The 288,358-nt window shown below is 40.4% G+C and overlaps 2 protein-coding genes and 1 long non-coding RNA gene across 5 annotated transcripts; 2 read left to right on the forward strand and 1 right to left on the reverse strand.

The window, feature by feature from the left end:
* Positions 1-22,009: 22,009 nt before the first annotated feature.
* Positions 22,010-40,429, reverse strand: LOC140476977 (uncharacterized). The gene is made up of 2 exons (XR_011960637.1): positions 39,972-40,429; positions 22,010-22,232 (listed from the first exon to the last, which is right to left on the reverse strand). It is a non-coding gene; the product is annotated as an uncharacterized lncRNA (long non-coding RNA).
* A 103-nt stretch (positions 40,430-40,532) lies between these two features.
* Positions 40,533-219,275, forward strand: oxsr1b (oxidative stress responsive kinase 1b). 3 transcript variants are annotated; one of them, XM_072570026.1, is made up of 18 exons: positions 40,536-40,851; positions 83,613-83,725; positions 103,437-103,545; positions 110,291-110,432; positions 129,759-129,814; positions 142,045-142,154; positions 146,620-146,721; positions 151,365-151,498; positions 161,141-161,189; positions 170,009-170,074; positions 176,978-177,100; positions 187,836-187,871; positions 201,906-202,118; positions 203,770-203,834; positions 208,363-208,415; positions 211,001-211,069; positions 211,525-211,589; positions 216,314-219,275. In XM_072570026.1, the coding sequence occupies exons 1-18, from the start codon at positions 40,782-40,784 to the stop codon at positions 216,386-216,388; spliced, it is 1,650 nt and encodes a 549-aa protein (XP_072426127.1). In that variant the 5' UTR covers positions 40,536-40,781; the 3' UTR covers positions 216,389-219,275. The 3 variants fall into 3 exon arrangements, with proteins under 3 accessions (XP_072426128.1, XP_072426127.1, XP_072426129.1); XM_072570028.1 differs by lacking the exon at positions 40,536-40,851 and adding an exon at positions 86,358-86,413 and having other exon boundaries at positions 83,624-83,725; XM_072570027.1 differs by lacking the exons at positions 103,437-103,545; positions 110,291-110,432 and adding an exon at positions 86,358-86,413 and having other exon boundaries at positions 40,533-40,851.
* Positions 219,276-237,430: 18,155 nt separating this feature from the next.
* Positions 237,431-276,967, forward strand: slc22a13b (solute carrier family 22 member 13b). Its single transcript, XM_072570031.1, has 10 exons — positions 237,431-238,662; positions 250,128-250,231; positions 254,284-254,438; positions 260,172-260,340; positions 261,331-261,451; positions 264,443-264,537; positions 264,633-264,844; positions 268,600-268,708; positions 271,128-271,337; positions 274,035-276,967. Exons 1-10 carry the CDS (start codon positions 238,285-238,287, stop codon positions 274,120-274,122), a joined length of 1,641 nt encoding a protein of 546 aa, XP_072426132.1. The 5' UTR covers positions 237,431-238,284; the 3' UTR covers positions 274,123-276,967.
* The last annotated feature ends 11,391 nt before the right edge of the window (positions 276,968-288,358 follow it).

Raw genomic sequence — 288,358 nt, forward strand, 5'->3', positions numbered from 1 at the left:
TGAGCCCCTAACATCTCCTGATTGTCTCCAGCACTCCACCCACTTAGTACAAATCTTTCCTTCTTTTGAAAATGAAGCATCCAGTCTTCATAGCCGATATCATGGGGATGAGTGGCCTGCGCTGTCCTAAACCGGGTCCCATCCCGGGAATTAGAGTTATGTTAATGAAGCATGCCCCTGACCGCAAGACCAAACCGGCTCAATTTGCTCAATATGTCCAAGGGTGATAGGAATGTAAACACAGTAAATTCTGGGAGTAGCCTGGATACGAAGGGCTTGTGTTACAAGTCTGAAAGGTGTGGCTATCTGTCTGACGGAAGTGATGTACAATTGAACAATAATCAAAAAGCTCAATTACCTTTGTTTAACCCTATGCTTTTGCAATGTTTTCCACCTGGAGTCACTGACATGATCCAGACCAACAGTACGAACCAGTCCAGGAACTTCGGTGGTTTTCCAGTGGGATGGCCAGAACCAGACTGAACCACGATGCAAGTTACAGGTAAAACCAATTATATCCAGCGCCTCGCAATCTCAAATACCGTATGCCAGCCCTGATAGGGTTGATTGGAACGAGGATACCCATTGGGGGCGGAACCTACCTCAGGTGCCCACCTGACAACCACTCCTGAGCAACCTTTTCTCGAGGGGACCCTGAAAATGGGGACAGGCAGGCCCCAGCATTTCAGCTTTGAGACTGGAAACAAGACAACAAATTCCCCTAGGGACAAATGGCTGGCCTTTGCTTTAACGTTTGAAATGTGGCCAGTGGGGAGTGATGTGTCTTTAATGTTACCTTGGAGCTGATGTGGGGAATCGACATGCTCTTGTCCTAGCAAAAGGAAAATCTACTCATATACACTGACTCTTCATTGTGCTTTTAGTATAATCCATGATTTTGAAGCCTTGTGGGAACATTGAAGATTTTTAACTTTCAAGGGGCAGCGTTATAGTACTGTTGTTTTGTCCAATCAATCTGGCAATTATCAAGATGTTCGGTTCATGCTGAGTAAACTGATACTGTTTCCAAAGTAGTGGGCAAGTAGATGCAGCTTCCAAGCAAGAAGCCTTACACCCCAAACTTCTGGACTCCAGGAAAACCCGGTTAGACACACCATAAGGATGGGTATGCCAGACCTGGGTAAGGTACAGAAATCACAAGGGAAGCCCCTGCTGAAGGGCACAAACTTTGGCCTCAAATAGGATACTCCCTTGATACTCAAACCAGAATGTGGCTGACCACTACTGGACAAGTTTGTGTTCCTTCTTTGCTGCTGCCTATTTTAGTTGATTATGTGCATTTTGTACACACTTGGGCAAGGAGGAGATGGTTTATGCTTTATTACAATGGCCAGTCCATGGCCTCAGACCTCGTTGGGAAGGACCCTTCCAGGTTCTCCCCACCACCCCAACTGCTGCTAAGGTCATCGAACGTTCCACCTGGGTTCATCTCCATCATTGCAAGTTCATCAGACGAGCCCCTTGCATGGGAGTAGATGATGAAGATCGAACTTGCCCTGCTGTTTGGACTTGCCATTACCAGCATTGGTGCACAAGAAGGGACAGTTTAACTGTGCGATTCTGAGAGCCAGAGATTGTGTACCAACTATGCTGAAAAAATATCCTTGCGTGCTGAGAGAGTGAATGTTACAAAGAATGACTTGCTGTGGTCAACTGCATCAAAAAGATTGAACAGTTCATTAACAGAACAAGTCTAAATGGTCTTTACCCAGTAAAGGTGTGTGCCAGTTTGATTTCAGTTGTGCTATGGGCGACCCTGGTAAGCCTTGCCCCCATCCAAATCAGTCACACCGCAAAACAGATGATAGGGAAATGTTATCCTTCACTAACAATTTATTTCTCCAAAGTCACGATAGAATAGTTGGCAGGAATGAAGTGGTCTATTACGCCCATACTTCAGCAAGACACTTTGATCCCTTTTCCCCTCCTGAATCCCAGCGAAGGAGTATGGAACACTACTAAAGCGTTTACTGGACATAATATTTCTTTGGATTATTACCTATCCCCACCTGCTAGCTGCTTCTTCCAATAAACCCGGAATAGCCTATCCAAATTGTTATAATGGTAAAGGATGGGGGTGTACTTACGTTAATGTGACCAAGACTACTTCCTGCGCGATGATTAAATGTGCTAGTTGTCACTGCTCCCTGTAGGAACTTGCATCTCATGTGTATGCCTTGGGGAAGAATGTGTCTCTGTTACACTGGTATTCAGGCCCCTTGTGGAATGGGTAATAGCACCCACGTTCATTATGAGACCTCTAATGCGGGATGGAAGGAACCGTTCTGGGACAGTAACCGTATCTCTTTCTATTGAAGTTTTCACCCCAAGTGCTCAGGACAGCCAAAATTTGTAGCCATGGACTATCCATATGTTCCAGGAAGCCACAAAGACAAGCCCGCTTCTTATTGGGATGCTCCTTTCATCATTTATACTAATCCTGGTTACTTTTTTTTAGCCAAGGCAAAGCAACCAATTTCCTTGTGCTTTATGAAATAGGCACTCCCTGTGCTGTAGCTGTAGGAATACTTTTTCTGACCATGGTTCCCTGTCCAGTTACCTGGCAATGGGATTAGAATTTCCCTGTCAAACGTTCAGTCTCACCTGAATTTTGCACGAATTGGAAGAATCCGAAGGCTTTGAGCACCACTAAAGCTCACTCTCTGGGGTATGCATTTCTTAATACTTTTTTTTTCTGTTGGAGGGTCTGCAGGAATTATTAGCCATCAAAACAGAAATTATCTCATTTGCAGTTTCATCCTCTTGGGTAATGAGACGACTGCTGCCTTAACAGGAGTTAAGAACATACTTTCAGAAGTACGCCTATTTTCCCATCAAACCGGTGCGTTCTCGTCTACATACTCGCCAAAGATGGTGGAGCTTACACCATAGTTAAAGGCAAATGCATCATGGGGGTCACTGAGTTTACCGAAAATATTACCAGGTATGTAAATAACATCCGCACCTTTGCCAGCCAAAAGCAGGATGGAGAGATTGGGGTTTCGGTTATGGTACAACCGGCTGATAAATATGGCAATGTATGCTGCTATTGTTTTAATTGGTCTTTTTGTTGGCATTGCTTTTGTCAAGTGTATTATTGCCAAAATATTAACTTCTTTTGACAGCATCGGTTCCACCCCGAAAATGCTTCTTCTGCATTCAGATGAAGACGAGGAGGTGCCACTGCCTACCCCTTCTTCCTCCCGGAAGTCTGGCAGTCTCTGGCTTTCATTCGATTGGACTGATCATTCCTATGCCCTCATATGCTATGGTGTGGTCATGGAATGACCAAAGTGGGGAGATGAGGATCTAAAATTTGGATTTAGACTGTTGTCAGGAGCAACCATTTAATGCATGCTTTTACTAACCACAAGATGGCTTCTTAATGCAAGTAACATAAAATAACATAACAAAATGGCTTCTAAGAGCAATTTTGTTTATAATGGCATCTAACTCTGCTGAAAACTACATTCCTGAAATAATTGAGAGAGTTTAGCAAACAATGCCCTCTTCATAGTATGAATGACTAAGAAAGATATGATATGATATTATTAAAGTATCTTAAATTGACCTTAGAAACCGGGTATCCTGGAGATAAGGGTGTGCAAAACAAGTCAGTTCTCAGGAAATATCATTGGTTCAATTTTATGTCTATTTGCCATTTTATTTCAGTTTATTGGATTAATTTTGCAATTAAGGCTATTCTGTTTGTTAAGATACCTAAAAAAGTTGCTTGTGTTTAAGCTAAAGCGCGCAGCTTTTCTAGAGTACACAGAGGTGCTTAACCCCTGTGTTGTTGGATAACCTATGTCCGCCGTCGTAATAAATTGTTAAATCTTGCTGAAATCAGACCGAGCTGTTAGTGTTTATTCACTGATTGCGGAACCAAGAGGCCCCTCCCGGGGGTCTAGATTTACACTTTTACACCCTAGGCCTGGATTGACACTATGCTCAGGTCAAGAAAGAATGTTCACCCATTGTCTTTGCTTGTGAGTATTTTCATTAATAAGAAGAGTCAAAGTGACAGCTGAGTCCAACCACAAACTACGTCCAAACATTTTCTTTAAGCGACTATCATCTGCTCCAAAATGTCTTTAAGTTCACAGAGGTATCATCTAGATGTGACATACAAGCCAGCAAAGCAAACTTGCACCGCAGACATGCTGTTGAGGGGAGGAGATGAATAAAAGAGAGGATGCTACGATAAAGTATGGAATTTTCCAGATACTCTGGAAGTCAACAACCCAGAAATATAATTGAATCCAATAACAAGCACCTTGCTCAAAACTAGCAACTAACCAACATGATTCAATTCTACATTTTGCAAGAAGTAGTGATGAAAGTAGTGATCAAGTTCACACATGCTGGAATAAATATATATGGTTAGAGACAAAAAAAAACTGCAGGTGCTGGAATCCAAAATAGACAGACAGAAGTCCTGAAGAAGGGTTACAACCGAAATATTGACTTCTCCACCTCCTGATGCTGCCTGGCTTGCTGTTTCTTCCAGCCACCCTCCTGTCTATTAAAAATGTATATTGGCATACAGGATTGAATTGACAGTTTTTAAAATTCATTCACAGGATAAGGGCTTTGCTGGCTAGGCCAGCATCTATTACCCACCCTAATTGTTAAGAGTCAACCACATTGCTCTGGGTCTGGAGTCACATGTAGGCCAGCTAAGAATAGCAGTTTCCTTCCCTAAAGGACATTAGTGAACTAAATGGGTTTTTCCTGACAATTGACATAGGATTCAAGGTCTTTTCATCATCAGACTCTTCATTACAGATACTTATTGAATTCAAATTCCACCACCTGCCCATGTCAGGTTTCAAAACCGGGTCCCTCGAACATTACCTGGGTCTCTGGATTAACAGTCCAATGATAATATCACTAGGCCATTGCCTCCCCCAGTCCCATATGGTATATCATACAAAACAAATAAAGACATTATCACTAGGTTGAGACAAAGATTGTGGCGGGGAGCGAGCAGCATGCGGCATAGTGGCACAGTGGTTAGCACTGCTGCCTCACAGTGCCAGGGACCCAGGTTCAATTCCTACCTCGGGTAACTGTCTGTGTGGAGTTTACACATCCTCCCAGTGTCTGCGTGGGTTTCCTCCAGGTGCTCCAGTTTCCTCCCACAGTCCAAAGATGTGCAGGTTAGGTGAATTGGCCATGCTAAATTGCCCGTAGTGTTAGGTGCATTAGTTAGGGGTAAATACAGGGTAGGGGAATGGGTGTGGGTGGATTACTCTTCGGAGGGTCGTCGTGGACTTGCTGGGCTGAAGGGCCAGTTTCCATGCTGGAGAGAATCTAATTTAATCTAAAGTGCATCCATGCAGGCTGCCAAGAAACTAGTAAGAAACTTGGCAGTCTAACGTAACAGGTATGCTTTACTGATCAAATTTCATTAGCCAGTGTAGTGCTTGTAATAAGTTCCAAGCTAAACAAGCTAGAAAGTTGATGTCACATTCCATACAGATGAAGCTGTAAATATACCTCCTCATTCTTGCAGACCAGGGCTATCTTGTCATCACAGACTAACTACTCATCTTACTGCTGGGAAGTGGACCAGCTGACCTCCACATGAGATTGTAAGATGCCTAAAAGCACATTCCAGCTGTGACAGCATGCCCAAAGTTCCGGTGAGAGGCAGTTTATGAGTCAATAATTAAGTTGCTTCATAAAGGATTGTGAAATTCAACACTATACATAAATTCCACATGATTACCAGTCAACAATGTGGAAAACTCCAGAGGAAGTGGTGAATTTGGGTACAATTTCAGTGTTTAAAAGGCATTTGGTTAAGTACATAAATAGGAAAACTTTGCAGAGATATGGGCCAGAAGCAGACAGGTTGGACTATTTTTAGTCTGTGATTATGTTCAGCATCAACTGGTTAGCCCGAAAGGTCTATTTCCATGCTGTATGACTCTATGGTAGGAAAAACTGAAGTGGCAGTGAAAATCACCAAACAAGTCTTCGCAAATGCCTCACAGTGCCAGGGACCCGGGTTCGATTCTCGCCTCAGGTGACTGTCTGTGTGGAGTTTGCACATTCTCCTCGTGTCTGCGTGGGTATCCTCTGGGTGCTCTGGTTTCCTCCCACAATCCAAAAATGTGCAGGTCAGGTGAACTGACCAGGCTAAATTGCCCATAGTGTTAGGTGCATTAGGGGCAAATATAGGGTCTGGGTGGGTTACTGTTCGGAGGGTCGGTGTGGACTTGTTGGGCCAAAGGGCCTGTTTCCACACTGTGAGGAATCTAATCATCATCAATCAAATCAAAGAAAATCAAGCAATTTCAGCAAAGGTTTATATAAGGTGATCTTCAAGAAGAGAAATAGATCTACTAAAGTCGTAGTCTGGCACAAACGCTAATGTCACGCTGCATCCTAATTGGTCTTCCAATAGCAAATAATACACTGGAGCCAGAAGTCAAAACAGGTATGAGTGACAAATCAAGGTGAAACCGCAGAAAGTCAAATTTAATTTTGACAAGATTGTCAAACTATTGCCAGAGTTGAGCACTGGAAACGAGTCAGCATATAAAGTTTCAATGCTGTCAACAAGAGTCAACCCAAGTGGTGACTTGAGACTTGTGTGGAGTAGTTGTCACCACAATTATCCACTGTTAAAGTGAGCAACTAGATGGATCGTTACAATCGTTAGTTGTGTCACTATGTATATTAAAGGCTGTGAGATAATTTTTTAATGAGTAAGGCAATCAATGATTGGTGAAAAGGCAGAGAAATGGAGCAGCAATGATCTTACTAAATGGCAGAGCAGACTCAATGGGCTGAATGGTTTGCTATTCCTTCTACACCTTATGGTAACAAGTGCACAACTGAAGCAGTTGAAGAAATCAAGAAAATTTGAACTTACCATTTGCACAGATCAACCATCAGACCCATAACACCTTAACATGGAAATGGAACGACAGGTACCACACAATCAAATGTCACTTCAAAGGGAAGAAATCAATCACTTGAACAACCAATGACAACATGGATTCAGACCATTAGTAGCCCCATAAAATGAAAAGACTGCATGTGTAATGCATATTGCAGAGATTGACAAGAATAACAAACTGGTACTTTATGAGAACAGTAATATGTTTATTGAGTACTTTGTGCAACTCAAAGTGGGCACGATAAATGCATGCAATTCTATTTGTAATGAAAAGGGGGATGTTTGGGACAGAAATGCAATCTGTATAAATTTGCATCCTGGCTTGCTATCATCATGTGACTTTTACCATAAGGCACTGACAAAGGCTGCTATCTAAGGAGGCAACGGGTAAACCCGAGATACTACACGTGTAGTATCTCCTTCCCATCCCCACCCCTCTTCTAACCAGAAGAAAAAGACTCTGTAAGGCAAGGTTTTTGTTTTTTTTCTCTTTCTTTTCTTTCATATATTTAAGTTCATTGTTTGGGTTTAGTTAGTTGATATAAAGCAAAGGCTTACAATGGCAGTGGACCTCAGACCCGTGGCATGTGCCTCTTGCTTGATGTGGGAGTTCAGGGACATGGCAGACATTCCTGACTCTTACACTTGCAAGAAATGTGTCCAGCTGCAGCTCTTGTTTGACCGCATGGCTTCTTTGGAGCTGTGGATGGACTTGCTGTGGAGCATCCACGATGTGGAGGAGGTCGTGGATAGCACATTTAGTGAACTGGTCACACCGCAGGTTAGAATTGCTTAGGGAGATAGTGAATGGGTGACCAAAAGGTAGAAGAAGAGTAGGAAGGCAGTGCAGGTCTCTCCTGCGGTCATCTCCCTTCAAAACAGGTATAACATTTTGGATACTGTTGGGGGAGATGGCTCACCAGGGGACGGCAGCAGTTGCCAAGATCGTGACACCATGGTGGGCACTGCTGTTCAGAAGGGCGGGAAAAAGACTCATACGGCCATAGCCATAGAGGATTCTATTGCAAGGGGAGTAGACAGGTGGTTGTGTGTCCGAAAATGAGACTCCTGGATGGGTCAGAGATGTCACCTATTGGCTGCAGAGCATTCTAAAAGGGGAGACTGAACAGCCAGTTGTCTTTGTCCATATAGACACCAATGATATAAGTAAAAAATGAGATGAGGTCCTGAAAGCAGAATTCAGGGAGCTAGGAGAGAATTAAAAAGGAGGACCTCAAAGGTTGTGATCTCGGGATTACTACCAGTGCCACATTCTAGCCAGTGTAGAAATGAAAGAATAGGCAGGTTGAACACGTGGCTTGAGGGATGGTGTAAGAGGGAAAGGTTCAGATTTGTTGGACATTGGGACTGGTTCTGGGGAAGGTGGGACTATTACAAATTGAACGGTCTATACCTAAACCAGACTGGAATTAATGTCATTGGGGGAGTTTTTGCTACTGCTGTTGTGGAGGTTTTAAACTAATGTGGCAGGGGACTGGGAACTATAAGAGAAGGCAAGTATACAGCGATGTGGAAACTGGAGATTGTAAGAATCATGAAATTAGCATTAATAAGGGGAAGAGTAGGCAGAGAGCAGATTAATGCAAAAGAACTGGCAGCCTGAAGTGCATATACTTTAATGCAAGGAGTACAGTAGGTAAGGCAGATGAACTTAGGGCTTGGATTGGTGCCTGGGAGTATGGCTTTATTGCAATCACAGAGACTTGGTTGAAGGAAGGGCATGATTGGCAACTAAATGTTCCTGGATATAGATGCTTCAGACGGGATAGGGAAGGAAGTAAAAGGGGGCGAGGAGTTGCATTGCTGGTCAGGGATGATATCACGGCTGTACTAAAGGAGGACACTATGGAGGGCTTGAGTAGTGAGGCTTTATGGGTGAAGCTGAGAAATAAGAAGGGTGCAGTTACATTGTTGGGGCTGTATTACAGGCCTCCCACCAGTGAGCGTGAGTAGAAGATAAAAATAGGTAAACAGATTATGTCAAGATGTAGAGGCAACAGGGTGGTGGTGATGAGAGATTTTAATTTTCCAAACATTGACTGGGATACACTTAGTGTAAGGTCTGGATAGAGCAGAATTTGTAAGAAGCATCCAGGAGAGTTTTTTAGAGCAGTATGTCAATAGTCCGACGAGGGAAGGGGCCATATTGGACTTGGTGTTGGGGAATGAGCCAGGCCAGGTGGTAGAAGTTGCGGTGGGGGATTTCTTTGGGAACAGTGACCATAATTCTGTAAGTTTTAGAATACTCTTAGACAAAGATGAGAGTGGTCCTAAGGGAAGAGTACTAAACTGGACCAAGGCCAATTATATCAAAATTAGGCAAGAGCTGGGAAATGTGGATTAGACACAGCTATTTGAAGAGAAGTACACATTTGATATGTGGGAGGCTTTCAAAGATAGATTGAAGATAATGCAGGAAAGGCATGTCCTGTTGAAAGCAAGGGAATGGAAAGGCAAGGTTTGTTAAACGTGGATGACAGGAGAAATCGTATGACTAGCTAAGAGGAAAAGGGAAGCGTACATAAGGCCAGGCAGCTAAGAACACAATGGGCCCTGGAGGAATATCGGGAGAGTAGGACCAGTTTTAAACAAGGAATCAAGCGGGCTAAAAGGGGTGATGAAATAGCTTTAGCAAGCAGAATTAAGGAGAATCCCAAAGAGTTTTATTCTTATATAAGAAGCAGCAAGTAACTAGAGAGAGGATTGGTCCACCAAAGGATAAGGAAGGAAGGCTGTGTGTCAAACCTGAGAAAATGGGTGAGATTCTGAATGATTACTTTGCATCAGTGTTCACTGAGGAGAGGAACATGATGAATGTTGAGATTGGAGATGGAATTTTGTTTACTCTGGATCATGTTGACATAAGGAGGGAAGATGTGTTGGGTAGGCTAGAGGTTATTAAGATGAACAAATCCCCAGGACCACATGGGATCTATCCCAGATTGCTGAGGGAGGCAAGAGAGGAAATAGCTGGAGCCCTGACAGATATCTTTGTAACATCCTTAAAACACAGGTGAGGTGCCGGAGGACTGGAGAATTACTCATGATGTCCCCGTGTACAAGAAGGGTAGTAGAGATATTATGGGTAACTATAGACCAGTGAGCCTGATGTCAGAGGTGGGAAAGTTGCTAGAGAAAGTACTGAGGGATAAAATATATTTATATTTGGAAAAGAATGAGCTGATCAGTGATAGGCAACATGGTTTTGTGCAGGGGAGATCGTGCCTTACCAACTTAATAGAGTTCTTTGAAGAAGTGACCAAATTGAAAAATGAAGGAAGGGCTGTAGAAAGGCGTTTGATAAGGTTCCCCATGGTAAACTAATGGAGAAAGTGAAGTCACATAGTGTGCAGAGTATTCTGGCTAGGTGGATAAAGAACTGGTTGAGCAACAGGAGAGAGAGTAGTAGTTGAAGGGAGTTTCTCGAAATAGAGAAAGGCGACCAGTGGTGTTCCACAGGGATCAGTGCTGGGGCCACTGTTGTTTGTGATATACATAAATGATCTGGAAGAGGGCATTGTTGGTATGATCAGTAAGTTTGCAGATGACACGAAGATTGGTGGAGTAGCAGAAAGCATAGAGGGCTGTCAAAGAATACAGGCGAATACAGATAGACTGGAGAGTTGGGCGGAGAAGTGGCAGATGGAGTTCAATCCAGGCAAATTTTGGGAAGTCGAATTCTGTAGCAAATTATACAGTAAACGGAAAAGACTTGGGAAAAGTTTATGAGCAGAGACATCTGGGAGTTCAGGTCCATTGTACCCTGAAGGTTGCTGCACAGGTGGATAGAGTGGTCAGGAAATTATCTGGTATGCTTGCCTTCATCGGACAGGGTATTGAGAATAAGAGCTGGCAGGTCATGTTAAAAGCGTACAAGACGTTGGTTCGGCTGCACTTGGAACACTGTGTACAGTTCTGGTTGCCACAATACAAAAAGGATGTGGATGCTTTGGAGAGGGTGCAGAGAAGGTTTAAGATGATGTTGCCTGGTATGGAAGGTGCTAGCTCTGAAGAGACGTTGAATAGGTTAGGATTGTTTTCATTTGAAAAAAGGAGATTGAGGGTGCACGTGATTGAGGTTTACAAAATCATGAAGGGTATAGACAGGGTAAATAGAGATAAGCTTTTTCCCAAGGTGAAGGATTCAATAACAAAAGATTACGCTTTCAAGGTGAGAGGTGAAAAGTTTAAGTGGGACACACGCGGCAATTACTTTACACAGAGGGTGGTAGGTGCCTGGAACGCGTTGCCAGCAGAGATTGTAGAGGCAGGCACGGTAGATTAATTTAAGATGCATCTGGACACATGAATGAGTAGGTGGGGAGAAGAGGGATACAGATGCTTAGGAATTGGATAACGGGTTTCAACAGTGGATTTGGATCGACTCAGGCTTGGAGGGCCGAAGGGCCTGTTCCTGGGCTGTAAATTTTCTTTGTTCTTTATCTTGCAACTCACTGTTTCAGTAAAGTTTCAGTAAAAACCAGCATGTTGCCTTGAAAGATATTCCCATTAAAAAAATTCAGTCAGGAGCACAGCCATCAAGAAGTTGTCTGCACTTGAGGCATTTCACCTGGGGGCAGTGTCAATATAGAGTTAGAGCTGTCCAGCATGGTCAAACTCATCCATGCCAAACAGATATCCCAAATTAATCTGGTCCCACATGCCAGCATTTGGTATATCTCTCTAAACTCTTCCTATTCATATACCCATCCAGATGCCTTTTAAATGTTGTAATTGTATCAGCCTCCACCACTTCCTCTGGCGCTTATTCCAGACATGCACCAGCCACTGCGTGAAAAGGTTGCCCCTTAGGTTCTTTTTAAATCATTTCCCCCCTCACCTTAAAACTACGCCCTCTAGTCTGGATTCCCCGACCCCGGGGAAAAGACCTTGGCTATTCATGCCCTTCATGGTTTTATAAACTTCTTTAAAGGTCAACCTTCAGCCTCCGATGCTCCAAGGAAAATAGCCCCAGCCTATTCAGCCACTTCCTATAACTCAAGCCCTCTAAGCCTGCCAACATCCTTGTAAATCTTTTCTGAACCATTTCAAATTTCACAATACTCTTCCTATAGCAGGGAGATCAGAATTGCGCGGTCTTCCAAAAGAGACCGAACCAATGTCCTGTACTGTCACAGCAGGAGCTCCCAACTCCTAAAAGCAATGCACTTACAAATGAAGGCAAGCATACCACCAGCCTTCTTCACTATCCTGTCTACCTCAATTCCACTTTCAAGAAACTATTACCTGCACTCCAAGGTCTCTTTGTTCAATATCACTCCCCAGGACAGTTCAAAGTGAGACTTCTGCTTACATCTGAGCAGCTCTCACCTGTAAATGCCAGTCAATCAGATTAGCTTGTAGCTCTGTTGATTCAGAAGCATCTGGATGAGCAATGATCACTTATAGGACTATAGGCAGTGCCTACAAAACAGATTATGAAGCTGGCCATTAAGCTACGTCCTATATCAGTTAGGCTTTGCTGGTGGATCTTAGGAAATTGGGCAATGAACTTGGGTCACATTTTGAAGGCTAGAGATGAGATTAGAGGGTAGGCTGTGACTTAAGGGATACTTTCCATGGGTAGTGGGGATCCTGAAAAAAAGACATCACTCCACCTTGCATGATATCAGCTCATGTGATAAAAACTGCATGGGTCTCCCCTTGCGGAGAGTAAAATAAGTGAAGAAAAAAAATAAGACACTTAATTGGTCATTTTTGTTTATTTGTTCAGGTGGTGTGAGCTTTGCAGGCTGGACCAGCATTAATTGCCCACCCCTAATTGCCCTCAAGAAAGTAGTGGTGACCTGCCTTCTTAAACCACTACAGTCCATTGCTGAAGGGTGACATACAATGGAGTCAGGGACAGAGTTCCAGTATCTGTATCTAAAGATACTAAAGGAATATACTAAGGCAGGTGTACAGTGGCTTGGAGGGGAACTTGTGTTCCATGTATATGCAGCCTTTGTTCTTCTAGATAGTCAAGGAGATTGGAAGATGCTATCTAAGAGGTCTTGGTGAACAACCAGAGGTGTTGTGAGATTTTTAACTTTGTCCACCCCAGCCCAACACTGGCACCTCCACATCTTAGTGAATAATTGCAGTGCGTCTTATAGATTGAACACACTGGTGCTCACAGAGTGTGGGTGGTTGATGAGGTGCTAATTAAGTGGGCTTGTTTGTCCTGGATGGTATCAAGCTCCTTGAGTACTATTGAAGTTACACTCAGTCAGGCAAGTGTTAAGTTTTCCATAACACTCCTGACTTGAACTTTGTAGATGGTAGAAAGGTTTCAAGTAGTCAGGTGAGTCACTCACTGCAGGATTCCTAACCTTTGACCTGCTGCTAAAGTCAGCCTTTATTTGATTAATCCAGTTCAGTTTCTGGTCATTGGTAGTCCCAGGATGTTGATAGTGGGGGATTCAGTAATGGTAAGAATGTCATTGACTATCGGGGCATTAGTGTTTTGAAGAAGTGTCAGACCAGGAGTGTGGGTGTACTGAATAGTCTCCCACATGGAAAGACAGGCTGGGAGTGAGCATGGAGGATTTGGGAAGTTGATGTATTTCATTCTATAAGCAACTGCCATTCCAAATCACAACATTCCATGTAAAATAATTATGAATGCTATCATTATTTGCTAATACCCGAGGGAACAATTTTGGGACTACTAGCTCACCAGTGTTAACGACTTTTGCCAATTTAGATTATCCAAGCCTCCCATAATTCTGTAAGGAGGTGTCAGCAATAGTATAAATTAAATGCAAGTCCCTTCTTCATATTGCTTCGAATGGAAATAATCTTTAATAAAAACATTTGTATTTTGTAAACACCAGCTGCAGTAGGGTAACTGAAATTTTGCCTCACAATAATGCTAATTGTGGCAAACCACTGTGGCAAACTATAAAGAAGTTTCTCTCATTCATTACTAAGCACCTGACTGTTGATTGATATGAGTGATTATCAGAGTACTCTCTAATTTGTGTCTGATCATTATTTCAAATTAACAAAAATTATGGACAGGGAGAATCACAGCTGTCATCTGAATTATAAAGTACTATAGGGCTTTAGCTTTAGAGCTCATCCAGTTTTTAATTATCAGCAAAAAGAATTTTGACAAATTGTTAATGGAGAGATGGGTGTGTTTTCCCCATATTTATAGGGAAGCAGACTCTTAAAAATGTTCCTCAATGTTTAATCCTGATTTTCAGTAGAAATGAAACTGTGTCTAGTCCAGGTGATGCTCATCCCTGTGTCCTCTCAACTCTGGTTCATATAGGTAGCTTATATAAAAGGAATCAAAATGTGATATTAAAGTATCAAATCCAATGTATCTGTCAATCTCAATTTATGTTTATGCTGGTAGTGTTCTGCACAAAACTGGAAACCATTTGATGACTTTTTAAGCTCTTTGACACTGAATCTAATACACTTTTTTTCATTGCGGTTTATTGCAATTCTGTGTGTTTATGTATGGAAATTTTATGCTCGTCAGCTTAAGAGATATTTGTGCTGTGAAAGGAAATTGTAACCACTTCAAATATCCAGCATCCTACAAAAGTTATTTCCTGAGAAATTACACAATTCATTTGATGACAATGTACACTGTTCTTAAGAGTGGAGCCCCAGTTGGATTTGAAGCAAAATTCCCTTCACTTAATAATCTAGCATCACCATCTGGCACAATACATTGATGAGTCAACGTAGAACAAACTAACATCAATGACAAGACCCACTATAAACATAGCAACATTGCTTGTGTTGTTCTAATCACGCATTTCATCATAGTAGGTGATTCTACAGCAATTCTGTATTTTCCACATTAGCAATCACATACATATACAGCATAAGGTTTCCAATTCCCATCAAGAGAGAGTTGGTTATGAGTTCACACTCAAAAGATAGATCAAGAATGTCCTTATTCATTGAAAATTTATAGGAAAATTACATATATCAGTGTGGACTGTTCTTTAGCCTAAAACCAAACATGTACTTGCAGAATTGTACAGTTCAGAAAGAGACGATTCATTACATCACTTTAAAGTTTGCTTCAAGGAAAAGTGACTCAATTCACGCACCATTTCTTTTAAATATTTCTTTTCAGATTATTTATTCCTATATTTAAAAGCTATTATGGATGCTGTTTCTACCAGTTTCCGATCAGGTATTCCTTCTCCTAAAGTTTCTCTACATATTTACTATATGATCTGTCCCCTTGATATTTTGTTAACAATTGAAATGTTAAAAGTTTACCTTTCAACCTGCTGACCAGTGGTAACATTTTCTCTTGTTTACCTCATCAAATTGCATCAGCAAAAAGAACTATTATTTGAATGGTAAAAAAAACTGCAGCATGCAGATATGAAGAGATATCTGGGTGTTCTTGTTTATGAATTACAGAAGGTTGGTCTGTGGGTGCAATTAAGAAGGTAATTAAGGTGGCAAATGGAATCATTGTTAAAGGGATTGAGTTTAAATGCGGGGAGATTATATTGCAGCTGTATAAGGTGCTGGTAAGGCCACACCTAGAATACTGCGTGCAGTTTTGGTCTCCTAACTTGAGAAAGGATGTACTGGCACGAGAGACGATGCAGAGGAGGTTCATTAAGTTGATTCCGGAATTGAGAGGGTTGGTTTATGAGGACATACTGTGTAGACTGGGATTATATTCATTGGAATTTTGAAGAATGAGGTGGGATCTTATAGAAACATAAAGTTATGAAGAAAATAGATAAGATCGAAGTAGAGAGGACGTTGCCACTGGTAGATGTAACTAAGACAAGAGGGCAGAGCCTCAAAATTAGGGGAGCAGATTTAGAACTGAATTGAGAAGAAAATTCTTCACCCAGAGGGTTGAGAGTCCATGGAATTCCATGCCCAGTGAAGTAGTTGAGGCTTCCTCATTGAATGCTTTTAAAGATAAGATAGATAATTTTATGAACAGTGAAGGAATTAAGCGTTATGATGAGGGGTGAGTAAGAGGAGCTGAGGCCATGAAAAGATCAGCCATGATCTTATTGATTAAATGGGCTCAAAGGGCCAGATGGTCTACTCCTCCTCGTTCTTATGTTCGTATCAGAATTTCAAAGTTTATAATATTTACATTCTTTTCTATAGTGTCTCATTTTTCTTGGTATATCATCACACAAAAGGAAGTTTAGCAGAAGTAATTATGTCTCCAACTGAACAAAGGTGATACTGCAACATAGCAGCAACCTTCTATCTCATAAGTGACGTTGTGATGTAACTGTTGATTCAATTCAATGTTGAGCATCATCTCCTGTGGTTCTCAGACCTCATTCTGACATGGCAGTATCTGCTACATATACTCCAAAAGAAGAAAGTAGGCTGAGAAGGTGCTGCTATTTTCACCAGGCTCTCTCTTGACTATCTAACCTTAAGACATTGGCCTACTTCTTCTCCTATCAGCCCATCAAGCCTGCACCATCATTCAGTGAGATCATAGCTGGTCTGACACTCAACTCACTTTGCTCCCTTTTTCCTATTCTGTTACTGATTTACGTCTGTCTGTCTCAGCCTTGAATTTACTTATATGATCTATCTTTACTACCCTCTGAAGTATAGAATTTCACAGACTCACTATCCTCAAAGAAATTCCTCCTCATCTGAATTAGATGGATGACCTCTATTTTGATACAATGTTCTCTGATCTTAAATGTCCCCACAAGGGAAAACAACATTTCCATATTTATTCTGTAATGTCCTCTAACAATTTTATATGTTTCAATAAGTTTGTCTTTTACTCTTCGAAACACCAATGAGTACAAGATCAACCTACTCAACCTAAGACAGTTCCTCCATATCTGGGATCAACCTAGTGAACTTTCTCTGGACTGTTACCAGTGAGCTTCTTGTTTTCAGCGTGCCATTTCCAATTTCTTCCAACGGTCACAGTCAGTGACCATATTTCAGTTGAAGACTTCAATGTCTGCTGTTTCCACATCTTAGTTGTACAATGATCCCAGCTGATGGTAATACTGTATAAGTCAGATCTCAGAATGAAACCTGGCTTGCTAGACCATAAATAAATTGCAAAAACAAGTAGTAAGATTGTCAGTCACTGAATGTTTTCATAAAAGGCTGCCAATGTATCTTTAACAAAGAAAAAGAAAAGTTAATTGCACAAAGAAAACAACTATGTTACATTGTACAAAAATTATTTGAAACAGCTTAATTATAAATACCAGAAAAATTCAATATTTTCAAGCTCAACAATAACCTTACAGAAACGCATATCTCAGCGAAGAGTCACCCTGTCTCCACTTAAAGTTGTGTTAAATTGGCATAGCTGTAAATGGTTTATTTTCAGAAAATTTCTGCATTTACTCATTGCATTTTCTTTCATTATGCTGGCCAGGCTTCCCAAACTAAACTAGACCAATTTGCCTGAATTTTGTCCACATGCCTAGAAACCTTTCCTATTCATGTCCAAATGTCTTTTAAAAGTCTTAACTGTATCTGCCTCGACCACGTTCTCTGGCAGTTCATCCATATACAAACTATTCCGTATGAAAAACTTGCCCCGATGTCCCTTTTAAATCATACTTGTCCCACATTAAAATTATACCCACTAGTTTTTAACATCCTGACCCTGGGGGAAAGACCTTTGCTATTCACCTTATTTAAGCCCTGCAGGGTATTACAAATTTCTACGGTCACCCCTCAACCACCTACACTCCAGGGAAAAAGGTCCCAGGTGATCCAACCTCTTCATATAACTCCAGATATTCTACAGTTCTGACTGACTTTGCTGGATAGTTAGCCAGGAAAGGTTGAAGATGAAAATCTGCCCTTATAGCCTTGGCTAAAAGAAACACCGACATTCCCCCACAAATACCTACTTAATTCCTTTCCCTCTCACCCCCTAAAACAGATACCTAACACCTGACGGATCCTCATCTGACCCTCCCATAAATCTGACTCTACCTTCTGTCCACCCTGACTTCGGCAAATACAGCCAACAGTTACAATCCCTGACTTAGCTGCCCAATCTCAACTCCCCTACCAACAACCCCATCCAGAACATCTATGATAGCCCCCAAACCTCCGATTTGTCCTATGCCCTCAACCACATACCCAATACCCTACTTACAAATCTACATGGCATCATTCACCCCTCTGCTTACCTATGTACTTAGCTACTTATGGGCGGCATGGGGACTCAGTGGTTAGCACTGTTGCCTCACAGCACCAGGGTCCCAGGTTCAATTCCAGTCTCGGGCAACTGTCTGTGTGGAGTTTGCACATTCTCCCTGCGTCCGCATGGGTTTCCTCCGGGTGCTCCAGTTTCCTCCCACAGTCCAAAGATGTGCAGGTCAGTTGAATTGGCCATGTTAAATTGCCATAGCATTAGGTGCATTTGTTAGAGGGAAATGTATCTAGGTGGCTTACTCTTTGGAAGGTCAGTGTGGACTTGTTGGGCCGAAGAGCTTGTTTCCATGCTGTAGGGAATCTAGTCTAATCTAGTTACTCTCAATATTGCTTCAGCACTGATCAAGCCCATCACAGTCTACACGAATTCTCGGACTCAATTGCACTGCTTCAACTGGGATGACCCTTGGCCTGGAAGTTCGCATGAAACATTCCTCCAAAGGTAAATTGGTAGCTTTACAACTGAATCAGAAACAGGGGCTCAATGCAGATTGGAAATTTCATTTCTCATTATTAGCCCAAAATTAACAAACTCTAGGGCGAATGCAGGTTAATTATGGCAAAACAGCTTGGATTGTTTAAAGGCAAATCATATTTCAGTTATTTAATGAGGTAATAGGGAGCGTTCAGAACATCACTGCTATTGATGTTACGTGCATGGACTTCACTAGAGTAGCATACAATAGATTTCTGAATCAAGTTATAGTTCATGGAATAACCAGGCGACATTAGCGACATACATCATTAAGTGACAGAGAACAAATTATTGTATTTCTTGATCTAAAGGAAGATTTATTATGAAGTTTCCCAGTGGTCGGTTTAAGGCTTTTGCTCTTCCTGATGGATGTAAAATGCCTAGGCCTTGGTGTACAGATAGTTTCAAAGTTTTCAGAAGATACAAAACCTGATAGTGTTGTGTCCATGAGAAGAAAAGCATAGACCAGAGACAGATTAATGGCAAGAGTGCGTACAATGGCAGATGACATTTAATTCAGAGAAGTGTTCAGTAATTCATTTGGTAAAAAGAACACAGAGAAACAATATGAAGAGTACAACGCTAAAGGGGTTAAGAGTTAAAGGACTTGGTGTTCAGTTTCGTATATTATTGAAGGTTGTAGGACATGGCTGATAAAGCATTAGCATCCAAGTCTTTACAAACAAGGGAGACAGAGTAAAAGGAAGGAATTTATGTTAAAAATTGCGTAAAACTTGGCTCAGCTTCAATTAGTACAGTGCCAAAATCTGAGCAGCACACTTTAGGAGCTATGTGATGGAATTAGAATGTGTGCGTGATTAATATGGAAATACATACAACATAAAGCTATAAATTCTTTTACTTTAAACAAAAGTTTTATTATATAAACCTTCATCAAACATACAGGTGATCTTAATATGGAGGTATGGACATCCAGGAGAACGTCCCAGCAGTTAGTTCACAGTACAGGTCTTGGGTTATACAACCATAATCTATCTGGGGAATGTGGCCAAAGAACTACACAGCAAAGGACTATACTGCAGATAAATCAGGAAGGAGAAATGGGAACATGAATTATTTTTGGAAAATAGGGTTAAGGAGAATCCAAAGAGATTCTACAATTACAATAAGAGGGAAAAAAAAAGTGCAGAGAGCATAGTACTCCTTAAAGAGCAATAAGGCTGTGTGGAACTGCAGGATATGGGTGAGATACTAAACGAGTATTTTGTATCAGTATTTACTGTGGAGAAGGATGTGGAAGCTAGTGAACTTGGAAAAATAGTGATATCTTGAAAAGTGTCCACATTACAGAAGAGGGTGTGCTGGATGTCTTCAAAACACAAAGGTGAACAAATCCCCTAGATCTGATCAGGTGTATCCCACAACTTTGTGGGAAGGCAGGGAAGGAATTGCTGGATCCCTTGCTGAGATATTTGTTCAAGAATAGACACAGGTGAGCTGCCAGAAAATTGTAAGTTGGCTAAAATGGTGCCATTATTTAAGAAAGGTGCTAAGGAAAAGTTAGAGAACTTTAGACCAGTGAGCTTCACATCAGAGATGGGTAAGTTGCTGGAAGGGATTCTAAGAACAGGATTTACATTCATCTGGAAAGGTAAAGACTGACTAGGGATAGTCAACATAGCTTTGTGCATGGAAAATAGTGTCTCACTAACTTGATTAAGCTTTCTGAAGAAGTGATCAATAAGATAGATGAAGGCAGAGCAGTAGATGTTGTCTATATGGACTTCAGTGTGGACAGTATGGTGCTGGAAAAGCACAGCAGGTCAGGCAGCATCCAAGGAGCAGGAGAATCAACGTTTCGGGCATAAGCCCTTCATTAAGAATGAGGCTTGTGGGTTGGGGCTGCGAGATCTGCAGTCCTCACTTTCTCCTTTATGGACTTCAGCAAAGCATTTGACAAGGTTGACAAGGTTCTGCATGGAAGATTGGTTAGCAAGGTTAAGTCACATGAAATCCAGCTAACCGGACACAAACTTTGCTTGAAAGTGGAGCAAGGTTGGTGGAGGGTTGTTTTTCAGATTAGAGGCTTGTGTCCAGTGGTATGCCACAAGAATTGGTGCTGAGTTCACTGCTTTTCATCATTTATGTAAATGATTTGGATTTGATTGGAGGAGGAACGATTTGTACGTTTGCAGTTGACACCAAAAATAGGTGATGTAGTGGACAACAAAGAAGGTTATCGCAGAATACAATGGGATCTTGATCAAATGGGTCAATGGGCTGAGGAGTGGCAGGTGGAGTCTAATTTAGATAATTGAGTGGTTTGTATTTTTGTAAGGCAAATCAGTCCAGGACATATCCAGTTAATGGTAGGGTCCTGGGGAGTGTTGCTGAACAAAGGGACATAGGAAGGCAGGTTCACGGTTCCTTGAAAGTGGAACCTCAGGTAGACAGGCTAGCGAAGACATTTGGTACGCTTGCCTTCACTGGGCAGTACATGGAGTTTAGGAGTTGGGATATCATGTTGCAGCTTCAATAGGACATTGGTTGGTTAGGCTGCTTTCAGAATGCTACATTCAATTCTGGTTTTCCTATCAGAAAGATGTTGTTAAACCTGAAAGGGTTAAGAGAAGATTTACAAGAATATGGTCAGGATTGGAGTGTTTGAGCTATAGGGAGAGGCTGAATAAGCTGGGTCTGTTTTCCCTGGAGCAGAGGCTGAGGGTGACCTTATAGAGGTTATAGAATTATGACGGGCATGAATAGAGTGAACAGCCAAGGTTTTTTTCTCCAAAGTAGGAGGAAGGCAAAACTAGAGGTTTAAGATGAGAGGAGATAGATTTAAAAAGGGTCCTGTGGGGTAAATGTTTCAGAGGGTGATGCATACATGGAACCAACTGCCAGAGGAAGTGGTGAAGATGGGTACAATGCCAACATTTAAAAAGGCACATAGATTGATACATGAATAGGAATGGTTTAGAAACATATGGGCCAAATGCTGGCAAATGGGACCAATCAGTTTATGATAACTGGTCAGCATGAATGAGTTAAGACCGAAGTGTCTGTTTATATGACTCTATGCTGATGGAACTAAAACATCCAGGAAGTTCCTGTGTTGCTGATCTTTTTCTGGCAAGTGATGCTAAGAGTACATCTGAGACAGCAAATGTGGAAACTGCTCAACCTTTTCTCCTGCCTACCCAGTATTATCCTGGTGTGACCATTGTAGATGAAAGTGCTAAAGATGTAGACTTAGTAGACTCCCAATTTTGTTTTCTCAGTCAGACTGTACTACACACTCTTATTCAGTTTCAACATTACACTATCAGTTTTTATTTTACAACTTTGATTTCCACATCAGGTGGCAGAAAACTGGCAAATGCAGAACCTAGATTTGAGAAACTATCAAGTCTCCAGTGTTTCATCATCAATGACCACACTTTGAATTGTTATGTTCATCTTCCTGATTTATTGGTCAAACCAAACTCTTTACAGACAGGAGACAATCTGTCCCTTTGCCACTGAAGGTATTCCTTGGTATGGAATGTTGATGTAGAATGGTCAACGCAGAAGGGACTTGGCACACTTTAGTCTTGTATTTCACACAAGCAAGACAGAACAGCTTTCCACCAGTTCTGGTATTTAAACTGATATCCTCGACAGGATTACCTGGAAGCATATGAAAGGAACAAAATGTAGAATAAACCAAAGAATGACGCTACCACCGCACAACCCTGTTCAATCCAACTGTAGATCTCAAAACATTGTTATTACTCCAGCAATACTTGTCTTAACTGTCATGTTATCATGGAAAGAGATAGCATTGATCACCTCTGAGGATCAGCCAGTATTCTCCAGCAACTTACAAGGTTGAAAGCTCTGATGAGGCTGAGGTAGTGGTCTTTATGATAGCATTTCCTTTGCAGTTGCCAAACTGAGGTCGAACTTTTAATAATCTTCTAATTTTGAAACCACATTTGAATTCAGTACAGATGCATTTAGCCAGGATTTGCAGTCCGACAGACAGCCTTTATGGAGTGCAACATGACAGGTTCTTCTCTCGGTACTCTGCATCTACATAACATTTCTTACAAATGAACAATATTTTCATTGTCTAAGTAATGTATCCCAATGTGGAACTGTAATCTGAATGACTGCTTTGTGACTCGAGTTTTTACAACTACTTTATTTTATCCAAAAGAGTCGAATATGTATTGCTAAAAATACTAGTCACAAGGAAGCTCATATTGGGTAATGTTGAAACACAACCTTAAACAATACTTGAAACTCAGGCTAATTTCCCAGTGTTTGAGAGAGTTAAAACAGTCAGGACTTCTTTTTAGGCAGGAAGCCTGCTTCAGGAGTGACTTTTTCTTTGTTTTAACGCTGAAGGCTGCTTCCATTTCAAAGAGCACAGGAGTTCTCCCAGTATCCCTTCTCAAGGATACATTTTTCCAATCTCATTCCTTTCCTTTCACTCAGTCAAGTCATTTTTCATTTGTCATAGAGATGTACAGCACAGAAAGAGACCATTTGGTGCAACTCATCCATCCCGACCAGATATCCAAAATCAATAGGGTCCCATTTGCCAGCACTTGGCCCATATCCCACTAAAGCCTTCCTATTCATAAACCCATTCAGATGTCTTTTAAATGTTGGAATTGTACCAGTCTCCACCACTTCCTCTGCCAGCTCATTCCATACTCGCACCCACTCTGTGTGAAAACATTGCCCCTTAGGTCCATTTTAAAACTTTCCCCTCTCACCCTGAACTTATGCCCTCTAGCTCTGGACCTCAATCACGCCAGGAAAAAGACCTTGTATATTTACCCTATCCATGCCCCTTGTGATTTTATAAACCTTTATAAGGCCATCCCTCAACCCGCGACGCTCCAGAGTAAACAGGCCTAGCCTGTTCAGCCTCTTCCTATAGTTCAAATCCTCCAACCCTGGCAACATCCTTTTAATATTTTCTGAACGCTTGCAAGTTTCGCAACATTCTTCCAATAGCAGGGAGACCAGAACCACAAATAATATTCCAAAAATGGCCTAACCAATGTTTCGTACAGCCACAACATGACCTCTGAACTCCTGTACTCAATGCTCTGACCATACTAAATGCTTTTTTCACCATTTCATCGACCTGCGACTCCGTTTTCAAGGAACTATGAACCTGCATTCCAAGGTCTCTTTGTTCAGCCACATTCCTCAGAACCTTAGCATTAAGTGTCTAAGTCCTACCCTGATTTGCCTTTCCAATATGCAGCACCTTGTATTTATCTAAATTAAACTCCCATCTGTCATTCCTCGCCCTTCGGCCCATCTGGTCAAGATCCTGTTGTACTTGGAGGTAACCTTCGCTGTCCACGCGCCTCCAATTTTGGTGTCATCTACAAACTTACTAACTGTATTTCCTATGGTCACATCCAAATCACTTATACAAATTATGAAAAACAGTGGATCCAGCACCCAGTCCTTGTGGCACACCACTGGTCACAGGCTTCCAGTCTGAAAAGCAACCCTCCACCACCACCCTCTCTCTTCCACCTTCGGGTCAGTTCTGTATCCAACTGGCTAATTCCCTGTATTCCATGAGATCTAACCTTACTAACCAGTCTACTATGTGGAACCTTGTCGAATGCCTTACTGAAGTCCATATAGATCACATCCACCACTCTACGCTCATCAGTCCTCTTTGTTACTTCTTCAAAAAAACTCAATCAAATTAGTGAGACATGATTTACCACACACAAAGTTATGTTAATGATCCCTAATCAGTCCATGCTTTCCAAATACATGTAAATCCTGTACCTCAGGATTCCCTCCAACAACTTGCCCACCACTGATGTATATAGTTCCCTGGCTTTTCCACACCACTTTTCTTAAATAGTGCCACCTCAGTAGCCAACCTTCAGTCTTCCAGCACTTCACTTGTAGCTATTGATGATCTAAATATCTCAATGAGAAGTCCAGCAATCATTTCCCTAGTTGCCCACAGAGTTCTAGGGTGCACCCAGGCCCTGGGGATTCATCCACCTTTATGCATTTTAAGACATCCAGCCTCACCTCCTCTGTGATATGGAGATTTTTAAAGATATCACCATCTATTTCCCCACGTTCTGTATCTTCCATATCCTTCTCCACAGTAAACACTGATGTAAAATCACTCCATCTCCTGCAGTTCACACATAGGCTGCCTTGGTGATCTTTGAGAGGTTCTATTCTCTCCCTAGTTACTCTTTTGTTCTTAATGTATTTATAAAATCCCTTTGGATTCTTCTTAACCCTATTTTCCAAAGCTTTCTCATGTCTCCTTTATGCCCTCCTGATTTTCCTCTTAAGTATATTCCTACTGCTGTTATACTCTTCCAAGGATTCACTTGATCTCTGCTGTCTATCCCTAACATATTCTTCCTCCTTCTTGTTGATCCAAACCTCAAATTCTCCAGTCATCCAGCATTCCCTATACCTACCAGCCTAGCCTTTCACCATAATAGGAACATACTATCTCTGGATTCTCCTTATCTCATTCTTGAAGGCTTCCCATTTTCCAGCCATCCCTTAACTTACAGATGTCTGCATCCAATCAACTTTTGGAAGTCCTTACTTATTACTGTCAAAACTGGCCTTCCTCCATTTAGAACTTTAACTTTTAGATCCTATCATTTTCCATCACTACTTTAATAGAATTATGGTTGCTAGCCCCAAAATGCTCTACTACTGACAACTCAGTCACCTGCCCTGCCTTATTTCCCAAAAGTGGTGCAAAATTGGACCTTTCTCTAGTACATCCACATACTAAGTGAGAAAATTTTCTTGTACACATTTAAATTCCATCTAAACCCTTGACACTGTGGCAGTCCACAAGCTCGTAGCACTGGGTGTAATCCAGATATTATCACCTTTGTGGATATCCTTTTTAAATTCCTGCCTAACTTCCTATATACAGCCTTGAGAATCTCATCCTTTTTTCTTCCTTTGTCATTAATTCCAATATGTACAACAACCTTCTACTGGTCCCACTCCCCTTTAAGAATTATCTACACTCAGAAATATTCCTGAACCTGGCACCAGGAAGGCAAAACATAATTCTGCTTTCTTGCTGTCGGCTGCAGCAATGTCTGTGCCTCTGACTAGGGAGTCCCCATCACAATCAATGACTTGAACCTGACATACCCTCATTACATTACAGCCAGTCTTGGTACCAGAAATTTGGCTGTTTGTGCGACATTCCAGAAGTCCATCACCCCCTAAATTTTCCAAAACAGTATACTTGTTTGAGATGGGAACCGCCATTGGAGACTTCTGCACTAGCTGCCTCCCTTCCCTACCTTACCTGACAGTAAACGATCTCCCTTCCTATAACTGCCATCCATCACACCTCTGACTCCGGTTAATTCCTCATTGCATCTAACTGCCACTCTAACCAATCCATGTGATCTGATAGGATTCGCAACCAAACACACTTACTGCAGACATAATCGTCAGTAACATGGAAATTTTCCCTAATCTCCCACATCCGACAGGAAGAGCACATCACTCTACTAAAGGCCATCTTTGTACCTTAACTATCTAGAAAATAGCTCAGTCCTAACACTTAAAAAAAACACTGCTCCAGGCTAACTTAGTACCTATTTTTAAATTTTAATCAAGAGACAAATCTCAACATATAACCAAAAAGAACCTATTCTACTCACTATTAAAAAAAAGTCAGCAAGGTTACACTTAAACACCATGTACTTATCTGCTCCTGTGCTGTGAACTCTCCCACATAGGTTCCTTCAAGGTCAGCTGTGATTTTCACTGTTGATTAATTTTTCTTAGATGTACTCCAATGTCCAGACATACGTAAACTCAAACAGCAAAGGCAGTACCTGTGCACATTCACTACTGTGTCAGACAGCAGTGTAGATTTCTTTCTCTCTCACTGTGTGGTTTCTGCCTTTGTTCTCTTCCTCCTTTTTAAAGTGGCGTTGTTTTGATCTTTTTACCACCACACCCCCCCCCAAAAGTTCCGAAGCAATGTGATAGCTTATAAAGCAGTAATTATTGCTCCTTGAATTCGAGGAAATCACCTCAAAACACCTAAAGCACTTCAAAAAAAAAGAGAAACTCTTGTAGCCACAAATTCTTTCCTGTCCTCCATCTTGGATTACCCAGAATCCTCAAATACTTCGCTTCTTCCTGATCACTACCTAACTTGGAGCTTTTCAGCATTTCACTCATGTTCTATTACAGCAAGCAAATATTTTTAGATAAGGCCTAACTTTACTTTGTATTATTCTTAAAAGAACCCAATGAAGCACTGATTGTCTAAAATCCTCCTCTCCTGCTCATCTCAACCAACAGTCTGCTGGAGGCAAATCTAGCCAATTCCTTCCCATCCTGTTTACATCATTCAGATACAAAAAATCATTGCCCCTCTCTGTCCAGAATGTCTGTTCACTTACAAAGGCCCCTGATGTTCACAAACTTTTTGCTGATGAATGAACTGACATGGCTGGGAGAAACATGGCTCACGGATATTAACACATTTGCTCTAACGAAAGTATTCCCCGAACTCTCTCTTCTTGTAGTGCTTACCCCTCCCTTGATCATGACACTTGTTCCCACCCTCTTATTGCTTCTAAAAATTCTCAATCTCTACCACCCAGTAAAACATTTTTAGCGCTTTCCCTTCTCAACAAGTCCACAATCTTGTCGATGTTAATCTCCATCTCGTCACTTTTGACATTGATTTTTATACCCTGCTGGTTTCCCCCAATATCTTTACCACCCATACACAAACTCTCAACATTGCAAATATTCATTCTCTTGTCCTTGACATCTCAAATTCTCATACCAAATTAGTAAGATTACAAAGAAACATTATTTCCTCTAAGAGGCATTTCTCCTTTCAGGTTTAGCCTCTCTCTTTATAATCGAAATCATTTTGTTGCTTTTTATTCATGTAACTGTAGTCAGTGCTCTGTGTAACATTTCTCGCTAGTCCCTCCCCAGCTACAAATACAGCACTAAGTGTTTTTCTCCTTTTGTTTACTCTGTTAATAATCAAGGTTCACTGCAGAGTTACTTATTTTCATTCTTTTCTATGACCTCAGAATTTTAGATCTCTTCAGCCTACTCCATTTTTCATTCCACATAGAACAAAAACTTGCATTTATAGAGACTCAACAGTCATACAGCTATCCAGCATGGAAACAGACCCTCCGGTCCAACTTGCCCCTGCCAACCAGATATCCAAAATTAATCCAGTCCCATTTGCCAACATTTGGTCCAAATCCCCATCCAGATGCCTTTTAAATATTGTAATCTCACCAGCATTCACCACTTCATCTGGCAGCCCATTCCATACATGCACCACCCTCTGTGATGAAAAGTCACCTGTTGGGTCCCTTTTAAATCTTTCCCCTCTCACCTTAAACTTACGCTCTCTAGTTTTGGACTCCACCACCTTGGGGAAAAGACCTTGGCTATTTACCCTATCCATGCCCCTCATGATTTTATAAACCTCTATCAGGTCACCCCTCAGCCTCCGATGCGCCAGAGAAAATAGCCCCAGCCTATTCCTATTACTCAAACACTCCAAGCCTGACAACATCTTTGTAAATCTTATCTGAACCCTTTCAAGTTTCATAAAATTCTTCCTTTCTCAGAGATACATGAATTGCACACAGTATTCGAAAAGTGGCCTAACCAATGCCCTGGCCGAACTCCTATACTCAATTCACTGACCAATAAAAAGCAAGTGTACCAAAACTATCTTAGCTACTTGCAACTCCACTTTCAAGGAACTATGAACCTGCACTCCAAGGTTTCTTTGTTCAGCCACATGCCCCAGGATCTTACCAGAGTCCTACCCTGATTTCCTTTCCAAAATGCAGCACCTCACATTTATTTAAATTAAACTCCATCTGCCACTTTGCAGCCCATTGCCCATCTGATCAAGGTCCCGTTATACACGGAAGTAACCTTCTTGACTGTCCACCACACCACCAATTTTAGTGTCATCTGCAGATTTACTAATCATACCTCCATGTGTTGACATCCAAATTATTTATATAAAAATGACAAAAAGCAGTGAACTCAGCATCAATTATGGCACACCACTGGTCACAGGCCTCTAGCCTGAAAAGCAACTCTCCTCCACCATCCTCTGTCTCCTACCTTCGAACCAGTTCTGCATCCAAATGGCTAGTTCTCCATGTATTCCATGTGATCTACTTTACTATCGAAGCTACCATGTGGAACTTGTCGAACGCCTTACTGAACTCTATGTAGATCACATCCACTGCGTTGCATTCATCAGTCCCCTCATTACTTCTTCGAAAGACTCACTTAAGTTAGTATGACACAATTTCCCACGTACAAAGACATGTTGACTATCCCTATCAGTCTTTGCCATTCCAATGACATGTAAATCCTATCCCTTAAGATTCCCTCTATCAGCTTGCCCACCACTGATGTCAGGCTCACCGCTCTATAGTTCCCTGGCTTTTCCTTAGCACCATTTTTAAATAATGGCAACATAGTAGCTAACCTGCAGTCTTCCTGCACCTTATCTGTGGTTATTGATAAACAAATGTCTCAACCATGGGCCCAGCAGTCTCTTTCCGAGCTTCCCATGAAGTTCTGGGATACATCAGATATGATCCTGAGGATCTGTCCATCTTTGTGTTTTAAGATGTCCAGCACTTCCTCTTCTGTAATATGGACACTTTTCAGGATATCACTACTTATTCTCCCAAGTTCCATATCCTTCTCTACAGTAAATACTGATGCGAAATACTTCTTCAATATCTCACTGATCTCCTACAGTTCCACACATAAGCATCCTTGCTGATCTTTAAGGGGTTCTGTTTTCTCCCTAGTTACCCTTTGTCCTTAATGTATTTATAGAATCCCTTTGGATTTTCCTTATCTGTATTTGTCAAAGCTTTCGCATGTTCCCCTTTTACCCTTGTGATTTCCATTTTAAGTATGCTCCTACTGCTTTATACACATCTAGGGGTTCACTTCATCCCTGCTGTCTATAACTGACATAGCTAAAAATCACACCACACCAGGTTATAGTCCAACAGGTTTATCTGGAAGCACTAGCTTTTGGAGTGCTGCTCCTTTATCAGGTGGTTGTGGAGTATAAGATCGCATTCACAGAATTAATAGCAAAAGTTTAGTGTGATGCAACTGAAATTATATATTGAAAAAGATGTGGATTGTTTGTTAAGTCTCTCGTCTTTTAGAATTACCATGTTGGTTTCAGTTCTTTCGTACGTAAATTGCAGAACTTTTTAAAAGTTGTATTAATAAGTGAACTTTAACAATTGGTGCAATGCATTCAAGGTGTGAAGTGCCCTCTGTGACACAATGTTCAGACTGATTCTAATCTAAAAAACGGAGTTACAGAATCTTACATGGATTCATGCAGTTTTTGAGCAAATAAAATATAATTCTGCAAGTACAAATTCACCCCACAAACTTGTGACAGAGAGAGTGTGTCTGTGACTGAGAGAGTGTGTGTAACGATGTATAAGTCTGTGAGTGGGTGTGTGTGAGCATATGAGAGAGAGCTTGTGTATGAAAGGGTCTGCATGAGTGTATCTATAAGAGCACATGTGTAGTGCAGTGAGGTCACTTGTAGTGTGATATGAACCCAAGATCCTGGGGTGAATTTGTACTTGCAAAATTACATTTTATTTTGCTCAAAAAGTGCATGGATCCACGTAAGATTCTGTAAATCCGTTATTTAGATTAGAATCAGTCTGATCATTGAGAGACTGTCTGTGACACACAGGGCACCTCACACTTTCACCAACATGACACCAATTGTTAAAGTTCACTTGAGAATGTAACTTTAAAAAAAATTTCTGCGATTTACATATGAAAGAACTGACACCAAAATGTTCATTCTAAAAGATGAGACTTAACAAACAAACTAGATAGAACATAGAAAAGTACAGCACACAACAGGCCCTTAGGCCCACAATGTTGTGCTGAGGTTTAATCCTATTGTAAAATATAATAACTTAACCTACGCACCCCTCAACTCACTGCTATCCATGTGCATGTCCAGCAGTCACTTAAATGTCCCCAATGACTCTGCTTCCACCACTGCTGCTGGCAATGCATTCCATGCATTCACAACTCTGTGTAAAGAACCTACCTCTGACATCTCCTCTATACTTTTCTCCTAATATCTTAAAACTATGACCCCTTGTACCAGTCAATCCTGTCCTGGGGAAAAGTCTCTGGCTATTGACTCTATCTATTCCTCTCTATCTTGTATACCTTGATCAGGTCTCCTCTCTACTTCCTTCTCTCCAGAGAGAAAGGTCCGAGCTTATTCAACCTTTCTTCATAAGGCAAGCCAGCCAGTCCAGGCAACATCCTGGTAAATCTTCTTTGCACCCTCTCCAAAGCTCTGTATCTTTCCTATAGTAGGGCGTCCAGAACTGGACAAGTGTGGTCTCATCAGGGACTTGTAGAGCTGTAGCAAAACCTCACAGCTCAAACTCGATCCCCCTGTTAATGAAAGCCAAAACACCATATGCTTTCTTAACAACCCTATCCACTTGAATAACAACTTTGAGGGATCTATGTACTTGCATACCCAGATCCTTCTGTTCCTCCAGACTGCCAAGAATTTTATCCTATAGTCAGCATTTGAGCTTGACCTTCCGAAATGCATCATTTTGCATTTATCCAGATTGAACTCCATCTGCCATTTCTCAGCCCAGCTCTGCATCGTGTCTGTGTCGCGCTGCAGTCTGGAATAGCCCTCGATACTATCAACGTTACCTCTAGCCTTTGTGTTATCTGCAAATTTACTAACCCACCCCTCAACCTTCTCATTCAAGCCATTTATATAAACTACAAAGAGCAGAGGCCCAAAAGTAGAGCCCTGCAGGACCCCACTCATCACTGACCTCCAAGCAGTGATGTGGTTGTAGATTTTTCATCTACAACCACTCTGCCTCTGTCAGCCAACCAATTCTGAATCCAGATAGCCAAATTTTCCTGTATCCCATACTTCCTGACTTTATGAATATGGGGAACCTTATCGAATGCCTTGCTGATGTCCATATACACCACATCCACTGCTGAAACAACTCAATAAGGTTTGAGAGGCATGACCAGCCCCTCACAAAGCCATGCTGACTGCATTTAATCACACCACGCTTTGCAAATAATCATAAATCCTATTCCTCAGAATTCTTTCCAAAACTTTGCTGACCAGAGACGGAAGACCTGGTCTGTAATTGCTAGGGATTTCCCTACCGCCCTTCTTGAAAAGAGGAACACATTTGCCTCCTTCCAATCCTCAGATACATCTCCTGTGGAGAGTGCGGAGGCATAGATCTTCGCCAGCGACTCAGCAACCTCCTTTCTTGCTTCCCGGAGCAGTGGAGGATAAATCTAGTCTGGCCCTGGCGACTTATCAATCTTAATGTTTTCCAAAATTTCCAGCACATCAACTTAATCAATCAATCTTGATCTGGTCAAGCCTGTATCTCAGCTCCTCAAAGGTTTTCATTCACAACAAGGTCCCTTTCCTTAGTGAAAACTGAAGCAAAAAAACTCATTTAGGGTTTCCCCGATCTGCTCAGACTCCACGCACAAGTTCTCTCCACTATCCCTGATCAGCCCGACCTTCTCCCTGGTCATTCTCTTATTCCTCACGTATGAGTAAAATGCCTTGGAGTTCTCCCGAATCCTTCTTGCTAAGCCTTTTCCGTGCTCCCTCCTGGCTCTCCTCTAGCAAGCCTGTAATCCTCTAAAGTTGTGCTAGGTCCTTGCTTCCTCCACCTTATGTAAGCTGCCTTCTTCCTTTTGACGAGGAGCTCCTGTGTTCTTGTCATCCAAGGTTCCTTAATCTTACCCCTTCTTAACCGTCTCAGAGGAACAAATTCGTGCATGACTCGCAACAACTGCTCCTTAAATAGTCTCTACATATCTGCTGTGCCCTTTCCGTGGAACAATTGCTCCCAGTCTGTACTTCCCAACTGCTGTCTGATAGTGTCATAATTTTCTTTTCCCCAATTAAATGTCTTGCCTCAGTAACTGCTCCTTTCCCTCTCCAAGGCTATGATAAATGTGAGGCAGTTGTGATCACTGTCAAAGTGTTATCCCATCGTGAGATTTGATCCCTGTCCTGGCTCATTGCCGAGCACCAAATCCAAAGTGGCCTCTCCCCTGGTCGGCCATACCGAGTAAGGAAATCCTCCTGAACACACCGGACAAAAACACCTCCATCCAATCCATCTGCACTTAGGACGTCCCAGTCGATATTGGGAGAGTTGAAATCACCCATTACAACAACCCTGCTACATCTGCATTTTCCAGAATCTGCCTACCTAGTAGTTCTTCAATCTCTCTACTGCTATTAGGTGGTCTGTAGAAAATTCCCAATGCAGTGGCTGTTCCCTTGCTGTTCCTAACTTCCACCCATACTGACTCAGTAGACAAACCTTCTTCAACAGCCTTTATTTCTGTAGCTGTGATGCACTCTCTGATTATCAATGCTATACCCCCTCCTCTTTTTCCACCCTCCCTGTTCTAAACCCTGGAACATCAAGCAACCATTCCTGCCCCTGTGAAACCCATGTCTCCGTTATGGCCACAACATCACAGCCCCAAGTACTGATCTATGCTCTAAGTTCGTCACTCTTGTTTCTGACACTCCTTGCGTTAAAGCAGACACATTTTAACAAATCCCTTTGATTCACTGTGCGAGAAACCTTCCCAATAGATTCACTACATTAGATTAGATTAGATTACTTACAGTGTGGAAACAGGCCCTTCGGCCCAAGAAGTCCACACCGACCCACTCATTCCCCTACATTTACCCCTTTACCTAATACTACGGGCAATTTAGCATGGCCAATTCACCTGACCTGCACATCTTTGGACGGTGGGAGGAAACTGGAGCACCCGGAGGAAACCCACGCAAACACGGGGAGAACGTGCAAACTCCACACAGTCAGTCACCTGAGTCGGGAATTGAACCTGGGTCTCTGACGCTGTGAGGCAGCAGTGCTAACCACTGTGCCACCGTGCCGCCCACAATCTGTCACTGCCCCATCTGCAAATGTCCCCCTCTCAGATATGTGGCTCTGATTCCCGCCCTCCTGCCAAGCTAGTTTAAACCCTCCCGAATCACACGAGCAAATCTCCCGCCCAGGACATTTGTGCCCCTCCAGTTCAGGTGCAACCCACCCTTCATGTCCCACCTTCCCCAGAAGGTAGCCCAATGTTTTTCAATATATAATTTCAGTTACATCACACTGTAAACTTTTGCGATAAATTCTATGTCTTGCAACCTTAAACTCCATAACCAACTGATGAAGGAGCAGCGCTCCAAAAGCTAGTGCTTCCAAATCTTCAAAGCAAGTTCGGGATTTACATATTAATGAATCAAAACATACAACCAATTCTAAAAGATGAAAGACTTAACAACAATCTAAGTTTCTTCATATCTCATATCAGTTGTATCACACTATGACCTTTTGCTATAAATTCTGTTACCTATGACCCTGCTCCACCTGACGAAGGAGCAGTATTCCAAAAGTTTGTACTTCCAAATAAAGCAGTTGGACTATAACCTGGTATTGTGTGACTTTTAACTTTACTTTAAAACTAATAGAATTATGATCACTGTCCAAGAGTGCTCCCCCGCCAACATCTCAATCATCTGCCCTGCCTTAGTCCTCAGGTCATCTCAGTGTTTTTTAACCACACTAGTTGTTCTTGTACTACCTCAATTGTGGTTAAATAGGCAAAACATACATTACATTGTCTCCTAATTATAAGCTTTGATTTACTTAAATAAGACTGTTTCCGATTAAGCTTCTATCCTTTGGAGGTCTATTAAATCTTTGTGACATCCTTTGTTTTGGGCCTCAAGAATTATTACTTGAAAATTAATAAAAACAGAAATAGAATGAAAGAATGGCCTCCTTCTGTGATTAAACTAATCAGTCCAATATCCTTATTTATTTAATTTTATCTGGCAAGTTAGAGTTATAATTTTCAAACTAATAATTTCTACATATTACTTCTCTGGTTCATGACACATTTGGCACTAATTTGCAAAGGTCCATTGCTAAGTGTTTTACAAGTTAATAATCATGTAATATAGAACTGCTCCTTGCTATTAATAACCACGAGATGGCACTGTAAACATAGTTTTTCATTCCATGACGCAGCACTTAACTGCAACTTGATTACACAATGCCTTCAAAATTGGAAAATCGTGAAGTACTCCACAGATGCATTGGAGAATAAATGGACATAACAATGAGTTGTTATGATGGGAGCGAAACATTTGGCCAAAACAATAACATGAAGTATTAGTGAGGTGCAAAAATTAAGACAATTTAATATTGAATTTTTTAGACCATAAAATATTGCAGCAGAATTAGGCCATTCTATCAACTGATTGTGCTCCACCATTCAATCGTAGTCATAGAGATGTACAGCATGGAAACAGACCCTTCGGTCCAACCCGTCCATGCCGACCAGTTATCCCAACCCAATCTAGTCCCACCTACTAGCACCCGGCCCATATCCCTCCAAACCCTTCCTATTCATATACCCATCCAAATGCCTCTTAAATGTTGCAATTGTACCAGCCTCCACCACATCCTCTGGCAGCTCATTCCATACATGTACCACCCTGGCTGATACGTTTCACAACCCCCATTTTCCTGCCTTCTCCCCATATCCATTGATCTCCTTACAAACCAGCACTCTTGATAAACCAGCAAAGATTGTACACCAGAAATACCACGTTCTACCATAACATCAGAGAATTTATGCTGTAATTAAAGTATAACAGGGATGTTCATACCTCTGCATTTCTATTACTTAGCATGTGCTTTTACATTGATTTTTAGGAGCGGTGTTGGTAATTTTGAAATTTGTTTTGAAGATTTACTCTAAGCTTCACTTGGCCAATGTTTCTGCAGTTATATGTACCTCTTGATTATCCGGAATATTTGATCAATCAGTACACTCCTGATCCCATAGGTGTTGGTGAATAAAATGTTTGCTGTATCTCTGTTAAATACACTCAATAACTTATCATCCACAGCCTTCTGCAGCAATGAGTTCCACAGGTTAAGCATCTTTTGCTGAAGAAATTCCTCATGTCAGTTCTAAATGGTCATCCCTTCAATCCTAGACTCTCTTACTAGTGTTTCTACACGTCCACTCTATCCAGACCTCTCAATATTCTGTAAGTATTAATTAGATGCCCTCTCATACTTCTAAATGCCACTGTATGCAGACCTAGTATTCTCAACTGTTCCTCATATAAGCCCTTCATACATATACAGCACTGAAAGACCCTTCCGTCCAACTTGTTCATGCTGACCAATATCCTAAATTAACCTAGTCCCATTTGCCAGTATTTGGGCCGTACCTCTCCAAGCCCTTTCTCTTCATGTACTCTTCGAGATGCCTTTTAAATGTTGTAATTGTACTGACCTCCACCGGAGGCTCATTCCATACATGCACCACCCTCTACATAAAGAGGTTGCCCCTTAGGTCCCTTTCACATGTCCCTTTTCCCCTCTCACCTTAAACATATGCCCTCTTCATCTTGGGATAATTCCTGTTAAACCTCCTCCAAGTCCCCTCCAAAGCTGGAGCATCCTTCCTTAGATACATGGACCAAGGTCCTGGTCAGGCATCTGAAATAAAGCCTCAGTAGTACATCACTACTGTTGCATTATAGCCCTCTCGACATGAATACCATTAGCCTTGTCACCACCAAATGAGCCTACATATTAACATTAAGAGAATCCTGAACTAGAGCTCCCAAGTGCCTTTGTGTTTCAAACTTTCAAATCCTTTCCCATTTAGAAAGGGCTTTGCTTGTATTCTTCCTACCAAAATGCATATTCTCACACTTTCACACAATGTAGTCACCTGCCTCATCTTTGCCCACTCTCCAAGCCAGTCCAAATCTTTGTGCAGCGTGCCCACTTCCTCAACACTACTTGTCTTTTCCCCCTGCTCCCCCCAACAGACAGGATTGTACGTTGAGAGGAAGCTTCAAGGTTATTTGGACAAGTTGGCTGAGTGGACAGATGTAGTATGACATTGTTAAATGGGAACTTAATACACTTCAGTGTGGAAAAGCATAAAGGGAGGGAATTATTTAAATCTTTATATATTGGGAAGTTCGTATATACAAAAGGGGGAAAAGACAGGTAGTGTTGAGGAAGCAGGGAGGCTGCAGAAAGATTCTAGTTAATCAAAACAGACCGACAGGTACAGCAAATGATTAGAAAGGCAAATGGCACACTGGCCTTCACTGCAAATCATTTGAGTTCAGAAGGAGGGATGTCTTAGTAGTTATACAGGGTCTTAGAGAGACCAGACCTGGAATATTGTGCACAGTTTTGATCTCCTTATTCTCAGAAAGGATGTACTTGCCACACAGGATATGCAGCGAAGGCTCACTAGGTCAATATTAGGAATACCTGAACTATCCTTTGAAGAGGGGTCCATATTCACGAGAGGTCAGAAGGATGAGAGACCATCAGATTGAAACATGTGAACTTCCAACATGGCAGGAAAAACGAATGATGGGAGGATATTTTCCTGTTTGAAAAGTCTAGAACCAGGGATGCAGTCTCAGGCTATAGGAAAAACCATTTAGGACTGAGATAAGGAAACACATTTTCAAACAGTATTGAACCTTGGAATTCTCTACTGCAGGCAATCAATTCATTTAATATATTCAAGAAAGCTTTTTTCCCAGTATTTTAAAAACATCAAGACGTTGGGGGAGAAAGCAGAAATATAGCATTGAGATAGAGGATCGACCAAAATCATACTGAATGGCAGATTAGAAAGGCTAAATGGCCTTCTCTCGATCCTAGTTTCTATGACAATAGAGGAGCTGTTAGTAGCAGTCTCTAAGCAGTCAGAACAAGGGAGAAATTGAGTTGCTCAGATGAAAATTCGAAAAGCAGAAGGCTGTTGAGGTATCAGAGAATACATCCAATAAGCAGAACACATAAGTTTAAGGAACCCATGTGGCAACAGTGAACTAAATTAATAGTTTGTCTAAAGGTCTCAAGGAGGCATTAATTGAAATAAATAGCATTGAGGGACTTCTTCCAAAAAAAAATCATTACAGCCATACCAGCTGAACAAGAAGTTTTTCATGGAGATAGGACTGAACTTTGATTGAGTTTAATGGGGATAAAAGGGATTAATCATTGAAACAAACTCATTACAAATATCAGAAACAAACAGTTCTTGTATGTGTACTGCAGTTGCTTTATTTGAGTAATAAGCTTTTATCTTCCGTTGTGAAAAGTACACTGTCAGCCTCTTATGAACTTGTTCAATGAATAGCTTCCATGGTAAAAAAACAAACATATGGTTTATAACTAGATTTTTCTCTAGGATCTGACGTGTCCAGTATTAACATTAGCTGGGATTATAACATCAAGGAGGTTGTCAGCAGTGGGTCAGCTGAGGCAGAGTCATGTTGTGTTACGATGATAAAACATTGACAGTCTTGATGGAGTGGATGTATGAATAGAAGCTCATATCATGGTCAAATATGATACTAAGGCTTTGCAAACTAATGCTGCCTCTGACACTACTCAGGAATAGCTTGTGGTAGAGATAAAGTATCACTAATTTGAGGAAATTAATGATTATTTTGTACATGATATCGCACAACATTTGTAATTGAACCATAGAAGGAGATTCAAGGGGGAAAGACTAGAATGTTGAGGAGATATAGGTATTGTACAGTGTTTTAACAAAGGAGATGGTGAGAAAAGTGCAGTGGTTTGGAGGGGAATTCTGAGATTAGCACCTGGAGCTGATTAAATAGTTGCCAATGGAAAATTTAGTGATGTGCTGAATGCAAAATAAGGCCAGAATTTGAGGACGAGATTGTGGCCAGAAAAATTTCAAAGACACAAAGGGATCAAGGATTTGGGTATGATTAAGAAATTTGAATTTGCTGGTTGGGCACCAATGTAAATCAGCAGAGTACAGGCCAGTTGGACCTGGTGCAAGTTAAGATTCAGGCAGCAGAGTTTTAGATAGGCTCAAATCGTGGAGGTTGAACATCAGGATGTTAGTCAAGAAAGTGCTGGCTAGGTTTATGTAACTTGCCCACATGTAACTTCCTCTTGGGAATGCAGATTGTACACCTTCTTGAGGTACAATACGAAGAACTGAATGCTGCACTTTAGGCAGTGGGCCAAAGTCTTTCTTCTCCTCGTACCATAGCTGACTTGAGGGAAAGGTCAGAATTCAATTTTACTTATAGTGAAAACTGTTTTTATTTCAAATTTCCAGCATCCACAGTATTTTGATTTTTCTACTTGTTTTTGATGAGTTATTTAAATCACACTGCTTCTCTACAATTCCTAGTTTTTTTAATCAAGATCATCAGATATCATACATTTCCATTTATTCACCACATCTGTAACAGTTTCACCTACCCATGTGGTCAGTGTCTCTTTGTAAATTCCACCCTTATTTGTACCTGAGACATCTGTAATTTTGCATTTAGAGTATATTAACACAAGACTTTGATAAGAACGTCAACACATTCAGGTTCATAGGATAATCCCATATAAAATGCCACGCTATGTCTTTCAGTTTGCTTTTTGTCTCCAACCACTCAACTAATTACTAACCCATGCTGAAATGATACCTTCAAGGAACATTGATCTTTGCTAATAAACTGTTCCTGTAGGACTTTACAAAAAGCCCTGAAAGAAGTCTATGTAGACACTGCTCATCACAGCAAACACCTCAAGGAATTTTACCAGAGTAAGGTTTAGCGCATACACTGAATTCTGGATGAGCGGTTGAGGTGGGGTGGGGAGAAGATGAGACACCACTCAGGATTACACTGATGAGAATTTCCATTGACGTATTGTCAGTTTGGGAAGCAATCCTTTCTTTCTCTTCGAGCACTGTCCTTAAAACCTACTTCATGACCAGGTGTGTAAAAGGTAAAATACAGTGCAAGCTATTTTTGAAATACCACTGTCTTATCTACTTTTCATTCATTTAATTGGAACTCAGTTTACTGTTTCATCAGAAAGATCACATCTCCTGTGGGCAACAATGTGGAATGCTGGTCCAGCTAGATATTTTACAAATTACATATAATAACTGAAACTTTAAAATTTAGATTTAAAGATTATTTGACTGTACAAGAGAAAATGATTTGGTCATAAATCCAATTAATCCACTGTTAGAATAAGTGCCAGAAATGGAAATGTGGAATTTAAACTGAGAACTCTTGTCAACTAAACAGAAAATTATAGAAACGCACAACAAGGCTAGCAGCATATGTGAAGCGGGCGGAGGAAACGCAAAAACCGAATTAAGTAATGAGAATAAGGGAGGTGCACCAACCTGTTCGTCTACCTAGAGATGCTAACAGGCAAGCGTCAACATTGCTGTTTGCTGGAATCCATGATGTGGAGGAGCCAATGTTGGACTGGGGTGGATAAAGTTACAAACCACACAACACCAGGTTATGGTCCAACAGGTTTATTTGGAAGCACTAGCTTTCGTAGGGTCGCTCCTATATCAATTAGCTGTGAAGTGTGATTCTCCCCCCCAGTTTGCTGGAATGTTCAACCCTCTTTCCACGTGATAGGGCCCATTTTTGGTGGGGGGAGGTGAGAGCGTGGGTAACGTCATTTCTATTATTCACGTACACCTCGACGTGCTTACGACATCGGGCGGCCACGGCAAACCCCCTGCTGTTTCAGAATGTCACCGCCCCTTTTCATACCCACCCGCGCGAGCTCCTTCTCCTCACCCCTGCCTTAGGCTCTCAACCAGCGGAGACGCCCCTCACCGCGGATGACGGGAATGCGTCAATCCGTCACCTCCGATTGACAGCTGCCTTGGCCAATAGGTTCTAAGAAGCGGAAGGGGCGGGCGTCGGGGATGTCGAATGAGAGCTGGGAAGGGTGGCGGTTGGGAGGCATGGTAACTCCAGCTGGTGGCAAAGTTTGCGGATTGGAAGTATTTTGTGTCTGTGCGAAACACAGAGAGTAGACGGGAAGGTGGGAAGAGGGGAGTGAGTTGATCCCGCGGTATCAGGCTAGTATTTTACTCCTTAGTAGGGAGGGTGAATGAAATAAAGACCGAGCATAGTAGAACAAGCTAAAATAGAGTGAAGTAGGAAGCCCGGAGGTTGCAGCTTCATTCGCAATGTCCGATGATCCCAGCTCCTTGCCCTGGTCCATCATCAGGGAGGATTATGAACTCAAGGAGGTGATTGGTAAGTTATTTGCAATGCAGCTTTCTTTGTTCATTTTTTTTTTGTTTTTCGCAAGGTTGGAAAGGACATACTTAACGCAGGCAAGATGTGTGTGAATTGGGTGTAGTTGCAGCCAGTCGGAATAGGCCTCTGGTCACCGTGCAGAAATAATAAAACCCCTTGTTAAAAGGCTTGAAGCTGTTGTGTGTTTGCAGTTTTTGTTTTAGTCTGTTTTTAAAAATTTTTTTTTGAACCACAGTTCAGTTTTTGTTTTAGCAAAAGACTTAATAAAGAAATAGCTGACTGTACTTGAGGGAGAGGCCTACTGTATCTAGCCTTTCATGCGAATTTTTGTTTAATAATTTATTCTCCTGTCAATAGGAGACGAGTACAGTATGGTGGGGGTAATGTGGAGTAGGCCGATTTTTTAAATATACTATAGTTTTTATATTGAATTTTCAGTTCTTTTCTGTAAAAGAGGTCTGTCACGAACCAATCGCGAGCTTTGCGCATAGGAAGAATGAAATGCAGTGTTAAAAAATCTATAAATCGCATTTAACGAGACTCAATGCCACGTTATTAAATCAGCTGACTAACCCTTAAACAATTGTCTGCAAGTTAATGAACAAGCCATTTTGTGAAAATGAGGATGTATATTTTGCATGAGAGCGTGGAGCAATTAGTTTGACAAGATGTGGATTTTTATATCGCTTGTGAGGCTTTTATAAGGTTAGCTTTACGGGAGATCGCAAATATTCCAGCGTAGCTCATTTTTAATGTTCTGAATAGAGTTCAATTCGTCACTAATTTCATATAGAAATTTATGCCAATAGAAGGAAGTCTGTCTATCTTTTCAGTTCCAATAAGTGAGTTTTTAAAATTCAAAGTTGCAATTACTATAATGGTGTACAATGCAATAGTTCTTAACTGGAAAGGACGAGCAACGCTAATGCTTGTGTAACTTGGCCATGATTTCCCCAGTGATGTTTTGAAAATGTCAGGAGGAATGCAGATACCCTGAGGCAACTGGGGGTCATGTTTGGCACCTTGTGTTGATCTTGAATTTTGCGTTGGGGAAATAGACACTTTCTGTGGAAAGAACTACATTGCTGCTGGGATTACTGTTTGGACTGAGTTCATTTGTCTTTTGGGCTAGTGCTGGTCATGGATAGAGCTGAGAAGTGGGGAAGAGGATGGATGGAATACTCAAGAGGTGAGAAATTGCAGTATTATACTTTGTTTCCTGTTTGCCAATTTTCATGCTGTTAAGCAGTTAGATAAGTACCTAGAAATTGTAATCAAGTTGTATATTGTTTAGTTTTTAAATTGACAAGTTAGGTGACTCGTCACCAAGGTGGAGAGAAAAATAAAGTCAAGTCTTGATGCAAGATGTGCACAATAATTATGCATTTCACCATTTTTATAAAAATGGGGCAGCATAGTGTGTGAAACTTGCAGCTTCTAAGATGACCCCCATCCACCACCACAAATTAGTATTCTAAAATAGCACTTTATAGGCAGACTGTAATAGAATAAAACAAAACGTAAAAATATTTTTTCAGTAACTGTGCTTGGAATTATTCCTGTCTTTATACATTAGCTTTGTAATGTTTAAGTGGATAAAGGGTTATTTCCTACTGATTTGGACTGCACAAACTAGCTTTAATCCCTCTCCACTTTATATTGTAAGAGCGTATTTGGGGAAAGAGTTTGTTGAACTTGAACTCTGCCTCAACTAGTTTCTGTAGTTATTAGTTAGTGTGTCAAGACCAGTGCCTCCAGCAGTTGTACAGGGACTTGGTGAGACCACATCTGCAGAATTGTGGTTGTCTCCTCCTCTTGGGACTGGAATTGCAGTCAAAAATTAACAGACTGATCCCTGGGATGAGAGGATTGATGTAGGAAGAGAGTCTGGATTGGTTAGGACTCTGTTCACTGGAGTTTAGAAGAATGAGAAGGGATATCGTGGAAAGCTTTAAAATTCTAATAGGACTAGACCAGGTAAACACAGAAAAGATGTTCTTGATGATCAGGAAATCCAGAACCAGAAATCACAATTCCTAAGGATTTGGAGTCGACTTTATGACTAAGATGAAAAATTACTTCACCCAGATAGTATTTAGTCTGTGGAATTCTTTGCCACAGAAAGCAGTTGAGGTCAAAACATTGAATGTTTCTGAGGAGATCGATTTATGGTTATTCAGGCTAAAGGGATTAAAAGGTACAGGGATAAAGTGGGATCAGGCGGCTGAGTTGATTTGATAGATTGAAATGAAACAAATCTGCACTTTCAGAAGTCACTTTTTTAAACCAATTTAAGAGACAAATACACAGAAAATAGGAGAAGTGGCCAATCTGGCCTTTTGAGGATGCCCTGTCATGCAATATGATCAAAAAGCTAGATGGCCACTTTTCCTATTTTCCGTGTTTCTGTGTATTTGTCTCTTAAATTGGTTTTAAAAAATGACTTCTGAAAGTGCACTATTTGTTTCATTTCAGTCTATCAAGAAAGTTTTTGGGATAGGTAAAGTCCAGAGGAAGTGCCTTCCTATCGAACTCTTGATATTGAGGCAGTTCAGGTGGCATTGACATTTGGAGACTATTGGTACAGAATAACTGATATCAGGCGGTGGAGGATCTTGTCTTCTAGGAGAAATTATTCACCAAGTTCATTGGTTGTACTGTGTCTGGGAGAAATTCTGTGTTACCTAAATTTTTTTTTGATTCTGCACAGCACCCTGTAATGCTTTGTGGTGATTTTCTCTAGTGTACATCTACTCAACAGGTTTTACTTTGCTCTTTGCAATGGAATGCAAATTTAAATATACATGTTTTATTTTGTAAGTTTCAGATACTAAAATTGTTACTGATGTTATTGTCCTATACATGTAAGAACTATTTGCATCTCTTGCTGCTTCCAGCCAGATGACATATGTGACATATTGCATGATAAAAATGCCAATTAAGGTTTACCGCTGTTTTTCATAAATAGAATAATGAACACTTAAGTGAGTAACTGCAAGGCAGCAACCACATTCTGATTATTAGTTTGATGTTGACTAAAAAAAATTGAAGTAAAAGTTATGTGGCCATAATTGAAAGCAGTATCAACTTGCATTTAAATTCAAACTTGAATTTATATTTATCAGGTTTTTTAGAACATAAAAAGCAATTCACAAGCAGCTAATTGTTTGTAATAGTGATTATTTTAAGATGAATCCTGTGAGGAATCCTACTGGTGAAATGTTACTCCTACCTCCAGTCTCTTTCAGCCAGCTGGGTGGATTTTGAAGATTACGGCACTATTAAAAATGAGGTTTCCACATAACATATTGCTAATGCAGAATTGCCACCCTCTTTGCCAACTGAACAGTCAATGCTTTAGAAAAGTAATTGTCTGTAAAGATTTGCGGCATAATAAACCTGTTTCTCTCTCCACAGATGCTGTCTGACGTTTCTCCAGCATTTTCTGTTTTCACTTTAGTGAGCCTTTGGCTTGTAATCACTTTGGTTTGGATTTGTTGACAGATGGATGTTTGTTTCCTAATTTGATCACTGTCAGCAGCAACCACTTTATGAAAAGGTTCAGAAACAACAGCTTGCATTTCTCTAGCGTTAAATTTATATGTAACTAACTAAATAAAACTTCCTTTATTCTTTCCCAATAAAATGCTTTAACCTCAACCTTCAGGACCACTTGTTGCTACCCTTCTATGATACTTCTGTTGTATTTCTTTGTTTTCTCTCTTCCATTTTTGCCATTTGTGTACTTGTGTTAACTAACATGTTTAAGACTTGCAGTGGAAGAAAATAAAGGAACTTCTAACTTTTGTGCTAATTTTAGAGCTGGAAGCACTTACCTCTTGCCAATCATATTTTTTTAACTGATTTTATTTTAGTTTAGGTATATTAAGGTAATTCCATTTTGTCAGTGAAATACATATTTTTAAAGTTGTCATAATGGTGATCACCAAATTAAACAGGTAGTCTCATAACTAGTTTTTTTTAAAAGCAAGTTAAAACTTAACTACTTTATCTCAATTGGGGTTGGTGGTTAAGGTAGGTGCAGTTTAATGAAACACTTGAAACCTTGGAAGACACAAGGCCATGGGAAAGAGGGCAGTTGGGATTAGTTTTGGATTGTTGTAGTACTGAAATAGACTAGAAAATGTGCTGTCCAATGTAGTATAAATTTTGACTTGTTTATATCTAGTATAAATGCATGACATGACAAATGGATAGTTCTTTATAAATAACTGGTCCAAACACTCAATTGTGATGCTTATTTCCACTATAACTTTGAATCAACTCACTTGTGGAAGTATTTATAATTCTGTTAAACTCAAGTATGTGCTTATTTTTAAAAAGAAAGGCATCACTTGGCATCATGCCTGCATTGAGTTCCACTGAGTAATATTAGTCTCATGATTGCATTCCTTGTCAATACTGAATGTCCTTTTTGAAGCTTTTGATGCAGACCTAACTTCCTGAATATGATTTCCTAAAGCTTACAATGCTCGATATTTATAAGTGGTGTTAAATGGATCTATGGAACTATTGTTAGAATTTCTAAAACCAAGAGCCCTGTCGCTTGCTGGGTTTTGGCCTTTTAGTAATGGATTAGGTAGGCTAAATAAGGAGCTTAGTGTTTTGTTTGATATTTTGACCTTTTTCCTTCGTGTCTCTGGCACACTTTTAACACCTTGACCCTTTGTCTGTTTTAATTGATGAACTATCCAATGCAGAGAAAGCAAGGACTGCAGATGCTGGAGATCAGTTGAAGATTGTGGTGCTGGAAAAGCACAGCCGGTCAGGTAGCATCTGAGGAGCAGAAGAATTGACATTTTGGGTATAAGACCTTCACTAGGAACTATTCAATGCACTTGTTTATGATTCCAGGGATGTCTGTTTTGATCCATTCCAACTTAATTATGGAATCTCTTCAATAGAAACATGTTCTGCCACAATTTTTTCATTTTTTTGTTCTGATGGACAGAAGGAGGTCATTCAGCCCATGGTGTTTGAAAGCTCTTTCGGGAGATGGTTCAGTTAGTCCCATGACTTTGCCTTTTGTAAAAACATTGTGTAGAGTTTACTGTAGAAAAATAAGTTTTTTGCATTCTTTTCTATAACAATCCAGGTTGTCCTTTTGTAATAATTCCCAATTTCCTTTTGATTGGAATATGCTTCCATTACTCTTATGAGACAATTCATTTCCAGAAAAGAATGAAAGTAGTGCAGGAGGAAGCCATTCAACCCTTAAATCTGCAGTCTTATTCAGTAAGATCATGCCTGATCATTGGCCTCGGCTCTACCTTCCCATACTTTGCTATATCCCTTGGTTCTCCAACATCTAAATATCTCACTCCAACTGAAATGTCTCCAATTAATTAGGTTCCATAATTTTGAAGTGGAGAATTCTAGTCTCGAGTGAATATTTAATCCCTATTATTTCAATCCCAAACAACCTTTTGAGATTGTGACACATTCTGTACTCCTCAGTCAAAGGAAACACTGACATCTATTTAACAGGGTCATTTTAGTTGCACTCTATTGTATCATACAGTCTTGGAGATCTCCAACACGTACATGCCGACCAGCTTGTTTTCATAAAATCATACTATAAAGGAGTCCCTCTTCCCACCACTGTGTCCATAGCCTTGAATGGCTGACATTTCAAGAACTCATCCAAGTACCTTTTTTTTTAAAAAACAGGCTGTGAGGTTGCCCACCTTAACTACCTTTCCAGACAGTGCATTCCAGACACACTCCACTTCTGGATAAAAAATGTTTCCTCAAATCCCCTCAATCTCCTGCTTTTCACGTTAAAAGTACGCTCCCTTGTTATTGACTCTTCAACAAATGCGGACAACTGTCGTCTTCCTTTCTGATCCATGTCCCTTATTTTTTTCCACCTCTGTCAGGTCTGCTGCAATCTTCTCTGATCCAAAGAAAACAACTCAATTTGCATTATCTAGGAATAATTTATTGCTGTTGACTCACAACAGAAAAATTGTGGTCTTTTCTTTACTTCTAAGTGGGAGCACTGAAGATAGTTATGTAATATTCACTTGCCCACACTGCCGAAATCACTTTGCCACATAGTCATAGAGGTGTACAGCACAGAAACAGACGCTTCAGTCCAACTCGTCCATGCCAACCACTTATTCCAACCTAACCTAGTCTCACTTGCCAGCACCCAGCCCATATCCCTCCAAACCCTTCCTATTCATATACCTGTCCAAATGCCTTTCAAATGTTGCAATTATACGAGCCTCTACCACTTCTTCTGGCAGCTCATTCCATACACGTACTGTCCTCTGCATGAAAAAGTTGCCCCTTAGGTCTTTTTAAAAAAATATATATCTTTCCCCTGTCACCGTAAACCTATGCCCTCTAGTTCTGGACTCTCCCACCCCAGGGAAAATGCTGTCTGTTTATCCTATCCATGCCCTTCAGATTTTATAAACCTTTGTAAAGTTGTCCCTCGGCCTCCGACGCTCCAGGGCAAACAACCCCAGTCTATTCAACCTCTCCCCATAGCTCAAATCCTCCAACCATGGTAACATCCTTGTAAATCTTTTCTGACCATTTCAAGTTTCACAACATCCTTCCGATAGGAAGAAGACCAGAATTGTATGCAATATTCCAACAGTGGCCTAACCAATGTCCTGTACAGCCATAACATGAGCTCCCAACTCCTGTACGTAGGCTGCAGCAGTTCACAAGGTTGTTCATAGCATGTTTCTCAAGGGTTTAAAAAAAACTGATCTTGCTAGTGACACCAACTGCTTCAGTGAGACCATTGATTTGGTTAGAGTGCTGAGGGTTTTTCAGTTGCTGTCATCTCTTAGATCCTGATAGAGCCACAAGATTGGTACAATATAATCCCACAACTATGTCAAATATATCATTTTATCTTTGGATAGAATTTAACAATGTTTGCAAAGAAAAGCTGTACAGATACAGACATACTGGGTTTTGCCACAATGCAGTCTTAGTGTGGCATATTGAATGTCAATGATCAATTGGCTGTTTTGAATATACACTTATACAAACATTGCAAGTGAGTCTGATCTCAAATCTTTTTCTTTAAATACCATTGATTAGATAAAATATGATTGGATGTAATCTAAAGCTACTTTTGCTTTGTCCAATTATCAGAGGAGCACTCCCTCTGACACGTTGTTTCATTTTTTGCCCTAGCTATTGTATTATGCTGTGCATCCACTTCCTGGTGATGGTAGATTCATGCTGTTAGGCTATGCTTGGAAGATTTCCATCAACTTTAATTTTCATCTGCAACAATCAAATCCGAAATTTTTGCCAAAATTCAGGTCAGGCAGCATCTGTGGAGAGAGAGAATTAATGTTTTGGGTCTGGTGACTCTTAATTTTCATCTAGTTAGATCAAGAACCATTTTACTTCAGGTGTACAAAATGAAAGGATGGTACCTAACTCACCACATCACCAGGCTCAGTGCAATGAGGGTAAACATGCATCAAACCTATTTTGACCTCAGTTTAGACACATTCACTGTAAAAATGGCCCTTTGGATGTTGGTGTCACTGGTAACACTGTTTGCCTATTCCTGGTTGTCCTGGCTACTCTTGTTACAAATGAATGACTTCCCTTCGAGGTTACTTCAGATTCAACCGCATTAATTTTGGAATGGATTTATGTATAGACCAAACCAAAGTTATCAGGGAAAGGAATGATGTAGTGGTGATGTCACTAGACAAGCAATCTAGAAATGGGGGCATGGTTTTCAATCCACCATGGCCAATGGTAAAATTTGAATGCAGTTTAAAAAAAAATGGACCTAACTGTGACCCTGTCAATAATTGTAAGAAAAAATGTGGTTCACGAATGTCATTTTTTTAGGAAGAGAAAAAGTCATAGAAAATAGCCCTTTGGCCCATCAAGTCTGCACTGGTTTGAAAACAATGTACTATTGTTACAACATGGGGTAAACTCTCCTGCTTAATTTAAAACCAGCAACACAAAGATTTATCCTGTGCGGTAATTTGTGAAAATTTGCTAGACCAAGAACTAGTTAAAGTAAAAATTAACAACTTTATTTCTTACAGAAATAACAGAATAATTAACTAACAACTATTTATAAGTCCTTAGTCTAACCGATGTTTTACCTTCCCTTCTACAATACTAATCTGATAAAACTCCCAAATACGATTTACAAAACAAAACTACTTATCTCAAAACTAAGCAGCTTTTGTTTTCTCTGAATTCCGGTCTCTTTTTTTTTAGGGATTTCTGTTTCACAGGTTACTGATGGACAAAAGTACTTTTAAGAGAGCTTTTTTTTTCAGGCAGCCTTTTTACATGCTGGTAGCTTGGCAGTTCTCCTCTCAACTGTTCAATTATCCCGGTTATATAACCCAAAACACTGGATTATGCCATTGTTTTTTAAGATTGTTAATATGTTGAAATCAAACTGGATTGGAGTTAGGTATTTTTCAGGGTATAATTTAAACTGGCCAAATTTGAATCTGTTTTGTTGTTTCCACGCAACCAGCTACTCTGGTAGCTGGAGCAAATGTTAAAAGATTTTGAAAAGTTTGGTGTAGCTAAAACTGGTTTGGTGATTTAATATGGCTTTCAAATGGTCAAATGCCTCCTGGCATTGTTCTGTCCACCAAAACTTTGTGTTCTTCTTCAACAAATCAGTTAACAGTACTATTACACTGCTGAAGTTTGGAACAAACTTTCGATAGAATCCGCTGAGTCCTAAGAATTGATGCACCTCTTTGAAGTTGGTCATGAAAATTACTCGATGGCCTTTGTCTTTGCGTATTGATGGGTCATCCTTCCATCACCGATGTTATGTCCCAAAAACGTCACCTCTGCTTTCACAAATTGTTTTGTTTAAGAATATCACCAGTTTTCTTCTCATAGTTGAAAGAGCTCTGCCAACTGTACCATGTGATCTTTCCAGGGTTTAATAAAGATCACTATGTTGTCCAAATAGACTACACAATTTGTTAATCCAGCCTCAGACTCTCCTCTTGGGTGTTTGAAACTTGGTGGATGTGTTCTTCATTCCAAAGGGCATTGCTTTAAACTGATATAGCCTATTTGGGGTTACAAATGCAGAAATTTCTTTCACCATCACTGATAAAGGCGCCTGCCGGTAACCATGCGTTAAGTCCAACTTGGTGGTGGAACTGGCTTGTCCGACTTTCTCAATACAGTCCTCCAATCTAGGAATTGGATACGAGTCCGATTTTGTTATGTCATAGACCTTCCCTTAATCCACACAGAATAGTCTACTCTCCTCTGGTTTGGGAACTAAGACAGTCGGTGAACTCAACTCGCTTTGGCTTGGTTCGATGTCCTCAGAGCATGACCTCCATCTCCATCTGGACTGTGTGGCTTTGAAAGGATTAAGCCTGTAGGGAATACTGCTTTGGTTAAACCACACCCTATGTCTACTTCATGTACAATAGCATTAGTCCTCCCCATCTGATTCTTACATATGTCTTTATACTGCAGTGAGAAATCTTTCAACTGCGTTCTATGCTCCTAAAACAGCTTGCTAATCTATCCTTCATTTTTTAATCTGTTCTGAGGAACCTCAAAATGCATATCATCTAGATTTGATTCCTCACTCTGTAAGGCAGTAACTGATGCCTGTTTTTCCAGTTATTTTTCTCTATAATATGGTTTCAGCATGTTCACATGACATACTCAGTACCTTTTTTTTTCTATCTGGCATCTTTACTAGATAGTTCATCTGACTCAACTTTTTCCTCAATTTGATAGGGATCACTAAACCTGGCTTTCAAGGGATCTCCTATCACTGGTAACAGTACTAATGCGTCATCCCCTCAAGAAAACATCAGTCTCAGCTTTTATCTGCCACTTGCTTCATTGAATACTGTGCCCTCTTTAGGTGTTGGTTAGCTAACTCATCTACTTGGTTTAATCTCTCCCTCACATCTGATACATAATCTAAGTGTGAGATCTCTGACTTTGACTTTGGTCCTGTCAATTTTTCTTTAGTTAATTTCAAAGAGCCTCTCACTTCATGCCCGAATATTAACTCTAAGCGAGTGAACTGAGTTGATTCATTTGGGACATTTGAGATACCTTTATCTCAATCATTCAGGTAATCCTGACACTATGCTTTCAACATGGTCTTCAAGGTCTAATGCCACTTTTCTAAAGCTCCTTGGGATTCAGGATGATGCGCATTGGATTTAAAGTGTTGTTCACCTAAGCTACCCGTAACCACCTCAAACAGCCTAGCAATAAAATTTGACCCTTGGTCTGTCTGCATCTCTCTGGGTAGCCCATACTGTGTGAAGGAAGCTACTAACTCCTCTACTACCCTTTTTGCCTTGGTACTCATAATAGAATTGTCTCTGGAAATCTGGTAGACACATCCATTATGGTTAATAAGTACTGGTTCCCACTTTGAGTAGGTCTCTTCCAGAGAACTAAATCAGTTATAATCCATGTGAAAGGTTCTTTTAAAAGTGGGAATTGGCAACAAAGGTGCTGGTTTTATTACCACTGTGGCTTACCTAGCATTTGGCATGTATGACATGTACAGCAAAAATTAACCACATCCTTGTGCATTCCAGGCCAATAAAAATGTTTTTGTACTTTGGCCTGAGTCTTTCATACCCCAAGGTGACCTCTTACAGGTAGTTCATGTGCTACCCATAACAGCACCTGTCTGTATGCTACCAGCAACATAATCTGGTGCACTTCTGCTCATTTCTCCCCTGCACTAAGCTGCTGTGGCCTCCATATCTGCTTTAGGATTCTATCTTTCAAATAATAACCCTCCAGAATATTCTGTCTCCTTTTCAGAGTACACATCCACATATATATCTTGTGATGTCTTGTCTTGCTGTTGCAAGTCTCTTAGCCTTTCAGGACTGAACACTTCTGTCTGACTCTCAACTTGTTCAGGTTTTTTCTGCACCAATATGTAAACAGTGTATCCACTAACTGAACCTCCACTCCATCATCTTCCTCTTTTACTTTTCACTTTGTGCTGTGACTTATTATAGTGGGATCTGGTTACCACACATTCTGGGAAAATACCAGGATATTTCTGTTTTAAACTCCTCAGTTTCTTGGTCTTCCTTGGGTTTCTGCACAACAAGGGGTGTCACCTTGGATCCAGCCAAATCATTCCCAATAACAAATTGAATTCCTGGAATCGACACTCTGTCAATCACTCCCACTGTAACTTTCGTAGTCTTGAGTTTGCACTCCAACCTGATCTTACATAGGGGAATGCTAAATTACCACACTCTTGGCAACCGATCAGAAAGAGTGCATATTCGTTCATCCCTTACTATCAGCGACTGGTTAGATCCATATTTCTGAAAATTTATAACTACTTGTCGTTGTCCTCCACCACCATTCTTTCTGAGTAAACTTTACCAACAGAGACAAATTTTTGTAGAGATCAGGTACTAACTCCATACCCAGCTGCTGCCTAGGCTGTGCAGTCCCCTGCAGCTCCTTGGCTCCTCTTGGGGTCTCCTTTACTGCCTTCACTAATGCCACTTGCTTCGCTTCTTTTACCATATCTTTCCCACTGTGCCTTCCTTTAATGACCAACACTGTGACTTTACGTGTCCCACCTTACCACAGTGGAAACACCTGAGAACTTTCACCTCTTCCACCCTCTTGGGCTTTTTTTTTATCTTGTGGTACATTCTTACCAGTGCTTTCTATTCTTGATTTCATAGTGTAGGATCTCCCCTTCTCCCAACTTCCAATTCTCAGTGCAATTCTGGATGGAACCTTGTCATATGCACCAGCATGTACTCACCTGCTAATTCTGCTGCCTTTCTCACTTCCTGAACTTTCTGTTCCTCCACATGAATTCTTACCATCTCTGAAAGTGAGTTTTTAAACTCCTCCAGTAGGATAATCTCGCTTAGAAACTCAAGTTCCTATCTATTTTCAAAGCATGCACCCATTGATCAAATCACGTTTGTTTGTTTGTTTAATTCTTTTGAACTCAGCATAAGTCTGACCTGGTTCCTCCTTTTGTGTTTCTGAACCACTAGGTAAAAGCAATGACTGCAGATGCTGGCTGTTTCTGAACCACTGTCTACATGCTTCTGGTACCAGTTCATAAGCACTTAAAATAGCATGTTTAACCTCTTCATAATCTCTTAACACCATCTGACAGTGTGGCAAATACCTCACTAGCTCTGCCTACCGGTTTAAACTCAACTAACGTTACCCATAAATCCTCAGACCATTCAATCTGCCTAGCCAATTTTTCAAATGAAAGAAGGCTTCAACATCATTCTCTTCAAAATATGGAAGAATTTTGACCTTTAAATTATGTGGGGCACAGAGCGAGGGCATATTTGTAAAGTGGTCTAATTTGAATCTGTTTTGTCGTTTCCAACTACCCCAGTAGCTGGAGCACAAGTTAGGTTCTATCTTAAATCTATGCCCCTGGTCATTGAACACTCCATCACAGAGAAACATTCCTTCCTATTTAAATCCTGTATACCTTTTTAAACAGTGATTCAGCTAATAAAAACAAGTATCCCTTACATCGCCTGAGCCACCTTTTATCTATCTGTCTGTCCTGTTATCTTAATTGACCAGTAGACATGCACATCTAGATCTTTCTGGTCCTCTATTACTTCCCAAGATCGTACTGTTTATAGTTCCTTGCCTTGTTTGTCCTCCCCATCACTTCACTTATCCAGGTTGAATTTAATTTGCATAAATATGCTCCTGTAATCTAAGACTACCCACCTCCCTATTTGCCATCCACCAATTTTTGCATCATCTGTGAACTTAATGAATCATCCTTCTACTATCTAAATTGTTTAAATATCCCACAAAACAGTAAGGGTCCCAACTCTGATCCCTGCGAAACCCCACTTGACACAGGCTTCTAATCACAAAAACATCCCTCATCACCTGCTTCCTGCCACTGATTCAATTAGCTAAATTTCCTTGGATCCCATGGACTTTTAACTTTATTAATTTCTCGTGCAGGACCTTATCAGAAACCTTGCAGAAGTCCAAATAAACTACATTGAATGCACAGTCTTCAGTTCCACACCTGGTCACCTCTTTGAAAAATTCCATCACGTTAGATTAGATTTGATTAGAATCCCTACAATATGGAAACAGGCCATTTGGCCCAGCAAGTCCACACTGACCCTCTGAAGAGTGACTCACCCAGACCCGTTCCCTACCCTATATTTACCCCTGACTAATGCACCTAACACCATGGGCAATTTTGCACGACCAATTCACCTGGGCTGCACATCTTTGGATAGTGGGAGGAAACTGGAGCACCTGGAAGAAACCCATGCAGACACAGGGAGAACGTGCAAACCCCACACAGAGTCGCCCGAGGTGGGATTTGAACACAGGACCCTGTCACCGTGTTTAGAGTTATAGAGATGTACAGCATGGAAACAGATCCTTCGGTCCAACCTGTCCATACTGACCTGAGATCCCAACCCAATCTAGTCCCACCTGCCAGCACCTGGCCCATATCCCTCCAAACCCTTCCTATTCATATACCCATCCAAATGCCTCTTAAATGTTGCAATTGTACCAGTCTCCACCACATCCTCTGGCAGCTCATTCCATACATGTACCACCCTCTGCATGAAAAAGTTGCCCTTAGGTCTCCTTTATATCTTGCCCCTCTCACCTTAAACCGATGCCCTCGAGTTCCCCGACCCCAGGGAAAAGACTTTGTCCATTTATCCTATCTATGCCCCTCATAATTTTGTAAGCCTCGATAAGGTCACCCCTCAGCCTCCAACGTCCAGGGAAAACAGCCCCAGCCTGTTCAGCGTCTCCTTATAGCTCAAATCCTCCAACCCTGACAACATCCTTGTAAATCCTTTCTGAACCCTTTCAAGTTTCACAACATCTTTCCGATATTAAGGAGACCAGAATTGCATGCAATATTCCAACAGTGGCCTAACCAATGTCCTGTACATCTGCAACATGACCTCCCAATTCCTGTACTCAATACTCTGACCAATAAAGGAAAGCATACCAAATGCCGCCTTCACTATCCTATCTACCTGCAACTCCACTTTCAAGGAGCTATGAACCTGCACTCCAAGGTCTCTTTATTCAGCAACACTCTCTAGGACCTTACCATTAAGTGTATAAGTCCTGTTAAGATTTGCTTTCCCAAATTGCAGCACCTAACATTTATCTGAATTAAACTCCATCTGCCACTTCTCAGCCTATTGGCCCATCTGGTCAACATGAACTCCGTTTAACAAAACCATGCTGACTGTTCTTGAGCAATCCTTGCCTCTCCAAGTGCAGATTAATTCTGTCCCTCAGAATTGCTTTCAGTAGTGTCTCGACCACTGAGGTTAGACTCACCTGATTTATTCCTTTATTCATTCTTGAACCAGAGTGGCCTCCAGTCCTCTGGCACTTCCCTGTAGTCAGAGGGGAATTGAAAATTATTACCATATCTTTGCTATTTCCTCCCTGTCTCGCTCATCTGCTTGAGATGCATTTCATCCAGTCCTGGAGATTTATCTACTTTTAAGTCTGCCAGACCACTCCATGCTCATTTCTTTAACTTTCAGTCAGTCTCCCTGATTTTATTTTAAAATTCATCTGGTTTCTCTCACTGACACTATTTATTTAGAACACTTTCTGCAGTCCACACACACATACTACCATTGTGTCCTTAATGGACACCTTCCATAGTTTTTTGTTTACCCTTAATGTACAACTTTTTCCTTTTATTTTACCTGCCATTATTTATTGCCAGTTTTCACTCACTCAATTCCCTCAAGTTTGCTTTTAAGCATTCTGTACTCTGCTAGGGCTTCTGCTGTTGTTGAACCCTTGGTATCTGTAGTAAGCCTCCCGTTTTCTCTTTATCCAATCCTATACATTCCTTGACCCAGGATCGACAGGATTTGATGGCCCCTCCTTTGACTTTATTGGGATCTGTAATCCCCCTCTTTCCTTCATGAATGGTCCCACTGCTGCGATACAGATTTAACTTCAAAATGCCTGATCGCAGTTAATTCTGGCTGGAGGGGGACTGGGGGGGAGAAGATAGCCGAGAGTGCGATAGGTAGATGAAGGTGGGATAATAGTGATAGGGTGAAGCAGTTAAATGGGAAGGAAGATGGACAGGTCATGAAGGCTGTGCTGAGTTGGAAGGTTGGATCTGGGATAAGGTGAGGGGTGGGTGGAGGAAGAAGGAAACTGGTGAAATCTACTTTGATTCCGTGTGGTTGGAGGGTCCCAAGGTGGAAGATGAGGCATTTTTCCTCCAGGCATTAGGTGGTTAGGGAGTGGCGATGGAGGAGGCCCAGGACCTGCATGTCCTTGGAGTGGGAGGGGGAGTGAAGTGTTGGGCCACAGGGTGGTGGGGTTAGTTGGTGTGGGTGTCCCAGAGATGTTCTCCGAATCATTTTGAAAGTAGATGTCCCTCTCTTCCCTGTGTAGAGGAGAATGTATTGGGAGCATTGGATCCAGTAAATTCTGGAGGCAAAACTCTGGATGTGGAAGGCTCCTTTGGTACCTTGGACAGAGGTGAGGGGGGAGCTGTGGGCGCAAGTTTTTGAAATTCCTGCGGTAGCAGCGGAAGGTGCTGGGAGGGGAGAGTGTTGGTGGAGGGTGTGAACCTGACAGAGTTGTGGACAGAATAGTCTCTACAGAAAGCAGATGGGGTTGGGATGGAAATGCATATATCTCTGGTGGGGTCAATTTGTAGGTGGTGGAAATGGCAGAGGATGATGTGATGTATATAAAGGTTGGAGTGGAAGGTGAGGACCGGGAGTGGGGAAGGGGGGGGGGGGGGATGGTTCTGTCCTTGTTGCGGTTGGAGGGGGTGGGGGTTCAAGGGTGAAAGTGTGGGAAGTGGATGAGATGTGCTGGAGGGCATCATCAACCACATGAGAGGGGAAATTGTTGTCTTTGAAGAAGGAGGCCATCTGGTATGTTCTGTGGTGGAACTGGTCCTCCTGGGAGCAGATGCGGTGGAGGAATTGGCAATAAGGGACAGCATAGTTACAGGACGCAGGGTGAGAGGAGGTGTAGTCCAAGTAGCTCTGGGAGTCTACGGGTTTGTAGAAGATGTCCATGTTGAGTCAGTCACCATTGATGGAAGGGGAGGGAGTTGTCCAAAGTGGTCCAGGTGAACTTAAGGTTGAGGTGGAATGTATTGGTGAAATTGAACTATTCAACCACCTTGTGGGAGCATGAGGGGAATCAATGCAGGAGGGGAAAAGGTGGGGAATGGTGCTGGTGTAACTGCTGAAGATGAGCTATTCCACATAACCAACAAAGAGGCAGGGATATATGGGGCCCATGCGGGTGCCCATGGCTACCCCTTTGGTCTGGAGAAAGTGGGAGGATTCAAAGGAGAAATTGAGGGTGAGAGGACCAGCTCAGCCAAATGAAAGAAAGTGTCAGTGGAGGGGACACCAGGGGAGGAAGAAATGGAGGGCTTGGAAGCCCTCCTCATGGCTGATAGAGGTGTATAGGGACTGAATGTCCACGGTGAAGATGAGGCCTGCCGTCCAGGGTGACACAGTCTTGCAGGAGGTGTGAGGGCATGGGTGGGTCCTGAAGGGAATTTCTGGAACAGAGAGAAAGGACAGTATTGAGGTATGTGGAGATGAGTTCGGTGGGGCAAGTGCAGGCTGAACAACAGGTCGGCTGAGGCAGTCAGGCTTGTGAATCTTGGGTTGGAGGTAGAACCGGGCAGTGCAGGGTTCCCGGGCTATGAGGTTGGAAGCTGTGGGTGGGAGAACCCCTGAGGTAGTGTATGATCTGGGAGGTGATGGAAGGTGAGGTCATGGTCAAGGGGCATTAGCAGGAAGTGTCTTGAGTTGGCGCCTTGCTTCAGTGGTGTCGAGATCAGTGTGCGCGCGCACCCCCCAAAAAACAAAGCTTGTCTGCTGGTTTGATGGTGAGGTCCAGCATCTGCAGACCTCGCTTTCTCCTCCACAGTTAAGGTCACTATCTACCACATGCTTCCCCAATGATATTTAATGCTACTTAATATATAATATAATTTGCCCAGCTTCATTACCTAAAATGAAATCCAGGACTGTCCCCTCTCTCTTGTAGTGTAGTCATTGAGCTTGCCTGGATCCATTTTAAGAATTCCAAACCCTCAAACACCTTTTACGTTGATTGTCCAATTAATAGAAGTCAGTTAGTTCAGTTAGCTTGTCAACTAATTTGCAATGCAGAGTGATATGCATTCAGTTCTCACGCCCGACAGTCCGTCTGAAGCATGGTGATTCTGAGGTTAAATCACTACCAGTTGCCTCTGATGAGAGAACAGCTATATGGCCCTCTGGGAACCCCTAAGACATCTAAGAACTATTTGAATGAACATTTGAAATAGCATATCATACAAGGCTGTGGACCAAGTACTGGAAAGTGAATTAGGATCGATTAATGTTGGATGACCAGCATGAGCATGATGGTCCAAAGAACCTTTTTTGATACTTCAAAAACTCTAAAGCTAAATTCAACTTCTCTGATCCCAATGATAGAAGGATCATAGGTGGTAAATGTATCATCTAAGAGATAAACCTATCAAGCTCAAAACATTTCTCAATGAAATTTGGGATATAACCAGACTTTGCTTACATCGATTTCTCAAAAAACAACCTACCTCATTTGCATGGCTCCATCTTTAAGCTGGAAAATCTGTTTGTGAACAAGTGTTTTGTGTGGTTGCTGTTTGTAGAGGGCAGTGGACAATGGGGTTACAAATTGAAAATGAATGTACTGAAGCTAATTTAAATCTGGTGGTACAAGCTTCATAGACATTAGATGCATTCTGTATTTATTGGTTCAGAAAATTAATATCCAGCTGTGAATAATTTCAGAAAGACATTGGGCAAGTGTGGCATCTTTGGCAGAAACAGGTGACTTTGAGCTCCTTCCCCACTGCTTCAGATTTCAATGAATAATGTCTGAATCCATTATATGCAAATTGGTAGGAATGGATTAACTCAGTGACTCAGTTAAATTGTGCAACCATCATAATGCAGATCCTGATGGCATGCTAGATTGGCCCTTTTTTTGTACCTAGTCAATATTGTGCATTTTTTATATTGACCATTGTACAGGAGGTGTGATTGAAATATTGCTCTATTTTTGGTTTTGCGTTTTAAAAATCTCTTTGATTTTATTCTGAACGCAGGAAAAAATTTGTTTACATTCATTTTATGAATTTGAATAGCAATTTTCAAATGAAATATTTTAATCCCTGTTATATGTGGATCTGAATATACAGAACAAGCTCGTCATAATGGAGCAGTAGTGCCCCTGAATCAATAACCTTAATTAAAAATTCTGCTTGTTGTGTTTTCTTAACCTCATGACATCTATTATTTACAAGGGACTGACCACTCAACATGATTAGTAACAGTAGTGAGGATTATTTATTCATGGATGGTTCTGCATGCAGAGGTCTTCACTACACAGATGTCTCCAGACTGTTTACACCCAGCAGTCCAAAGATTTATCATACCTTTCCACTACTATACTTCACAAGAATAAAATGTTTGTTCTTTTCATGTTGTAAGACTGTTTTGGCAAGGTCAGCAATTCCTGGTTGCCCTTGAACAGAGTGGCTTGCTGGGCTATTTCAAAGGGCTTTTTAGGTTCAACAGTGTTGGTGTGGATCTGATGTTACAAGTAAGCCAGATCAGCTAAGAATGGAAGATGTCCTTCCCCAAAGAACATTAGTGAAGCAGATAGCTTCATGGTCACCATTATTGATATTCATGTTAATTTCCCTACTTGGTGATTCAGTTTAAATTCCACCAGCTAGGATTGAACTTAGGCCTAAGCTAATGCTCTGGGGATATGAGCTACCAGTTCAGTGACATTACCATTGAAACCACTGTCTCTCCCTGGATGTAAGATGGGTCGCAACAACATTTGAGATAGGTTTTCAAAATGAAACTCTTGGCTACAAATAATAGTGATTAAAGTTGGCCCATTTGATAAGGATCTCCTATCTGGCCCCAGTGGTATTTGATATCCATCTTGGCATGTGATTGAGGTATACAGGGCCATTCTCTGGATGAAATGTCTAAACAAAAACCTGATATCTAATCGAGTGAATGTGGTAAAACTGTGGAGACGCACAAGGGTTGATATTAAGGGAGGATGAAATCAGCTGGCCTTAAAAGCTACCTTCAAATGATTAATAAATATGGTATAGGGATGATTGAACAATTTAGCTTTGTCCACAGAGTTTTTATATTTACCTCTTTCTCCAATGACCTATTCATAGCAGCAACATTCTTATTTTGCACTCAAATAAAAATATATTAACTCTCTTTAGCCTGTTTTCTATAACATATTAATCAAAATATCCTGAATTATCACTCAAAAATGCATGCTTATTTTGTTTAAGAATGAATCAGATATTGTACTTTTGTGTAAGGATATGAATGCAGGTGAGATAGAATTAGTTCAGTTTGAGTCTGGAGGTGAGAATGAGTGTTAAGTTATTTTTGCTGTACAGTCTCATTAGGTCACAATTAAAGTACCAACTGGTTCAGGCTCCACACCTTAAACAGCATAGCAGTAATTCTGAGGATTGAGAATGTTTTAGAAACCATTAAAAGACTACCAAAAAGTTGGAGAGAAGATATAGAATGAACGTAAATTAGACCAGGATATGAAGAAAAATGTAAGACCTTTTGCAAGAGTATATAAAAATTGGGGCAATGAGGGGACAAAAAAGAGTAGTTAAAGTTGGTGGTGTGATAGAGGCAGAGATAAGAAGAATTGACAACTTGACACATGTTAATATTTAGCAGTCTTATGTGTCAGATAGAAGTTGCATAGCCAGTAATAAATGGTGGTTTTTTAAAAGAAGTGAAGAACATAAGACCACTAATATCATCAGGGAAAATGTATTAGAGAAACTTGAACTAAAAACCACAAAACATCTTTGGGATGCTAGGGCCTATTTTCTAAGGTTCTACTGGTTTTACAACTGCCACTAGGGAATATGTATGTACAGCTGACTACTGTTTGGTGTTCTTACTGTCCTAATCAATCTATAGGTCCTGTCTGTAGAGTCACTACCTGCTGATCCCATATCCACTCATCATTAAAATGATTTAATCCTTTCACCGTTTTCCTGACTGATTTACTGACCTTTGTAATCTGGTATATTTATTTCACAGTCCTAACCAGTGTGCAGCCATGTCTCAGTAATAGCCTTCAAGTTGAATTTATTGTTGCAGTTTGTTCAACTTGGTCCTAATGTTTGTGTTATCAATGTGTATTTGGGTCAAACATCTAAAAGATTCTCCTCCTCCTCCATTTTTAGTTGTATGGTTTCTAAGAATCTAACCACCAGAGAGTTTGCTCCATGATCTCCAATGATTCCAGTTTTGTTGGGGCTCCTTGAAGCCCCACTAGGTAAAATGCAACCATGACATCAAGGTTGTCGCTGTCACCACACACGTGGAATTCAACTCTTTTTGTCCATGTTTGAACCAAGGCTGTAATAAGATCAGGAGCTGAGTGGTCCTGGTGAAATCCAAACCTGGCATCAGTAAGTAGGTTATCATTGAACTGGCACTGCTTCATGGTACTGGTGATGACACCTTCTATTGCTTTATTGATGATTGAGAGGAGACTGAGGTAGTTGGTCTGGTTGGATTTTTTTTTTCCGTGTTTTTGTATATTCGACATACCAGTGCAATTTGATATATTGTCAGGTGGATACCAGTGTTGTAGCTACACTGGAACAATTTAGGTAGGCGTGTGGCAAGTTCTGGAGCACAAATCTTCAGTATTTTTGTTGGAATGTCAGAAAAACACAATTTGTCATCTCTGCCTTTTTTGTTTTTGAGCTTGACCAAAGTGCTACCACTTCAGGAATTCCCATTGTTAGTATTTATTCTCTTCAACTAGTGATCAGATAAGTGAGTTCAAATATTATTTCAGAGCTGGGTGACTAGAATTCAATTAGTTAAGTGAAATTGTCTTTAAAAATGTACTCTCTCAAATAGTGACTATACAACCATTAGTGTACCAGCTCCTCTGTTACATTCATCTTTTCGAGGAGTCTGTCGTCCTTATCTGGTCTGACCTAAACTTAACAGCAATGTGGTTGACTCCTACCAGTCCCTTGGAATGACCAAGTTAGCTACACATTTGTATTCAAGAAGATAGCTTATCACCAACTCCTTGAAGGCAATAAATGCTGCTAGTGGCATTCACATCCAATAAATGATAATGGTGTAGATTGCTAACTTTTTAAATGTTTCAATAATGTGTTTTGCCAATTTGCTGCAATACTCCATCATGCAGCAATAGTGGGAATGAGACACCTATTTTTATTTTTGTACCTTGGATTTAGCAACTATAACTTTATCAATAGATAACTATATGATGCAGTTATTCAGTTTGAGAGAAATGCTTTTGAGATTATTATTTTGTCACTTGTACACTCCCTAAAGCTATTTACGTGGTATGCAAGGTGGTTATGGACAAGCCAAGCGCACCTGAAGTCACTCACTTTTTTTTTTCTTCATCAGGCTATTTAGTAAATGTTAGCAATCTGTTTGGTTGTAGGAACATCACAGTTAATTAAATCTATATCTCATCTGATGGATATGCCCAGAGCTTACATCATCTTTTACCAGGCATAAACTCCCTCCCCTTCTCCAGCAGTCTGGATGTTAAAATAGTGGTCTGATTGCTGATCCCAGTTGAAAGCAGCTAAATCAGTCAGAAATGAAAACTGACAAACTCTGGAAATGCTCAGCAGATCTGGTACCATCTAAAGAGAGAGGAAACAGATTTAACTTCTCTAGTTGACTCCTTGTGTTGACTGGTAATCCATTAGATCATTTGGTGTGCTCACCTTCTACACAATAGGCAATAACATTTTGAACTGAGCGACTGATTTGGCTGACAAGACTAATTCTAGGACATTCTTCAGCGCATTAGCAGATGCCCACAAAACAATTCATTCTGAATTATTCCCAATTACCTGTGGCCACTACAATAAGAGATGAAACATATGCTGAATTTGTACATTCATTTTTACTGTCAAGTTGTCTAAAATCAAACAGTCGAATGTTTTTCTCATAACCATGAGGTGATTTAAAATAACCAGTTGTCATTTTTACAGTCAATTATATTTAGCTTTAAGAAAAGATATCTACTATGAATTTGGAAATGTAACCATTACTCACCTCAACATTATCTGTAGCGTTCCTCTCTTTATTTCCCTTTCGTCGTCTTCGAGTCAATTTTTCCAGGTGCTGGTTATTCTCCAGCACTTCATTTACTTGCCAAACATTGAAGGCAGAGCGTTAACTAACAGTCTGTTTGACTGCAATTGACCTTTATCTGTCCATGTATACATTTCCAAAGAACTGATGTATAGTAATCATGATCTAACTGAGTAATATTGTTTTTGAGATTACTCCAGGGAATAAATTGTCATGGGCCTTGCAATGCTCTACATTCAGCTAATTCAACAAAAACAGCAAAGCTAGATTAGTATTTATGCTGTTGAACTCATGATTGGGTTGCCCATAACTCAATGCATAAGTTTGTGTGGCAACATATTTATCCACATTGTATGGTTTTTCTCATTGATTTCATTGTAACTCCTGCCCCATTCTTTGATCTTTTCCGTTTCTCAGCTGAAGTTCAATCGAGCCCTGTTACAGCTTTGTTTTTTTTTAATTAGGCCATTTATTCCCCTTGTTTTAAATTGGGAAATTAAAAAGCCTGGTGGTGAGAGATTTTACTTGCAGGCTAAACCCTCTCCAAGCCAACTGAGGAGTTGCAAGTATTTGTAACTCTCCTGAGACTAGGCTGTGTTGATTTTGCCTAGTGAATGATTTTTGCCTGGTTGCAATTCATTTTAAAAGTATTTTGGATCTATTTTAATGAACACTATCCTGAATTATGCTTTGTTTAGAATCGAGCAACATTACTATTTATTAGTATCAATAACTCAAGATTATCATACTGGTGTTGAAATCTGTAATGTATTGATTCACCAGAATGATGTGAAAGCTAAAGCAAATCAGCAGTGCAGGTTGTATTAATCTGACTTGCATTCTTTTTCAGTTCATAACATTGAAGATAATCTAATTGAATTGATCAGAATGGCAGACTTTCAATAAGGAAGTAAGATAAACTACTAATTCTATGGATTCTGGAACAAGGAGATCTAATCTTTAAAATTAGAACTTGGGCATTTAGAAGTGAAATAAGCAACACGTGCGCACGCACGAAATTGCTTTTCCTAAACAATTTGTGGCAGAATCAGTTTAAACTCCTGTGTTAAGTTCAAGAAAATTTTTGTTGTGTAGGGAACCACACAAGCTAGCCACAAAAAGACACGACCCTCTCTACTGCGTAGCCCTACACACGGATGAAAAAAACCCAACATTTCGTCTGGGACAGGCTAAGCAAAGATACGCCAGAGAATTCCTAGAGGCCTGGCACTCCAACCACAACACCATAAACAAACACACAGATCTAGATACCATTTATCAACTCTTCAGAAAACAAACAGGAAATGACATCACCACAAACCCCAGCAACCCCATCCAGGACATATAAATAGAAAGCAGGAGACAACAGCTTTGCTTTACTTGGAGGTCGCCACTGATGATGTTACCTAGCCAGGTAATGAAACGTCTGGATATCAACCCTACAGCTCAGCGAGCAAAGCTACACCCCAAAGGATTTGGAGGAATATGGGCAAAATACTGGCAAATGGGACTAGATCAGTTTAAAATATCTGGTTGACGTGAATGAGTTGAGCTGAAGAAAAGTCTATTTCCTGCAGCTTGGCCATATCCAGTCATAAATGTTTTTGGATAATTAACTTTGGTGGAGGAGGGGGCTCCACAAACCTCCCCATCCTCAAAGATGGGGATGCTTAGGGCATCAATGCTCTTTTTTTTTTGCATCTCAACAGTCTTCAGCCAGTAGTGCTGATTTGATGATTCACCTAGACCTTCTCCAATGGTTTTTTTCATCACAGATGTCAGTCTTCAGCCAATTCAATTCATGTCACATGATCTGAATGAGGAAAGTGAATGTACTATAATCCAAATTGCAAATGACCCCAAATAGATGTGAAAGTAAGTGCTAAAGATGATGAGTCTGCAGAGGCATATAGACAAGTTGTGTCTGGGGACAAAACTTAATAGAATATAATGTTGGAAAATGTGAAGTTATATACTTTGACAAGATAGATACAACAGCTGAATATTATTCAAATTGAGGCTGTAGAAAGCTACAGCGTGGAGTATTAGTGGTCTTCATGCACAAATTTCCAATAATTCTGGAAAGATATTGGCATTGGAGGTAGTCCAGAGCAGTTTCACCAGGAAGATCGCAGGTAAGTAGGGACTGTCTTGAGGTAAGCTCATACTTTTGAGAATGCAAGGTGACTTTATTGAAACATATAAGGTTCTTAGGGAACTTTACAGGGTACATAGGGAAAGGTCTCCTTCCTTGAATAAAGTTGTTACGCTTGCTATTTTCCAATCTAATGGGACCTTTCCAAAATCTAGGAAATTTTGGGAAACTCTAATTCTCTCCTGATATACTAGTATTATTTTCCCTTATCACACTAAAAATAAGTAATGATTGAACCTCTGTTTTTGGGACATTGTATACAGATTGGAACACTTACATGACAAAGTAATTGTGAAATAAGTGGGATGTCCTGAAGTTGTGATGTTTCCTTTCAGTAATCCATTTGGACGTTCAGCATTTCTGTTTATAAATAGCTCTAGCTGTGTGGTTACATTGCACTATGCATGTTGTTTATTTGGCTGTGAGCATAAGCGGTGCAGTTAGTAAGTTTGCAGATGACACCAAAATTGGAGGTGTAGTGGACAGCGAAGAGGGTTAACTCAGATTACAACCAGATGGGCCAATGGGCTGAGAAGTTGCAGATGGAGTTTAAATCAGATAAATGCGAGGTGCTGCATTTTGGGAAAGCAAATCTTAGCAGGACTTATACACTTAATGGTAAGGTCCTAGGGAGTGTTGCTGAACAACGAGAATTTGGAGTGCAGGTTCATAGCTCCTTGAAAGTGGAGTTGCAGGTAGATAGGATAGTGAAGAAGGTGTTTGGTATGCTTTCCTTTATTGGTCAGAGTATTGAGTACAGGAGTTGGGAGGTCATGTTGTGGCTGTACAGGACATTGGTTAGGCCACTGTTGGAATATTGCATGCAATTCTGGTCTCCTTCCTATTGGAAAGATGTTGTGAAACTTGAAAGGGTTCAGGAAAGAGTTACAAGAATGTTGCCAGGGTTAGAGGATTTGAGCTACAGGGAGAGGCTGAACAGGCTGGGGCTGTTTTCCCTGGAGCGTCGGAGGTTGAGGGGTGATCTTAGAGGTTTACAAAATCATGAGGGGCATGGATAGGGTAAATAGGCAAAGTCTTTTTTCCCTAGGGTGGGGGAGTCCAGAACTAGATGGTATAGGTTTAGGGTGAGAGGGGAAAGATATGAGACCTAAGTGGCAACTTTTTTACACAGAGGCTGGTACAGGTATGGAATGAGCTGCCAGAGGAAGTGGTGGAGGCTGGTACAATTGCAACATTTAAGAGGCATTTGGATGGGTATATGAATAGGAAGGGTTTGGAGGGATATGGACTGGGTGCTGGCAGGTGGGACTAGATTGGTTTGGGATATCTGGTCGGCGTGGATGGTTTGGACCGAAGGGTCTGTTTCCATGTTGTACATCTCTATGACTCGAAGTCAACTATCTTATTACAACCGATACTTTTTCACTTTTTTAAAATAAAACTAAGTCCCCTGGTATTTTGTTTAGCAATAAGCTACAGAGCTAAATGAGAGCTTTTAAATGAATCCAGACTTAATTGCATTGTCTTTCATGAAAACTGATGATACTAATATGACAACAAGGAAATTCCTCAGGTTCAAACTATTAAGTTATTCTTCATGACCATTTTTAATTTGAATGTATTTAACATTGTAGATTAATGTATTACAATTTCCAAGAGAACCTTTAATTTGAACCAGTGTGGTGGAATTTTCCTATTTCACATGAACTGCTTTGAACAAATGATGTATATTTGGAGTCATGTGAACAATGATGAGAATGCCTTAACTGTAAGGACTTGGAGCTGTGTAAATAAACACAAATGCTAGAAAGGCTCCATGGCCCCCTGGAAGAACGGTTTCATATTTTGGGTGAAACACTTCATTTGATGACTAGTATTCTTCAGCTGTTGTCTTGGGCATTGTTCATTTTTAACTTCAAGTTGTTGTTATTATCTAGTACCTGTATTCAGTTTGTCTTTCAATAATTAGATGGCTGTACCAAAAATAGGGAGCAGCATATAATACCAAGATATGAAAAAAGTTTCATAATTTTACATTCGTCAACATTGTGAAACTTCTGCCTGACCCCATTTTCACTGGCTTCAATAAAAGCTTAATATTTTATCAAGCTACTAGTAATTTTAATTTGAAGTTCTACTACATATTTTTGAATTGAAGACAAGATTCTGTATTAATAGGACATGATTAAATGACTAATAGGAAACTCTCTATCTCCCGTTCCATGTTAAGAATAGTAATTTTGAGTAAAGTACCAGATGGCTTTGTTGACCTTGGATCCACCAACCTTGGTGATTGTTTAAAAATATTGACTCCAGTATTAAAGTGATGGAAAAAATAATTTATTCACAGAACATGAAATGTCGTTAGTAAGGCCAGTATTTGTTACTCATACCTAATATCTTTGAGCAATGCTGGTGAGCTGCTTCTTTATGATGAAGTGCTCCATATGATGAAGTGCAGTGTTTTAGGAAGTGAGTTCTAGTTCTTGACTGAAGGAATCAGAGGGCTATGTGAGGATGCTGTATTACTTGCCGGAGCACTTGCTTTCGCCGTACTGCATGCCATTCAAAATGGTAGATGTTGCAGGTGTGACTGTGTTAAAGTAGCCACGATTTACCATCTCAATGGTAAGTACTGCATCGATGATAGAGAGAATGAAGTGCTACAGTGATGCATGGTTTGTTGATCAAGGGGCTCGAATTATGATTACTGTTTTATCCTGTTGAAGCTTAACATATGAGTGTTCCTTCATGCATGTCTTGTACCTTTTAAATAGAGTAATTCACCTCCTGATTCCCTATGCTAAACTTCCAGCAACTGATCCGCCTAGTTGAGAATCTATAAGCAGGAGGGTAAAGAGTTAATTTCTGACTTTTGTGAAATGAGGTTCACCTGAGAGTGACTCTGATCAGACAAGAATTTAGAGGGAACAGTAGGGTGCTGGAGGCAAGAGTATTAGGTTAACAAGGTGGGAAAACATTCATTATGTAAGCGCCATTTAACAATATTGGAAGCATTCAGTATGTACGGTCAGTTTAACAAGGTGAAAAGTATTCATTATGTGAAGCCAATTAAAGTTAAGAATGTTCATTGTGTAACACTAATGGCTTAATCTTTGCTATTGACACTCGCTGATTTTAACTGTCACCCAATCAATATGCATGTTGCCTCATCTGGATGTTCCTCCCTGTAAAATGACTATATGATTCATTAAGATACTGCTATTCGAGAGAGAAGACCAAGAACTTGTGTCTCATTGCACATGGGCAATTGTTCTGTCTCCCTCCAGGACCTGCAATAAAGATGGAAGTAAAACTATACTGTGTCTCTGAGCGTTTTGCTTCAACTGAGGGGGGAAATGGGATGAAACAGCTGTTTGGTGAGAGAATTGGCTTGAAGGTTGGAGACAGGATGGTGGTGGGGGGTTGGTTTTTAGACTGGAGACCTGTGACCAGTGGTATGCCAAAAGAATCTGTGCTGGGTCCACTGTTTTTTGCCATTTCTCTAAAGTTATTTGGATGTGAACATAAGAGGAACAGCATAGGTGGTTGAGGGGAGACCTTTATAGATGTTCATAAAATAATGAGGGATATAGGTGGAGTTAATGGTAGTTGTCTTTTCCCTCTGATGGGTTATTTCAAGACTAAGGCTCATGTTTTTAAGGTGAGAGGAGAGTGATTTAGAAATGATGGGCTAATTTCTTACACGTGGTGGATCATGTATAGAATAAACATCCTGAGGAAATAGTGTATTTGGGTACAGTTACGATGTTTGAAAGACATTTGCAAAGTATATGAAATAGGAAAGTTTGGAGAGATATGGGCCAGGAGCAGGCAGGTTGGATGAGTTTAGATTGAGATTACGTTCGGATTGGACTTGTTGGACTGAAGTCTGTTTCCATGCTGTCTGACTCTGTGACCCCAAATTTGGTGGTGTGATGGACCGTGAAGAAGTGGAGTGGAATTTGAGGTTTAATTTAGATAAATGAGGTTTGTATTTTGGTAAGGCAAGTCAGGGCAGGACTTGTATGCTTAGTTGTAAGGCCCTGGGGTGTGTTAAACAAAGAGACCTTGGGTGCAGGTTCATAGTTCCCTGAAAGTGGAGTCACAGATAGATAGGGTGATGAAGAAGACATTAGATACGCTTGCCTTTATTGGTTAGTGCAAAGTATGGGAGCTGTTCAGGAAATTGGTTGTGCAACTTTTAGAATGCTGATTTTAATCCTGGGCTTCCTGCTATAGGAAAGACGTGGTTAAACTTGAAAAGGTACAGAAAAGACTTGCAAGGATGTTGCCAGGATTAGAGGATGTGAGCTATAGGGAGAGGCTGAATAGGCTGGGGGTGTTGTCCCTGGAATGTGGGAGGCTGAATGGTGACCGTATTAGAAATGCTTAGAATCACGAGGGGCATGGATAGGGTAAATAGCCAAATCCTTTTTTTTTCCCAGGTTGGACAATCCAAAACTGCAGGATGTAGGTTTAAGGTGAGAGGGGAAAGATTTAAAAGGGAGTTGAGGGACAACTTTTTCATGCAGAGGGTGGTGCGTGTATGGAATGAGTTGCCAGAGGAAGTGGTGGAGGCTGGACAGTTACAATATTAAAAAGGTGTCTGGATGGGTATATAAATAGCAAGGGTTTAGAGGAATATTTGCCAAATGCTAGCAAATGGGTCTAAATTAATTTGGGATATCTAGTTGGCATAAGCAAGTGGAACTGAAGGGTCTCTTTCATTGCTGTATGACTCTGACTTGGTTCTTGTAACCACAAGTATAAACCAAGTTCAGCTTATTATTTAAGGGTTGTGGGCACTTTTGGCCAATCCAGTATTTATTGCTTATCCATTATTGCTCTGGTGAATGTGGTAGTGACTGCTACAGCCCTGAGTATTGGGAGACCCACATTGTTTTTAGTGAGTTTCAGAAATTTGAATCTGGGACAGGGTCAGAGTGATGTGTGGTTTGAACATAACATTTAGTTGATGTTCGCATGCATTTAAATATCCTTTTTATAAGCTGCAGAGGTCTGGAAAGTGCTGTTGAGGAGCATTTGAGCTAATATGTGCATCTTGTAAGTGCTACACAATGCTGCCAGTGTTAAAGGTGGTGGTTGAGCTGCCAATCCACTGTGCTGTTTGTCCAGGATGATTTTGAATGGAGCTGCCACCCATCCAGACAAGTGGAGGGTATTCCATCATACCCCTGACTTGTGCTGTGCAGATGGTGGACAGACATTGAGGATGCAAAGTAAATTATTTGCCGCAAAATTCTAGCCTCTGATTATTTCTGTCATCCAGGATGTTGATAGTGAGGCGTTCAGTGATGGTAAAGCTATTAAATGTCAAGGAGTGGCATACCAAGCAATTTTCCACGTAATTGGGTAGATGACAATGCAATGTCTGTACTGGAGCACAGCTCCTGACCACTATTGCTAGAATGTTGTCAGGGCTTAGCCTTTGCAGTATCCAGTGTCTTCAGCTATTTTATTGATATCCCATGATTATTTTGCTGATGAGGACTTTGGGAGATCATTTGAGATTATTCTTTTCTTTGGCACTTCTAGCTGAAGATGAATGGAATTACTTCAGCCTTGTCTAAATTTTTAGGTGACTATCAGTAAGGCTGGAGAGATTTATAGAACCTCCTCCCATGGGTTTAATTGTCCACCACCATTCATGAATGGTTGTGGCAGCAAAGCTTGTATCCATTGATTATGGGATCACTTGGGCTCCTCTATTGCATGCTGCTTTAGCTGTTTGGCATGTAAGTAGTTGTAGCTGCGAAAGCCAAATGTACCTCTCATGTCATTCTGTATCCTTCATTTGAAGTTGAGCTTCTAGTTAGTGTAATCCCCAGATGAAGAATTCAGGAATTGACATTGACTGTAAGGGGGAAATGGTTAGATGTCTGCTTGTTGGAAGCAGTCACTGTTTGGAATGTGATGGTCTAAACGTTATTTGCCATTTAGCAGCCCAAATTGAATTTTTTTCATGCATTCACGGGATGAGTGTCACGGACTAGGTCAGCATCTATTGCCCATCACTAAGAAAGCAGTTAAGAGTCCACTGCGTTGCCATGGTTCTGGAGTTGCACATAAGCCAGATTAAGTAAGGACAGCAGTTTCCTTCCCTGAGGAACATTAGTGAAGCAGATGGGTTTTTCTGACAATCAACAACGGTTTCATGTTTATCATTTAGATTCTCAATTTCAGATTTTTATTGAATTAGAGTGCCATCGTGGAATTTGAAGCCAGGTCCCCAGAACATTTCCTGGATCTCTAGATTAATAGTGTGGCAATAATACCAGTAGCCATTGTGTAGGTCTCCTTACGTTCTGGTGTGAACAGCTTCATTATCTGAGAAATTGTGAATGAAATTCAACACTGCTCAATCATCAGTGAACAACCCATTCCTCACTGTGTTGAAACAGAGAAAGTGAGGACTGCAGATGTTGGAGATCAGAGTCAAGAGTGTGTTGCTGGAAAAGGACAGTAGGTCAGGCAACATCCGAGGACCAGGAGAGTCGATGTTTCGGGCATAAACCCTTCGTCAGGAACTGTGTTGAAACATTGTCAATGTAGTTGCCAAATTTGATTAGTCTGAGAACACTACCCTGAATAACTCCTACTATGAAGTCCTAGCCTGAGACAATTGACATTAAAAGTTACAATCATCTTCCCTTTTTTTTGTTTTAGGTATGACTGCAGCCAGTAGAGAGTTGACCCCCCACTAATCACTGAAATAGTTTTTTTTGACTGGGCTCGATCATGTAACATTTAAATACTACCTAGTTGTTGAGGGCAGTCACTCGGGAATCCAACTCTTTATTGTTATGTTTGGGCCAAGGTAATGATGAGGTCTAAAGTTGAGTGGGCTGAGTGGAATCAAAGCAGAGTTTTGAGTATGTTTTCCTGCTACCACTGTCCTGAAGGATATCTCTCCCAAACTGGCCTTAAGCAGTAAAAATAAATAGCTATTAGGCCTTGGCTGAGTAGATTGAGGATGAGAGCAAATAAGTCTCCATTTGTGTAAGACTGGGCCTCAACAAACAAATCCTTCAGGAATTTTAACTCCGTCCTAAAACTTGATGAGCATTGAAATTCCTCAACCTGAATACATCCTGTACCTTAACTACATTTAGTGCTTCTGGTAACTGATGTTATCCGGAACTCCTAGTTCTATTAATGGAGGGTGCTGGGTGGCAATCAATTTACTAGTGTTTGCTTTGATTCATTGACACTTCATAGAGTTTGGAGTCAGTATTGAGAACTGCCAAGGCAATTTGTTCATGACACTGACATTCCCACCACTGATATGTCTGCCCTTCCAATTGGGCAAGATAGCCAGGTGGGATGGTGTCTTGGACATTGGCTGTCATAGAGTCAGATGTACAGCATGGAAACCTAGACCCTTCGGTCCAACCAGATATCCCAACCCGATCTAGTCCCACCTGCCAGCACCCAGCCCATATCCCTCCAAACCCTTCCTATTCATATACCCATCCAAATGCCTCTTAAATGTTGCAATTGCACCAGCCTCCACCACTTCCTCTGGCAGCTCATTCCATACACGTACCGCCCTCTGCATGAAAAGGTGGCCCCTTACATCTCTTTTATATCTTTCCCCTCTCACCCTAAACCTATGCCCTCTAGTTCTGGACTCCCTGACCCTGGGGAAAAGACTTTCCCTATTTATCCTATCCATGCCCCTCATAAGATTGTAAACCTCTATAAGGTCACCACTCAGCCTCTCACGCTCCAGGGAAAACAGCCCCAGCCTGTTCAGCCTCTTCCTATAGCTCAAATCCTCCAACCCTGGCAACATCCTTGTAACTCTTTCCTGAACCCTTTCAAGTTTCACAACATCTTTCTGATAGGAAGGAGATCAGAATTGCAAGCAATATTCCAGTGGCCTAACCAGTGTCCTGTACAGCTGCAGCATGACCTCCCAACTCCTGTACTGAATACTCTGACCAATAAACGAAAGCATACCAAATGCCGCCTCCACTATCTTATCTACCTGCGACTCCACTTTCAAGGAGCTATGAATCTGCACTCCAAGCTCTCTTTGTTCAGCAACACTCCCTAGGACCTTACCATTAAGTGTATAAGTCATGCAAAAATTTGCTTTCCCAAAATGCAGCACCACACATTTATCTGAATTAAACTCCATCTGCCACTTAGCCTATTGGCCCATCTGGTCCAGATCCTGTTGTAGTCTGAGGTAACCCTCTTCGCTGTCCACTACACCTCCAATTTTGGTGTCATCTGCAACCTTACTAACTGTACCTGTTCTGCTCGCTTCCAAATCATTTATGTAAATGACAAAAAGTAGAGGACCCAGCACCGATCCTTGTGGCACTCCACTGGTCACAGGCCTCCAGTCTGAAAAATGACCCTTCACCACCACACTTGTCTTCTACCTTTGACCCAGTTCTGTATCCAAATGGCTAGTTCTCCCTGTATTCCATGAGATCTAACCTTGCTAATCAGTCTCCCATGTGGAACCTTGTTGAAGGCCTTGCTGAAGTCCATATAGATCACATCTACTGCTCTGCCCTCATCAATCTTCTTTGTTACTTCAAAAAACTTAATCAAGTTAGTGAGACGTGATTTCCCACGCACAAAGCCATGTTAATTATCCCTAATCAGTCGTTGCCTTTCCAAATACATGTACATCCTGTCCCTCAGGATTCCCTCCAACAACGTGCCCACCACCGAGGTCAGGCTCACTGGTCTATCGTTCCCTGGCTTGTCTTTACCACCCTTTTTAAACAGTGGAACCATGTTTGCCAACTGCCAGTCTTCCGGCACCTCCCCTCAGCAATCGCTGTCATGGATGATTTGAATATGGCTATATCAAACTATTGCCTGATAGGTCACTGGGACAAATCTTTCAATATTAGCTCAACTTTAACTTCAGATGTTAGTGAAAAGGACTTTGCAGGATTGATTGAATAGCATTTACCTATTGGTGCCTCAATTAATATTGGCTGGCCTGTAATCAACTGCCTTAGTGATGCTGTTGCATATCTTTAAAGCAGGTGATACTGGATCCTGGGCTGTCAACCCAGACCACCTCATTCAAAGGTGAAACATTGTCACAGTACCTCAAGCCCCCTGATTTATTTTTCGTATTTGAAGTGATTTGATATAGCTGAGTGGCTTGGTAGGTCATTTCCAATGGCTGAAAATCAAGAGGGAAGTTCAATAAATGGGAAATGTACATTATATCAATTTCACCCGGATACTATTTTTCTTAGTCCTCCTTTTTTTTTCTTGCTATGTTTCAGAAGATCTCTAATTTTGGGTTAGATACAGAATAATTGGGCTGTTACTTTCTATGAATCAAGACCAACTACCCTGTTCATTTCTTGCGTATGTGCTTAAGATGTTTTTGAGATGTAAAAGCTGAATTAATTTATTTTCCTCATGTAATTTTTAACAAGAAAGAGACTAAGCCAGTATATAGGAACAAAAATTTGAGTTGCTATGGTGCAGATAAGAATTTTGTGCCTAAGGTTCTGAGAGAGAGTGACTAGAGAAATTAGAAACCTTCAACCTAAGAACTCTGAATTTATCTAAATGTATAACATTGGTAATAGAATGGGACTTGGGGGTGGCAGGTAGATTTAGTATAGAAAAAATGCTTGATAAGTTTAAAAAAAAATGGACTTCTGAACTTGAGGCTAAAGAGATATGGGTTTGAGGCCATTGTGGGTGGGGAGGATTTAAAAATTGACGTCAATTTTGATTTTACCAAACTGGGAAATGGTGTACTTCAGAAAGCACATGCATAGATCTATTTTTGTGAATTAGTATAGGAGCAACAGAGTTTTTGATTAATTTGAGTTTGTCCCCTTGAAGATGGGTGGAACACAAAGTAGTTTTTTAAAAGAAAAGTTGAGATTTCAGTAACGTCACTCAAACCCCCGACTTGAGCACACCTGTTATAGAAGTTGAAAGAGGCTTTCTTGGTCATGATAGGCCCATGTGTTTAGAAGCCCTTCTCTGGGCCGCCACTTGAGACCAAGTTTGTAAAGAGTCTGCATTGGACAGTTACCAGATGAGAAGGATAGATTTTGTGGCTAAGAAACTGACTTTATGTTGGGGACTAAATGCCATGTTTAGTTAGAGGAAATTTCTGCTCATCCAATAATGATATCTGATGAACCATACGACAAATGGGCACAGTGTAGACACTAATTTGAAAATGATAGGATGTTGTTTTGGAAATATGAGATGAAATAGTTCTAATGTTGAAATAAAAGTTGTATTTTATGAATGAATGTCTGCTGAAGTCACTGAAACAAGTCTTTATTTTAATGTTCTGAATGTTGAGCATGTAGGGGGTATATTTGGAGTTTTGGGAAGATGAGTGTAAAGCTAAGAGAAAGCAACACTTGCAAACTTCAGATCATTTCAAGGGGGTGGTGCTATTTTGTTTCACATTTTCATTAAGCGACAGCGATTTCTATTTTAGTCAGTTTAAGAAATATGTCTAGCTACAGTGCTGTTGATTAATTGTGGTTTTGTTTGAGAGAAACAAAACATTCAGTGTATTTCTATCATTTAAGATCTGAGATTTTAATGTGCAGTTAATAGGCTCAGAGTACCTAGAAATGCCTAACTGACCAGATGGGCACTTAAAGCCAAGGTCACGAGGCCACGTGTAAATGGTGCCTAATTCTGCTACTTTCTCTATTGTGGGATTGCCTTCTGAGGTCAAAGAGGTGGAGAATGATTAGGTTAGATTCCCTACAGTGTGGAAACAGGCCCTTTGGCCCAACTGGTTCACACTGACCCTCCGAAGAGTAACCCACCCAACCCATTTCCCTCTGACTAATGCACCTAACACTATGGGCAATTTAGCATGGACAATTTACCTGACCTGCGCATCTTTGGACTGTGGGAGGAAACCGGAGCACCCGGAGAAAACCCACACAGACACTGGGAGAATGTGCAAACTCCACACAGACAGTCGACTGAGTCTGGAATCAAACCTGGGACCCTGGTGCTGTGAGGCAGCTGTGCTAACCACTGAGCCACCATGGCATTCTGCATTTAAGAGGTGTGGGACATCACGGAATATATATCTAAGGATGTTGAACTTTTATTAAAACACCAATGTAAATTTCCTATACTGCTTTAACAATAGCATGTAGAGTTTGCACAGAACAGGTAAGATTCCATGTTCAAATCCTATGTTATATTCAAGTATTGGACAATAAAAGGTTCACATACTGATCTTGAGTGACAGCTGAATTTGGACAGGCTGGGATGTATTAAGTTAAATAATAATGTAGATGTTATAATGGCGCATCACCTGAAAATCGATACTTGAGACTTCATATAAAAAGGCTATGGAAAGCTGAGAATTGTTGTAAGCTTTGTGTATAATAGACAAATATAGTGTGATGTGGAACATGCAAGGAATAGTGTCCAGTACTGTCCCACTCTGTTAAGTCAGGGACAATGGTGGAGTGCTACGATGAATTGATTATTTGGGGGCGGGGGGAAAAGAGTGAAAAATCTGCAAAGGTTGCTAATGCAGGTTACTGGAATGTTTTATTTTGGAGTAGGTGAACACCGGTGGGTAAGGATCAGGCTCTGCTGTTGTACCCCACTCACTTTCTTGATATCTTGTACAATATCTTTTGAATGATTTATGGAACAGTTCTCCCAGAAGAGAGTAAGAAACAGGCCAAAGAAGAAGAAATGCTTTAATAAAGGGTTAATTCAAAAATTTAATGTTTATTGAAGTTAAATAGCTTAGCAAAGTAAAATAAGGGCTGACACAAAGGCCAGATTCCTGATGAAGGGCTTTTGCCCGAAACATCGATTTTACTACTCAGATGCTGCCTGAACTGCTGTGCTTTTCCAGCACCACTCTAATCTAGACAAAGACCAGAATAAAAGAGGGTAATTGAATAATATTGCGGTTGGGATATTCTGGTAGATGTTAGGAACTGCTTCTTCACAGGTTATGGAAATCCTTAGCGCTCACTCGGAAGACACATGGCAATCAACTGTCTATAAAGAATTAGTGTATTGAAACCGAGGTGGGTGAAATAAGTTTAAAATACTTATGAGCCATGATCTAATTGTTGCATCAGACATTGGTCTACTCCTGTCCCATACAATAGATTTGAATCTGTTTATACAGTGCTTGTCTTACCATTGGCTATAAAATGCTTTGAACTATCTAATGCATTATTTTGAAAGTGTAGTCATTGTTGCAATGTAGAAAATGTCAGTCAATTTGCTGCTTGTTGCAGTTTGCTGTGTGTGTTGACAATGGCCAGATAATCTGTTTTGATGATGCTGACCAGGGGATAAATATTAATCCATACTCTGGAATAACTCCCAGGTCCTGGCTTTGAAATAGTGCCATAGGATCTTTCGCATCTAATCCAGCAGACAAATGAGGCCCGAGATTTGCTTGTCATAGGTTGAATAATTCACTTGCATTATTCTCTTCTTCACAAGTTCAATTGTAGGAACTATTTCACTCTTTCTATATTATACATCTAAAATTCCTCTGATAATTAAGCAGAATGTTTCATCCTTTGTTAGACGTAGATTACTCCTTGCTAAGACATAAGAAGTAGGTAATAATTACGTCTGACAAGAAAAAGACAAAAGCATTCTCACGTACCAATAAAATTATTTCTGCCTTGTAGCTCTTTACTGTATCATGTTTAGGTCACATTGAGGAATTTAACTGGTCCAAGATAGAGCCATAGAGTCATCGAGATGTACAGCACAGAAACAGACCGTACGTTCGGTCCAACTCATCCATGCCGACCAGATATCCTAAACTAATCTAGTCCCATTTTCCAGCACTTAGCCTATATCCCTCTAAACCCCTTCCTATGCATATACCAATCCAGATGCCTTTTAAATGTTGCAATTGTATCAGCCTCCAACACTTCCTCTGGCAGCTCATTCCATACACACAGTACCGTCTTCGTGAAAACGTTTTCCTTGGGTCCCTGTTTAAATCTTCCCCTCATCTTAAACCTATGTCTTCTAGTTCTGGGCTCCCCCACCCCAGAACCTTGTGGGGAAAACACCTTGTGTATTTACCCTATCTGTGCACCTCATGATTTTATTAACTTCTATTAGGTCTAACCTCTGTCTCTGCCTCCGCTCCAGGGGAAACAGCCCCAGCCCATTCAACCTCTCCCTATGGCTCAAATCCTGCAACCCTGCTGGATCTATGAGAACTAATTAGAGTCTAGATATATTGCTGCAACAATTAGCTCAACATGTGAATCTTACTCTTTCACCTTTAAACCACATACACTGCCAGGATAAATACAACTACAAAATACCTACACAAGCTTGGCAACATCAAGAACCGAGCAGTTCCTTCATGTTTTCTAATGGGGGGGAAAAATGCAGCTGCTAGAAAATGTTGGCAATATCTAGTTGGGCAGGCAGCATCAATTTTGATCCTTCCAAAGAAAGTGTCATATCCAACTCCAAGTTAATTTGCTTCTCTCTTCAAAGATGCTGCCAGACCTACTGAGTCTGTCCAGCAAATTTGTTTGTACTCCTTCATGCCTGTCTATATTCACTTTCTTGGGCAAGCTAGGCTTGTATGAAGTATGAATGTGGCCTTGCCAGCATCTTCCATATCTAAAGAAAAAGAAAATTTGTATTTAGTTTATAGTATAACGACTCTCAAATTATATTGTAGTTATTGCCTACTTATACAGATCAAAACTTCAGACTACACAAAATATGCAGAAATGAATTAACTTGCTTTGGTGAACTATCCATTTTCATCTGCCTGATTGATAAGAGGGTGAAAGTGAGGACTGCAGATGCTGGAGATCGGTGTCAAAAAGGTGAGGTGCTGGGATATTCCTGATGCACAGCTTATGATCGAAACATCGACTCGGATGCTGCCTGACCAGCTGTGCTTTTCCAGCACCACATTGATAAGGGGGAAGAACAACTTTCTTCCAACCCCAAAACATATCACAGGGCTGAAGTTCAATATGATAAAATCTCTCAACTTACCTTGTCCATCTCTTATCCAGCAGGGGCACCTTTATTCATTATGGCTTTAACTTGCATAATTATCTAGAACTAAGGGGAAGGAAGCCATGCCCCAAGTGTCAGGCTAAACAATGAGCCAGTCTTATAACAACCAGTCAAAGGATCCTGTAATACCAAGAACTTGTTTGGATCCAGTGTATTATGAAGGACTTGGTCCACTGTCCTACTGAATCTCTCCTGCAGGATGAAACTTGTTTCATATATTTTTATTCTAATGTTAAATAGAAATTTTGAGTCATTCATTAAATAGGCATCAGATTAGAAGCAATCCAATTTAAAATCTACATGGGCTTTAACATTTTTTTGATCTTCAGTTTTGCACTTCTTTGCGGTTGTTATAAAGTACACACCTTGTTACAACATGCTGAAAATTTATCTCCCTTTGGCTACGTGCTAATGTAGGGATGCAATATTCTCCAGAATGGTGAAGAAAGAGCAAAAAGAGAATTCTTTACTTTTTTGAAATGATCTTTTTACAGAGATTATTATCTTATTAAAATCACTAGTTTTGAAAATGAAATCTGTTCACATATTAATGGGATCATCTATAGTGATTTTTAAATGGCTAGCCTGAAGCAAGTAGAAGGATGAGACTGAAATCAGATGTAATGAGTAATATGCTCAGCTTCATATTTGTGGGATAACTACATTATATGCATTTATGCAAATGTACTGTAAGGGGGGAAGGAAGTTCTCACTTAAAGCCATACAGTTTCCCAGATGCTCTTTGGAAGAGCAAAATCTGTACTCTTAAAATTGTTATAGTACAAAAGGAGGCCATTCAATCCATTATGCCACCACTGGTTCTTCAAACATGCAGCATTACCTTGTGCTACTCTGCTTTTTTCCAGAGCTTTTGCACACCACCCAAATAATTATCCAATACTCTCCTTGAATGCCTCAGTGGAACCTGCTTCCCTCACATTTCCAGGCCATGTGTTGTATTCCCCAAAACCTTGTGTGAAAAGTTTTATTTTCTTTCACATTACCCTTGCTGCTTTTGCGCATCACGTTAATAAATCTGTTCACTCTCATTCTCCCTTTTATGAAAAGGGACAACTTCTCCCTAACTATTCTATCCTGTCTCAATCAGATTTTCTCTCCAAGAGAACAGTCCTAACTACTACTACTCTGTTGTCTTAACTGTAGTTTCTCATTTCTGGAACCAATGTATCCACAGCTGTTGTCTAGTAAGAATCTTGTAGAAGTTCCACATTACCTTGCACTTGTACACTATATCCCTTATGAATAAAGCCAAGGGCACCAGATACTTTGCTCTCCTGGTATAAAAGGAACAGTAACAACATTGCTGTAGACTTGGCTGAGTGATAAGAAACAGTATTGGTCAATGGATGCTTTTTGAACTAGAGGAGAATGTTTTGTAATGGAATTCCTCAGGGGTCAGTTTTGGGACACTTTTTTTTTGCTGATTATATATAAATTATCTGAATCTTAGTGGGCAAGGAGACAATGTCAAAGTTTGCAGATGAGATTAAACTTGGGGGAAAAAATCAGTTGAGTGGAGAATGTGAAACTCCAAAAGGACATGCGCAAGTTGGTGGATAGGTGACAGATGAGATTTAGTGCAGTGAATTGTGATGATCAACAGCTTGTAGATGTAGGTTTGCTCTCTAAGCTGGAAAGTTCATTTCCAGATGTTACCTGGGTAGGGTAACAAAACATCTTCAGTGGGCCTCCAAGCGAAGCGCTGCAGCTGATTCCTGCTTTCTATTTATATGTTTGGAAATCAGCAGCTGTGCTTTGCCTGGAGTCCCACTGAAGATGTTACCTAGTAGGGTGACTAAACGTCTGGAAATAGACTTTCCAGCTCAGCGTGCAAACTGACGTCCAGAACTTCAACCTGAGCTACAGATCTTTGCAAAACTCGCTAATCAGCAGCTTAATTAAACAATTTATTTGAATGGCATCTTGAAAGTGGCAAGAAGGATTCAGGGAGCAAATTCTAGAGCCCAAGCTCTAACTCTAAGTGTGGCTGCTGGTAGTGGTATAAACGATTGAGAAGATTGTGTGTGTGTGTGTGTGTGTGTGTGTGTGTGTGTGTGTGTGTGTGTGTGTGTGTGAACAAAAATTAGAAAAAGATTAATGAAGACCAGTATGGGTCCCTTTATAGGCAGAAACAGAAGTTATACAAGACAACAAAGATAGCAAACCAATTAAATACATATTTTGGTTCTGTACTTAGAGGAGGGGACACCCAAATTGGGGAATGCAGGGCCTATTGAGAAGGAGGAACTGACGGAAATCAATATTAGTAGGGAATGGTATTGAGAAAAATTGGATTAAAGGCTGATAAATCCCCAAGGAGAAAGTGAGGACCGCAGGTGTTGGAGATCAGAGTCTGAGTGTAGCACTGGAAAAATATAGCCAGTCAGGCAACATCGGAGGAGCAGGCAAATTGACGTTTTGAGCAGAAGCTTGATGAAGGATTTGTGCTCAATGTCGATTCGCCTGCTTCTCAGATGCTGCCTGACCAGCTGTGCTTTTCTGGTATGACACTCTTTGACTCTGATAAATCCCCAAGGCCTAATAATTCATACCTGACTACTTAAGGAAGTGAGCCCTCAATGTGGATGCTAGTTTGTTAGTTTAGTTTTCACGTTTATATAGGCTCCAGAGCAGTAACCATGGGTAATGTTAGGGTAGCTAATGTAACCCCATTATTGCAATGACTATTATTCTCTATTATGGTTACCCTGTCATTGATGAAATGCTCAGAAAATGCTGGAGTCTGTTGTAAAAGATACACTAGCGGAGTGCTTGGAAAAAAGTAGCGGAATTGGACTGAGTCAACATGGATTTCTGAAAAGGAAATCATCCTTGACAGATCTACTGAGAGGACATAAATAGGGTGGCACGGTGGTTAGCACTGCTGCCTCGCAGCGCCAGAGACCTGGGTTCAATTCCTGCCTCAGGCGACTGACTGTGTGGAGTTTGCACATTCTCCCCGAGTCTGCAACCCACCCATACCCCTACATCTACCCCTTACCGAACACTACGGGCAATTTAGCATGGCCAATTCACCTGACTTGCACATCTTTGGACTGTGGGAGGAAACCCACGCAGACACAGGGGGAATGTACAAACTCCACACAGACAGTCGCCCGAGGCTAGAATCGAACCTGGGACCCTGGTGCTGTGAGGCAGCAGTGCTAACCACTGAGCTACCGTGTCACCCCTTTGGTTGCCAAAACCAAATAATTATTATCTGACAGGTCGGGAAAGGGGGAGACCTGGGTGTCCTTGTACACCTGTCTCGAAGACCAACCAGGCAGTGAAGAATGTAAATTGTATGTCGGCCTTTCAAATAAACAATTTGAGTACAGCAGTGTAGATGCCTTGCAGTTGTAGCAGATGTTGATAAGACCACAAATGCAATATAATGTGCAGTTTTGATCCCCTTATCAGAGGTAAAATGCTCACGCTATAGAGGGAGTGCATCAAAGGTTTATCAGACTGACGTATGAAGAGAGACTGGATCAGTTAGTACAATATTCACTGACATTTAGAATAATAAGGGGGAAAATATTAAAAATCTTTAAATGGTAATAATACTGGACAGGATAAACACAGGAAGGATATTCCCAATGACTAGGGAATCCTGAACAAAGGGTCACCACTTTAAGGACCCTGGAGTAGATCATTTAGGACTGATCAGAGATTTCTTTACACAGTGAGAGTCTGTGGAATTCTCTGCCATAGAAAGCGGCTGAGACCAAAACATTAAATGAAGGAATTAGATGTAGTTCTTGAAGCCTTTGATTCTTCCAGCTAGCGGAGGGAAAGTGGAAATGGGTACTTAATTGGATGATCAGTCATGATCACATTGAATGGTAGAGCAGGCTTGAAGAGTCAAATGGTCTATTCTGAGAATATTGTCATTTTGTGTATTTCTATATATTAAGAGTGCAGAAATATGAGGATTGCAGGGCTGTTCGAGGCTAGTGAACGATCCAGATTTGGATACGTGCACCATGTACTGTGTTGCTCAAAATCCTGGAATTTCCTAACTAATAGATTGCAGAAGGACTTTTTATAGATGGACTGCAGGACCTGTCACCACCTCTTTGTGAATGGGCAATGAATATTCTATTTGCCAGTGACGCCCATATCCCAAGATTGAATTACCCTGCATTTTTTCTTTAAATGCACTGACTGCCGATATTTGTCATAATTTTAGGAGTAATGAATATGTGCAGGGATGAGTTTTGTTGATAGTCAGTCACCTGTATTTTCAGCGTTAATGTTTGCAGAAGAATGCTCGTATACCGACATGTTTGTCACCAAAATTAGTACCTTTTTTTTTAAAAAAGGTTTGTTTTCTCTTTCAGGTTCTGGAGCTACAGCTGTGGTTCAGGCTGCATACTGTATCCCGAAGAAAGAACGAGTTGCAATCAAACGCATCAATCTGGAAAAATGTCAGACTAGTATGGACGAACTCCTGGTAATGCACTGGAACATGCACCAATATAGTACAAGGAGGGCTGAATAGTCCTTGACCACTTGAAAATTTGTAAATGTAGTCAATAAATAGGGAGAGGCAATGGGCTAGTGGTATTATCTCTGAACAGAGGTTTGGGTATCTGTGGACCCAGGTGGTGGAATTTGAATTCAATAAAAGTCTTGAATTAAGAGTCTCATGGCCATGAAACCATTGCCAATTGTCAGAAAAATCCATCTGGAGTAAGGAAACTGCCATCCTTACATGTTTATCTTACATGTCCATCTTTACATGTGACTCCAAACCTATAACTATGGTTGACTTTTAACTGCCCTTTGGGCAATTAAGAATGAGCAATAAATACCTATGCAGCAGTGCCCATATCCTGTGGGTATTTGCTGAACTGGGAAGTTGATTTGCAAATGTTTCGTCCCCTGTCTAGATGACATCTTCAGTGCACAGGAGGCTCCAAAGCACTGAAGATGCCCCCTCGACAGGGGACGAAATTTCTGCAAATCAACTTCCCAACTTGGTGAACATACCCACAACTGCAGCAACTGGCACCCGAACTACAAATCTTGAATCCTGTGAATGAATTTGAGCCAGATTTTTTTATTAATCAACAGCAGCAATTTAAAAACATTTTGAAAATATAACTGTGCACTGTCAGTATTTGGAGAGAAGTGAGGAAACTGAACTCTTTTTTTTTTAGAATGACTGGAAGATCAGTTTGTTGCCTGTTGTGGTATATTTTTATTTCAAATTTATGGTTTCCAGTGTGTGCTTTTAAAAAGGAATGTATAGGATGGTGGGTATGGAGTTACATGAACAATGAAGGAATTAGTTTATTACAATTCTGTTTCTCAGCCAGATAGAGAAAATAGGAATTTTAGAAAAATGTCACTAAAGACTTGAACATACCCAGACAATTTGTACTGAAATAATTGGTTGGCCACATAATGCATATAGCACAGGAAAACATTTTTCAAACTTATGAAGTTTCCAAGATGGTACAATTAATGTCCTTAAATTAAATCCTGAATACTCTGGTTTAAATTCAAGCAGAACCACTTTTTCATAATGTGTTCTTAACATATTAGAGCTGTCAGAGATAACTGGGAGGGAGAAATAATGCTGACCTAGCTCCATTTCTTGTTACGTGATGGAGTGCATGCAAGAGTGTACTTGTTGATCTGCTGATTTTTAGGGTGTGTCTGTTCACATTGTCCATGGATAATTTGGGTGTGAACTTATTTTTTGAAGTTTAGGTTGATGTGTTGTGAAGAACTTGAAATTTCAGATATACACCAGACTGATCTTTGGGCATCAGTAAGAACGTCAGCTAAAGATTAATAAAAAAAGATACTGAGGCTGCTGGAAAATTTGTAATCAAATTGGGAAAATATTGGAAATACTCAGCAGGCCACACAGCAACTCTGGGGAGAAAAGTGGTTAAGGTAATCAATTGGAAACCTTTTACTAAAATCCAACCATGAGCATGACAGCCAAGCTTCCAGACTTAAAATTTTCTTTACCTGTTAATGTAGTGACAGATTATGATTTGAGTTGTTGCTGTCAATGCTGAGCATCTGGAAAGTACTGAATTGAAAGATAGTGCTGTTCCTAACAATTTACTTTGGCTTTTGTTAGAAGAGTGTAGAGTTCAAAGATACAAAGTGAAGTGCAGCAAAGAATTGAAATGATTCTTGTAGTCATCTTTCCAGCTACGGATGACATTGACTTTTAAAAAAGCTTCCAGTGCTGATTATGCTGCTATAGACTTCCAACATTTTTTTTCAATATTTGCAGATTTTTTTTTGCTTGTTTTTAACTCTGGCTTGTTGCAAAATAAACACTCATTGACTAGGCAGATAATCAGAATTTATTCTTTTTGAAGGCTTTTATATTCTTGCTCTGATTTACCAACTTAACTCCCATCCTAAAGTTAAATGAGACTTATGAAAATTCAATAGTTTGGACAAAACAGTTAGTGAGAAGCAGTTACCATTGGTGAAAGGGTGGAAAACCAGAGTGCTATTATTTAATGTGATTGGCAGAAGAACCATAAGTAACGTGCAGAAAGACTTCACAGTTCAGAATTCACTGTCCAGGGGTGTGTTGAAGGAAGATTAAATTGTGGTCTTTCAAAGAATCACCTGAAGAAAAGCTTTGCAAAGCTACAGGGAGGTAGAGCAGAGCAGCTTTTTCAGAGACCTGATGTATGCCTTCCATTTATGGTCTAATGATTGATTGAGAGTTTAAATTCTACTCATGGACATGCATACTGTAAGTTGAACTTTTAATGTAACCAAGGAGTGCTATGGTGATTAAATATTGCTATTCTTTGGATTGAATTCTGACTGATGATTCTGTCCAATTGTTTGCATGGATGATCTCAAATATTTTTAAAGAATAATATTGAACTAACCTAGTGTCATGACCAAAAATCATTTTTTTGACCGACACCACTAAAAGCAGGTTGACTGGTTGCTCTTTTCAGTGTGATTTGTGGGACTTCTCTATATAAATGGTTACCATATGTCTAAAAAAATGACTGCGCTTCAAAAGGATGTGAGACCTTTTGAGCCTTGAGAGCTGCTAAATAAATACAAGTTCTTCTCTCTTTCTTCCAAAGGTGCTGACTGGAATCTGGGTCTTCAGGTGGCAGTCGCACTCCAGCACCACATTCAAGTAACCATTATTTTTATATAATAAAAAAAACAAAAAATGCTGGAAATACTTAGGTCAGTCAGCACCTATTGAAAGTGAGACAGACAGACAGATGACATATGACATAACATTAGAACGAATGTGAAGTTCTGATGAAAGGTCGTTACCAGAAGCTTTAGTTGTTTCTCTCCCCACAACTGCTACCAGACCTGATGACTTAATTTCAGCATTTTCTGTTTTTATTTCTGATTTCCAGCATCTGGAGTGTTTTGACTTTGACTTTGTACTAGAATTAGTTTAATATTGCAAAATGATATCCCTCTTTTATCTCCTACAGCAAGGAATAAATAAATCAAAACAGGGGTTTTTATGATCAGGTCAAATGAATTGAAAACGAGCTAGATGTGATATGCATAGATAATGCAGTGCAGATAAGCAAACTGTTTTAACTGCACAACAATACTCTCCCTTCCAGAGTATAGCTTTTTTATTCTCTGCAAGCAAGATAAGTTAGGATTCCAGACCACTGCTTGTGCCTGACATTAGAGGCTTTTAACTATCTATAAACAAAATATTGATCTTTCTCGGTCTCTGCCATCCTGTCCCTCATGTACTCCTCGTGCTATTACATCATTGTCTAAGTCACGTGCGCACTCAGTATTATCCCATCTACCTTTAGAGCAAAAGCAGATGCATTTAACCCTTTTCTCTCCTAGCCTACCATGTGTTCCATCTGCTATTACCACAACTATGACCATGTCTGTTCACCTTGTTGCCATCTCTTTCTTTCTTTCCCCCTCTCCCTCCATACTCTTAGCCAATCCATTAAACATATATTCTAAGTAATTGTGGACTTCCCCTCCTGCAATTTTTTTCCAACAGTAGTGATACACTTATTCTAACCCTTATGAAATGTTCCCTCAAGTGTTGCCACTGTTAGTCCATCCCCAAGCATAGTATCCCTGTTCATTTCAGCTAGCTCAGCTTTAATGTCAACAGAGTCTCTGTTTATATTTAAAATTGTCATCAGCAATCACTTGCTAACAAGTATGATTGTTAACCTTGGAATTTGTGTATCACTGGTCATGGGTTCTGAGAATCCTGGTTGATGACCCTGATCCTTAAACCAGTCGTTTTCCCTTTTGAACTGCATGTAATCATCAATCATGTTGTGGTTGCTGTTTCCTAGGGGTGCCTAAATTGAGGTCATTATTAATCCAGTCACATGGTGCAACACTGGGTCTAATATAATCTGTTTCCTGCTCAGTTTCATCTGCTTGCTGCTCTGAGGAACCATCTTGGAAACCATCCTATGAATTTCTCATCCACGCTACTACTATTAATCTGATTTTATATGTAGGTTAAAATCAACTATAATTGTTGTCATCCCTTCATTATCACAGGCACTCTACATTCCTTGAATATTTTGACATTCTTTTTCATTACCTTTTAAGTTCTTTGTAGACAAGTAGTGACTTATGTGCTCTACTATTTCTCTCATCCATCCAAACTGATTCTGCATCCTTATCTACTGAGTCAAATTTATATTTGTTGCTCAAGTTATCAACTTTGATTAACTGTGCTCAACCTCCAACTTTATTGAGCTTCATATTTGTGCTAAATTTCAAATACCCCAGGATATTTGGGACCAAATTCATGTTTCCTGAAACAATGGTTATCAGATCGTACACCCCTACTTCATACACTATTAGCTAGTTTGTTCTGGATGATACATGCATCTGATAAAGAGACTTTAGTTTTGTCTCTTGTTCTCTTTGTAACCTCTACCCTTGATATATTCATCTGTTATTTTAGCTATTCCTCTTCCTGCCATTCTCTGACCCTGGTTGCCGACATTACTATTTTAAGAGAACATGTCTTGAACTTGAGCACTGGGCAACCATTTGGAAACTACCTCATTGCAGAGAAGAATGTCAGTCCCTTTCACCATGCTACTCCTAAATTCCTTCCTGTATCATGATGCTGCAACCACTGCCCTCAACCAAAAAGGCTGAGGGAATCTCATCTATTGGACAACTGCAAAGGCTGACTCTATTGCCCTTTAGGGACCTTTTTACTGCCTTTCATTCAGTCACACCTGTTTATCCCTGATCATTGAAGAAATCAAAAGTCCCCAACCGAAGTGGTGAGATTCTTTTGGAATAAAGAATCTTGGTACCTTGTCAGTGTCTGTAGTTTATTTTCCATCTCAAACTGAGCAGAAGCTTCTTAAACTTTAGGCACTTAGAGCAGACATGTTTTCAGGAGCTCCCATGTACTGCAGCCTTGACTCGTCACCTGAATCATAATGAAATTTTAATTATTTATTCACGTAGTGAGTATGTTACTATATATGTTAACGAATTTTGCCGTCCATTTATGGACTACATAAAAATAAAGCCAGAAAAGGCCATAACCGTTTACTAGAAACGTCCCAGACAGCTAGTGCCTTTCTCTATAAGAATCATTTCCAATCAGCTTTAATGAATCTGTCTGTGCCCATTTGCTAAGAGATCCTTTCCTTATCTGCTCCTGATGATGCTGACTGCCTGTCTCTTGATCATTACCTTGTTCACTTGCTGTTTTGGAAATGACAAATGAAAATAAATGCTGTTTGTTCTTCCTAATTTCTGCAACATATGGAGAATGATAATTTTCCTGGTGCTCTGGTTCAGCATCAAAATAATCAATGCATTTACATACTCTACTAATTGTGTTTTTTGCAATTTTGGCGTGTCACTTGAGATTCAGAATAAATGGTTGGAAAAACCTCTGCTTTTGCTTGTCATGATGCCCTCCATTTTGACAGATTATGCAAGACCTTTTTGAAGTGCTGTGGCAGCATGTTCTTGCATATTATGGTTTAGAGCTATTGATAGATGACAGAGGCTTCAACTGGATGACTAGGAATCTGTCCTGCTCTGCTTCTAAGTGACTTGTGCCAGTTGATAATTCTCTTTGCTAGCGTTATGTAAGTGCCTCCCTTGACTGTCAAGTTTCCAACTCTAATGCAGAAGTTCTGGCTTGGGAGCAGACACAATATTCACTGCATCACAAGGCCGCCTCAACATTACCAATCAGGGTTGCTAATTTTGGGGCCAACTATTGTATTATTGACAATGCAAGAATCTTCTAGTACAATTACAAAACTCCATCTACTTGACAATCGTGTACATTCAAAGCAGGACAAATCCAACCCATCCAATTACTGCCCCATCAGTACGCACAATGATCAGTAAATTGATAGAAGGGGTCATCAACAGTGAGCACTACCTGCTCAGCAATAACCTGTACAATGACTTCCAGTTTGAGTTCTGCTAGAGTCAGTCTGATCCTGATCATGTGACAGCAGTGTTTCAAGCATAGACAAAAGAGCTGAATTCCAGGGGTAAGATGAGAGTGATGGCGTTAATATCAAGGTTGCATTTGACTGAGTGTGGCATCAAGGAGTCCCAGTAAAGCTGGAATCCGTAAAGTAGTAAAGCAGGGGCAGACTCTCTGGTTGGAGTCTTACCTAACACATACGAAGATGGTTGTGGTTTTTTTGAGGTCAGACATCTCTGCTTCAGGACATCTCTCTAAGGTTCCTCAAGCTAGTGACATAGGTCCAAGCATCTTCAACTGCTTTAGTCAATGACCTAATGTCCATCATAAGTTCAGAAGTGGGAATGTTCGCTGCTGATTGTGCAATGTTCACCATTCATGATTCCTCAGGTACTGAACGAGTCTATGTTAAAATGCAACAAGAGCTGAAGAATATCTAGGCTTGGGCTGACAAGTAACATTCATGCCACACAAATGCCATGCCACGACCATCTCCACTAAGAGACAATGTAACCACCCGCTCCTTGACATTCAGTGGTGTTGCCGTCACTGAATCTCCACTATCGGCATCCTTCTGGTTACCATTAACCAGAAACTGAACGAGACTTGCCACATAAACGTAATTGTTACAAGAGCAGGTCAGAAGCTAGGAATACTGTGGCAAGTAACTCCTCATCTGATTCCCCAAAGCCTGGTCACCACTGTCTACAAGGTACAAATGATGGAATACTTCCCACTAGCTTGGATGGGTGCAGCTCCAACAACACAAGCTTGACAGTATGCAGATCAAAGCACTTCACTTGATTGGCACCACATCCACCAGCTTCTATTCCTTCCACCATCGCTATTCGGTAGTAACAGTGTCTGCTATCTGCAAGATGCGCTATAGAAATTCACAGAATATCCTTCAACAGCGCCTCTTCAAAGCCATAACCACTTCATCTGGAAGGACAGCAAATACATGGGAACACCACCACCCCAGTAAATTTACTTCTGAGCCATTCACCATCCTGACTTGGGATTATATTGCCATTCCTTCACTGTTGCTGGGTCAAAAATCTAAAATTTCCTCCCTAAGGGCCTTGTGAATCAACCCACAGCGCATTGACTTTAGTGGATCAAGAAGGTAGCTGACCATCACCTTATCAAGGGCACCTACAGATGGCAAAACATGCTGGCCAGCCAGCAATGCCCATGTCATGAGTGAATACAGCAAATGACTAGCTGACTGTGTGACTGGTTCAGATAGACATTGTCATTTGTTGTTCTGTATGCAGCACGTTACTGTTTTCAGTATTGCAGGTAGAATGTTTGGTTCCTATGTATCTATATGTTGGTTGTAATTGTTTTATTTTTCTGTGTTCGTCTCTTTTTTGTGTTCCCAGTTATTACTTATATAGGATTTATGCATATCTACATCTTGATATGAGATGTTTGTTTATTCTCACTGCTTATCTGTGCTTATCTGTATGCACCAGTCGGCTAGTTTGAACACTTAAAATTTTGATCTAGGCTCATGACTCTGCTCAGCACTTGAAGCTGAACACCATTCAGCAAAAAGCAACCCCTTAATTGGATCCCTGTCCTTAAATATTCTTTCCTTTCAACATTGATGCAACTCATGTCCTAATGGCAAAAGGCCCCCTGCTCGTAGCAGTGTTTTGACCAGGTGAGGAGGGGTGAACTGTTCCCCTCTTTTTTAACTCTCTTAGATTTTTCTTCATTTTAGCATGCAGCTCTATCACATTGAAATAAAGTCAGTAAATCATAAAGGAGCCAATTGCACAGTTTTCCTTAGTGAAAAGAAAAGGAATTTTATTGCTGTGGGATTCATTGGAAGCCCACATAAAAGGGTTAAACTGGAATTAATCAGATCAGGAAAAACATAATGGGACTTGATTAGATCAGGGATGAGTTCTTAACAGATACTACAGAACAAGAATATTGGTTTTGTATTGCCAAATAGGAAACTGATTATAGAGGGAACACATGACCTTTTAAAATAGTTGAAGTGCTAAAGGGAATGGCATTGCTAATCAGGGATAGTATCACAGCTGCAGAAAGGGAGGTGTTAGAGGGTTTGTCTACTGAGTCAGTATGGGTGGAAGTCAGAAACCGGAAAGGAGCAGCCTCTTTACTGGGAATTTTCTATAGCCACCCAGTTGCAACAGAGACATGGAGGAAGTAGACTTTGGAAAAGTGCAGAAGTAACAGGGTTGTTGTCATGGGTGACTTCAACTTCCCTAATATTAATTGGAACCGTCTTAGTGCACATAGTTTGAATGGAGCAGATTTTATCAGCCCAGGAAGGATTCCTGACTTAATATGTAGATAGGGCGACAAGAGAGGAGGCCATATTAGATTTGGTTGGCAACAGACTGGATCAGGTGCCAGATCTCGGGGTGGGAGAATACTTCGGTGATGATCACAATTACCTGACTTTTACTATCTTCATGGAGAGGGATAGGAGCAGACGGTATGGTATTTGAGGGAGGGGAATTACAATGCTATTAGGCAGTAACTATGGAGCATAATTTGGGAACAGATGTTCTTTGGGAAATGCACGACAAATGTGGGGATTGTTTTGGGAGCACTTGGTGTGAGTGCTGTATAGGTTTGTCCCACTGATGCAAGAAAGGAATGGTTGGGTAAAGGAACTTTGGATGACCAGAAGTGTGGAATGTCTAGTCAAGAGGAAGAAGGAAGCCTACTTAAGGTTGACGAAGCAAGGAACAGACGGGCTCTAGAGTTACAAGGTAAGAGTGGTGCTGGAAAAGCACAGCAGGTCAGGCAGCATCCGAGGAGCAAGAAAATCGACGTTTTAGGCGAAAGCCCTTCATCCGGAATGAAGGAATTCCTTCCTGCTCCTCGGATGCTGCCTGATTTGTGGTCTTCCAGCACCACACTAATCTTGACTCTAATCTCCAGCATCTGCAGTCCTCCCTTTTGTCGAGGGTTACAAGGTAGCCAGGAAGAAACCGAAGAATGGACTTAAAGCTAGAAAGAGGCATGAGAAAGCTTTGGCGGATAGGATTAAGGAAAATCCTAAGGCGTTCTATAATTGTGAGGAATAAGAGGATGGCCAGAGTGGTGATAGGGTCAATCAGTGGAGCGAACTTGTGCCTGGAGTCTGAGGTGGTAGGGGAAGTCCTTAGTGAACACTTTGCTTCATTATTCACTCGTGAGAGGGGCCTTGCCATTTGTAAGGACAGCATGAAACCGGTTGATATGCTTGAACAGATTGATGTTAAGAAGGCGGATATGCTGAAAATTTTGAAAAACGTGAGGATATACAAGTCCCCTGTACCAGACAGGATATATCCAAAATTACTAAAGGAAGTGAGGGAAGAGACTGCTGCACCTTTGACCATGATCTTTGCGTTCACACTGTCCATTGGAGTCGTAGGCAATTGGAGGGTAGCAAATGTTATTCTTTTGTTTAAGGAACGGAATATGGGTAGCCCTGGGAGTTCCATACCTGTCAGCTTTATGGTGGTGGGCAATGTTTTGGCAAGGATCCTGAGAGACAGGGTTTGATTTTTTGGGAATAGTATAGTTTGATGAGAGATAATCAGCATGGCTTTGAAAGGTCATGCCTCGCAAGCCTTTATTGAATTCACATTGACGATGTAACAAAACACATTGAAGGTAGAGTGGTGTATGTGGATTTAGCAAGGTGTTTGATAAGGTTCCCCGTGGTTGGCTCATTGAGAAAGTAAGGAGGCATGGCATACAGGGAAATTTGCCTGTCTGGATACAGAATTGACTGAAAAGTATTCAACCTGGAGCTTGGTGACCAGTGGTGTTCTGCAGGGATCTGTTCTAGGACCTTTGCTCTTTGTGATTTTTGTAAATGACTGAGGAAGTGAAAGTGTGGCTTAGTAAGTTTGTCGATGATACAAAGGTTGGTGGAGTTGTGGGTGATGTGTATTAGGGCTGATGTAGGTTGCAACGGGATACCGACAGGCTGCAGAGTTGGGCTCAAGTGGCAGGTGGAGTTCAACCTGGAAAAATGTTAAGTGATTAATTTTGTAAAGCTGAAGTTGAATTCAGATTACAGGGTTAAAGGCAGGATTCTTGCAGTGTGGAGGAACAGAAGGATCTTGGAGTTCACATAGATCCCAGAAAGCTGCCACCCAAGTTGGTAAGGTTGTTAAGAAGGTGTATGGTGTGTTTGGTTTTCATTAGTAGGGGAATTGAGTTTAAGTGCCGTGAGGTTCAGTTCTGGTCATCTCCATATAGGAAGGATATGGAAGCTTTGAGTGTGCAGAGGAGATTTACCAGAAGGCTTCCTGGACTGGAGGGCAGGTTGTATGAAGAAAGGTTGAGGGAACTAGGGCTTTTGTCGTTGGAGCGAAGAAGGATGAGAGGTGACCTGGTAGAGATATACAAAATAAGAGGAATAGACTGGATAGCCAGAAACTTTTCCCCTTGGCAGAAATGGCTATCACAAGGGAGCATAACTTTAAGGTGATTGGAGGGAGATGTCAGAGGCAGGTTCTTTATGCAGAGGTGTGTGTGTGTGTGTGTGTGTGTGTGTGTGTGTGTGTGTGTGTAATGCAGTGTGGTAGAGTCAGATACATTAGAGACATTTAAGCAACTCTCTGAGGCACATGGATGATAGTAAAATGATCGTATGTTAGTATGATCTTACAGTAGGATAGAAGGTCGGCATGATATCGGGCTGAAGGGCCTGGTCTGTACTGTGCTATGTTCTATGTAACAGCAATATACACCATCCATAGGGTGCACTGCAACAAGTGGCCAAGTCTTTGTTTTTGAGCCTTCTGAATCTACAAACTTCACCACCTTGAAGTACATTTGCAGCAGAACGCCACAATCTGCAAGTTCTCTCCATGCTATGCGTTATACAAACATCTAAATTAGGAGTAGGAACTGCACATTTGGTGATTCAAGGTTGCTGCGCCATTTGAAAAGGTTATGGCTGGTCTGTTTGTGTTCTCCATTCCACCTTCCCAATTCTGTGATCCACTTCCCTAACAAAATTATCTGCTTCTGTCTTTTAAAAATGTTTTATAAGAGGATTTCATGGCATAGTGGTCGTGCTCTAGTACATCAATTGCAAGGTTAGTATGTGGTACAGTGTATAATGTGGAAGATTAGTGGGCTGGTAGCCTTTTTATTATGAAAGAAATTCTATGTTTTGAGTTGTAATGGGCATTGAGACAACATTTTTAATGCTGTGTGCACATTTGGTCTTAAGGGTAGATTTAAATGCGTTGGAGGTGTTCAGAGGCTGTTTATTCGATTGATACTTCAAATGAATGAGTTACTTAAGGATCCCACCTCCAGTGCAGATGGGCCACATGGCTGCTTTCTGCTCTGTAAGGATTCTGAGAGCCTCCAAAACGCAGTTATGATCTTTCCAACATAGAAGTAATTATGTTATGTTCAATTCCTCTTTTAATGGAATGTCATCCTTTATTATCTTTTCTGATTACGTGCTGCCTGTATTGCTAACCTTTTCTGACTCGTGCATTAGAACACTTGGATCCAGCTGCACTTTGAAATTTAGAAGTCGTTCTCCATTTTTAAGTAATACTTTGCCATTTCATTCCATAGCAATCAACTTCACATTTTCCCATTATTATATTCCATGGCTCAGATATTTGGCCTTTCACTTAACAAGGGTGCAGACTGATGCAGAGAGGATCAAACCTGTATTTCTGTCACCTGTCAAGTAGCAGCCATGCCTTCACTTTCTTTTTGCAAGTCGTTGATCTCAATCGTAAAAAGTTGAGTGCTCAGTATGGATCCCCCGAGGGACCTCTCGTTACAAGCTGCCAATTTAACACCAAGCCATTTGTCCTTGCTGTTTTCTGGCAGCCAACTAATCTTCCCGTCCTGTACGTTAGTCTGAAATCATGAGTTCCTATTTTGCACAAGAACCTTTTTTATTGTGTAGATCTTTGTTCTTGGATTTTCAGAAAACATTTAATATATTTACAGTCCTCACCCTCCCTCTTCCAATAAATTCTGACTTGCAGCATTGTTGTTCAATCAGATTTTTGGATCAAAACCCTAGACCGATCTCCTTAACAGCACTGTGTACACAAATGGACTTCTTCACTGTCTTCTGGATGATGGAATGGCATTGATTCTGCCTGCTAACAATGCCCACGTCTCATAAGAATGAAACCAAATCTTAAAATATTACTGTAAAGGCACAGATGACACACTAAGCAAATGTATCCTCATCCCTCTCAACATATCTGCAACCTTTGTCAAGATTAACTATATTAATGACGATCACCCAACTGAATGAAACTGCACTCACTTTGCTTCTCTTTTATCTATCAATTCCTAGAGAATCACCTGGAGTGATTCTCCCCACCCCCTCACTTCACATAATTGTGACTGCTACCCTTGAGGAAATCTCACCCCTGGCACAACTTTCTCATCCTTGTGCCATTTAACCACTACTGAATGAGGTAGCACTTGATTAACCAGTGAATCATATGCGGTGGCATCTCCTTTCTGCACAATTTCTGCTGGTGCCCACTGTGGATCTCTCCATGACTCTGAACTATTTCTCATCTACATATTACCACTTACTGATGTTGATATTGTGTGAAACAGCATCCTATTCCAAATCTGTAGTGAAAACCTCCCAACTCCATTTCATCACTGCTTTTCAATTTCCATCGAATTGTCAATGTCAAGTTTGCAAACCCTGCATTAGATATCAGACAGCAGTTCCCTCTAGCTAAATATTAGCAACAGCCAAGCCATTATATTCCGTCCCTGGCTTAAGCTTTTATTCCAAGCAACCATTTCCACCTATCTCCCTGGTAGATGTTGAGACTGAGTGTTTTGAATTTAGGTGTCACATTTGACTTGGTGCATTTTCAACTAACCATCCATGCTATTACCACTTCCGCCTATTTCCATGTTCCAAACATTGCCCAACTCCACTCTTGGCTGTTATCCTAAATGAAACCTAAGTTCTTCCACACAATCCTGGCTGGCCCATCTTTCATTGCCCATGAGTTTTACTCCATGCAAGACTTTGCTGGATTTGGGGTACGCCACCACACTCTCCCTGAACTATTCTGGTTTTTTGTTTAACAACACCTTTTTGCGGTCTGATTCTTGTTTTCTTTCTTAATGAGGAGAGGGACTAGCAATATAAATCAATAGTGCAACCCTCTTGAATGTGAGCATTCCTCCAAATTTGAACTGCTGCAGATTCACAATCTTAATTACTGGGGCCCGATCCTTCAGTTGCCAAGATTCTAAGCTGTTGTATTCCCTCCTGAAACCTCTTGTCTGCCCCTCTTTTGTGCCTTAGGGCCATTCATGAAAGCCAGATCACCAAAATCTTGGTCAGATAATTCAAAGTCACAAAAGGAACTAAGTTTTTGTTCCTGTGCAATTCCCTAAAATAGGGTTTAAAGTGAGCACATTATCTCTTTTGGTCAATGAAACAAAGTGGGCATTCAAGACTAGGAAGTGCTGCAAAAAGCCATGATCTTATCTTCCAATTGGAAAGACTAGAAAATATTGGCTTTTTCAGCCATTTGCCTCTATTAAAATATACTGTGTAATTTTGGGTTGGAAAAGTTAATGAAAAACTCTAAATCTGCTGAAGCAGTGAGGAAAGGTATGTGTATACTAAAATGGTTAAATTGGGAACTCATGCCAGGACTGCTATTTGGTGTCATCTAATAGAGGTAAAAATATGAGGCTAATTTGAATAGGATCCTATAGAATTTTTCTGAATGAGTAATCTGACTTGTGCCCTTGGTTCTTTTCCAAGTGCAAGTTCTATAATTGGGGCTTACCAGAATCTCTGTTTGGAGGGAGTTTCCTGTACTATTCAGTTGGGGACTTCTCCACTGAAACAATGGTGGTGGTTCTTTTGTGAATGGTCTGTTTGTTGTCACTCAGTTCCAGAAAGCAAACTCTCTTTTTTTGGCTAATCAATTCTACTTCTTTTATTTTAAAACAAAATTATAATAATTTTGAATTGAGCTCAAAGTAAACAATCTAAACTCCCATTAAATCACTTGCTAGTTTATCATTTGAATAATCTCAATCTCAATCCATATTAGAACATAGAGCATAGAACATTACAGCACTTTGGCATTTTTAAAAAATTAGATTACTTAGTGTGGAAACAGGCCTTTCGCCCAACAAGTCCACACCGACCCGCCGAAGCGCAACCCTCCCAGTCCCCTGCATTTACCCCTTCACCTAACACTGCAGGCAATTTAACATGGCCAATTCACCTAACTTGCACATTTTTGGACTGTGGGAGGAAACCGGCGCACCTGGAGGAAACCCACACAGACACGGGGAGAATGTACAAACTCCACACAGACCGTCGCCTGAGGCGGGAATTGAACCCGGGTCTCTGGCGATGTGAGGCAGCAGTGCTAACCGCTGTGCCGACCTGTGAAACCAACCTGAAGCCCATCTACACTATTCAATTTTCATCCATATGTCTATCCAATGAGCAGTTAAATGGCCTTAATGTTGGCGAGTCTACTGTTGTTGTGGGCAGGCCATTCCACACCCCTACTACTGAGTAGAGAAGCTACCTCTGACATCTGTCCTGTATCACTCATCCCTCAATTTAAAGCGATGCCCCTTCGTGCTAGCCATTGCCATTTGAGGAGGAAGGCTCTCCCAGTCCGCCCTATCTAACCCTCTGGTTATCTTGTATTTCAATTGAGTCACCTCTCGACCTCCTCTCTAACGAAAATGGCCTCCGTTCCCTCAGCCTTTCCTTGTAAGACCTTTCCTTCATACCAGGGAACATGCTAGTAAATCTCTTCTGAACCCTTTCCAAAGCTTCCATGCCCTTCCTATAATGTGACCAGAACTGTATGCAATACTCCAAGTGCAGCTGCACTAGAGTTTTGTGCAGTTGAAGCATGAGCTTGGGACTCCGAAATTCAATCCCGACTAGCAAAAGCTAGCACACTGTTGTCTTAACAACCCTATCAACCTGGGTGGCAGCTTTCAGGGATCTATGTGCATGGTACGCTATGTACATGTACGTTGAACAGAATGAAAAATAATGCTTCTGCAGTGAGGTGTTTTGATTTCGAATTATTTTGGCATAAGTCAAATGCTTAGTTTGCTTTGGATCAAAGTAACCACGAATAAGATCCTCATTGAAGCTGTAGTTTCTTTTACCTGTTCTATATAGATAGTAAAAATTACATTTGGTCAATTGTAACATCTATTTTCTGGGGTTTTTCTTCTCTCTGTGACTAAGCTAGAAGACATTGGAATGCTTGGCTGCTGTGAATTTTATCACAAGTAATTGTGATAAAATAGTCGTCCTGTTTCAAAGCTGAAACCTAAACAATTTATTGCTGTATTTTAAACATTGTTGTGATAATTAAAAATCAGCCCAAGTTCCTGAGATATCAGGAAGCCCCATTTAGCACACCGTATTATAAAGCATGCAAAGCTCAATGCTAGGTGATGGTCAACATTTATAAAGCGCTTGTCTATTCAAATCCCCACCTGCATGGTCTTAGCATCCTGGAAGCTTTTAAAATGCTGACAGGTATTACAAAGTTTCACAGCTACTGATCCTCTGATAACTCATCTTTTTTTATCCAGACAGGTACAGGCACTGGTATGTTATTTAAATTGTTATTACTTGTTTCTCAAGCAGCAATGACTGAATTTGAGGCACTATGTGATGGGAATGGAATGCATATATTAAAACCAAGGGTGAACTTGATACAATTGAGTAGATACTTGAATGTTTCTTGTAAAAGATACAAGCCCTGCTGTTCAACCCTTGCCTGCAAGACCCTATACATGCAGGGGTTAAAAGCATAAACTCCTATCCTCATTCACTTGGCCAGTTATAGAGGCGTTTTCAAATCACAGGTGGCAGCATAAGTCACCCCCTCCCACCCCTGTGCTGTGGGCAGAAGTCATCAGCTTAAATGAATCTACTATACAGCATTTGAGGTGGGTATCTCAAAGGATAAAAGATTTCTAACATTGTCTTTTATTGGTCTTTGAGACACTTTTTAGGGCATAGTGTTATTTGTGGGTTGACTTGCTATTTCAAATGTTCATGCTGGTTTCCATTGTCACTGCCAATGGTAATTTGTATATTAAAAAATCTGTATTTGAGACCAGCTGCCTAATAGAAACCTGTCAGAACAGCTGGCATCCTTTTTTTTGTATTGTGCACTATGAATTCAGTGGTGTATTTAGTGAGTCTGTAGAGTGCATGCATTATGCTTTTCCTATTTATCTTCTATAATTAATGATCATGCAGGATTTAACTAATTGAGGGAAACATCATTAATATTTAAAGCAGAGCTGCTGGCCAGGAAGGAAACATTAGCTGTTGTAATTGAAGAGCAGGGCAATCAACATCTTGAGTTGTTAATATCTCTACTGTGGTCTTTTTGAGTACTACCTGAGATTGTGGTCTGAATTAGTTAAGTTGTAGTTTAAAATGTAGCAGCATTCCTCTTGCTTTTATATTTACAGAAATCATTTACTTAATTTATCTTTTTGACTCTAGCTTGAAGAGCATATGTTTGCCTAGCTTGCTACAAGATAAATTGTTAAAAGTCCAATTTATTATTTAAAATTGGATAAAGTTTTGTAGAAGTCATGTTTGGAGGAAAAACAGTCAATTTCTGAGAACTGCTGAATGATAAGGCAAGTGCAACGTGAAGACAGTTGTTAATGACTGCTCCTACAGTTCCATATCCTGCTGATACTTAGTACCCAAGCTCCTACATGGCTCTCATCCACGTGAAAACTGAACTATTGGTGCTGATAATGTACTTTTGAGAGAGAAAAAAGACAAAAAGTTGTGCCGGAAATTGTTTTAAAGCCACGATAATCCCAGAGGACCAAAATGCTGCTCAGAGGGGTGACTGTGGTACTTTAACCGGAGGGTCACCATGCTTCTAGCAAAGAGTGAGATTGAGAAAGTGAAGCCTTCATAGTAACCTAAGCCATTGTAGGAATTGAATCTGTGCAGGTGGTATCACTGCATCACAAACCAGCTGCACAGCCAGTTGAGCTTTTTATCTGACTTCTGTCACAAATGCCAAGTGTTGGTCCATCTTGGCCTCTTCTAGAGGTCATCAGCATCACATGTTTTTAGCTATTTTGATTGTGTAGTTGATATTGATAAGTGGCTGGAGGCACTGAATACTCAAGGTTATGGGCCCTGCCAATATTCAACAAGAGTACTGAAGACTTGTGCTCTAAGCTGTGCTCTTTGCAGCGACAATGCTGGCATCTACCAGAACGGTGGGCAGCACGGTGGCACAGTGGTTAGCACTGCTGCCTCACAGCGCCAGAGACCCGGGTTCAATTCCCGCCTCAGGCGACTGACTGTGTGGAGTTTGCACGTTCTCCCCGTGTCTGCGTGGGTTTCCTCCGGGTGCGCCGGTTTCCTCCCACACTCCAAAGATGTGCAGGCCAGGTGAATTGGCCATGCTAAATTGCCCGTAGTGTTAGGTAATGGGGTAGATGTAGATGTAGGGGTATGGGTGGGTTACGCTTCGGCGGGGCGGTGTGGACTTGTTGGGCCGAAGGGCCTGTTTCCACACTGTAAGTAATCTAATCTAATCTAATCTAAAAACGTCTGGCTCATGGCCTAGATATGTCCTGCTCACACAATTGACCAGTTTTCATTCCTATCAGTCTGCACTCGTGCGTCAGCAAAGTGATTAGATGTGCTGTTCACAATACTGTCAAGTGACACTTGCTCAACAAACACTACTGACTGATGCACAAGTTGAGTTTTGTCAGGGCTGCTTGAACTCTGAATTGCATTTGCAACCTTGGTGCAAACATTGACAAAGAGCTGAATGTCAAAAATATAGCTGTGCATGCATAGAAAACTTCTACCTGCAAGTTCCCCTTCAAGCTTCACACTTCCTGACTTGAATCTATGTGACTATTCTTTCACTTTTTTTGGGTTAAAATCTTGGAACTCCATCCCTAACAGCACAATGAGCATCAGTACCCTCCTCCAAAGAAAAATTACCCTTTTTCCACAGACTGAAGCAGTTCAAAATGACAGCTGACTGTCTTTTTGTGGGTAATTGGGGATGGGTAAATGTTGGCTGAGTTAGCAATATCTACATCCTGTAAACAAACGTTACATCACATCTAGTCATTTGGTGTAATGTTCTGGTGGCATGGATTTGTATCCTAAAGGTGACGAAATTTTAACTCTCTCATCACTCAACAGGTGTCTAATGGTGACCATATAGCATCACCATAGCCCTAGAGGATCATAGAGCTGTTGTCATTTGAGATGACTGGTTTGACCGGAGGGTCTAATGCCTCCAGTGAGGGTTAGAGGTTGAGAAGATGGGTCTTCAGCAAGTACAAGAATTGAACACATGAAGTTGGCATCATTCTGCATTGAAAACTAGCTCTCCAACCAGGGTCAAAAAGTTCAACTGGTTCACTTGTCCTTTCGGGAAGGCAATCTGCCATCCTTGCTAAGCCTGACTTACATGTGACTCGAGAATCACAGCAATGTGATTTAACTCTTAACTGTCCTCTGCAATGGACTAGGAAGCGTCCTGATTGTATCAAATTGCTACAAAGTCCAAAGAAGGGTAAGAAACCAGGCAGTTTACCTGGCATCATCACAAGTTCCGGAAATGACAAATAGCTTTGTTGACCCTGAAAGTTGCTCTTTCCCAACATCTGAGGGCTTGGCTAAAATTGGGAACAGTGTCTCCCATATTGACATTGTCTGTAAATTAAGATTCCTTGAGTATCGCCATGTTCCAGACACCACATCACCTGCCCTGGTATATCTTGTTCCACGAGCAGGATGAATCCGCTAGAGTAATCAATCATCTGTAATTCACCCCCATCTCCTGTACCTTTCGCGGCTCCTCGCTCCTGAACTCTTTCTCTGACTTCACACAATGTATCATCCATTCCTTCACTCTACCTTAAGCAACCGCACTTTCAGTCTCGTGCTCCGGAATGCTTTTGCTAACCTTTTAATCACCTTTCTCTCCTTCAAACACTCTTAATTCAGTCTTTGCTTTCAGAATCTTTTATCTCAAGCTAAATTTGCCATCTTGATCTTTCTGCTCTTATTATAAATGTCCCTTAGGTTAGGTAACATCAATGGAGAGAAGCTGTTATCATTTCAAACTGAAGATCTTTAATCAGAAATTGAATTACTCCACAGTTCGGAGAGGTTTATGAATTCATAGCATCATCACCGAGCCTGCACCTTCAGTGTGACCTATGATGTAGGTTAATGTTTTGCTTACCAAAATGTTGATGGTGACAACAGAAGGAAGATTGTAGGTAGAAAGTGTATCCTAATCATTATATTAGGCATGGTAAAATACATCTTTTAGGGATTGTGCTTCTGATTTTCAAGTTGAAACTGAAGGTAATTGAAGCAGTAATCATCTGTTAAGGGTTCATTAGCTTAGTTGGATGGCTGGTTTATGATGCAGAGTAATGCCAATGCATAAGTTGAACCCCTTAAGGTCCTCTCTTTTTTCAATTGTGATCTCCACCAGTCGTTTCTCTCATGACAAAGCAGCCCTAAGGTCTGGTGGCAGCTTTACTTTACAATTTGTTAAATATTGCCCTATCCGAAATTCATAATACTTCAGGGCAGATGATTGCATTTAATATTATCTATGGGGGATTGTTTCTTCTTTGGGAAAATATCACTCTTATCTAATGCTGGTTCATTCTCTCTTAACAGAAAGAAATTCAAGCAATGAGTCAGTGCCATCACCGGAACATTGTGTCATATTACACCTCATTTGTGGTAAAGGATGAACTATGGCTGGTGATGAAGTTGCTCAGTGGTGGTGAGTGTTTACTCCAGGTACTTATACAGTCTGGAAGGCCTTGCCTTCAATCCAGAGAGAGACCAGGCCCCAGTTGTTGGGGTGGAATGCTGAAAAAATATTTCCTATCCTTGAAATATTAATGTTCAGAATTTTCCCCTGTACTAAAAATCAACTTGCAGAAATTTTGACTATTTAACTTAAATTTTAATGTTGCCCCTCAAACATTTAGCCAAATCATGCTCAGTAGACTAAATCCACATCAAAACAATGCCTGGAGATATAAATTACAATTTAACACTTACTTCACCAAACATTTCAAAGAAGTTGTTAGTTAACAGTTGCAGTTAGCCTGTAAATAGAGAGACAAGGGTTTGTTTTGATTTTTTTTTCTCTGTCACGCGGAGTGTTATCATGCGTTAAAATTGGCTCTAAATGTTTCAATTGTTCACATTCAGTGAATGAAGCAGCCAATTGGTCTGTAGCTGGCATTTAATTAGCCACCTCTAACTCAAGTGAACATGAGGGCTCTTGTTAGTGGTAGTGTCCCTATCTCTGGTCCAGGAGGCCTAGGTTCAAGTCCTGTTTGACTCAGAGATATCATAACAATGCTAAGCAAGTTGATTAAAATAACAGCTAAAGTGAATGCAGTATTGGAAATAACTAGTGTTGGCCTTTTTCTCTTTCAATTCCAGTCTGCCATTCAAAAATATCACAATTGATCGTTCACCTGAATTTCATCTTTTGCACGATCCTTGCATCTCTTAATTCCCTTAGCATCCAAGCATATATGTCGTCCTATCCTCAACTGAGGTTAAAACAAAATCCAAAGATTCGTTACTAACTTTGTGAGGATATTATCATCTTGCCACAGCCTTCAGTGGTTGATCCCTCATCTAATAGTATAATAGGGAGCATATTTTATCAGTGTCCACACTTAGGCTCCTTGATTTTCAATTGGACCACTTTTCATTGTTCTAAATTGTAGAGAATATGGGCCTGATCTGCTCACTATTTCTGCTTGGGAAAGTTGCCCTCTTCCAGGAATCGGAGAATCTTTGCATTTCCTCTTTCTCTTTCTCTTAAGAGATGGAAGCTTTATGCAATGCTCCCAAGTATCACCTCACTAGTGCTCTGTGTGATTACTTAAACATTTTTCCTCTATACTTGAATCCCTGTGTAACAAAGTTATATAGCATTTACTGTGCAATTTACATTACCAGTCTAAATTTTGGAATCAAAGATATCATTTCAAAACTGGCAAATGACACCAAATTGAAGAGCTAGCCAGTAGGGGTTAATTGAATTGTTAAATTTCTCAATACAACATGTGCACTGCTATTTGGTAGGTAGAAAAGGAAGGTCATTTCTTTTTTGATAGATGCAAGCAATGTGTGAGATACAGGAAGAAAAATCTTGAAAAATAAAAACAACAATTGAGGTGGAGTTTCTCCAGCACTTTTTATTTATATTTCACCAGGTCTGTCAGCATCTCTGGAAAATCAGCCATGATTCTAGCTGATGTTAATACTGGACAAGTTGGATCTCAGATGGAAACTGGCTTGATAGACCCAGCTTTGTTGGTTTTTTTTAAACTGTGGAGGTCAGTTAGTGAACCCACTTAAGAGTCTGCATGTGTACTTCTAACATATGATAAAATGTTTACTCAACATAGGAAAAAAAACACTAAAGATTAAAAAAAGGAAAAATTTTCTGGAAACCCCAGAAAAATTCTTCAAACTCTTGTTATTCCTTTCCTTCCAACAATATCTTTCCACACAATAAACCCTTGTGACAATTCGCCAACATTTCCAAGCTAAGGCTTTCTTTAGGTTTCTTTAGCTGCAACAGGTTTCCTGCAGCAATTTATTGCATGTGCTTTGGATACTTTTCTTCAGCTGAGATTCATCTGAGACATCGAATACAAACTACAGATTAAACTTTTAATTTCAGAGTTCTGAAGCTTAGTTTTCAGCAGGATTGCTTATCAAAGTTCTACTCTCCTCCTTCATTCAGGCACATCCACAGCTCTGTTGCTGTGCTAGGCAACAGCACTGTTTCTGTTCTATCGTTTTGCACTAAATCATCAACTTGGATTCTTTCATGAGTTGTCAAACAACATTAAAAATAAGTGTGTGCAAACATGTCTCCAGACCAACTTGCACCATGCCCACAAAAACAATTCTTCAAATTAAACTAAGACCATAAACTCTCCTCAATGCAAAGATACAAGATAAAAATTAAACTTTAGCTCTGTATTAGGAACAATGCATAACTTGTGTTTTCAGTCCATAAGACCATAAGACATAGGAGTGGAAGTAAGGCCATTCGGCCCATCGAGTCCACTCCGCCATTCAATCATGGCTGATGCGCATTTCAGCTCCACTTGCCAGCGTTCTCCCCGTAGCCCTTAATTCCTCTAGACAACAAGAACCTATCAATCTCGGCCTTGAAGACATTTAGCGTCCCGGCTTCCACTGCACTCCGTGGCAATGAATTCCACAGGCCCACCACTCTCTGGCTGAAGAAATGTCTCCGCATTTCCGTTCTGAAATGACCCCCTCTAATTCTAAGGCTGTGTCCACGGGTCCTAGTCTCCTCGTCTAACAGAAACAATTTTCTAGCATCCACCTTTTCAAAGCCATGTATTATTTTGTATGTCTCTATTAGATCTCCCCTTAATCTTCTAAACTCCAACGAATACAATCCCAGTATCCTCAGCCGTTCCTCCATTTTAACTTTTCAGAGCTCTGCGAAATACTTGCATCTCAAGTTATCAATGCTGTTTTTTAAAAAAGCAAAGCATGTGCAAGGTTTTATTTCCAAAAGGATAGAATTTTAAAAGGAAGTTACACCTGTATTGAAGCGTAGTTAGATCACAAAGTACCTTATGTACTTCTGATCACAATTTTATGCAGGATGTAGACAACGTGGGAAGGAACAAAAAATTTAGGAAGATGATAACAGAAACACTGATGTTCATTATCAAGAAATGATTAACAAGATGTCTTTTTTTTCTTAAGCAGAGTCGATTGTCATAGTAATCAAGGGCAGATCCTCAGCTCATTTCTCCACTTTTCGCAGTCATAAGCTTCCACTTCAGTTGCTTTTAAAAACCTCCCTTTTTTTGTTTTTACTTCAATGAGTCAAATGACAAGGGAAAAGAATATATACACGATATGAAAATTGGTGAAGTTGGAGGTAGTGAGGATACAGCAGGATATAGATCAGTTGGAAAGTTGGATGGAGAAGTGGCAAATGGAGTTTAGCATGCTTGAGGTGATACTTTTTGGGAAATTGAATGGAAGATAAAAGTATACAGTAAATAGAAGGATGCTTAGGAGCTTTGATATGTAGAGGGACCTTGGAGTGCAAGTTCATAGCTTCCGGAAATTGCCAACACAACTTGAGGTGGTAAAGATTACCTACGGCATGTTTGCATTCATTGGCCAGGACATTGAGCATAAAAGTTGTCAAGTCATATTGCAGTTGTATAAGACTTTAGTTAAATCACTTTGGAGTACTGCTGTTCTAGTTGCCACAATATAGGAAGGATGCATAGGCTTCAGAGATGCTGCAAAAGAGATTTACAAGGAGGTTACCTGGTCTGAAGTGCAGTAGTTAAAAAGAGAGGTCAGTCCAACCCTGATTGTTTTCATGAGAGTGGCAGAAGCTAAGAGGTAAACTGAGAACTACAGAGGAACCTCGATCAGGCAGCATTCAATTATCTGAATTTCAGATAATCCGGCAAGATTGCAAGGTCCTGATGCTTGGCTAAACTATTATCTAGCATTCGATTATCTGGAAAAATACTCCCTGCCCGTGTCATTCGGATAATTGCAATTCCTCTGTATATAAAATTGAGAGGCGTGGATAGGGTGGATAACTGAAGTTAAGCTTAAAGCATATTTTGATTTTAGAGGGTGGTAAATGGCATTTAGAATTGCATTGTGGTTGGGCCAAAAGTGCATGTGTATGTGCTGTTACATATGTTAATACATGTAATTGTTTGTGTTGAGTTTATTATGAGCTTAAAGGAAACACTAGCCCTCTTTCCTAAAGGATGTTTCATATGTGCGAGCAGTCATTGGTTTTCACATTTTTAGCTGTTCTTGCCATCACCAAAAATTGATAGAAACATAGGGAGAAAGTGAGGACAGCAGATGCTGGAGATCAGACTCAAAATGTGTGGTGCTGGAAAAGCACGGCTGGTCAGGCAATATCAGAGGAGCAGGAGAGTTGATGTTTCGAGCATAAGCTCTTCAAAACATTCCTGATGAAGAGCTTATGCTCTAAACATAGAAATAGTAACAGGAATGGCCATTTGACCATTGAAGCCTGTTGCAGCATTTAGTATGATATGCTGATCACCCTGCTCAATAGCCTTTCTTGCTTTTGCCCTATATCCTTTGATTCTTTAGCCCTAGGAATGATGTATTTCCTTCTTGAAAACATTGAATGTTTTGCCCACAGCTACTTTGTGGCAGGGAATTCCACAGGCTCACCATATTTTGGATGAAGAAATTCCTCCTCCTCTCCATCATCAATGGGCTATCCTTAGACTGTGATCCCTGCTCCTTGACTCCCTGGTCATTGGGAACATCCTTTGAGTACACCTTGTCTAATCTGTTAGAATGTTGTAGGTTTCTATGTGATAACCCCCTCATCCTTCTAAATTCCAGTGATTATAGCCCTAACTGATCCAGTTTCTTTCTTATACATCAATCCTATCACCCCAGGAATCAGTCTGGGAAATCTTCATTGCAATTCTAACAAAGCCTGAGTGTCCTTTCTTAGATAAGAATAAAAGTGTATACAATATTGTGTGGTCTCAAAGAGACATCCTTACTCCTGTACTCTAATCATCTTGCTATGAAGGCCCACATACCATTTGCCACTTTGTTCTGCCGTTGACCATTGCTCAATAGCATGGGACACTTGCCAGGATTTGGGGCAAGTAATAAAATTAAAACAAGGAGAAAGACCCTGTGAAGCCTCAAATGATCTTGCCACCTTGTTGACTTAGATGTTTACTCTCAACTCCTTTCAAAATTGAAGAAGCAGAGAGAATATTTCCTCTATACTGGAGTGTATATCTGGATTCCATCAAAACCCAGAAATCCAACAAGGAATTCTGAAGAGATGTTTTAAATACAATAGAAGTTATGAGAAAAGAAGATATCACATGGAAAGTAGATTAAATAATAAAGGGGAAGTTAGACAAACATGAGCGAAAGATGTAATGTTTTGATGCATTTAGATGTGAAAAGATAGATGGAAATTTGAATAGAATATAAGCATGGGCAGGTTGGACCAAATAACCTTTATCTGCACCTTTTTTTACATCTAGGTTTGAAAAAGACACTACTCGTTTGAGGGTGGCAGATCTAGGGGATTTATTCATAGTTAACCCTGTTAATATTTCTCGTACTATTTGTTTAGTTGTAATAATTTAAGCTTCTTATTCTTGCTCGACCTTGATTTTATTTCAGGAATGCAGACTGATAAAAGCAAATGAAGGGGACATTCAATGGAGTGCATTGCTCCAACACATTGCATTCACCTAATTGTTAAAAGTATGCATCTCTTCTTTGAGGCTTTTCTCTGTTTGTTGCTCACTACTTACAAGGCTGAGAAAATAAATACTTTAATTCCATTCCACCTAAGGAGACTCGAGGCAAATGCACGTCCAGAAACCTGTGCTGTAAACTCTGCTTACGTTTTGATAACTGTGACAAATTCCATCATACAACTGAGAGAATCTACATTGTTCTATAAATAAAACAATCCATAACTTTTTTTAAGAGTCAATTCACTTCATCTGCCAAATTTAATGGATCCTTTAAATCTTTCAAGATTTGTATCCTCATCTTCCCCAGAAACAAGCAGGTTGTTCCTTGGGCCATACTCAATCTGTTTACGAAGTTTTATTAAAATCAATCACCTGTTTTTGAAATATATTGGATATAGACAGACAAGTAGACTAACAAATGGTCAAAAGCAAATCATGATCACCACCAAGCTGGAGAAAATTATTTGTTTAATGTTTGCTGTTTCCTTATTCCTTATTATTATCTCTGCTTCTGATGAGTCCACGTTAACTTTTATTGATTTTTTTTTTTGTTCTCCTATTTGTTCTTCTTTGACTTCTGAAATCCTCTTAATTCACAGATTTACAAATATTTGGATGCATTCTAAGCCTCTTCCTTTGATCGAATACTATCTTTAATTCCTTTTGTTATAATGTTAAGTTACTGTTTCTGTAGCAATTTCGTGACTTTGCACCAAATGTATATTGACCCAAGTTTGTTATACTTCTAAAAACTAGCCATTGCTTCTCCCACATCATACAGTGTAACTTTGCTTATGGAAACATAGAAAATAGAAGTAAAAGGCACACATTCAAGGCAACAATTCTGATCCTCCCAAACTTGACTTTTCTCAGAGAATCTCCTTTTCTCACTGTCTTATTGCCTTCTGTTATTGTTGGGGCAACCTCTTCCTGCTGTTAGTTTCCTAAAAGCTTAGTATCCTGGAATATTTTAGTTTTTAACATTGACTGCTTTGTAACCTTGAGGATGGGAAACCTTAGAAGTTTGGAAAAATGCTTATGGATGATTTAACCCAGCTGCTGTCTGAGTTATGGTTTAAAAAAAAAGCTTAGAACATAACTTCTGCTCCACAAATGCTTTGGTAAGGATCGGGGCAATTAAAAGAATTTAAGCAATGGTACTTTGCCTTGACTGCCTTTTTCTCCCTATTCCAGGATCTGTGCTCGATATCATTAAACATGTAGTAGCGAGAGGGGATCACAAGAATGGTGTTTTGGAGGAGGCAGTTATTGCCACTATTCTGAAAGAAGTTCTGGAGGGACTTGATTACTTGCATAAAAACGGGCAGATTCACAGGTAAGCATAATCTGGTCAAGTAGTGTGGTACCCTTTCAATTTCAAGGATGAGTGTGACTCAGCAAGGATTTGGAGATGTAGAATTTTGTTTTTATTGTGGAGTGGTTTTAACAACATTTGGTATATCTTTGAATTCATTGAAGGTGATATCTCCTACATGGAAAGTGATAGAGATCATCCCTTCTGATGCTGCAGAAATAGTTTTGAAACTGGGCACAGAAGCAACATCTCATGTCAGGTGGCTCCCTGGTGTGTTTCCATCCCAGAACTCTTGCTAGATTATCCAATTATTAATTGTCATAACCTGCTAAGGGTCCTTTGTAGGAAAGGCACCCTGGTGGGCATGACTTGGATACTATCAGGATTGAGATACTTAGAATCTTCTTTTAGCAGTTTCTTATCCTAAATCTCATCTATGCACACTCACCTGAAGTGGTTAATGGACCTTTATCCACTCTTCCTACCGCTTTCTGTCTATTATCTTTTGTCTCTTCTCTTAAAATGTTTGCATTTTAAAAAATAGCTATGGTATGTCTTAATTTCCACTTCTTGATTTGTCTCTGATATCTATTTTTAAGCTTGATCTCTTGTTCTGTGGACTTGTTCCCGCTTAGGGCTTAGCAAACTGATTTTGTAAAACTTTAGAAATTACCCTTAAAAATACTGTTATAGAAAAAAAATTCTGATCTAAAGATCAGAGCCTGGAAGGGCAGCTTAATCATCATTTTAAATCAATCAAGTCAAGGGCAAGGTTCTAATCTTAAAATTGATGGGATGCATCAACCAAATTATTAAAATATGAATAGTAAGTTCATTTATGTTTTGGCTGAAAACACCTACTCCATTTCAGACTGAAAATCAGTCTTGACATCTTCATTTTCTGTATGACAAATATCTATGCTATCAAGAGATTATTTTTATTCTGCCAAACAGCAAGCCACGCGCCAAATTCAGGGGTCAGGGTTTTTCCAATGTTGTATCTTCTGACCCTGCCACCTGAAAAGTCAGTAAACTTAACAACACCTAGGGATTACAAAATTCTACCAGTTATATGTAACTAGTACTAAAATTCCACTTGTTTATACTCAGTGAGAAGTCTCTAGCCCCATTTGGAGCTACTCACTTGCTAACTTCACAGTAACATTTCAGATTTGAGATATCCCTCAAATTTTTGCTGGCAACAAAAATCGGCATAGTTATTAATTATTTATTAATCCATGCAGTTTTTTTTGATGGAAATGCTTCACCAGTGCCATCACTTAAGTCCTCATTCTTGCTGTAGTTAAGACAATAGAGCAATGAATTCTGGAATCTTCCTTCGCAAGGTTGAAACTCTGAACCAGTGCAAATGGTCTGAGACCACTTGAAATTGAGTCAGTATTTGGGTTCTGACTTTTACCACCAGCTTTGCAGTTTGACTGCTAATGCTCAGTGTGTACCCATCTTTCTGTATACTACAGGTACTAAATCAGTTTAACAGGTAACTACTTCTAATTACCCACTACTGATGTAGTAGTTATTTCAAATATTGTGAATGATATACAAATCAGAACTTGCCTTCTAATTGTATGACGAAACTATAATTTGTTCATCTTGGCATGCAATACTGGTGTGGAATTTAATTCACATACAATGAAATTAGATGGACTTTGTTACTTATGGTTGTGACCCAGTGCCGAATAGTTAGAGTTTCAGTGTAATGTTCAAAAGATCACTCAAATTGAGCTTCCTTTTTACCATCTGTGTCCTCATGTGCATAAATAGGTTTCTTTCAAAATTGGAGAAAAAAATACGTAGAAAAGAAGCCCATGGCTTCACTAAGAAAGAACAGGATAATATAATGGTGTGTTCAGTATTTCGCAACATTATAGCAATGTAATTTGAATCTTAAAGGTTACATCACAAAGGAGGCCTTTTCAATTTTAGAGAAGATTTGTGGATCAGGTTGTAAGTTTGCTCGCTAAGGTGGTAGATTTGTTCTGTGATGTTTTGTCACCATGCTAGGTAACATCAGTGAGCCTCCAATGAAGCTCAAAGGAGGCCATTTGGCCCATGGAGTGTATTGACTCTTTGAAGGACCAATGAACCAAGTACCATTCCTCCATCTTTTCTGTAATCCTGTGAATTTTTTTTTTTTACAGATGGTAATCCTGTTTCTTCTGGAATGTCTTGACTGAATCTGTCTCCATTGCATTCCCAGGCAGTGCTTTCCAGATTCTAACTCTTTGCTGTATGAAAATGTTTCCTGTTATGTCACCATTGCTGCATTTCCTAGTTGTCTTTAATCTACACCATGTAGTTCTTGACGTTTATCCCAGTAGAAACAGGCTTTCAAAAACTGCTCTGTCCAAGCCCCTCATAATTCTGAGCACAGTTATAAGTTTCTCAACTTCCATATCTCCAAGGAAAACAGGCCCAACTTTTCCATTGCAGTTCCTCATTATGGAGCCATTCATACGAATCCTCCAAACAATTCAATCCTTTCCCACAGTTCCTAAGTTCTGCTGCTCAGACTTTGGCACGGTTCTAGCTGAGTGAGTGTTTTATACAACTTTTAACATAAATTCCTTCCTTTTCTACACACTAAAGAACAATACTGCACTTATTGTTGGAGGGCTGTTTGGCCCTCCAACCCTGTGCTGGCAACACTTAGTTTTAGTATGAAAGGAAAAAAAAGTCTTCCCTTTTATAGGATCAGTATCCCTCTATTCCCTTCCTTTTCATGTATTTGTCCAGGTGCTTCTTGAATGTTGCTAGAGTGTCTGCTTCCACCACCTTGGGCAGCACATCACTGTGTGTAAAACTTGTCTCGCACATCTCTTTTAAACTCATCTTCACTCTCTCTTTCCCCCCACCCCCCCCCCGCCAAGTGAACTTCAATCGGGTTGCCCCTCAACCTACTGCATCCCGGTGAAAATAAACCCAGTTCATCCAACCTTTCTTCATAGCTAATATCCCCCATACCGGGAAACATCCTGGTAAACTTTTTCTGCCCCCTCTCCAAAGCATTCACATCCTTCTGGTAGCATGGTGACCAGAACTATATGCAATATTCCAAGTGTGGCCTAACTAAAGTTCTGTAAAGCTGTGGCAAAACTTGTCTATTCTTATACTCTATGCCCCTGCCAAAGAAGGCAAGCATGCCATAAGCCTTTTTTCCTACTTTCTCTAGCTACACTGCCACCTTCAAACGCAGATCCCTCTGTATATTAATACCCCTAAGAATTCTGCCATTCGCTGTATAATTTCTACCTGTATTTCGCCTTTCAAAATGTGGCAACTCCTATTTGTCCGGATTAAATTCCATCTGCCATTTTTCTGCATGTACCTCCAACTGATCTATATCTTACTGCATCCTCTGACAGTCCTCTTCGCTATCAGCAACTCCATCAATCTTTGTATTATCTGCAAACTTATTAATTAGACCAGCCACATTTTTCTCCAAATCATTTTTGTAGACCACGAACAGCAGAAGTCCCATCACTGATCCATGTGAAGGACCACTTGTCGCAACCCTCTATTCAAAAAGCATCCTTCCACTACTATCCTCTGTCTCCTATGACTAACTCAGTTATGCATCTTTTCTTGTCAGCTCACCCTGATACCATGTGACTTCACCTTTTGTACCAGTCTACCATGAGGCACCTTGTCAGAAGCTTTACTGAAGTTTATATAGACAACATCAACTGCTTTTTCCTCATTAATCATCATCATCATCACCATCTCAAAAAAATCTCAATCAAGTTAGTGTGGTACGACTTTCCCTATGCAAAACCGTGCTGTCTATCGCTAATAAGTCTGTTTGCTTCTAAATTCGTATAAATTTTGTTTGTGAGAATCTTTTCCAATAATTTTCCTACCACCAATGTGATGCTCATAAGCCTGTAATTTCCAGGATTCTCCCTGCTACCCATCTTAACAATAGCATAACATTGGCTCTTCTCCAGTGTTCTGGGTCCTCACCTGTGGCCAAAGAGGATATAAAGATGTCTGTCAATGCTCAGAAATTTGTCCTCTTGCCTCCCTCAATATTCTGGGACAGATCCCACCCGGAATCTCCCCTGTTCATTTGCCATGTTCTTCTTCTGTCCTACACCTTCAATGTTTAGTGAAAGTAAACACAGGTCCTTCACTCTTAACCCCTTTAGAATTTTATGCTTCATATTGTTTCCCTATATTCTTTTTGCCAAATTAATTACTTAACACTCCTCTGCATTAAGTTTCATCTGCCATTTCACCCACCCTTATCATTAATCTGTCTCTGGTCAATTCTATTCTCCTCACGGACATAAAGCTTTCAGGTTTTGTACCTTCTGTAAAGTTTGAAACTGTACCTGTACACCAAGGTCTACTACGTGTTTGATATACATCAGGAAGAGCAAAGAGCTTAAAACTGGCCACTGGGGAACTTCATGATAAAACTTCCTTCAGATCAAGAATTAGAACAGTGGTTATTTTGTTCTTTGTCACTTAACAATGTATGTGACAATAATGTCCCCTGTTTATTCCATGAACTATGACTTTCAAATCCATTTCAGTAAAATCCATATACAGAGGAACCTCAATTATCTGAATGAGATGGGCAGGCACAATTTCACTCGTATAATTGATTATTTGGTTAATCGATTCAATGCCTTTCTTCTAGGGCTTGTGATGTTTTCTATTAAATCTGCTCCCTTTTCAGGAGACGAGAGCACACCGCGCATGAGGCCCCTCTGCCCATCCACCCAAACCCTAGCCAACACCACCCCTCCGACCGCCTCCAAAACCCCATAAACAGTGCCCTCTTTCCCCCACCCCCCCCCCCCCCCCCCAAAACCCATCCAACACCACCCCAACACTGCCCCTGCCCTCCTGCCTCCAAAGCCCCATCCAACACTGCACACCCCAACCCCATCCCCTCTCTTTCCCCCCCACCCACCCAACTGGACACCAACAGTCAGACTGCTGCTACATTTCTGGGGTAAGTCTCCAATTAGCGCACACAGGCAGCCACGCATACACACCATTTTGACAAGTTGCACCTCTGCCCTGTATGGGACAATATTAGAGAGAATACCTGGGAAAAGTGAGTTTAGGGTTTACCCCTATGTAGAACTCCAGGTAAAGTGTGGGGAGAGGGCGGGAGGTCAGTTATTTGGAGATGGTGCCTGGGCTCTCATCTATGTCCAGGACTGTTCTCGGCAGAGATCGTTTTTAATCAGGATAAACAAAAGACGCGATCAGGGTTGAAACAGCTCTTTGATGTAATGTTTCTATTGGGATCTCGAGATCTCCTTTGGATAATCCGATATTCGGATAATTGGTATTCAGATAATTGAGGTTTCTCTGTATATAACATCAATAGCATTGATGTTCTGAACCCTCCCTATTAACTCATTGAAGAACTGAAAGATAGTGAAACACCATTTGCTCTTAACAATCCAGGCTGGTTTGCCATAATTAACTTAAATTTACCCTAGACACTTAATTTTGGGCTAATAATGAGACAAAATTTTTAATTTGCATGGAGTCCCTGTTTCTGATTTGGATGCAAAGTCACCAACTTGGCTTTGGAGGAATTTTTCAAGTGAAATTCCAGGCCAAGAGCCTTCTCATTCAAAGCAGTGCAGTTGAGTCTAAGAATCCACGTAGGCAGCAGTAGGCTAGATCAGTGCTGAAACAGAGCACGTGGCATATTCCATAGTTAAGTGTTTTAACCACACTATTGAGAGTAGCTAAGTGTGTATGGTAAACAGAAAGGTGGATTATACCATGTAGGTTTGGGAGTAGGGTATTGGGTTTATGGGTAAGGGATGTGGGCAACATGCAGGCAAATGGGGCTGGTCTATTTTGGGAAACCTGACTTGCATGAGTGATTTAGACTGAAGGGTCTCTTTAAATCTGTGACTCTAACTCTGAGTTAAAGATCTCTTTTTGGGTGGTTTGAGATGTCACGTAATTACTTATCACCTAGAAAATTGGCATGGTTCTGATGTGGATTCTTATCTATATTGCCATTATAACTACTTTCCTATCAAATAATCTGGGCCATTCTTTCTAAAGGCCTCACTTCCAAGGTTAACCTGATAGGCCTGTAGTTGCTGAGTATATCTTTGCATTTTTTTTAGAAGCAGAGAGAACTTTTTTTTTCTCTCTGGTATTACCTGAATTGAGGGAAAGCTCAAATTATGGCTCTACAATTTTCCACGATCACTTTCCTCCATGTCCTTGGCTACATCTAATCAGGACCTGGTGTTTTATCTACTTTAAGTACAGACAGAATATGCTGAGGACACTCCTTACTTTCAAATGACTGAGCTGTCACCTCTTTTACCATGACCATAGTTTTTCTTGGTAAAGATCCATGTAAAGTATTTATTTAATACCATAACTACCTTCAGCTTCCACGCAAAAAATCCATTTTTTAAAGTCCCTCATTAGCCCTGCTGCTGCTTTAACGCCGTTGAAAAACTTTGGATTCCCTTATGTTCCTGTTAGTCTGTTCTCGTGGTCTTTACTTTTTCAGTTATCCTCTGAATCTTCTATATTCATCCTGGTTCTCTGCTGTATTATCAACTTGACTTCTATTATAATAGTATTTTTTCTTTAAGGTTTGCATTCTGTCATCTAGGGAACTCAAGATCCTTATTTATTTTTCCTACCTCTCCCTTCACAGGAATATTCCTCTACTGTAGTAGTGTTATCTCCACTTTTAAAGTCATCTCATTATTTATTTACTGTTTTCCCTTCCAACCTTGAGATTCTTTGCATTAATATTAGAAACAAGGGTTAACTGTTAGGTGAAAACCAAAAATACTGTGTATATTTCATTGGAACGGACGATTAAAGAAGACATAGTGAATGTTTTTACGTCTAACAATATAAGAGGGTAAATTGTAAAGAAATACTGCTATTGGTTTGCAGGTGCCTCACTATTTTATTTTAGTCAGGACAAAAGCTTGCCTGCAATGTTAGGAATTTGAAATGTTATTAATACTTTAGTCCTGAGATATATTCGGGGAATACTGGTTCTATTCCAGCTTCATTTGGTGATGGAGAAATGAATAATTGCATTTGTTTTCAAATTATCTAAAGGTCTTGATTAGGTTCCATCTTGTAACCCTCCCCTGAATATCCACAATTTCTATAAATTACATAAACCAGTTGCTCAGTTTTGAGTGTCCTTTTTATTCTATATATAATTAGCATCCAAATTCCTCAAGGCAGCATTCCACATTCCTTTTCTTTCTATAAGCCATCTGCACCAAGGAATCAAATTTTGTCATGTAATGACTTTCACCTGCCCATTATTTATGTAATTTGATCATTCTTGGAAGTTGTAAATGCCAAACAAATCCGAACTAACTTAATTGTAGCAGGAATCTACAGTTTGCTCAGCCTGATGTACCGAAATCTGTCCTGGCCTGTCAACATTTCTGAAGTTTGAGTCATTCTTAGTCACGTATAAGTGGTGCATATTTAGAATCTGTGTGAATTTAACATGGCCATATAAATTAGCCTTCTATTTCCAACTCTTCCTTTCCTTATGTCAAGAATATTAAGATAACTTACACTATTTTTTTGAAAGTGGTGAAAAATGCAAAGAAGCAACTTGTGTGAAAACATGATTTGGAGATGCCAGTGTTGGACTGGGGTGTACAAATTTAAAAATCACAACACCAGACAATAGTCCAACAGGTTTAATTGGAAGCACACTACCTTTCGGAGTGCTGCTCCTTCATCACGTGGTTGTGTGACTATAACCTGATGTTGTATGATTTTTAACTATGTGAAAACAGTGCTTAAAAGTGTTAAAAGTGTAGTGTCGACAGCTGGCCATCCAATTATCAGAATAATGATTGATATACCTATGATAATGCTGAAGATTGGTCAGTTTACACAGGATGAGTTGTGAAGAAGAGTTTTTAAAATTCGTTGTTTCTTTGTAAGTGAAGTTAAAGGGACCTAACTGATTTTCTAAGGCTTTGAAGTTGAGCAGTGAAACATGTGCTACTCCAATCAAGCAATCAGCGCACATGTTTAGTTTATGGCCTATATGTTTTATAATATAACTTTATTTCAGAAATTAAAGTTGTAAATGTGGAAAAACAGGACAGCTGCTTTGGAAATTTTGTGTAAATCCAGTTCAAACCAGTGAAGGTTTGGTTTAACCTGTATTTATCTTGCAAATTCAGAGTTGATGAAAATGATTGAAATTGTGTTTTTTTTTTGGGAAAACCAGCTATACTGAGAAAGCGAGTTGTAAATTCCATTGATAATATAAATTATAATCCTAAGGTAAATCGAGGATGTAAGACATCGGGCTAGGTTACATCTGGCTTTAACATCATCCATGTCTCTAGCGATTGTGATGGTGTTTAGTTCCTCCCCGTTATTCTTGAATATTAACAGTTTATTAAAAATACCTTCTAGCATAAAGATTGATACAAAGTATATGTTTAACTCTTCTGCTATCTCTTTTTGTTTCCCAAAACTATTTCCCCAAATTCATTTTCTGAAGTCCCTGTGTTCAATTTGACCCCTCACTTTTTTTTGTATTTAAAGAATGTTGTATTGTTGGTTTTTATATTCTTTGTTAGTTTGCCTTTGCGGTTTATTTTCTTCATTATTATCTTCTTAATCCTCCCTTGCTGAATTCTGAATTTATCACATTCTGGCCTAACACTGACTTTTGCCTCCTTAGATGCTTTTTCTTTTAACTTTTATACTTCCCTTAATGACCTTGGTTAGCCATGGTTGATTCACCTCCCTCTTGGAATCCTTCCACTTTACTGGGATACATTTTGCTTAGATTTGAGTTACTTCCTTAAATGGCTTTCTGGATTAGTGGTGCTGGAAGAGCACAGCAGTTCAGGCAACATCCAAGTAGCTTCGAAATCGACGTTTTGGGCAAAAGCCCTGGCTGCCATTGCTTGCTTACTGTCTTTTTTTTTCTCCTCTATCTACCCTGTCCAATTCACCTAACTCTATTCTCATTTCATTGTAATTCTGTTTATTAAGTCAGCTCCTCTAAGATAGCAGGGGGATCTGGAATAGAAAAAAAATAGTATAACTCTCTCCTGTGCTGACGCTAACACACACCCTAGCATCTTTTCAGATCCTGTAAAGTCCCTGTCCAAAGGCTGTAAGTTAAGGATGTATAACTTGTACTTCTGTCTCCTTTTTGTTTACTGCAATGCAGAGAGAGGGAAGGAGAAGGACATTTGTATATGATACATAGCTTTATGGTGACATTTGTATTATATACAAATGCCACCATAAAACTATGTAAAGTGGCATGAAGTTCCTAATGTTTTCAGATAATTGCCAAGTAGCACACCAATTTTGCACATGTGGGTGCAGTCCTCCACCTAGTGGTGATGCTGGCCACAAACATTGCTTGAGCAATAATGTTCCCAGCAGGATTATATGTTTGATCATGTGGACCAAGTAAAGAATCAGGATTATTGCCGTTGAAGTCTTGGATCAACCCTTTTTGTGAACTGTGCAGAGGTCCCCATTACATCACCTTATGTAGGTTTTTCTAGAATATGTGTGAACATTCCACCCAAGCAGTCTATCCTGCATTTCTTTTCTCTTTCACTTTGTCGTGTCTTCCTTTTCCTTGTGGATAAGGAAATAGGAGCCTCTACCAGCATAACCCTTAAGCAACATGTGACCTTATTTTTATTACTAAAATGTGATGCCTCACGTGTGCATTGAAATTTATTTGCTAATTTTATTCTCATTCTGCAAATTATTAATCTTTTTATAATCTGTTTGATTCCGTTGCTATGGTCTGTCTGTTGTTTGTTCTGACCATCTCAATGCACTGCCTCTCTTCTGCGTCATGTGCACAAACGACCAAAGTTGGACTTGATTGTGATCTTGAGTTTTTGAATCTAAAGTAGTAATGTGTGTATATTTGTAAATAAAAGTACTCCCATCTCGGATTCTTGTGGGGTCTCCCTTTCCACCTTCTGCCATTCTAAGCAGATAACCATGATCACTTATCTCTGCTGTCTGTCTTTCAGCCAGTCACTGTCTATTTTACTTGTTGGCCTTTGGATGACCTTGTGTGAGAATAGTTATTGAAGGCCTTTTGGAAATCTTTATAATTACATCTATTCATTATCCTTGCCTGCTATCTTCAAAAGGTTCAATGCCTTTGGTCAAGCAAGTCTTTCCCATTTCAAATCTGTACTGACTATTCATATAAGTTTGAATTTGAATTTTTTTCCCCTCTTAAGGATTCTATAACATTTCACTGTTTCTAATGTTCAGAAAACTGTTGCTTAACATGTTTTGTGTTCTTTCTTAAATATATATATTAATGGTAGCTACTTTCCAGTTTTCATTTCACTTTCACCGGGTGGGCGGCACGGTGGCACAGTGGTTAGCACTGCTGCCTCACAGCGCCAGAGAACCGGGTTCAGTTCCCACCTCAGGCGACTGACTGTGTGGAGTTTGCACATTCTCCCCGTGTCTGCGTGGGTTTCCTCCGGGTGCTCCGGTTTCCTCCCACATTCCAAAGATGTGCAGGTCAAGTGAATTGGCCATGCTAAATTGCCCGTAGTGTTAGGTAAGGGGTAAATGTAGGGGTATGGGTGGGTTGCGCTTCGGCGGGGCAGTGTGGACTTGTTGGGCCGAAGGGCCTGTTTCCACACTGTAAGTAATCTAATCTAATCTAATCTTTACCTAATCAGTGGTGAAATATGTGCTATACTACTTGTATCTCTTCCCCAGATTGTATTTGATTGCTTTAAAGCAATCTGTCCAATCATGGTTTTTAGTAACTTTAAAGGATCATTATTATTTCTCCTGTTTTTATTATACTTGTGATTATCCTCCTTGTCTCCCTGGTAAATATTGGAGCAAGCTGATCATTTTTTTGAACTGCCTGCTTACCCCTTAGTAGCTCTAATCCTTTTCTGACTCCTTTTTGATCATGTTGCTGTAGACTATAATTTTTATTGCATACATTGATAATTTTCATAGTTCTTTGTTCTTGTCTAATCTCTGCTTTCTCCCTTGTGTTCTCCCCACTCTCCATATCGTTTTGTATCTCTTTCCTTATTCTAATTTTTTTTCTATAGATCATGATGTCTTTGTGCTGCTTAAACATTTTTCTTGGGCTTTGAATATCATTTTAAACATTTTCCATTTTTCTTTTATGATCATTTGCCATTATTGTTCATTTTGTTTTGCCAACTCCTGTTCAGAGCTTGTCAGCATTCCTCCAATTCAAAATCTGGCCATTTGTTACTGTCCATCATTGGTAAGGGTCCAGAAGTTGCCTCAGCGCCAAGCTCTGAATTCCTTTCACATACCTCTCGACCAGTATCTTACTTCCTGCTTTGAAACACATGTCTTTTTCTAAGCTCTGGTAATCTAATCTAGTATTCTTGTGTTACTCTGTTCCATAATGCTCCTGTCAAAGCCTTTGTATCAGTTGTGTTTTTCACAGTCGTTATCTTTAAGCTTACTGTGGTCACTGTTGCTAAGATGTTCTCCTACTTTCATTATTTAACTGAAGAATTCATCCGGCACTAGTTCCGGGAGTGAATCTCTGTTGTTAAACTTCTAATATACTGGTTTCGGAAGAATTTTATATACATGGCAGTAACTTTATTAAAATAAAAAAAAGCTGCAGACCAAGAAAAACAAAATACTGGGCAAACTCAACAGGTCTGGCAGTACCTGTGGAGAGAGGAAAACAGTTAACATTTCAAGTTCAGTGCCTCAGTTCTTGCCCTGTTGCTTCAAGACCCCTGTTCTAATTTTTGAATGCAATTTGATTTTTAATACTGTTTGTCCTCATTTTATTTTTTAACTATCTTTAAATTTACATGTTGACAAGCATGGAATCATGGTGCGGATGTTTGGAAGCTGGTTTCAAAATGGTGTAGGATAATGTGCTACATGAGGCTGAGTGGGTGCAACTACAGAGTTTGGTCGATAAAGGTTGGTACATGTGTAAAGGAAGGCTGAGACAGGAGAAAAAGCACATCATGCCTGATATATAATTGGCTTAGTTACAATCTTTATATTAGTGAAAATATTGTAGATAGCAGTCCCTCAAAGTAGTTTACACTACCTGAAAGGAGGAATGGGATGGAATCTGAAGTTGATTTTGTTTGGAAGGCCTTAATTTACAGAGTTGGCTTTATGAGAACTGTGCAGATGTTCAAAGGAACAAATGGAAAGAATTGTGTGAAATACAATGTCTCAATTGTCAGCTGCAAATAAAGCATAATTGTAACTGAGCACGTACTGATGTAGTATCATTGATACCATCCAGAGCCATTAAATATCCATTGGTAAAAATCCCAATCCAGGTTATAATTTTAGGAGTGGATATTTATTGGAACTTTAATTCTAGGAATTATAATGCAAAAGTCTAGGTTATAATTGTAATACACTCAAGATCCACATCCTCAGGATTGAGGTTATACCGTATTTCAGGTCTGATGCTTCGATGGGGTCAAAAAAGACTTGGAGTGCAGGAGTAAATCAGTGTGCAAATAATGAAATGGTTAAATCTGGAACCTAGCTGAATTATCCAATAAGTTGATTATGGTTTAACAAAATCTTTTAAAATATGGCCCATTATTTAAAAAAAAAACTCTGGTTTTCAGATTAAATTTGGTTTTGTCAGCAATGATCAATGTATTAGTAAAACTTCTCTGTACCAGGATGTTTGTGTGACAATAGTTTGTAGAGTTTATATTTTTAAGAGATACTTGTATGCAATTGCTCAGTAATGAGCAAAGCCAAGTGTCTCTGACCAGTGGCACTACCATTATAGCTCTCCAGCTGCTTCAGAACAGACTTTTAACAATTTCATTGAAGTGATTCAGAGCAATGGTTCTCAATCTTTTTTAATTGAAGGGGTCCATTTTTAAATGAATTAGTAATCAATGGTTTCCATCAAGAGTAAAATATTCTCCATATGGAGGTGATGCACACAAATTTAATAATATGGATTTAAGGAAACCAGTTTTTACTTGCATCTGTCAGTGAGAGGGGTGTGCCTGCTGCTTAATGCAGTCTGTCTAACCTTGTTTGCTCCCCTCCTAAATGAAATAGGCAGCCTATTCTGTGCAGTGTTTGTGGTGCTGCAATCGGCGCTCTCTTTTCATTTCACATTATTTTGCAGACCCTCGAATTAATTCCAGGGCATCATTTTGGGAACCATAATTTTTAAAGGAGATGTATCTAAATATCAGTGAAGTTTAAAACCTTATTCTTAAAAATGAGCTAATTTTTTTCCTTTTTGTTATTAAAAAAAACTTGGAAAACTTTGCAAAAGACTGAGGAGCTCTTAGCTTGTCTTGTTTCTTACTGTATAGCTCTGACTGCTTGCGATTAATAATCGGTTCTTAAGATTACACGTCAACTCCATTATGTCCAGAAGAATGTTGAAGTACACACCCAACCATACTTTTGTGCATTCACTGTGGGATGTGGTGTTGGTGGCTGGGCCAGCATTTATTGCCCATCCCTAGTTGCTCTTGAGATGATAAGGACCAGTGAACATTTCATCTGATGGCTTAATTGGAAGATATGGATTGCAATTATAACATTTATCCAAACTGTGCAGTAACTGGAGAATTAAATTGTACATTGCTGCTGCCAAGTTGTGCGATGGTACATCTTAGTGCCAGGTTCCGAGTGTTAAAAACCCAAGTGTTCTTAACTTGAGAATTGAATTATAAAGCACTATGTTTGACTTTTTATTCTTTATACATGCAATTGTACTAATCCCATACTATTTTATGTCCCTTATAACATTTGCCTTCAAGTACTAATTAACCATTTGTTCAGAAATTGGTTTGTGCTTCAATCACTAACTAATAAATTCATTACTTCAGAGATGTACATTAAGAAGTAAGACAAGCTCATTAAGTTATTAGTGGCAGGACATTTAGGAATCATAATACAATTAGGCAGAATCAGCAGTTGAAGGGAAATTTTAAAATTCTTTTGAGGATTATACCGAGCAAGATGACGTAAGGATAACCAGAAGACATTGAGAGATATTGTATTCTAGGTCCCCTCAGTAACTCACTCACAAGTGCTTTATGTTTCCCACTTACAAGCGTTTTATGTCTATTCATAACTCCGCTCCCAGCCCACTCACAAGCGAACAATGCATTCCCGTTTCATTCATTCGTAACTCCCTACTATAACATTTTCTTTCATTTTATTCATAAAATTGTGGTTCTATAGTATATTTTACTATCATTAGAAAAAATTGTTTAAATTTGATCTAATCAATACAATCCTGTCAATTCCATTACTGCATTTTCACATCTTACCAGCCCTCAGTACCTTCTGAATAAGTGTAGCATAAAGAATAATACCATTCTCGCCATCATATCTCCATGAAATGTTAGAATATTCATCAGCCCTTATCCACCATCTCCTGGACCTGAATAGATTACAGAACACGGAACAGTTTTCCTAATTAGTATGTACTTGTTAAATGCCTTTTAACTGGGCTGTTGTCCCTTGAAGAAACTAACTGTCAAAACATCACTTAAATGAAATTGCATTAATGAATAAAAGTCCCACGGGCAAATAGTAAACCAGTCTCAATCCATCTGTAGTAATCAGTTTAATATCCTTTATTCTTTTAGGTACAGTTACCTAAATTTATTTATTATTAAATAAATTATTATTATTAAATTTATTTATTTATAAATCAATTTATTTAGAGTATATAGGCCTAGTATTTTTACTAATATTTACTAACTTAACAGACAAAAGGACTAACACCTCTTAATTATGCAAGCAGACTGGACAAATGCTCTTAATTCCATCAGAAGTAGCAGTAGCAGCAGCAGTTAGCACATTAACTCCTCTGTCTCTTAGGACAGAAGCCCCTCGAACCTTTGTGTATTATAGATAAGAAATGTAACACCATAGAAATTGAATTTTAATAAATGTGAGAACTATGCATAAAGGGGCTTTTCTAAGAACTGTATTTCGGGATTCTATTGCCGCCTCAAATTTGTGCTACTTGCAGTTGCTGAGTAAAGTAAGGTATTTTCATCACTCTCTGATTTTAGTCTTCATTTGACTACTGTCCCACGATGTAGAGTAATTGAATTTACAAAAGACATTTGATGAGGTACCACATGAATGGTTACTATACGAGATGAGAGCACATGGTGTTGGGGAATGCATGAGCATGAACAGAGGAAGAACCAGTGTGAATAAGTTAATCATTTTCAGGTCATCACAAAATAGCTATAGGAGTGCCACAGAATTCAATAATTATAAGACATAAGAACCGAAGTAGGCCATCAAGTTTGCTGTTGTTCAATGAGACCATGGCTAACCTGATGATCCTCGACCCTCCACTTTCCTGCCTTTTCCTCACAACTCTTGTCTCCTTTACTGCTAAAAAATATCTTTTCCTTGAATGTACAATGACTGAGCTCAATAGCACTCTGCAATTTTTTTATACTACAGATTCACGAACTTCTGAAGGAATAAATTTTTCTTTATCTCTGTCTAAATGTGTGACCTCGCATTCTGAGATTATGCTTTCTGATCCTAGAGTCTCCTGATGGAAAAATAATTGTTCTGCATTCGAAGTGTCAAGTCCCCTAAGAATCTTCTCTGGTTCAATGACGGTCTTCTAAATTCCAATTTGTACAGGCCTAACTTAGTCAGTTCTGCTTTAACACGGGAGTTCCATTCTCATGCAATCCTGTGTTATAAGAAAATTGTGTAATAGCAGTACCATTTAAACTAATGGGGCTGGAATTTCATTATAACTGATACCCACTTTAAAACTTTGTACTTTAGAAACAGTGTCCCCCAATTCATCATGTTTTAGTGAATTAGTGTTAATGAAAGGTATATTACAGCAAAACAACTTGTACTTGACATCTCTCCATAAAACAGTCCTTCCTACTTGTAATTAGCCTAATGAACCTACTCCAAAAGGGCTCTAATGCCATTATATCTTTCACATATGAGGCCCAAAGTGGTTCATGGTATTTCAGTAGTAGTCAAACTAGTGCGTGGTGTAGTGTAAGCTAGACCTCACTATTTTTATATTACCTCATTCCTTTTGAAATAAAAGCTAATGCTACATTTGTCTTTCCTATTATCTACTGAACTTTTATATGCTAACTGTAAAGAGTTTGGTATCAAAACGGTCATCAGTCAAGCAGAGTAAATGTGAAATTATAGGGACCTGACTGAACTCCAGACGGCAAGGCTACAAACCTTGCAATCTGTTATCCTCTACAGTCACAAGACCTAGATTGCATACATTCGGCAGCAGAAATAGCTCAATGCTTTTCACCTTTTGTTTTCAATATATTCTCTTCAACTCTTGGGCAGTGTTTCCGACTGCCAGATCCTGAAGTAATTTCATCAGCATGTGCACATTGCTTTGTCAACCATGTCTACACTGGCTCACAACATTGATAGATGGATAATGCTGTGAGCCAAGACCATATGTACTGTAAACTGGCAACTGGATCACGATTACCTTGGCATGAATCCTTTCGGTACAAGGGCACCTACAAGTGATGTATGAAGATAATGACTCCTGGAGGCTGAGTGTTCCGAAGGACATTGGGAGAAATGTACAGGAACAAAAAGGTCAATTGTCTAAGAAGAGGGCTCAAAGAAAAAGTTGAATTGTACAGTACCATGGTAGGGACTGTCATGCCAAAGTGGAGCAGTTACACCAGACGATGTTCAACGTAGTTAATCACCAAAGTACAAACTGTTATGATTTAGATTCCCTACAGTATGGAAACAGGCCATTTAGCCCAACAAGTCCACCTCTGAAGAGTAACCCACCCGGACCCATTCCCCTATCCTATATTTACTCCTGACTAATGTACCTAACACTATGGGCAAGTTAGCATAGCCTATTCACCTAATATGCACATCTTTGGATTGTGGGAGGAAACCCACACAGACACTGGGAGTTTGCACAAGCTCCACACAGTCGCCCAAGATGGGAATTGAACCTAGGTTCCTAGTGCTGTGAGGTAGCAGTGCTAACCACTGAGCCACCATGCTGCCCCATCATCTTCCATCAACTGAGTGGTCAAATAAGTTGATATATGAAATGGGGAAATTTTAAGTTTGTCCATTTTTTTGGAATATCTAAAAAAAAGAATATTCTTTGAATGTTGGGAGGTTGGGACATGGTTGTTTACAGAATGAAATGGATGAGGTAAAAACAATGACTGCAGATGCTGGAAACCAGATTCTGGATTAGTGGTGCTGGAAGAGCACAGCAGTTCAGGCAGCATCCAAGTAGCTTCGAAATCGACGTTTCGGGCAAAAGCCCTTCATCAGGAATAAAGGCAGTGAGCCTGAAGCGTGGAGAGATAAGCTAGAGGAGGGTGGGGGTGGGAAGAAAGTAGGATAGAGTACAATGGGTGAGTGGGGGAGGGGATGAAGGTCATAGGTCAAGGAGGAGAGGGTGGAGTGGGTAGGTGGAAAAGAAGATAGACAGGTAGGACAAGTCTGGACAAGTCATGGGGACAGTTACTGAGCTGGAAGTTTAGAACTAGGGTGAGGTGGAGTAAGGCATTATTGGCATCATATCTACCATGCTATATTCAATTTTGGTTTCGTTATGTAAGGATGGAAGCTATTACATTGGAAGCAGTTCAGCATAGATGCATTTTGCTTATACCTGGCATTCTTATGAAATGAGGTGTCAGCTTGATGAAGCTATGAAACAGGATTATTTGCGCCAAGAGTGTGGTGCTGGAAAAGCACAACAGGTCAGGCAGCAGGAGAATTCATGTTTCAGGCATTTGTCAGGTGAGGCTTGTGGGTTGGGGCTGAGAGATAAATGGGAGGGGGGTGGGGTTGCGGGGAGATTGGTGGATGAAGGCGAGGGAGAAGGTGATAGGTCAGAGGGAGCAGTGATGGATAGGTCTGGAGGGTGGTGCCGAGTTGGAGGCTCGGGATTGGGATAATGGAGGAGGGGAAATAAGGAACTGTTGAAATCCATATTTATCCCATGTAGTTGGAGGGTCCCAAGGCAGAATATGAGGTGGTGTTCCTCCAGGCGTTGGTTGGTAACAGTTTGGCAGTGGAGGAGGCCCAGGACCTGCATGTCCTTGAACTAGAGGGCATAGGTTTAGTGTGAGAGGGGAAAGATGTAAAAGAGACCTAAGAGGCAATGTTTTCAGGCAGAGGGTGGTGCTTGTATGGAATGAGCTGCCAGAGGAAGTAGTGGAGGCTAGTACAGTTGCAACATTTAAAAGGCATCCGGATGGATATATGAATAAGAAGGGTTTGGAGGGATGCTGGCAGGTGGGACTAGGTTGTGTTGGGATATCTGGTCAGCGTGGACAAGTCTGACCGAAGGGTCTGTTTCTATGCTGTACATCTCTATGACTCTATGACCTATACAACGTATTAAGGACAATGGGTACCGATAAGCACAGTTCACCAATTCCTACTCAACAGACCTAAACGATAAGACACAACATGCCCAGCGATTCTAGCCACACTGCCTTATGTTAAAGACATTTAGGAGATGATGACCAGACCATTCTGGCCCCTAGACATCATGGTAGCCCACAAACCAGCTACCACACTGAAATATCTCCTGTTGAATCTATAGGACTCCATACCAACAACCAGAAGAAGGAACGTCATATACAAAATACTCTGCAAGGACAGCAACAAACATTACATTGGATAGATGGGTAGGAAAGTAGCCATTAGTATACATGTGCCCCAACTATCACTGGTATCCATACACACAGATGAAGAAGGACATCAGTTTAACTGGTACAGTACATCTATCCTAGGACAGGCTAAACAAAGACATGCACGGGAATTCCTAGAGAATTGGCATTCAAACTGGAGCTCCATTAACAAACTTATCAATTTGGACCCCATTTACCAACCTCTCAGAAAAGGAACTGGAAGTGCTATCACCCACCATAACGGACCAAGATAGATAAATACAAGCGGGACAGAACACCAGCGCTTCATCGGAGGCTCACTGATGATGTTACCTAGCATAGTGATGAAACATCTGTGAACAAATTTAACAACTCAGCAAGCAAACTTACAACCTAATTTATAGTCATGCTTTCCTTTCAATTAACTTTTGTATAGCAAGAATAATATGCATGATTTAATGTGGTGTTTACCTTGGAGATATTTTTCAGTAAATTGGAATGGGTCATTGAGTGGTGATGGCATTAGTTAGTTGAGCTGCACCTTTTTTTTGTTTCAGGCCACTTTTTAACCAAAATTTTCCATTGACCGCTGATGTTTTGAGTGCTTTTGTTTTATTTTCGGCTGCACAACTGAATTTCTTTACTTATATTGCAGAGACTTGAAGGCAGGGAACATCCTACTCGGGGAGGAAGGCTCAGTACAAATTGCAGGTAATTTACGAGTTAATGAAGAATTATGAATTTTTGGTGCATCAAGTAGCTAGTGGTGAAATAACTGCGATGGATATTACAAAAAGGTAAAAAGCCTGACCTTGGATTAGATTTTTGTGGCAAATTTAAGGAAATGTCAATGATATGTGCATGTACATACCTGGAGTTGAGCATGCTTTTGATAGTAGAATAGTTCATTTATAAATGGAGCTCTAACTGAAGCATTTGTTATATTTTGAACTCAGTTACTTAAATAACATTGTACGATGTTTGTAGTTTGTAACCCTATATCTGCTCAATTAGCATCTCGCACAGTGAGAACGCAAAAAGCTGAAAACTCGTTGGGTCAGGCAGCACTTGTGGAGAAAATGTGTTAATAATATTTTATGTTGATGACCTTTCATCAGAACAAAATTGACATTTTGTGTGTCTATTTGGTAATGTATAGCGGGGTATATTGTGGGAATCAGTGCTACTGAGAGCCTATGAGTTGTCAGGTGAGAGCTTCTACTCAAGAGTTTCTACACTGAACCAAAGACCAACATTTCTCCATGGATGAGCAGCAGTGCCCTAAGTCACTATTTCATTCATAAGTTCAATGGAGCTCTGGCAGGAGGTGATGCCATGCAGTTAGAGATTTGGAAGTATGTCTTTTATCCACAATCACAAATAATATGGATATTGAATGCCATTTGACTTATTGAAGATTTTTGAGGTGATGGTGTGTGTATTTTACGAGGAAGTCAAATTGACTGAAGTTGCCTTCATTTGAACCTATTTTGAACCTATCTGAACCTCCTTTTGAAAAGGTGTTAAATTAATATAATTAGAATCTGCTTCCTTGGGTTTAGCATAGCCGATACTATGCTATCTGAAGGCAATGCCTCCTGTGCATTCAGGACTTTGCGTTCTTGATGCATCCTTGAGGCTCAACTTGCTTAGAATGTTTGCTGTGTTATTTATCCTTATTGAAAATATTCCCCAACTTAAATTCTCAATGTTGAAGAATGTTTGCAGTCAAATTCCTCTACAAATGAAGAATAACTTATGGCTACAGCTGAAAACTCTGACTCTTCCACAGAAAAAGAACAAAATTTGCAAAGAAGCCACAATTTTAATTCACATCCCATGTGTTTAAGTTGTGATTATTGTGGAATGAACTAAATTGGGTTTAAACTGACATCCTTAGTTACACTGATCTCCTAAGAGGCCAAGATGATCATTCATTCAGGACTTGCGGCTGTACAGGACATTTGGTTAGGCTACTGTTGGAATATTGCGAGAAATTCTGGTCTCCTTCCTATTGGAAAGATGTTGTGAAACTTGAAAGGGTTCAGAAAAGAATTAAAAGAATGTTGCCAGCGTTGGAGGATCTGAGCTTTCAGGAGAGGCTGAACAGGTTGAGGCTGTTTTCCCTGGAGCGTCGGAGGCTGAGGGGTGACCTTAGAGGTTTACAAAATTGAGGGGCATGGGTAGGGAAAGAGGGGTAGGGAAAGAGGGATAGGGTAAATAGGGAACGTCTTTTCCCTGGGTGGGGGAGTCCAGAAGTAGAGGGCATAGGGTGAGGGTGAGAGGGGAAAGATATAAAAGAGACCTAAGGGGCAACTTTTTCACAGAGGGTGGTACGGGTATGGAATGAGCTGCCAGAGGAAGTGGTGGAGGCTGGTACAATTGCAACATTTCAAAGGCATTTGGAAGGGTATATGAATAGGAAGGGTTTGGAGGGATAATAGCCGGGTGCTGGCAGGTGGGGCTAGTTTGGGTTGGGATATCTGATTGGCATGGACAGGTTGGACTGAAGGGTCTGTTTCTATGCTGTACATCTCTATAACTTCCTCCTCTTAGAGTTTTGGTTACTGTTGAGATACACTTGCATTTATTCACTATTTTGCATTTAATTCAGGGCAGATATTTTAAGCCTGTTTATATATATTCTGTGGGACCTGTGTATGTTGCATCAACAATTCGTATCTTGAATATTGACTGCATTGGATTTGTACATTGTTTTCTCCAACAAAGTTTTTTGTTTTAATGTTCACTTTGCCATTGATCACTCATGTAGTGTGATCTAGCCTAATTGAGGGGTAGCTTGTGTATTTATCTGCCAGATCTCTAATTCAAAGCTTGCCTGTTTTGATATTGAATTCCAGGTTTATACTTTCTTGATTGGCGAAGTGAAAAATGTATGGCGTGTGTAGGGTTGCAAATGGAATCACATGGACAGATTTAGTCCCTGATCTTAATGTCGAACTAAGAGGACTGACTTAACAATTCCACTTGCCTGATTCCTGCTTTGTGTCCGTTATGGCTGCTCTGCAAAGCATTTGAAATGTATTCTGAACAAACAGAAAATGTTAAAATGTTTTCTATTTCAAGCACCAATTTAGCTCTGTTTGCAACATTTTCTATTACACCTTTGTTTTTCCACATTTAGGTGAGACAATGAGCTATATTGCTTACTGAGGTAGAAGAATATGTGCATGTGTGTATTTGACTTAATGTTGTGGAAGCCCAATGTTAGGTCAGGCTTTTTAATGCATCGTTAGGATTAAATTAGATCAAAAGAATGATATTTTTGGAGATTAATTGTCATTCAATGTATTGATAATAACACAAGCCATATTGCTCATGGCCTTCAAACAGCATTGACATCCCTTTAAAGGCAGAATCAGCTTTGCCTATTTGGTTTCCTACTTGTATTATTTGAATGTACAGCACTGCCATTCACCTATTTTGGCAGCAAAACTATTCTGGTTCTATTTACAGACTGGCAGTCAACTGTCAGTACATTAAATATCATTTAATTAAATTTATGGTCTCCCAGTGGAGTTATACTTCTCAACATCATTGTGAGGGATCTTATACATATGAGATTAATTGCTACATAGAATTGTAATTTAGTCAGTCTGTATTACTATTTAGTAAGTAACAAGCAACTAGAGATTAACTTTTATTTTAACAAAGCTTTTTTTATTGCACTTCCTTTTAATTTCCCAAACAGTGTGCTGCAATTTGAAAAGACTTCTATTATACAATGCTGGTTAATTAAAATGAGTTAAATTTTAAGCATAGCCCATTATCAGGTTTAGTTGTTGGGCCCATTTGCAATGTTAGTTTGATGCTTTATTTTTCTCCTTTCAAATTCTGAATGCACTTTTTTTAAGGATAGGCCATTGTTCGATTACAGTTCTGCCAGTCAATCTTGAGTTCTAATTTAGAGGGCGTAGATGAATTCTCACTGAGAAATGCAATTTTAAATTATTTTTACTCAGTTATTTACTGTCCTTTCTCCACAGCTAGCCTAAACTCAATAATAACAAATCCCATTCCCCTACTGGCATGTGATCCACTTGACTTGTACTATGAAATCGCACCCATCAGTATCTCCTTCTTTGGTGGACTACAAACACACCAACCTAAAAGATTCACCCAAACATGCTCAGTGAATTCTACCTGTTTCTGCTGTTTACAGTATTACTAGCCTAGTATGCAAGATAATTTAAAATTCCCCATTATAGTATCTCTCTAGTTTTCATTTTATATCATGTATTTTTAGCAAACTTTTCCTCTAACATTTGCCTGTCCAACAGTCCGACCAGGGGTCAGAATGTGACCCATTGGGGTTGTGCATGAGCCTGCTGGACTTTGTCCAAGGCACAGGGCGGTTCTGAAACAAGTAGAGGATGCTGGAAAACTAAAATCTTAGAGGCATAGCAACTTGAAACTTCAGATTAAATTCCCTACATTGAGGAAGCCAGCCCTTCAGCCCAAGAAATCCACGCTGACCCTCTGAAGAGTAACTCACCCAGATTCATTTCCCTGCATTTACCCCTGACTAATGCACCTTACACAGTTGGCAATTTAGCATGGCCAATTCACCTGACATGCACATCTTTGGACTGTGGCAGGAAACTGGAGCACCCAAAGGAAACCAACACAGGCAGAATGTGCAAACTCCACGCAGACAATCACCCAAGGTGGGAATTGAACCCAGGTCCGTGGCTTTGTGAGGCAGCGGTGCTAACCACTGAACCACCGTGCTGCTCCTGTTTAACTCTGTTTCTCGCTCCACAGACGCTGCTAGACTTGCTGAGTTTCTCTAGCATTCTGTGTTTGATTCAAATTTCTTCATCGGTAGTATTTTGTTTTTAAATGAATTTGAAATTTGCTGTGGAGTTGTTCACCCAATCACAAACTCTGTCAGAGAAAAGCCAAAGTTAATAAGTTGATCATGGATAGTCAGGACTGTTTCATAACTGGTAGGTCGTGCCTCTCAAGCCTTATTGAGTTTTTTTGAGAAAGTGACCATACAGGTGGTTGAGGGTAAAGCGGTTGTTTTGGTGTATATGGATTTCAGTAAGGCATTCTTCACAGTAGGCGATTGCACAAAATACAGAGACCTGGGATTGCTGGTGATTTAGTGGTTTGGTTCAGAAATTGGCTAGCTGAAAGAAGACAGAGAGGATAGTGATTGATGGGAAATATTCATTCTGGAGTTCAGTTACTAGTGGGGTATCACAAGGATCTGTTTAGGGTTCACTGTTGTCATTTTTATAAATGACCTGGATAAGGGCGTAGAAGGATGGGTTAGTAAATTTGCAAATGACGCTAAGGTCGGTAGAGTTGTGGATAGTGATGAAGGATATTGCAGGTTACAGAGAGACATAGATAAACTGCAGAGGTGTACTGAGAAGTGGCAAATGGAGCTTTTAATGCAGAAAAGTGTGAGGTGATTCACTTTGGCAGGAGTAACAGGAATGCAGAGTACTGGGCTAATAGTAAGATTCTTGGTAGTGTAGATGATCATAGAAATCTCGGTGTCCAGGTACTTGAAAGTTGCCACCTACATTGATAGCCTTGTTAAGAAGGCATACAGTGGAAAGGATTCAGAGGAGATTTCCTAAGTTGTTGCCTGGTATGGAGGGAAGGTCTTAGAGGAAAGGCTGAGGGACTTGAGACTGTTTTCATTAGAGAGAAGGTTGAGACGTGACTTAATTGAGACATATAAGATCAGAGTTAGATAGGGTAGACAGTGAGAGCCTTTTTCATCAGATGGCGATGGTTACCACAAGGGGTCATAATTTTAAATTGAGGGGTGATAGATATAAGACAGATGTCAGAGGTAGTTTCTTTACACAGTAATAGGGGTATGAAATGCACTGCCTGCAACAGTAGTAGACTTGCCAAATTTAAAGGCATTTAAATGGTCATTGGAAAGGCCTATGGACAAGAATGGAACAATAAGTTCGATGAGCTTTCAGATTGGTTCGACAGGTTGGCACAGCGTCGAGGGCTGAAGGGCCTGTACTGCGCTGCAATGTTCTATATTCTCTCAAAATGACTTAAGTCAGTAGATAACTACTGTTATCTACGTTCTCGAAGTTGGCCCAAACCCCATCATCTTTATCCTCCTTTGTCCTTCACAGTACTCAAAATTCGCGCATAGCAGCGGTATTGTGTTTTTGTTGTCACCCTCAGGAATTCTGTACCATATTCCTTGTGAATAATGAGGACTGAGTGTATTGCAGGTGCTGGAGATACTCAGCAGGTCGGGCAGTATTTGTGATGAGAGAAACGGTTAATGTTTCAAGGCTAATATGATTTCTTCAGAGCTACTTTCATTTTGAGCTCTGAAAAAGAGTTCTGGGACTCTGAGCATTAACTCTTTTTCTCCCCTATAAATCCTGCCAGACCTGCTAGGTTTCTACACTGTACATTTTTATTATCGACCATTTTTCTTCCTCACTTGCTGCTGATTTAGGCTCTGTGAGCCCTCTTGGGTGAACAAGAAATGTACCATGACATTGTAAAAGCAATACTGAGATTTCTCTGTTCTTGCGAAACTTCTATCTTTCAACCAAACACAAATTGAAGGATTTCTTTTATTAGTTGACTGTTTGTGAGACTTTCAATATTTTGTTTGCATTTCCGTACAATACAGCAGCAATGATACTTCAGGAATTCGGAAATTAAGTTTTGTTATAGCCTTAAATCACAGTATAGGAGTTCTTGAGAAAACCTCTAGTTTAAGTGGCTGAATTAAACACTTACCCTTGAGTCAGGAAGCATTGATAGAGGGCTTCCCCAGTGCTGTCTTGTTTACATCATGTACTGATTCTGAAGTGGGAGTTAAGTGAGGTATTTGTGGAAAGGAGGTGCTTTTTTTTTGCACTATTTTTTTCAGCATCCTTTGGTACAGTAAGAGTTTACTTCAGTACTGCTAAATTATTCCAGTCCGTGCTCACTCGTAACAATTTTTTTGAATTTATAGAGTGGCAGGACAGTTCAGCTAAGTGAAATGTATATTCTGCTGTCTGAAGTCAGAGACACACTGTCCCAGGCAAACATATTTTCAGGAAGTTTCACTGGCTACACAAGCATGAACTCCAGGTTTCAGAACTTGAGCAGTGACTAGAATCCCGGTTGTGCATCCAGGAGGCAGAGAACCAAGATAGCAGTTTGAGGAGTTGATTGCACCACAGGATCAGAACATAGGGCATAGAGGGAAGGATGACCACCAAGCACCTTAAGATAGCTGTGTTTTCATCCTGGAGCTCCCTGAGTCTATCTTAGTCACTCATCAGTGTTCCATTTTTTGGATACTGTTAAGTGCAGGGCATTCTTGGGAGAGGGCAGTCAGAGCCAAGAATATGGTACCATGTGTGGCTCAGCTTTGTTTTGGGGTGGGAAGGAAGAAAAGAAATGAATGGAATAGGGATAGTGAGCTGCCCTGAAGGACAGAAGAAGCAGTAGTTAGAAGATAGACTACACAGGGGTTTTGTGATTATTAATAAACTATACATGTAAACACATGGCGAATAGCAAGTAAAGCTGACAAACTGAGGACACAATGCATTACAGTGTGATATTGTTCTGCCTGCACAAGTAAGCAAGTCCCACTGCTCCACAAACTGTACCAAAGTGTACATATTTATTCTCTAAAGTGGTCCATTGTTTCTCTTTATTACTGTTTGACTGGGCCTGTATTCCCTAGAGTTTAGAAGGATGACCGGATCTGGTCAAAACGTCTAAAGTTCCACCAGGACTAGACACATGAGACAGAGGATGTTTTCCTCTGGCTGTGGAGTCTAGAACCACGGGACACACTCTGGAAATACACCATTTTAGGAGTAAAATGAGGAAGCACGTCTTCACTCAAAGCATAGCAAACATGTGGAACTTTATTTTACACAAAAGGCTATAGAGATCAAGTCATTGAATATATTCAAAAAAGATTAAATTTTTGAGGCATCAAGGAAAATGGGGAAAAGTAGGAATATGGCATCGAGAAAGAAGATTAGCCATAATCATTGAATGGCTGAGTAAACTTGAAAGGCTAAATGACTTCCTGGCTGCCTGTTTTTATCTAGAATGAAAGGGCTTCCACCAAATTTCTCCAATAATCTCTGAAATATCAAATCTAAAACTTTTCTCCTTTTTTAATTTTAAAAAATAGGTAAAACTGATTATCAACAAAGCAATGATGCAGTTATATCTTTAATCCCGAAAGGGCACATTTTGGCGTGTTTTGGTTGGTTTTAGTCGCCTTTCTTTCCTCATTTAAGGTGAGCCTTAAAACATACCCCTCTGACCAAACATTTGACCAGATGTCCTAATATTTCTGGCGTGTATGATTTTTTTTTTTCCTTTTATAATCCTGTGAAGTACTTTTAAAATGTTTAATTTCATCAGTACTATATAAACACACACCTTTGCCAAGACTGGAGGTAATTTGGGGGCACTAGGAACAAAGAAATGTAGCAACAAGAGTAGGCTGTTCAGTCTGAAGGACATGCTCTGCAAATCGGTTAGATCATTGCTAGTCCTCACACTTGCCACTAACTTATCACACTATCTCTATATCCTCTGATATCATTTGTATCCAAAAATCTGACTTGTAACCTGCTCAATAATTGAACATACATAGTCCTGTAGGGAAGATAATTAAAGAAATCAACTACCCTTCAAAGAAATTCCTCCACTCTGTCTCAGAACAAGAGGGATAAATTAAGAAACTGTCCCTTGATTCTAGACTCAGCAGCCAGAGGCCACTGTTTTATGCTATATAAGAATTTAAAGTTTCAGAAGTCACCTTTCATTCTTCAAAACTGTAGAGGTTTCAGGCCCATTGATGTTGATGAAGTCTCAAAAGACAACATCATCAACTCATGAATTAGTCTTGTGAAAATATGCTGCATTCCATCTTTGCCCAGATAAGGAGACTAAAATTATTTGCTCCAGATGTGATTTCACTGCAGCTGTATACAATTGAAACGAGGCAGGAAAGTGCAGTTGGGATTTTTACATCAGCCATTGTTTCTTCTCTGTTGCTGAGTCAAAGTCCTAAGAGTGAGTTCTGGACAACACTGGATGTCCCTACACACAAGAGCTTCAAGGAGAGAGCTCACGTTCACCTCCCTACCAAAAAATTAGATATAAAGAATAACTATCCACATCCCATAAACCAATTTGAACAGTATTATTAAAAATTGAAGAGATCAGGAAATAATTTTAGGGTATAAATTAAACCCATAAAATTGAAATTTTGAAAGAAATGGTTTTAAATGCTCTGTTACTGTAACTAAACCAAATACAGTATACCTTGAATGTTTGTTACATGGTACTAACCAAAAGTGAAATGATAAACTGATCTTATATGATAATCTTATGTAACATTGTTCAAAACTATACACTTTTCAATGATATTGGTCAATCTACTGGCAACAACCACTGTACAAACATGGGTTGGGAAGTATGCACACTGTGCATTCTGACAGTCTGCCTCAAAGCCAGTATCTAATTTATCTTTTGACTAAATTCTAACTTCTGAATTTGGATGAAAGTCAATAAGTCCATTGGACCTGATGTGCTGCATCCCAGAATGTTGAAGGTGGAAGCTGTAGTGATGGTGGGTGAATTAGTGGTTGTCACAGAAAATTCTAAAAGTTCTGATAAGCTATGTGTAGACTGAAATGTAGCAGGTGTAACCCCACCTTTCAAAAAGAAAATGAGAGAAAATTAAGGTATGACAATGCTTGTTTGTCAGTATTAGGAAAAAAATTATACTCTATTGTAACTAGACACTAAGATAATGTTGTAAAAACAATGACTGCAGATGCTGGAAACCAGATTCTGGATTAGTGGTGCTGGAAGAGCACAGCAGTTCAGGCAGCATCCAAGTAGAAGCTACTTGGATGCTGCCTGAACTGCTGTGCTCTTCCAGCACCACTAATCCAGAGACTAAGATAATTTAAAAATTGAGCATCATTGACATAGGTTTATGAAAGATCAGTAATGTTTGGCAAATGTATTTGAGGGTGTAATTTGCAGCATTGACAAAGTATAGCCAGTGAATGTGGTATATTTGGAGTTCAGAATTGCTATATGTTATTTGGATGTAGAACCAAACAAATTATTTAAACATTTGCTGTTGTCAATATTCTGTGCAAATGTGAGTTGTGACGAAGGTGCAAGGAGGCTACAAGGGGTATTTGGGCAGTCTGATAAATAGAATGGCAGATGATATACAAAAAGGTAAGGGCACAGTGGCTCACTGGTTAGCACTGCTGTTTCACAGCACCAGGGACCCAGATTTGATTCCAGCCTCTGGCAACTGTCTGTGTGGAGTTTGTGCATTCTCCCCGTGTCTACATGGGTTTCCTCCTGGTGCTCCGGTTTCTTCCCATGGTCCAAAGCTGCGCAGGTCAGATGAATTGGCCATGTTAAATTGCCCGTAGTGTTAGGTGCATTATTCAGAAGGGGGTGGGTTGTTCTTCAGAGGGTCATGTGGACTCGTTGGGCTGAAGGCCCTGTTTCCACACTGTAGCTAATCTAATCTAATCTAATCTAAAGTTGCCATAGACTGTACAGCTGTTCTCTCTATAATGCTTATTTTATTCAGTCATGGGATGAGGGCATCACTCACTAGGCCAACATTTAACTGTCCTCTGGGCAATAAGAATTAACTACATTGGTGTGGGTCTGGAATTAAATGTAGGCCAGACCAGGTAAGGACGGCAGTTTCCTCTTCTAAATAACATTAATGAACCATTTTGTTTTTTCCAACAATTTACCATTGTTTCATGGTCATCATTAGTCTCTTAATTTCAGATTTTTAAAATTCCATCCATATTCCACCATCTGCCATGGCAGGATTCAAACCCAGGACTCCAGAACATTACCTGGGTCTCTGGATTAACAGTCCAGTGATAACACCACTAGGCCACTACCACCGCTATTTAATTGTGAGGTTATCCACTTTGGTAGGAAAAGGGCTGTCTTTTCGATAGGGATATGGGATTATCTTCCAATTAACCTGTTTAGAGATATTTAACACACCTGTGAAGCAGGTGAGACTTGAACTCCGGCCTTGTAATCCAGTGGTGGGAATGGTACCAATACAGAGGTAACTCGATTATCCAAATATCGATTATCCGAATTTCAGATTATCTGAAGGTCTCAAAGTCCCGATAGAAACATTACATGAAAAAGACATTTCCAACACTGATAGTGTCTTTTGTTTACAATGACTAAAAATGAACTTAGCTTACTGAAATGCTGCCAAGAACAGTCCTGGACATCCATGGGAGCCCAGACACTATCTCCAAATGACTAACTGCCCACCCTCTCTCTCCTCACACTTTCCCTGGAGTTCTACGCAGAGGTGTACCCTAAACTCCCCTTCCCCAGATAATCTCTTCAACATTGTTCTGTACAGGGTAAAGGTGCCTTGTCTCTTAAACGGGCAGTGGACTTAGCAAGTGCTAAGTTAGTCCCTTTGAGCTAATGGGGGGGTGCTTCAACAATGCTGCAGGTCCCTTGCACCTGTGTATGTCTGCTCAGAAACAAACCCGGAGACAGAGGGAGCAAAGCAGGCAGAGCGAAGAAAAAGGAAACTTCAGAAAACTCCGAGCCCCAGAGGAGAGGCATTGAATCAATTAACTGAATAATCAATTATCCGATTGAAATATTGCCCACCTATCTCATTCAGATAATAGAGCTTCCTCTGTACCCCTTGACAAAATGGTACACCAGTCCAATCACCTGCAATAGCAGGTTTAACTAATGCGAGACTTTTTTAAAAAAAAAACTAGGCTGGTATTCTGTGGAGTTGGTCGCCTTGAATGGTGAGTCAAGAACTAGGGGATCCAGTTTCAAAACATAAAGCCATTAACAACTGGGATGAGGACTTTCTTTGCCATTAAAATTTGGTGAGTGTTTGGAATTCTGCTCCAGGCAGGTTGTGAAAACTCGATTGTCGAATGGTTTCGAGATAAAAAGAAATAGATTTGTGGATACTAATGATGTCAAATGATATGGCGATTATGGAAAAAATTAACATGGAGTTAAATGATCATCTATTTATGATTCCATATTTGACCACATTATTTAATGTTAAATGGATGCGTGGGAAGTAGAAAAAATAACCTTTGCATTTAAAGCAGTACATTGGAGTGAACTGATGTCATTCCACTGCTGTGTTCAATCTCTCCCTTTGCTTGAGGCATGGTTACCCTTCGGTTAAATCATGCTCTGTGGTCTTGTAAGTATTGCGACTTTACCTTTTTACAGTTTCTTGAATGAAGAGAGGACCATAAGCTTCTTGGAAGAGCCCTATAAATCTGTATGTTAAGTATGTGATTGTATTATACTAATAAAGGAATTGATTTTCATTGGGGTTTTTTTTCAGTTTTGTCTTGCTATTTATTTTATATCCTGGAGCCTTGATTGGTGTTCTTCTGTTCTATTCTCTGTTTAAAAGAAATTATCTTTTGGGATTTCCTGATTTGAAATATTACAGTGGGAAATGTCTGTACGTTGCCTACTTTCCATCACTTTAGATTTTTAACTGAGAAGACCACTGAAAGTGAGGATCTTATCAATGAAAAGCTGCAATGCGAAATGTCTGTCCCCACCTGTTTTGAGGTATAAAACATAAGCAAAAGAGATTGAGAAACATTATCTTATTCTTCATATTCTGTATCAAATTTCATTTCTTTCCTATAAATGTCACCTATCTTTGATTGTCCTTGTGTGAATATTTGAAAACTGTGGACCAGGCACACTGATACAGACTTGATCCTTTATTCCACAACTTTGTGATGGTGCATTGAATGCTCACCAGACAACCTTGGGACTCTGTGTAGCTTGCTCTGTTAGTCTACACACAAATATTTAGAGAAAGTTAATTTGGTTATGAATATATTGTCGTCTTTGTTTCCTTTTTCCAGATTTTGGTGTGAGTGCATTTTTGGCAACAGGTGGTGACATGACCAGGAATAAAGTCAGGAAGACTTTTGTAGGTACACCCTGCTGGATGGCACCTGAAGTTATGGAGCAGGTGAGGCAGTCTGTATTTACATCAGAATATCTCAAAATACTTTTTAACTTTTTTCAAACTTTTAGAACTGCAAAGAATATGCATCTGAAATTGCATAAACTGAGTCCGGATTCATCAACGTGACCTCCACTGATGGTAGGTGGGGTGTTAGTTTTCCACAGGGAAAGAAAATGTGTTCAGGGCCTCTCTTCCTGTGATTGTTCCAGCTGAAACTGACGCATGGATGGACTGGGCTGAAAATGGCAGTGGGCCGTAGTGATGGCCACTAAGGCTTATAACTTGCCAAGACACTCAAATGATGTGTAGCAAAGTGCAAGAAGAATGCATTTGCCAATCACCGTACTCCGCAGTCTATTCAGACAGGGGGAGAAAATTGAATCTAAAACACTTCTGATCTCAAACTGTGTACACTTCTTTTCAAAATAACAAAGGCAAGCATAAATAATTTGGTGTCCGTTGTTATTTCAATGCCACTTTGATTCGAAAGCTTTATCTTTTGATTGCTGATGATACATACTCAGCATAAGGAGGTAGATAAGTTGACATTTCTGGTGTAACCCTTCTACAGGACAGGGGGGCAGAGAACTTCTTCAAATTGGGCATCCTTTGAAGAGACTTCTCAGTGAAACAAACTTGGTTAGAGACAAAACCGCAGATGCTGGAATCCAAAATCCAGTCCTGAAGAAGGGTTATACCTGAAACGTCCTCCACCCCCTGATGCTGCCTGGCTTGCTGTATTCTTCCAGCCTCCTGCCTGTCTGTTTTGGATTCAGCAATCTGCAGGTTTTTTTGTCTCTTTTTGTCTTTTTTTTTTGAGTCAATCATAGAGATGTATAGCATGGAAACAGACCCTTCGGTCCAACCCGATCTAGTCCCACTTGCCAGCACCCGTCCTATATCCTTCCTATTCATATACCCATCCAAATGCCTTTTAAATGTTGCAATTGTACCAGCCTCCACCACTTCCTCTGGCAGCTCATTCCATACACGTACCACCCTCTGCGTGAAAAAGTTGCCCCTTAGGTCTCTTTTACATCTTTCCCCTCACCCTAAACCCATGCCCTCTAGTTCTGGACTCCCCCTACCCCAGGGAAAAAACTTTGTCTATTTATCCTATCCATGCCCCTCATAATTTTGTAAACCTCTAAGGTCACCCCTCAGCCTCTGACGCTCCAGGGAAAACAGCCTTTTCAGCCTCTCCTTATAGCTCAAATCCTCCAACCCTGGCAACATTCTTGTAAATCTTTTCTGAACCCTTTCAAGTTTCACAACATCTTTCCGATAGGACCAGAATTGCATGCAATATTCCAACATTGGCCTAACCAATGTCCTATACAGCCGCAGCATGACCTCCCAACTCTTGTACTCAATACTCTGACTGATAAAGGAAAGCATTCCATACGCCGCCTTCAGTATCCTCTATCTACCTGCGATTCCACTTGCGAGGAGCTATGAACCTGCACTCCAAGGTCTCTTTATTCAGCAACGCTCCCTCGGACTTTACCATTAAGTGTATAAGTCCTGCTAAGATTTGCTTTCCCAAAATGCAGTACCTCTCATTTATCTGAATTAAACTCCATCTGCCATTTCTCAGCCCATTAGCCCATTTGGTCAAGATCCTGTTGTAATCTGAGGTAACCCTCTTCGCTGTCCACTACACCTCCAATTTTGGTGTCATCTGCAAACTTACTAACTGTACCTCTTATGCTCACTTCCAAATCATTTATGTAAATGACAATAAGTAGAGGGCCCTGCACCGATCCTTGTGGCACTCCACTGGTCACAGGCCCTCCAGTCTGAAAACAGCCCTCTACCTCCACCCTCTGTCTTCTACCTTTGAGCCAGCCATTTGATATAAGAGACCATTCAGCCCATCGAGTCTGCGCCAATGAGAAAAACCATCACCTGTTTAACACTATAGGCAGTCCCCAGGCTGTGAATGGCTTCCATCTTTGAGTTCATTTGCAAGTCAATTTGTACACCAGTCAAAGCGCAATGCGGGACAATATAAAATAGTGGTCATATATTGGATCTTTAAAACTGCAAGATTGTATGGGATGACATTTGTAAGTGCAAGTATTTGTAAATTGGATGTTTATAACTTAAAGACCCCCTCTAATCCCACTTTCTAGCAGTTAGTCCATAGCTTTGGTCATTGACAAGTATATGTATGTTGTGGTTCTGTTCACCGAGCTGGGAATTTGTCTTGCAAACGTTTCGTTCCCTGTCTAGGTGACATCCTCAGTGCTTGGGAGCCTCCTGTGACGTATGTGTATGAACACTTGAAATATTATAAAGGTTAAGGTTCCCTGCCTCTACTGCCTTCCCAGCTAGTACATTCCAGATTCCACCACCCTCTCTTGTTTTTCCCTCCACCTCCTGTCCTTTACCTTTAAAATTATGTCCCTTCAGTATTGATCCTTCAACTAAGCAGAACAGCTGCTTATCTACCCTATCTATGCCCCTCAGTCTAATACATCTCAATCAGGTGCCACCTCAGCCTTCTATGCTCTAAAGAAAACAACCAGAGATTATCCGGTCTCTCTTCACAGCTAAACCATTCCAACTCCAGACACCGTCCTGGTAAAACTCCTCTGCAAGACATCCTTCCTGTAGTATGGCAACCAGACTGCACACAGTACTCCGGCTGTGACTTAATTTTTAAAAATTGTGCAGCAGTTTTACTCGACTCATTTTTATCTCAGCAAAATTGTTCTGTCAGCTCTGATTTTTAAAAAATATTCTTTCTGCCCGAAAATAATTGCAGCCATTAAGCAAATCCCAAAATTGTTACATTACAGGAGGAGGCCATTCAGCTAATTTTCTGTGGCAGCTGTCCAAATAAGAACTTGCCTAGTGCTACTTCCTGCCTGCTCCCTGTAACCCTACATTCATTTGAAACAATATATATTTTTGCCCCAAATACCTCCAGTTGAACCTGACTATAATAAACTATGAACAGTTCATTCCAGACATGAATTGCTCGTTGCATGAAAAGATTTTTCCTCACCATTTTTAAAATTTATTTTACTAATTATTTTACACCTGTGCCCTCTTGTTCTCAAACAACTCATGGAAATATTCTCTTGCTGTTCACTCTGTTCAGTCTGCTCATGGTTTTGAATACTTGAATTGCATAACCTCACAGCCTTCCCTTCTCCAAAGAGATGTATGGAGCGTATGCAGCACACTCCATACATCTCTTTGGAGAAGGGAAGGCTGTGAGGTTATGCAATTCAAGTATTCAAAACCATGAGCAGACTGGACAGAGTGAACAGCAAGAGAATATTTCCATGAGTTGTTTGAGAACAAGAGGGCACAGGTGTAAAATAATTAGTAAAATAAAATAAAAAATGGTGAGGAAAAACCTTTTAATGCAACGCGCAGTTCATGTCTGGAATGAACTGTCCATAGTTTATTATAGTCAGGTTCAACTGAGGTATTTTGGGGCAAAAATATATATTGTTTTCAAATGAATGTAGGGTTACAGGGAGCAGGCAGGAAGTAGCACTAGGCAAGTTCTTATTTGAGGCTGTGGTGGAGGCAGGTACTTTTGCAACATTTTAAGAAGCATCTTTGAGTACTTAAAATGCCAGGGCATAATAGGCTATGGATCAACTGCAGGTAAGTGGAATTAGTTTGGTTTGGTGTATGCTGGTCAACGTGGTGGGCCAAAGAGCCTGTTTCTCTGCTCAATGACTCTGACTCAGCTTCTTAAATCTCTCTCCATATTTGGAGTTCCTCATCCCCAGAACCATTCTCCTAAACTACTTATTTACCGTTTCCAAAATCTCCACATCCTAAAGTGCAATGCCCAAAACTGGAAGCAGTACTCCAACTAAGAACCTTCACTAAGTTCAACATAATTTCCTCCTCCTATTCTGTAAGCTTTATTTACAGGATACCTGATTTAACTGTCCTCTTCACCTGCCAACCACCTTTTAATGAATTCTAGATGTTCACCTGCTCCCCTTTGCAATGTGACTTTTACTTTATTTCTTTCAACTAAAATATCTCTCTTTTCTGGCTTGAACTTTATCTCTCCACTTCACCAACTTGTCTGTGAACTTTAAAGTTCTCCACTGTCCCTGTGCTGCAACATGTAAGGGTCTTTATTTTCAGCAATTATTCCTTTTCCAGTCTCTCCTCCTGATAACTTTTTCACTGCTCTTCACAGAACCTCAGCTGTGGAATGACTCAGCTGTTTGTTTTTCCTTTTATGTACCATAGTACCATGACCCACTCTTGAAATTGCTTATTCACTGCCTACTGACTTATAATTTGTCATCTCTTGCTGATGTCATATATATATTGTACTTTGGTCCTCACTTTAATTTCTTCATTTCAAATTACTTTGAGTTTAAAAGGAAAATGATTAAGCAATGCATGATCCAATTCTGTTCTCAACTCGTAAGATACATGTTTGAAACTTCATGATAATTCTATCATTGCTTTGCCTCAACAGGTTAGAGGCTATGACTTCAAAGCAGACATTTGGAGTTTTGGAATTACAGCCATTGAATTAGCTACTGGAGCAGCTCCTTATCATAAATACCCACCAATGAAGGTAAGCATCTGTGTCAAGTCCAACAGGTGAACGTAAGTTTTTTTTTTTATTTCCTTACCCCACTACAACTCATTCCTGATTTCTCCATTGAATTGGATTGTAATCTGCTTTAAATAATACCGCAAGACCATAGGAGCAGAAATTAAGCCATTTAGCCCATCAAGTCTTCTCCGCCATTCAATCATGGCTGATAAGTTTCTCAACCCCATTCTCCCCATAACGCTTGATCCCCTTGATAGTCAGAACCTATCTATCTCCATCTTAAATATACTCAATGACCTGGTCTCCACATTCTTCTGTGGCAATAAATTCCATAGATTCACCAATCTGGCTGAGGAAGTTTCTCCTTACCACAATTCCCTTACTCTAAGGCTGTGCCCTTGTGTCCTAGTCTCTCCCATCAATCTTCCCAACAATCACCGTTTCCAGGCCACTCAGTATTGTGTGTTTCAATTAGATTTCACCCCCCCCCATTTAATTCTTTGATCGAGTATAGTGCCAGAGTCCTCAAACATTCCTCATATGTTAAGCTTTTCATTCCTGGGACCGTTCTCATAAATATCATCTGAACACACTCCAAGGCCAGTACATCCTTCCTGAGATATGGGAAAAACTGCACACAATACTCCCAATGTGGTCTGACCTGAGCCTTCTAGAGCCTCAGAGGTACATGCCTGCTTTAATATTCAAGTCTACTCAAAATAAATGCCATCATTGCATTTGCCTTCCTAAATGTTGACTCAACCTGCAAGTTTACCTGGAGACAATCCTGGACTTGAACTCCCAAGTCTTTTTGCTCTTCAGACTTCTGAATTTTATCCCCATTCAGAAAATAGTCTATGCCTCATTTCTTCCTACCAAAGTGCATGACCTCTCTCTTTCCCACATTGTACTTCATCTGCCACATCTTTGCCCATTCTCCAAATCTGTCCAAATCCTTCTGCAGTCTCCCTGCCTCCTCAATGCTACTTGTATCTCTACCTATCTTTGTATTGTCTACAAATTTGGCCAGAATGCCCTCCATTCCTTCTAGATCGTTAACGTACAAAGTGAAAAGTTGTGGTCCCAAAACTGAGCCTTGCAGAACACCACTTCTCAGGATGGCAGCTGGTGACAAGGACTTTTGTCTGCTAGACAGCCAAGCTTCTATCCATGCTAGCACCTTGCCTCTAACACCATAGATCCTTTTTTATTCACTCAGCCTCCTCTGTGGCACCTTGTTAAAGACCTTCTTGAAGTCCAGTTAGCTTCCATCCATTGGCTGTCTTTGGTCTCACCTTCTCTAGAAGATTTGTTAGACATGACTCTCCTTAATGAAAACATGCTGACTTTGCCCTATTTTACCATACACTTCCAAGTATTCAGAAATTTCATGCTTCACAATGGACTTCAGGATCTTGCTCACAACCAAGGTTAGGCTAATTGGTGTGTAATTTTCCATCTTTTGCATTGCTCACTTTTTAAACGGGTGTGACGACAGTGATTTTCCAGTCCTGTGGGACTCTTCCTGATTCTATTGATTCCTGAAAGATCACTAACACCTCCACTATCTTTTCAGCTATCTCTCTCAGAATTCTATAGTGAAGTCCATCTGGTCCAGGGGATTTATCCACCTTCAAGCCATGTTCACTTAAAAATCGCAATGGCCCCTGCTTCACCAGCTGTCTATGGAAATGCAACTTTTATGTCATCAGGATATCCAAATGTGTTTCACAGTCATTGAACTACTTTTTAAAGTGTATTGTAATATAAGGAATAAGCTTGCATTTCTCCTAACCCCTCCACTCCTCCTTTTTCAATGACTATTTAAAGTAATTACTAACATGACAGTCCTACTTCCAACCAGAAAGATTAGTATTGTTAAAATTCTTAACTTCAAAAACTTTCATGAAATCTTTTCTTTTACAATGAAAATATCCCTAGGTATCTTCTAACTATTGTCACCCATCCCTGACCTTTTTAATGTTATGCACACCTGCACACACTATTGGAAAGTATGTTGGAGATCTTTTATCTTCTTTAAATGTTGCTGTTCTATTTATTCTTTTAGTTTCGAGTTAAGAGTGTTTTTAATTTCACTTCCTGTTACTTTCTTCTTTCACAAAAATGTAACTTTCATTTATCGTGATCTCAGGATGTCCCGAACCTAATGAAATAATTTTGGTATGGTCTTTTATCAGTTGGGAACACAATGGTTGATTTGCAGATGGCAGGGTATGACAAAATAGAATTGAGATAATTACCAGGTGGTCTTCATTTATTTCTAATGTTTGCTAATGAACAAATATTGACCAACACTCTGCTCTTTGAAGTAGTGCCATAGAATCTTTTATGCCCATCAGACCTTGCTTCAGGTCCCATCTGGAGGAAGACCGCTCTGATTGTGCTACTGTTACCACAGGTTTCATGCTCAAATCTCTGATATGAGTCTTGAACTCTCCACTGCAGCTTGAAGTGCTGCCATTGAGCCACAGGGACATCTTTTATCCTCCATAGGTCTCTTGCAGTTTATGAAATACTTTCCTTCTGTGACATAGGTTTCCCTGTACCCATGTCCAAATCATGATGAGTGCACAGTAAGTAAAATAAACCTAGCACTGACTCTAGTACATGTCACATTAAACCTTCCCCCAAATCAGTTATTCGCACAGTTATTTACATTCAATCGACTTTTTATGTAGTCTGTTAAACAGTTCTTGTATTGTAGGCCACAATTTAGTTGTTATCCTCCCGTGAGATGTCACTTGATTCATTTTTATGATCTCTTTTATTACCCTTTATTTTGGTAATTTCCTCATTCATTTTTGTTACCATTTGTGATTTAGCTTTAACAGAGCCTTGCATTAGAAACTTTTGATTAATCTGTTTCTAAACACTCAAACTACGTGCATTTCAGTTAATTCAAAGCCGGTGCCTCTTACTGTTGTCTTCTCACCACATAACCTACATAGTCATAGAGTTCTTCCTCTGAGCTCAATCCTCTGTAAGGCTCTTCCCAACTGTAATATTAAACATTTTTGTGTTTCCAGTATTTGTCATTTTCTTTTTGATTTCAGCAGCATTTCACTCAAGACATTGGAAACAGTTTTCTGATTAGTCCAAATACAAATTAAATATGATCCAGAAAATATAATTTTTGGATGTAGTATGTGAGTACTTTGGAGTTTCAGCTTGTTAACTGTAACAGAAGGATAAAAATGAGTTGGTGAACAGTAGCAAAGTGGTAACTTTACTGAACTAATAATGAAAGATCCAGAACAATTCTTTAAGACAGATCAGATATACCATGACAGATGGGGATGTTTCAAGTCAAGGAATTAATAAATCTGGAACAAAATTGCTCACTTATAACAACGAAACGACTAGTTTGCGGTTTATAACCTAGCACAAAGGATCACTAGCCATTTATTGCCCATCCCTAATTGCCCAGAGGGGAGTTAAGTATCAAACACATTGCTGTGGGTCTGGAGTTGCATGTTGGCCAGACCAGGTAAGGATAGCAGATTTTCTTCCCTAAACAACAATAGTGAATCAGGTGGGTTTTTCCAACAACTAACAACGGTTTCATGGCCATCATTAGATTCTTTAGTTCCAGACTTTTATTGGATTCAGTTTCCACCATCTGTGTGGTGGGATTCAGACCAACGTGCCCAGAACAGTACCTCAGTCTTTGGGTTAATAGTCCAGTGATTATGCCACTGGGCCATTGCCTCCCCGGGGTATTTAGTCAAAGCATATGGCATTGCTGACTAGGCTAGTATTTACCTTCTCTTCTGCTTGCCACGGTTTCCTCTTTCATCTACAGCGTAAAACCAATTATATTTCCACACACTTCCAGTTCTGAAGATGAATCATTGGACTAGATAGGTTAATTATCTCTTTTCACAGATGCTGACTGACCTGCTGAGCTTCTTTGGCACTGTATTTTTATTTCAGATCACCGGTATCTGAAGTTCTTATAGCCACCAGTTAGGTGGAGACAGATTACTACTTTTTCCACGACCACCACCACGACCCACCCCACCCATCAAAATGAACTTAGTGGTTCAAAAATCTGAGGAACTCCATCCAGGATAAAGCAGCAAGCTGTGTTAGCACACCATTCACATGGTACCCCCAGAAGTACACCATGGCAACTGTATATAATGTATACCATTTTTTGTACAATGTGGCAATTTGCCTCAGCTGCTACATTAAGTGCCTTCCAAACCTATGTACTCTCCATCTACTTTACTGCTCTTCACTTGCAAGGTCTCCTCCAGGTTTCATATCGTACTACTTTGATGCTGAAATTCATTGCAGCTGTCACTGCTTCTGAACTTTGGAAATCCCTGTCTACTGGCCCCGTGTATTTCCACAGATTGTAGTAATTCAAGAAGACCCCTCCTTAAGGACAAATAAGGATGATCAATGGATGCCGTCCTCACTAGTAAAGTTCAAATTCCATGAATTAAAGAAAAAGATAGACTTGTAGGCTCATTGCATCTTGATGGAAGCATAGAAACCGTATGAGTGAATATCTTTGGTAGTATAAATATTTTTTTTAAACTCTTTTGATTCTGTGGCTCCAAAATTACATTACTTCTACAAAAATGGTTAAATATCCTCTTTTTCAGCCATTTATAACTTCTCTCCTTCTTTAGGTCTTAATGTTGACTCTTCAGAATGATCCTCCCTCATTGGAAACAGGTGTACAGGATAAGGAAATGGTCAAAAAATATGGCAAGTCCTTTAGGAAGATGATTGCACAATGTCTGCAGAAAGATCCAGAGAAAAGGTAAAAGATCAGACTGGCTCTATGCTTGCTCTTTTTCACATATTCTTTAAGGTCAGCAATCTGGAAATCGGATCAATGAGCTAAGGCAGCATGATTATGAATAATGTTTGAACAACATGGTTTGCTATCAATGGTTTGTTTTATAATCAATGTAAGCATTCTGCTTTAAAACTGTTGTGGACAGTAAAAAAAACATTTGTACCTTTCTCTCTGATCCTTTGGAGGAGTGAATTATTCCGTTCCTTGTTCCACGCCTCTACTGGTTACAAAGTTTAAATGCAAAAGCGGAAGTAATGTTACAAATTAGACTGCATGTAGATCGGATAAGAAACGTGTCAACCAAATTCCTTAAGTAACAAATGAAGACATAGATAATTGCAAGCTAAACCTACTCGAGCAAAGACGAGAGAGCGAGCAATGGCTATTACTCCTATTCACATCCATAGCTTTTTACACCCACAAACTGAATCACTGAAAGCCAATGCAATAATGCAATCCAGTATCTTTTGTAAAGTTTTCTTTAAAGTGTTCACATGATGTACATTGTGTCCCCAGGCTATGATATAGTGTAATCCTAGCACAAGGAGGCAATCAGCAATATGGCAAAAAATAGAGGACACTATGTTAAGAACTTGGCAAGACAGTCTAGGTTCAACTCACCGACAACATCGAGAAAGGAGATCTGAAACTGACGGAAATGTGAACAGGAATGCTATTGTTTGTTTTGAGAAAGTAAGAGAATTTAGGATTTAAAATAAGCAGATATATCCCAATAGTCAGTCAGTTCAAAGGTGGCATTAGGCAATAAACTATGCCAAACACACAGCAGTTCTTTTCACTGCATCTCAGTACATGTGACAATAATAAATCAAACCAAAAGTAAATTTGAATCTATTGTGTGGACTAGACTGGTGAAATTCTACCTAGACTCTGAATAAAAATAATCAGGTCAAACAAATGAGAGTTACGATCATTTCAGATTTGGGAATGATTTCAAACTAAAATCTTTTAAAGAAGTGGGAATTCCTCATTTTGTTTGCAGGGGTCTAGTTGCCTTCTCCTTCCCCTCTGCCCTCTCCCTGTGTCTCTGTCTTCCCCCCTCTTCTTTTCGCCCCACCTCCCAAACACCCGTTTATAAAGTTAAAAATCACACAATACCATCTTGTAGTCCAACAGGCTTATTTGGAAGTACTAGCATTCGGAGTGCTGCCCCTTCATCAGGTAGCTGTAGAGCAGGGTCATAAGACACAATTTAGAGCAAATGATCACAGTCTTGTGCAACTGAAATGATATGTTCAGCGAACCTAGATTGCTGTTTAGTCTTTCATCTTTTAGAATGGGTTGTAGGTTCATTAATATGCAAATCCCAGAACTTCCTTCAAGTCACATTCTTGAGATAATTTAAGGTTTTATTTTTTAAAAAACTGACACCTCAGCTCAGATAATGTATTAAAGGCGTGAGGTTAGAGTCTGTCTGTCTATATCCCAACCTTGAGTCATGACTAGTTCCTGAAGAAGGGCTGATGCCCGAACGTCAATTCTCCTATTCGTTGGATGCTGCCTGACCTGCTGCGCTTTTCCAGCAACACATTTTCAGCTCACGACTAGTTCTGTTTCCAAAGTAGGCATTTATAAAATGTTGCATGGATTGACTGCCTGCAGATTGTGTGCTTTTTGAGCAAAATAGAATGTATCTGCAAATACAATTCTACAAATGCAAATTCACCACATAGATTTGTGTGTGCGCATGGATGTGAGTGTGCGCGCGTGCTTGGAAGAGTGTGCATGAGTGTGATGGAGTGTAAGCCACTGAGAGGGTGTATCTGTGCTTGTCTGAGAGAGGATCGGCGTGAGTGTATCATCATAGAATCCCTACAGTGTGGAAACAGGCCCTTCAGCCAACAGGTCCACGCCAACCCTCCAAAGAGTAAACCACCCAGACCCATTCCCCTACCCTATATTTATCCCTGACTAATGCACCTAACCTACTCATCCCTGAACACTATGGGCAATTTAGCATGGCCAATTCACCTGATCTAGACAAAAGTGAAGACTGCAGATGCTGGAGATCAGAGTCTAGAGTGTGGTGCTGGAAAAGCACAGCAAGTCAGGCAGCATTGGAGGAGCAGGGCAGTTGACATTTCAAGCAAAAGTCCTTCATCAGGATCCTGATGAAGGGCATTTACCCAAAACATCGACTGCGCTGCTCTTCAGGTGCTGTCTGACCTGTGCTTTTCCAGCACTACATTCCTGACTCAATTAACCTAACCTGCACACCGTTTCAATTGTATGACGCTGATATTTTTTTTTGCTATAAATTCTTTGTCTTATGATTCTGCTTCACAGCTGCCTGATGAAGGAGCAGCGCTCCAATTGCTAGTACTGTGAAATAAACCTTTGACTATAACTTAGTGTTATGTGATTTTTAACTTTATTGCTGTAAGGAAACAGTATGGTTATGAGACTAATTGGTTAGCTCTTCAGATTACTAGCTAGGTACAATGAACAGAACAGCTTTCTATGCAGTTAAGATTCCATAAAGCTTACAATGTTCCTGGCCTTTGTTGTGCTTTGACAGCCGCAGAAAAGATAGTAAACAATTATAGTGCATCATATTGTCGCATTGCATTTCTCGTGAAACTGTAAAAACATTTGTGCTGCTTCTACAAAAGTTTAAAAGCTCTTTTTATGGATTGAGCTATAAACAATAATTCATGGTTAGAAATAAAGTTGTCTTTGTATAGATTTGTATTGTTGAAAATTCTGGGACAATGCATTAAAGCTCACGCAGCATCCTACCTTTGTCAAAGGTGACCTTACTGAATACCGTGTAATTATGAACCTGACGCAGTAGATTCATGCAGAGATTCCACCTGTGTGTTTGTTCATTTGTGAAGATGTTTTAAACTCTTTTGTAAACCAATGTCTGGTGTAATCAGTAGCTCTGTATTAATATGGAAGTACTGCTCAGTATGTTGAAAGTTATAGAAAAACTGAGAACAAATCTTAAGTGTAGGGAAAAAGCATTAAGCCCGATAAATAACTTATGAAAATATTTTGTTTGCCAGAGATCTGAAACAAACTAAATACAGGAAATACTGAGTATATCAGTAAGCATCTTAAAAAAGGTCATTGCTCTGAACAGTTAACTGTTTCTCTTTCTACATATGTTGCTAGGCTTCCTGAGTTTTTACAGTATATTCTATTTAGCTTTGGCAGTTTTACTACTTCTCTACCTCCAGTCCCACTTTCCTGTCTTTTCCATATGTTTCAATCACTTTATTATTGGTGTGGATGAAAGTGTGTACAGTTTTCAACCCCATTGTAGTTATTTTCTAATCAACTTTTCCAGATTTTATGACCCCCCTCGAGAGCAGTTGGGACTGAAATCCAGGTCTCCTGTTCCAAAGAGAGCCACTACACACCACAAAAGGCCAAAAAATATTTTTTGATCTTCCTGTCAGAAGTCTTATGTCACACCTCTAGAGTAGCTGGGACCTGAACTGTGCCTCCTAGTTGAAAGGCAGGGACACACCACTATCACAAGACCATTTTATAGTAAATGAATTCCAGCGAATTGATTTTTCACATCTGTGGAGCAGACGGAACTTGATTCCGTCCCCTTTGCTCAGAGAGTTAGGGCCATTACATGTCTGTTTAACCAATTTGCCTGGATCAACTTTATAAATTGTTTGTTTTGAAGTATTCCTGAGCATATGTTTTGAGAATGAATGCAGTAACCCATGCCTTCAGCAAAACGAATGTAAACTATGCAGTCATCAGCAAGCCTGAGGACCACCTCCAAAGTTGTAATATTTCACCTTGTCTCCAGAATATTAACCTGATGCATGTTTGCATTAAACCATCTTGCTTTCTTTGAAGTCTCGATCATCTGAACTGAATCTTCACTGTATCTAAAAAGAAAATATATTTAAAGCATTTTGAAGATGAGGTGTTTCTATTGCTTTTGCCAAAATGAGAATGTCCCTTGTGCCGGGTGATATTTTTGCAGATTTATTTAATGTGTGGACATCTGCAGTCCTCTGTTGCAGAGAGGTCTTCTGCTGACTTCAGCTGTTTATTTAGCCAGATGTGCATTTTTGCTGATTACTGCGCCCTCCAATTGACTTTCATGACTACACAAAAAGTCCACATTTTAAAATTCCCTCTGGAGTTGCACACAGATGGTTTCCAAAGCTGATAACAAAGACCTTGTCAAATTTTGAAAGAGTCGTAGTCATAGAGATGTACAGCATGGAAACAGACCCTTCGGTCCAACCTGTCCATGCCGACCAGATATCCCAACCCAATCTAGTCCCACCTGCCAGCACGTGGCCCATGTCCCTCCAACCCCTCCCATTCATATACCCATCCAACTGTCTTTTAAATGTTGCAATTGTACCAGCCTCCACCACTCCCTCTGGCAGCTCATTCCATACACGTACCACCCTCTGCGTGAAAAAGTTGCCCCTTAGGTCTCTCTTATATTTTTCCCCTCTCACCCTAAACTATGCCCTCTAGTTCTGGACTCCCCGATTCCAGATAAATGTCTATTTATCCTATCCATGTCCCTCATAATTTTGTAAACCTCTATAAGGTCACCCCTCAGCCTCCGACGCTCCAGGGAAAACAGCCCCAGCCTGTTCAGCGTCTCCCTGTAGCTCAGAAAGCTGACAAGATTTTCATTTGGACTAAGCTTGTTAATCTCATATAGTTCTTTTCATTATATTCCCCATCTTTGGGTCAAGAGTGTGGTGCTGGAAAAGTTCCAGCAGGTCAGGCAACATCTGAGGAGGAAAAGAATCGACGTTGCAGGCATAAGCCATTCATTAGGAATCCTTGATTCTCCTGTTCCTCGGTTGCTGCCTGACCTGCTGTGGTCTTCTGTGCCTGAACCCAACTGACCTCCAAAGATAATGTAAACAGAAAATGCTGAAAAAGCAAAGCTGCCGCTGAGGAGAGAAGTTTGATGTTTCAGGTCAGTTGACTTATCTGACCTTCGTAAATATACATGATTTACAATTTGTGGATAAATGCTTTGCATCAAATTTGCCAACCATTCTTATTGGTTTTAAACTTTGTATAGAAGGTCATTGCCCTGTCCTGTAATGTTGCTGAAGCAAAGCTTATCAAACACTATCTAGTCAGCTAAATATTCTATCGTCCGTATATGTTGAAGGACTGTGGAATATGTTGAATATTTATTTAGGAAAATTATTTGGATGGAACTGAGAAATAAGAAAGGGATGATAACCTTTATTGGGATTGTATTATAGACCCCCTAATAGTCAGAGGGAAATTGAGAAACAAACTTGAAAGGAGATCTCCGCTATCTGTAAGAATATTAGGGTAGTTATGTTCGGGGATTTTAACTTTCCAAACATAGACTGGGACTGCCATGGTATTAAAGGTTTAGATTAGATTAGATTAGATTAGATTAGATTAGATTAGATTACTTACAGTGTGGAAACAGGCCCTTCGGCCCAACAAGTCCACACTGCCCCGCCGAAGCGCAACCCATACCCCTACATTTACCCCTTACCTAACACTACGGGCAATTTAGCATGGCCAATTCACCTGAGGGATTTCTTAAGTGTGTACAAGACAATTTTCTGATTCAGTATGTGGATGCACCCACTAGAGAAGGTGCAAAACGTGATCTACTCTTGGGAAATAAGGCAGGGCAGGTGACTGAGATGTCAGTGGGGGAGCACTTTGGGGCCAGCGACCATAATTCTATTCATTTTAAAATCGTGATGGAAAAGGATAGACCAGATCTAAAAGTTGAAGTTCTAAATTGGAGAAAGGCCAATTTTAGCGATATTAGGCAAGAACGTTCGAAAGCTGATTGGAGGCAGATGTTAGCAGGTAAAGGGACAGCTGGAAAATGGGAAGCCTTCAGAAATGAGATAACGAGAATCCAGAGAAAGTATATTCCTGTCGGGGTGAAAGGAAAGGCTGGTAGGTATATGGAATGCTGGATGATAGAAATTGAGGGTTTGGTTAAGAAAAAGAAGGAAGCATATGTCAGTTATAGACAGGATAGATCAAGTGAATCCTTACAAATGTGTAATGGCAGTAGGAATATACTTGAGGGAAATCAGGAGGGAAAAAAGGGGACACGAGATAGCTTTGGCAAATAGAATTAAGGAGAATCCAAAGGGCTTTTACAAATATATTAAAGACAAAAGGGCAATTAGGGAGAGAATAGGGCCCCTCAAAGATCAGCAAGGCAGCCTTTGTGTGTAGCCACAGAAAATGGGGGAGATACTAAATGAATATTTTGCATCAGTATTTACTGTAGAAAAGGATATGGACGATATAGACTGTAGGGAAATAGATGGTGACATCTTGCAAAATGTCCAGATTACAGAAGAGGAAGTGCTGGATGTCTTGAAAAGGGTAATGGTAGATAAATCCCCAGGACCTGATTAGATGTACCCGAGAACTCTGTGGGAAGCCGGAGAAGTGGTTGCTGGACCTCTTGCTGGGATATTTGTTTCATCGATAGTCACAGGTGAGGTGCCAGAAGACTGGAGGTTAGCAAACGTGGTGCCACAGTTTAAGAAGGGTGGTAAGGACAAACCAGGGAACTATAGACCGGTGAGCCTGACCTCGGTGGTGGGCAAGTTGTTGGAGGGAATCCTGAGGGACAGGATGTACATGTATTTGGAAAGGCAAGGACTGTTTAGGGATAGTCAACATGGCTTTGTGCGTGGGAAATCATGTCTCACAAACTTGATTGAGTTTTTTGAAGAAATAACAAAAAAGATTGAGGGCAGAGCAGTAGATGTGATCGATCTGGACTTCAGTAAGGCATTCGACAAGTTTCCCCATGTGAGACTGATTAACAAAGTTAGATCTCATGGACTCAAGGGAGAATTAGCCATTTGGATACAGAACTGGCTCAAAGGTAGAAGACAGAAGGTGGTGGTGGAGGGTTAGATTAAATTAGATTACTTAGTGTGGAAACAGGCCCTTCGGCCCAACAATTCCACACCGACCTGCCGAAGCGTAACCCACCCAGACCCATTCCCCTACATTTACCCCTTCGCCTAACACTACGGGCAAGTTAGCATGGCCAATTCACCTAACCTGCACATTTTTTGGATTGTGGGAGGAAACCGGAGCACCCGGAGGAAATCCACGCAGACACTGGGAGAATGTGCAAACTCCACACAGACAGTCGCCTGAGGCGGGAAATGAACCCGGGTCTCTGGCGCTGTGAGGCAACAGTGCTAACCACTGTGCCACCCAGTTTTTCAGACTGGAGGCCTGTGACCAATGGAGTGCCACAAGGATCGGTGCTGGGTCCTCTACTTTTTGTCATTTACATAAATGATTTGGATGCGAGCATAAGAGGTACAGTTAGTAAGTTTGCAGATGACACCAAAATTGGAGGTGTAGTGGACAGTGAAGAGGGTTACCTCCGATTACAACAGGATCTGAACCAGATGGGCCAATGGGCTGAGAAGTGGCAGATGGAGTTTAATTCAGATAAATGTGAGGTGCTGCATTTTGGGAAAGAAATCTTAGCAGGACTTCTACACTAAATGGTAAGGTCCTAGGGAGTGTTGCTGAAAAAAGAGACCTTGGAGTGCAGGTTCATAGCTCCTTGAAAGGAGAGTGAAGAAGGCGTTTGGTATGCTTTCCTTTATTGGTCAGGGTACTGAGTACAGGAGTTGAGAGGTCATGTTGCGGCTGTACGGGACATTGGCTAGGCCACTGTTGGAATTTGCGTGCAATTCTGGTCTCTTTCTTATCGGAAAGATGTTGTGAAATTTGAAAGGGTTCAGAAAAGATTTACAAGGATGTTGCCAGGGTTGGAGGATTTGAGCTAGAGGGAGAGGCTGAACAGGCTGGGGCTGTTTTCCCTGAAGCGTTGGAGGCTGAGGGGTGACCTTATAGAGGTCTACAAAATTGAGAGGCACGGATAGGATAAATAGACAAAGTCTTTCCCCTGGGGTCGGGGAGTACAGAACTAGAGGGCATAGGTTTAGGGTGAGACGGGAAAGATATGAGAGAAACCTAAGGGGCAACTTTTTCACACAGAGCGTGATAAGTGTTTGGAATGAGCTGCCCGAGGAAGTGGTGGAGGCTGGTAAAATTGCATAATTTAAGAGCCATTTGGATGGGTATAAGAATAGGAAGGGTTTGGAGGGATATGGGCCGGGTGCTGGCAGATGGGACTAGATTGGATTGGGATATCTGGTCGGCATGGAAGGGTTGGACCGAAGGGTCTGTTTACATGCTGTACATCTCTGACTATTTCCCATATCTAAGCAGCCATCCTTCTCAACGCACCATCTTTGAGATCCAAAACTGTATCAGCTGTGTCAATTCTGCCTTCGGCAAATGATGGCAGCATCTGACAACCAAAACCCCTGCAATTCAATGAAAACCAGAGAGTACAGCAGAGTTTCTGTGATCATGCACCTATATTTCAGTTGCCTTCGCATCAGTGATATGTAAGAGTGCCAAAAACACTTCTGTCGGCAGTGCGTTTTGGTACTTCCTCTGGATTTAATGGAGAGACAATTAAACAAGCACCAGTATCTTACTTGTAACTAGCCTGTGACAGACAAAACTCCTGGAACTATGTACAGGATGTTATGTCCAGTAGCTTAAAGTCATTTAGAGGTTTCAGAAGTTCTGTGAACTGTCAAATGAACAGCAATCAAGCGAAAGATAAAGGCTGTGGTTGGAAAGCTATCTGAAACTCTCCTTCAAGTGCGACATTGTTGACCTTAATAATGGGGAGAAGCTTGCTACTAATTGGTTAAAGAAATAATAATAGTTTGCCTTACATACATTTTAGAGTCCCAGCTTTATTGATGAGGTGGAACAAAGAAGAAAAGCAGGAAAAAGAAGCTAATCCTGCATTTGGGCTATCTTCCGCATTTGGGCTATCTTCCACATTTGGCCAAAGATTTCAGTCAGAAATTGGTGTGCTCAGTCACATGATAGCAGGAAGTCACAATATTGACTAGATATCACCTCAAATAAGGAGCAACCTCTGAGTCAAACTACCTCTTACCTTCATAAGGTGGCTGAAGATCTCTTTGACTACATGAATATTTAATGCTTATGCAAGATCCTTCAGACTAGCAAACAGGATTCAAGGTTAAAATCTTGAACCTAGGTGTTGAAGGCCACCTGTTGCTGTCACCATTCTGACACACCAATGATAGTTCAGTTTGAAATGACTTACCAACTAGGAAAAGGTCAACCAGCGAGGAGCAAATCAAGACTGTGTTCACAGAATAATTCGCAGTGTGGTTGATGGCTTGTTAAAGTTCATTTGACGAAAATGTCCACTTCATTTATAAATGATCACCTGTGGGTTACTTGTGGTGGATGCAGCGGTAGTGTCCCTACCTCTTGAGCCAAGAACCCCAGGTTTCAATCCCACCCGCTTCCATGTGCAATACCATCCCTGAACAGGTTAATTTGAAAATATCTATAAATGAGAAACTGTATGGCGAATCACCAATCCTTACTTTGTGATATCTGCTACATTCATATGTGTTCAAGGTTTACCATGCTTGAGACATGTATTTTGCTAATCAACCAGTTTCAGCAAATCAAGGAACACTAATTTTACTGTTTTTCTTGCCTAATTATTTTCTTTTTTAATTTCAGGCCTACAGCAGCAGAATTTTTAAAGCACAAGTTTTTCCAAAAAGCAAAGGTAAACTAGAAAATCTGTAGTTACATCTGCTTAGTAAACATCGCAGTTGGACTGGCAATTGTGATTCTTTGATTATTCTTTTCCTTGTAGTTTACTGAATGAATGTAATGTTATCATCAGAGTTGGTGGTAACACTGGACAAATCAAGTGCCAAAGTGAAACTTGGACCAAAAATGTTATTTTTGCAGTTTGGTTCGCATGGTAGTCAGTCACTGAAAATTTGCATCCAAGGATTCCAGAGTAATGTTAACAAAGGAAGATGAGTTTATTTCAGAAAAGTTTAGAAAAGCAATAATAATTTGAAAAGATCTTAATGTAAACAGTAAACTTACTTTACTTGGTACAAGTATCAGTCTTCCTCCTCTGTTTAATTTCTTAGTCACTGTTAAGGTCATAAACATTCCATGAGCAACTTTCTCTCATGCCTCTTTACATCTCTCCCCAAGCTACATAGCCAAAGGATTTTCTCTCCGAACTTCGTTTTTGAAACATCTTGGGTTTTTTCCAGTTAATTTGCCTGTTTTTGGGCTGTTAAGCAGCATGTCTGACATGGATTTCTTTTTTGGATTTAGCCCCCTCTAGGTCATGAAAACTCAATTTAGTGAACACTTCAGTCAATGTCTCATCAGGTAACTTGTCAAGTAATTTAGCTTAGGTCACATGATTTTTTTTTGGGACTGCTGTTGTGATTCAAATTTTAAATAAAAATTGGTTTGGACCTTTTTTTAAGAAAGTACCATAACCTCCACAGGACTTAAAAATATATTTACCTCTACTTTTGAGCCCAAACTTCTCAGTAGTAACATTTCGTAAGTCTACATCACAGTAGAAATGGTATCAAACTTTTCTAAATATATTGGGAAGAAGGCATTGCTACAAAATCAATCTTTATTACCCATTGCTAATTGTCTTTTGAGAAAGTGGCTTCAGCCACTTTTGTTTTTGCATCAAAACTCAAGAAGAGTGAAACATTGTTCTCAAGTCCAGATGTTATCTGACTTGTAGGAGGACTTGCGATGACTATCTTGTGCGCTGCTGCCATTGATTTGGAAGGTGTACTTGCAAAGGTCTGTTGAGTTAGAGTATGGGAAAAACACGGCAAGTGATGAAGTATGTAAAAAGAAAGAGTAGCTAAAATAGTCCTTTAAGGGTTGAGAGTGAAGAAATAATAGGAAAATAGAAAATAACAAATGGTTTTGAACAAGAATTTTATCCTCCTTCGCAGGTTAAAATCACAAACTATCAACAGGCAGAAGAGAGGGAAGATGTAAAGCAGCTTCCGAAAGGTTTGGATAGACTTAGTGAATGGCCAAGAGTGTGGCAGATGAAATATGTGAAAAAGACTTTGGCAGGAGAAACAAATGTGCAAAGTATTTCGTAACATGTAAAAGGTAGAAAAGGTCCTAGGTGTCTTTGTCATTAAGTTGCTGGAGGCTAACCTGCAGGAGATGCAAACTCTTAAGCTAATAGGCTGATTCAGTCAGTGATTTAATAATTTTTGAATTGAGCTGTGCCTATATAGAAAAGGATATCATTCAAGGTTTGCGTTTAGATTTGTAGCTCGGGTGTCTGATGATGTGGTTGTGGCTGTGCTGGCCGAGCTGGGAAGTTGATTTGCAGACGTCTTGACCCCTGTCTAGGTGACCTCTTCAGTGCTTTGGAGCCTCCTGTGAAGTGCTGCTGTACTGTCTTCTGGAATTTATTTGATTCCATTTCTGCCAATAAAAGCCATGACCAGCTGTCTCTAGTAGACATCAATAGATGACAAGGACCACATATTCGCCTGGGACAGCATGACGATCAAAGGACAACCAGAGAATTCAGCCATGGACTCTCACTGACCTAGGTCCAATATACCGGCCACTACAAAAAACGACTAAAACCTGCAACTGGAAGAAGCTGGAACGGAACCAAATAAATTCCAGAAGACACTGTGCATTATCGCTTCACAGCAGGCTCCAAGGCACTGAAGATGTCACCTAGGCAGAGGACGAAATGTCTGCAAATCAAATTCCCAGCTCAGCAAACATACCCATAACCACAACAGGATGTTGTTATATTGGAAAAAGAAGAATGTTGTTTTTCACAGCAGAAAAAGCAAAATACGTTTAAGGCACATGCTTATGATGTCAAAAGTAGGTGAACTTGTCATAGCCCCAAAGAACTGCTCTCCAATTAGACAACGATGATTTGTGATTAATTTAATTCATGGTCACCATGCTCTGGCCAATGGGTGAATTTGGGAAGGTAGATTCCTTTGTGGTAACCTCAACCAGTGTAGGAATTGAACCTGAACTATTGGTGGCATGTTGTGTCGCAAGCTAGGTGTCGACCCAATTTACCATATCACGTAATGAAATAAAGGTGTGTTTCCATTCTTACTGAGCTGTGACCTCTTGCAGCATGGCTTACTGAGTGATGCATTCCAGCTGAATTGCTCAGTCTGATGCAATCATTCATTTGTGTAATACACATACCATACTAGAGATTCACTAGAGAGGAAGAAAAGGACAACCAACTCCCATTCCTAGACGTGACGGTACAGAGAACACCAAACGGAGAATTCACCACAAAGGTTTACAGGAAAGCCACACACACAGACCAATTCCTATACTATGAAAGCAACCACCCCAACACACACAAACGAAGTTGCATCAGGACACTATTCAAAAGGGCCACAATACACTGCAGCACACCAGAACTACAAAAAGAAGAGGAGGAACACCTATACAAAGTATTCGCCAAAAACGGATACCCTCGCAATTTCATCAGATGCCTAAGGGAGAGACAACGGAACGAGGACATGCCACAACCCAAAGGACTAGCCACACTACCATACATCAGGAGCATTTCTGAACTGACAGCCAGACTACTGCGACCACTAGGACTCATAACAGCACACAAACCAACAGCCGCGCTCAGACAACAACTCACCAGAACAAAGGACCCGATACCCAACATGAGCAAAACTAATGTAGTGTACAAAATCCCATGCAAGGACTGCACAAAACACTACATCGGACAAACAGGAAGACAGTTAACGATCCGTATACACGCACACCAACTAGCCACGAAACGACATGACCAGCTATCCTTAGTAGCCACACACACAGACGACAAGCAACATGAATTCGACTGGGACAACACTACCATTATAGGGCAAGCCAAACAGAGAACAGCCAGGGAATTCCTAGAGGCATGGCACTCATCCACAGATTCTATCAACAAACACATCGACCTGGACCCAATATACCGGCCACTACAACGGACAGCTCAAACTGACAACCGGAAGCGGCAGAGACAAACCACTATAAATGCCGGAGGAAACAGCACAGAAGCGCTTCACAGGAGGCTCCCAAGCACTGAGGATGTCACCTAGACAGTGGACGAAACGTTTGCAAGACAAATTCCCAGCTCGGTGAACAGAAACACAACAATGAGCACCTGAGCTACCAATCTTCTCCCAAACTTTGAACATACCATACATATATAAATATCAGGAGCTGTAATCAATATTTGAATTTTTCAGTACTACATTTGCCAGTATGTTATGGAGCTAACATAGTGTTATGCTACGATAATTGCAAATTTCACCGATCATTCCTTACTATCACATCAGTTGCCCCCCCCCCCCCCCCGCCTCCCCCAAACAAGCAATCTTCACCAACTAGTTGCACTTGACCTACTGGAAATTGGGATCACTTCTAAAACTGAGCTTTCAGTATTCTGTGATATGAAATCTCATTTAACTGCTACTGTAGTCACTAGCTTTCTACAAGTAAAAAGAATTATTAGGTGCCACAGTACCGCATTGAGTTTTTTTTTCAAAAAAAGGTTTTGGTCTCGAAAGGAATGAAAATGAACATTCATCTGATGGTAAGCAAGGGGACAGTGGTCATCTAACATTGAGTAGCTGTCCCATGGTTATTGGCCAAAAGGATTCAGACAAATGATTAACAGTGTAAGCTACTTGTCCATATACATAGTAAGTAAGTCCTCAAAGAACTGTCTACCCCAAGTGGAAGATGAGCCAGAAGAAAAGAAGACATGTGAAAGAGTTCCCTGATACCACCACCAGAGCAGTATTCTGCCATCCTAAATTTAGTGAGACCAGCACATTCTGCAACAACAGCCTGTTTGCCATTTGGTATCCGTAAACTATCCCAGTTGTCATGGTTGTATATTTTCTTTTTCAAATTAACTGCTTTTTACATATGTATACAGTCGTTTCTTAACAATGTTCAACAATATATCAGAATTTTTACAAGTTATCAAATGTGTATATTAACTAACTCTGACCATCAGTCCCAACCCCTGCAAAATGAACAGACTTAACAACATCGTGAGAGTACCTTAATATTGCAGCAGCAAAAATATATTCATTGACACTTCCTCTGAAGAAATTATCAGCTGTCAGTAAATCTGTCGGCCTTGCTCACAATACTGTTATTCAGGTAGTATTTTTACTTAAAAGTATTCTCATACACCAGTTGATCAAACTGCTAATGATAGCTGATTACAAGATGATAAAAGCCAATATAGTTAACATGTTTGAAATTCCTTTTGATGTAAACAAATGTCTCCGTGCTTCACAAGTGCATAATCTGACAAATAGATACAAGTGCTACAAAAAGAAATTGTGTGGGGCGATCAAAACCTTGGTTAAATAGGTTGGTTATAAGGTTTTAGAAGACAGAAAGATGGAGCAATTTTTGGAGAGGATTCTGGAGCTTAGAGAGCTGAAGGCATGACCCTCTAATTGCGGGGTGAAGGGTGGCAGCATTGAGGCCCACAGTCAGAGAGCCACAGTGGAATGGGATGCAGTCTGGGTTTAGAGATTATATAGTAAGGAAAGCCAATCAGACATCTTGAATTTTAAACTGGAGATGTTGATGGACCAAAAATCAAGATTGTCTGTAAAAGGCTAAGTCACTTTGAGTTAATGGTATTTACATAGTCAAGCTCCTATACAGTGACAATTTTCCCAGAAATTGTTTTAATTATTCACAGGATGTGAGTGTTGCCAACTGGGCCAGCGTTTATCTGTCCATTCCTAGTTGTCCTTGAAGATAGAAGCCTCCTTGAATCTCTGCAGTCCCATTTGCTGCAGGTCGACCCACAAGTTACTGGGGAGGGACTTTTAGGATTTTGATCTAGTGTGTCTCTAATGAGAGAGCAGACCTATGGTCTGGTAACACCAAGGCAACTATTCTTGTGTGTGGCTACTCCTGGTCAATGGTAGCCTCCAAAATGTTGATAATGGGAGAATTCCATTGAAGTCAACAATTGATGGTTATGTTGTTTCATTCAAGATGGTCATTGCTTAATACCTCCAAATCAGTAACATTTCCACCATAAAAGTACCAGCTAGAGTTCTTCACAAGTTTATTTAATTCTCTGCTGTGCAACAAAGTTGACACCAAGCTGTACCGTTAGCTGAGGACTGGAAAATGAGTCTTTCGAAGGTGTGTTGAACTATAAGTTTCTTCACTTGAATGTATTATCAATATGGGTAACTGATTTTATTCTGAACTTTGCCCCATCTTTGTAAGTAGTATTTTGTAGGGGTTTGAATGTGGTGTGTACTATAAATGTGACCTTTCCTTAAAGTCTGTTCGCCCAGAATGCTGTGTTTCTAATTTACTTACGTACGTTACTAAACTTAACATTGGAGAAATTTCTATAGTTTCTGCATAACTGATTTTGTCATTGGCTCCCCCATGATCACCTTGACCTTGGAAGGTGACAGATTAAGTGCTTCATTAGACTATGGTTCTAACTGCTTCTTTGGTTTATTTCTTTTGTTGTTTAAATGTGATGCAGTGTAAATTTAACAATGGATTTTGTTTATTCTCTATGTAAGTAAAAGGTAACCTCGTAGAATTGTACAGAAGAGGCCCTTCTGCCCATTAAACTGCACTGACAAAAAAAAACTAATTCTGTACTAGTCCCACTTTCTCGCACTTTGCCCTCAGAACCTTGTATTATATGATATTGAGTGCTCATCCAAGTACTTTTTTAAAGGTGAGATTTTCTATCTCAACTATCCTTCCCAGCAGTGCTTTCCAGCTGCCCGCTACCCTCTAGGTGAAAGTAGTTTTCTTTCTGTCCTTCACCTTAAAATTGTGTACTCCTGTAAAGAACCCTTAAACCAAGGGGCACAGCTGCTGCTTATCCATCCTCTTCATGTTCCTTGTTACTTTATACACCTCAGTTAGTTCCCTTCTCAGCTCTAAAGAAAACAAACCAAGCTTACACATCACTTCCCGTAACTAAAATGCTCCATCCTAGGCAAAACCCTAGTGAATCTCCTATACGCTGTCCAGTGCAAATGCATCTTTCTGATTTAGTGCAGTGATCAGAACTGCGCCCACCACTCTAACTGTGGCCCAACCAAAGTTTTGTTCAACTCCGCTATAACTTCCCCACTCTCATAATCTATATTATGACTGATAAACACAAATCCCACCTTATGAAACTCTTTTTTGCAAGCTTTTAGGGGCAAGTACCACAAGGTTCCTCTGTTCCTCCGAGGTTCCTAGTATTCTGCCATTCATTTAATGCTGCCTTATCCTGTTACATCTTCCCAAGTACACACCTCATTTTTCACAGTTAAATTCCATCTACCACTGATGTACCTATCTGATCATCCAGATATATCTTACTATAAGCTAAGGCCACCTTCCTCACTCAACCATCTGGCCAATCTTTGTCATCTGCAAATTTAATTGTCATCCCCGCCCACGTTTCCTATGTCTGTTATATATCAGAAACAATAAAGTATTCAACATTGACCGCTGTGATATCCAAGTGGACACCACATTCCAGTCAGACAAACTGCCTTCAACTATCATTATCCTTCCACTAAACCAATTTTGGATCCGTTTTGCCAAATTACTCTGAATCCTTTGCAAGTGGAACCTTATCAAAAGCTTTAATGAAATCTTTACAAACTACATCAACCACGTTACCCTCATAAGCGCCTGGTTACCCCTTCGAAACATTCAGTTGTTTTTTTCGGCATGAGCTCCCTCTGGCAAAGCAATACTAACTATTCTGATTAAACCTTGCATCTCCAAATTGTGATGAAATCCCTCCCTCAGAAATCCCTCCCTCAGAAATCCCTCCCTCAGAAATCCCTCCCTCATCTCCCACAGTAGCCTGGGATACAACACATCTGACTGGGGATTTGTTCACTTTTTAAAACTGCTCAAGTCTTCAATACTACCTCATTCCTGAAGTCAAACTGCTCAAGAACTTCAAACCATCTTCCTGCATTCTGTACCTGTGTTAACATCCTCCAGAATGAACACCGATGTGAAGTGCTTGTTTAACATCCTCCTAGTGTCCACTGGGGTTCCAAACTCCTGTTGTCCCCTTGGTCCCTAATAGGCCCTACTCTTTCCCTGGCTTTACTCTTCGCATTGATACACTTATTGAGTGCAACCGGATTCTCTATAACCTTAACTGCCAGTGTTTTCTTTCATACCTGTTTTGCTCTTCTAATTAAATTCACCCCTGCTCTTGGGCATCTGTTGATTTTCTCAATTTGTACCTGTTAAAAGCCTCTCCTGTACTTATCCATGTTCAGCATCGCTCTCACTTATTCCCCCTTTTCCCCACTTCCCTTTCACAGATCCTTGCACTCTGTTCTGCTGTAGGTTTACCCAGGAGTGGCTGTTCCCACTCTACTTCGGCCCTTCCTCCAAGCCAAACCCTTTCTTTACAGACCCAACATCCTTTTATGTAAACTCAGTGTCTTTGTGCTAAACCACGTATGAATCCTTGTCTTCAAAATGAAAATATGAATGCAATGGGACAAGGTCATAAATTAATGCAAGGCAATCATTAGCCCATTTTTTTAAAAGGATTATGCAATTTTGGGAACCATGTGTTTGAAAAGTCAACATATAATGCAGAATTTCCTGTATGATGATAACTGGTATGAGAAAGTAAAATTGAGTATAATCTTAAAACCCAGAGATGACCAGAAATATTTAATTATAACTCCAACTCTGTTCCTGCTTCATTCTGAACATTTGTCTGAAGTAGCCTATCAAATTGCTGCAGTTCAAAAGAATAGCACTATATGCACATGGCAGCCAGAGATTGATTGTATCCCCTTAGTTTAGCAATGATGTCAATCAATTGAAATTGGCTTTAAAAATTGACTTGTTTTCTGAATGCATGTGAGTCTTGTTCCTTTTTCTCTCCTGCCGGAGGTTTACATTTTTGGCTAATGTATTCCAAAGTTCCTTCTCTGATTTAGGTGGTGTTTTAGTTTGTTCATACTCCTTCCCTATCTTAAAGTTTTTCTGATGATATACAGTAAATTCTTAGCTTTAGGTATGCAGAAATCCTAAATCCTCCCTGGTTACTCTAAATATAACTTGTCATTAACAAAATATTAGTTTCATGATTTACATTCAGATCCTGCTCCCTATAATCAGTTCCTTCGTCAAACCCCCATCCTTGTCCACAATGTTCATTTCATTTTTGAAAGAACTTCAAGTCAACCTGGATTTTGATGTGGATTTTTGCAAACATAGGGAAAGATGTCGTCTTCACAGAAAATTATTAATTATGAAATAGATTTGCTGTTTCCTGGCTAAAACCAGTCAACTGTTCATATGTGCGTGCATATGTGATACGGAGTGACATCAATAGTGCAAAATTGTTAACTCATTTATTTTCGAGCTGAGTTGAATCGCTGTTCAGTTGCTTGAGAGAGAATGCAAGTTTTTTTCTCCCCTAGCATTTAGAGTGTCACATTGAATTAAAAATCTACATACTCACCAGAATATTTACAACTTTTACAGAACAAGGAATACCTTGAAGAAAAGTTGTTAGCTCGTGCACCTACGATAGCTGAAAGATCAAGAAAGGTAATGTCATTCTGAAGTTACATCAAGCTCAATGCTTATTTTGTTTCCCTTTCAAAAGGAGCTGAATGTCTCCAGTATTTTCTGCTTTTATTTCAGACCTCCAGGATTTGCAATATTTTGCTTTTACATTTTGTTTTGATCATTTTCCTTTTGAATTTCTTTTTCTCGTACAAAAAAATTATTTGCTCAGCTGAAATTTCCAAAAGGAGATGAAAACTAGGAAGAGGAATCCAAAAGATCTGGGATTATTTTGAAGCAGAAGTTTATGCATTTTGCACTGTTTGGCTGAATGCTGCTTCTGCATCCAGTGGTGTTAGAATATAACTAATATTCCACTATTCCATTTTATAACCAAAATAAGCTGGTGAAAATGTATGAAGTATAAATACTAGAGGTGTGATGCAGGATGTTCTAACAATCTTTTTCCATTTGTAGAACATTTGGAGGTATAATTTCATGAGTCATTTTCATGCCAAATGATCCCTTTTACTCAACAATCAGCCATGCTTGCTCTTTCCACTTGTTAACTATTTAAAGATCCTTCAAATTACACATCCCCTCAAGTTACACTGGCTGAGTACTACATCACCATGAAGTCTCTGTCAATCAATTTTCTTGACTATTGATAGCTTCCATCTCAATGTTGGCTCCGTCTTTTAGTCTTCCTTCATAGCTCAAAACTCTTTGTTTGATTATCCTGTTTGAACACACATTTTTCTAAAGCTATCTTTAGAATAATTAGCTTTGCTATTGGCAAAAAAATCTTAAGAACTCCTAATTTTCTCGAGTCCAAAACCATGCAAGATTTGAGTTCTGCTCTATATCTGTGGTATCTTCTAATATTTCTTTCACAGTAAAGGACAGGCTGCAAGGAAAAGTTTATTGTCACATTAGTGACCCCTACCTCATCTTTAGAATTCATTATTGAAATAGAGACTGCCTTCCTTGTGTCTTTAAAACCAAAAGTGTGTTTCTCGTCAGATCCATTTGACCTGAAAAGGTAAGTTCAAAGATCAAGTAATTTAATGAGTTGTTTCAAATATTAAAGCCTCCAGTTTTAAATATGTTTTCATTTCTCTTCTTATGGCATCCAGTGCCAGTCAAATAACTTTGAATTTGCAAAATCCTTACTAATTTGAATGACATAATGTGTACCCTTCAAACACCTTCTTTCCAATAAGGAGAATGCCAGTACTTTTGTAAATTGTCTGATCTCCTTAACATTGCAGTAGCTATTGGCTTTGCTTCACCAGCTCTATCTTTCCTATAGTGAGAGTTATAGATCTGAATGCAAAAATTTGTTTGTAGATTGGCATTTACTTCAATATAGCGCCAGCAAAACTTTTAGTGGGTCCTTTACAGAGTATAAAACAAGACCCAGAAGATTTAATTTGGCGGGGATCTGGGTTCGATTCCAGTGTTGGGTGACTGAAGTTTCCATATTCTTGCCATGTCTGCATGGGTTTCCTCTGAGAACTCTGGTTACCTCCCGTAATCCAAATATGTACAGGTTAGTTGGATTACCAATGCTAAATTGCTCATAACATCCAGGATTGTGCAGGATAGGTGGATTAGCTGTGGGAAATACAAAGTTACAGGGATAGGCAATGGGGGTAGGTCTAGGTGGGCTGCTCTTCGAAGGTGTGGTGTGGAGTCAATGGACCGAATGGCCTGATTCCACACTGTAGGGATTCTATGATTCTATGACATCCAGTCTGTGAAATCTGTGCAGTCTCCTTGGATAACTAACAAGTTAGTCCTACAGACTCATGGTAAGGTTCCAAGCTAGATGGACACCAGTCAGTCTGTCATACCTAAGTTGACTCTGCAGTGGAGCTGTCCACCTAATGCCACATTCCTCCTTATTGCCTTGCACACATCCTTTCTCAGATAAATCAACTCTATTCTTTCACCCACATTTCTGCAATTTTTTTCTCCTTGAATTTTTATCCAATTTACATTTTGAGCGTTGTTGAGTCAATTTCTGTCATCCAAATTACACATTCTGTTTTTAGAAAAAGGTTTTCCTTATGTTGCTGCTGGTTCTTTTGCAAATCACCTTAAATCAGTAATCTCTGGTCCTTAAACAATTGGAAAAAGTTACTCTTTACAGTTATAAAGAGAGAAGACAATAAATAAGCACATTAAGCTGCAGAGATGATGGATCCACTGGATATGATCTTTGAAAATTTCCTAAATTCTAGAATGGTGGCAGCAAATTAGAGATTACTAAATGTACTGCTGTCATTCAAGAAAGTAAGGAAAAAAAACACTAATCTATCATCGCGAAAGTACTGGAGTCTATTATTATGGTAGACTTGAGATGCAGTTCAAAAGCTTAGGATAACGCAAAGCAAGCATGGTTTTATGTAAACAAAACTAAGATCAGACTCCCTACAGTGTGGAAACAGGCCCTTCGCCCCAACAAGTCCATACTGACCCTCTGAAGAATAACCCACCCAGATACATTTCCCTCTGACTAATGCATATAACACCAAGGGCAATTTAGCATGGCCAATTCACCTGACCTGCATGTCTTTGGACTGTGGGAGGAAACCCGGAGAAAACCCATGCAGGCACTGGGAGAATGTGCAAACTCCACACAGTCACCCAAGATTGGAATCGAAACTGGGGGTCCCTGGCGCTGTGAGGCAGCAGTGCTAACCATTAAGCCACTGTGCTGCCCAAAGTTGTTGGAAAATTGTAGTTTGGTTGTCCACAACTTAAGTATTACTGAGAAAAGAAACGTTTTATCAAAACTACTTGGCTTGCGTTCATCAGGACAATTTGCAAGAAGTAACAATGTGGAGGGAAAACAGCATTATTATCTGAAAGGTGAGTGCTAATTGAACGGCAAGAGTCATGTAGAATGTGCCAGTTCGATGATTGCTTGAAAGTTACCTGCTAAGCTTTTCTCTTAAAACATTTTAAATCAGCCATGCTGCTTCTGATTGGCCAAACCATGGTCATGAGAATTAAACCAGAGGATAACTGTCTCCTTTTTTGTTGCATTGGAATAGACCTAATGTATGTTCCTGTACGTTTTATCTACAAAGACCAAACTCATGTATTTATATTCATCCAATATTATGTATAATTGTGATTGGTAACATTTGCAAAATAATTGCAATTGTTCCAAGAATTTTCCTGACAATCAATCTGGGTTTATTGGTGTGGTTCATTTCAATATTCTCAAATCTGCATATTAACTACAACTGAATCAACAAAACAGATGACAGCTATCCTCTGGTGAAGGCATTGTTCTGAGAAATAAAAATCAACATTCCTAATTTAAAAGTTAAATGAAGTTTGGCAGTCTAACTGCATTCTCCGTGATGTATCTTGCTGTGAACAGATCAGCACACTCCTCTCATGCACTAAAAATGTTTTCCCTTTTAATTGATATTTCTAAGCTTTGACAAAATGGTAGGTCAAAGGGGAACCAATAGTGTAGTGGGCCTAGTTTCCAAAGAGTGTTTGGTAAGGTCCCACATGCAATTAATAGATGAAATAAGGGATTGTAAAGTTTGTGCAGTATGATCCCATTAAAAAAAGGGTTAATGGATAGGAGGGAGAAAGTGAGGATTGCAGATGCTGGAGATCAGAGCTTAAAAATGTGTTGCTGGAAAAGTCCAGCAAAAAAGTCCGGAATGACCTGAAGAAGGGCTTATGCCCGAAACGTCGATTCTCCTGTTCTTTTGATGTTGCCTGACCTGCTGCACTTTTCCAACAACACATTTTTAAGCTAATGGATAGGAAGTAAGACTAGGCTATCATCAGGCATTTTTATGTTGGGAGATGAGACCTGCTTTGATTAGAGGGGCAGAGGATTCAGGAGGGGGGAAATGTGTATATTTACAAAGCCAAAAAAATGGCATTGCAGGGCAAGTAATTTAATAATGAGGTCCAGAGTGGGTCACAAAGCATCAGCCTACAACCTAAAGCCAGAATAATTAGGATCAAAAGAGAATATATCGCCCTGTACTTAAATGCACAATGCATTTGAAAGCTATTCTGAAGTACAGAAAATGGATTAAGATTGAGAGCATCTTTTTTTTTTAAAAAGGCATATTATTCATGGGTGCTTTAACCTTTGAGAAACTAAAATTTACAAAAGCAGCCATGAGAGAGAATTCATAGTGTATGGGGACAGATTCTTGGAACAATGTATTGTGGATCCAACTAAGGATCAGGCTATTTTGGATCTGATGATCTATAATGAAGTGGGTTTAATAAAACAATCTGAGTAAAAGATCCTTTCGGGCCAACAGCGACCATAATATGGTAGAATTTAAAATTTGGTTTCAAAGGCAGTAACTTGAGCTGGAAGCAACGGTGCTAAACTTAAATAGGGTTACTTACATAGAGATGAGAGCAAAATTGACTACAAAGCTGATTGGGAAATGAATTTTGCAGAAAAAATGGTTGGGGTTCAAATGCAAATGTTTAAGAAAATTTGATTTTGAGACGCTGGTATTGGACTGGGGTGTACAAGGTTGAAAAGATCACCGCACCAAGTTATAGTCTAACAGGTTTAATTGGAAGCACTAGCTTTCGGAGTGCTGCTCCTTCATCAGATGGCTGTGGAGAATAAGATTTAGACACAGAATTTATAGCAAAAGTTTACAGTGTGATGTAACCGAAATTAAAAATTTGAAAAAAAAAATCTGGATTGTTTAAATCTCTCATCTTCTAGAATGACCATGTTGGTTTCAGTTCTTTCGTATGTAAATTGGAAAACTTTTTTTTAAAAGTTACATTCTCAAGTGAATTTTTACAATTGGATTACGTGGATTAATGTAAAATTCTGTAAATCTGCTTTTTAAATTAGAATCAGTCTGATTATCGTGGCACAGACAGCCTCACACAGGGAAACTCACACCTCCAATACATTATCTGGGCTGACATGATACCAATTGTTAAAGTTCATTTGAGAATGTAACTTTCTTTAAAAAAAACGTTTTGCGACTTATGAAAGAACTGAAACCAACATAGTCATTCTAAAAGATGAGACTTAACAAACAGTCCAGGTCTTTTTTTCAATATATAATTTCAGTTACATCACACTGTAAACTTTTGCTATAAATTCTGTGTCTTACAATCTTATTCTCCTTCAACCACCTGATGAAGGAGCAGCGCTCCGAAAGCTAGTGCTCCAAACAAACCTGTTGGGCTATAACCTGGTGTTGAGATTTTTGACTTTAAGAAAATAGTTCATGACCCACAGCAAAAATATATCCAACCAGAACTCTAGGAAAGGGACAAACTGACCATAATTAATCAAGGAAATTAAGGATAGTATCAAATTTAAAAGAAAAAAATATGCTATGTGGCAAAGAACAGTGGTAAGCCAGGGGATTGGGAAATTTTAATAACCAAATGGTGACCAAGAAGTAGTACAGGGAAAAATCAAATTTTTGAGGGCAAACCAGTCATGTAAGATGTTTAAACATCAAGTCTGCACCACTCAATGAAATCATGGCTGATCTGACTATCTTCTATTCCACTTTCTTGCCTGATCCCAATAATACTTGTTTAAAAACCATGCCAATCAAAGCCTACAGTATATTTAATGACCCAGCCTGTACAGCCTTCTTTGGTAAAGAATTCCACAGAATGACTACTGTTTGAGAAGAAATTCCTCCTCACTTCTGTCTTAAATGGATGACCTTTTACTCTGTGATTATACTTTCTAGTGCGAAATTCTCCCACAATACTAAGCAACCCCTCTGCATTTACCCTGTCAAGTCCCCTAAGAATTTTGTGATTTTAAAAAGGTCTTCCCTCATTCTTTTACACTGCTAAGCCCTTGCCAAACCGTACCTCTCCTCGTAAGAAAAATCTCTGCAGACCTGGAATTGACCTATTGAAATTTCTCTGGACTATCCCCAATGCCAATATATTCCCTTTTGAAAAGGGAAAGAAATTAAACAGTATTCCGCATGTAGTCTGACCATTATATTTTACGTTTTTGTAAGATCTCCAATTTTATACTCCACTTCTTTCATAAATATCTGCCATCAATCATCTTTTCTGCTGAACTCCTTTCTTAATCCACTGCACCCAATTCTATTAATTAATCTTAAGTTTCGTACAGGTGCTTCTGCCCCAAGTTTCTTCCCTTAAAACTGAATGCTAAATTCTACCATTTTTGGTCACTTTTTAGCGGCCTTTTAATTTGACATCATTTACAAAACCTGCATCTTTACACATGACCAAGTCCAAAATAGCTTAATCCTGGTTGGATCTGCAACATGTCATATGCAGGATAGTTTCCTAAGACATTCTGTGAATTCTTCCTCATGGTTACCACTGTCAACTTTATTTTCAATTTATATGAAATTTGAAGTCATCTGTGATTTAATGTACTAATTTGTTTTACATATCCTCATTATCTCATGATTTATTTTCTACCCTATGGTATGATTACTGATCGGAGCCTACAGTCTATTTTCATCAAAGTTGACTTCCCTTATTTCTTACGTCAACCAATATGGATTCTGTATCTTCCTTTCAAGATTATTTCTTAGTATTTTGTTCCATCTTGTGCTAACAAATCTATCCCGTCAACTTTTGAAAAGTCAAATGCCTAAATATTTAATTCTCAGCTTTGATCTCCATCTTCTGCTTCAGATCCACATGACTGCTGTTCCTCTGGCTATAGTGAGAATACTTGTTTGACAGTTCTCTGCGGTATTGAAGGTTATTTAGCAATATCTGTACAGTAGCATAGTTCTAGACTGGGGGTTCATTCCTCCATACAAATGGTTTGTGTTTTTTGTGTACAATTTTGAGATGAAGTATATACCACTCCTCGCTATTAAAAGTGAAGGAATCAAAGATCAAAGTCTTTAATTAAGAGGGAGAGTCCTGAATTGTTCTCCTTTTGTTTATGCTGATCAGGTGAGAAGGGTTCCAGGTTCTAGTGGTCGATTACATAAGACAGAAGATGGCGGCTGGGAATGGAGCGATGATGAATTGGATGAAGAGAGTGAAGAGGGAAAGGCTGCAGTCTCTCAGTTGCGGGTAAGTCTTTGAGCCAAGGAAAATAAGCAGTATAAATGATTCCAGTATGCAATTCATCCAAACAAGTGTGGGCTGAGAAAGAAAGAAAATCTCTCAGGACCTCTTGAACTGGTATAAATTACATGTAAGAGAATTATAAGTAATTTCCTGCTTTTTTTTGTGCAAATGCCTTTTTTCTATTCGAATTATTTCTGCTTCACCGATCATTACTGCCAAAGGTGAAGACCAGGCAAATCAGAAACAATGTTCCAAATGCTTATTTTGCTACTCATTCATTATCTCTTGCTTGCTGTCTCAATATTTGTTGTAAAGCTAATCAAAACATTGGAGTTTGCACAGTTGTCTCATGAGGCCCCCAAGTTTTGCCATCCACCCTCCCCTCAAGTCACCATAACATTTGTTCTTGATCTAAGTTGACCACATCCAACTTCACTACCAACTTTCAAACCTTCTACTATCTTTATCAGGTTGTCAGATATCTAATAATGGATGAGCAACTATTTCCTATAATTAAATATTGGGAAAACTAAAGTTAATGTTTGTCTTGTCTATCATAAACTGCATTTCCTCACCCCTAATTTCACTGTCACTTGGTCATTGTGTCAAGCTGAACAAACTGACTGATTGCAAACTTTGCATCTTGTTTTAGCCTGAACTGAGCTCTCGGCGCCACTACTTTCCATTACAAAGACTATCGACTTCCTGTTCTGCAAGATCACCTTTCTCCTTTTTGCTGAAATGCTCATTTTCCTACTTCCATCCTTTATTCCAATATACTCTAGCTGACATTCTAACTTTTAATGTCCTTGAGGTCATTCAACTTCTGCTGCCCCATTCCTAACTATAGCCATCTCCTATGATTCATTTCAGTCTTTGCTGACCTGATTTAAAATTCTCATCTTTAAGATTGGCCTTGCTGTGTAACTTTGTCAGGTCCTACAATTTTCCATGTGCTGTTATTCCTCCAACTTTGACACATTCAGTATCTCCTCATGCAATGGACAGTAAAGAAGGTTACTTCAGTGCAGAGGGACCTTGATCAGATGGGCCAATGGGCTGAGGACTGACAGATGCAGTTTAATTCAGCTAAATGAGAGGTGTTTCATTTTGGTAAGGAAAATCAGTGCAGGCCCTGTACACTTAATTGTAAGGTCTGGAGGAATGTTGCCGAACGAAGGGACCGAGGAATACAAGTACACAGTTCTTTGAAAGTGGAGTTGCAGCAAAACAGGGTGGTGAAGAAAGTGTTCAGTACACTTGTCTTCATTGGTCAGTCCATTGAGTATAGTAATTGGGATATCATGCTGCAGCTGTATGGACATCGGTTAGGCCACAATAGGAAAGATGGTGTTAAGAGTTCAGAAAAGATTTACAAGGATGTTGCCAGGATTAGAAGTTTATAAAATCATCAGGGGTATGGATAGGGTGAATAGCTAAGGCCTTTTCTCCACAGTAGTGGAGTCCAAAACTGGAGGGCATAGGTTTAAGGGGAACTGTTTAAAAGGGACCTGAGGGGAAATGTGGTGTGACTAGAACAAGCTGCCAGTTATAATATACAAAAAGTGTCTGGATGGATAGATGAATAGGAATGAGTTAGAGGGATATGGACCATATGCTGGCAAATGGGACCAGATCAGTTTTTAAGATCTCTTGTCAGGCATGGACAAGTTGGACTGAAGGGTCTGATTCTGTGCTATATAACTCTGGGACTCTAACGTTATGCTTTGAGGTGTGGGACTAATTTCTCCTGTCTGTCCATGGACTTTCCTTTTGACCCAATTTTCCTTTTGTTTATAGCTGTGTGAAAATTAATCTTCTAAAAGTTGATCCATAACTTTAGGATTTGTTTTTTCTAACAAGAGTATACATTTTAAAATTAGCATAAAAGGCACTGAACCAGTGGGGTGTGATCAGCCGACAGATGATGAGTATTTGGTCTTTATTGTTTATCATGCGGAGTGACTTACATAGTCAGCCAATAAAGGTGGTCTTGCCTATGGGAATCCCAATACATAACTCAACAGATGAGAATGTCCTGTTTTGTGTATAGATGGATGTCAATCCAGTATTGCCTAAAACCTATTTCTGTTGAGAAAATTATTGTTTTAAGAGTCACCACCTGTGCATTCCCTTGCTCCTCGGGACTTTAAAAAAATATATTTTTCTAGTCACGCGATGTGGATGTCACTGTGGGCCTGCATTTGCTCTCTATCTCTAACTGTCCTTGAGAAGGTGGCAGTGGGCTGCTACCTTAAAATCTACAGTCCATTTGCTATAGGTACACCTACAGTCAGTTGGAAGTGAGTTCCAGGAATTTGGCCATGTATCATTGAAGGAAGAGTGGTAGAGTTCCTGGTCAGGATTGTGACTGGATTGGTGGGATGCACGCAGGTGGTGGTGGTGATCCCACGCAACTGCCTTTTTTTAAAATCTACCATCTCTGAGGTAATGGGTTTGAAAGTGCTATCGAAGCCATGGTGAGTCAACGTGATGTACCTTGTAGAGGAAGTACAAACTATGCTACTGTGCATCTGTGACGAAGGCAGTGAATGTATGATAGTTGGGGAATCGATCAAGCAGACTGCTTTGTTTTGGATGGTGTCAAACGTCTTAAGTGCTTTGGGAGCTTGTAATGATCCCAGCTGATATCAGTACTGAGCAGGCCAGATCCCAGACTGAAACTTGGTTTGAAGGATCATATTTTGATTTTTATTTGGTTTTGACAAGTTGGTCACTTAAATACAAACACTTAATGCTGTAGGTTTGGTGTTGTTAAAAGTATGTTGCACAAAACAAATGAGAAAAGTTAAATAAATCAAACCCTTTTCATATAAAGCAAGTTTAAAAAATTTGAAACACAGTAAAATACCATTCCTTTGTCTCAACAGCATCCGATTATGACATCTCGAACACAAAAGAGGTGCTTCTCTATTCTTGTCTAGTTTACCATAGCTCTGGCTTTGATTCTCCCATCTTTTAAAAAAAAATCTGATTGGCTCCTTAGCCTTTCTGCAATTAAGCTTAGACCTTCTCAGCTTCAAATAGTCTTTTCAAGGTTTTAACCAAATCCTTTTGATCTGGAACTTTAAAATTAAGCTGAGGTAACCTGTTTCTTAACAGTTCTAAATTATCTCCCCATCTCTGGAGGAGTTGTTTTACATATCCAACTTCAGCCAAGTCTTCTACAAACCTACTAAACTGAAACCCAACAACATTTTTTCCAAGTTATGAGTATTTCCACAAATCAAAAGGAAAAAACAACCTCAGAACTTTTAAACTGAAATATAATGCACTTTATTTCATTTGCTTGTAAAATCTTTCCCAATAAAAACAAAATCCAATTACATGCTGGTGTCACATTCAATTTCCTTTCTTATTTTCAAAGAAATTGCCGTGACTAGAGAAATCCCCACTAGCTACTTGTTCAACCCTTTCAGAGACCAAGGATTTTTGTCATTGCAATCGAAACTCTAAAATTAATAATGATGAAATTTATATAAATCTCTTGTATTGCAAGCTGCACCCATCCATGACTGAGTCGTCAGAATGTGAGTTACATTTTTCATAATTACTAGCCTGTGACTGGCTCTTCTGGCTACAGTATGGCTGATTTTGTTCAGTGTGGTAAAAACAATGACTGCAGATGCTGAAAACCAAATACTGGATTAGTGGTGCTGGAAGAGCACAGCAGTTCAGGCAGCATCCAACGAGCAGCGAAATCGACGTTTCGGGCACTGTCAGATCAATGGTAGCCCCTAAAGGGAATTCAGCTATGGCAATGCCAGTGACTTTCTGAAGTGGATGGGTGCACTGGTTTGATTCTGACTTGTTGAACAAATGGTCATGGTCTGACACTTGAGTTAGTGTTGCTTGCCACTAATCAGCCCAAGCTTGGATGCAGTACATTATGGCCATGAACTGCTTCATTACCTGTAAAGTTGTGAATTGTTTTGAAAATTATGCAGTTCTGAGCAAAATTCTCACTTCAGATCTTAGTTGAGAAGGATGGCAATTTGTGAAGCAGCAGATGATGTTTGAGTCTCAGACTTTATCCTGAAGACAAAGTTGCACCCTAGCACTGAAATGATTTTTTTTTCTTGTGATATGAGCACCTGTTGGTCTGAATTAACAGCAGACTGTGTAATCATACCCTTCCATTATAAAAATGCGATGCGTCTCTGCTTCCAGCAAAATATGCAACTTTGTGAAATGCAAGCTGCAAAATTTAGGTAAAAATTCTATCAGTTAGCTGACCTAATCACTGTAAGCTAGTCCCAGGTTAGTGATGTAGCAGACCAGTACGCGCACTGACTTCATTCTTAATGTTTACAACAAAGAACATTTGGATATTAAATTAAGCACAGGGAATGCCGGCAAGAATCAGCACTTCTAGCAGAATCTGTAGAGACAGAAATAGTTCATGTTTCAAATCTGATATGATTCTTCAGTTCGATTTTACTTTTCTCCGTCATGCATTTTGTCCTTAGTTATCTGGTGCTATAGGGATCTGAATTTTGTAGTGTGGTTTATCTGCACTTATGATCTCCATGTGTAAAACTATTGTTTTCAAATCTTTTTGTAGTGTATAAACACTGAAAACTTCACAACAAACTCACTTTCATATTTAATGTTAGGACCTAGTTTATGTCAGCTGGTTGTCATATTTTCTGTTTAGTGGACACACAACACAGCTGTACGTTTCATTGTGACTGACTATTCTAATCAAATTAATTTTCTACATTATTGCAAATGAGATTTACAAACTTACCCAAATATTGCCTTCATAAAGCCATAATATCCTAAGATGTAGGAGCAGAAATAGACTATTCGGTCCAGCAAGTCTGCTCCACTATCCATTGAGATCATAGCTGATCTGATAATTCTCAACTCCACTTTCCCACCCTATTCCCATAACTATTGATTCACTTCCTAATTACAAATCTGTCTATCTCAGACTTGAAAATGCTTAATGACCCAGCCTAAGCATGCTGCTAAAGAATTCTCTCGATCCACTACCCTCAGAAGAAATACTTCCTCACCTCTGTCTTAAATGGATGGCACCTTACTCTGAGGTTATGCTCATTGGCTCATCCTTCCACAAAGGGAAACACCTTCACTATATCTAATCATCAAGCTTTCTAAGGATCTTGTTTGTTTCAATAAGGTCTCATCTCATTCTCCTAAATTCCATTCAGTACTTTTCCAACCTACTGAATCTTTCCCTATTAAGAAAATCATTCCCAATGCAAGAAAATGCATCTTCTGGACTTCCTCCAATACCAATATATCTTTCCTTAGATAAGAGGACCAACCTTTTCACCATATTTATGGTATGGTGTGACTAATGCCTTAAACAGCTTTAGCAAAACCTCCCTATTTTTATGTTTCATTTTCTTTGAAATACAGACAAACAGTCCCTATTACCAACTGAACTTCTTTGCTAGCAGTTTGGTTTGTGCATTAAAATGTCTTCAAATTTGTGTACTTAAGGTTTCTGCAGTTTTTCCCCATTGTAATTAATATTCCTATCTCCTAGTCCACCTGCCAAAGTGCACATCCTCAAATTTTCACGTTGTATTCCATAAGTTAAGTTTTGCCCACTCATGTCTATATCTCCGTGTAAACCTATTGTGTCATCCTATTCGCCTTCCCACCTAATTCCATGTCATCCAAAACTTGGCAATACCACATCTTCTTCCATCATCCAAATTCATTAATAATGTTGTGACGTTACGACCCCAGCACTAATCCTGAAGTCCTCTCCTAGTTAGTTATAGGTTACCATCCTGAAAATGCTCCCTTTATCTCCTATCCCTATATTCTATTCATTGCATAATGCTCTAGTCATGCCAATATACCACCCCCAACATTATAAGCTCTTAAGTAGGCATACAGGTGGTACCTCATCACATGCCTTTCGGAAATTTAAATATGTTAATCTTCTGTTTCTCTTTATCAATCATATTTGTTATGATGACAGAATTCTAATAAATCTGTAAGGCTGAATTTTTCCTCCATGAGGATTGTAAAGGAGGTCCTGCTGAAAGAGGCTTTGTGTGGTGACTAGTTTGATGATACCCAGAGTGGGACAGGAATCTGACACTCTATTTATAAATGTTCTGCTACAACATCCTTTATAACAGACTCAATGTCTCAATTACAGATGATTAAGCTAATTGGCCTATATTCTTTATTTTTGAGTAAAGGTGTTACATAAGCAATTTTCTAATCTTCTAGGACTTTTAAAAAATTCATTCACAGAATGTGGGTATCCCTTGTTGGACTAGCATCTATTGATATTGCTCAGTTGTTCTTGAGCTCTCAACAGAATGCTAAGTTCTACTATATTATGGTCACTATTCCTTTGGCTATTTGCTTTGGTATCATTTGCTAACCTTGCTTTATTACACTTATACTTTAAAATAGCCTGATCCCTAAGTAGGATCTGCAACATATTGTCTCCAGAAGTTGTCCTAACTACTACCTGATGACTACCCTGTTCTTTCCATCAGTGTGAAGGTTACAGTCACCCATAATTTGTTTGAAAGTCTAATTGTTGTAATGGCCACATTATCTCATGATATATTGTCCATCCTATGGTGCAGCTATTTTTAGGGAACCTGAAGACTATTCTCAGAAATGTCATGTTCCCCTTGTCATTTCTTCCCTCCAGCCATTTGGATTATACATCATCCAATTCACTATAATTTCTTGCTATTGTACTTTTTCATAGAATCCCTACGGTGTGGAAGGAGGCATTCGGTCCATCAAGTCCACACTGACCTTCTGAAGAGCATCCCACCCAGAACCACCCCTGTATTCTCCATGGTTAACCCCACCTAGCCTGCACACTATGGTCAATTTAGCATGGTCAATCCACCTAAGCTGCACATCTTTGGAATGTGGGAGGAAACCAAACCAGCGGAAACTCAAGCAGACATGGGGAGAATGTGCAAACTCCACACAGGCTGACCTGAGACTGGAATCGAACATTGTTCTACTTTAAGTTAACAAGATCACCCCATCAGCCTCTCTTCCTGTCTATTCTTTTGAAAAGTCTCAGATCTCTGAATGTTTAGTTCCTAACTTTGATCTCATTGAAAGAAAGTTTATAAGATCATGCCTGTCTATTCATGCTGTTAATTCAGTTATTTGGTGAAGAGTCATTAATTATTTTTTATTTCCCTTTTGACCCTATTTGCTGCTGTAATCTTATGCTTGTAGACTCTGTCTCTTCCTTTCCCACTCTGGATATCATCAAACTAGTCATCATGCAAAGCCACCATATACTCCTTCACTTTTTCAGCAAGAGTTCCTTTCCAATCCTAGCAGTATTGTTCATGCCAACATGAATATGGACACCTGAATTCCAGCCTTAAGGAGCTGTTCTTAGCCTGCACAAAAGTAGAATGAGTATTTTGCATACATTGAGCTATCTGTGAGGAAGAAAGAAACAAGAATGAGATTTATTGCTCAAAATGAATGATAATATAATATAAAATCCATTTGACTGCATTAAGCCATTTGATTTAAAAAAAAATGCAAGTTAAATTCAAATAAACAATTCATTGTTCTAAAAACCTTGATCCGGTGCAAAAGATGGCCAGCATGGTGTTGCATACAATTTAAGGGGAAAAAAATCATCGGCTTTTCTCAAAGTGAAGGTATTAATGGTTTCCATTCCATACTAATGCAGTTAATTAGGCTGAAGGACATTCATCAACAAATCCCCGTTTGTTTTGAATTGGTTTTTGTGTTCACTGGAACCAGACTGTTTTATGCTACAGTGTTATGAGCGGATTAGGAAACTGCTATTATTTTAATTCCACCTGGTTTTTTTTCCATTCTTCTACAGTTTTAAACCCTGTGCCACAGTTCTTATGTGCAGATTACCATTTGATGTCATTCAATACCTGGTGTCTGATTGCAAAATCCTTTAAATTTTTCCAATAACAGTTTATCTGCTGTTTACTATGGACCAATTTAATGTAATTTTGGTCTGTCTCAGTGCAGCTCCTTGTGAGCAAGGACACAAAGGTCAATATTGCCTTAGAACTGCTGTAAATTCTGGAACACTCTGATTACAGATGAGATTACATTTTTTTTGTCCAAGGGTGCTACTCTGTAGTGTTTTGTGGGGATTCTGTCTGCTTTGGTGGTCATTTGGTTCCTAGCTGTTGGATGACCTTTTCAACCTCCTGAAGACTGGAGCAGTGCTGTGGAATGTGGCCAAGAGAACTTAAATTGGAGACTATTTTCACTTGATTCTTATTACAAGTTGATGTTGTTGAGTTCAGTCTTGTCTTGGCTCTATAAGATGTGTGGATTAGTGGTGCTGGAAGCGCACAGCAGTTCAGGCAGCATCCAAGGAGCAGCGAAAATCCCTTCTTGGTTTGATTTAATTTATTTGATTTTGATTTATTTCATGTGTACCTAATTATAGTGAAATGTTTTGCTTGCAATACAGGCAGATCATAACCTACAAAGATCAGAAAATGATTGAACAGAACAAGGAGTGCAAAGTTACAGCTGCCAAGAAGATGCATGAAAATAAAGATCAGCATTAGATTTTACATTTGAGAGGGCTGTTTTATAGGGGAAGAAGCTGTGCTTGAACCCGCTTGGTATTTGTGTTTAAGCTTTTGTATCTTCTGCCTGATGGGGGAAAAAAATCAGAATGAGAGGGATCTTTGGCTGCCTTTCCAAGGCAGTGAGAAGTGAAGATGGAGTCAATGGATGGAAGGTTGATTCAAGTGATGGACTGAATTCTGGAGTTTCTTATGATCCTGGACAGAGCAATTGCTGTGCAAAGTTGTGATGCGTTTGGGTAGAATGCTCATATCGTGCATCCATAAAAGTTAGAGTCCTTATGGGTATGTCAAATTTTAGTAGCCTTCTGAGGGAAAAGGAGATGTGCTGCCTTGACCGTTGCATCAGCATGAGTGGTTCACATTGTTAGGAACCTAATTCTCTGCCTCTGCTTCATTGGTGGAGATAGGGGCGTGCCCTCCTTGCTTCCCAAAATTGATGATCACTCTTTAGTTTTGCTGACATTGAGGGAGAGTTTGTTGTCTTTACACCACACAACCAAGCACTCTACCTCTTTCCTGTATTCATTGTTGGATATCCACTCTACAACAGTGATGTCATCAGTGAACTTGTAGATGGAGTTCAGGTGGTATTTGGCCACACAACCATGAGTGTACAGTAAGGAAGTGAGTATGCATCATTACGAGGTGCCGGTGTTGAGGATTATCGTGGAGGACTTGGGCAGTACTTGGTCTTGACTGCACTGAAGAAGCTATACATACCATGGTTGTCGAACTGCTGGATTTCCTGTGCTCTTTCTTCTGTCTGTTCTTTAACTCGCAGGGTTTCTTTTTGTTGGACCTTGACCTTCATTTGCCTGTGGACCTGCTGTCTTTGAGTTTTCGTCGTGTTCCAATTTAGACATATATTGTGTTTGCAATTTAGTAGCTCCTGATCTCCTAGGCATTCTCATGATATTTCCTGGTGGAGAAACTGTGCTATTTATGGTGGATTTGAGGGTAGTTTGGACACGATGAACATTGCAGTTCCTGTTCATTCAGTGTCGCTAGGTTTACTGGGAGTCCATGACTCAGGCATTCAATGAATTCCTTGTGGAATAACAGACGGTCAACAAGTCTACTTTTTAGAATGAAATCAAATCTGTAGAGTTGGTGTTCCCCTTCTGATTTACCTTTCCAGAGAAGGAATATCTACTATCCTGTTCTTTGAGCTGACCTTCTGCACACATTCTGTTTTCGAGCAACAAAGTCAATGTCATGGTGCTAGAGTTCGTGGTCTATGATGTCAGCGTGATATTCAGATCTTTTGCTGAGACTGTTCATGAGGATCCTGATTTTTTTTCTCTCTCTATATTGCGAACTGAGGGGTGGAAGCCCTGTACTTAGGTTTGTTTTTAACATACTGATTACCACACAACATGCGGTCCTTAGCCCAAAATCCGAGAGAGCCAAGATAAGCTCTGTTATGCAAATAGACAAATGCGCATACATTGCTGCCCCACCTGCTGTCTGAGGAGCCCACAGTCTTGCTTGGCTTTGAAGATATCAATCAACTTTTAAGTTCAGTGAGATGCATCGATGCTGAAAGAGCAGGCTGCGTGTTTCACAGTAGATATCCTGTCTTCCCCTACATTGAAGCCACTTTGACTTCTCGTCAAAATTCAAGCCCAAAGCCTCCCTTCTCTTGCTGCTTTAACTGGCTGAGTCTGCCTCACTCCTCATTGTTCCTGACTCTAAAACTTCTCTTCCCCTCCCTACTTGCTGAGAGGTTTTAAGTTACTTTTGTAAGAGGGGTAGGATGGTATTCTTGCTAAAATGCTTCAAAGGTCTCCATGTTGGAAGGATGAAATGTAAAGCACCAATCAATGAGTACAAGCTGGGAAATGAAGCTAAGAATGCTTTTCCTACTGCTGTTCTCCCTGCATCTTAAAGAGGAAAAAAATCTGTTAATAACTGTTTTTAGAATCTCAAAGAACATAAAATGCTGGAAGTGAATGGCATGTAATATAGAAACATTTTTTGTATATAAGACTGAGTTCAGTCATTTTAAGATGTAACTTTAACACTACTTATTTTACCTAATACAATTAGCTTTTTTGTTATACATCAGTGTTGTAATTATCTTGATGCTGAATTGATGATCATGTTTGTGTATTCATAATTTTTTTTCTCCTCTTTCTTAACAGTCTCCCCGGGTGAAAGAGTCTACACAGGGTCCAGATGTGAGTTAAAGTATTTTTCTTAACGTGTTATTAGGGTGTGGATAATTTTGGCACGAGTGTGTTTATTTTGCATCACTAGCTGAAAACATGGTAACGAGCCTTTTGGATCTGATGCCACCTTTTGTGTTGTTATGTTCTCATTAATGGTGTTGGGAGGAGATCAGAAAAACCTAATCACTGATAATATGTCACTTTGAAAAGAACTTGGAAATGATGGTATCCTCACAACGTTACTGCTTTTGTCTGTCTTTGTGGCAGGTGATAGAGGGTTGGGGAAATGTTCTGTAAAAGTAAACTTCGTGAATTGCAGTTCACAGGTTTGGCTGAGAAAATCATTTAAATTACATTTTTAGTATCTATTAATGTTTATTATTTAAAAGGAATGATTTGAAAAGTAGTTGACTTTTTTCAAGATGTACTATTTAAGTGGATTAATAGAGATGTAATTACAGATCTTTTTGAGAAAAAATTCTTGGGGGAGGTGGGGGGGGCAGTGAAAGTGACATACTCGTTGTCTAGTTTACAAAAAAGTGATCAAGTTTTTCAAGTGTACTCTGTTCTAAGCCTTCATATGCAACTTTCCTCCAGATTAAATAATACTGTTTTCTCTCAGTTCTGATTTCTCTTCTCAGCAAGTAGATGACCGAGTAGTTGCTGCTGTGAAAGCATATGAGCAGTCCTTTATACTGTGCTGTATAATCATTGATCTCAGCAATTTCTTTCAGTGTTGTAAAACCTCCACTTAAAGTTGTGTTGATTTCATTTAACGTAGTAAAGTTTGAAACCAGGATCAAATGGTAAGAGTTTACATGAACATTGCAAACATAAATGCACAATGTTGCTATATCAGTCTGGAACGTGGGAGATATTAAGCTCAAGCTTCAAAGTTCTTCCACAAGACTGTGCTTTGACTACTGCCGTCTTTGGTCACCTGTGCTAATTGAGCCAGTCAGAGATGTGGTTTGGGAAAAATATCAGCGTTGATCTCAAGAGTCTGATAGTTGCTTTATGGGGACATATTATAGACATTTTGGCACTTTTTTTTGCCAGGACAACATTGCGGTGATCTAATGAAAGTGTACAAGAGGGAAGTTGTAAAAGAACAAATTTAAATTGTAAGAGGAGATGAAAAGCTTGGATTGAAAATAATTATGAAGAAAAGAATGTAGTCTGTTCCTTGCAATAATCAATATGTGAAATGGAGCAAAAAAAATTAAGTGGCAGTGGATCTAGCAGTGATGAATACATGAGACATCCTTACATTTTTTTTAATAGATGTTCCAAGTTAGACAATGGCATTTTTCCTCCAAATTGATCTTTTTTTCCAAGGTAGTGATTCCATGTTACTGGAATACTGAAACAAAGAACCAGAGAATGAGTGATGTTCATAGCCACTACCTGAGAACGGTTGATAAACATATGCACTGAACAATTAACGACAAATGCTAGAGATCATAGGTCAAAGGACATCCAGTGTTCTACTCAGCACTTTAGAAAGAAGAGAAACTGTATATGAGGGGCCTATTTATCAATGCAGTAACAGTGATAGCTAATTGTTCAAACTTCAGCTTTGAAGCATCATCTGGACTCAACTTTAGCTTGCTCTCCCCATGGATGCTGTTTGACCTGCTGTGACCTCTAGCATTTGTTGTTAATGGTTTAGTAGCTGTGTTTATGTGTCGTAATAACGTTCAGGTAGTATTGTTCTGACAATAACATGAGAGCAAGACTAGGACACAGGGAGGATAAGTCTTGCACGTGTACCACTACTAGGTGTCTCAAAGTGCTTCATAGCCAATACAGTACTTTCTGGGGTGTAGTCACTGTTGTCATGCAAGAAATACAGTAGCCAATATACACACAGCAAACTCCTTAAATAGCTGTGAGAATGACTAGATAATTTCCTCTTGTTAATTGAGAAATAAGTATTGGCTAGGATGCTAGGGATATTTCCATTGCAGATCAGTAGTTGTTTTTATTCATTCACATGATGTGGGCTTCACTAAATGCTTGCGCAGCTGTAGCTCATCTGTAGTTACCCTCTAGTAGATAGTGCACAACTGTTTGCTTGAACCACTACAGTCGATTTGCTGTGTAGGTAGACCGACAAAGTCATTAAGGTTGGTTTTCCAGGATTTTTGACCCAGTGACATGGAAATAGATTGCCACTCTTTCAAAGTCTAGATGGTCAGTAGCTTGGAGGGGAACTTGTAGATGGTGCCATTTTATATGCCAAGCAAGCAGATGGAGTGTCGTAGGAACCGGACTAGGACACTCAACCAGTCCAGCCTGGCCACTGATCAGTGATCGTGGTTGATTAGACCACATGGTTCAATGCCACTCTATCCCCTTAACCTTGTTTACACTGGTAATCTGAAGTATAGTAACCATACTCAAAGGCTGAACTTCTGCAGCCTTCTGTAGTAGAGATTTCAAAGGTTCACAATGTTTTGAGTAAAAATAATTTCTCCATCAGACCCAGTTGGCAACCCCCTTATTTTTAAATTCTGCAATTAGACAAAACATCTTGTCTGTATCTACCCTGTGTGTCCCTTTAAGTGTCATGTAACTTTCAATTAGATCACTCTCATCTTCAGAGTGCTCCTGAATATAGACCCAATTTTCCCAATGTCTCTCCAGAGGACAGTTTTGCCATCCTGGAACTAGTCTGCTGCACTTTTGTTGCTTTCCCTTTTTGACAATAATATCTTACCTTTAATGAGACCAAAACTGCGCACATTACTCCAGGTGCAATTACAGAATCATAGAGTTGCAGAGTTGGACTGCATGGAAACAAACTCTTCAGTCCAACTCATCAATGCTGACTAGATATCCTAAATTTATCTAGCCCCATTTAACAGCATTTGGCCCATATCCCTCTTAAATCCTTCCTCTTCATGTACCTATCCAGATGCCTTTTAACTGTTGTAATTGTACCAGCCACCTCCACTTCCTCTGGCAGCACATTCCATACACACTCCATTCTCTATGAAAAGTTGCCTCTTATTTCCCTTTTAAATCTTTCCCCTCTCACTTTTAAACCTACGTCCTCCTAGTTTTGGACTCCTATACCCTGAGGGAAACACCTTGACTATTCACCTTTATCCATGCCCCTTATGATCTTATAAACCTCTATAAGGTCACCCCCTCAACCTCCGATGCTCCAGGAAAAAAATAACCATAACCATAACCATAGCCTAACCATACCCTATAGCTCAAATCCTCCAATTTTAGCAACACCTTTTGTGAAAATCGCCTATTCTCTAAGCCTGTCCAAATCCTGCCAGTGCTGCTTTATACCTTCCATGTAAGACATTTTTAATTAGCTTTATATCATCTGCAAATTTATCAGTGCTAACTTTGATCTCTAACTCCAAACTATTGGTATATGCTGTGAACAACTAGTACCCCAAATGCTGATGCTTGCAGTGCACTACTAGTCATAATTGTCAATACAAGAATGAGTGGTTTCTGTCTGTCAGCCATCATTAATCCATGCCAGTACATCATCTCCTTTCCCATGTGTTTTTATTTTTTTTAACCAGCCTCCTGATAGGACCTTTTGAAAATCTAAGTGCACTATATTTATCACCCCCTCGTTTATCAATTTTGTTAGTAACATCTTCAAAAATTCCAAGTTAGCTAAACATGAGTTCCCATTCACAAATTTCTGCTGACTATGCCTGATCAGATCATAATCAACCAGCTGTCAATTTATCCCACCATTTATAGACTCTAGTATTTTTCTACTGCTGATATAAGACTAGCAGGTCTGTAGTTCCCTCAGTTTTAATATCTCATCCAAACAAATAGCAACTCCAATAATGTAGTAACTCCTCAGTACTGTCCTGGAATGTCAGTGATGATTTTTGTGCTGAATAGAGTTACCCTATAAAATAAATACCAGAACTGTTGTAAAATAACCAAAATTACCAAGCTATAAACTTTTAGAGCCTCACCATTTTTTTAAATTTGAGAAGCAAAGATGAAGAACCAATATTAATGATGAGGTACATTTCTTGTGAAGGGCTTATGCCTGAAGCGTCGATTCTCTGGCTCCTTGGATGCTGCCTGACCTGCTGTGCTTTTTCAGCACCACACTCTCGACTCTAATCTCCAGCATCTGCAGTCCTCACCTTTCTCCAGATAGATGACACCATATAGAATGGTTCATCATTGCCTGGTACACTCTTTCAGCTTGCTTGCTTGTTCTTTTAAATTCACTTGTTTGGTGAAAGAAGTTAGAGGCAAGATATTTTTCAAGTCCTATCACCCCAGTGCATCCACAGGAATTTTTAGTACTGTATTTTGAAGGTAACAAGCAATGGAATGAAGTCCAGATTCAGCCTAGGATTCTGAAATAAAGAATGGTCATAATAATGAGCCGAATATCCCCTCCACCTTCCCCATCTGTTGCAAAGACCCACACTTCCTGAACCCTGCATAAACACAGCATAATGTTCTCCTTGTTCAAAGTACTAATGCATAATTAGTATTAGAAAATTCTTCAGCATGCAGTTGAGTCATTAGCAGATAGTGAGGTAATTTGGGGGTTGGGATGTGGCAGTTCTGGGGATGAATAAAGAATCCCACAGACCACCTCCAAGTTCCACGTCCTTGTTGCTGATTATCAAGGACTATTTCTCAAATATCTGGCATAGATTTCTGATTGGGATTAAGAAGCAAAGAGCTGCAAAACCAGTAGCCAGTGCTGCTAAAGGTGGAGAAGGAAGGGTTCAGAGAATGAACACTGGCTAAATGGTGGATTTGGTCTCTAGCCAGCACTCGATTCAACAATCTATGCAGAAGAAGAAAGTTAAATATTTGTGCTTCTGTGCTGAATGGGGTAACCATCATAAGCTGCCTTCCCTGGTATTCTCCAACTAATGAGTACAGTAACTGGAACTTTATCGTAAAGGTTGAGACCCAACTTTTAGTTTTCTGTGCTGATTGCCACACATCCCTCCCAAGATACTACACCGGCCTGGTTCTGAATTTGAATTCCTTATCTCTAGTTTCTCTCCTGTCTCTTGTTATTTGCCTTCTAACTGATCTTATCCATGAGCCTGTCTTATTGCTCTGTTGACCAAATTCTCATTAAAGTACTTCCCTGCCTACCCTTCCTTTGTGGCTTTCATGCTAGCTACCATTGGAAATTATTCTTTTATGCCATTTTTTTCTTATGTTCAATCACTATTTATTGATCACCTGTAACTAAACTCAAGGTGGTGGTGATTGGTGCCTGAAATACAGCTGCATGACTTGACAGACCATTTCAAAATCCACCACATTACTGTGGGTCACGAGTCATGTTTAGACCTGACCAGTTAAAGATGACAGATTTCCTCCCCCTGCGGCATTCAAATTGTTTTTGTTTCACAACGCTACGGTATTTTCATGCCCATCATTATTTAAACTAGTGTTATAGACCAGATTATTTATAATTATTTAAACTCCCCAGTATTGTGGAAATTAAACTCTCCTGGATCACTAGTAGCACAATCACTACATTTATTAATCATTGAATCATGTTCTCTTGTATTGATTTTTCTAATTCAAAATTTTTATTACTCTCTTGCAAGAACATATCATTAACTTTTTTAATGTCCCAATTCATAACTTTCCGTTATCTCTATTTTGAATATTGTCACTGTACAGATCCAAGATTATCTTGCAATGCCACGCTTGAATATTTCCAATCATGTTCCCATCCCTGCTATGATATAAACAACCCTATGTGAAGTCACACGTTATATCTTCTAACTGTGACCACAGTGGAGGATGTCTCTTGACTTTCATCAAATTTTTTTCCACACTCTCTTATGGCCAATTACAGTTTATCTACAACGTCTGTTCGGTTAACTTGGTGGGCCTGCTTTCATTAGGCTGCACCCTTAAATAACCAGCCGTGGTGTGGCATGCCAGTCTAAATCGTTACTGATAGTCAACTAGGATCTAATTGCCTATGGTGTTCAGGGATGTGTAGGTCAGGTGCATTAGTAAGGTGTAAACCTAGAATAATAGTATAGGGGAATGGGTCTGAATGGGTTACTCTTTGGAGGGTCGGAGTGGACTTGTTGGGTCGAAGGGCCTGTTTCCACACTGTAGGGATTCTATGATCTTGATGGTATCATATGAAAATTGTCATAGTACAAGTGGGCCATGATATTAATGAATTCTGTTTCACCGCGATCTCTGATCCCCATGCTGCTGTTGCTTGACCAAGTGCCAGATGAAGTGCAGTCTCCTCTGGTAGACATTGACTAGAGTTATTTGCGAGTTTTGAGAAGGTTTGTAACTCAGGTTGAGGTTCTGGATGTAGGTTTGCTCGCTGAGCTGGAAGGTTCATTTTCAGACGTTTTGTCACCATACAATAGACAATAGGTGCAGGAGTAGGCCATTCTGTCCTTCGAGCCTGTACCACCATTCAATATGATCATGGCTAATCATCCTTAATCAGTATCCTGTTCCTGCCTTATCTCCATAACCCATGATTCCACTATCCTTGAGAGCTCTATCCAACTCTTTCTTAAATGAATCCAGAGACAGGACCTCCACTGCCCTCTGGGGCAGAGCATTCCACACAGCCACCACACTCTGTCCTAAATGGTCTACCCCGTATTTTTAAGCTGTGTCCTCTGGTTCGGCACTCACCCATCAGTGGAAACATGTTTCCTGCCTCCAGAGTGTCCAATCCTTTAATAATCTTATGTCTCAATCAGATCCCCTCTCCGTCTTCTAAACTCAAGGGTATACAAGCCTAGTCACTCCAGTCTTTTGGCGTAAGGTAGCCCCGCCATTCCAGGAATTGACCTCGTGCACCTACGCTGCACTCCCTCAATAGCCAGAATGTCTTTCCTCCAATTTGGAGACCAGAACTGCACACAGTACTCCAGGTATGGTCTCACCAGGGCCCTGTACAGCTGCAGAAGAACCTAGGTAACATCTTCAGTGAGCCTTCAGACAAAGCATTGCTGATGTTTCCTGCTTTCTATTATATGTTTAGTTTTCCTTGGGATGGTGGTGTCATTTCCTGTTCTTTTTCTCGGGGGTTGTAAATGGGGTCCAAGTCAATGTTTGTTGATGAGTTCTGGTTGGAATGCCATGCTTCTAGGAATTCTCATGTGTGTCTTTGTTTGGCTTGCCTTAGAATGGATGTGTTGTCCCAGTCAAAGTGGTGTCTGTCCTTATCTATATGTAAAGATACTTTGGGAGAAGGTCATTTCATTTTGTCTAGTTGTTGATCATCTACATTAGAGGCTTTTAAACAATCCTTGCTTAAGCACATGGATGATGATGGGATAGTGTAGGGGGATGGGTTTAGATTAGTTCACAGGTCGGTGCAACATCAAAGGCCAAAGGGCCTGTTCTGCGCTGTATTGTTCTATGTACCCTAGTGGCTAGTTTTCTGCCTGTTTGTCCAATCTAGTTTGTTACAGTTCTTGCACAGTATTTTGTAAACAACAAACTGCCATTCCTAGATATCACAGTAGAGTGATCAGCCAATGTGGAATTTCAAACCAGCATCCACAGGAAAACAACACATACAGACCAAATAGTGAACTACAGAAGCAGTCATCCCAACGTCCACAAACAAAGCTGCATCAGAACATTATTTCAACGAACCACCACACTGCAGCACAGAGGAACTACACAGAGCAGAGGCAAATCACCTATACTCTGCATTCAAAAAGAATGGGTACCCAATGAATGCAGTTTGCCGATTTCTCAGCAACAAACCCAAACAAGCAGACAAAATGCATCCAGAAACCCTAACCACTCTCCCATATATCAAAGATATCTCCGAAATGACTGCCTGACTACTCAGACACCTTGGCATCATGGTAGCCCACAAACCCACCAACACAGTAAAACAGCAGCTAATGAGCCTATACAGGCAACAAGCAAAACTAATGTCATTTACAAAATACCGTGTAAGAACTGCGACAAACAGGCAGAAAACTAGCCACTAGGATACATGAACATCAACTAGCCACAAAACAAAATGAACCTCTCTCACTAATGTCCTTACATACAGATGAGGAAGGACACCACTTCGACTGGGACAACACATCCATCCTAAGGCAAGTCAAACAGAGACACACGAGCATTCCTAGAAGCATGGCATTCCAACCGGAACTCTATCAGCAAACACATTTACTTGGACCCCATTTACCACTCCCTGAAAAAAAACAGGAAATGACATCACTAAACCAAGGAAACCCAAACACATAGGGAATCTTGATTATCCGAATGAGATGAGCAGGCAGTATTTCGTTCAGATAATTGATTATTTGGTTAATTGATTTTCCTCCGGGGGGTTTCTATGAAGTCTGCTCCCAGGAAAGTACGCAAAAGCACAGTGTGTGCGCAAGACCCTGCCCCCACCCTGACCAACACTGTCTCCTGCCCTAAACCCATCCAATATTGCCCACCCCCCCATTTGTCCAGTCCACCCCCACCCAGCATCTGACCCCTTACAGCTGGACTGGACACCGACTGTAAGACTGCTGCTGCCTTTGTGGGGTACGTCTCCAAATAGAGCGCACACATGCAACTTTTTACTGCAAGGTTTTGACCGGTTTCACCTACAGGACAATGTTGGAAAGATTATCTGGGGAAGAGGAAAGGGGTTTAGGATACACCCTGTGTAGAGCACCAGGGAAAGTGTCGGGATAGCGAGGAAGGGTAGGTCAGTTATTTGGAGACGGTGCCTGGACTGTCTAGGACATTTCTCGGCAGCATTATTTGAGAGCCGAGTTTGTTTTTAATCATCGTTTCTGTAAACAAAAGACATGATCAGAGTTGAAACAGATCTTTGTAATGTTTCTATCGGGACCTTGAGATCAACTTCGGATAATCCGGTTTGCGGATAATTGGTATTCGGATAATCGAGGTTCTTCTGTAAATAGAAAGCAGGAATCATCAGTGCTTCATCCGGATGCTCACTGAAGATGTTCCCTAATATGTTGATGAAACATCTGAAAATGAACCTTCCAGCTCAGCGAGCAAACCTACATCCAGAACTAGTTATTTACTTCACCCTTCACTACAAATCCTTGTTGTAAGTTACATCCCTAAACAGCCACTTGTGCAACCCCTCTATCTCATAATTGGTAGCTGTGCCTTCGCTGTTTTGGATTTTCTCCTTGAACCTTCTTGCCTCTCCTGCATTTCTTCCATTATTAAAGCTTCCATAAACACTCTGACTGCATGTTTGGTCAATTTTAATGTATCCCCCTTTTGTCTGTATAAAACTTTGTATAATTTTATGCAATTCTTCGAGATGATTTAGTGATTTTTCACTTTAAATTGTTGGACAAATTCATTGTTAGTATGAGAGATCCCATTGCAGATCTGGATGTTTTTGATGGTTGCAAATTATTGCGTAGTTTGTAACTTGACTACTGCAACTTTTTATAAAAAGCCACAGATGAATTGGAAATTGTCATTTTTGAGTGATAACCAATCACACACTTATGTGTACTTCAGAGAATTTTATAGTTATTTCTGTTTCCAAGTCCTCAAAAAGCAACAATTTGCTATCAGCAGAAAACCCTGTCTTCCCAGAATTTGCCAAAGAGCAGTCTTTAGAACCAAAGAGATGGCTATAAACCACACTAGAGCAGAATGGTGTTGGAAGAAGCTGTTTAGAGTTCAGCTAATTATGTGTTTAATTCCTGTTATTCCTGCAGCTTATTAACATACTAAATTCAGCATAATAGCATTTCTAAGCCGTCTATAATCATTGTTTAAGTCAGGGGCTATTTGATATTTTGAAGTGCTAAAATTTATCTTGTGTGTAAGGTGACTTTGACTGCATCTTATGAAAGGTTAAATACTGCAGATCATGGCAGTTTGAAATAAAAACAAAATTCTGGAAATACTCAATTGGTCAGACCGTATCTGTGCCAAGTAGAGTCATTGTTTTATGATGACCCTTCATCAGAACTGAGGAAAGATAGAAATGTAATGGCCTTGAACAAGTGAAAGGGGAAGTTGAATTTTAGTAACCTGAAATAATGGTGAAAGCAGATTCAGTAGTAATATTGAAACAAATTGAATTAATACATTATTGAAAAAAATGTTCTGTGAAAATTAGAGAGAATTGTGGTTAATTAGAGCCAGGATAGAACGATAGAGTTAATGATGACAGTTTCTCTAAATTATATTCATTTCAATGATTTTAGTGCTCTTTCACTAATCTGTCCAATGGACCCTAGGTGCCACCTAGTGAGCATTTTCAGTACCACTGAAACCTCATAGTCCAAAGAATACAAACATGTAAAATTACAAATTTCTAGCAGAAATAGGTCATTCAGCCCCTCAAGCCTGCTTTGTCCATTAGATAATGGCTGATTTATTGTGTTTTGAGTTCCACATTTCCAACTACTCCTGATAACCCTCGATATTTTTCCTGCCTAATAAAACTGTCTACCTCCACCTTAAAAGAATTCGCTGTCCTCATTTCTATCTTAAAAAGGGCATTATAAGTTTTTTTTTAAAACAGTGCCATGTAATGCTGGACTCAGTCTTAACAATGGCAATAGGAATTTAATCCTGATAAGAGTAAGGTAATGCATTTTGGGAGGTGTAATAAGGGAAGGATATATAAAATGAATGGTATGCCTTAGGGTGTGCTGAGGAACAAAGGGATTTGATGTACAGTTCTGTAGTTCCCTAAAGGTGTCAGTCCGAATAGATAGGTTGGCAAAGAAGGCACACCGGATCCTTGCAAGGAAGCTTTTCTGGAGTTCTATAAACATTGGTTAAGCTGCAGATGGAATATTGTGTGCAGTTTTGGTCCCTCCATAATCAGAAGCACCTGATTACACTGGAGAGTGTGCAGAGAAGTTTCACCAGAAAGTTGCCTGAAAAGCTTATGATGAGAGACTGGATAGGCTGGGTTTGTTTTTTCCTGGAACAAAGGAGGGTGTGGTTAAGGTATACAAAATTTGTGAAAGGCGTAGATTGAGAGAATCTTTCCCCATGGCAGAACTGTTTAAAATGAGTGAGTCAGAGTCCAGTGAGAAGTAACTAATTTAGATGTAGCCAGAGGATAAGATCTGGAATGCACTGTCTGAGAGGATGATGGAGGCAGGTAGTCTTGCAACATTGAAAACGTTAGACAGGAACTTAAATGCAAGGACATAGGCTTTGAATCAAATGCAGATAAATAATGTTAGTATAATTTAATGTTTGTTCATTGACATAGATGCTGTGGGCCAATGAACCAGTTTCCATGCTGCATCACTCTGACTACATAAAAGGAAACATCCTTTCCACATCCACCTTGCCAAGACTATTTAGTACCTTCAATACTTCCAAACAAACATAGCATCCTTACTATGTTCAATTAGAGTCCTAGAGATGTACAGCATAGAAGCAGACCCTTCAGTCCAACTCGTCCATGCTGACCAGATATCCTAAAATAATGTAGTCCCATTTGCCAGCACTTGGCCTATATCCCTCTAAGCCCTGTTTATTTATCCTAGCCATACCCCTCATGGTTTTATAAACCTCTATAAGGTCATCCCTCAGTCTCTGTTCCAGAGAAAACAGCCCGAAGCCTATTCAGCCTCTCCCTACAGCTTAAATCCTTCAACCCTGGCAACATCTTTGTAAATCTTTTCTGAACCCTTTCAAGTTTCATAATATCCTTCCAATAAGAGGGAGATCAGAATTGCACACAATATTCCACCAATGTCCAGTACAACCACAACATGACCTCCCAACTCCTGTTCTCAGTGCTCTGACCAATTTAAAAAAAGCATACCAAATGGGTTCTTCACTGTCCTATCGAGCTACGACTCTCCTTTCATGGAACTATAGACCTGAGCTTCCAAGGTCGCTTTGTTCAGCAACACTCCCCACAATGTTACCTTTACGTGTATAAGTCCTGCCCTGATTCGCCTTTCCAAAATACAGCACCTCACATTTATCCAAATTAAACTCCATCTGCCACTCCTCAGCCCATTGGCCCATCTGATCAAGATCCCACTGCAATCTAAGGTAACCTCCTTCACTATCCAGTACACTTTCAATTTTGGTGTCATCTGCAAACTTTCTAACTATATCCTACGTTCACATCCAAATCACTTTTATAAATGATAAAAAGCAATGGGCCCAGCACTGATCCTTATGGTACTTCACTGGTCACAGGCCTCCAGTCTGAAAGGCAAACCTCCACCACGACCCTCTGTCTTCTGCCTTCGAGCTAGTTCTGTATCCCAATGGCTAGTTCTCCCTGTATTCCACGAGATCCAACCTTGCTAGCCAGTCTACTGTGAGGAGCTTTGTCGAATGCCTTACTGAAGTCCATATGGATCACTTCCACTGTTCTGCCCTCTGAATCCTCTTTGTTACTTCAAAAAACTCAATTAAGTTAGTGAGACTCAGTTTCCCATGCACAAAGCTGTGTTGACTATCCTAATCAGTCCTTGCCTGTCCAAATACATGCACATCCTGTCCCACAAGATTCCCTCCAACAACTTGCCCATCACTGATGTCCGGTTCACCGGTCTATGGTTCCCTGGCTTTTCCTTCCCACCTTTCTTAAACAGTGGCACCACATTTGCCAAACTCCAGTCATCCGGCACCTCACCTGTGACTATTAATGATCCAAATATCTCAGCAAGGGGCCCAGCGATCACTTCCCTTGCTTTCCAGAGTTCTCGGGTACACCTGATCAAGTCCTGGGGATTTATCCACCTTTATGCATTTTAAGACATCCAGTACCACCACCTCTGTAATAGTGATATCTTGAGAAAAATCCATATCTATTCGCTCACATTCTATGTTCCATGTCCTTCTCCACAGTAATCACTAATGTAAAATACTTGGTTAGTATCTCTCCAGTCTCCTGCAGTTCCACACACAGGCTGCCTTGCTAATCTTTGAGGTGCCCCATTCGCTCCCTAGTTACTCTTTTGACCTGAATGTATTTATAAAATCCCCCTGAATTCTCCTTAACCCTATTTGCCAAAGCTTTATCATGTCCCCTTTTGCTCTCCTGATTTCCCTCTTAAGTATACTCCTACTGCCTTTATACTCTTCCAAGGAATCCCTCAATCTCAAGCTGTCTATACCTGACATATGTTTCCTCCTTTTTCTTGACCAAGACTTCAATTTCTCTAGTCATCCAGCATTCCTTACACCTACCAGCTTTGCCTTTTCACCCTAACAGGAACATACTGTCTCTGGACATTCCTTATCTCATTTTTGAAGGCTTCTCATTTTATAGCCGTCCCTTTCACCTGCGAACGTCCGCCCCAATCAACTTTTGAAAGGTCTTGCCTAATACTGTCAAAATTGGCTTACTTCCAATTTAGAACTTGAACTTTTAGATCCTGTCTAAAGGTTTTCTATCACTACTTAAAAACTGATAGAATTGTGATCACTGTCCCCAAAGTGCACCCCCACTGACACCTCAGTCACTTGCACTGTCTTATTTCCCAAGAGTAGGTCAGGTTTGCACCTTCTCTAGTCAATACATTCATATACTGAATCAGAGAAAATTGTTATACACATTTAACAAATTCCTCTCCATCTAAACGCTTAACAGTATGGTAGTCCCAGTCTCTGTTTGGAAAGTTAAAATCCCCTACCATTACCACCACCCTCTGACACCGATAACTGTGATCTCCTTACAAGTTTGTTTCTCAACTTCCCGTGAACTATCATACAACATCAGTAAAGTGACCATCCCTTTCTTATTTCAGTTCCACCCAAATAACTTCCCTGGACACATTCCCAGGAATATCCTCCCTAAACATAGTCATAATGTTATCCCTTATCAAAAATGCCACTCCTTCTTTCTTGCCCTCCTTTCTATCCATGCTCTAGTATTTGTAACCTGGAATATTAAGCTGTGTGTCCTATCCATTCCTGAGGCATGTCTTCACTCTTAGAAAAGAGAGCTTTCCATTAGCCGCCTTAATTTCTGACTTTAATACTGTGTTACTGTTTTAGGCAATCAGAAGGTGGAAAATGGGTTTGTATATTATTTTTATGTTGTTTCTTTTCAATTCATAGATGTTCGTGCCAGCAGAAATACCAGGCTCAAATATTCAGACTTCTGGACAAGTCCAGCAACAGCTACCTCAGCCAACACCAAAAGTACCTGCGACGACTCAAGCTAATCAATTTTCAGCTAATCAGCCTTCAGAAATACCAGTCCCACCACCAGCAGCAGTACCAGATCCCACCCCGCAAACTGCAACTCAGCATCAACTACCGGCATCCCAGGTATGCTATACTTTTAGAAATGGACGAGTGTTTTAATTAAGAGCTGCATTAGCTCCAACAACAAAATATTTGTCTAGGCTTCTGCTGAAGATGACTCCCAAGCACACTACCTCAGTGGTAAGGACAATAACAATACTTCTCTTCACTATTAGAACTGCTTTTTGAGATTTTAATGCTGCATCTTTATTCAAGAGATACATGTTACATGCATTACAATGAGAATTAATATTTAATTTGAAGTTTGGATTCAATATTTTTCAAATTAGAAGTTTTTAAATCTCCTTTTATTTAGAAATGAAGCAAATCTTTGAGACTATCTCCAGTAATCAAGTCTAAAATGTCAGTTTAATCATTTACTTTTTATTCCTTGGGTGTGATGAACTGATTATTCGTGCATGCAGTGTAGTTATTGCTGGCCAGACCAACATTTGTTACCCTTGAATGAAGTGATTTGCTCTTTTTGAGAGAGAGAAACCAAATCAATCATGTTCCTGTAAATCTGTGAGACTGCATGGGCTTAAGAATGGCAGACTTTATTCCCTATGAGATATTAGTGAATAGAGGGTAGCTATTACTGAGAATAGCTGTCAATTTCTCCCAGACCCTGAATCCATCCACCTACCTCTCCCCTGCCCCCTGCCCTGATTCTTACGTAAAGAGAGCACTAAAATAGAACATGAAACTGAATGCTGAAAATCAGAAGTGAAAACAGAAATTACTGGAGAATACTTTCTTTCCAAAATCTGCTGAATTTCTTCATCAATATTTGTTTTTATTACATAAAGAGCATGGCTCAAAATGAACTTAGCCTCAGAATAACTGAAAAAGTGCCAGCTTTTGTAGAGCTGCTGTTGTTTCCCCTACTCCAAAAGCACTTTGCATCGAGTACACTCTCTTTTTGATGAGCAAGCTGGCAAATGTGATTCCATCTCTAATCTTGTTACTTAGTAAAAGGTGCAGATTCAGGGTTTTGAAAGACTATTTCAGGACTTGTGCTCTTCAATACATAATATAAGATGTGAAAGATTGACAGGAGTCTTGGTTGAGACCAAAGCATTTAAAACTTGAATTTACTTTTCTTTTTATTCATTCATAGGATACTGGTGTCATTGGCAAGGCTTTGAATAACTAGCCTTAGGTGTGCACTCAGTGTTATGTGAATTTTGGGATTTTGACAAAATAATATCAGTCATAATTCTAACTGATTAGTATGTGGCTTGGAGGGAATCTTGTAGGTGCTGGAGAACTTATGCCTCTGCTGGCTTTACCATTCTGTGTGGTCAAAGCTACAAGTTTTGGATCAGTTTTGATGTATCAAATGAGATTTCATGGGATTATAGAGCTAAAGCTGACAAATGGGCCTTTAAAGCCAAGATCTGTTAAGGACTATTTAAATCGTAGACAGTCTGTAGGGGGGATGAATAATTAAGTTCCCACTGTAAGACACTCCAATGGCTTTAGTAAGAAGAAATTTGGCATAATTTTCTTTATTGTTACTTCAAATCTTTAAACATTCAACTGTAAGTCTAGATTTTTGAGCAAGTATTGCTGGCACCTTTTCATGAATTTGCACAGCTTTGAAAAAAGGATAGTGTAATTCATCTTTCTATTCCTCGTATCTTTCTGCTGAATTGGTTGTTCTTGTTTTAAGCTTGTTCCTGGTTCTGCTGCTCCTGATTTGCACCAAACACCCATCAGCCTTGTGTTAAGATTACGGTAAGTGAAATTTGATCAGAGCATCTAATTATCTTGTCATGAAAACTTAATTGCCTATAACTTTTATAATTCTATGGTATGTTCTGAGAAATATGAAATAAGTGTTATAACAACGATTTTGTCATTTTCTTTAAAGAAGAGTCCCAGTTCAAACTGTTTGAGGACTGATAAATTGTTTGTGGGATTCGCTGACCTTTGAAACCCATATATTCCCCATCACCAAGGCTGCCTACTTATTTTCCATAATGATGCAGATCCCCCTCTACCTCGGCTTATCTGATGCTGCTAAAAGTCTCATTCATAGGTGGTCTGCAGTTCAGAAAACTATTTTATTAATCTCCTGATCAAACATGATAATTCAATATCAATAAACGTGAACTTATCCAAAGATGGCCTGTATCTGAATTTGCGTTGACACATTTTCTTATTAATCCTGTGCTCACTGTCCTATTCTGAAACTAAGTCTACCAGCAGCTCAAAATGAATTACAAATAAAAACAAATTGCTGGAAAAGCCCAGCAGATCTGGCACCACAAGTCAGTGAACCTGGAATGTTCATTCTGATTTCCCTCCACAGGTACTGCCAGACTTTGAGCTTTTCCAGTAGTTTCTGTTTTTGTTTGATTTCCAGCATCTACAGTTTTATTGGTGGTTGTTTCTTAAAAATAAAGTCCACACTTTTGTTTCCTGCCCAGCTCTGCAACCTCCAACCCTCTCATGCTCAGGGAGCCCTGCTCTCCATTTCTGGCCTTTTGTGGAGTCACCGTTCCTTTTCTCAGATATTGGCTAGGTCATCGGTTGTTTAATCCCCAAGACAATGAGAGTCACCCACTAAACCTTTTGGCTTTCACTAATCATTAAAAATAACCCCTTATAACCTACCTGTTTGACCTCAACTCGGAAAATTTCCTTAATGTCTTGGTCTCACATCTTTGCTGATAATGTTTGCACACAGTGCCTTATGACATTTGACTACATTCAGGGCATTCTGAGTGCAGTTTGCCATTTGTTGAGTAGCTATTATTTATCATAGTTATCCACCAAATGACAATCCTTTTTCAGATGTACTGTTATAGAATTCTTGCTCGTTTATAAGCAAGACATAATGATTATCTTTTTTAAAAAAAGAACACCTCGTGCTTTTCTGTATAAATGCACTGTGTAGTGTTGTCATGAAATATTTTTGGTTTGGTTTTATTGTTTCAGATTGGTGCTAGTTTAATTTGTTTCTATTATAGTTGAAATTATTTGCTTTTGAATATGTTATTAGCAATGTGTACTGTTAACTAAAATGTTTTGTAGTTATTTCTAATCAGTCTGTAGAGATATTATTGTACACCTAGAATAAATTGAATGTGAACACTGCCTCTTAGCTCAACAAAGGGCTGCAATGGTGGTGCCACAAGAGCCACTATATGTATACATTTTTTTTAAATCAACCTATTCAGAGATATTACACACCTGGGTTCCTGGCTGAAAGAGAGGAATGCTATTGTGGCACCAGGAGAGCCCTCTGACAACTAATTATTTAGATATTTTTAATCAAAGTATTCAGAAGTATTGTTTTCTGGAGTAGGTGAGATTTGAACCCTGGCTGCCTAGCTCAGACGTAGAGGCATTACCAATGCTGTAAAAGAGCTGTTACTAAACTAGGGTGAAGTTATAGATATTTGCTAAACAACCTTTTCAGATGTTATTACACTTTAAAACTTTGAGCCCAGGCCTCCTGGAACTAAATACATTGTTTTTGAATCAGCATATTCAGAGATGCTATTATCTCACCTGCTGCACAGATGTACAGGTCGTTCTGCTTTAACGTATTTCATTTACGCAAATTTGCTGTAATGTAATTGACGAGTTGGGGACCCTGTTTCTAAAGCACAAAGTTTTAAAATGTGTTGGCTGTATTGTGATTACATCACCAGCACTTCAGGCGCTGTTTCTAAAGCACGATGCTTCAGTAATGCTGGGTTGCACAACACAACCATTGCATTATAGAAGAGCTACCTGTATGCGAAACAGGCCTACTGGACCAGAGGTATGGCCACAAATACTCTGTATTTACACAGCCCCATCTCGCACACAATAGCCACTCCTAGGCAGGGAATTGAACCCTGGTCTCTTGCATGCAGCCAGGGATACTAACCATTACACTAAAGATGACCTTAATACTACACGTGGTATTCCCAGGCACACTCCTATCTATGTACTACCCAGGTCTGAGTCTGCTTAGCTTCTGAGATCAGACATTTTCAGACTTGTGTGGCTATAGCTAAACACATTAAAACATTTTCTTAAAAAAAAACCATTGTCACCTATTTTTCTAATCAACCTGTTCAGAGATGTTTTTACACATCCCTGGACTTGAGCTCAGGCCTCTGGTTCCAGGATTAGGGCCTGTACCACTGCACCCAGTGGGCCCCTCAAAGCAATTATTTTAACCTATTTTTCTAATCAATCTGTTCAAAGATGTTCTTACCCACCTCTGGAGCAGACGGGACTTGAACCCATGCCTTCTGGATGTGGCAGTACCACTGTGCCACAAGAGGGTCCCTCTAAACATATACTCATCCTTGCAAAATTATAGCCACTTTTGTGTAAAAGTTAGCTGGACGTAATAGCTTCATTAGGCATTACCCATAACTTACCACAATTTCATCCTGAATTACCAGATTTATGCAATCAATTGCTGAATTAATTTGCTCCTAAAGTTTGTTTTATTGTGAAGGCAAAGTTAGATTGCAAAGCCCAAAATTCAGAATGCCAAATTGGTTTAAAAAACAGAAGGGATTTGAATCTTGAACTAGTCACTAAGTGTATGGAAATGTCATTCAAAAGCTTAAAGCATTGATCCAGAAAGAGGAAAGTTAAGGGCATGTACATTTCGAGGTTTTGGAAAAGACGAAACTGGGATTATTGTTAATTCCATTAAATGTATTTTCAGCAAACATGTTTGCCTCTGCAGCACAAAATTGGTTCTGTTGAATTGTATATTGGAATTTTAATCACACTTTTAAAGCCTCAGTACTTTGTCAACAGCTTAGTTAAAATGTCCCTGTTCGTGACTTTGCAGTTGTCGTTTGCTTTTTAGAAATTAAGCATTGGAAAATTTTTAACATCTAAAGAATAAATTCCAGATAGAAAGTTTAAATTTACCTGTAATCTGTTGCACTGTTAAGTATTCATTAACAATTCAAGTATTGGGATGTTGTACTTCTGTTAAATGAATTTATTCTTTCAGGAACAGAGAGCTTTGTAAAAACTTGGTTCCTCGCATAAAGAGAGAAGTTGTCTCTTTTTTTTTCAGTTAAGTTTTGCTTTAAAATAGATTTCCTGTTTTGGGCCCATGATATGCAGAAACCAATGCAAAAACAGTGAAGCTAGCTCTGAAAGGAATCAAATGGTACTTTGGCAGTGGTAGAGAACTAAGGATTTTCAGCAACAGATGGGGCCAAATGAAGTGATTAACGGAGGGGGTGGGGGTGGTGCTGCAGAATGACATGCAGAAGAACATTCTACCCTTTTTAATCGTGTGTTCACTGTTATCTTGAAGCCATTCAATTTCAGAAAAATTATCAATAGCCCTTTAAATTACTTGCTGCATAAGTGTCCTGCCTGTTAATGATATCCCAGGTTTAATGTCCACTGTAGAATTTGCTTGCTATTGAAGGTTTAGCTTTAAAGGTTAACCATTCAAAGCGATAAATTAACCATGTTTTCCAGGTACTGGGTGGCTGAGAATGGGGAAGATTTCTACTATGATACTAATCTCCCGATTCCCTCCTTATACTTGTCAGCACGTTCAAATATTACCAAGCACTCTTTTGTATATTACAGAATGAATCGCTTCATAAACAAAGTTAGTGTAGCTGTAGAGCCATAATCACAGAATGGAAGCAGCACCTTCAAACAGAAATTATATATTGTGACTTAGCCTGAGAAATTTATTTTTACATAGAAATTTAAATGATTTCTACCTAATCAATATATCCTCCTATTCCAACTACATTAAGGAAAAGAGATCATGTAGCACACTTAGAGCAGGTTATGCAGCTTGCATTGTAGACTTCAAAAAAAAATTGTTTTTTGAAGAACAAAAAGGAAACAATTGAAGCGATCAATGGTGAGGAAAGCAATGTTGTGAAAACAAGATTTGGTGGATATCTGATCTCTCAAAATATATAAATAGAAAGTAAAGAAGGTAAAGAAATATATAAGAAACATATAAAGAGAATAGAACTTCTCCTAGATGTACACTTTTGACAGAAATGGCAGTACACTAAACACAAACATAAATGCAAAACAAATGTAAACAGTATATTGTTGCATCTTACTGGAATAGCATGCTGGAAATCGAGCCAATATTCCTGGAGTTGTCACAAAAATTAAACTTTTTTTTATAAAGTTACAAAATTCCCCAGCTTACTGACATTTAATGCCTGGGTTGATGATTTTTTTTCCATCTATTTTTATCAACTTAACATGGAGTAGTGTTGTATAATTGGAAATTGTCTTTTCTACACCGCAGGAATTTGAAGAAGGAGCTGAACGACATAAGATTTGAATTTACTCCCGGTAGAGGTAAAATGTTTTTATCTTGTCCCATATCTTTGGTTTCCTTCAGGTGAGAGATTTGAATGTCAGGAACCTGCTGTTACTATTGAGGATTTATGTTTTCTGCTTCACTATAAGGTATTTTAATCCCAATTCCTGGAAAAAAAATAACTGCAGCAATGTGTTTCTATATTCCCACACCCAGTCAGCCCACCAACTTCAGTTCCCAATCTTTTGACAAGCCATGTACAGGTTTGTAGTATGAGCCTGCACTTGGAAATATCAAGTCCCAAACATCCAATAAAAAGTCTGAGGCTTCAAACTCTTGAAGTTGCTAATGTGGAATACAGGTAAAAGTAGCTAAAATGGCCTGGCCTTGTGTAACACCTGGAACGACATAAGGTTGAAAGTAACTTTGTGAATAGCTGAGTATAACTTTCTAGTACTCTACTGATAGATTGTAAAAGTTTTCTCAATGACCCTGAATTCTGATGTAGCTTTGTAATATCTCTATAAATCTGAATATTGTGTCAGTTTGCTAAAACAATGAGGCAATTGTTGAATGAAGTCCAGCCAACCCTTAGTTGAAAACCCATGGTTTTCATCAGATATGGTAAATCACCACACAGTTAATGTTCTTTGGTTAACAAAAGTTTTCCTTTTAGATTGTAGGATATTGAGAATTGGCAAATTCCTCCATTATCATTTTCTAAATTGCAAATTGTAATGTTTATTGTTCAAATCTTTTCCTCCCTACCTTTTGTGTTCTCCAAACTACATTGAAGAAAGTGTGGCGGGGGGACGTGAATAAGTAAGTTTGCAGATGACAAAGATTGACAATGAGGAAGAAGGTCTTCAATTACAGGAGGACTTAAGTTGGTCAGATGTGTAGATAAGTGGTGGATGGAATTGAATTTGGATCAAAGGTGTGAGGTGATCCACTGTAGAAGAAATAACATGACAAGGATATACTCAATGAATGGTAGGACACTTGGAAACTTAGGGAAACAGGGCAAGCTTAGTGTGCATTTTCACAAATCAGAGGGTTAATAGGGTAGCTAAGAACCCATGTTTTTATCAGTCATAGCATAGATTATAAGGGAGGTTATGTTGGAACTGTACAGAACTTTAATGAGCCCACAGCTGGAGTAGTGTGCACAGTTCTAGTCCTTATACTATAGGAAGGGTGTGTTTGCACTGAAGATCTTGCAGAGGAGATTCAGCAGGATGTTATGTGAAATGGATCAGCTCAGCTACGAAGAGGTGCTGGATAAGCTCAGGTTGTTTTATTTAGAGCCGAGAAGACTAAGAAGGGACCTGATTAAGTTGTATAAGATGGAGAGGCATGGACAGAATTGATAAATAGCAGCTGTTAAATGATCATTATCAAGGGGGCATAATTTTAAGGCAAAAAGTAGAAAATTTAGAGGAAAATTGTTTTTCACTAAGACATTGAATCTAGAATGCCTGGGAGGATAATTGTGGTAGACCTCTCAACCTTTAAAAAGTACTTCGATGAGCAATGGAAATGTCATAACATTCAAGGCTCTCGGTCAAGTGCTAGAAAGTGGGGCTAGTGTAGATTGAGTACTTTTTTTCTCAGTGCAGATGCAATGGACTGTAGGGCCTCTTCTATACTGTATGATACGTTATGTTTCCCTGTCACTTTGACCCTGCTTAAAGCCTTACTACTTTCGTGTTGTGTCTCAAAATTGTTTATATACTTTGCTTAGCACATACCAATTAAAGACATGAGTCACCCTGTTCTGCCATTCATTAAGGTCATGGCTGATCTCATTGTGGCTTCCGCTCCACATGCCTACCCACCTCCAGGAACCTTTGACTTCCTTGCTAATCAAAATTCTATCTTGTCTGAATGTGTCTCTGAGGAAGTGTTCCAAAGACACACTGCTCTGAATGGGGAAGAAAAGTTCTCATCAGCTTAAATGGAAGCCCTTCATTTTTAAACTGTCCCTAGTTCTTGACTGTTTGACTTGGGGAAACATTCTTTTAAGCATCATCTTGTAAAGTTTCCTCAGGTGTTTATATTTTCTCAAAATAATTCCCTCCCATCCCAAGTGTCAAGTTAGCTTGAAACCTCCCTGTTTGAGTATTAGTCTCAGTTCTGTTCAGGTGCGCTCATCTGGCCTGTACTATCTCAACTCACCCAAAATCAGTCCTGATGTCTAAAGAATCTAAAACCCTTCCTCTTGCAGCTACACACTTTCTGCTGTGACCTTCTATATGTATTAGCACATGACGTGAAGAGTAATCTGTAGGTTCACAGCCTTCAGTTTTTGCTTGCTTTTCCTAATTCTCCCAAGTTTACACTCATTCCTCTTCCTACATATATCATTTTTAACAATCTTTACCACATCTTTGAGTGTTCACCCTCCTTCAGAATACTGTTTTGTGACATCCTTGAACCTGGATTGAAATCGGGACCTTCATGGTCAGGATGCCAGAGTTCTACATTGAACAATACCAAGTCTGCATTGTGAGAGACAAAAATATCTTGCTTGCCATACCATAGTTCAGATTATGGATGATCATTTAACATTTTTAAGTAATTAACAGCTGTAATTAACAATTACATACATTTGCTCTGGCAGATACAGCAGATGGTGTTTCCCAGGAACTTGTCTCTGCAGGTCTGGTTGATGGAAAAGACGTAGTAATAGGTAACTTCTGATTTTAAGGATTTTTTTTTCAAATGTGGGGTTGGGGAAGAAGATTCTCTCTTTCTCTCCTGCGCATGCTCGTGCGCTCTTTTCTTCTCTTTCACGTGCTTGCACTCTCGCCACTGGAAATACTATAGAGAATACGTCACTGGGCTGGTCACCTTGAGACCCAGATTAATAGTGCTGAAAACAGAAGCTCAAATTCTACCATGGCTCTCAAATATATATTTAGCTTTTGAATAAAGACAATAAACAGCCAGAACTTCTCAAGATATCTTGATACTTGTATCTCTTGATGGAAAGTTCTTGGAACAAGTTCATTTAATAATCAATCAGGATGGATTCAGTTTGAGTTGGACTAGGGTAACATTAGGTCTTCAACTCTCATAGATATACTAAAATCTTAGCAACAAATATAAATGACTAACTTAAATATTTGATGTGCTTTTAAATAGTCGCAGCAAATCTACAGAAAATAGTGGATGAACCAGCTGCAAATAGATCTGTCACTTTCAAATTGGTGAGTATAACGTTTCTATAGTCGTACATGTGTCACTATCATTAATGAGTATTACAAATTCAGGAAAGAGAAAGCATATGAGGTGGGTGCACAAATGCAGGAAAATTGATTGCAACTCTGTGGTCTGCTGTTCCATGTGTTTCTGAGCTGCTATGTGTCACTCATTTGCTTTGTGATTCACTTGGGATGGGGGAAAAGTCTGAGAGATCTCAAAGGAAAGTGTTTTAGAGTTAAGTAAAATGTTTTGGAAAGATGTAAAATTTACAAAGGAGGTGGCTTCTGGGAGGATTGGAGGATTTTGTCACTTGGGAAAATGACTTTCAACAGAGTCATTGACTAACCCATCAGTTGAATTCTACATTATTATTATTGCGTGTTTTGAGCTATAACTTCACTCAAAAAATCTATTGCAGCAAAAGCATCACAAGCCTATAATTTGCTAAATACTTGCTCATAAGGGTACTAAATTCACAGTTTCACAGATTGGGAGGACAGTCACAAACATATGAATCAAGCACTGGGGGAGAGAGAGGATTGTTGTCCGTAAGAGCAAAGATTTGGAAGCAGAATTAGGCTTTTCAGCCCATCAAATCTAATCCACCATTCAGTCTTGGCTGAACAGCCCCAAACTCCTGCTTTCTCCCCATAACCTATGATTCCCTTACTAATGAAGAATATATGTATCTCTGTCTTAAATACACTCAATGAATTTGGTCTCCACAGCTTTCTGAGGTAATGAGTTCCACAGATGTGCCACTATCTGGCTGAAGACGTTCCTCCCCCATCTTTGTTCTCAGGGTCATCCCTTCATTCTAAGGATATGCCCTTGAATCTTAGTCTCCCCTACTATTAGAATCATAGAATCTCTACAGTGTGGAAACAGGTCCATCAGCCCAACAAATACACACCATCCCTCCGTAGAGTAACCCGCCTAGACCCATTCCTCTACTACACTAATTACCTAACCTACATATCCCTGAATACTATGGGCAATTTAACATTGCCAATTCACCTAATCTGCTAATCTTTGGATTGTGGGAGGAAGCCTACGCAGACACAGCATATACAAACTCCACACAGACAGTCACCCAAGGTGGGAATCGAACCCAGGTCCCTGGCACTGAGAGGCAATAGTGCTAACCACTAAGCTACCTATTGGAAACATCATCTCCATGTTCTCTCTATCCAGGCCCCTCAGTATTCCCCTTATCCTTCTAAAATCCACAGAGTACAGACCAAGAGTCCTCAACCATTCCTCATATGACAATCCTTTCGTCTCTGGGGTCATTATTTCCTTCTCAAAGGCCATCTCATCCTTCCTTAGACACAGCCCAAAACTGCTCAATATTCCACATTTGCCAGTACCTGTTATTTAGCAGTCTCCTGTGCAGGACCTTGTTTTGGAAATCTAAATAGATTATGCCCACTAGCCATGCTTTCTTTAACTTGCTCATTACCTCCTCAAAGAATTCTAACAAATTTGACCAGAGCCTGATTCAGTTTCAGTTGTACATCCCTCCTCTTGTATTCTAGCTTTCTTGAAATGAATGCTAACATTGCATTTGTTTTCCTAAGTACTAACTAAACCTTTACGTAAACCTTAAGAGAATCCTGACTTGAACTCCCATATCCCTTTGTGCTTCAGATTTCTGAAGCACATTTCTGTTTAGAAAGTAGTCTACACCACTATTGTTCAAAGTGTATAACCTCTCACTTTCCCACATCCCCACATTCCACTACTTTGCCCACACTCCTAGCCTGTCCAAGTCTTTCTGGAGCCTCCCCTCCTTAACACTACCTGTCCCTCCACTTATATTTGTCATATGCAAACTTAGCAACAATGCCCTTATTCCTGATCAGAGTAATGAATAGTTGTGGTCCTAACACTGACTCCATGAGTCACTGGGTGTCATCCTGAAAAAGATGCTTTTATCCCCACTCTCTGCTTTGTGCTAGTCAGCTGACCCTCTATCCATGCCAATACCTTGTCCCTAACACCATAGTCTGTTATTTAGCAGTCCCCTGTGCAGCACCTTGTTTTGGAAATTAAATAGATCATGCCCACTGGCCCTTCTTTATCTAACTTGCTCATTACCTCATAGAATTCTAACAAATTTGTCAGGCATGACTCCCCTTGAAGAAGCTGTCCAGACTTTGGCCTATTTTCCCATGCACTCCCAAGTACTCCATAATCTTTGTTCTGAATAATGGACTCCCAAATCTTACCAGCCACCGAGGTCACGCTAGTTTCTTGTCTTCTGCCTCCCTCCCTCCCTTGAACAGGTTAAATTAACCATTTTCCAGTCCTCTGGGACACACACTAACTATGATTCCTGAAAGATCACCACTAATGACTGCATTATCTCCTCAGCTAACTCCTTCTGAACCCTGTTGCATACTGGTGAAAACTGACGCAAAGAACCTATTCAGTTCCTCTGCCATTTCTTTGTACCCCATTACTATTTCTCCAGTGGTTCAATGCCTAATTATCTTTTATATATCTCAAAGTATTGGAAATTTCTATAATATGACTTGCTAGCTTACCCTCCTAATTCACCTGCATTTTCTAAGTTGTCCTCTGCTAGTTTTAAAAGCTGCCCACTGATTTTCACCATACTCTATGCTTTTTCTTTCTGCTTTTATGCTGTCTCTGACTTTCCTCGTCAGCAATGGTTAACTCATCCTCCCCTTAGTATGCTGCTGCTTGTTTGAATGCATGTTTACTCTGCCTCCCAATTGCCCCAGGAACTCCTGCTATTTCTGCTCCACTGTCTTCCCTGCTAAGCTCCCCATCCAAACAACTCTGGCCAACTCCTTTCTCATGTCTTTGTAGTTACCTTTACTCAGTTATCATACTGTTGTATCTGATTCCGGTTTCTCCCACTCGAGTTACAGGGTGAATTTTATCATAGTGGTCATGTCCCTAAGGGTTACGTTAAGTCCTTAATCACATCACCAAATGCAGAATTACCTGTTCTTTACTTGGCTCTACTGTAAGCTACTCCAAAAAACCATCTCGTAGACTTTCCATGAACACTTTTTTTAGAATCCGCTACCAACCTTATTTTCCCAGTCCACCTGCATATTGAAGTCTCCCATCATTATCGTAAGAAAGGTGCTATTACGTGACTTTTCTATCTTCTGATTTATTTTCTACCCAAGAGCCTGACTACTGCTAGGAGACCTGTACGTAACTCCCATCAGGGCCTTTTTTCCTCTCTGTGGTTCTTCAAATCTGCCCACAGATTCTATGCCTTCTGCTTGTATCACTTTGTTATATCAATTTAATTTCAATTTGTACTAACGAGGCAATCCCACTCTGTCTGCATGCCCTTTCATTAGGGTGTGTATCCTTGGATATTTGGTTGCCAGCCCTAATCTCCTTGCAGCAGATGCCTTTATGATGCCCATATTATCGCACCTGCCAATTTCAATCTAGCCAATTTGCATTTCCGTCCATCAATCATGGAAGTGGAGCAAGGAATTAGAAGGGCCAGTAGTATGTGGCTTTGTCACAAGGGTTTCAGTTCAGCAGCAAAGATGTTTGGCTTTAATCAAATGGAACCTTAGTGAGACTGTTTCCTGGAATACAATGCAAGTTTAGACCCCCTTGTTTTAGGAATTTAGAAAAAATATCAGAGCCCAAATACACCATTAAGATCTTTCAACCTTATTTCAAAATGAATTGCCTCTTATTCTAAAACCATGTCCCCTTGTTTGAGATCCCACAGCCAGGGGAAACATCTTTTCTACACCTACTCAGTCAAAATTAAGAATTTCGTCAGTTTCTAAGATCTCATCGTTCTTCCAAAATCTAACGAATACAGGCCCAATTTCTACAATCTGTCTCGTAGGACAATTCTGCAGTCCAATGAATTAGTCTGGTGAACTTCCTCTGCACTCGTTTTAATAGCAAATATAACCATTCAAAACGGGATGAAAACTACACACTCTACTCCAACTGCAGTGTCACCAAACACACACTGTACAGAATCATGATATTCAGCATGTAAAAGTGGCCATTTGGATCACCAGGTCTGTACCAGTGTTTCTACTGCCTGATGTAATTATGTTCTGCAACACGTAGCATTTGTGTATACTGACATTCAGCAAGAATTGGGAGCTTTGAATGCTGACACTTTTTTCCATCTCAAGATTATATCCCAACTAATTGGAGCAGCCTGAGTAACATGGCTGAAATTTAGCAAACTCAACAAAAATTGAATTAACCTATTCTGAGGCGTCATGCATAGAATATACTGGATTAGTGGTGCTGGAAGAGAACAGCAGTTCAGGCAGCATCCAACAAGCAGCGAAATTGACGTTTCGGGCAAAAGCCCTTCATCAGGAATTAGAATATCAAGCCTAAATGTAGCAGTCAGACCGAACTGGGTTAGAGGCAAGGAATTTGTAACAAAATGTGTAAATGCAATGGAGTCATATTTTGAAGTCTCACTTTTGCCCTTTGCCCTTGGATATTAAAACAGTGTTAAACAATGTTTCTTATTCTCCTGCATTTCATCATTGATCTTTTTAGTTGACTGAAGAGTAGTAATTCACTTGCTGTGCAGATTGTGTTTGGAGATGCAGAACTAACATGTTCCAGCAGCACCAAACATCATGAAAGGTTCATGATAAATATTATATTGGAAAAAATGGCAGTAAATTCATGCATGTGTACCTTTTTTTTGTTGTGATATTAATGCATTCTTTTTGATCCACAGGCTTCCGGTGTTGAAGAATCGGATATTCCCGATGATGTTAAACTCATAGGATTTGCACAACTTACCATTAGTTAAGTCACACTACAACCAATAAAAACCTGCCGACGCCATCTGTGAAATAGGTATCTCACTGGTGTTGGTCTGAGGAAACTTGTACTGCCAAAGAGTGATGACATATGCCTGTAGAACTTGCAGCATTTAATCCACTGCCCCTCCCTTTACCCTGTAACAATGATCTCCAAATAGAAATTGAATTGAGCATTTGCTTGCAGTATCCTAACAGAACAATCGCCATCAAGAGCTTTCCAGAACGTTCCAGCTTGCAGATTTCCCATATGATACAGGGTGCCTGCTGTAGGTGACTACAGAATTGTCAGCTCTCATCTGCTATTATCCTCCTCCTCCTTAAAATTGCCTTATTTTTTGACAGAACTTTATTGATCGGTTATTTAAAAAATCTCTTCCCCAGGGTACTCTGAGACCTAGTGTAGCACATTAAAAATTGTTGTTTCAGTAACTCGTCTTTAATTTGTGATTAGTTTACTTTAATCACACAATTTACAAAGATTAAATGAACATTGAGCAATACTTCTTTAAAAGTGCAGTCTATGTGAATTGTACTTTCCAAAGGATTGCAACCCAAAAACAGTGGGCTGAATTTCTTCCTTTTTTTTTTCCTTCTTGTTTGCGCTTACTGCGCACTAGAGCTACCTGGGTGCATCATTAACTGCCTTTTGACGTAACCTAAAGTAGTTTTTTGTTTATGTGGAGACAATAAACCAGAATATAAATATTGAGGAAAAAATATCACTGAGGGTGAAGTCTTTTCCTTTTTTCATTTATATAATATAAAGTATTATGGCACGATCTGTAGCCTACCTTCATAATTTGCAGATGGAGTATGCGTGTAAAACAAAAAAAAATTACACAGCAATTTGCCTAGTACCAATGTGAGAAGTTGGCATTAAGGTTTTTTTGAACTGTCAGAACTTTTAGTACAAAAATAAATTTAAAAATTGCAGCTGCTGAACAGCCAATTGTATGTTGTAATTCTCTTCATAGATTGAGAGTTGTTTTGTTTAGATTTCTGCAGATGTCTTTAGTTTTAAGTAACACCATGTTGGATTTGTTAAACTTCTTGGAGCTCACATTTGGGTTGCAAAATGAAAATAATGAAATGCCACCTTGAAAAAGCTCCGGCAACAATATTGTGCAATCTCTTGCTACTATTATGATATACAAAGAGTTGCATTTAGGCCAATACACTTAAAAACTGTTAATTATCCAGTGTGATCCTCTTAATTCATTTAATGCAAGTTTTAATCATCATGACAGAACTGTAAAATATTATGCTAGTGCTAGACTATCTCAAGTTCCCAAAATAGAGCAGAATGTAAAATTGTTTATTTTAATTCTTTTAGACATGGGTTGAGAATTTTGCATGCGTACCATTCATCTTTATCAACTTCTACTGACAACACTATCTTGAATGCAACAAATTAGCCTTGCGATAGTAATTGGATGACAAATGCAATAGAAACCCCCAATATAGTTATTCACTATCTTAGGTGGATGGGGTAAGATGTGGAGGTGGTGGCGCTGGCAGGTGGGAAGGGTGGTTTATATTGCCTTGCATAACAGTTTGGAGATTAGTTGCCTTGTTTTGCACAGTTTGGGTAGGTTGTCAGTTTGGGAGGGAGCTGAGATTCCCACTTTCACTGCATGTCACAATTCAGTATGTGTAATCAAAAATGTAAAAATCTTCATACTTTTGCATTTAAAAGATATTAAATGCTTTCTAAGGAGATGGCTTCTTCCCTCCCTCCCCTGTCAATCTCCAATCATTAACATACCCAGGGGACTCCTGACCTAACCTGTGCAACACTGTTAGCAACCACAAAACCAATGCTCTCATTAGTCAAAAATAATAATTTTCTTAAACATGTACTTAAATTTGAAGAGGGCCTTTCACCTGTATTAATTCACCATGGAGAAAGATCCTACAGTTTCCTGAATCAGTAGCTTAATCTAAATATTTCTTAATTGATTCCAAGGTACTCACCACTCTATCCGAAATGTTATTCAAATGTTGAGGAATTATTTCTTGATACTAGTTCTAAATTTACATTTTACTAGTTGACCTGTGTCCTTTGTCCTATAGTCAGTTTAATTTCAGCAGTATTTCCCATTAACTTCTAATCCTTCAGCTATCTTGGAAACAGCTGTAATCTTTCTTACCTTAAAATCATCAAGTGCAGAATGAAACCCAGAATTGTCCAGCAGCTGTGTTCTTGAGCTGTGGTGCACCTGCCTCCGATGGACATAAAATCTGATGACGTTGCAGATCCCAGTTTGAAAGCACACATAAGGAAGAAAATAGTAACTGGAGCTATCTTATCACATAGTTAGATTGGTTAGACTTGCAGTGGTTTTTAACTACCTTTGAAAAATAATCAACTTGATGTTTGAAGTGATGCCTGTAAGAGGCATGTACATTTTGAAATAACTGCACTTGAGCGAGTTGTATTACTGTGTAAATACTGCAATTTTTTATAATTTTAAAATTACTGAGTCTTTCACAGTTGGCCTTGGTATTCATTTACTGGCTTTTTGAATGATTTCAGAAAATGAATTCTGGCTTTGGTAGGGAACCTATTTCAATTTGTCTTCCAACACATGGGAATTATAGGATCTTTTACGTGACACGCCTGCATGATTTTTAACTACTTTCTTTTTTTTTTCTAAGCTTGTATAGACATAGCCTTAGTTACTTTATTAATATATACCTATTAACTGGGACTGAGGACTCCTGTCACTAAGGCTAACTCTCAACCTGGTGTCATGCTGATTGTAACACAACAGAGGTGTAATATATCGTGATCACTTTTTTTCAACATGATTGTGTTTTGGATTTGTTGCATGGTTTTGCTAATTCCTTTTAATCAATAAACAGCAAACTGTCTATTGTTGTGCATTTGAAGGTGAAATTTTACCATCCTGGTATCTAGTAACTCTTTTTGAGTAGGCATAATCAAAACTTACTACTAGATAAAGACTTGACCAATCCAGCCATTTCATTCCAACCAGAAGATGATAGGTTGTGTTTGTATATCATCTCAGCCAGGTATCGCTCAGATAGTAACGTTCTCATCCTCCATGGGTTCAAACCTGACTCCACTGACAACTTTGGTGCAGTACTCAGTGCAGATTCTTGAACAAATGCAGGGGAAATCTCCCCAGTGTCCTGGCCAATATTTATTCATCAGCAAACAGCACCAAGACAAACTGGTCAGTGTCATGTTGTTTTCGAGAATCTGTATATGATTTGGTTGCAGTGTTTCCTGCATTACTGCGGTAGCTACATTTCAAAAAGTACTTAATTGAAATGTGATTTGAATATCCTGAAGCATGAGGATAACTGGAAGTTTATTCTTTTGGACATTTCAGAACGTCAGGATATATTTTGGCAATAAATTACTTCAGTCAGCAAAATAATGAATGGCTCAGCTGTCTAAATCTGCCCCTCAAAGCATGAGTGTGACGGATGGTCTTTTTATTTGCTGTTATTTAAAGGAGAAATGTTAGCAGCACTACTGAGTTCTTTTCTCGTTTTAGAATAGAGTCTTGGGACATCTAACCTGAGCAGGCCACAACCTGTTTAACATGAGATCTCTATTCTTTTTCTATTAATATTTCTGTAACCCTTTTCCAAAAGGTATTGATCCAGTTCCTACAACTAATCAGAATGAACAATCCTATTGTCTACATTGTTGCTACATATACTCATCCTTATGTAGGGGGTGTGGTGTCAATCCTTAAGACTATATAGACTTGTTCATTTCACTGTTGGAACTAAGCAGTCCCTGAGAATTAGTTGTGATGGAGCCAAGATTATCTTTTTGATGAGCTCCGGGCACCCCAACCTCCAAAAGGTTGGAGTGATTGCCCAACAGGAGCCAAGTGTTGGGGAGACATAATTTAGATACTGAAGACACTTACTGATTGGCCACAAAAGTCCTCAATAGGCTCAAGGACTATCTGATATCTTCTCCACCCACAGTGGGAGACCCAGTATTAGGTGTAGAAGTCAGTGGAAGTATTACCCACTTTATGAATCGTCCTGTCTTCAAATATGTGGCCAGTAGGCAGGGCTGCAAAATCCAGGCTGTAGTGTCTGAGTATGTTCAGATCAAATCAGCTATGCTGTGGGAGATGCTAAGAATGAAATTGTCAAAGGAACGGTCTTTGACTCAGGATCTGCAACCTCCTGTTCATCCTTAACAGGAGTCTTATTGGCAAAAGCATAGCAGTCATGCCAGCAGGAAGTATGTAATCCCACAAAGGACATGGTTGGAATGAGGAACAAATAAACATTTACATACAACAGTAATAAAGATTTTGACTATGATAAGACTAGCTCTGAGGCAAAGGATGTGGAAAAAAACCTCCACTCGAAAGTTGATCATTAGTACTGAACTATAAATTCTATGGATATAGATTGCCTTCAAAATGATAGATGTATGACTTCCAGCACATGTAGTTCACCCTGTGTTGAAGTGTTGACCTGCTGATCACGCACCAGAAATATGAAGTGGACAAATGCTGATGTCAAGCAGCTTATCAGGCTTTAACACTTTAACTGAAACTTGAGCATGCACATTCCAAATGACAGCTAACCAAGTGCTTTGTGAAGAATGTCACCCCACTAATTTTATTTAAAATGTCAGTCTTTTGCTTTTATGCAGTTTGTGCTCTTATTGTGATGCATTTTTGGAGGAGTTTTATTGAGTTACTGGATTTTATAAGTAGAACCTCCTGACAAAGTGAAAGATTTGTGACTTTAAGAGGCTGATACGGTCTGGAGTGAAAACAACTTTGATCTGCAAACAACTGGGAGATGGAGCTGAAACATATGAGAAAGTTGAGGGAGGAAAGAAATGGAAGAGAATGAGGACAATCCACGAAGTGTCTGCTTACCCAGCAGGCTTCTCGAAGCATGTCAGTCTACCTCCGTCTCAGCCAGATGCAATGCTCAATGTCTGCAGTTGCCTAAAGAGTTAGTCACAAGTCTCTCATTTCTTCCAGGACTTTTATAATGGGGTCTGAAGAAAAGGCAGAAGAATTGAACACATACTTTGGTTCTGTCCTCACAGAAGAGAATACAAATAACCTCCCAGAAATGTTGGAGAACTAAAAGACTCATGAGAGAGCAGAATTGAAGGAAATCTGAATCCGTAAGGAAATAGTGCTGAGGAAATAAGTGCATTCAAAGGCTGCCTGGTAATCCACATCTTAGTGTACTAAAGGAAGTGCCCCTGACATTATTGGATGCATGGATGGTCATCTTCCAAAGTTCAATAGGCTCTGGAACAGTTCCTACCGATTTAAAGAGTAACAAATGTAATCCTATTATTTGAAAAGGGGGAAGAGAGAGGGGAAATAAAAAACAATTACACAGCAGTTTAGCTAACATTGGCAATGTGAAAATGCTAGAGTATTATGAAAGATGTGATAACAACATTTGGAAAATGTTGATTGGATTGGATAAAGCCAGCATGGGTTCATTTAAAAGTAAATCATGCTTACCACATCTACTGGAGCTTTTTGAGTATGTAACCAGTAAAGTAGATAAGAGAAAGCCAGCGTATGTGGTGTATTTCGATTTTTCAGAAAGCTTTTGGAGGTCCCACAATACTTTTAGTGGATGAAATGAAAGTACACTGGATAGAGGTTAATATATTGGCACAGATCAAGAACTGGTTGACAGACCGGAAACTCTGAAGGAATAAATGAATTTTGTTTTTGAGTGCCAGGCAATGACTGGATACGACAAGATCAGAGATTGGGCCCCAGCTGGTCAAAAAATGACCTCTGAGGGAACCAAATGCAACATTTCCAAGTTTGCTGACACTAAACTGGGTGGGACAGAGTTGTGAGGAAGATGAAAGGTGACTTCAGGGTGATTTAGACAAGTTGACTCAGTGGACAGCCATAGTACAGCGTGACTCAATGTGAAGTTGTAAGCTTTGTTGTGAAAAACAGCAAAGTGTGTTATTTAAATGTAGATACATTGGGAAATGTGGATGTAGAAAGGGTTCTGGGTGTCCTTGTACATCAGCCAAAGAAAGTAGACTGGCAGGTGCAGCAAAGCAATTAGTATGGCATATGGTGCAACCACATCTGGAGTAACTAGCAGTTTTAGTCACCCTACCTGAGAAAACAAATACTTGTCATAGGGGGAATGCAGTAGAGGTTCACTAGATTAATGATGTGTTGGGAAGGACTGTCTTATGAGGAAAGATTGGTTCACCTGGGCCTGCATTCAGCTTTGAGGGTAAGGTCATCTGTTTGAAATGTATAAAGTTTTAACAGTACTGAGCAAGCTAAATGCAGTGACGATATTTCCCACGGTTAGGGAATATAGATCCAGGAGAAATAGTCTGTCTCAGGCTGAGATGAGAAAAATCTTCGGAGTGTCATAGAGATATACAGTACAGAAACAGACCCTTCGGTCCAACTCGTCCACGCCAACCAAATATCCCAACCCAATCTAGTCCCACCTACCAGCACCCAGCCCATATCCCTCCAAACCCTCCCTATTCATATACCCATCCAGATGTCTTTTAAATGTTGCAATTGTACTAGCCTCCACCACTTCCCCTGGCAGCTCATTCCATACACATACCACCCTCCGCATGAAATAGTTGCCCCTTAGGTCGCTTTTATATCTTCCCATCTCACCCTAAATCTGTGTCCTCTAGTTCTGGATTCCCCCACCCCAGGGAAAAGACTTTGTCGATTTATCCTATCCATGCCCCTCATGATTTTATAAATCTCTACAAGGTCACCTCTCAGCCTTGAACACTCCAGGGAAAACAACCTTAGCCTATTCAACCTCTTCCGATAGCTCATCCTCCAACCTTGGTAGTCAACCTGTGGAATTCTGTATCATAGAAGGTTGTGAAGATACGGTCACTGAATATATTCAAGAAGTCAATAATGTTTCCTAAGCAAAAGACATCAAGGGTTATGTTGAGGAAATGGCTTTGAGATAGAGGATAAGCTGTAATCATGTTGAATGGCAAAGGAGACTCAAAGGGCCAAAAGGTTCCTGCTGCTAGTTTCTACATTTCTTAGGTGATGGTGAGCCTCTTGGCAGGACAAGCGTAGCCACCAAAAAGAGGCATCAACTTCTCCTAACACCCTTAAAATCCATATGACTAGAGCATTACTGGTAGGGCTGGTATAATGTTTGCTAGTTTGTCATTCACAGCTGTATCCAAGAAATGAAGGACTTGGGTGCTGGGTGTGAGAAGTCAGTATTGTTTCTAAGTAAAGAGAAGTGATACCTAATTATGCCAGGTAACAGGAATCCCATTTAGCAAGGAGCTATTGCTTGCACACACGTGACTGGAGGAGGGAGTTGGGTGGATGGGTGAGTTATTAACCCTGTTGGTCATTGACCAGTTGTGTACTTGTTACAACTAAACCATTCTAGTAGTATAGAGGCTGTTTTCCTCAGTGGGTATCCAATCATTTTCCTGTCGGGTATTATTTCAGATTATGGAGTAATGTGTGATGCACTGAGCAGTAAGAGAGAATTGGAATGGAATCTCAGTGATATCATTTGAAGATGCGAAACCAAGCAAGTTAATAATGGCACAGTTGATTGAATGTGTAGTTTACAAAAAAAAATTAATCTAGAAAAATAAAGATAAAAACTACTTAGCCCAAGGAGGACAAAGATAAATACAAATAGTTTGGGAAATTTACAAATCAGAAAAGTAGGACTAATTGCAAAATCAGGTTGTCTTGAGTTTTATGGGCACAGATAATGCAAAAAAAAAAGTAGTGGTAGAGCAGTGATTTAGGTAGGATGAGGACGAGCATCAATAATAGGGAGCTAGAAGGTGGGTTAAAAAGCAGAATCTCGAAGTGCATTACTCCCTATACAACATACTAATGTTCTGGATGTAGGTTTACTTGCTGAGCTGGAAGGTTCGTTTTTCAGATGTTTAGTCACCATGCTAAGTAACGTCATCAATAAGCCTCTGAATGGAGCACCTGTTTTCTATTTATATGTTTGGGTTTCCTTGGGTTGGTGATGTCATTTCCTGTGGTGGACATTTCCTGTTCTTTGAATGCAAAATATTCAAAAAGAACGGGTACCCAATGAACACAGTCCGCCAATTTCTGAGCAACAAACCCAAACAAACAGACAAAACACGTCCAGAAAGTCTAGCCACTCTCCCCTACAATCAAAGATGTCTCGGGAATGACTGCCAGACTACTCGGACCCCTTGGCATCATGATAGCCCACAAACCCACCAACACACTAAAACAGCAGCTAATGAACTTGAAAGACCCCTATACACACAACAAGCAAAACTAATGTCATTTACAAAAAGCTTGCAAGAACTGCAACAAACACTACAGGCAGAAAACTAGCCACCAGAATACATGGACATTAACTAACCACAAAAAGACATGACCCACTCTCACTAGTATCCTGACATACGGATGAGGAAGGACACCACTTCGACTGGACAATACATCCATTCTAGGACAAACCAAACAAAAGACATGCATGAGAATTCCTAGAAGCATAGTATTCCAACCAGAACACTTATCAATAAACACATTGACTTGGATCCCATTTACCACCCTTGAGAAAAAAAAACAGGAAATGACATCACCATAGGAAATGCTGTCATAACAGGAAATGATATCACCAACCCAGGGAACCCCAAACATATAAATAGAAAGCTGGCTACATCACCAGTGCTTCATTCGGAGGCTCACTGAAGCTGTTACCTAATATGGGGGCAACACGTCTGAAAATTGACCTTCCAGCTCCGCAAGCAAATCTACATCCAGAACCTCGATCTGAGCTACAAATCTTCTCAAAACTTGCTAATGTGTATGAAAATATGCAAATAGGGCAGATGAATGCGATTTTGGACAAGATTTATAGCTCAGGTTGTTGATCAAGTTGTAGGTTTGCTTGCTGAGCTGGTGGTAAATGACTGCATTGGCGCTACCTCGTGCTCCCGTGAGGAGGTTGAGCAATTCATCAACTTCACCAACACATTCCACCCTGACCTTAAATTTACCTGGACCATCTCTGACACAGAGGTAAAAACAATGACTGCAGATGCTGGAAACCAGATTCTGGATTAGTGGTGCTAGAAGAGCACAGCAGTTCAGGCAGCATCCAAGTAGCTTCGAAATCGACATTTCAGGCAAAAGCCCTTCATCAGGAATCTCCACGCTTCAGGCTCACTGCCTTTATTCCTGATGAAGGGCTTTTGTCTGAAACGTCGATTTCGAAACTATTTGGGTCCATCCATCTCTGACACCTCCCTCCCCTTCCTGGACCCCTCCATCTCCATTAATGACAACCGACTTGACACTAACATTTTTTACAAACCCACCAACTCCCACAGCTACCTGGATTACACCTCTTCCCACCCTACCTCTTGCAAAAATGCCATCCCGTATTCCCAATTCCTCTGTAATATCTGCTCCCAGGAGGACTTGTTCCACCACAGAACACACCAGTTGGCCTCTTTCTTTAGAGACCGCAATTTCCCTTCCCACGTGGTTAAAGATGCCCTCCAATGCATCTCATCCACATCCTGCACCTCCGCCCTTAGACCCCACTCCTCCAACCGTAACAAGGACAGAACGCCCCTGGTGCTCCCCTTCCACCCTACCAACCTTCGCATAAACCAAATCATCCACCGACATTTCTGCCACCTCCAAAAAGACCCCACTACCAGGGATATATTTCCCACCCCACCCCTTTCCGCCTTCTGCAAAGACCGTTCCCTCCGTGACTACCTGGTCAGGTCCATGCCCCCCTACAACCCACCTTCCCACCCTGGTACCTTCCCCTGCCACCGCAGGAATTGCAAAGCCTGTGCCCACACCTCCTCCCTCACCTCCATCCAAGGCCCTAAAGGAGCCTTCCACATCCATCAAAGTTTTACCTGCTCATCCACCCATATCATTTATTGTATCCATTGCTCCCGATGCGGTCTCCTCTACATTGAGGAGACTGGGCGCCTCCTAGCAGAGCGCTTTAGGGAGCATCTCTGGGACACCCGCACCAATCAACCACATCACCCTGTGGCCCAACATTTCAACTCCCCCTCCCACTCTGCTGAGGACATGGAGGTCCTGGGCCTCCTTCACCACCACTCTCTCACTACCAGACGCTTGGAGGAAGAACGCCTCCTCTTCAGCCTCGGAACACTTCAACCCCAGAGGATCAATGTGGACTTCAACAGTTTCCTCATTTCCCCTCCCCCCTCCCCCCCCCCCCCACCTCGCCCTAGTTCCAAACTTCCAGCTCAGCACTGTCCCCATGACTTGTCCTACCTGCCTATCTTCTTTTCCACCTATTCACTCCACACTCCCCCTGCCCCCGACCTATCACCTTCATCCCCTCCCCCACTCACCCATTGTACTCTATGCTACTTTCTCCCCACCCCCACCCTCCTTTTGCTTATCTCCACGCTTCAGGCTCTCTGCCTTTATTCCTGATGAAGGGCTTTTGCCCAAAACGTCAAATTTACTGCTCCTCGGATGCTGCCTGAACTGCTGTGCTCCTCCAGCACCACTAATCCAGAATGCTGAGCTGGTGGGTTTGTTTTCAGACATTTTGTCACCATGCTAAGTAACGTCATGAGTGAGCCTCTAGTGAAACGTTGGTGTTCTATCTCACTTGCTATTTATGTCTTGGTTTGTTGTGATGGGTGATGTAATTTCCGGTTCAGTTTCTATGAGGTTGGTATATGGGGTTCAAATCTACATGTTTGCGAATGGAGTTCTGGTTTGAATGCCAGGCCTCTAGGAATTCCCTGCATGTCTTTGATTAGCCTGACCCAGGGTGGATGTGTTGTCCCAGTCGAATTGGTGTCTCTCTCTGTGTTTGGATTCCAGTGATAGGTGGTTATGTCTTTTTTGTGGCCATTTGGTGCTCATGTATCCTGGTGGCTAGTTTCCTACCCATTTGTCTAATGTCATGTTTGATACAGTCTTTGCAGGAACTCCTGTACAACAGACCAAAACGGGAAGACGCTACACACCCAGAGACTCTAGCCATCCTACCATACATCAAAGACATTTCAGTGATGACCACCAGGCTACTCTAATTAGAGGCAAAATAAAATGCAGATGCTGGAATACAAGGTAGACTAGCAGGAGGCTGGTAGAATACAGCAAGACAGGCAGCATCAGGAGGTGGAGAATTCAATGTTTCGGGTGTAACCCTTCTCCATTAACAAACATTTAGATTTGGACCCAATTTACCAAACACTCAAACAGAACTGGAAATGGTATCACCTACCACAACAAACCAAGGCACATACATAACAAGTGGGATCGAATGCCAATATTACCTCGCATGGTGGTGAAACGTCTGAGAACAAGCCCACCAGCTCAGTGAGCAAGCCTACACCGAGGCCAGGTGAATGTGTGGCTCAAGATTTGATGTAGGCAGGACGCTTTTAGATTCCTTGATCATGACCCATTTCCAAGAAGGTGGGACCTGTGCAAGTGGAGTGGTCTTCACCTGAACCAGAATGGGACCAAAGTCCTTACAATTTGCTGATGCTGTGGAGGAGCTTAAACTGTTTTTGCCAAGGGAGGAGACACAGCATACTTTTAAAAAGGGGCCAACATGGAGTTAGACATGTTTCAAAGGGGTAAGCTGAGGCTGAGTGTCCTCTATTTAAATGAAAGGAATAGTATAGGTAAGACAGATGAATTAAGGTTGTAGATTGGCAGATGCAACTGCAGGGCTATTGCCATCACACAGATGTGGTTGAGGGAGGGGCAGGACTGAATGTTCCAAGAACAGAATCTTCAGGAAGGACAGGGTAGAGTATAAAAGTGAAGGTGGTGTTGCATTATTAATTAAGGAGTCAATTACTGCAGTAAGAGGGGATGATAGCTTGAAAGGATCTTCAAATAAGGCTTTCTGGGTGGAGTATAGGAATAAAATTGTGCAAACACAGTGCTGGGAGTGTATAATAGACTCCAAACAGTCTTCAGAAATAGAGGAGCAGATTTATGGGATGATTACTGAGTAGAAGTCTACATTAGGGGATTAAGATTATTTGGGATCGAACTATCAGAATGTATTCATGAGAGCCTTTGATATTAAAATGCGAATGTCCTCCAAAGTACGATGCAGTCTGAGCGTAGTACTGCAGAACAAAAACAGATGGGCATTCAAGGTGGCATTGGGGTGCATTTTAACAATAATAACAAAATGAAGTGTTTTGGTTATGAAAAAGGGGTGAAAATCATCTGCTAAAAAGGGTTTCAGAATAGGCAAAGGCAAATTTTATTAAAATAGTCTGTCCACAGAAGCGGCATGGTGGCTCAGTGATTAGTACTGCTGCCTCTCAGCACCGGGGACCCAGGTTTGATTCCAGCCTTGGGCAATTGCCTGTGTGGAGTTTGCACATTCTCCCCATGTCTGCGTGGGTTTTCTCTGGGTGCTCCAGTTTACTCCCACAATCCAAAGATGTGCAGGTCAGGTGAATTGGCCATGCTAAATTGCCCATAGTGTTAGGTGCATTAGTGAGAGGGAAATGAGTCTGGGTGGGTTACTCTTCGGAGGGTCGGTGTGGACTTGTTGGGCCAAAGGGCCTGTTTCCACACTGTAGGGAATATTTAAAAAAAGACTGGAAACAACTGATTTTGTGTAAATCTAGAGCAGAAGTGTGGAAATTTGCAAAAGAAATTGGGGAGAGTACAGATCTAAGATGTTCCTTTTAAGGTACGATGTAGGAGCAACAAGTCCAGACAGATCTGTGTGTCTCAGAACATTCAGGACTGGATAAGAAGAAAATGAGGCTTTCAACAGGTACAAAGGAAGTAACTAATGGAAGCCCCAGTGGAGAATACAAAGTGCAGTGGGAACTTAAAGCAATTAGATCAAAGTTGGGGCATGAGTTAATACTGGCAAGTAAGATTATGGAGAAGTCCAAGATATTCTAAGTATATCAAGGAGAAGGGGATAACTAGAAAAAGAACCGGGCTAATTAGGGTCAAGGGATGTGCATGGAGCCAAAGGATACTACCAGGCTATTAAGTACTTTGCATCTGTCTTCACTTGCGAGAAGGTGGATATAGGTATAGAATTTGGGAAAGGGAACTGTGGTGGTTTTGAGTAAACTGACGTGAGGAAGTTTTGGCGGGCTTAAAGCTGCTGTAGGAGACATTGGAGAAAATTAAACAGGCTTCGACCCAAATTTTTAATTCATCTTTGGCCACAAGGGCGGTGCCAGAGGACTGGAAGAAAGTGAGGATTGCAGATGCTGGAGATCAGTCGAAAAGTGTGGCACCGTAAAAACACAGCAGGTCAGGCAACATCCGAGGAGTGGAGACAGCTCTGGTAATTACAGACCAGTGAGCCTTATTTCAGTTGTGGGTAAAGTGTTGGAAAAGGTTATAAGAGTGAGGAAATATAATCATCTAGAAAGGAATAAGTTCATTAGGGATAGTCAGCATAGTTTTGTGAAGGGTAAGTGGTGCCTCACAAACCTGATTGAGTTATTTGAGAAGGTGACCAAACAGATGGATGAGGGTTAAGCAGTTGATGTGGTGTATATGGTTTTCATTAAGGCATTTAATAAGGTTTCCAATGGTAGGCTATTGCACAAAATATTGAGGCATGGATTGAGGGTGATTTAGCAGTTTGGATCAGACATTGGCTAGCTGAAAAAAGACAGAGGGTGATATTTGATGGGAAATGTTCATCCTGGAGTTCAGTTACTAGTGGTGTACCACAAGGCTCTGTTTTGGGTCCACTACTGTCATTTTTTTAAACAACCTGGATGAGGGCGTAGAAGGATGGGTTAGTAAATTTGCAGACGACATTAAGGTGGTAGAGTTGTGGATAGTGCCGAAGGATGTTGTAGGTTACAGAGGGACATAGTTAAGCTGCAGAGAAAAGCTGAGAGATGGCAAATGGAGTTTAATGCAGAAAAGTGTGAGGTGATTCACTTTGGAAGGAGCAACAGGAATGCAGGGTACTGAGCTAATGATAAGATTCTTGATAGTGCAGATAAGCAGAGATATCCTCGTGTCCATGTGCATAGTTCCCTGAAAGTTGCCACCCAGGTTGATCGGGTTGTTGAGAAGACGTAAAGTGTGTTAGCTTTTATTAATAGAGAGATTGAGTTTTGGAACCATGAGATCATGCTGTAGCCGTACAAAACTCTGGTATGGCCGCACCTGGAGTATTGCATACAGTTCTAGTCACCATATTTATAGGATGTGGAAGTTTTGGAAAGGGTTCAGAGAAGGTTTACTGAGATGTTGCCTGGTATGGAGGGAAGATCTTACGAGGAAAGGCTGAGGGACTTGAGGCTGTCTTTGTTCAAGAGAAGAAGGTTCATAAGTGACTTAATTGAGACATGTTAGATAATCGGAGGGTTACATAGGGTGGACAGTGAGAGGCTTTTTCCTAACACGATGGCTAGCATGAGGGGGCACATCTTTAAATTGAGGGGTGATAGATAATAGGACAGATGTCAGAGTGGTAGGGGGTGGAACGCACTGCCTGCAACAGTATTAGACTCACCAACTTCAAGGGTATTTAAATAGTCATTTGATAGGCATATGGACGTAAATGGAACAGTGTAGGTTCAAAGTGCTTCAGCTTGGTATTACAGTCAGTGCAACATTGAGGGCTGAAGGGCCTGTACTGCAATGTTCTGTGTTCTATTACGTGTATACATCCTGCTAGGATTTGCTTTTCCAAAATGCAGCACCTCTTATCTATTAAATTAAACTCCATCTGCCACTCCTCAGCCCATTAGCCCATCTGATCAAGATCCCATTGTACTCTGAGATAACCTTCTTTGCTGTCAACTCCATCTCCGATTTTGGTGTCATCTGCAAACTTACTAACTATACTGTCTATGTTCACATTTAAATCGTTATGTAAGTAATGAAAAGTAGTAGACCCAGCACCGATCCTTATGACCCTCCACTGGTCACAGGCCTCCAATCTGAAAAGCAACCCTCCACCATTATCATCTGTATCCAAATGGCTAGTTCTCCATGTATTCCATGAGATCTAACCATGTTAACCAGTCTTCCATAGAGAACCTTGTTGAATGCCTTACTGAGATTCACATAAATCAAGTCCACTGCTCGTGAGATGTGATTTCCCATGCACAAAACCATGCTGACTATCCCTAATCAGTCCTTGTCTTTCCAAATACACATTAATCCTGTCCCTCAGGATTCCCTCCAACAACTTACCCACCACCAAGGTCAGGCTTACCAGTCTATAGTTCCCTGGCTTGTCCTTACCACCTTTCTTAAATAGTGGCACCACGTTAGCCAACCTCCAGTCTTCCGGCACCTCAGCTGTGACTATCGATGATATAAATCCCTCAGCAAGGGACCCAGCAATCACTGCCCTTGCTTCCCACAGAGTTCTACTGTACATCTGATTAGGTCTTGGGGATTTAACCACTTCTATGGGTTTCATGATCCCCAGCACTACCACACCTCTCTAATATAGATACGTTTCAATATGTCACTGTCTATATCTTCCACATCCTTCGCTACAGTAAACACTGATACAAAACATTCGTTTCGTATCTCCTCCATCTGCGGCTCACACATCAGCTGTCTTGCTGATCTTTGAGGGGCCCTATTCTCTCCCTCATTACCCTTTTGTCCTTAATGTATTTTTAAAAACCCTTTGGATTCTCCATAACTCTGTTTGCCAAAGCAATCTCATGTCCCCTTTTTCCACTTCTTATTTCACACTTGAGTATACTCCTACTGCCTTTATACTCTTCTAAGGATTCTCTCGATCTCTCCTGTCTATACCTTACATATGCTTTCTTCTTTTTCTTAACCAAAACCTCAATTACTCTCATCATCCAGCATTCCCTACACCTACCAGCCTTTCCTTTCACCCTAACAGGAATATACTGTCTCTGGATTCTCATTATCTCATTTCTGAACGCTTCCCATTTTCCAGCCATCCTTTGCCCTCAGTCAGCTTTTGAAAATTCTTGCCTAGTACCATCAAAGTTTGCCTTCCTCCATAGAGTCATAGAGATGTACAGCATGGAAACAGAGTCTTCGGTCCAACTCATCCATGCCAACCAGATATCCCAACCCAATCTAGTCCCACCTGCCAGCACCCGGCCTGTATCCCTCCAAATCCTTCCTATTCATATACCCATCCAAATGCCTTTTAAATGCTGCAATTGTACCAGCCTCCACCACTTCCTCTGACAGCTCATTCCATACATGTACCATGCTCTCGTGAAAACATTACCCCTTAGGTCTCTTTTATATCTTTCCCCTCTCGCCCTAAACCTATGCCATCTAGTTCTGGACTCCCCCCACCCCAGGGGAAAGACTTTGACTATTTATCCAATCCATGTCCCTCATGATTTTATAAACCTCTATAAGGTCATCCCTCAGCCTCTGACACTCCAGGGAAAACAGCCCTACCTATTCAACCTCTCCCTCTAGCTCAAATACTCCAACCCTGGCAACATCCTTGTAAATCTTTTCTGAACCCTTTCAAGTTTCACAACATCTTTCCGATAGGGCCCCTCAAAAATCAGCAAGGCAGCCTTTGTGTGGAGCCGCAGGCGATGGGGGAGATACTAAATGAGTATTTTGCATCAGTATTTACTGTGGAAAAGGACATGGCAGATCTTGAATGTCAGGAAATAGATGGTGACATCTCGAAAAATGTCCATATTACAGAACAGAGGAGGAAGTGCTGGGTGTCTTGAAATGCATAAAAATGGATAAATCCCCAGGACCTAATCAGGTGTACCCTAGAACTCTGTGGGAAGCTAGGGAAGTGATTGTTGGGCCTCTTGCTGAGATATTTGTATCATCGATGGTCACAGATGAGGTACAGGAAGAGTGGAGGTTGGCCAGTGTGGTGCCACTGTTTAAGAAAGGTGGTAAGGCCAAGCCGGGGCACTATAGACCAGTGAGCCTGATGTTGGTGTTGGACAAGTTATTGTAGAGAATCCTGAAGAACAGGGTGTACACATATTTGGCAAGGCAAGGACTGATTAGGAATAGTCAACATGGCTTTGTGCGTGGGAAATCATGTCTCACAAACTTAATTGAGTTCTTTGAAGAAATAACAGAGGATTGATAAGGGCAGAATGGTAGATGTGATCTATATGGAATTCAGTAAGGCATTCGACAAGGTTCCCCATGGGAGACTAGTTATCAAGGTTAGAGCTCAGGGAATACATGGAGAACTAGCCATTTGGATACAGAACTGGCTCAAAGGTAGAAGACAGGGTGGTGGTGGAGGGTTGTTTTTCAGACTGGAGGCCTGTGACCAGTGGAATACCCCAAGGATCGATGCTGGGTCCACTACTTTTCATCATTTGCATAAATGATTTGGATGTGAGCATAAGAGGTATAGTTAGTATGTTTGCAGTTGACACCAAAATTGCAGGTGTAGTGGACAACAAAGGAGGTTATTTCAAATTACAACAGGATGTGTAGATAATTTAGATAAATCCAATTTAGAACTTCAACTTTTAGATCCATTCTGACCTTTTCCATCACAGTTTTAAAACTAATAGAATTATGATCACTGTCCCCAAACTGCTCCCCATGACACCTCAGTCACCTGCACTGCCTTATTTCCCAAAAGTCAAGTTTTGCACCTTCTCTAGTAGATGAATCCACATGTTGAACCAGAAACTTTTCTTGTACGCATTAACAAATTCCCCTCCATCCAAACCCTTAACACTATGGCTGTCCCAGTCTGTCTGGAAAATTAAAAACCCCTGCCATTGCCACCCTAATAATCTTAGAGATAACTGAAATCTCCTTACAAATTTGTATCTCAATTTCCCGCTGTCTATTAGGGGGTCTATAATTTTCATCAGCAAAATTTTTGATGATTTCATTGACATGGTGGAGTGGGGGTTGTTGTACACCTAAAGTTGAGAAAGAATGCAATCTATTGTAAGTTAATTGAAATCCTACATTGGGCAAGAAGTGGGAAGTAATTTTTTTTGGTGTAGACAAATGAGAAGTGAGGCAATTCTAATAGAAATAGTGAAACATCTGCATCTTCCTCGCCTTTGCACCCATCAAACTGGTCTTTCAGAGCAATTCGGTAAGAGTACCTCCTTCACTGTTTCCCTTTATGAAATTTTCTTTCTCCTTTTAACGTCAATTTACTTTTGAAAACTACTATTGACTATGTATCCCCCATGGTTTCAAGCAACTCATTTGAAATCCTAATCTAAAAGCAAAATGATATGGATCTGGAAACCTGAAATTAAAACTGAAAATGCTGGCAAAGCTCAACAGGTCTGGCAATAAAATGTAGAGAAAGAAATTGGGTTAATGTAACAGATTCTATTAAAATTCATTCCATATCCAAGGTGAGGTGAGGATGATATCCCTTGATGTCAAAAGCCACATTAGACTAGATGTGATTTCAAGGAACTCTAGCAAGTTGTTGGGAATTGGGGCAGGAGGAGTTGGATAGAGATCTATCCTGTTGCTATTATACCTCCAACATGGGAAGATGGCTGTGGTTGTTGTAAGTCAATCATCTCAGCTCCAGGACATTACTGCAGGAGTTCTCCAGCACAGTGTCCTGGGCCCAACTATACTCAGCTGCTTCATCAATGACCTGCCCTCCATCATAAGGTGAGAAGTGGGGATGTTCGATATTGATTGCACAATATTCAACAGCATACTAAAGTAGGTCATGTCCAATATTTAGGGTCAGACTGAATAGTGATAAGTAACGTTCAGACTAAACGCATGTTTCATATTGATAAAGACAATCTGACCAGAGTCCCTTGACATTCAACAACACTACCATCATTGAATCCCTACTATAAGTATTCTAGAGATTTGTCATTGACCAGAAAAAGAACTGGGCTAGCCTTATAAACGCAATGGCTACGAGCAGGTCAGAGGTTTGAAATACTACAGTGAATAACTCACTTCCTGATACCTCAAAGCTGATCTAAATATCTATCTTCCACAAGTCAGGAGTATGATCGTATACTCCCTATTTACCTGGATGAGTATAGCTCCAATTGCCCTTGACACAATTCAGACAAAGAAGTCTGCTTGATTGGCAGTGGGTGGAATGAATGTGGCACCAATGCTCAGTAGGAGCAGTGTGTCCCATCTGCAGAAATGCAAGGACCTTAGTCACCATTTTTCAAACACACAACCACTTCAATCTATAAAGATGAGGATAGCAGATAAGAACACCACCAGTTTCAACATCCTGACTTAGAGTTATATTTCCATTCCTTCAGTATTACTGGGTCAAAATCCTGGGACTCTCTTCCTAATAGTATCATGCCTCTACCGACATCATGTAGATTGTTACAGTTCAAGAAGGCAGCTCATGACCATCTTCTCAAGGACAAGCAATAAATGATTGCCCAGCCCACAATAACCAAATAAATACAAATCCCAATTAGTTGTAGAGAAAAAGTTCTTCCTTCTAGATATTTTAACAATCATTTTCAAACAGTACTCCTGGTTATTGTTGCAAAGTAAATAACTTAAATGAAGTAGAATGAATGAGTGACGAGGGATAGTGATGAACAAGTGAGACAGCATGGCCAACTAAAATGTTGACAAAGTGCAATGATTTGTTTTAAGGGCCTTGAGCTCAAAATATTGAAGTTCTGATAAAGTTGCATGCGTTCCTGATTAGACTGCAATCTGCTGTCCTCATTATACAAATGAACAGAAGCACTGGCAAAAGAGCAACACCCAAAAGAGATGTTTCACAAGGATAGTATCAGAGCTGAAAGATCAAAAATAATTGGCTATGTTGTGGCTTTTTGTCTTTAGAAGAGAAAACTGAAAGGTGGCCTGATTAAAGGTTTAAAGTTATGAATGTTTCGATGGAGTAAATGGCGATAATATATCTCTGTTGGTGGAACAATCCAAAATGAAGGGTCACAAATACAACATATCATAGAATATAGATAATCAGAACTAGAGTCGTACTGAAAAATAACATTTAGTTAAAGATTTTGTGTTGAACATCAGAGCAATTTAAGAAATGTCAAAGTAAAGGGAAAATTCATACAGTATTAGAAGAGAGTGCTGATTGATTGGCAAGTGAGCTGAGCTTGGTAAAATCATTTCCATTGAGAATGTACCAGTTAGTGATGATTGAAAGTTAACTGCTACATTTTATTTAAATATAAGCAAGCTAGGTTCCACCTGATTTATTAGGGCTATTCCTGCATGGTACAGCTACCTTGATCAAATAATGTCTCTCCTGAGGCCATCACTTCTGTTGCTAAAAGGTGCCCAGGCTACCTTGCATTACCCTGGAGGATTAAAGAATCTGGATTACAGGTGAGGTTAGCTGCTACAGTGCTAAAATGCTGCTGTCAAAACAAAACGTTCTGCCTTTTGCAGGAAAGAATAATTTGATATCTAAATTTCAATTCTGGTATGATGTTCACTATGTCCTTAATACTTACAAAACTCATAACATAGTGCCTAACATCCAATCGGATTCTGCAGTTAGGCATTATTTGCTAGATTTCTTGAAATATGCAAAGGATTAAGCTAACAACCAATTTAGAATTGTCAGTCGGGCTCACAGTATGGCACATATATACTACAGTCTAATTATATTAATACATAGGTTTCTTCTTTCTAGACAGAACGAATATGTACTCATACTGTGTCTGTTTCATCACAAAACCATTCTTTGGTTCATTCCTCGTGATAATGCGTTGACCAAAGTCAAGCTGCTTGCTTTAAAATTTAAACAAAGCTTGGCAGTAAATTGTCACTCCTCATTTACTGGTCCATGCCCCATGGAAATGCCTCTATCAATCAGCACACTTTCTAAAACAATAGTAATAGTATAGTATATCTTGTGAATTGTCCTAATGGTTCAGATCAAAAAGCGTTGACCATAATGTGTCTTCTCTGAGTAATACTCAACTTTTGTACTACAAAATGACAAATTGAGTTAGGCAAATTAAGGAGGATATGGCTTTAAATGCAATGTGTAGTTCTTGAGTTTGTACAGTATGAATTGAAGTGGCATATGCAATGAAAAGCTTGGTGTCCCTTGCTCGAGCATAATGTTTGTATTTGGTTACTAATTAACAATTGAACATGAAACGATGCCTCCTCAAGTTGTGGTGTGCTTGGGATTTCCTCAGTTCATAATCCTATTGGTTATTCTCTTCATGGAGGTTGGAACAAACCACTCTATCAGCGACTCCAACATAACTCCAGTCAATAATTACTTCATGTCACACACTCTGTTTCTTTTTTCCAATCATGGATTTAATTCATTTGGCGACTAGACAAGGCTGAACCAGTTTTCTTCAACTGCAAAGCTGCCAAAATCCCAAACTCAACACCTCAAAGAATAAAAGCAATAACAAACAAGAACTGGTGTGAGTTCCTTAAATCGAACACTATTCCAACTTGGAAACGTATCGTCTTTCCTTCACTATTACTCGGTCAAAAGCCTTGATCATCTTTCCTCGTAGGGCTTCTTTCAGCTTGAAGCTTACAGTAGGTCAAGAACGTCATTCGCCATTACATTCTCAAGAATAATTAGGAATGTGTAATAGATTTTCGACCTGCGAAGCCCACGTTTATGAGGCCATTAAAATGTTATGTAGCTTTTGGATTTAGAATCGCTAGTACCTTTGAACCATTGGCAGTTGCTTATTCTTTGCAAATAAAATTGAGCCTGTAAAGTCACTTTGTCAATTGTTCAGAGCAAACATACAAAATCAATCTTTGCCCTAAGTTGACATTCTTTCGTTTGTTACACAATATAGCAACCATTAGCTTAAATGAAGAAACTGTGGTTAATGGTAATCACAGCTGTCACTGAGCATAAATACAGTACACTTTAAAATTCAGACATTGTATACTGTAGAATTAGCACCATCAAAAGTGAAGACAACATGAGTGATTTTGGAGAAATCCTGAGAGCTGTGGGAGAATTTGGGCCATTCCAGAAACGTTTGCTCATGTTGCTATGTTTGCCGAATTTCTTCATGGGTTTCCACTTGATTGCTCAGGTTTTTACTGGTGCAAGTGTCCGCCATTATTGTCAGACCAATTGGATCTTAAACATCAGTGCTGGTTTGGCCAAAGAAGAACAATTGCTCTTGACTCTCCCGAAGGAAAACAATGGCTCTTACCAGAAATGTGAAATGTACAAGCCAAGTCCAGATAAAGACATGGATTGGATACGATTACACCTCAATCAGTCTACGGTAGCATGTGAAGAAGGCTGGGTATACGACACCTCACAATATAGCTCGACACTGGTAACAGAGGTTTGTGCTTTTTTTTTTCAAATGTAAACAGTTCTGCACCTTGCTAGTGATGGTGAGAGAAGGCAAACTCCCATTTGTTGCTTGTTTCCGGTGACTCACTTCACACAGGCAGTTAGCATGGAGAGCTGTTTACCATGCCCCATGCCGACAGCAAATGAAGTAGCTTTAAAATACATTGGGAGCAGTTTCTGAGAAATGATAAAAGCATGTAAATGCATTGGAAACAGTTCAGAGATGGTTTGTTAACAGGCCAAACGTGTATCTGCTGGATGCTAGAAGGATTGAAACATACAAGATTCTGAAGGGTAGGTTTGGGAAAGATGTTTCATCTTATCAAGGAATCTGGACTTAGAGGTCACTTTATAAATAAATTGCCCATTTAAGACAAAACAATGAGAATAGTTTTTTCTCCTCACGGAGGGAGGTGAGTCTTTGGAACTCTCTTGAAAGGTGATAAAAGCAGAATCTTTGAATATTGTTTTGACAGAGAAGGATTGAGTCTTGAAAGGAAGGGAGTGAAACCCACAGCGAAGGGAGGTGGGAATGTGGAGTAATCAGAACAGACATGATCTTATTGACTGGGGGAGCAGGATCGAGGTGCTGAGTGGTCTATTCTTGTTCCTAATTCATTTATTCATATGTATGTGAGAGCTCAGGAAAATGAGACGAGATGAATGAGAATAGGGAAGAACGCCAGCAGTCATGTAAAATGTAATACTGTTCTTTCATAAAAGCTGCCTTTGGAAAGCTGCTTGTGAGTAATACTAGTAGTAGAGAAAAAAACCACTGAAATAAGCATAGTTAAGCAGAACCAACAATAATAATTTGGGAACTGCATTTCAATGTTGTATATACCCTTTTAATCTAGTTTCAGAGGACTTAGAATCATAAAGATGTGCAGCATGGAAACAGACACTGGGATCCAACACTTCCATGCCGACCCGATATCCTAAATTAATCTCATCCCATTTCCCAGCGTTTGGCCCATATCCCTCTAAACTCTTCCTATTTATATACGCATTCAGATGCCTTTTAAATGCACTCGTCTCCACCACTTCCTGTAGCAGCTAATTCCACACACACCACCCTTTCTGTGAAAAGGTTGCCCCTGAGGTCCATCTTTATATCCTTCCCCTCTCACCTTAAACCTATGCCCTCAAGTTTTGTCTCCCCCACCTGGGGGAAAAGACCTTGTCTATTTACCCGATCCATGAACCCTTATGATTTTATAAACCTCAGCCTCCGATGCTCCAGGGAAAACAGCCCCAGCCTGTTCAGTCTCTCCCTATAGCTCAAATTCTCCAATCCTGGCAACATCTTTGTAAATCTTTTCTGAACCCTTTCAAGTTTCGCAACATCTTTTCGATAGGAAGGTGACAAGAATTGCACGCAATATTCCAACAGTGGCCTAACCAATGTCCTGTACAGCCGCAACATGACCTCCCAATTCCTGCATTCAATACTCTGACCAATAAAGGAAAGCATACCAAACGCCGCCTTCACTATCCTACCTACCTGCGATTCCACTTTCAAGGAGCTATGAACCTGCACTCCAAGGTCTCTTTGTTCAGCAACACTCCCTCGGACCTTATCATTAAGTGTATAAGTCCTGCTAAGATTTGCTTTCCCAAAATGCAGCACCTTGCATTTATCTGAATTAAACTCCATCTGCCACTTCTCAGCCCATTGGCCCATCTGGTCCAGATCCTCTTGTAATCTGAGGTAACCTCTTCGCTGTCCACTATACCTCCAATTTTGGTGTCATCGGCAAGCTTGCTAACTATACCTCTTATGCTCACATCCAAATCGTTTATATAAATGATGAAAAGTAGTGGACCCAGCACCGATCCTTGTGGCACTCCGCTGGTCACAGGCCTCCAGTCTGAAAAACAACCCTCTGTCTTCTACCTTTGAGCCAGTGCTTTTTCCAAATGGCTTCTTCTCCCTGTATTCCATGAGATCTAACCTTGTTAACCAGTCTCCCATGGGGAACCTTGTTGAATGCCTTACTGAAGTCCACATGGATCACATCTACCGTTTTGCCCTCGTCAATCCTCTTTGTTACTTCTTCAAAAAATTGCAATCAAGTCTGTGAGACATGATTTCCAATGCATAAAGCCATGTTCCCTAATCAGTCCTTGCCTTTCCAAATACATGTACATCCTGTCCCTCAGGATTCCCTCCAACAACTTGCCTACCACCGAGGTCAGGCTCACTGGTCTATAGTTCCCTGGCTTGTCCTTACCACTCTTCTTTAACAGTGGCACCATGTTAGCCAACCTCCAGTCTTCCGGCACCTCACCTGTGACAATCCATGATACAAATATCTCAGCAAGAGGCCCAGCAATTATTTCCCTAGCTTCCCACAGAGTTCTAGGGTACACCCGATCAGGTCCTAGGGATTTAGCCACCTTTATGCATTTCAAGACATCCAGCACTTCCTCCTCCATTAATATGGACATTTTTCAAGATGTCACCATCTATTTCCCTACAGTCTATATCTTCCATATTCTTTTCCATAGTAAATACTGATGCAAAATACTCGTTTAGTATCCACTCCATTTTTTGTGGCTCTACACAAAGGCCGCCTTGCTGATCTTTGAGGGGCCCTATTCTCTCCCTAGTTACCCTTTTGTCCTTAAGGTATTTGTAAAAACCCTTTGGATTCTTCTTAATTCTATTTATCAAAGCTATCTCACATCCCCTTTTTGCCCTCCTGATTTCCCTCTTAAGTATACTCCCACTGCCTTTATACCCTTCTAAGGGTTCACTCGATCTATCCTGTCTATACCTGACATATGCTTCCTTCTTTTTCTTAACCAAACCCTCAATTTCTTTAGTCATCCAGCATTCCCTACACCAACCAACCTTCCCTTTCACCCTGACAGGAATATACTTTCTCTGGATTCTCGTGATCTCATTTCTGAAGGCTTCCCATTTTCCAGCCGTCCCTTTACCTGTGAACATCTGCCCCAATCAGCTTTTGAAAGTTCTCGCCTAATACCGCCAATATTGACCGTTCTCCAATTTAGAACTTCAACTTTTAGATCTGGTCTATCCTTTTCCATCACTATTTTAAAACTTATGATTGCTGGCCCCAAAGTATACCCCCACTGACACCTCAGTCACCTGCGCTGTCTTATTTCCCAAGAGTAGGTCAAGTTTTGCACCTTCTCTAGTAGGTGCATTCACATTCTGAATCAGAAACTTTTCTTGTACACACTTAACAAATTCCTCTCCATCTAAACACTTAACACTGTGGCAGTCCCAGTCTATGTTTGGAAAGTTAAAATCCCCTACATAACCACGCTATTATTCTTACAGATCGTGGAGATCGCCTAACAAATATTTTTCTCAATTTCCCGCTGACTATTAAGGGGTCTATAATACAATCCCAACAAGGTGATTATCCTTTTCTTATTTCTCAGTTCCACCCAAATAATTTCCCTGGATGTATTTCTGGGAATATCCCCTCACAGCACAGCTGTAATGTCCCTCCCCCACCCCTCTGCCTCCCTTTCTATCCTTGTAGCATTTGTAGCCTGGACATTAAGCTGCCAGTCTTGACCACCCCTGAGTCAAGTTTCTATAACTGCTATGATATCTCAACTCCATCTTCCTAACCATGCCCTCAGTTCATCTGCCTTCCCTAATAGGCCCCTTGCTTTGAAATAAATAAATAAATAAATTGTTAGTCCTACCTTGTCCCTGTCTGCCCTGACTGCTTGAGTCATTTCTGTTGTCAACTGTACCAGTCTCAGATTGATCTCTTTCCTCACTATCTCATAGTAAAGGAAGTAATCTAGATATTACTACTCTCGAGGACCTCCTTTTTAAATTCCTGCCTAACTCTCTATAATCTCCCTTCAGAATCTCAACTTTTTCTCTTCCTATGTCATTGGTTCAATGACCTCTTGCTGGCCCCTCATCCCATTGAGAACATTCTGCACCCTCTCTGAGACATCCTTGATCCTGGCACCAGGGAAGCAACACACCATTCTGATTTTTCGTTGCTGGTCACAGAAACGTCTGTCTGTACCTCAGACTAGAGAATCCCCTAACACAATTGATCTCTTGGAACCTGACGTACCCCTCGTTGAATTAGAGCCAGTCTCAATAGCAGAAACTTGGCTGTTCATGCTATGTTCCCCTGTGAATCAATCACCCCCATTTTCCAAAACAGCATAGTTGTTTGAAATGGGGATAGCCACAGAAGACTCCTGCACTAGCTGCCTCCCTCTCTTACCTTTCCTGGAGTTAACTCATCTATGTGACTGTATCTGAGACTTTCCCCCCTTCCTATAACTGCCATCCATCATATACCGTTGCTGTTGCAAATTTCTCATTGCCTCTAATTGTCTCTCCAACTGATCCATTTGATCTGATATGATTCACAAGCAACAGCATTTATTGCAGATATAATCCACAGTAACCTATAAACTCTCCTTAAACTCCAACATCTGACAAAAACGCATATCACTCTACTAAAGGCCATTTTTGCTCCTTCACAATCTACAGACCCAGAAAATAACACCGTCTTATTCCTCTACAAACACTGCTCTAGGTTAAATTAATAGTTATGGCTTATATTTTAAGTTTAATCAAGAGACATATCTCAAAAAACATATAATCAAGAAAGAACCCACTCTACTCACTACTGCAGACTTTCTGTCGGCCACACTTAAAACTATTAACTGATCTGTTTCTGTGCTGTGACTTCATCCAAACAATTCCACCAAGATCAGTTGTGAATTTCACTGTTCGTTGATTTTCCCAGATGCACTCCGATGTCCTGCATTACATGAATTCAAACAGCAAAGGCAGTAACTGTGCAGGTTTACTGTGATGTTTCTTTCTCTCTCGCTCTCCTGCACTGACCTTCCCTCACCATGTGCTTCCATTGTCTGTACTTCTCCCTTTTTAAAACGGCTGTTGCTTTGACTTCTTTTTCTCCAAAGTTCCAAAACAATGCAACAGCATATGAAACAGTAATTATTACTCCTGGAATTCAAGGAAATCACCTCCAACACCTAAAATACCTCAAAAAAGGAGCAGCTGTTACAGCCAGAAATTTTTCTCGTCCTCTATCTTGGAATATCCAGAATCCTCAGGAGGCATTTGTGGTGGACAATGGTGATAACTTATAAAACCCTTTTACTTACTGTGCTATCTCTGAGAATCTCATTCTGATATCAATAAGTGCAATCTCAATTCCCATTCACTATGTATCCACACTTTATCTTCCCTCAGTAACAGACTATCACAACATCTACTTGGTCATAAAGCAAAAACAAAAGACATAAAACAGAAACTATACCCTCTATCAGTCAGGTAGGCCTCAAAGTGATTAACGCCTTCCCCCATCACTTCACAGTGAAGAAAATTGCCACTACTAAACTTTCAAAGCTGACAAATGGCTATTGCAAACACATTATGCCCCCTGACTCTTAGTGGTCTTCATATTCCAACCCTGAAGGCTAGTCTGGCTGATAGACATCAACTCTACATAGAACTCCAAGAACTCATTCAGAATACCCCTCCCAGCGACAACAATGTTGTCTTTGGTGATTTTAATGACAATGTAGGCTATTACTGCCAGACATGAAAGGGAGCATTTGAAAACCATGGAGTTGGTGACTACAATGAAAACGGACATCCATTCTGTGCAGGAATATAGTTGTCTTAACCAACGCCTATTTACAACATAAGACCACATGTTGTGTACCCCTCTCTAAACACTGGCACCGAATACGTTACATCTCGATGTGTGGTCTTAATCATGGAATCATAGAATCCCTACAATACAGAAGCACATCATTCAACCAATCGAGTCCATATCTTCCTGTAGAGCCATTATTTAAGAAGTGAGGGTAAGCAAAAGGCAGGGAACTATAGACCAGTAAGCCTGACATCAGTGGTGGGTAAGTTGTTGGAGGGGATTCTGAGGGACAGGATTCGGAAAGGCAAAGACTGATTAAGGATAGTCAACATGGCTTTGTGCGTGGCAAGTAATGTCTAACTATCATGACTGATATTTTTGAAGCAGTGACAAAAAAGATTGATGAAGGCAGAGTGGTGGACATTTTCTATATGAACTTGAGTAAGGCATTTGACAAGGTTCCGTATGGTACACTGGTAGGCAAGATCCAGAGAGAACTAGCCATTGGATACAAAGTTGGCTCAAAGGTAGGAGACATAGGGTGGTGGAGGAGGGTTGCTTTTCAGACTGGAGGCCTGTGACCAGTGGAGTGCCATAAGGATCAGTGCTGGGTCCACTGCTTTTTGTCATTTATGTAAATAATTTGGATGTGAGCATAGGAGGTACAGTTAGTAAGTTTGCAGATGACACCAAACTTGGAGTTGTAGTGGACAGTGAAGAAGGTTACTCAGACTATAACAGGATTTTGATCAGATGGGCCAATGGGCTGAAAAATGGCAGATAGAGTTTAATTTAGATAAATGTGAGGCGCTGCATTTTGGAAAGGCAAATCAGGATTTATACAGTTAATGATAGGGTCCTGGGAAGTGTTACTGAACAAAGGGACATAGGGATGCAGCTTCACAGTTCCTTGAAAGTGGAACCTCAGGTAGACAGCCTGTTGAAGACATTTGGTACGCTTGCCTTCATTGGGCAGTACATGGAGTTTAGGAGTTGGGATATCATGTTGCAGCTTCTACAGGACATTGGTTGGTTAGGCTGCTTTCAGAATGCTACATTCAACTCTGGTTTTCCTATCAGAAAGATGTCGTTAAATTTGAAGGAAGTCAGAAAAATATTTACAAGGATGCTGCTAGGGTTGGAATGTTTGAGCTACAGGGAGATGCTGAATAGGCTGGGGCTGTTTTCCCTGGAGCATCGGAAGCTGAGGGGTGACTTTATAGAGGTTTATAAAATCATGAGGGGCATGGAGAGGGTAAATAGAAAAGGTCTTTTTCCCTGGGGTGGGGGAGGCAAAACTACAGGGCATTGGTTTAAGGAGAGAGGGAAAAGAATTAAAAGCGACTTGAGGGGCAGCTTTTTCATGCAGAGGGTGGTGCATGTATGGAATGAGCTGCCAGAGGAAGTGGTGGAGGCTGGTACAATTACAGCATTTAAAAGGTATCCGGATGGGTATATGAATAGAAAAGGTTTAGTGGGATATGAGCCAAATGGGACTAGATTAATTTAAGATATCTGTTCAGCATGGTTGAGTTGGAGTGAATGGTCGGCTGTCTGTTTCTGCGCTGTACAACTGTGTGATCGATAAAGTTAGAGAAGCTGGGATTGTCCTCCTTTGAACAAAGGACGTTGACAGAAAATTTGATAGCAATATACAGGATTGGAATGGGCTTTCTGATAGGTTTCTAATGCATTTAATTGTGTGTAAACGTATATATAAGACACAAAAACAGATTTGCTAGAAGAGTTCAGCAGGTCTGACAGCATCTGAGAAATCTGAAACTCTGAGAGAAATCGAGAGTTTTTATATAAATATTTTTATTGAAAACCTTTTAAAATCTTTTACAAAATATTTATGCACAAAGAAAAAAACGTCATCAAAACAGGAAAAAAGGTAGTACAAGAAAGGCCATAGCACAATATCATTGTTAATTAATGACCTGCTATTCTACCAAAGCAAACATACCTACTTAGTTTAAACTAAACTACAAACATATTAAATAAATACTAACTTAAACTAAATTCAAATAACTTAGAATATAATGAGATATTATTTAATTTATCTCACTCATCACACCTCCACTGGGGCTCTCATCCCTGGGAGTATTATTGTACCCATATTCTTTTTCCCCCCGTCTCCTCGTCCTAGGGCCTCACGGACACCCAGACTGATTCCCACAGTTATACCATATCCAATTAATATTGCTGATAAGTCTGCGTCAATATCATTTAGAAAGGGCTGCCACCCCTTGTAAAACTGCTCTGTTTTATGGTGCACCATATTTGTGAGGTAGTCTTGGGGGAGATGCTCCATCACCAAGCTACGCCACCCCATAAGACCTGGGGGGTTTTCTGATGCCCAGTTCACCAGAATGTTCTTCCTTGCACAATGGGTAAGAATATTATACAATCTCTCCCTATGTTCCCCTAGAGAGGGCAATTTGGCAACCCCAAAAGAAGAAATACCAGATCCACATTAATTTCAATCCCCAGGATGTCCTTTAGCTCCCTTACTATAGCACCAGTATCTCTGGGGTCTTACAACCTGACCAATAGCAGTGTGTAAGACTCCCTATACTAATGTTACATTTGGGATACCCTGGTGACACTCCTCTCTTGAACTTAGCTAGCCTCTCTGGTGCCATATGAGCCCTGTGCAAGATCTCCTGTTACATACTGAGATTTTCCTTACATTCCCACCTCCGATGAAATATCCTCTCCTAACTCTCGATTTCACGTCCTACAGAGTCCTTCCATGTCCCCCAGAGCGCGACCTTTCTGTAAATGACATAAAGTACTGAGTGAAAGAGCCACTGTACACCAGAGTACTCTTTTCTCCACATCTGATTTGTAACACTGAACCAGGAATGTGGTCTTCCTCTGTATATAGTCCCTTATCTGGAAATATCGGAAAAGGTCCCTAATAGACAATCCATACTTCTGACTTAACTGACTAAATGACATCAGGACCTTCCACCTCAAATAAATCTCCCAGGCAGAAAAATTCCTTATTCTCTCGTGCCTTCAAGCCAGAGTCCATTATCCCAGGTTTAAATCCTTGGGCCCCCACCAATGGGGTAAATGGCGAGTCTTAGACCAATTGCCCTTGGCTTGCCTCATTATCCTCCAGGCTTTTACCGTACGTAAAAAATTTGGACTTTTACACTGCTGGGTCACGGATTTCATCTTGTCCATGAATAGTAACTTAATTAAAGGACATCTTGACTGCGATGCTTCAATATCAAGCCAAATCGACTCTGAATTCCCCCATACCCATATGTTAACAGAGGACTTATTTGGTATTTCTTCAAATCTGGAAGATCCACCCCTCCCTCTGCCTGTGAAAGCTGCAATTTAGTGAATTTAATTAGAGGACACTTGTGGTACTAAATAAAGGTCCCTAGCCAACCACTGAGCCTCCGTAACACTTGGCTAGGTAACAACAACGGGAGCAACGGGGTACAGCAATGGAGGAAGAACATTCATCCTAATCAGGGCTATTCGGCCTAACCATTATAATAGTAACCCCTCCCACCAGTGCAACTCCTGTTTTATCCTCTCCAATAGTTGTACATAGTTAGCTTTATACAGCTGGTGGAAGGAAGGGGTAATAAAAATTTCCAGTACAAAAAACCTTTTGGTGACCATCTAAATGGGAACTGTGTTCCATCCTTCAGGTTTGGCCCCTCCACTAATTCACCTACCAGCATGGCTTCCGATTTTGCAAAATTGATCCTGTAATCCGAGAAACCACCACATGGATTAATTGTTTGGATCAATCAAGGAACAGACATCTCCGGATTGACCAAAAACAAAAGGACGTCATCAGCATATATAGGGATCTTATGCTCCCCCATTCCCACCTTTGGCGCTACTATTTCAGGATCCCTCCTGCTAGTTTCAGCTAACAGTTCAATCGCCAAGGTAAATAACAGCAGTGATAAAGGACACCTCTGACAACTATCTCTTCCAATATTAAAGTTATTTGACTTAATACCATTTGTAATGACTGCCGCCTTAGGATCATTATACAGTACTGCCATATCTAACAAAAGATCCCCCCAAACCAAAGCTCTCTAGAACCTCAAATAGGTACGGCCATTCTATCCGACCAAACGCCTTTTCTGCTTCAAGGGAGACCACCAAACCCCGGAATCAATCTTTGCTAATGTACCTGTACTGTGTTCAGTACCCTCCTAATATTGTTGAAGGAGCTATGGCCCTTAACAAAACCTGTCTGGTTTTCTCTTATAATATGGGGAAGGACCTTCTCCAACCTCAGAGCCAACATCTTGGATAAAATTTTGAAATCTACATTCAACAGCGAAATTGGTCTGTATGAAGTACATTCTTCGGGGCCCCCTTTCTTTAAAATAGCCTCCCCAAGAGTAGGTGGTAGACAATCCTGTGTATAAGAATATTTGTCCATCCCGAGAGAAATCAGAGTTAATGTTTCTGGTCCAGTGACCCTTCTTTACTGTTAACCCTGCTTTCTCTCCACAGACACTGCCATACCTGCTGAGCTTTTGCAGCAACTTCTGTTTCTGTCTCTGATTTACAGCATCCACAGTTCTTTTGGTTTTTATGATATATACAATATCAGCTTTCATCTGTCAGTTGCCCCATCAAAGTTCTCATCTGTGCCATCTGTAACAGGATCGATGTGCAGTGCCCTCCCTCTGTCAAGCTGACAGCTCTGCCATCCTCACCTTTTGTCCTGATTACAGTCCATTCATGTCTGGTATCTCAGCACATCCAGATCCTAATCTTCCCTTTCACAGTGTACCAGTATCTATGGTGATCACCGTGAGTGTAAAGGCTGTGATGGTTCTGCGTCTCCTTCATTGCTCTCTTATTAGTTTTTTTTCCTCTGTCTGGTGAATTTCATACTTGTTAGATATCTGAAAAGAAAATGATCTGAGGTAATATTGTCATACAGGAGTGGAGTACAGTAAGAGGTACACCTTCTGTATCTGGTGCATCAAAAAGAGTGAGATTAAGAGAAGTGAAACTTGGGGAGGATTCGGTATGAGGATACTGCCAATTACTATGATTTCACCATCACCATTAGCTCCAATCTCAATTAAGACATCCCAATAGTGGTTAATACTGAATTGTCAATGTGATTAGGAAATTCTGGCAAACCATTTCCTTTCATCTGGCTCTTGCTGCCTCCTGTTTTATGCCATTTAGTCATCTGCAAAAGAGAGACAAATTGTGCCAGTGAGTGCCATGCATTTGGCTGATGGCTTTGTCATAAGGATGCAGCCTGACAAGTGTGTGTGTGTGTGTGTGTGTGTGAGAGATTGGAGCAGGGGCTGAGGTGCACTTGGTGTGATATAGAGGTGATTTTTTTTTCCCTGGGTGAGATTGGACAGGTCAACCTGGATACTGCACCTCGAGATTGCCATAGTGACTGTCAATCGAGTAGGCTGCAGCCCTGCTGATTGGCAGAAGTCATGGAGGCACGTGGTGATACTTCCATATCACGGATCCTCCAGGATTCTGATACTTTTTCAATGGACTCAGAGCTAGGCAGGGCTGGTGCTGAGGGCAGACTGGCTGTCAAGTGTGCTGGGTGGAGCTCTCAATTGTTTAATTCGCTTCTCAAGGTAACTTCTTTTGTTACTTAATATTAATAATAATATGTTTGTGTGCCAGTGGAATAAAGAATCTCTGAACTGAATTTTCATGCATTCACTGTACATTGTTCTGTATTGCAATGATATAGCAACTGAAGAAGGATTTGCTCCTCCCTCTTTTAACCAAGCCCTCTTTCTAACTGGGATTGTTTCTCACTCTTCAGTTTGATCTGGTTTGTGATGACAATTGGTTAAATCAGCTCTCACGGTCCGTTTCCATGTTTGGACTTTTTGTTGGTGCCTTGGTGTTTGGTCCACTAGCAGACAGGTAAGAACAAATTAAATACCATAAAACCACTCCAACTGATGATTTATCATCTAAAATAAAATGTTTGTATTCACTCATAGCACATAGGCATCGTTGCAGCATTTATTGCCCTGGAGAAGGTAGCGGGGAGCTGCCATCTTGAACAGCTACAGTACTTGTGCTGTAGTATGACTCACAATGCTGTTACTGAAGGGATTTAACCCAATGACAGTGAAGGAACAACACTACATTTCGAAGTCAGCATGTTGAGTGGCTTGAAGGGGAATTTAAAAGTGGTGGTGTTCCTGTTTATCTGCTGCCCTTGTCCTTCTAGACGGAAGTGTTTGTGGGTTTGGAAAGTGCTGTCTAAGGATCTTTAGTGAATTTCTGTATTGCATCTTGCAGATAGTACACACCACTGAGTGTCAACGGTGAAGGAATATGTTTGTGGATGCGTTGCCGATCAAGTCGGCTACTTTGTCCTTGTTGGTGTCAAACTTCTTGAGTGTTGTTGTTACCCATCCAAACAAGTAGGGAGTATTCCATTACACTCCTGACTTCTGTCTTGTAAATTGTGGAGTCAGGAGATGAGTTATTGGTCACAGTATTCCATGCTTCTGACCTACTGTTAAAGCACTACATTTATATGGCAAGTCCAGTTCAGTTTTTGATCCATGTAATTCCCAGAACACTAACATTGTGGGACTCAGTGATGGTAACACCATTGAATGTCAAGGAGCCAGTGGTTAGATTGTATCTTCCTAGAGGTGGTCATTGCTTGGCATTTGAGTGGCATAATATACTTGCCAGTTTTTAGCCCTTGCTTGAATATTCTCTGGATCTTGTCATATTTGGGCTTCAGTGTCTGAGGAGTGCAACTGGTGCTGAACATTATGCAATCATCAGCAAACATCCCCACTTATGACCTTATGATGGAGAGAAGATCATTGACAAAGCTGCTGAAGATGGTTGGACCTAGAACACTATTCTAATGAACTCCTGCAGAGATGCCCTGGAGCTGAGATGACTGACCTCCAGAAATGACAACTGTCGTCCAGGTTTTGCTAGAGCACGTTGATGCCACATTGGGTCGATTGTGGCCTTGATATCAAAGGTTTTCACTCTCACTTCACCTCTGGAATTCAGCTCTTTTGTCCGCGATTGAACCAAGGCTATGATGAGGTCAGGAGCTGAGTGACCCTGGCAGAACCCAAACTGGGCGTCACTGAAGGGATTATTGCTGAGCACGTGCTGCTTGATCGCACTGTTGATGACACCTTCCATCACTTTACTGATAATCCAGAATATACTGATGGGGCAGTAATTGACTAGGTTGGATTTGCTCTGCTTTTTGCATATTTGAGCAATTTTCCACATTGTTGGATAGATGCCAGTGTTGTAGCTGTACTGTAACAGCTTGGTTAGGGATGTGGCAACATCTGGAAAATAGTTCTTTAGTACTGTTGCTGGAATGTTGCCAGGGCCTATAGCCTTTACAGTATCTAATTCATCCAACTATGTATTCATATCACGTGGAGTGAATCAAATTGGCTGAAGACTGGTAAGTGTGATGCTGAAGACCAGTGGAGGAGGCTGACATGGATCATCCACTTGGCACTTCTGACTGAAGATTACTGCACATGTTCCAGTCTTATCTTTTGCACTGATGTGCTGGGCTCTCCCATCATTAAGGATGGGGATATTTGTGGAGCCTCTTCCTCCAGTGAGTTGATCAACTGTCCACCAACATTCATGACTGGATGTGACATAACTGCAAAATTTAGATCTCACCTGTTGGTTTGTGGGATCGCTCAGCTCTGTCTATCACTTACTGCTTTACGCTGTTTGGCATGCATGTAGTCCTGTTTGGGTAGCTCCACCAGGTTGACACCCCATCTTAGACATGCCCAGCGCTGCTCCCAACATGTCTTCCTGTAATATTTTTAAAAACATATATTTCACTAAATTAGCCTAAGTACCACCTCTTATCTTTATTGTGTGTTTTAGAACAGGCAGCTTTGGTGTAGATAAATTGTGAAGATATTACTTAGGTGGCAAGGAGCATATGCAGAGAGAGGTCAAAAGGACTGAGATCCTACCTGCCTATCTGGTCAGTTACTAGTTAGGAATAATCAAATACCAACTTAAAGATAAACTGGTGATGCCCCCCAAACCTTAGTATGATGGGTGAACCCTGTGCTGAAATGGAATACCATCAGGTGACTGGATGGCAGCCTCCTGGCACCAGATTGGATTTAACAGCAAGACCTCCTTTAATTTCCCCTAAAACCACCTGAAGCTGCAGGTGTTAGAGGATTCTTTAACCTCCATCTTGAGGCATCATGCATTCTCCCACCTATAGCAGCAGCAGTACCCACATTTCCTGGTCAGATTGCCTGTTGCCCAAAATATTGGACACTCAAATTAACCCTCCAGTGTGTGCCATCCACTTGCTGTCCTTAATTAGCGGAGAGGTTTGCTGTTGACCCTATTAATTAGCCATCTCCAGGAAGCTGGACAGACCTCATAAGTGACTGGGTTGGAGCATAGAAGTGGTCCCAAACCTCATTTATAAACTAAGGCAGTTATGATAGCATCCATAATGCCATTGGATCAGAATACTCCGAAGTTACAAAAAGGGCATTACGTTTCAAAACTGCCTGCTCTTGGGATACCCTGAGCATAAAACAAAGGATGGGCACTGAACAGCACTCTCTGGAATACATTAGGTGAAAGTGAAGTGGAAGCAGATTCCTGGGTAACTTTTGTTGAATACATACATGGAAAGGGAAAATTAAATGGCCATAGGGAAAGGGCAGATGAGTGGGACTAATTGGACAGCTCTTTCCTATGACTTGGCATGGCATTGGTAGATTGAATGCCCTCCTTTGTGCTAAATGATTCTACACTTGCAAAATAATTCAAATACAGTAATTATAGATTCTCTCACTAAGTTCAATGAAACAATATAAAGAAATCCAAATATTATCTTGGCTTGAGCTGAAAAGTGACAAGTAACATTATGTCACACAAGTGCAAGACAATGACCATCTCCAATAAGAGAGAATTTAACCATCACTCCTTGCTATTCAATAACTAATATTATCGTCACTAATTTACCCCACTATCAACATGCTGATGAGTTACCATTCAGAAACTGAAGTGGATTAGCCACACTAGCAGATGAAAGGCACAGAATCCTGAATTCAGTAAATCCTGTCCACCATCTGCAAGACACAAGTCAGGAATGTGATGGAGTACTCCCCACTCGCCTGGATGGATGCACTCAAGAAGCTTGACATCACCATGGACAAAGCAGCCCACTTCATTGGCACCATGTTGTCAAAGGTTCATTCTCTCCACTACTGATGCCAAGTAGTAAAAGTGTATACAATTTATAAGATGAATTACAGAAATTCACCAAGATTCCTTAAACAGTACCTTTCAAGTCCATAACCACTTCCATCCAGAAGGACAAGGGCAGCAGATGCATGGGAGTACCACCACCTACAAGTTTTCCTCCAAGCCACTCACCATCCTCACTTGGAACTATATTACCATTCCTTCAGTGTCACTGGGACAAACCATGGAACACCTTCCCTTACAGCATTGTAGGTCTACCTGCACCAAGGGGACTGCTACAGTTCAAGAAGACAGCTCACCACAGCCTTGCTCATCAGCAGTTCAGAAAGATAATAAGTGCTCAATCCCCAGTGATGCCCATATCCCATGAATGAATAAAATAAAAATCCTTATTTTCTCTTGCACTGTTGTCCAAATATTCACCTCAGAACCAAGACTGATCCTATACATTCCTCATGTTCATTCATGCAACTGGAGCTAAATTCCTAATGTTGCTCCAGACTCTCAGCTAAAACTATACCGGCAAAGTCCACTTGTCACTGCACATGGTAACCAGCAGAGAGTACAGTTGAAGTGACTGCTAAGGCTGAGATTTAGCCCAGGTTATACATGAGCCCGTTAAAATACTTTTGGAGTTATTGTCCTTGTAGAAGATAGCAGTTGGGTAAAGGCCAAGGCACATAATTCACGATATGTCCTTTTTTTTGTAGGTTTGGCCGACGCCCAATTGTTTTGCTGTCACTGATTCTTCAATTCGCCAGTGCTGTGGGAGCAGCGTTTGTGCCAAGTTTCAACCTATTCTTGGCTCTGCAGTTTGTTGTCGGTGCATCAGTGTCTGGCATGTTAATTAACAACTTCGTCTTAGGTATAAGGAAAACACTAAATTTGGATAAGGGGAGGTACATAGTGGTAATGTCACTAGATTTCAAATCCATAGCTCCAAGCTAAGGTTCGGGGTCTATGGGTTGGAATACATGGCATTGAATTTGAATTCAATTTTTTTTTAAATCTGAAATTAAAAACTAACATAATTGTGACCATTATTGATCTGTTTTACTAAAGACCTTTAGGGAAAGAAGTCAGCCATCTTTATCCACTCAGATGACTCCAGGCCTACAGAAATGTGATTGATTCTTAAACATAATCTAAGATGGGCAACGAAACCATAAGAAACAGGAACTGGAGTAGGCCGTTCAGCTGCTTGAGCCTACTCACTCAGACTATGGCTGTTCTGACATTCCTCACATCCACTTCCTGCCCTTTGTCCATAACCCTTGAGTCCCCAACTGATCAAGAATCTCATGCTGGCTAAGATGGTCCATGAACAAATACAATATACTGCCCTCTACCTGCTACAGCTTGCATTTACAACGTAGAAGTGGCTAGAAGCAATTGACTGACTGCAGTCAGTATTTATGCTTCACTTAACCAAAAATACAACAATAATGTACTACAATTAGGTATTTAATTATCAGGTTGTATTTCTATACCTCAGTATGTTAACCAATTCCACGAATTTAAATGCATGTGTACACTACAAACAATGTTTTGCTGTTGATTTCCTGTCCCAGTGTGGAACTATTTCAGATAATTGATTGAGCCTTGCTCATCAGCAGTTCAGAAAGTGTAAAGAAAACTGATAGATGCAAACAGGCAATGTTGTGTTCTGACTTGGGAAATGATCTCCTGTTGAAGAAAGTAAAATGCCAAGTGGAAGGGAGTTAAATACTGTACGAAATACCAAAACCTGTGAATGCTGGAAATCTGAAACAAAAGCAGAAATTGCAGAAGAACCTCAGCGGATTTGGTAGCATCTGTGTCGAGGAAGCAGAGTCTTGAAAGAGGAATTCCCTTAAACTTCAACATCTCTTTTTTATATTTATTTACAAATCTAACTTAACCACTGGCTTCCTATTTCTTGACTTTACTGATTAGAATTGGAGGAAGGACTTTGACACTTTTAGGTCTGACGCTGAGGAGAAAGTTTTTTCTAACCGAATCTATTTTATTCCCTTAACCTTCAATTCAATTTCCTTTCATCAGCCATGTCTATCTGACTTGGACTTGGGCTTGGATCTTAACTGGCTTCAGGCACAAATTGTGTTGAAGTCGCTTCTGTGTTCAGGACAATATCCAGTGTTTTGTTGATTGAACATTACTCTGGGTAGGGTCTAACCTATCATGGTTCACCTGGAAAAGCAAATACTTTCTCAAATTTTGAAACCTTTGAGTGCTTTTGTCTGAGCTCTATGGTCTTTCAGATGTGAAGCAGCTTTTTCAATTTGCTATCGTGGGTCTGCCGGTGTGAGCTAAAATTAATAATGTCATCTAAATAACACATTCCTTGCTGAATTCCTTGCAAAATGTGATTCATTCCCCTTTGAAGAATTCCAGAGGCTGAAGAAACACTAAATGGCAACCCTATGAAATGAAATAGATCCAAACACCTATTAGATGGACAGTTTTTCCAAAGCCACAATCTAGTCTCCAATATGTTCACTAAGTAACTGATCTCTTGTTCCAAACAGCGAACTTGCTGGCTTGGGTTAGCGCACTGCTGAAGTTTACTCATGATGTCTGAACGCAGCATATATTTTAGTTTATCTAAGGGAAACAAACTTCAGTGTATTATTCTCAAGAATCGTATCACTGAGCCTGCTTCTGTTATATGTACCACCCTTTTTGTTTTCCTGATTTACAGTCAGATAACCAGGAACATCCAAGACGATTATTAAAAGTGAAGGATATCTCCAGCTGTTCCACGTTCCTGTTGAAAGACTCTCAAGCATGACTGGAGTCTCCCAGTCTCGCAGCAATACCTGCTGACACAGCCATCTTTATAGGTCAAGCTGTCCAAGTGGGCAAACAGCCTTTTCATAAAGATTGGACTTTTAGAACTATTCTCAGCAAAATAAAATGTCCACATTCCTCTTCTGGCTTGCTGGATGCTTACTGCCTCAAGTACATTTGGTTTGAGACAACCACAAGTCTGAAGCCACTCACATATTGGCAGGAGGCAGAGAATTAAGTCATTAAATAGCCCATAGTCAGGTATTTTTTTAAACTTTTCTTATTTTCACTGATAGTGCACAGGATATCTGCAGGCTTAGAGATTCATTTACTCAAAGAGGGTGAGATGCAAGCAGCTGGTGAACTTTGGTAGGAACTGGCAGCCAAATTGTGAAGCTGTCTGCAGGCTGTGGGACTTTCCAGTCTGGAGGTGTTGCAGTGGGTGCAACCAAAGTGAAATGTTCCTAATTGAAAGGTGTCTACCAGGCCCATAATAATGATTGGAGCCAGGACAAGGTTATAGGTTCATCGCATGTTAAGGCTTCTTCAAACATTGACTTTTCCAATGAGAGGGAAAGCAGCATAGAGATGGAGCTGCAACCACATGAAGATGTTGTGCGCTGGTAAGGAGAGCTTTAACAGCATAAGGAAGCCATTAGTTTGGATAAGGAGGGTGCATAGAGGAAAGAAGGCTGCCTCATGCTACCCAGTGTAAGGTGTGTAAAGTCAGAGGATCAGTTTCATTGAGATATCAAACAGCAATGTGAAAACTACAGATTGGATCTTATGTGAAGGCAGCAAATCCTGTTACCAAGAACAAAGGTGGCTTTGCATGTCGTATTAAGGGCCAGAAGCAGAGAAGATAGTGAAACAGGGCAAGCAGAGCCATGGTAAGAGCCATGCTGTTGGAGGTAGTTTATTACCATAGTTAGAAAATTAGCCAATGAACAGGAGACAGAGAGTGGAGATGAGGGGTTCTTTTTCAGGTTGGCAACTTGTGACCAGTGGAGTTCCCACAGGGATCAGTGCTGGCAATGCAACTGTTCACAATATGTATTAATGACTTGGAGGAAAGAAGTGAATCTACTGTAGTTAGATTTGCTGATGCCACTAAAATAGGTGGGAAGGCAGGTTGCGAGAAGGACTCAAACACTTTTCAGAGAGGTATTGATAGCGAGTGGGAAAGGAGTTGGCTAATCGGGTATAATGTGAGAAAATTTGAAGTTATTCACTTTGGAAGGGAGAATAAAAGAATAGAGTGTTATTTAAATAGAGAAAAACTATAGAAAGTTGCAACATAAAAGGGACGTAGGAGCTTTGTGCATGAAACACAGGAAGCTGGTGCATAGGTGCATAAGGGAATCTTGAAGATTAATGGAATGTTGACCCTTGCTTCAAGGGGGTTGCAGTAGAAGAGAGGGGAAGTCCTACTGCAGCTGGACAAGGTACTGCTGAGACCACATTTGCAGTACTGTGAGCAATTTAATCCCCTTTCTAAGGAAAGATATTATTTAATTGGAGGCAGCTCAGTGAAGGTTCACTAGGGTGATCCCTGGTATGGAGGGATTGCCTTAGGAGTAATGACTAAACACGTTGGGACTCGATTCATTGGAGTTTAGAAGAATGACAAGTGATCTCATTGAAACTTATGGGGTTTGACAGGGTAAATGCTGAAAGGATGTTACCCCTCATGGGCGAGTCTTGGACCAGAGGGTACAGTCTCAGAATTAAGGGGCACCAATTTAAGGCTGAGGTGAGGAGGAATTTCTTCTCTCTGAGAGTTATAAGTCTTTGGAATTCCTTGCCTGTGAGGACAGAGGGCTTCTGTATATTTAAGGCTGAGATAGGTAGATTCCTGATTAGTAAGAGAATCAAAGGTAAAGGGGAAAAGACAGGATGGTGGATGTGAGGCATGTCGGATCAGCAATGATCCTAATAAATGGTGGAACAGGCTTGAGGGGCCAAATGGCCTGCTCCTGTTCCTATTTCTTATTGTCTTATAGTAAATGGGTAATCCCACAGTGTCAATCACTGGTGGCATTTTTCAAAGATAGGCAACAGTACAAGATGTTTTAACAACCTGAAGAGAGTAATGAGCTCATTCTGACAGTAAGCTTGACCAATGATTACCCCAAGATCCCATGATGCCGTGGTGATGGGGTTCCATGGAACTCACTAATTACCAGAGACATGCAGAGAGCCACCAAACTGAGAAGGTCTTCCCAAAGATGGCCATGTTGACCTTTCATGAGAGATCCCTACCATCCCTCTGTACAAGCCATCACTATATATCACAGCCTCAGGTATTGCAGGTGCTAATGACGCCCTTATTTTTACAAACCATCTATCTATTTGATTCCACACCTTGTCATTATCAACTGTTGCACATCAGTAAATACAAGAGTGGTTATGCTGTGAAATTCTAGACCTCTAACTCTGATTAAACATTCAAGGTTTCTGCACTTAACAAATCATTATCACTCAATGACACACTAGTCCATGTATTCACTCAGTCACTTATGGTCACTTCCATCAGAGCTGTCCCTGTGCACTGACTTAATATGGAAGTAGCAAACTGCTGCACTGGTAATGAAATGGTCTCAGCCTGCAGCCTCTGGAGCCCTCCTATGAGCCTTATTGACTCCAAGAATACCGGGGGCTCTTATGCTGGTCTCGCGACTGCCCCAGTCATCAGACCAATAGGCAGTGCGAATAGCAAAAAGGTCAAGGATCTGCCTTCAGCTATCAAAGCCCTGAGAGGAGCTTCCATTACCTTCAGCCTGCTCTTCCTCTCTCCTTTCAGGTACCATATGCACTCCAATGATTGCTGGAGTTGCTCAGCTCTTGGCAATGGAGGCATGTATTGCTGGCTCATCCATAGGCCTCATATACAGCATCATACTATTGAGGTTTGTATGTGCCCCTCAATGGTGTTATGTTCCCATGGACCACTCCATGAGGATTTCCACACACTCAGTGCATTCCCATGTCAGAAATTGCATCATCCAAGTCATGGTTAACTCTGCCAACATTTGTACATGGGATTGCTCTGCCTGCAGCAGCTCTGACAAATATTTACACATTCCATGTACGAATTATAAGTGTATGAATAATCTAAATGGCAAACTATGAATACTCTGTGTAAAAGCTGTAACTATATATTAAACAAGTGACTACTCAACAATGGTAAATGATGAACAGATTGTCCTTGAGTGGTCCTGATTGGGGTTGGTGTGAAAAGAGCTGAAGAAAGAAGTGGAACAGCAAATTAAACTGGAGATTAGAAACAGCTAACCAGAATTCTGACACTGCATGTAATCTTAAAGTTAGGGGTGAAATCTGGAAACATTTTTCGCCAAAAAGGCAGTAAGTATTCTGGAACTTCGTCTGTCAAAACAAAGTATGTGTTAAGTTATTCAAAACTTTAAAGACTGATAAATACTTTTTGTGTATCATGGGCTGTAGAGTGAAGTCAAGTAAAAAGACGTCAGATATCTATAATCTAATTCAATGGCCCACCAGGCTTGGTGCAGAACAGACAACTCTTTTTTGTGTATATATGTTTCTGAAAGAATTGCCCAAGCATTTTAAATACTTTGAAATGGGACGATGTCTTATTCTAGAGGAGTATCTCAGTCTTCAAACAAAGCTTGTTTATTTTTAATTGGAAAACTCCATTACTTTGTTTCTACCTGCTGGGTATGTGTTTCTTGTAAGATTAACAATAATAATGAGATGGATGGAGTTTTGCAACAATAACATTGGAGCATGGCTTAAAATCTATCATGCTAATTTCGTGTATTTGCAGGTGCAGAATGGTCTGGTGTATCACAGCGAACACTTACAATTGTCCTCTCGCACTGTGCCTTTTCATTAGGGCAGATGGTTCTGGCTGGACTGGCTTATGGGATACGTGACTGGAGAATGCTGCAGTTAACTATCTCCTGTCCAATGATTATTTTTCTGCCTTATATATGGTGAAGTATTTTACATTACTTTTGTAAATTTCCATTCTGTCATCAGTGTCACGTGCTCCTTATTTCCCTGTTGAATTTATTAATAATTATCTTACTTTTGGTTTTCCAACAACAGGAAACATTCTCTCCACATTAACCTATCCAACACATTCAGAATTTTAAAGTGCTCTATCAAATCATCTCGAACTCTTTTATCCCTTTAGCTGCTAGAGCTTTACTGCTCTCCTGCTTTTTTAAAGGCCTGTTTACCTTATAACGACTGTAAAGGCATTTTCAAGTCTTGCAGAGTTCTGGAAGTATATCTGAGGGAGATTTCTGTTCAGAGATATTTCCTTCAAAGTGGCCATTAACTCTCTTCTTGGTGCAAGCAGCAAGAAATCTGAACCAGGAACTAAATTGGCCCATTTCTTCAATTAATCAAGTTTCTAAAGGCATGAGATCCCTTAGCCTACCAGAGTGTCTTCTATTTAATACCAAAGAAACTTGCATTTATATAATCTGCTTAACCTAGTAAAGCTTATCGAGATGTTTTGTAGAACATTTGTTTCCCAATTTGGACAGACGAGGAAGAAACGTGGCCAAGCGATGACTGCATGTATTTAAAATAGGTAAATGATAGTTGGCATTGTGTACAACAGCTGCCACTATTAACATCAAAGCAATGTTAGCATGGGTAATGTGACTGACGGCTGTTAGGAGTATTGAAGTTCAACTCCCCTGTTCTCCTGCGAATGATTCACTCCTTCCCCATGGGAATTTTGATCGCAAGGTGCAGACACCCAAGGACTCAGTTATATCCTGCCTCATCCACAATAGGTTCCCTAGCCACATAGTCAACCTGACCCTAAGAAGCAGGATGCTACCAGTCAGACAGGAGAAATCCCCCTCCTTGCAGTACCTCCTCCTATTCCACCCTCTCATCCCATCTCGGCTACACAAACATTGAGAATACGATGGCATCAAACTCTTGTATTATTGTATTTTCTGCAGGGTCCTCCCTGAATCTGCAAGATGGCTTATAACAAAAGGTCAATATGAAGCAGCCAAGAAGTATATAATGAATGCAGCAGAAATAAACAAAAGGGTGATACCTGAAACATTGTTTGACAAGGTATTTTATCACAGTTGAAATGTTTCAAGAAATTACTTCAGTAATAATAACTATGTTCAGTCAAGCTTGTTGAGAAGAAAAAGGTTAATGCCATAGTCAAGTTAATAAATTGGCATGGGATTTTATTATGACTCAAAGTGCTTGAATCACAATATCTAACCAAACACAAAGGATACATGATGAATCAGCATTCTAGAAACTCCTGTTACACTTCAGATAGTAAGAAGAAAACAACCACCTGAACAGGCAGTACCATACTTCGTGCCTCATATAAAGGAGAGTACCTCTGACAATGTAACGCTCATTCAGTACTCAACTAGAATATGAATTATAAATTGGGTTTTGGGATGAGACCTCGACAGCAGGCCCCAAGCCTCGCAATCCTGTTACAACTCAAAGTGTGTCAGTCTTGGCTCATGGCTCAAAATGTTGGGCTGAATCTTCCTGGCCCATTTTGAGGGAAGGCTGGGAGTTGAGAGAGCTGTCAATAAGGCCAGGTGAAGATTGACATCTAAGCCTAATGTCTTCCTAGTGGCAGATTGTCATGAGTAGGAACATAGCCCAAAAAAGGAGCAAGAGTAGGGCATTCAGCCCTCTGAGCATTAGAGATGCCCAGGGAACAGCCATCTGAATCAATTAATGTCACAATTAAGGACCATTCTGGAAATTGGGGCCATTGAGCCTACTATGGTTAGACTATAGGTACCCGGGAATCTTCTTTTGTGGCAACATCATTATCAATTATAAAGGCCCCATGTAGTCAGGGCTATTCTCACATCAAAGGCAACACCAATGCCCATGACTCTACAACCTTCCCCATCCCTATCACTTCTCATCCCCAATTGCTGGCCCCTCCATGCCGGCCCCTGCAACCACCTCCCCAAAACCTCATGGCTCTCTGAAGGTAGCTCCCCATTGGACTATTCCTATTACTGGGGCTGTTGCCTTAGCAAAAGTAACCTCTAGTCATGGAGCTGTCAAGGCTGGGCAGCTGCCAGCCCTCTCATTGAGTCAGCAGCTCTTAGGGGACTGGCAGCTATCCTCAATTGGGCAGTAGCCTTTCAATTTACTATACTGGCAAAATACTAGTTCCTGCCAGTTGCTACTTTTGCCCTCTACAGCAGAACATGATGCCCAGTGTCAAAACTCAGTCTCTCTTGACTTGAGCCAGACCATTCAAACTCCAATCTAGGCAGATATTGCAATGCAGAAACTGTTATTCTATCATACTGTATTTTGGAGGAAATGTTCAACAAATACATCCCCTGCTCTTTCAGGCAGTACAAAAGATCCCATATTTCTATTTGATAAACAACAAGGGAATTCTCCAATCTATGCCTCAATTAATAGTGCTCAAAACAGAATATTTAGTCATTAATCTCTTTGCTATACCTTAATTAACAGCTGCTTTGCCTAATTGCAATAATAACTTCAGAAATGGCTAATTGCCTGTGGAGTACTTTGGGACATTCTGAGGTCATGAAAGATGCCTTCAAACTAAAAACAAGTCATTGATCCTTTTTCGTTTGGTGTTCAAGTTCAAAGTTTCCAAGTATGCTGATGATTCACAGCTGGGTGCTAATGTGAGGAAGATGGAAAGTGGCTTTAACAAAATTTGGAGTGACTTACTGAGTGGGCAAGAACATGGCAGATGGAATATAAAGTGGTAACAATGTGAAATTATACACTTTGCTAAGAGGAACAGATGTGCAGAGTACTTCTTAAATGGTAAGAGATTAGTAAGTGTAGATGTGCACAGGGACCTTGGTGTCCTTGTTGATAAGTCACTGAAGGTTAACATGCAGTAGGAATTAGAAAGGTGAATGGTATGTCAACATTTATTACAAGGAATAATGAATTCTTGCTTCAATTGTATAGGGATTTGGTCAGATCATACCTGGACTCCTGTGTGTAGTTTTGGACTCCTTATCTCAGGAAAAATATTATTGCCATAGGAGGAGTGCAACCAGGATTTGCCAAACTGGTTCCTGGGAGGGTGGGATTGTTCTATGAAGAGAGATTGGGCAAACTGGGCCTATATTCTCTAGAATTCAGAAGAATGGGACGTGATCCCATTGAAACCTAGAGAAGACTTAAAGGGATAGATAGAATAGGTGCAGGTAAGATGCCCCCATTTTGGAGTATAGAATGAGGGAACACATTTTAAAAGCAAGAAAAGAAAGGAGGAAGCCAGTTAGGAACAAGATGAAGGGATATATTTACTTGGAGGGCTATGAATCTTTGGAATTCTCTAACAGAGGGCAGTGGAAGCTCAGCCTTTGAGTATATATAGAGACTGATAGGTTTCAAAACTACCTATAATGTAAAAGGAAATTGAAATATTGTTGCGAAAGGGCATTGAAGTGGATGATCAGCCATAATCATATTGAATAGTAGGGCAGGCTTGATGGGATAAATGGCCTACACGTGCTAATATGTTCCTGTGTTCCTGTGTTTACTGAGGCACTTAATTATGCTGGACTGCAGTCTCCAACAATGCCAGATTCTGAAAGAGGGATGTAGATTGGATATTAGGACTAAACATCTTTACCTTAACAGTACTGCATCGGTTCAGGTGAAGATTTCCCGCTGCGTAAAATGGGTGCATTTTTCTTTACTGAAAGTTCCTGTCCTCAGCTGTACTATGCACTGAGGATGAGATGACAGGGCCATGTTGAGTGAAGGTAAATTGTTCCTATGTAAGGTGGTTGGAAATTGGGGGTGTAAGAGCCAAGAACTCCCTACATGGTGTATCTGTCTACATCATCTGGCAATCGGTATTGTCTGATAAACTGGGAAATAGTGTGCAATATGGATGGAAGAAGCCATGTCTGCTGAGGGGAACTAAGTAAATACAGTATTGTCCAATGTTTCTAACTTGGAGAAACTTAGATATATTTGTTCAACCATAATCATGAATGGTCATGACTCAGTCAGCTGTTTTGACTTTGCTGATACTGGATGTCTAATGTGACCACATTTATTTTCAAGCTCGTGACTGAGAAAGAAGTCCAGAAAGCCACCATTTTGGATCTTTTCAAGACATCAAAGCTGAGGAGAGTTACATTGATTTTAGTTAGCATCTGGTAATATAGAATTTTTCCTCAATAAGCAAATTAATTTACAATGCTGTGTTGCACCGATTTGTTTATAATTCTCTATTCATTACCTTTGCCAACAGGTTCATAAACAGCTTTGTGTATTATGGATTGGCCTTTAATGTTGGGAGCTTTGGCGTGAACATTTACTTAACACAACTCATCTTTGGTCTGGTGGACCTTGTGCGTATCTCTTGCATTTGGCTGCTGAACATATTTGGTCGGAAAAAATGTCAGGGAGGTTTCCTGTTGCTCAGCGGAATCTCGTGCCTCTTTACATTATTTTTTCCAGAAGGTAGGAATGTGTGACAGAGCTGACGTGGCAATCCTAAACTTTCTTTTCAAAATGGTGTTGTTGTTCTATTCTTTCATGTGATATGGGTGTCACTAGCTAGGCCAGTAGTTATTGCATTAGATTAAAGATGACAAACTTCTATCCCTAAAAGACATTAGAAATATAGTAACAAAGAAAATAGGAGCAGGAGTTGGCCATTCAGTCTGTCAAGCCTTCTCCCCCATTCAATATTATCATGGTTGATCATCCAAACTCAGAACCCCTTGACTGCTTTAATCCCAAAATCTTTGGTCTCTTTAGCTCTTAGAACTATATCTATATCCTTACTCGTGGAACACATTGGTTTTTATGACAATCAATGATGATTATGTGGTCACCATTAGACTTTTTAAAATTCCAGATATTTTATTGAATTCAATGCCATGTCTCCATTAGTAATCCGGTGACAAGAAAATAGTCACCACAATTTTGCCAGACCATAGAGCTGCTTACATGTTAGAGAGAGGCAACTGGTGATTGTTTAAACTGAAAGTCACCATGCCTCAGTTAAGGGGAGAGACTGACAGTTCTTCTTCATTGCCATCCCTATCAGCCATTTGAGACTTGGATCTTCCCCATATCTCCGCCCAACTCATTTATCTGTCCAAACCAAGTTCATCTCCCTGACTTCACCCCCTGAGCCTGAGGCATTCCACCTTTTGTACCAGATGTGGTAGCACACTGCCTCTCACCCATTCAAGCCAGGGTGGTTCTGACTGTCAATGAGCCGCCGCTCCCCCATTCCCATTCCTCCCACTTCTATAATAACTCCTTCTTTCCCATGCTATATTGTGTCCTTCTCCCAATCAATATGTTGAGTTGCCATCCTTCACGCTTGTTATCCCCTCTGCATCCGAGGATGTTACCCACAATTAATCTCCCGGGATTGTCTAACACAGCAGTTGGCCTGATAACCACAGCGCCTTGCCTTTTAGTTACAGAGCCTCAGGATTGACTGTGGCCCACTCCCTTGACTGACTTGAATGGATACCCTCACTGATGAGTGACTGGAAACCTGACTGATATGTGCACAGCTCCCTAACTGACATATTGTAACCTCCCCAGTCTTGTTTGCAGTGGGTCTGCAGGATTGATGTGGCCCATCTCTGGACTGTTTCAATAGGGACCCCTGGCCATGGCCACCCAAAATGTCTGATTGACAATATCCAAACCTTTGGACTAAAAGTGGGACAATGCTCTTAACCTACTGTGCTGGCCCACCCTACTCCCCATTGACCTAAGTGAGGACTACTTCCAGCTAATATTATTACTGAACAAGTCAGAGCCCCATCTGATATCTGGCTTGATAGATTACATGTTTGTTGATTTTAACAATTTAGTCTTCCATTGAATCACAAGTGTGCAATCTGTAAGTTCTGGTTTAACAATCAAACAGAAGAAGAACATTGTACAGCAGAAATTAAGATAAAATAGAATAAGCCAAACTATTTACGTTTAGCACAAATATAAATCCATTGAAACACATGACAAAGATATAACCCCACGAATCCAAAATCCCTCCTTAACAGTACTCACAGCAGAGAGGGTTCCCTCTATTACATTGCCTCTAAGGCTTAAGTTAACTGTGGCTTCAATTCCCAGTTTATGAATCTGATAGCCCCTTCTTAGAGCTTAGATTTTCTCAGCTTCAAATAACCCCTTCAACATTTTATCCAAACATTTCTCACTTGGAACCTTTAAACTAAACTCCTTACACTGATCTAACCTCTTTCTCAACAATCTTAACCATCTCCCTTTCACAGGAACACATCCAACTTCCGCCAATTATTCTAAAAACTGCCTCAAACTATAACTATTTTTAATACTATGGATGTTTCCCCTAAGCACAAAATAACAACTCAAGAATCTTCTCTCTGAAGGCTTCATGTACTACACTGATAACTTCATTCATTTGTAGCAATACCAATGTTAATAAATTCCTATTAGCCTGCCTAATCTATTTCTCTCAGTCTGTTTTTTTTAATTTAAAATCACAATATGTTACATTTTTATGATAGACAGTATTGCAGAGACTTTGTGAAGGACCAGATACTAGGTCTCACACCTTTGAGACTGCAACATTATGAGTGGTATCTACCTCTTTCAGACCCCCATACAATAAGTAGCAGATGATCTTACAGCACACAATAAGGCTATTCTGCCCATTAAATGTTTTAGCTGATCCATTGAAAAAAAACTATCTACTCAATTCCACACTGCCCTGTGTTTTCTCCATAACCCTGCAACTTTTTTCAAGTCTGTTTCAAATATCCTTTTGAAAATTATTCTTCAACCTATTTATACCATGCTTTAAGGCAGTGCATATTCAGAAATAGCAACTCACTGCAGAAGGCAAATAATTCCAACCAAATGGACAGGTAGGAGTAGGTTATGGGTTGAAATATAATGGAGCAGCTTGGATCAGTTCCACTGTAGAATAATGGAAACCTGTAAATGAGGTGTTAGACACTGAGGAACATTAACTGAATCCATACCTGGGACATTTACATTTTAAACTTGCATTCTTACTTCATTGGCTGCTAAATAAAACAACTCACAGAGACATAGTTTGATTTTCCAACTGAAAGAGCTTTGAAAACAAAAGGTTATAGGGGATAACTTCAGGTGGGTTTGGTGCGAGGTAGGTTTTTGGGATTGAGGTGATGGGGAAATTTGTTTAAAGTCTTGTCATTCCTCAATACGTAGCTCAATAGCTCAGCCAAGGGTAGGAACTATCTGCAAAGAACACCAGAAAGTAGACAATGCCTCCATCTGAGAATAACCCTTGCCCCCCAACCTTCTGACCTCCTTCCCAGCGACCTCTGTCTTCCACAAAAGAGACCTTGAATCTTTCTCTATGTGCTCCGATCTTATCTAATTTCACCTGCACCCACCCATCGCCCAAATTCCCCTCCACCCAATGGAGGACTCAGATCCTTACAGCAGCCTGAAAACCCCACCCTGTCACTGAACCCCAGATCAGAAGGCACTCCATCAGGAATAGGCTAGTCACTTTCATGATATGCTCTGCCTCTGGAATCAACGATCTTCCACGTGACTGTCACACCCAGTCAGCTTGTGGACCCACCTGGTCCTCTCAGTTCCTCTGGGCTAGCTGCCAAGACTATCACTTCATTAAAAGTAGCCCTGACTTTCAGGTTCCCCACACTGTACTGGCTTCTCCCCTTTGCCTCATCGTACCACTCCTGGTTGGTGAGGTCTGTTAAAACCCACCCCATCCGTCACTGAGCTCCTCATACATTTCATGCATTACTGTAACTGCATACAGACAGGAGTGAGGTTGGATTTCTGAGAATCTGACAATCTGACAGAGGGAGCTGGAAACCAGGGACCAGAGAAAATAGAACAGCAATAGGAGAGTTCAGAATGTATAGGTGAGTGTGACAGAACACAACAAATTCCAGGGGAGTTTATGTTCATTTAAGGCAACACCCATCATTCTTAATCAGATTTCTGCATCAGCTGTTGGCTTGTATTTCATATGACGATAGACGAATATACATAACTTTCCAACATTGAGCCCAGGCTGGAACATCACCCAACAAGGGCACAGATAGAAAATCTGGACAAACACTCAGCACAAACCTTGTGCAGGACATGTTCTGATTAGTATATACTCCCTTGCAGGTCAAAGGTCTCAAAGGAGCAGAAATCAAGAATTGGCCCTTTTATGGTTGTTGCTCTTTGTGTTTCAGGTACGCTGTTAGAAGTCACTGTACTTGCTGTCATTGCAAAACTGGGAATCTCCTGCTCCTTCTCCACTGCCTACATTTATTCTGCTGAATTATTCCCAACTGTGATCAGGTATGATCAATTATAAAAGGTATCTTGCAATGAAGAAGTGGGAAATGTATCAGTTTTGATAGAGTTTATTCACGGCGGAGTGGATTCCTTTATCTATTTTGTGCACTCAGTGTTGCATGCCACATGTTCTCAGGTCAGGTGTAGCGTATATTAAATGCAGAATGCAACGCTCTCTACTTTGACCCAGTAATGTCACCACTTTAATACAGTGTTTATGGTTTAACATAGGGTGAATATGTTGCTGGATCAGTCATCCATTCCTATTAGTAAAGATGAGGGTGTTCATGTCTCACAATGGCAACCTCCATTTAAATTCAGTTTGAAAACTGGAAATAGAAATTGGTGGGAGCAGTAGTGACAAATCAGCCTTAAAAAATTAATATATTCAGCAAAGGAAGGAAGTCCATTTTCCTTCACTTAGAGTGCTCTGCATTATGTTTGGCTCTAATCACGGATGATAGTGGGTGAGCAGTCTCTTAAATTCTGGATTAGTGGTGTTGGAAGAGCACAGCAGTTCAGGCAGCAACCAAGTAGCTTCGAAATCGACGTTTCGGGCAAAAGCCCTTCATCAGGATTACGTCGTCTCTTAAATTGGACAAGCAGGAGGCTGGAGGAACACAGGAAGCCAGGCAGCATCAGGAGGTGGAGAAGTCAGCGTTTCGGGTGTGACCCTTCTTCAGGTTTGCTGTGTTCTTCCAGCCTCCTGCTTGTCTACCTTGGATTCCACTATCTGCAATTTTTCTGTCTGTAAGTTGGCCAAGCAGCCTTTGTTCAATCACATTCAATGATGGGCGTGAAAGCCAATTTTGTCAGTAACATCTATGTCAATAGCAGGCATAAAGAGACAGAAAACTGGGTGCTGGCAAATCAACTTCTGCCCCACAGTCAAGGAGAAAAAGAAGACAATAGAGAAGGCTTTGCAGATAGGAAGGTGGGAACACAGATCGCAGAGGCCTTAACACTCTGCTTCTTTCTAGCTTCATAATAAGTATGTCATAGATCCCTGATTGGTATTGACCAATGTAATTCCCATTTAGATTTGCCAGCTTAGTATAGCAATCAGCAGGAACAGAGTGGCAAATAGAATCATCCAATTTAAACTCACAGTTCATTGGTTTTGGTCAAGTGTTAACATTTCCCATTAGTAGTCAAAGAGAATGGCCAGGCTTGAGTAAAGTTAGAGAGCTGTTGAGAGAAGGAACACAATCAGCACTATATGGAAAAAGAAGCTCAGCTTTGAGTAAATTCAGTTCCCACCAGGATGGATGACATTCATATCAGTATTAACATGAGTTGTCCCCTCTATGCATAGAATAGTAAAACTGTAATTTCTAAACTTTTTAATGGAAACTTAGTGGGTGAGTGCCCAAAATACGTAAGTCCACAGAACACAAGTGGAAGAAGTGAAGTGGGCACTCAGCGAAGCACATACCTCCACACATTTTGTCAACTCAATGTTTTCACACCTAGTTGACACTATCTAACAACAAAGCTAAAAATCTTTTATTGAGAGCTTCTATCTCACGGAGAAGGCTCAGGCCAATAGATATCCAACAACCTGCTCTGAAACCTTTGCTCACAAACCAGATAGTTTTTGGAAATTGACTTGATAGACAATTGTCAATTTTAAGAATACAACATGTGCAAGAGCCAAAAGTAAGAAAAAATATGGAGAACTCGTGGATTAAACTGAAAGGTCAAAAGCATAATTCCAAAGTTAAACAAAAAAAAGCAAAACTTACAAATCAGTCTGCTGACCAAGTGATTCTAACCAATATTAGCTTTTTAACTTAAACTCAATGCAGCAGACTTAATTAAAAGCAAAACACTTTGGGTGCTGAAAATCTGAAGTAATAACGGAGAATGCTGTAGATATTCAACAGGTCTGGCAGCATCTGTGAAGACAGAAATAGTGTTAACATTTGAAGTCCAAAGATTCTTCTTCAGAAATGAAGAAGAGTCAGTCTAAAGAAGAATCATTCAACTGAAAATGTTCACTCTCTTTCTCTGTCCACAGATGCTGCCAGACCTGCCGACACTGTCCAGCTTTCTTTGTTTTTGTTTTAACAGATTGAACCTAGCTGTATTTCCCTTGAGCATGTGTTTCCTCTGCACACCACCAGTGCTTTAAATGTTTATGATACTCCTGTGGGAAATGGCAAAAAGTGAGAGCAGAAGTTGGATACAATTGCAGTTGTGTCATTAGGAATGTCTGCCATTGATAGAATTCCATCTGTTAACTCCTTTCTCTCTCTTGTTGCATATTTCTAACTTTTCTGTTTTTATTTGTAATTTAATAATTTATACCTATGTTGATAGCAAATGTTTATGATTAATGGATAGTTGATTGCTATAAATTCAGAATCTGTACTGCAAGTTGACTGTAATGCCAGCAAGGTTTTTTGTGTTTTTGACACAGACAGAGTGGCCTTGGTTTGGTGTCCATGTCAGCTCGGATAGCTGGCATTTTTGTCCCCCTGTTTGTACTTCTCCAACATGACTATCCAGCTCTCCCCATGGCCTTCTTTGGCTCTGCACTAATAGTTGCTACAGCCCTGACTACCCTGCTACCTGAGACAGCCAACAAAGAACTACCAGATCAAACCAGTCAAGTTGGAAAAACTAAATGGTTCGTGTGTGTTTATCTTAACCCTACTTACTATCAAATTATTTTTGTGTGGGAGTCAATTTCTTAGTACAACAAAAAATTCAAAAGTTTTTGACGTTCTAATTAGTGTTTGGCCTTGAGCACCAACGAATTGATTTAGTTTTTAAGAGTTGCTTCGAAGGCCTGTAAATTAACAGCATTACCAAAATATTACTGAGGCGATTACTTCATGCCAAGTCTGTGACCAATTTAATCAGCACTGCCAGTTTCTAAAGCGATGGTTCTCTAAGATAGAATGAAGAACTGCAGACTTTGAAGATTTGAAACAAAAATAGAAATTGCTGAAGAAAATCAGCAGGTCTGGCAGCATGAGAGAAAATGAGGACTGCAGATACTAGAGAGTTAGAGTGGAAAAGTGTAACACTGGAAAAGCACAACAGGTCAGGCAGCATCCAAGGAGCAGGAGAGTCGACGTTTTGAGCCGCACTCTTCATAAGAAATGTGGGGGGGCTGTGTGGGGAGGTGGAGGAGGCTGAGAGGTAAATAGGAGGCTGGTGGTAGAATTGGGGGAGTAGATAGCTGTGAAGGTGATAGGTAGATGCATGTAATTGTGATAGGTCAGTGGGGGTCATGGAGCAGATTGGTGGGAAGGAAGATTGTCAGGTAGGACAGGTGAAGAGGACAGTGCCAGGTTGGAGAGTTGGATTTGGTGTGAGGTAGGGAGAGAACAGATTTGGAAACTAATAAGGTTGATCTTGATGTCATGTGGTTGAAGGGTCCCAAGGCAGAAGACGAGGCGTTCTTCCCCCAGTCGTCGGGTGGCTAGGATTTGGTGGTGGAGGCGGCGCAGGACATGTATGTCCCTGGGGGAGTGGGAGGAGGAGTTGAAGTGGTCGGCCACAGGGCAGTGGGGTTGTTTGGTGCGTGTGTCCCAGAGGTGTTCCCTGAAATATACCACAAGTTAGCGTCCTGTCACATTTAGAGCAACGGACATAATAGATGAGGTTTTTGGATGTGGGAAAATCTCTGCTGGATATGGAACGATCCTTTGGGGCCTTGGATGGAGGTGAGGTGGAGGTATGGTGACAAGTTTTACATCACATGCGGTGGCAAGGGAAAGTGACAGGAGTGGAGGGTGGGTTGGTGGAGGGCGTGGACCTAACAAGGGAGTCATGAGGGAATAGTCTCTGTGGAATGCAGATAGGGGTGGAGAGGGAAATATATCTGTGGTGGTGGGGTCTGATTGTAGGTGGCAGAAATGGCGGAGGATAGTGTACTGAATCTGAAGATTAGTATTGTGCATGGTGAGGACCGGGGGTGGGGGATGCGTTCTATCCTTGTTGCAGTTGGAAGAATGAGGTTTAAGGAAGGAGGTGGAGGACATGCGTTGGAGGGCATTGTTGATCACATGGGTGGAGAAATTGAGGTCCTTGTAAAAAGAGGCCATCTCGGATATCCTAGAATGGAATTGCTCCTCCAGGGAGCAGATATGGCGGAAACAGAGGAATTGGAAGTATGAGGTTCTGTGTTTTACAGGAGGGGAGGATTGTGAGGAGGTGTAGTCCAGGCAGCTGTGGGAGTCGGTAGGTTTGAAATAGTCGTCCATTTTGAGTCAGTCACTTCAGATGGAGACAGAGAGGTCCAGTAAGGGGAGGGAGGTGTCCGAGATGGCCCACTTGAACTTAAGATCAGGTTGGATGGTGTTAGAGAAGTTGATGAACTATTCAGTCTGGCAGCTTCTCTGGAGAGAAAGCCGAATTCACATTTTGAGTCCCGTGACCCTTCTTTAGGATGAGGCAAGGTCACTGAACTCAAAGTGTTAACTTCCTTTTCTCCACAGATGCTGTTAGACCTGCTGAGCTCCTCCAGCAATTTCTGTTTCTGTTTTCATGTTTCTATAGTCTTGATTTGCGCCAAAAGAGTGTGACCAGATGCAATCTCCAGGCCCAGGTTTTTAGCTTGTTCAGAGGGAGAAGGCTGTCAGTGCTGGGGAAAGGAACACATTTCATTTCTAATGATTTGGAGATGCCAGTGTTGGACTGGGGTGTACAAAGTTAAAAATCACACAACGCCAGGGAATAGTCCAACAGGTTTAATTGGAAGCACTAGCTTTCGGAGCGCCGCTCCTTCATCAGGTAGTTGTGAAGTACACAATTCTAAGTACAAGATTGTACTCCACAACCATCTGATGAAGGAGCAGTGCTCCGAAAGCTAGTGCTTCCAATTAAACCTGTTGGACTATAACCTGGCGTTGTGTGATTTTTAACTTTCATTTCTAACATCAGCGTCTATCAATTCCATACTTATTGTCTTTCTACATATTGTGAAATGTCCATCACTAAACCCCAAAGAGGAATCCAACAACCAACATCAAAGCACCTCTCCAGGATTTTACTACTGTGTTTTGAAATCTCCCCACACTGAAGGGATGTACTTTTCCAAGCTAACTTTGACGATGGCACAAACAATGAGACAGTGACCTGTCTTATGAGGAGAGGAATAGTCAATAATGTAGCCTCAACCTCTCTCTGCGGAAAAGCATTCCAAAGATTAATGGCCTTCTGAGAAAATAAATTCTGCCTCGTCTTTGTCTTAAATAGGAGTCCTCAAACTGTTTCTCCATAGTTCTAGATGTTTCCATGATGGGCAATATCTCAATGCTAACCCTATGTTTTAGACTATAAATTGTAATATAATACCTCTTTCCCTCTCTCCTAGGAAAGTGAATAGTAAGAATGACTTAGAAAATGGACACCATCAGACTGCGGCAGAAAACAGAAACTTTATTGAGAGCACTCGATTATAAAGCAAAAAATCATCACAACAGAAATTCTAAGCCATACAGCTATAAATCTTCAGCTCTATTCTGCATAGTGGATTAAATTCATTTTCAATAAACATCCAGTATATTAACTGTGCCACAGAACAATATTGCTAAGAGCTTGATTTTAAGAAAAAGATTGATTCATTGTGCTTTAGTAAATCCAACTCAAGAAGAACCATAATTGACAGACACAGTTAATTATAGGAAAATGTCATTGTATGTGACTGAAAATGCCCACTGGTGTATATCAATGCCAGTGATTGGAGTCCATCAGTTTTGTAGCTGTATGGCTGTATCTTAATTCCAGAACACTTGAGTATCCACAGGGTTGATGGGAAAAGTGGCCAATTTCTCAGGAACAAGTAGCAAGGCAGAGTCAGCACTGCTCATTAAGCGGGAATCTGATAAGAGCTGTTAAAAGTCTATTTGACTCTCACGGTTATTAAGGCTACTAAATTAAAGATAGAAATGAGGACAATGAAATAGTCATATTTTGGTCTATACGATGTTGGATAGGAGATCTTCAAGTCACAAGAGTCCTGGGCAGGAGTCAAACATTTGGAACTTTCAAGAGAACACATGTAAAAATAAGTATTTTGAAGATATCAGCAGCATAACATAGGAACACCAATCACAGAAGCAGCACTTTGAGTCCAGAGTTCAGAGAAATAGATTGTTTTCTGTTCATGAACTTACTTAATGTACATCTCACCTTATTAATATGCAGCTTCCTGTACAGCCACCTGCTATGTGTAAAGTAGACACAGAAAATTCTTGAGACACACACACACACACACACACACACACACACCATTGACATCTGACATGTGCCAACCTCTGAGAACCCTCATGACATATCTCTGGTCTATTTAGAGTACACTTTGGCACTTCAATGCTGCAATGCAGGGTGCAAGGAAAAACATCATTGTAAAGTTGCAGCAAGCTGAGGGACGTATTTTCTTTGGATCATTTACTTTGAACCACAGCATCCTCGCTTTGCCTTGACACTTTGTACTTTGACCTCAGCCAGAGATACCATGTTCATTATGTCACTGTGCTGTTCAGCAGACACAAAGTCAGCAAACTCGTCTTGATTGTCAGCTTTTCTTCTTGATGGAGGGATCAATGACAGGAGATGTAGAATAGAATTAAGGGACAAGAAAGTTTAGAAGAGATCATAGAATCCTACAGTTTAGAAAGAGGCCAATCAGCCCTCATGTCTGCACCAACCCACCAAAGAGCATCTCACCCACTAATCCACTTAATCTGCACCTCCCTGGACACTATGAGCAAATTACCATGGCTAATCCAGCTAACCTGCACATCTTTGGACTGTAGGAGGTAATGAGAGCAACCCGGCAGAAACCCACACAGACATAGGGAGAACATACAAACTCCATGCAGATAGTCACCCAAGGCTGGAATCGAACCTGGGTCCCTGGTGCAGTGAAGCAGCAGTGCTAGCCACTGTGCCATCCACTCAGAGGTTGGTGGGCATATGGAACTCACTGCCTGTAAGGGTGAGGAAAAAACCCACATGACATTTAAGGAGTATTTGGACATGCACTTGTGATGGCCAGGCACATCAAGTTATGGGACAAGTGTTGGAAAATGGGATTAGAATAGTCAGGTGCTTGTTTTGAATTGACAAGGGTATGTTGGATTGAAGGTCTATAGATCTCAATGACTCTATGGCACATAGAGCAAGCATTGCTGGACCATTCCAGGATGCCCTAACAATGGCCGGATTGTGGTTCTGGATGTATCCAGTGGTAGAATGAGGCTAGAATCAGGTGAGAGAGAGGTGTTAGGTAGCTAATAAGGGTGTTTGGTAAGCTGCAGCAAGCGAATACACTAGACCTAATGGAGACAAACTCTCTATGAAACTCAATAAAACTGCTACTTAGCCAAAAAAAGTAGTGTGGTCCTATGTGTCTAAATGAAGATTCTTTGTAAATCCTGATCTCAGAGTAAGTTTTGATCTGAGGGAAGCTGACCTGAAATAACCAAGGTCTTCCCCAACTCTTACCACCTTCAGTTAAATAGGCTAATCATAAAATTGTTATAGAATGTAAGAAGGCACAGATTTGGGAAGGGGTTTTGTGATAATCCTGAGCAGGGGTATGGGTTGGGAGTTGGAACATAGGCTATGAGTCAGGAGTCAAAGTCAAGTACAGGAGCTTAGGCAAGGAGCGAGGTCTAAGGATGATAATATAGCACAGGCCATTGAGCAGTGTAGATGGGCAGCTCATTGAGGTGGCTGTGTAAGTGAGAGCGAGATAGCGGCTCTAGGCTGAACTTAAACTTAGGGGGAGTGTTTACAGCACTGTGGCCTCTCCACTTGCTTCACTGAACATCTCTGCTGTCTTTATATGTGACTCTAAACTTTCACCAATATGATTGACTCTTAATTGCCCTATGCAATACCCTGGTAAGCTACTTAGCAAAAGGGCAATTATGGTTGTTTGATTTTGATTTTATTGTCATGTATACTTTACAGTAAAAATACAATAAGATACGGTGAAAGGATTTCATTTGTCTTCTCCAAATACTTTGTACATCCAGGAGGTCTTCCCCCTGCAGATGTAGCTGAATCTCCTCCTGAAAAAGAAGCAGCGCTCTGAACGCTTGAGATTTCAAATAAACCTGTTGGACTCTAACCTGGTGTCGTGTGACCTCTGACCTTGAATCTCCTGTGGTCTAGAGCTAGCCTCTGAGGATCCCAGCAGACTGAATGCTCCTATCCAAGTTGTAGCCGATGTTGTGCAGGTTTTGTTGGTAACCAGGGAGCCAGGTGAGTGCAGTTGTGTGCGAGCAATTGGCTATTAATTGGCTTCTGCCCTTCTGGAGCAGGTAGTCATCCCTCAGTGAGCTGCCAGACAGCCAGAGCTGATAGCTTTCTAGCACTTTAGCACAGAGGTGGGTGGCATTGGATCAGCTGGCATTGGCTGACAGGCCATGGTGGAGGGGGAGAGTATGGCAGTCTGAGGGAGGGGGTTGCTGGGGTAATGGTGGGTACAAAGTCAGGTCAATAGTCTTGATGAACACCCAAGTGGTGTATTTTGGGAGTAACTAACACCTCTGTCAACTATTGGCTACTTGGGGGAAACCTGTTGAAATGGAGGTTGGCATGATCCTCTCTGCTGCCAGGTTAATCAGGTATTTGTATCACATCTGCACTGCTGGCATTATAGTGATGGCGCCAAGGGCAGCAGAGTAGGCTCCTCGCTAGATTTAACCTGCCTTCTCCCTGCCCCCCCAGTTTTAAACTCATTGTTGAGAGAGCATGAAATCCAGCTCCTTATCTTTCTCCTGGGCTCTCTGCTGTGAAAATTGTCTTAAGTAACTTTCCATTTTACCCAGTGCCCTCATTCTCTTTGGTGTGGTATTGATGGTCTGTCTGGATGTGAAGAAGAGGGAGAGGGTTAACCTTTTGGTTTAGGAGATGCTAAATTATGCTAATGAAGTGAATTTATTGGTCTGGTCTTTTTACTTTGCCAGCTGGTTAACCCACTATACTTTACAAGCAGCTTGTATTTCATTTCAAAGCTGTTTTTATGTACAAAATGTTTTGAAAACCCCATTTGACTCAGGAGACTTGCTTGAAAATTGACAGAGGAGGTTACTAAATCTCAGAATGGGTCTTCTCATTGGTGGAAGAGCTTATAAAAATTCCTTGGGTGCAAAGGGATTATTAACATTACATATTTACTGTATTGACATCAATATGTTCACGCACTGTTAGCTGACTTGGCTAAAATGTATTCTCAACCTTTACTTAACATTTAAAATGTACATCAGCTCCTGTGTTATTATCTTTTATCAGAATGGGTAATGGTATTTGTTTGTGACTGCTTCACATTTAGCTCTGTGGCTGATGTCCATATTCAATCTACAGTAAATATTGAGTTGATGTTCCATGCATTTCAGTATAAGTTTTAGTTTGAGGAATTAAAGTTTAATGGTAGACAAAGGGATAAAAGCACCTTGAAGTCAAGTGCATCAACAACTAGGAAAATCATGTAATTAAAATGCTGGGCTTTAGCGACTGTCAAATTTCTCAAAACAAGTAGCTGTGGTGGTGCCCTCCTTTTTAATCCCTGCACCTCTGTCTCAGTTGTTGCCACGACTTGTATAACTACACACATTGGCTTTGCTTCACTGGTGTAGGAGAAGCAGCACAGATGGGCCTTTCAACTGTGCTGTCCTAATAAAGATTAAAATCACCAGGGAAACAGCCCTCACAACTCTCACACTCTCACCATCCATCAAGATCTCTTGTCTCACCAGGACAGATTGCAGCCATCACTGCACATTGTTGGTAAAATTTTTGTCTGGAGTTTTCGGACTCCTTGTTAATGCAGGAGCTGTTAGAGAAGGCAACACTTTATTGTCAATTAACTTTTTCAGAGAAACCTTTGAATCTTTACAGAGCACCCTTCAACCCGTCATTCCTTGAATGCACCGAAGTTTTATTCCAATATTTCCTGTTCTTTTTAATAGCAGGCCATTGCCCTGCTCTGAGTGTGGCAAGGCATTCTCTGTTATCCAACTTTAGAGCACACGAAGTGGTTAATGCTGATGAGAGAGTGTTCAATTGTTCACACTGTGAGAAGAACTTTAAACACAGACCTAACATGTTGAGAAACCAATGTATTTACACTGCGGAGAGGCCATTCCCCTGCACCAAATATGGGAATCGATTTGTCCATTCAAAATATCTTCTGAGACACCAGTGAACACATACTCATCACATCTATCTCCCATCTTAACTGGATATGTAGCCTGTCACTTTTCCTATGTAACTCTGTAATTTGTTCCTTCATTTCATTGTAGTTTTTATTCAGCTGTAAGGCACACATGGGGGTGACGTAGGTCAGTTTATTGTGGACTGTTTTAATTTAATCTTACCCTTCTGAACCTCCTTAGAAAGTCAGGCAAAGATAGCTTTGTAATCTCTGTTAGATTCATCTATCAACCCCTCTACAACTTTTGCCCCAGCTGCCCCAGCTTTTGCCGTCAAACACTCTGTCAATTGTTCTCTATAAAATGTAGTTTCTGGTTTCACTTAAGGACTATTCCTAAGTGTTTAATTATAATATAAAACTGCTTATCTTCTAAGTTAAAGTCAATCAAATCTCTGCTTCTGGACTCCAGTCCTGATACCAACTATTAAATTTCCAAGGGGTCAGGACCACAGTAACGTAGAAACGCAGAGACTAGGAGCAGGTGTAGGTCATTTGGCCCGACAGGTCTGCTCTGCTATTCAATATGATCATGGCTGATCATCTAACTCAGCACCCTGTTTCCACTTGCACCTCATACTCTTTGATTACTTTAGCCCCAAGAGCGATATCTATCTCTTGATTGAAAACATACAATGTATTAGCCTCCACCACTTTCTGAGGCAGGAAATTCCACAGGCTCACCACTCTCTGAAGTTTCTGTTCACCTCAGTCTTAAATGGTCTACCCCTGTATCCTTAGCCCGTGAGTCCTGGTTTGGGACTCACCATTCATCAGGAGCATTCTTCCTGCACTTAGTCCTGTCAGGATTTTATATGGATCATAGAACATAGAACATACAACATTATAGCACAGTACAGGCCCTTCAGCCCTCGATATTGCGCCGACCTGCGAAACCAATCCGAAGCCCATCTAACCTACACTATTCCATTCTCACCCATATGTCTATCCAATGACCATTTAAATGCCCTTAAATTTGGCAAGTCTACTACTGATGCAGGCAGTGCGCTCCATGCCCCTACTACTCTCTGAGTAAAGAAACTGCCTCTGACATCTGTCCTATATCTATCACCCCTCAATTTAAAGCTATGTCTCCTCGTACTACCCATCACCATCCGAGGAAAAAGGCTCTCGCTGTCCACCCCATCGAACCCTCTGATTATCTTATATGTCTCAATTATGTCACCTCTCAACCTTCTTCTCTCTAACAAAAACAGCCCCAAGTCCCTCAGCCTTTCCTTGTAAGACTTTCCCTCCATACCAGGCAACATCCTAGTAAATCGCCTCTGAACCTTTTCCAAAGTTTCCACATTCTTCCTATAATGCGATGACCAGAATTGTACGCAATACTCCAAATGTGACTGCCCCAGCGTTTTGTACAGCTGCAGCATGACCTTATAGTTTCGAAACTCAATCCCTCTACCAATAAAAGCTAACACACCGTGTGCCTTCTTAACAACCCTATCAAACTGGTGGCAACTTTCAAGGATCTATGTACATAGACACTGAGATCTCTCTGCTCATCTACACTACCAAGAATCTTGCCATTTGCCCAGTACACTCCTGTTACTCCTTCCAAAGTGAATCACCTCACACTTTTCCGTATCAAATTCCATTTGCCACCTCTCAGCCTAGCTCTGCAGCTTATCTATGTCCCTCTGTAACCTACAACATCCTTCGGCACTATCCACAACTCTACCGACCTTAGTGTCATCCACAAATATACTAACCCATCCTTCTATGCCCTTATCCCGATCATTTATAAAAATGACAAACAGCAGTGGACTCAAAACAGATCCTTGCGGTACACCACTAGTAACTGAACTCCAGGATGAATATTTCCCATCAATCACCACCCTCTGTCTTCTTTCAGCTAGCCAATTTCTGATCCAAACTGCTAAATCACCATCAATCCAATGTCTCCGTATTTTGTGCAATGGGGAATCTTATCAAGTGTTTTACTGAAATTCATATGCTGTACACCCCATCAACTGCTTTATCCTCATCCACCTATTTAATTACCTTCTCAAATAATGCAATGTGGTTTGTGAGGCATGACCTACCCTTCAGAAAACTGTGTTGACTATCGCTAATCAACTTATTCCTTTCTACATGATTATAAATCCTATCTCTTATAACCCCTTCCAACACATTACCCACAACCAAAGTAAGGCTCACTGTTCTTTAATTGCCAAGTTGTCTCTACTCCCCTTCTTGAACAAGGGAACAACTTTTGCTATCCTCCAGTCGTCTGGCACTATTCCTGTCAACAATAACAACATAAAGATCAAAGCCAAAGGCTCAGCAATCTCCTCTCTGGCTTCCCAGGGAATCCTAGGATAAATCCCATCTAGCTCAGGGGACTTATCTACTTTTACACTAAGCATGTAAGTTAGCTCGCTGAACTTGAAGGTTTGTTTTCAGATATTTCATCACCATACGAGGTAACATCATCAGTGAGGGTATGTCCCACCTCTCTATTTACAAGTCTTGGTTTCTTAAGGTGGGTGATGTCATTTCTAGTTTTTTTTTCTTAAGGGAAGGTAGATAGGATCTAAGTCAATGTGTTTATTGATGGAGTTCTGGTTAGAATGCCACGCCTCTAAGAATTCTCATGCATGTCTTTGTTTCACCTGTCCTAGGATGTATGTGTTGTCCCAGCCAAAGTGGTATCCTTCTTTGTCTGTACGTATAGAAACTAGTGAGAGTGAGTCGTGTCTTTTGGTGGCCAGTTGGTGTTCATGTATCCTGGTGGCAAATTTCAAGCTAGTTTATCCAATATAGTGTTTTTTACAGTTCTTGCATGGTATCTTGTAAATGATGTTAGTTTTACTGGTGGTATCTAATGGATCCTTGAGGTTCATTAGTCGCTGTTTAAGTTTGTCGATAGGTTTGTGGACTACCATGATGCTAAGGGGTCTGAGTAGTCTGGAAATCATTTCTGATATGTCTTTGATGTTAGATAATGTAGCTATAGTTTTTGGTTGTGTTGTGTTTGTTTGTTTGGGTTTATTTCTGAGGAATCAATGGATTGTGTTTATTGTGTACCCATTTTTTAAAAACATTGTATAGATATTTTTCTCCTACTTTTTGTAGTTCTTGGATGCTGCAGTGTGATGTAGCTCATTGAAATAATGTCTTAAATCAGCTCCATTTGTAGGTGTTGGGGTGATTGCTCCTGAAGTTAAGTATTTGGTCTGTGTTTGTTGTTTGTCTGTAGACACTAGTTTGAAGCTCTCTGTTAACTGTACGCTGAACAGTCACGTCTAGGAATGGGAGTCTGTTGTCATTCTCCTCCTCTTTGGTGAATTTTATGCCTGTCAGGATATTGATGATTGTGTTGTATGTTTCCTCTAATTTGTTCCGTTTTGTGATGATAAAAGTGTCATCCACGTAGCGGACCCAAAGTTTTGGTTAGATAGATGGGAGGGCAGCTGTTCAAGTCTCTGCATTACTGCTTCCACTATGAGCCCTGATATTGGTGATCCCAAAGCTGTTCTGGTGACTTGTTTGTAGGGTTTGTTATTGAATGTGAATTGGATGGTAAGGCCCAGGTCCACTAACTTGAGGATGTTGTCTTTGCTGATGGAGTTGGTGCTGTCTGGTGTTTGTGGTTCTGGTTTTCCTAGTAGTGATGCCAGTGTTTCTTTGGCCAGGTCGATGTTAATTGATGTGAAAGAGGCAGTAACATCAAAGGAGACCATTATTTCATCCTCTTCTATCCTGGTGTCTTTGATGGTGTTCAGGAATTCTTGGGTGGAGTAAATGGAGTGGTGCGAATCTTCAGCTATGTGTTTTAGTTTATGGTGGAGTTCCTTGGCTAGTCTGTAGGTTGGTGGACCAGGTAGGGAGACTATGAGTCTGACAGGGGGCCCAGGTTTGTGTATTTTTGGTAATCTATAGAAGTATGTGTGTGGATCCATCTGGTTTCATGTTTTGGAAGTCTATCCTGTTTAATTCTCCTGATATTTTAAAGTCCTGTTAGAAAGGATGAGATTCTGTTTAATAGCTGTGAGGTCAGGGCTATCGCCACCTGTGGCTTTAAACAACAACAAACACAGAAAAAGAAAAAAGGCCGCACTTAGAGTCAGAGTCAGAGAGATGCACAGCACAGAAACAGACCCTGCGGTCCAAATCGTCCATGTTGACCAGTTATTCCAACCTAATCTAGTCCCACCTGCCAGCACCCGGCCCATATCCCTCCAAACCCTTCCTATTCATATACCCATCCAAATGCCTCTTAAATGGTGCAATTGTACCAGCCTCTACCACTTCCTCTGGCAGCTCATTCCATACACGTACCATCCTCTGCATGAAAAGGTTGCCCCTTAGGTCTCTTTTATATCTTTCCCCTCTCACCCTAAACCTATGCCCTCTAGTTCTGGACTCCCCGATCCCAAGGGAAAAGACTTTGCCTATTTACCCTATCCATGCCCCTCAATTTTGTAAAACCGCTATAAGGTCACCCCTCAGCCTCCGACGCTCCAGGGAAAACAGCCCCAGCCTGTTCAGCCTCTCCCTATAGCTCAAATCCTGCAACCCAGGCAACATCCTTGTAAATCTTTCCTGAACCCTTTCAAGTTACACAACATCTTTCCGATAGGAAGGAGACCAGAATTGCAAGCAATATTCCAACAGTGGCCTAACCAATGTCCTGTATAGCCGCAACACGACCTCCCAACTGCTGTACTCAATACTCTGACCAATAAAGGAAAGCATACCAAACACCTACTTCACTATCCTATCTACCTGCGACTCCACTTTCAAGGAGCTATGAACTCCAAGGTCTCTTTGTTCAGCAACACTCCCTAGGACATTATCATTAAGTGTATAAGTCGTGCTAAGATTTGCTTTCCCAAAATGCAGCACCTTGCATTTATCTGAATTAAACTCCATCTGCCACTTCTCAGCCCATTGGCCCATCTGGTCCAGATCCTGTTGTAATCTGAGGTAACCCCCTTCGCTGTCCACTACACCTCCAATTTTGGTGTCATCTGCAAACTTACCAACTGTACCTCTTATGCTCACATCCAAATCATTTATATAAATGACGAAAAGTAGTGGACCCAGCACTGATCTTTGTGGCACTCCACTGGTCACAGGCCTCCAAACTGAAAAACAACCCTCCACCACCACCCTCTGTTTTCTACCTTCAAGCCAGTTCTCTATCCAATTGGCTAGTTCTCTCTGTATTCTGTGAGATCTAACATTGCTAACCAGTCTCTCGTGGGGAACCTTGTCGAATGCCTCATTGAAGTCCATATAGATCACATCCACCACTCTGCCCTCATCAATCCTCTTTGTTACTTCTTCAAAAAACTCAATCAAGTTTGTGCAACATGATTTCCCATGCATAAAGCCATGTTGACTATCTCTAATCAGTCCTTGCATTTCCAAATATATGTACATCCTGTCCCTCAGGATTCCCTCCAACATCTTGCCCACTTCGAGGTAAGTTTCCATACATACAGACAAAGAAGGACACTACTTTGACTGGGACAACACACACATCTTTGGACAGGCGAAACAAAGACTCGCACGAGAATTCTTAGAGGCGTGGCATTCTAACCAGAACTCCATCAATAATCACATCGAATTAGATTCTATCTACTATCCCTTGAGGAAAAAAAGAACTGTAAATAACATCACCCACCTTAAGAAACTAAGACTTATAAATACAGAGGCAGGACATACCACCAGCGCTTCACCAGAGACTCTCACTGATGATGTCACCTTGTATGGTGACAAAACATCTGAATACAAACCTTCCAGCTCAACGAGCTAACTTACAGGCTTATCATCAACCCGAGCTAAAAATCTTCTCAAAAATTGTTATTTTTACACTTTCCAGAGTTGCTAACATGTCCTTCTTGTGAACCTCAATCCCATCTAGTCTATGAGTCTGTATCTCATATTGTCCTCAACAGCATTGTCTTTTTCTAGTGTGAAACCTTCTGAAAAGTATTCATTTAGCACTTCCCCTATCTCCTCTGACTCCATGCACAACTTCCCACTACTATCCTTGATTGGCCATAATCTTACTCTAGTCATCTTTTTTATTCCTGATATGCCTATAGAAAGCTTTAGGGTTTTCCTTGATCCTATCCGCCAATGACTTCTCATGTCCCCTCCTGGCTCTTCTTAGCTCCCTCTTTAGGTCTTTTCTGGCTACCTTATAACTCTCAAATGCCCTAATTGAGCCGCAGTAGCTGTTCCTTGAATAAGCTCGACATTTCGATTGTGCCCATCCCCTGCAGTTTCCTTCCCCATCCTATGCATCCTAAATCTTGTCTAATCGCATCATAATTACCTTTCCCCCAGCCATAACTCTTGCCCTGTGATATATACCTATCTTTTTCCATCACTAAAGTAAACATAACCAAATTGTGATCACTATCACCAAAGTGCTCACCTACCTCAAAATCTAACATCTGGCCAGGTTCATTCCCCAATACCAAATCTAATGTGGTCTTGCCCCTTGTTGGCCTGTCTACATACTGTGTCAGGAAACCCTCCTGCATACATTGGACAAAGTCTAAGCCACCTAAAGTACTTGAACAATAATATTTCCAGTCAATATTTGGAAAGTTAAAGTCCTCCACAACAGCGTCCCTGTCACTCTTGTTCCTATTGAGGATCATCTTTGCTACCCTTTCCTCTACATCTCTGGAACTATTCAGAGGCCAATAGAAAATTCCCAACAGAGTGACCTCTCCTTTCCTGTTTCTAATCTCAGCCCATACTACCTCAGTTGACGAGCCCTTAAACGTCCTTTCTGCAACAGTAATACTGTCCTTGACTAACAGTGCTAATCCACCCCCTCTCTTACTATTTTCTCTGTTCTTACTGAAACATCTAAATCCTGAAACCTGCAATAACCATTCGTGTCCTGCTCTACCCATGTCTCCAAAATGGCCACAACATAGAAATGTGTTGCTGGAAAAGCGCAGCAGGTCCGGCAGCATCCAAGGAGCAGAAGAATCGACGTTTCGGGCATGAGCCCTTCTTCAGAAAAGTGTGTCCAGCAGGCTAAGATAAAAGGTAGGGAGGAGGGACTTGGGGGAGGGGCATTGGAAATGCGATAGGTGGAAGGAGGTTAAGGTGAGGGTGATGGCCTCTAGTGGAGGTGGGGGCGGAGAGGTCAGGAAGAAGATTGCAGGTTAGGAAGGTGGTGCTGAGTTTGAGCGTTGGGACTGAGACAAGGTGGGGGAGGGGAAATGAGGAAACTGGAGAAATCTGAGTTCATCCCTTGTGGTTGGAGGGTTCCTAGGCAGAAGATGAGACGCTCTTCCTCCAGCCGTCATGCAGTAAATGATGTGTGTGGAGGTGCAGGTGAATTTGTGGCGGATATGGAAGGATCTCTTGGGGCCTTGGAGGGAAGTAAGGGGGGAGGTGTGGGCCCTGACTTTGACTATCCTCAGCTCTGAGCAACTTTTGATATGAACGTTCTGGTGGTTAGGACCTAAACCTGTCTAAATCTTCTTAGCTAATGAGCACAGGACAACTACTCAAGCCAGAATTACCATTGTCCCTCTCTTGTCCACCTTCATTGTAAGGTGTTTTTCATTATTCCCAGAAACGGAATGTTCATTTTCCTAAACACTGCACAGATATTAGAACATGGGTAAGTTTTAATGTCAGTTCTGGCATTGGTGATACTTGTAACCATGATCGTACCTTCCTTTTATTAGTGTTTAGTAGAAATTGATTGTTTGAAGAAAGGGAGTAATCGCTGTAGCTAGTTATATGAGCTCTCATGCTTCACAAGAAATACTAGCAAGGTGCAATTTTAAAGGGACTGCAATTTCTAACATGATCACACTTCAGTTGGATATTTATAAAATGAAACTGCTCTCTGTTGATGAATATGCAGGTGCGTTGCTAGTGACAGACATTCAATTACCCCCCTGAAACCTCAGGATACCTGCCATTGCAGTGAACTATCTTTTAGACTGGCTCCTGAAGTTCATTTTAAACTCAATGAATTGTTTGGCTCGTTAAAACTTTGTATCAGTGAACACTTTAACGCAATGTTGGGTTGCAGGCTGAGTGACACCAAATAGGTCACAGTCTGAAATATCCTACTCACAAAAACATTCATGGCGAAGATCACGTTCAGAGTCACTGGCATTGTGTTTCTCTGCTATACAGTAAGACGGTGTCTCCCCAGTCAGCATGTTGCAAAGAGGTGGTACGGTGCATCTTCTACAGCACTGCGTCTTAGACATTTGTAGGTAATTCGTTCTGATTCTGTAGCTTCAGTTGGCTGCATAATGCCTCCTGGTACTCTTCTGAGGCTCCACTCTCCTGCTGTCTGATAATCTTTCACCCCATGCACTTGTATAGACATCTATCCTTTTTAAGGTGGCTCCTACACTTCAGCTTCTGCCCTTCTTCCTCTGCCTCTCATTCTCTACCTCCTTTTTAAAATGTTTTTTTTTGTCCATACTATGTAGGCGTTGCTGACTATGCCAACATTTATTGTCCATCCATAATTGCCCAACGTGCAGTTAACAGCAAACCACATTGTTGTGGGTCTGCTGTCGCATAGGACAGACCAGGCAAGGATGGCAGATTTCCTATCCTCCTTATACTCACTCTCCTTACCCTCCTCTCTCCTCATTGTAGGTTGCGTCTCCCATGAACAACCAATATCCCCATCTCTGGACGAGCACGCAAGCTATAGTGCGGCTAGGACTGCACTTCAACAAATGTGCCTGTAACTTGGAAGTGTTGAATCTTCAGAGAAGCGTACCCAAATACAATCGCCTGCACTTAGAGGTACTCACACCTACTAGTAAGCTAAAATGCTGAAGTGTAACATTGATTCCTCAGCTGCATTTAAAACCGCCCTAGCAATAAAAAAATTAAAATTAAATTCTTCATCCAGTATTCTTCACACCTACGGCTCATAAAGTCATAGAGTTGTACAGCACAGAAACAGACCATTTGGTCCAATTCATTCATGCCGAACAGATATCCTAAATGAATCTTGTTGCAGTTGGCAGCATTTAGCCCAAATCTCTCCAAACCCTTCCTATTCATGTACCCATCCAGATGCCTTTTAAATGTTGTAATTGTACCAGCCTCCATCACCTCCTCTGGCAGTTCATTCCATACACGCACCACCCTGTGCAAGACAGAATTGCCCTTTAGATCCCTTTTTATATTTTTCACCTCTCACCTTAAACCTATGCCCTCTAGTGTTGGACTCCCCTACTCTGGGGAAAAAGACCTTGGTTGTTCATCCAATCCATGACCTCATGATTTTATAAACCTCTATAATATCACCTCTCAACCTCGACACTTGATAGCCCTACCCTATTCAGCCTCTCCCTAAAGCTCAAAACCCTCCAACCCCAGCAACATCCTTGAAAATCTTTTCTGCATCTTTTCAAGTTTAACAACATCTTTCTTATAGCAGGGAGACCAGAACTGAGTGAAGTATTCCAAAAACGGCCTAACCGATTTTC

This window comes from Chiloscyllium punctatum, chromosome 5, assembly GCF_047496795.1.
Source record: "Chiloscyllium punctatum isolate Juve2018m chromosome 5, sChiPun1.3, whole genome shotgun sequence".
NCBI lineage: Eukaryota > Metazoa > Chordata > Chondrichthyes > Orectolobiformes > Hemiscylliidae > Chiloscyllium > Chiloscyllium punctatum.

Coding starts and splice junctions, on each gene's coding strand:
- oxsr1b (XM_072570026.1), top strand. CDS start 40,782: ATGTCCGATGATCCCAGCTCCTTGCCCTGGTCCATCATCAGGGAGGAT. Junction 202,119..203,769: donor ATCAACTACCGGCATCCCAG/GTATGCTATACT, acceptor TCTTGTTTTAAG/CTTGTTCCTGGTTCTGCTGC. Junction 211,070..211,524: donor TGGAAAAGACGTAGTAATAG/GTAACTTCTGAT, acceptor GCTTTTAAATAG/TCGCAGCAAATCTACAGAAA.
- slc22a13b (XM_072570031.1), top strand. CDS start 238,285: ATGAGTGATTTTGGAGAAATCCTGAGAGCTGTGGGAGAATTTGGGCCA. Junction 260,341..261,330: donor ATTTTTCTGCCTTATATATG/GTGAAGTATTTT, acceptor TATTTTCTGCAG/GGTCCTCCCTGAATCTGCAA. Junction 268,709..271,127: donor TTATTCCCAACTGTGATCAG/GTATGATCAATT, acceptor TTTTTGACACAG/ACAGAGTGGCCTTGGTTTGG.